The sequence below is a fragment of the Homo sapiens genome, chromosome 15 (genome assembly GCF_000001405.40).
Source record: "Homo sapiens chromosome 15, GRCh38.p14 Primary Assembly".
Classification (NCBI taxonomy): Eukaryota; Metazoa; Chordata; class Mammalia; order Primates; family Hominidae; genus Homo; species Homo sapiens.
In genome coordinates, this window is record NC_000015.10 from 94969587 (window position 1) to 95226739 (window position 257153).

Here is a 257153-nt window from a genome sequence, read left to right on the forward strand (position 1 = left end):
TGACGATTTGAGTTTTTAGATGATAGAAAGACTGCAGTCTTCCATGCTCAGGCCCAGCCTAGAAGTCAACAACATGGCAGAGAGTGGATACCATTTTGTTCCCAGAGGCAGCCCCTTTATAGGCATTAGTGGTGACATATCTGGCAGGGGGCTGGGTTGAGAGATTCTACATCATGTATGCATGGTGTGATTGGCAGGATGTCTGGAAGGATTATAGTGTCTCATTTTCTAGATCTGCCAATCTGACATCGGGCCAAAACATGGGAAAATAGAGGCAAGGATGTTTTCTACCTTGTTTTGATTTTCTTTAACATACACCAAATAATTTTATAGCAATCATTTTATTTTGTCCTCTGAATTGTGCTGTAATTATTTCTGAGCTGTTTATCAAGTTATGCAAACATGTGTGCATATAGATTTTTTATTTATGGCTACCTAAAATTTATGGATGTATATACATACCATATATAATCTTGGTATTACATATGTGTATGTGTATGTATGCATACACACATGCATACAAGCAATTCAATACCATGAAAGCAATAATCCCAAATAAAAACACATTCCCAAAGCATGACTTGTCATTCTTTATTCATTTGTCATTGTAACTCAAATATGAATTCAGGTTTCTAAAACCAAAAGACTCAGTACAGAAACCCAGGGTATCATGTGCAGGGGTGGGGGTGAAATGTTCTGTTCATTCTGACCTGAGGGCTGGTTGCACCTGTCAGAAGACCTCAATTTTAACAGAGCTAACATCCATAACTAGTATGTAGCTTTCAAATCCCAAAGCCTGCATGTTCCTGAATCACACCATTAAATTCCCCAGGAGAGATCCCCTTGAATGGTGTTCTGCTTTAATGGAGGAAATTTCTGCCGATCACAAGTTTAAGGAATAACCATTTTCTCTTGGTTCCACCTTCCCTACCTTCTTTTACCTATCTGTCATGCCTGGATAGGCCATTCTTCGTTTGAATGTCTAAACAAAGCATAGAGGAAAAACATTTAAAGAAATAAAAAGGAGGGTAACCATTCCAGCAATTTCTCATCGGAACTTTAATGGTATATCTGTGAAAAAGTAATAAATGGGCTATAGTTCATTAGGCAAGAATAAATTTCCCTCCATAATTTTATCTTTGTTTAATTGAATATTTAATTAGTATAAATATAAAACTAATTTTTGAATGTGTTCAGTACATTTAGCAAGAAGACTTGGTGCTGAGCTCTGTAGAGAAGCACTTCTGCAGATGCAGACAGCCACCGTGCCCTCCGTGTCCTCCTCGGTGTGCTGATAGAAGTGAGTGGGTCATTTGGCATTAGCAAAGGAGTAAGTTCGCATTTGCACTGAGCTGGATCTTGCCAGACTGTGCATATTGGAACCCGCAGACAGAGGCTGCTTTCACGTTGATGAATGGGTTTTTTCAAGCGTTCTGCTCCCTAGTTATGAGAAGGGTGACCCGGTCAGGAGACAACTTTATGAAGCTATAAAAAATGTATGTCACTTTGGACTCTCTAATGTCACAGGGAAGGGGAAAAGAAATCTGTGCAAAAATGGCAGGGTAATAAGGCTGTTTTCAATGCTCGAAATAGCTTTCTGTCTACAGTCACATGCAGCCCGAAACCCGGGCCATAGAGGGTGTCCTGGATGCATTGTTGTTGAATAGATTAGGAAAAAACAAAATACACATATATATATATATACACATATATATATATATAGCTTTGTTTGGCTTTTCTTGCCTTCACAAAAATGCTTATGGTGATGACAATAAGACATTTCAAAATGCAGGTCTGGTGGTTCTGTGTCAGCACTAGGAAAGGTGCAATGTCTTTTTAAAAGCAAGCAATCTACTCAAGGTGGTGATGACTTTTAAGTATGCAGAGAAGCCAGAAAGGGAGGCACTACAAAGCAAACACATTTTGAAAGGGGTCTTTTCATCTAATATTTTATAAAGTCTTTCCTCTGTATCACAAAGATGTTTCTTTTTTTTTTTTTAAAGGGAGGTTTTCCAGGTACACTTACCCCTTATGCTTTCCGTTGAATACTCTGGGGTTTACAGATAGGGACATGTCAATTTCAACAAAAGCAGCCCTCTGTAGACCCATAATTTAGCATTCATTGAACTATTTCATTACTCTCATCAATATGCATATTTCCCAGTATCAGGTGCTTTCCTTTTGGATATGTCACGCATTTCATAACTCATGTTCAGATGTTAATTTACACAAGATAGGGAACCACGGGAGCAAGGTCAGAGGTTTTGCCTTTATTAGGGCTTCAGTTAGTCACAGGTGAACTTTGGAAAGTCTCAACTGGATTCAAACAACTGGGTGAATCTTACAACAGTGGAGCATCCCCTTCCAAATCCAGATACACTTTGTCATTCCTTTTCTGGAACTTTAAACTTTCCCCATTAACATACCTGGAAAGAGGAAAAATATGTAAAAGGCTATGAGCTCAATATTCCAGTTATAGCAAATGTGAGGCTCATAGATAGTTCTGAAGAGAGAGGGAGAGAACTGAATTTTTCACCCGTGGACACTAATGTGATATTTCTTTATCTTTTCCTCATGAAGATGTATGACTATCAGGTAGCTTTCTAGCCCCGGCCATGGATGTTGATTTTGCTTGCACTGGTCACTATGCTTTGCAGTATGCAATCTCTCCATTCTGCCCAAACTGACCCAAAGCCCATGAAATACCATGCTCTAAGAATATTCCCCCAAATGGGAAACTACTTTGTGCAACAACAAAACCACTCAACGAAGTCCGCTTTCCTGAAGAAATAGGAGTATTAGACTCATACAAGGAGCTGGCAGTTAAGCAGGCAGAGAGAAAAGAGAGACAGGAAAATGCTGAATCATAGGGAGGCAGAGACTACTGAGATTGCTGCCTGCACCAAAACAAGTTATGGCATCAGAGCACATTCCAGGCCTCCCCAGGACCTCACTAATTAACAGCTCATTCTGACCTCCCTGGGAGTTATAAAACTCCATCACCTGGAAAGTCCTGAGCTGTTTTCTCTTTGCTGCCTGAGTGAGCTGACCTAATACAAGAGCATATGTTCATATTTTAAAAAGAGGCCTCATCCTACTAAACAGTATTTTTGAACTTTACATTAAAAGCAATCCAGAAATAAAAGGGGAACAGACCTATACTTGTCTTTAAAGTATTTTAAAGAAGAGAGTAAATATGTACTCAATGGAGGCTTAAGATGCAAGTTAAGATGGGAGACCCTGCCGGGCACAGTGGCTCATGCCTGTAATCCCAGCACTTTGGGAGGCTGAGGCTGGTGGATCACAAGGTCAGGAGATTGAGACCACCCTGCCTAACAAGTTGAAACCCAGTCTCTACTAAAAATACAAAAAATTAGCCTGGTGTAGTGGCACATGCCCGTAGTCCCAGCTACTCAGGAGGCTGAGGCAGAGAATCACTTGAACCCAGGAGGCAGAGCTTGCAGTGAGCTGAGATCGCACCACTGCACTCCAACCTGGGCGACAGAGTGAGACCCCATCTCAAAAAAAAAAAAAAAAAAAAAAGAAGACCCATGAGGTAAAAGAAAATAAAAGCAGATTCATTAAAATTGCAGTGGACGCTGATATAAGAGGGAGATCCCGTGGCATTTTCAGTCCCGGATCTCATCGGCCCAACGTATTATCATGGTTTAATATCATATGAAGGGTGGGTGAGCAAGGAGCACCCTCTGCCCAAGAAACAGGCAAAAAGGGGGTGCATTGTCTGTAAAGAATCTTAAAAGAATCATAAAACTGACTAAAGTAGATCTTTTTATTAACACAACCATTCCCTCCCTATCCTCAACCCTCAGAACTCTATTGCTATTTTGCACGGTGAAGAATGTGAGTCTTCACAGTATAAAATGGAGAAGTTCTTGAGTAGAAAATTTGTGACTTTTCAGCCTCAAGAAATCAGAAGGTCTAACTTTGTCACAACAAATGCTCCCAAGAGAACTCTGAAGACAGATATTTAGTGTGAGGTTTCATTTTTTCTAAGTACCCACGCTCTCCAAGTCTTTTAGTCGATAGCATAAAACAGATATTTTCTCAAGAAAAATTCCGCATCACTTAAGAATTTATTAACAATTTACATAATTGCTTAAGTAATCTGCATAATTGACAGAAAGTTTAATATGACCCTAGTTCAACTGTAACACTTACGGTTTTAAACTGAAATTGGTATAATTCATTTATGAGAGTAATTAAGCCATGGTGTCTAACAAATACATCGCATGCTGCCTGAGGCCCCCAAGACCAGAACATGCTATTAGAATGTTTTATTTAAATATGTCAAATCTGTTCATCTCCACAGTCACCCATGTTAAACTAGAGCAAATGGTTTATTTGACCTTGAGCTTCGTGCTTTTGAGAAAAGGGTATTTGAGGCACATAATTCAACTGTTTTTCTAGACAAATCCACAAGCCAAAGTATCTAAGAAAAGGCTAAGATTTACTTATATTTTACTTCTGGAAAGTGTTCACATTCTACGATAATCACAAAAGTTCTTAGACGTATATTTTTGTAGTAGCAAGACCAAGTAAAAAACCCCAAGATAATGAATTGCTGGGTTATAACAAGATGACTAATATTCACAAGTGTGAGAGAAGTGGCAGATCTATCTACCTTCCCTGAAATGCATACTTTTTATATTTAAATGCATAATTCATTCAACTAATTGAAGGGCACTCATCTCAAACAGAAAATAGTACTGCAAAGAGCCGCTGCATGTGCCTAGGGAAGGGCAAAGATTAATTTGACCAAGAGTTGGTGGCAGGTAACATCTCTTCACTTGGAAAACATCAGATCTCGACTTCACTTTGTTGCTGCCACCGGTGCAGCATTAGGGACCTAAAGAATACAGATGAGGGCCAGCCTTCAGTGGCATGGTTACATAGACAGAGTCGCTCTTGGGCACACTCAAGGTGTATCGTTTTGCAACATTCCCATGAATATTCCAAAGAAAATCCTATAATGCAGCCTCGTGCTTGAATGCTTGACACCAGACTCCAACACTGCAGGCATCTTCATTCCCTCCCCTGTTCTGTCCCTAGCACTTTTTTTTTTTTTTGAGACGGAGTCTCGCACTGTCGCCTCAGCTGGAGTGCAGTGGCGCGATCTCAGCTTACTGTAGCCTCCACTTCACAGATTCAAGCGATTCTCCTGCCTCAGCCTCCCGAGTAGCTGGGACTACAGGGGCCCGCCACCATGCCAGGCTAATTTTTTGTACTTTCAGTAGAGATGGGGTTTCACTGTGTTGGCCAGGCTGGTCTCAAACCCCTGATCTCGTGATCCACTGGCCTTGGCCTCCCAAAGTGCTGGAATTACAGGCATGAGCCACCGCGTCTGGCTAGGACCTTTTTTTTTTTTTTTTTTTTTTTTTTTGAGATGGAGTCTAGCTCTGTCCCCCAGGCTGGAGTGCAGTGGATCGATCTCGGCTCACTGCAAGCTCCACCTCCCGGGTTCACACCATTCTCCTGCCTCAGCCTCCCGAGTAGCTGGGATTACAGGTGCCCACCACCACATCTGGCTAATTTTTTGTATTTTTAGTAGAGACGGGGTTTCACCATGTTAGCCAGGATGGTCTCGATCTCCTGACCTTGTGATCCGCTCGTCTCGGCCTCCCAAAGTGCTGGGATTACAGGCGTGAGCCACCGCGCCTGGCCCGGGACCTTTGTATTAATGTTCCTTTTTTCTCAGTGATCCTTCACTTTCTTGCTCAATTTTTTGATTGCCCTCATTTCTCATATTCTCTCATATTATTCACTTCCTTCTGAATCTAGATTCTCTACCCAGCCCTTAAGTTCCACCATTTAGTTGACAATTATAGTTATCATTCAATAAGAATTTCTCCAATGCCAAACACCGTGTGAGGTATTTGGCATAATTTATCTTATTTAATCATCATTGCAGCCCTGCAAAGTATGTTTATTGTGAAGATGAGAAAATAGAGACTTTAGAGGAGTTAAATGACATGCCCAAAGTGTCAAAACAGCCTCAGTGGCTCCATGATCTTGTGACCATATACGCACTTGGAGAATTCTATTCTTTTACATAACATCTGTGATTATGACATCATTTCCATTTTATTGTAAAATAAAATAATAATAGTAATAATTGCCATTATAGTAATTTAAACAAATACAAATAGGGAAAACCACATAAAATAAACTTATAGCTTAATAAATTGTTGTAAGTTGAACAGCCTTCTATGTAACATCCTTGTTGACAAATAGAATATTGGTCAGCCACACAAGAAATCCCTTCTCTGTATCCGGTCCCAGTCACAGTCTCTCTCCCACACCACCACATCATTACACCACCTTCTGAATGATAAGGATTACTTCTTTGCATTTCTTTATAGTTTTATCATCCAAGTGGGCATCCTTACATACTATAGTTTAATTTCTTTTAAAATTCTATGTCTTTTAAACTTCTTTTAGCCTATTGGTTTTCTTTCTATCTCTTATTCTTATGGTAAGCTATTGAAGACTTACAGTTTCCCACAGTCTACATGTTGCGGATTGCATATTCACAGTATGGTATTTCAGGCTCCCATGTCTCTGAATTTTTTGAAAAGTGTCAATTGAAGCCACAGACTTGACGAGAGTCAGGATTGGTTCCCTTGGCAAGAGTGAAAGTGGTACTCTGCTCTTTTGACAAAAGGCTTCTAGTCTCTTCTTGTCTTTTTGTGATGTTACCAATCATTGATGCGCAATGTCTAGATCCATTCATTCACTGGAGATTTACAATTTGAGAGCTATCCTAATTTATTATTTATTTATTTATTTATTTATTTGAGACAGAGTTTCGCTCTTGTTGCCCAGGCTGGAGGGCAATGGCGCGATCTCAGCTCACCGCAACCTCCGCCTTCTGTTTAAAGTAATTCTCCTGCCTCAGCCTCCCGACTAGCTGGGATCACAAGCATGTGCCATCACTCCTGGCTGATTTTGTATTTTTAGTAGAGATGGGGTTTCTCCATGTTGTCAGGCTGGTCTCAAACTTCCGACCTCAGGTGAACTGCCCACCTCGGCCTCCCAAAGAGCTGGGATTATAGGCGTGAGCCACAGCACCCAGCTCTTTCATTTATTTTTTATGTGTTATCTAAAATATTCTTTATAAAGAGATATTTTTCCTTTGGTCATGTAATGGAATCATTCATGTAGTAAGGCAGGATGAATGCTTGAGTCTTTATCACTTTATATAAAATGAATATGTTCTTATCATTCTTTTGAAACAACGAATTAGTTTGTTTTTAATATCCCTATGAACTAAGGCATTTAAAACCATTTGATGGCTTTCAGTCCATTGTAATTATTATCTTTGCTGATGCTCACATTTTCACATCTTTTGCAGTGTGAGTTTTTAAAAATTGGCTCTTTAGTCCCTTTGACACAATGTTGGTAATATTTAGTGAACTTTGATAACTTTTATGCTATTTGGTAAGGCAAAATGTTTAAGGCTTATATTATATATTTCTTGCCCTAATCTGGAATCAGCCATTTCTCCTTTAGTGGGTGTTATGAATTTAATTGTTTCCACCCCAAATTCATGTGAAGTCCTAATCCCAATGTGGCTGTATTTAGTGATAGGGCCTACAGGGAGGTAATTCAGGTTAAATGAGGTCATAAAAGTGGGATCCTGATACAACAAGATTAGAGTCCTTGCAAGCAGAGGAACAGACACCAGAGATCTTTCCCTTTCTGTAAGGCCACCTAAGGATGCAGTGAAAAGGTGGCCATCCACAAGCCAGGAAGAGAGCCCTCACCAGAAACCAAGTCTGCTGAAACCTTGATCTGAGACTTCCAGACTCCAGAACCACGATAAAAATATATTTCTGTTGTTTAAGACCCTCAGTTTGTGGGACTTTATTATGGCAGCCCTCACAGACAACCACAGTGGGAAAAGGTATTTCAATACAGGATCTGTGTATTCAAGATAATTACTGCTCCTGGGATGGTCACTGTTTCAAACCCTATTCAGAGGACAGAGCTAGGCCAGCTGGATAGATATGTAGATAGCTAGCTAGCTAGCTAGATAGATAGATAGATAGATTGAAAATATATCAATTCATATTGATAATTCTAATTAAAATTCAGCACTACAAGATTTTACTTAACTGATCTTTGCTATTACATCATGCCACCTTTTTTACAGAACAAAAATTCTGGCTCCTAAGGGTATAAGAAATGATAGAAGTGGGCTGGGTGTGGTAGCTCATGCCTGTAATCCCAGCAATTTTGGAGGTCAGGTGGGTAGATTGCTTGAGCCCAGAAGTTCAAGACCAGCGTGGGCAACATGGCAAAACATCGTCTCTACCAAAAAAAAAAAAAAAAAAAAAAAAAAAGAGAAAGGTGAAATTCCCTAGATTTACTACAAATATTACCAACACTCATATGATTACTGAAAACAGTAAATATTTTTGCATATGTTCTCACTTTCCCCAGATTTTATTTTTATGGTGGTACTGCTTTTATAATATTTGAGCATATTTTCATGACATACTACACTTTCTGCTTTTTAACTCTCATGCAGTCATGGTTATCAAATAACTGCATATTTAATGCTCACAGCCAGTCTTACATCAGCACCTCTCTAGTCGTTTTAGATATTTCAAAACTAGTTGCTAGTATATTCATCAGGAAGATTTTATAAAAAATTTTCTGAGTTCTTGCATGTTGATAAAAGGTAATTTATCCCTCTTATTATATGTATTTAAAAGGTAATTTCTCTGGAAATTTTTCGACTTTTGAATATTTCACCCCATTTTCCTCCGAAATAAGCATTGATTTAAAAATCATAATCTTATTTTTTTCTTATGTGACTTTCAGTATTTTCGTTTTTAATTTGATTTCTCTATTTATTCTATATTTCATGTATTTTTAAAATATGTTAACCTTCTTTTGAAATAGTAGAATATAAATGGAATCTCTTTGGTGAGCAGATCTTTCTGATATACTTTGTCTATAGGAATGCTGTTATCTTTCTTGTTAACTTTTTTCCTCTCTGCATTGCATGATCTTTGAACTAGATAAATTTGTATTATTTACTTTTATGTGACAGTGATTTTATGAACATTCAGAAGGAGGTGCAGTATATATCTGCTAAGAGTCCAGTATCCAAAATATATAAAGAATACTTAAAACTCAATAACAAAAGAGACAAGCAACCTTATTTAAAAATGGGCAAATGGGCTGGGCCTGGTGGCTCACCCCTGTAATCCTGGCACTTTGGGAGGCCGAGGCGGGTGGATCACGAGGTCAGGAGATCGAGACCATCCTGGCTAACACGGTGAAACCCCGTCTTTACTAAAAATACAAAAAATTAGCTGGGCGTGGTGGCGGGCGACTATTGTCGCAGCTACTCGGGAAGCTGAGACAGGAGAATTACGTGAACCCGGGAGGTGGAGCTTGCAGTGAGCCGAGATCGATCCACTGCACTCCAGCTTGGGCGACAGAGCAAGACTCCATCTCAAAGAAAAAATGAAAAAATAAAAAAGAGCAAATGTGACTTCAAACTACACTACAATCCTAAAGTAATCAAAGCAGCATGACAGCATGATGCTGGCACAAAAACTGACACGGAGACCAATGGAACAGGTTAGAGAATCCAGAAATAAAGCTGCAAACTGACAACCATCTGATCTTTTACAAAGAAAACAAAAACAAACCACGGGGAAAAAACTCCTAGTCAGTAAATGTTACTGAGATAACTGGATAGCCCTATGCAGAAGATTCAAACTGGGCCCCTACCTTATACCATATAAAAAAATCAATCCAAGATGGATTAAAGATTTAAATATAAAACCTGAAACTACAAAAGGAAATAAAGAAACAGAAGAAAACCTAGGAAATACCATTTTGGATATCATCCCTGGCAAAGATTTCGTGACAAAGACTCCAAAACAATTGCAATGAAAACAAAAATTGACTAGTTGGGCCTAATTAAATGAAGAGCTACTGCACAGCAGAAGAAACTATCAACAGAGGAAACAGAAAACCTACACAATGGGAGAAAAAAATTCACAAAGTAGGCATCTAACACAGGTCCAATATCCAGAATTGATAAGAAAGTTAAACAAACAACAAGCAATAAACAAATAATCTCATTTAAAAAAACAGGCAGAAGATATGAACAGACACTTCTCAAAAGGTATACAAATGCCAACAAACGTATATGCTTATCATCACTAATCATCAGAGAAATGCAAATCAAAACCACAATGAGATACTATCTCACACCAGTCAGAATAGCTATTATTGAAAAGTCAAAAAATAACAGATGCTGGAAAGGCTTCAGAGAAAAGGGAACACTTATACACTGCTGGTGAGACTGTAAACTAATTCAGCCACTGTGTAGAGGGGCTTGGAGACTTTGCAGAGAACTTAAAACAGAATTACCATTTGACCCAGCAATCCCATTATTAGATATATACCCAAAGGAATATAAATCATTCTTCCATAAAGGCACATGCACACATATGTTCATTGCAGCCCTATTTATAATAGAAAAGACATGGCATCAACCTGAATGCCCATCAATGGTGAACTGGATAAAGAAAATGTGGTACATATGCCCCATGGAATCCCACACAGCCATAAAAAAGGAGATCATGTCCTTTGCAGGAGCATGGATGCAGCTGGAGGCCATTATCCTAAGTGAATTAAGACAGAAATAGAAAATCAAATACCACATGTTCTCACGTATAAGTGGGAACTAAATATTGAGTGCATCTGAACACAAACAAGGGAACAATAGGCACTGGGGCCTACTTGAGGACGGTGGCTTGGAGGAGAGTGAGGATCAAAAAACTATCTATTTGGCACTATGCTTACTACCTAGATGATGAAATAATCTGTACAACAAACCCCCATGACATGCAATTTACGTATATAACACACATGCACATGTACTCCTTGAATTTAAAAGTTGGAAATTTTTTTTAAAAAAACTAAAACTAAAATAAAAATGAGCAAATTAATTGGATAGACATTTTTCCAAAGAAGATACACAAATGGCCAATAAGCACATGAAAAAATGTTCAAGATCATTACTCATTAGGGAAATGCAAATCAAAACTGCAATGGGATACCTCTTTTAGACCCACTAGATTTGTTACAACAACAAAAAATAGAAAGTACCGCATATAGGCCAGAATATGAGAAACTGGAACCCTCTTACATTGCTGGTGAGAATGCAAAAGATGTCACCACTGTGGAATACAGTTTGGTGGTTTCTCAAAAGCTTTCTCATAAAGGTTCTTGTAAGTTTTTGCTTTTGCCCTCTAGTTGCTCTGTTTATAATGAAGGAATTTTGGGGGAGTTGAAGAACTATGCCTCCTCGAAAGAAGATAATCCCTCTTTGCTCTTAGAATTTAGTGGAATCGTTTCTTTCCAAGTTTTTTCTTGCCTCTGCCATTCCTTACACAATTCCTCTCAAGTGTTGATGCTCATCAAAGCACAGTAATCATTTATATATGTTTAATATATGCATTTTTTCTTTTTTTCTATACATTTTCACATCTACTTTCCACTTGTTTCCTCGCATACACATCCCATTTTTATCATACTTGCAGTTTTCTGACTATATCATGCTCTTTAATTATACGCGAATGTGTTTAGCTATGACCTTAAACTTAATACTTTATCCCTCAAAGCTTTTTAAAGGAGAAGGAAAATTTGACAGCTAAGAGGACAATTGAATTCCACCTCAAATCCCAGTTCCAACACTTTTTTCTGGTAACCAAGGTTGCCAGAATTAGTTACTTAAATTGTATTAGTCTCTATTTAATCTGTAAGATGAGAACAATCATTTTCTATTAACAAAATCTATATGAATATTTCCTGGGTAAAAAGGAATTTACTCTTATTTTCAACTAGCTGTTCATAAGCACATCACATTAACACCAGGTATGCCAGGCTATGTATTGCCAGTTTAGACTATTGTATACCTTCTCTCTTCTCTCCTGTATTTTGGGGCTGAAAACATGGGAATCACACTTCCCAGAATCATTGAAAGCAAATCGGGTTTTAGAGTCTGTCAGAAAAATTAATTAAAATGCCACATATAATATTTGAAAGGAGGAAGTAAAGCAGAAACAGAGCTCTTCAACAGCACCTGGAAGGTAAGGGGCTTTGTTAGAAACAATCAGGGGTTAGGAACTGCTGATGGCTTACAGGAATTCTGCTAATCAACCACTTTAGTGCAGAAGGGTGCTGAGATTATTGGTGACTGTCTCCTATAGTTCCCACTACCTCTCAAACCTAAAATCAAATGGTGCTTCCCCTGAGATTTGTTTCCTTAAATCTTCTAAAGGTTTTGTAAGTAACTACAGTCATGCATAGCATAACGATGTTTCGGTCAACAACAGTATAGATGACTCAGGTCCCATAAGATTTAACACCATATTTTTATTGTACCTTTTGTACATTTAGATATGTTTAGGTACACAAATATTTTCCACTGTGTTATAATTGCCTACAATATTCAGTGCAGTTACATGTTGTACAGGTTTGGAGCCGATGTGCAATAGTGTGTAGTAGACTAAACCATCTACATTTATATAAGTAAGCACACTCTATAATGTGTGCACAATAATGAAACTGCCTAATGATGCATTTCCAGAAACATATCCCCATCCTTAAGTGATGCACAACTGTGTTTTCATCTAATATCTTCCAGCCTGGACCATCTAGGGAACTTTCTGTTTCTGAAAGAACCTCAAGAGGTACACGGAGCATGCTTTTCTTCTGCTGCTGGTACATTTCCATCAGCCTACATTTTACCAAACAGACCAGTTTTATTAACACTGGAAATCAACTGAAGCATGCGTTCCTCTTCTTTTGTGAATTCCACAAACTTTCTCAGGAATGCCTTAACAGCTACAGCTTCCCAGTTGGTGCTTTCATCAAAGCAGTTTCACATTTAAAAGGGCTTTGAACCTGTAAAACTTTCACTGTTAGTCTTTAAGTTCTCCAATAAATTCCCAGATTTCTTCAGAATTATCGTCAGAAAACCAGACATCCAGTGTTGAAACTGACCTTCTAGTCACACCCTTGGAGAGTTTTCTTTTTCCTTTTTGACAATCCCTTGTTTATGTATTTTTAAAATTACCATCTGTTGCACAGATTAACACATTTTATATGTTTTATGATGTGTTTTGTGTCCTTCAAAATATTTCTCATCATTTTTCAGCTTCAAATTATGTCCTGGAGGATTTCCACTTAAGAAAATATAGAGTAGACTTTTTAAAAAAATTGTCTCACTAAATACAACTGAAAGCCCTGGACATTATGTAGAGAACAAATAAAAGAAGACCCTGAAATGTCAGAGTGGAAGGTAGACAGGCTAGGAACCTCAGGGGAGCTCCCTGAGTTTCCTTTTTGCTTCATTATCATAAACCAGGAGCTAAAAGAAATGAGCGACCCGGAAATTCCAGAGGTCCAGAAAGTAAATCCTCCAACGAAGGCCTTATCTCTGTAACTACAGGACCAAAAAACGGGCAGCTTAGCAAGACATAAAAATAGTAGACAATAACCACACTACTACAGCCCAACGCCACAGTAAAATTGTGGCTTCCTTTCCTCCTAAGCCAGCGAAGCCCAGCTGGGCACCCTACACTTCCTCCTTCATGAGGCTCTGATAAGTGTCCAACACTTGCTGAAGTGATGTCAGAGAAGTTGAGCAAAAATCTGGGACTTTCATCTCCATGAGGTAGTAATGATGCTTCCTCATATGGTGTCAGTGAGAACACATAGGACCTGAAATTCCTCCCCCACTTGGCAATAATGAGGCACTTGTTCCTCTCCTTTATCAAGTGATATCAGAGGAGGCCTACTGGAGAGTCAGGATTTTCAGAATCATCCACAATAATGAGGCCTCCATCACTCTGTGTCAGCGAAGATCATGTGGGGAAGCCAGGCCTCCTACTCCTACCAAAGAGTAAAAAGAACGACTCCTGTAGTACGACAATAGAAGTTGAGAGGTAAACCTGGACTTCAGTTTCCACCTGGCAGTAATAAGACCGTGCCTCCCAGGCAAAGGTTTTATGACAAAGATGCCAAAAGCAGTCGCAACAAAAGCAAAAATTGACAAATGGCGTCTGATTCAACTAAAGAGCCTCTGCACAGCAAAAGAAACTATCAACAGAGTAAATGACAACCTACAGAATGGGAGAAAATTTTTGCAATCGATCCATCTGACAAAGGTTTAATATCAAGCATCTACAAGAAACTTAAACAAATTTACACCAAAAAAAACTAAGAAGTGGGCAAAGGACATGAACAAACACTTTTCAAAAGAAGACATACATGCAGCCAAAGAACCTATGAAGAAAAGCTTAACATCACTCATCATGAAGGAAATGCAAATCAAAACCACAATGAGATACTGTCTCACATCAGTCAGAATGAGTATTATTAAAAAGTCAAAAAACATAGATGCTGGCAAGGTTGTGGAGTAAAAGAAAGACTTTGACATTGTTGGTAGGAGTGTAAATTAGTTCAACCATTGTGGAAGAGAGCGTACCTATTCCTTAAAGACTTAGAAATACCATTCGACCCAGCAACCCCATTTCTGATTATATACCCAAAGGAATATAAATCATTCTATTATGAAGACCCATGCATGAGTATGTTCACTGCAGCACTGCTCATAACAGCAAAGACTTGGAATCAACCTAAATGCCCATCAATGATAGACTAGATACAGAAAATGTGGTACATATACACCATGGAATAACATGCAGCCTTAAAAAGGAATGATATCATGTCGTTTGCAGGGACATGGATGGAGTTGAAGGCCGTTATCCTTAGCAAACTAATGTAGGAACAGAATACCAAATGCCACATATTCTCACTTATAAGTGGGAGCTAAATGACGCAGGAAGGGAAATAACACACACTGGGGCCTGTCAGAGGAGAGGGTGAAGAGAAGGAAGAAGATCAGGAAGAATAGCTAATGGAGGCTTGGCTTAATATCTGGGAAACGGGATGATCTGTGCAGCAAACCACCATGGCACACATTTCCCCTTGTAACAAACCTGCACATCCTGCCCATGCACCCCTGAACTTAAATAAAAATTGGAAATTAAAAATAGAAAACACAGTGTCTCTCTTTCTGTTGCTGGAGCAGTGGCAGAGAAAGCCACCTAAAGCAGAACTTTAAATAAGATCCAGACTCTCATAACATGATACCATATGTCCAGGTTTCATACTGTGAAGCAAAGGATTAACCTTGCCTGAAGAAAGGTTTGGCCTTTCCCCCTGGATCCTGGGTGCTAACCTATAAGTTCTCAGAATGTCCTGCTTGATAAGGGTATCTTCGATTACACTGGAGCCTTGTGCCATGCAGCATAGTCTGTGATAACAGTGTGATTTACAGTGGGCCTTTGGGCCGTGTGACTTCATCTCTAAAGGGGCTAAAAACTAAGGTCAACAACAAGAGCAGTCAACCACATCTATGTAACCAACACCCAAAGAAAACTATAGACACCAAGGCTTGGTGGAGTTTCCCTGATTGGTGAAACTGCATGTATTGTCACACACCACTGCTAAGACAAATAAGCACTGCCTTCCCACCTCCAGTGGGAGAAGACAATTGAAAACTCCAGCGTAATCCCATCACTTTGGGAGGCCAAGGTGGGCAGATCACCTGAGACAAGCAGTTCAAGGTCAGCCTGGTCAAATGGCGAAACCCCACCTCTACTAAAAATACAAAAATTAGCCAGGCATAGTGGTGGGCACCTGTAATCCCAGCTACTCGGGAGGCTGAGGCGGAGAATCTCGTGAACCTGGGAGGCGGAGGTTGCAGTGAGCCAAGATCATGCCACTACACTCAAAAAAAAAAAAAAAAAAAAAAAGGAAAAGAAAAAGAAAACTTCAGTTGAAAACTCCATCTCCAGTGAGAGAAGACATCAAAAACATATCCCTTGCACCCTGCTCTATACACCTTTTCCTGTTGCTGATTTTAATCTGTAACTTTTCTCTGCAATAAATAACAACTGTAAGTTGCTTGAAGACATAAAATGATCTTTTTTGAGTTCTAAATTCTGTGCATCCTTGTAGTGAGTTATTGACTTGAGGGTGATTTGGGAGACCTCCTAAACTTCTCATCCTGCTGAAAACCAAGATGTCTCAAACTGTATTAAAAAAGACAATAAATAGATGCCACCATTGAGATCACAGAAATATTAGAACTATCTAACAAAATTCCAAACCAGCTATAATTAAAATGCTTCAACAATCAGGTATACAAACATTGTTGAAACGAATGAAAAAGAAAATAGATGGCCTCAGCAGAGAAATAGGAAATCTCAACAAAGAAGTAGAAAATATAAAGAACACGTTTTATAAGTTTTAGACTTTTGAAATTTTAAAACCAAAAAATACAATGACCAAATTAAAACAAAACAAACAGAAAATCTGTGAATGAGCTAAACTGCAGAATGGAAAGGTCAGAGCAAGAAATTAGTGAATTGGAAAACAGAATAATAAAAGTTGCCACATTTGAACAAAAGTTAAAAAATAGACTGAAAAAAATGAACAAAGCCTCAGGGACCTGAGGGACCACAGCAAAAGATCTAGCATTTATGTCACTGGGATCTGAGAGAATGGAGGAGAGAGAGCAAAGATGAAAAAAATACTCAGAGAAATAATGACTAAAAATATAGTTTGTTTTTTGTGGATTAAAAAAATAAGAACAGCATTAAATGTTGAAAAAGAAGCCCAAATTTTTCAAATTTGGCATAAGATATAAATCTACCATTTCAAGAAATTGACAAAACCTCAAACAGAAGAAGCCCAAAGAAATACATGCCAAGACGGGTCATAATTACAATTCCAAAAGTACATAAAAACAAAAAAAAAATCAAAGTGGTGAGAAAGAAAAACAAAACCTTACCTATAGGAGAAAAAATTCAAATGATAGTGAATTTATCCTCAGAAACCATGGAAACCAGAAAAATGTAGCACCATATTTTTCAAGTGCTGAAAGCAAATAACAGCCATCCCATAATTATATATCCAACAAAATTTCCTTCAGTAGTGAAAAGAAAATCAAGATATTTTCAGATAAAGAGAAACTAAGAAAATTTGTTGCCAGTAGATCTATTCTAAAATAATAGCCAAAATAACTCATTTAAACAGAAAAAGCAATAAAGAAAGAACATTAAAATATAAGGAAAGAAGAAAGTATATGGTAACCCAAAATATGAGTGAGTTCTACAGAATGCCCTTTTTTCAGTTTCCTATATTATTTCCCCATCCTCCTTGTGTGATTCTAAATGTATGTAAAGAAAATATTTAGGATAATTATATTCTAATTAGGGGAAAGTAAAGAAATATAAAGGTAGGCAAGGTTTCTATAATCGAAGTTGTAAGATCACTACACTAGTAGACTATTAGTCATGTATATTTAATGTAATTAATGTATATTTAATGTAATACCTAGAGAGAACACTAAAATAGCTGTAAAGGAGACACATTCAAAACATTATATCAAAAGGGAATTCTAAAATGTGTTCAAGTAACCCATAGGAAGATAGGAAAGATACAACAGAAACAAAAAAACAGAATGAATAAAAAGAATGCAAAACAATAACACGTCAGACTTCATCCTAACATACAAATATTACATTAAATATAAATGGTCTAAATGCACCAGTTAAAGTACTGGTAGAGTGATAGTAAAAGGAAGAAAAAAGAGATCATGCAAACATAAAGTAAAGCAGTAGTGGTTATATTAATATCAGATAATGTCAATTTTAGAGCAAGGAAAATTACCAGATATAGAAAGGGACTTAATAAGAAAAGAGTCTATACAAGACTCTTTAAGAGTCAATACAAGACTCTTTAAGAGTCAATACAAGAAGATATAACAATACTAAATGTGTGTATAGCAAATAACAAAGCTGCAAGATATGTGAAGCAAAAACTGATAGAACTGAAAAGACAAAGACAAATTCACAATTGTAGTTAAAAAACTCAACTTTCCTCTTTCAGCAACTGATAGAATACCTCGACAGGAAATCAGCAATGATATAGAATAACTCAACACCATGAACGAACAGAATTCAGTTGACATTTATAGAACCCTTCATGAAACAGCATGATATACATTCTTTTCAAGTACTCACAGAACATATACCAAGATAAAGCATATCCTTAACCATAAAACAAACCTCAACAAATTAAAAAATAATAAAATCATACATAATGTGACATAAGATTACAATAAAACCTAAATAGAAATCAACATAAGAAAGATGGCAGTAAAATCTTCAAACACTCAAAAACTAATTAATGCATTTCTAGATAGAAGGTCAAAGAGAAAGTCTCAAAAGAAATTAAAAAAAAACTAAATTGAACCAAATTAAAATGAAAAACAAGAAATCAAACTAGTGGGATGCAGCTAAAGCAGTCTTGATAGGAAAATGTGTAAGTCTAGATGCATACATTAAGAAAGAAGAAAAGTCTCAAAATAATCTAATCTCTCACCTCAAGGACTTGAAAATAAAAACGGCAAAATAAACACAAAGAAAACAGAAGGAAGAAAGTAATAAACATGAAAACAGAAAATGAAACTGGAAAAAAGAAAGGCAATAGAGAAAATCAATGAAACATAGCTGGTTCTTCATAAAAAGTCAATACAATTGACCAAACTTTAGCATGATTGACAATGATAGAAGAGAGAAAACACAAATTACCAATATTAAGAGTGGAACAGGAAATATTATGGCAGATCCTGCAAATATTCAAAGGATAAGGAAATATTTTCCATAATTTTACACACATAACTTTGATAATTTAGTGAAATGGACCAGTTACTAGAAAAACACAAACTTCCAGAACGTACTCAATATATCATAGATAATTTGAATAGTTCTATAATTATTAAGAAAATTAACTGCATAATTAATTAACTCTCAGAAAAGAAATAGTTAGGCGTGGATCAATGACCAAGTGAGGTTTATTCTAAGGATGCAGAATGGTTCAATATTCTGACATCAATCCATGTAAGCCATCATATTAACAATCTAAAGAAAAACATATTGCACCACTATATCAGTCTGTGCAGGAAAAAGCATTTTATGAAATGCAACACCCTCTCATGATTAAAGGAAACAAATAGACAACTCTCAGATTAGTAGGAACAGAGGGAAAATTTCTCAATTTGAGCTATGAAGAAAAATCTACAGCTAACATTGTACTTGATGATCAATAGGACAGGGCAGAGAACTCATACCCACACAAATAAGCCAAATTAATTTTTGACAAAGGTGCAAAGGAAATTCAATGGAAGAAAGCCTTTTCAAGAAATGGTGCTAAGGAAATTAGCATACAGAGGCAAAACAGAGAAATGAACTTTTAAATAACCTACATCTTGTACAAAAATTAACTCAAATGACTCAAGGATTTAAATGTAAAATGTAAAACTATAAAACTTTTAGAAAAAAAAAACAGGCGACATTTGGAATCTAGGGCTAGGCAAAGAGTTCTTAAACTAGTCACTAAAAACAAGTTTTATAAAAGAAAAAATTGATAAATTGGACTTCCCCAAAATTAAAACCTTTTTTTTCTGTGGAACAGCTTGTTAAGAGGATGAAAAAACAAGCTTCCGACTGGGAGAAAATATTTGCAAACTGAAAAAAGACTGGTATCTAAAAATATATTAAGTACTCTCAAAACTCAACAGTAAATAATGATAATCCATTTACAAAATGTGGGGGAAAAAACATGAAGAGATATTTTACCCAAGGGAATATACAGATGGCACATATACATATGAAAAAATGTTCAATTTGATTAGTCTTTGGGGGAATATAAATTAAAATCACAAGATAGCCACTGCACACCTAACAGTATGGCTAAAATTTAAAAACTGTATACATATGTGTGTGTACATATATATGTAGAAACACACATAATATACATATGTACACACAATATATGTATATACACAATGAATTATGTATATGTATATATGCAAAACCAAAAAATAGTGAAAGGCAAATATATATATATAGTCAAAAGCAAATATATGTATATATTTTGACTATATAGATAGATAGAGAGTCAAAAGCAAATACTGGCAATGCTGCAGAGAATCTGGATCACTCATACATTGCCAATGAGAATGTTAGATGTTACAGCCATTCTGGAAAACAGTTTGGCAGTTTGTTAAAAAACTAAACATGCTATTAACATGTGGACATGTGCTATTAACAAGTGCTGGATTTATACCAGAGACAGGAAGGCTTATGTTCACACAAAAACCTATACATGAATGTTTGTGGCTATTTTATTTATAATAGACCAAAACTGAAAATAACCCAGAATGTTCTTCAATGAGTGAATGGTTAAGCTAACTGTGGTTCATCGATACAAAGAAGTATTCCTAAGCAATGAAAAGGAATGAATTATTGACACACTCAACCTGGATGAATCTCCAGAGAATTGTGTTGAGTAATTAAAAAAATCTTCAATCTCAAAAAGTTACATAGTTTATAATTTCCTTTACATAAGATCCTTGAAATGACAATATTATAGAAATGTAGAACAGATAAGGGGAATCAGGGGTTAAGGAAGGGGTTGAGAGAAGGTAGCTAAGTGTGACTATAAAAGGGTGCCATTATAAACCCTTGTGATGATGAAAATGTTCTCTATTTTGACTGTATCAATGCCATTATCCTGGTTATAATATTATATTATAGTTTCCAATATGTTACCATTGGGGGAAACTGGAATAAGGGTGCAAGAGAGCTCTTTGTATCTCAAAATTTTAAAAAGTTTGGTAAAAAAAATAAAATTGTTGATGTTTTCGTTATAAGAGTATGTATTTTTTTACCAGTAGTTCCATTACTTTCAGTGCTTTTACATGTCTCCCACATGATAGGCTTAATAATGCTGATAAAATGCTTCACATCTCAGCACAAGCACAATGCACATGCTGTAAACTAGAAAGCACAATGGATGCAAATGAAATTGCTCTTCTGCCAACCCTGCTTTAAGTGACTATCCTTTACTCATACCTCAGGGCTCGGGTTATATGACTTCACAAGATCCACCTCTTTATCAGGTCAAGTGTTCCTGATACTATTTTAATTATGGGTTTTTATTTTGTTTATATTTATTTATTTTTGATATGGAGTTTTGCTCCTGTTGCCCAGGCTGGAGTGCAATGGCACTACCTTGGCTCGCTGCAACCTCTGCCTCCCGGGTTCAAGTGATTCTCCTGCCTCAGCCTCCCAAGTAGCTGGGATTACAGGCATGCGTTAACATGCCCAGCTAATTTTTGTATTTTTAGTAGAGACAGGGTTTCATCATGTTGGTCAGGCTGGTCTCGAACTCCTGACCTCAGGTGATCCGCCCTCATTGCCTCCCAAAGTGCTGGGATTAAAGGAGTGAGCCACTGCGCCTGGCCTAATTATGGATTTTTATATGACTTCTTTGCTAGAGTGTAAGCTTTTGGAGGGTAGGTTCCATGATTGTGTTCTTCATCACTATGTTCCAAATGCCTAGGTCGATGTCTGCCTTAGAAAAGGCAATCAACAAGAAGACATCCAGTGATGTGCCATGCTATTCTGCAGAGCATGAGGATGACATGGTGCTGTGGTACCAGCACTTGGGAGTGATCTGTGACAAGTTTGAAAGTTTCAAAGGAAAAAAATTAAATAATGTAGTTCACATACGTTTTAAGTTTAAAATGTAAGCTTTATTGTTATTTTAATAGAAATTTTCTTGCCTCATTATTATCAGTTTCTTAAAGATAGTTCTTATCAAACAAAGAGTGAATTAGTCAGATAATGTTTATTTATATCAATTTACCAAGGTACAACTCATCCCTGCTAACATTTTACAAATCATTAGAAATTTTATTTTCTATGTTTCATTAACTACGTAGTTTTTAATTTTTGCTAGCATGACTATATTAGGTTGTTCTTGCATTGCTGTAAACACCCGGGGCCGTATAATTTATAAAGAAAAGAGGCTTAATTAGCTGATAGTTGTGCAGGCTGTACAAGCATGGCGTCAGCTTTGCTAAGCCTTTGGGGGCCTCAGGGAGCTTTTACTCATGGCAGAAGGCCAAGTAGGAGCAGGAATAGAGCAGGAATGTCACATGGCAAAAGCAGGAGCAAAGGGGCGCCATATACTTAAACAAACAAATCTTGCAAGAACTCACTATCGCGAGGACGGTATCAAGCCATGGGGAATCTGTCCCCATGATCCAATCACCTCTTACCAGGCCCCACGTTCAACACTGGGGATTACATTTCAACATGAGATTTGGACAAGGGCAAACATCCGAACTATGTCAATGACTATACTGCTTTGTATCTTCAACTGCCCAAAATAGATATTTGGCTAGTTCATTGAGCTGTCAAAAGTAGTGCACTATTACAACCTAGAATATTAGCATCAATAGAAACAATGCCGACGTCTCCAGTGTGAATACATATTGTGAACCTCCATGTACTGTTACAATTGAATTTGGCCTGGTGGCCAAAAAGAAGTGTAATTAGAAGCATGACAATGAATATCTGAGAATTGAATTTTACAGTACATATTAACCTTTCACTGGTCCCCAGACTGTTAACTAGTGTCAAGTTCAGTCAAAGACTAACAAGAAACAGGAGCTTTGTGTTCTTACAAAACATAATCTATCACCTTTATGATAAGCCAATTTAGTTCTGTTTTTTTTTTCTCCCTAAAATGAGCACAAAATACCTGTCATGCTTTTTAGTAAAAATAAAGAACAAACTGGAATTACAGAGGGGTCTTTCAAAGTTGCACAACTTTCACCTTGAATAGCCACAAGTTACACAGGAGACTTGTGAAATTAGTCACATGTAAAAAATATATATTATTTTTGGAAGAAAAACAAAACTATCAATTGATCATTAGTTTTTTTAATGGAGTTTCACTCTTGTTGCCCAGGCTGAAGTGCAATGGCACAATCTTGGCTCACTGCAACTTCTGCCTCCCGGGTGCAAGCAATTCTCCTGCCTCAGCCTCCTTAGTAGCTGGGACTACAGGCGTCCGCCACCATGCTTGGCTTTTTTTATTTTTAGTAGAGACGGGGTTTCATCTTGTTGGTCAGGCTGGTCTAGAACTCCTGACCTCAGGTGATCCACCTGCCTAGGCCTCCCAAAGTGCTGAAATTACAGGCATGAGCCACTGGGCCCAGCCAATAAAATTATTTTATCAAGTAATATTATCGTTGTGTAGGTAACACTGATCGTAAGGTGGGAGCTGCAGTTGTATGACGAGGGTGTTCTTGCAGCTCTGGCATGGGTATACATAACTTACCTGGAGCCAAAAGAAAAAACTTTATTCTCTCACACCTTCCCTCCATTATTCTTCACCCTTTCAAACTCACACAGTGGGGCTTGCCATTTCCTGGCCCCTGAATTGAAAGCTAATTTGAGTCCTATGATTTTCAGACTTGAAAAACATCCTTTAATCTTTAAGATTTAAATAATCTCTGTTCAGGAATTAAATGCCTAGTCAATAAGCAAAAACACATCTCAAGTAAGCTCCTTCTCTCCCCTTGGTTTGAGTCAGCTTTGATAGTTTCGCATAGAACCCATGAAAAGTGGCCACCACCTTCTTTATTCCCTTGATGAGTTTTTCTTCCCCTCCCTCATCATTGTGAGCCAAGGCTGTGTTTTCCTCTTGACTGGGGTCAGTATGATTTGCTTTCCTCTGGCCATGTTGGATTGGTTTCCTCTGGCCATGGTGGATATCTTGAGCTAACTTTGTTTGGTCTCTAATGGTAGATAAATTCTCCTTCTTTGGGGCCTAGTAAGGATTCTACCATTAGCCCCCACGAGACCTTAGAGTCTACTTCTCATGATGGGAACAATTTAGTTTCTTCCAAAAAGTCACTCACGTATCTATCAGCTATGCTGTGTTTCATCCTATGTTAGTTCAATATTTCCTCCAGGCAGTTCATCTGGGAAAAATTAATATGTCTCCAGGCTGCTCCCTCTCCCTGACCTTGTCCCTATCTAGACTGTAAGAAAACCCTCACTGATTCTGGTGGCTTCATGAGTGTAAGTGCAACAGGCTTCTAACATGGGCCATTTAGTTCCCCTTCTTTCTCCTTTGGCCAGTAATGACAGACTTTCCTACCTAGATTTTCCACTTGGTTAATATATACTTAGCCTCCTGTTTTTAAATGTTGTCCACTATGTGCCACCTTAGCCTTCCAAACTTTAAGAATTATATACTAGAATTCTCTAAGTAATCTCTATGAAGCCTACCTCAACGGATTTAAGATAAGGAGAAGTATTTCATTCTTCTGCCCTTTAGGAAAAGTAGTGAAAAAAACAGGCTGTAGCATTAAAAAAATTCTCAAAGAAATCCTCCAATTTCTATCTTAGATTTTATAGTCTGGAGGTAGGTGATAGGAGAAGGTTGCAAAACAAGTTTTTATATATACTCTTTGCAAAGATTGCCTAATTTTTTTTTAGGGAATATGGATTTGATGGATGCTATTTTTAGGGATGGGTAAGAGGGGACTCCGAGAAATTGAGACAAAAACCTCAATTTTAATACTCTGTTATATATAGTGCATATATGAAAGAAGAGTGCTTGATGAAGTTGTGTTTATTGTTGACAAGCTGTGCTCCAGAAGATGTGAGTATTTAATTAATTATTGATCATTGGGCATAAGGTGAAGTAAGATTAGAAAAGTCACATTGGAACCAGGGACAACAGACCACCCTCTAAGTGTGCAGCAATAAACACCATTGTTATAGGAATAAAGTAGGTTGTAGGAGGACAACAGAGAATAGTTGGCCAACAAGTTTACCCCAATGTGCATTCAGTATTAAGAAGTTCTATAGAAAGTTGTTACTATGATAATATTGAGGCCAGCCTCTTCAGTGTCCTGGAGGAAGAAATTATTAGTGAAGCCAAGAATCTCATTTTCCAAAGAAAACAATATTTCATCCATGCTAATGAAACTTTATCATTTGGGTTTATTAACTGTAAAATTATATACAAAAGCTTTTTTCATGAGATGGATAAAGCCAGAAGACTCTTTTTATGACTTCAAAAGATACATCTTAGTTACTCATTATTTTGAATTACCTGAACCTAATTATATGGTATTCATATAATGATTATTATTTTTGAAAAGAAAAAGCATTAACATTTTTAAGGGGGCTCAATATTTTTCATTTTAACAAAAATGAACTGATGATATATTATTGAGGCTATTAAAAGTACTTTAAATTCTGTACTACACATGAAGAAACATTTTTCAAGGCTGAGTACAACCAAGAGAGGATTAAGAATCCAATGCAGCCATCTCCCATTCCAGCTTTTGAATGTCAGGTGAGATTGAACATGGCATCTGATGTTGTGCTAAAAGGAGTCTTCTGGGAGAAACATCTTCATAATTCAGGGCACATATTAGATCCAAATATACGGAATTGTCTGACAGATGCCACCAAACAGTTGCTGCCATTACTGATAATCTGTAATTGTGACTTAAAATATTTTCCAGTTTAGTAAAAAGAAAAAGAAAATAAACTGATAAGCAAACATATGATAGTTGATCCAGCTGTAGTTTAGACAACAAAATAGTTTCCATAGCTTTGAGACTATTTATTTCGCTTTCTTTGTTCTACATAAGAAGATTTCAAATGTTTAACTATTGTTACTAAATGGGTTATCATGCCTTTTACTTTATATAATTTCCTAAGGTTTGTGATCATTGCTAAATACCCATTACATGACATGAGCACCAAGATCACCATTGGTGCCCTTCCCCATATTTGTACACCTATCTCCCAGCACTCTGTGCAATGTGTAATTGTGCAAAATCTGTGTCAGATCCAAAGAAGCAGAGACAGTGATTTACTCTTCAGCCCCTGACCATAATCATGCTTTCTGCAAAGATCTCCTCAATATATTTAAAGTTTCATCAGCATGGATGAAATATTGCCATCTTTGGCCTCAGTTAATCCTTTCACAAATCTTATGTCATAGATTGAGTAAGTATTCCTGTACTACAAATGGAGAAATTGGGGGTGGGAGAAACTGAATGACTTGCTGCTGTCTATACAGCAAATTATAACTGAAATTAGGCCTGACACCTATCGCTCCTGTGGCTTATACTTTATCACCAATACATTGAGAACCACAAAGATCCTTGGCTCTGAGAGTGAATGAGTCTTAGCATGGTAAGGAATGTGAAAAAGTGCAAAAGTATAACACATTTTAAAAAATCATCTTCATTCTTTAAGAATTTGAACTTATTGCCCATCATGTTCATAAGCCTCCCCTCCCCAGCTTTTTTTCAATAAACTACATAAAATTAATCTATAGTTTTAAAGTTAGGAGTTTCATCTGGGGCACCAAATATCAATTGTACATAATTCACAAAACAATTAGTGTCTATAAATGTATATATACGTATATATATTATTTTGAAATAAAACAATAGGAAATTATTGAGTTCATTTAAAAAAAAACTGGCCAGATTCCTCACATTCATCAGAATGGCCACTGCCAGAAAAAGCATAAAACAATTGTTGGTGTGGATGTGGAGAAATTGAAATGCTTCTGTACTGTTGGTGGGTGCCATGGACTGAATTATATTTCCCCAAATTTGCACATTTAATCTCTAACCCTCAATGTGGCTGCATTTGCAGATAGGGCTATCAGGAGATAGTAAATTTAAATGAGGTCTTAAGGATGGGCCCCTAATTCTATATAGAATTTGTGGCCATAGAAGAAGAAAACAAGAGTCTCTTTCTCTTTCTCTTTCTCTCTGCATCATGTAAAGACATAGTGAGAAGATGGCTGTCTGCAAGCCAGGAGGAGAGCCCTCACCATAAAAGGAACAGGTGAACACCTTAATCTTAGACTCTTCAGCCTCTAGAACAGTGAGAAGATAAATTTCTGTTGTTTAATCCACCCATTCTCTGGTATTTGTTATGGCAGCCTGATCTGGCTGATAGAGTAGGAATTTAAAATCTAACACATTTTAAAATATCTTCATTCTTTAAGAATTTGAACTTGTCCATCATGTTCGTAAGCCTCCCCTCTCCTCCTTTTTTTCAATAAACTACATAAAATTAATCTGTAGTTTTAAAGTTAGCGTTTCATCTGGGTCACCAAATGTCAGTTGTACATAATTCACAAAACAATTAGTCTCTATAAATGATACGTAAAAATATTATTTTAATAATGAAAGAATGGGAAATTATCATTTGAAAAACTAGCCAGATTCCTAGTGGTACAGTCACTATGGAAAGCAGTTCAACAGCTCCTCAAATAATTAAAAATAGAATTACCATATAATCCAGCAATTCTCCTTGTTGGTATATGCCCAAAAGAATTGAAAACAGGGTCCCAAAGCGATATTTGCACACCCATGTTCATAGAAGTAGTATTTATAATAGCCAAAAGGTGGGAATCACCCAAGTGTCCGTGGACAAATGAGTGGATAAACAAAAAGGTGGCACATACCTACAGCTGAATATTATTCAGCCTTAAAAATGAAGGAACTTTTGATGCGTGTTATCACATGGGTGAACCTGAAGGCATTATGCTAAGTGAAATATACCAGTCACAAAAAGACCAATATCATATGATTCCACTTATGTGAAGTATCTGGAGTAGTAAAATTTATAGAGACAGAAAAGAATGGGTGATCCCAGAGGCTGGAAGAAAATGGAAGTAGGAGGTTATTGTTTAACGAGTACAGAATTTCAATTTTCCAGGTGAAAATGTTCTGGAGATTGCACTACAATGTGAACATGTTTAATATGACTGAATTGTACACTTAAAATGTAAATGTTATGTTATATATATGTTACTTAAATTTAAAAAAAAGTTAATTGAGCAGATCTACAGTTGAGATCTGCCGTGAGCATGGCCCTTTGCAGTACTGAGCACTTTTCTAACATTCAGAACCACCAATTCTTAACCACAGTTGATCACGATTGCAAAGGTCCTGTAAGTTTATACGTTTATCTACATTTAGATTCCAAATGTTCTCAAATAATGGCTTTAGCTCCCTATATTTTGCTTGTGTAGGACAATTGTGTTTATTCTTCACTTTGATGGAAAGGGGAGTTAGAGGAAGAAAATAATGGGAAGCCTCTCCACCAGGAAATTAAATGCTGCCTTCTGCATTATTTGTGGATCTGAGATCCTTGGGCTTATATTATGGCATATGTTTTTAATATGTGTACATCAGCAGACACTTTATTCTTTGTATTTTTCGTGCTGGAGATTTCAAAGCACTTTGTGAATAACAATTTCCTGAGATGTAAGCTTCTGGAAGCTAATTTTTTTTTTGTCGTGTCTGAGAAGAGAACATGAGCTTTATCTTGAAAAGTGTAGGGGAATGTTGAAAAGAAAGTTTATCTGTGTGTCGGTGCAGGTTGTGGAGTGTGAGGTGTGAGGGAAAGACACAGGAAAGGAAGGTCCCCCTTCGGCCTCTTGAGGTGAAGTTTATGAAAACAATATAATAATAATTATGCTATTTATAATGGGATTTAATCATGATAACTCATTATTGCCTCCCTTGAATAAATTAAAGATCCAAAGAGCATACAACCATGGTAACATTGAACCCTTGTTAAGAATTGGGACTTGTGAATGTGGGTGAGGAACAAAAAGGAGAAAAATAGTTTCAGTTTCTGACACTGAACAACTTCCAATGTGTATTAATGTTCTGTTGCTGTGTAATAAATCACCAAGAATGTAGCAGTTTAAAACAACAAAAATTAGGTAGTGAGCCTGGCCTCTGCCTTCCAGCAGAAGACTAGTGTGGTTTAATGTCACAAACTCTGCATGGACTCTCCTCAGCTGCCAATGTCTGCAGCAAACACATCATACCTCATAGTCTCCAACTTCAGCTGAGCCTCAGTGTCACTTGCTAGTTCTTTTAAGACTCCAGTGGCCTCATATTGGCCAGGATTTCTTACATCATCGACTCTGGTCAAGAGCTCCTCCTCTGTGCCTCATGGCACCTGGAGCATACAGCTCCCATCGCTTACCATTTTGAAATGACACCTTATCTAGAGATGTCCCTCTCTCCTTGAATAGATAGTGTGGTAGGCAGTATTCTAAAACAGTCTCCAGGATCCCTATCCCCTCCTATGCATGCCTTGTCTTAGTTCCTCCTTGTAAGTGTGAGTGAAACCTTTAAATTAGATGGGACATCACTGTGATTATGTGACCTTACATGGCACATGGGGATATAGCAAATATAATTAAGGTCGCTAATCAGTTGGCTTTGAGTTAATCAGTAGAGAAATTATCTGCTGAGCCTGACCTCATCACCAAGCCCTTAAAAGAGGCAGGGCCTTTTTGAAGTGAGAGAAATTCCACAGGAGGGATGGAAGAGCTGGTTTTGAAAATGGAAGCATCTTTATCACCTGAACTTAAGAACTGCCTATAGGGGTTGAGAGAGTCCTTGGTCAAGAAACAGGACCTCAGGTCAACAGCCACAAGGAGATGAATTCTGCCAACAACCAACCAGTGAGCTTGGAAGGTGATGTCGAGATGGGATTAGAAGCACAGCCAGCCCACAACTTTGTCAGACCCTGCTGGAAGGCCAAGGTCAAGGATGACTTCCTCATTTGTGGCACCTAGTGCAAAATGAATATAGGGGCCCCTTGTTCAAAAAGCAGTGAAGGCTGAGTGCGGTGGCTCATGTCTATAATCCTGGCACTTTGGGAGGCTGAGGAGGACAGATCACCTGAGGTCAGGAGTTCAAGAACAGCCTGGCCAACGTGGCCAAACCCCATCTCTACAAAAATACAAAACTTAGCCAGTCATGATGGTGGGTGCTTGTAATCCCAGCTACATGGGAGGCTGAGGCTGGAGAGCCGCTTGAACCTGGGAGGCAGAGGTTGCAATGAGCCGATATTGTGTCATTGCACTTCAACCTGGGTGACAAAGCGAGACTCCCATCAAAAAAAAAAAAAAGGCAGAAGAAAGGTATTTTCCTTTCTTTCATGATCTCTCTCTTTACCTGTGAAGGTATTTTTTATTGGCCATTTATTGCTGAGATGCTCCCTGTGGCTCCAGGGTACTCTTGAGGTTGGTGTAGACACCCATAGCTCATGACTTGAAGTGCAGGTGCCCAACCTCGATCATCTTGTGTGTTTCTCCAGGATTCAGTGCAGGTGAAGGGCAGCAGTGATTTTTTTAGTAGAGGTGAGGGAGCAGACAGGTAAAAACTTATCCCAAGGTGGTGAACAGGTGGTGGCAGGTAGGTCCATGCATGAACAGAGGGTCCCAGCCCCTGACACATGTTCATTGACCCATTGGACTTCACCAGCAAAATACAAATGCAAAGACAGTTATACAAAATTTTAAGATTATGAGTAGAAAATCATAAGCCACTGATGAGGGCCACCTTCTGAGGATGTGGTGCTATGTGGGTGTATGGTCTCATGCCCTTGAGGCTGGCCCCAGCAGAAGTAGAAGGTAGAGAGCATGAGGCCATGGATAATGCCGGTTTGATGATATTTGGGATATTATCCATAGAGTTCTAGGTTAAGCACAGAAAGGAAAAGACGCCAGGAATGTCCTGAGAGTAGAAGTGCAGGGATCAGGCACTAGAAGTCTTGGTAAAGTTGAAAAGTAAGTGGAGTGTGGTGTATAGAGTGAGAAAGGGCCGAAAAGCCAGGAAGTAGTGATCTAAGATTGAAATGTGAGTCTGACATTTTTGTGGCTGTGGTAAAGGAGGCTGAGGTGTTATAAAAAGCAAATAATTCTGTATTGGGGGCAGTGAAGTTGCCATGAAGATGAGTATCCACAGAGGCTGGTCTTCACACCTTCTTCGTTCTCCTCCTGAACAACAAACCTCTCTCACCCAGATCACCGCAGAAAGTCACGGGAAAACAGAGTCACAGTGTTTTAATAACATTACTGTGGCCAGGCACGGTGGCTCATTCCTGTAATCACAGCACTTTGGGAGGCCGAGGCGGGTGGATCACGAGGTCAGGAGTTCAAGACCAGCCTGGCCAAGATGGTGAAACCCTGTCTCTACTAAAAACACAAAAATTAGCCGGGCGTGGTGGCAGGCACCTGTAATCCCAGCTACTCAGGAGGCTGAGGCAGAAAATTGCTTGAACCCAGGAGGCGGAGGTTGCAGTGAGCCAAGATTGTGCCACTGCACTGCAGCCTGGGCAATAGAGCGACACTCCATCTCTCAAAAAAAAAAAAAGAATGCAGCCATGTTGTTGAGAAAGTGTCACTGAGAATGTCCCTTTTTATTTCGTAAATGCATGAGTTGCTTGTTTCCCAGTAGCTTCCTATGAGACATAGAATTTTCAACTGGATATTTTTATGATAAGAAGAAGGTAGTGGAGGAAAGAAAATAGTGATAGGGGCCCTGGAGCATTTGAATGCCATCTGGATTCCTAAGTGTAACCTTGTGGTGAAACTTTTCTGATTAATGTAAGAAACCAGTAGGGACCCACTAGCAGTCTCTGGTCTTCCAGATGGTTAGTTTCACGGCCTCTCCTAATGCTGTGGCTGAATTCTTGGTAAATTCTAAGTATCAAATTGTTTTTGGAGTTTCAATATAGATGTAGTCATGCACAACTTGGATTTTTTTTAAAAATGACCTGTTTACCTGTTGCATGGAGATTCTCAGTGCTAAACTTTTCTGGGTCTCTGTTCTGCTAAATGATAGTGTTTCTGTAGAGGAAAACAAAATCCCATTCACGATTTTAATGAAAGTAAATTTCTGGTATTCAGGTGATGAAAAATTTCAATTCAGGAAAAATGTACATTTATGTATTTGTATTATCAAAACATCATTCAAAAACAGGTTTAAAAAGCATGTATTCTTGTAACCAGTGTAACGAACCTGCACGTTCTGCACATGTATCCCAGAACTTGAAGTAAAATAATAACAAGAAGTATGTGTTCTAAAGAGTTTGTATCTTCTTGAAAGAAGCACGAGGTTTTTTTCAAAGTGTACCATTTCAGCTTGAAGCAATATTCTTGCTGTTCACCTAAGAAAAGCAGGAAAAATCCATCAAATCATCTGACATTAGGGGTTTAAGTGCAAGTGAATCCTTTTCAGCCCATTCCAGTGGCTCCAACCAGGCAATGAATTTGCATCTCAGCACCATTAGATGGCCTGGAGTTCTTAATTACCAAACAAATGGAAAGTTGCTGCCTAGTGCTGACAGCTCCTTGTGTATCATTATTCGCAGAACATGAACGATTAATGGAATTTTCCCAACACAGTCAAAGTTGTTTACTGATGGAATTAAAGCTGAAATTGGCAAGGTCCTAGTGGGAAGACTTTTGCTATAATGTCATGGACCTGCCAAGCTCTTCAGATGAAAAATAGGAACAATTAGTGATGGCTCTGAGCAGTTCTGGATATTCTTAAGGCTTGGTCCCAAATGAAATCATCTTTATTTGGATGTTGTATTGGGGAAAGGTACTGACATTTAATCTCTCCATGTGGATTATAAACATCAGTGACAGGGTCTGTGTCCTGATCAAAGCAATGTGCCCAGGTGGGCAGTAAGTTGGCATCATTCCAAAGCCTGAGGCAGAGAGAATGATCGAGATCCAGATCATCCATTTCAACTCCACTACTCTGGAAGTCCCAACACCTTTCTACAGAGGCTCAAGGGTGGTGGCCAGGGTATCAGGGGAAGATGGGGACAATGGTTAATGCCTTGCTTTATGAAGAGTTGTGGCTCTGGAGACAGAATCTTCTTAGTGATTTAGTTAAGGAAAAAAATAGCAATAAAAAGCAAGGTACAGACTAAGAGCATAAATAGGCAGGCATAATAATAAGGAGAATCCTACATCTATTCTAAGGTTTTCTCTCAAACTCTGCCCGGAACACAGGGTTACATACTTGTAATTCTGTATCTAGTAACTCCATCCCAGAGTACTGCAAAACCAAAATCCACTCTGACCCAGCTTTGCACCCCACATCCATATTTCTGTCCCACCTTCTTAATGAAGATCATTGCAAGCTTTCTTTTTCTTTGCCAATAGTAGCGTGCAAATAATCCTGCCTCTTTAATTATTTCCAAAATTGACAGCAACTTCTGTGGCATGGTGGTGAATAAGGACTGATGAGTTCAGTGTTCCGGACACTTGGCTGTGACCGTGCAGATGGCACTGATCCTGGGCTCTAGGGCCAGAAATTTGCCTCATTATTAGGAAGTGGCTTGTGAATTTACGGCCATTGTTTCTGTGATGTAAAACCGATCACACCAAGTATACCTAGAACTGACAATTTCTCATTGTAATTAATCAATGCTGCCATTTTGCAATGAAGGAAGCTCTCTTTGGCAGAGCATCCAGCCTCTTAATCACCACGTAGGTGAAAGTTGCATATGCCTCTGTTACTGGTTTTGATTGGGCATTATTAGCCTCTGACTTGTAATTTTTGGATTTCCTTAGACATACGAGTGCATGGTGTTACACATGTAATTTATAGATTGGTATTGATTCTGTATATATTATACCTGATGATACGGAGTTTAAACTTCTTTGAAGGTGAGCTTTGTCACTATCTCCTGGAGGGAATAGTGGCTTCTGAATATTAAATATGCTACATCATGTAAAGTGCTGAATCAGTGTAGAGTCAAAGGCTCTGGATATAGTCAACCTGCTTAGTTTTCCCATATAGGAGTTTCTGAGAAAACAACTGTCACACATCAGTATCTTTGCAACACTTAAATTTGCAAGATAAAATGAGCTCACTTGTGAACATAAATAATACTTTGCATTCACAAATTAAACAGTCTGGCATTGTTAGGTTGAGCCTTAGACAAGAAAGCAAATACGCTCTTAGAAGATGATGATTAATTTGTATAACACCAACCAAGTCCCAGGTAGGATTCGTGTTTGGTAAATGTTACTGGTGGTGGTGGTGGTGACGTGAATAACAGGATAACAGATAGTGTTCTGTTAATTCCAATTGGCAATAAACTCTGCCAAGTATACTGGATACCGTTCTGTGTTGTTTTCCTGTTGCTTGTTCAAATCAGCTCCAAGTGGGTAAAGCAAAGGGCATGTTTTGATCTTCTAAGAGCTCTCTTTAGGAGATCTAAAGTCTGTGCTCTGCAGACCTTTCTATCTCTGAGTGGGTCAGTGAAGTTTCACAGCTTCAACTATTCCACCGAATGTTCTCTGTGCCATGCAGGCAGGCAGGTGATCAGCTAGAATACCATGCAGAATGACACCCTATCTCAGTGTATTTCCAACACCATCAGAGACATATACTCATCCCTTGGAGAGCAGAAGGAACAACAGACCCCTACGTGTCTCAAGTCACCAGGGAAATAGTTATTTTATAATAACCACATTCTCTTTTTCATCATTCTACTATTTGTCCATAACAGTGGATGACTTGGACAAACCAGGATGTAGAACACAAAATCTTTTCAAGAGAAAAGATTTTACTTTTTTTTTTCTAAATCAAAATTTAATTGTTTTTATCACTGGCTTTACTACATAGCTCCTGGTTAGAATGAGGTGAGTATACACAATAAATCAGTCATAAATTTGAGGATTTCCTTCCATCGGATGTGTAGATTCTGGTGAGTAGTAATTTGTTGAGATGATGTAAGAATCATAGAATATCCTACAGAGCATAAACAAATGATGGCCCACTGTTTGGTAAAGTGGGATCTGCAGATAATGTTGATACATTCCTTGAGGTACACATATCAAGCGAAACTAATATGTGAGAACCTTGATGTAGCTCTTAAGAGCTTGATGTCCAAGAAAAACTAAACGTAGTTCTACCACTTCATCGCTGCATGACTTGCAAAGTTCGTTTAACTCTTTGAGCTTTGATTTCCTCAAATCATAAATGCAGTTAAATGCAGTTGTAAAACTTGAGGTACAATTATGATAGGGATTAAACAAGGTAATCTATGTAACTGCAAAGCACAGTGCCTGGAACATGGTAAATACTCAATAAATTGGCCATATTATTGCTATTCTGATATCATTCTTATTATTATGGCATGAAACCTCTGATTCTTCAATAAATATTCCATATTGAATGATCGGGAGTTTTCTTGTGTAGAGGTGACCAAGTAGACTTAACGCTACATTTAAAAGTATGTGAGTGTGTAAGTGTGTGCATTTGCCAGGCCTGAGAGGAGTTCAGCACTCTTCATGGCTCAGTGACCCTTGTGATAGAAAGTTGAAGCCTCTAGAGTTAAAAGCCAATGCGTTATTGCACCCAGTGATTCCGTAAAACTTATGAGTCAGAAAAAGTGGAGAAGGAGTCATTCTCTGAACTTGTTACTCCCTAATTACTTACAGTTAGCTCCACTATTTTTCTCTTTCTGCCACAACCAAGTTTTCTCGAATGTCCTGTTACTGTGAGTCTCCTCTCTTATTTCTATGCTTGCTTGTTTATAGCAAACCTGAAAATCTCATGATAATACCTACAATGAGGGATTGGGGCTACGTGTTAGTATGTAGAAACTATCCGTCCACCAGAAAGAAGGCAGCCTGACAGGAAGTGCTGCCTTCTTACCCAGGCCTAAGCGGAAGAAACTCACTCAACAAATTTTGTAGGGAGACACAGTGAAGTAAAGAGAAAAAAACTAAGGAATGTTTCTTTTCTCTCTCTCTCTCTCTTTTTTTTTTTTTTTTTTTTTGAGACAAGGTTACACTGTGCCACCCAGGCTGGAGTGCAGTGGTGTGATCACACGTCACTGCAGCCTTGAGCTGCCCAGGCTCAAGTGATCCTCCCACCTCAGCCTTCCATTGGGACCACAGGCATGCGCCACCATGCCAGCTAACTTTTTTGTATTTTTTGTAGAGACCATGTTGCCCAGGTTGGTCCCAAACTTCTGGGTTCAGGCAATCCACCCACCTCAGCCTCCCAAAGTTCTGGGATTACAGGCATGAGCCATAGTACCTGGCGAGGAATTTTTCATTATGTCAAATTTTGACAAAACTTTCTTGAAATAAAACTATTACTAGCTCTGTTAACTTGGATATGCTATATAACTCCTTGTGATTCAGCTCTCTCATGTCTAAAATAAAGATAATACTACCTAACTTATTAAGTTGTTGTGAGGATTATATGAGTTCATTTCTGTAAAACACTTAGAACAGTGTCTGGCACAAGGTAAAAGCTATATAAGCATTATTAAACATGTGATAAATTAATGAATAAAATAGGAGAATAACATTTTTCTATATCATTGCTTTTCTTCTTGCAAAACTGTATGCATAATTTTTATATCCAGTTGGCCCTCTATATCCATGGGTTTTGCATCCATGGATTCAACCAAATACAGATTTAAAAATTCCAGAATAAAAACTACATCTGTAACAAACACGTGCAGCCTTTTTGTCTCATCATCATTCCCTAAACAATACAGTATAGGCAACTATTTATAAAACATTTACATTGTATTATGTATAGTTTTTAGCCTAAAGCTGCCTTCTTACATATTTGAAGTTTAGCCTAAAGTTTTTCCATACATAGGTGATCTCTAACCCAGCTGGATATGTAAGCTGACTATAACCTACCTTTTTTTTTTCTTTAAAAAGAGCTTAGTACATTGGAATTTTCCCTTCAGATTTCTTTTTTTTTTTTTTTTTATACTTTAAGTTCTAGGGTACATGTGCACAACGTGCAGGTTTGTTACATATGTATACATGCACCATGTTGGTGTGCTGCACCCATTAACTCGTCATTTTCATTAGGTATGTCTCCTAATGCTATCCCTGCCCACTCCTCCCACCCCATGACAGGCCCCGGTGTGTGATGTTCTCCTTCCAGTGTCCAAGTGTTCTCATTGTTCAGTTCCCACCTATAAGTGAGAACATACGGTATTTGGTTTTTTGTCCTCACGATAGTTTGCTGAGAATCATGGTTTCCAGCTTCATCCATGTCCCTACAAAGGACATGAACTCATCTTTTTTATGGCTGTGTAGTATTCCATGGTGTATATGTGCCACATTTTCTTAATCCAGTCTATCATTTTTGGACATTTGGGTTGGTTCCAGGTCTTTGCTATTGTGAATAGTGCTGCAATAAACATACATGTGCATGTGTCTTTACAGTAGCATGATTTATAATCCTTTGGGTATATACCCAGTAATGGGTTGGCTGGGTCAAATAGTATTTCTAATTCTAGATCCCTGAGGAATCGCCACACTGTCTTCCACAATGGTTGAACCAGTTTACAGTCCCACCAACAGTGTAAAAGTGTTCCTATTTCTCCACATCCTCTCCAGCACCTGTTGTTTCTTGACTTTTTAATGATCGCCTTTCTGACTGATGTGAGATGGTATCTCATTGTGGTTTTGATTTGCATTTCTCTTGTGCCAATTACCGAGATTTGGCCAATCACAGGTAGCTAATTGTTCAAATCAGTTAGCTATTTAAGTAAGGCAAATTCTGAGCTAGAACCAACCCAGCTGTTCCTGGACCTCACTTCCATTTTCTGTTTGCCACTTTCCTTTTTCTCTTCCTAAATCTTCTTCAACCACATGGCAGTGCTGGGTTCTCTCTGAACCTATTCTGGTTCAAGGGCAGCCTGATTGGAAAATCATTCTTTGCTCATTTCAAGTCTGTTAAATTTGATTTGTAAAGGTTTTTCCTCTAACAGTATTGTAGGTAATATAGAGATTATTTAAAGTATATGGGAGGATGTGCATAGGTTATATGCAAACGACATGCCATATTGAGCATCTGCAGAGTTTGGTATCTGAGAAATCTCCTGGGGCAAATCCCTAACAATGACTGAGGGATGGCTGTATATAAATGCACACACATACACACACGAACACACACACACACACACACACACACACGTGCATACCAAAGATATATGCATTTCAAAAAGAGTGAGTTAATATTTTAGTCGGAAATCTAAACCATAATTTGATTGATTCTGGTTTTTATTCATATGTAAATATTTCAATGCACTAAATTTAATAAGCATTTCCAAAATTCTCTTTAGAACTCTAAGAATGTGTGTCTTCTCTCTGGACTAAGTTTTTTTTTTTAATCTTTCAAACTCTCCAGGCCTTTTCAAGTCTAAATGTCTTTGATGGTTAACGACCTTTATTATTATATAGAAGGCCACTCTTGCTCTATTTCCTGGCATGAAGTGATCAGTTGACTCCTGTCCTTTAGTGTCTGTGGACTTACCATATAAAGCCAAGCATGCTATATTTGTTGGTATTATTATGTTCTGTGAGCTGATTGGTTATTGCTCCTGTCTAATTAGTGAAAGTGAGAAAGTGAGATTCATCTTTGTTTTTACTTTTTTACCTTCTTTAGAAGTTGGATTTGTGGAGTTTCTGAAGCCCAAAATGACGTGGGAATTTTAGTTTTATTTCTTATAAAGAAATTAATCAGAAAAAAAATCAGTCAATCCATTACCCAGCTATCAAGGCTAATCTCAACTCCTTTCCTTGGCTCCTCTTTCTTGGACACTTCTCCTGTGGGCCTAAACAGCTGCTTCTCAGTCTTGCTTATCATAATCATATTTTGATAACAGCACCAATGATTCCATCTGCATTAATATCAGAAATGGAGCTAAGGAGAATCTCAGAGGCTCCTGATTTGGTGCAGCAGCTACTAAGAGAATCTTTGTTGGTACAAGTTAGGGGAAAGGCCAGAAGTGAGGAACAAAAGGAAGAATGGCAGAGAAAACACACTCTATTACCATCCTTGAGATTGCTCTGTGGCCCATCAGAATATCTTCTGAATCTAGGACTTTTTAATAGCAGGCATGTGATCCCCCTCCCAGAACATTTGTCATGCTATTTTAAACATTTAGAAAAATGGATCAACAGACACTACTAAAAAAATAAGCCAACGGCACATTCAAACGTCAACCACTGTGAACCTGTCTACCCCATTGTTTTTTTGTTTTTGTATTTGTTTTAATGAAAAATTGAGGGAAAAGAGAGACAATTGGTTATAGGAAAAATGCAAACAAACAAAGCCCTATTAGAACTCAGACTTTCTACCCAAGCAGGAAAGACTCCCCAAAAAGAATTGCCTGCTGGGTTAATAATCAAGAACTGAGTTGACGGTTTCATCACACAATAATGTTTGACCTGATATTCATTTTTAACTCACAGTGGTAAGAGTAAAGTGAAATCTTACAACAGCTGTCAAATTCTCATTTTTAATCCCCCAGTAACTGCTTTGGTACCATTCTGGAGATGTAAGATACCATATCAGCTGTCCAGGATGTTGTTAGTGCACTATTAACACTCTGCTCTTAGGACATTGGTGAGTGAGGCTGATGTTTAGAAACTTCCCCTTAGGTACTTAAGAGAGAGACCTACTAATGTATCCACAGACGACACAATGTACACATTCCACAGTAGTGAAGAAATGTGTTTCCAAATCTTTGCAGGTTAGCACTTCAGAGGCAGGCTCTTGGGAGTGTATCTCTAGTTGGACTCGATTTTTGAAATGCAGCTGCTAAATTGCCATTCAGGTTCATGCTGTGCTCGTAGGTTGGTGCAAAAGTAATTGTGATTTTTGCCATTACTTTCAATATTATTAAGTTGGTGCAATGTTATTATAACAACTTAGTGTGCTTAAACTCTTCATATGTGATGAGTAGATACTACATGAGGAGGTTTCACTATACTCAGTGGAAGTCTGTCAGATGTTTACTGTTGGACTTAGAAAGAGAAAGGATTGAGCTAAGATTTTGTATTATTGGATTCATTAGTCAAAGGCTGTAGCACAAAGTGTGATAGTATCCATTTTTCTTGAGCTGTGTGTTATTGGAGACTTTAGATATCTGTCTCTTGATGTATTTCCCACTGAGTCTTGTATTACAGTGAAAAACAACTCTAGATTAGTACTTAGGAGACCAGATCTCCAGGTGTCACTCTGGCTCTACCTATTTGACCTTTGATCAGCCTTCTTACCTCTATACTCAGAACCCCGAACCTGTACAATGGAGATACTGGATTAGATCATTTCAAAGGCCTCTTCTAGCTCCAAAAATCAATGACTATCACTTTAATAAACGTGTTAATGAAGTAAAATAACTGAGCTACATTCATGAACTTCTAATTATGACTGGACAATATAGCCTCAATTTTTCTTAAAATTAAATGATGTTAGAACAACACCAAGGAAGGAAGGAAGGAAGGAAGGAAAAAAAAAAGAAGAAGAAACCTTGTCAGCACCACTAACACAGTAACATTGCCACAGGGCAAGATAAAAGGATGTGCATTTGTGCCTGGATGCTTGTAGGGTGTGGTTAAAAGAAAAGATTCAGAAAGCAGACTACTTAGGTCCTCACCCTTCCTACCTACAAACTGAATGACTTTCAGCGAGTTACTCATTTTCTATGCCTCAGTTTTTTCATCTGCAAAATGCTAATAGTAATAGTCTCTACCCCATACAAATTATGACATCTGTGTCAGAACAAGAACAAAGAAGCCACTCTATGATTTCTAGGATATATTTTTAGGTAAAACAATTAAAGTATATAACAGTAGTGAGCTACTTTAATGTAAGAAATAAAAGGTGATATAGGTGTACGTTATTTTTCCAAAGAGAAATGTTTGAAGGATTATCAGCAAATGCACAGGAAAATTCTCAATAGAAAGGGAAACAGCACATGCCTGTAATCCCAGCTACTCAGGAGGCTGAGGAATGAGAATCTCTTGAATCCAGGAGGCGGAGGTTGTAGTGAGCAGAGATTGCGCCACTGCACTCCAGCCTGGGTGACAGAGTGAGATCCTGTCTCAAAAAAAAAAGAAAGGGAAACAGGGTGGAGGTGGTAGTAATGAGGGAGCAACTTGACAGAGGACACCTTTCTTGTAGGTTTAACTTCTGAATGACAGAAACATTTTATATATTCACAGCATGACATTAAATCAAAAAGAAAAAAGTCACCATAAAATTAAATAAAACAAAAATAAACCTAACATTTTATAAAATTGATAACATAACAACACAGAAGAAATACTTCTTCCAAGTAATTTTTGAACACTACTCTGACTTTAGGTTTTTTAATGAGGTATATTCTGAGAACAGAGAGAATCAAAAGTCAATCTTAAATATACACAGAAAGATCATTGCTGATTGTAATTATGAATATATTTTTTCTGTATTGTAGGATTAGAAACCAAGAATTTCATTGTCACAAGAAAAGTACAAAATTTAGGAAAAATTAAGCAAAACCCTACAATATTAATATTAAATTTGAATTGGAAATATACGTATAAACTCATGATTTATACATGACTCTATCTATCTATCTATCTATCTATCTATCTATCTATCTATCTATCTATTCACTCCTTGCCTAAAAATCTTAATATCCCAGTAGCAGTGACGCACCTAACACTCAAATCTTGAGTTCTAAGTTCCACTGCTGTCTTTGAATAGAGGGGTGAGAGAACAGCTGATTTCAAGTCTCCTTCAGAGAAAAGTGCAAGGTGAGCAGTAGCATGTGCTTGTAGCAGAAAAGAAAATAAGGGCATATCTCAAAAGGACTTAGGATCTTGATTTAAGGGACTCCCACTGGCCCAATTTGGTAGATCAAAACCAAAGATGCTGATAATGTATTATAAAAAAAATCTTCTGTTGCAATGAACAAATCCAGCAGTTATAACATTAACAAAATTAATAAATCAATTTATTATAATAATTTAAAAACCCAAGAGCCCACAGTGAAAAAAGGAAGACAGATAGATGGAGGAGATAATGTAGAGCATTTCTTTAAAGAACAATACTAGCTCATAACTGTAGAAGGAATAATATAAGTAGATCACCAGTGCTTGCACCACCCAATTACTGACAAAACCAAGGATTATCAATGGAAGTTAAAACTATTAAGTGATATGTTGTTGGGAAACAGGTTATTTGCACAACGCCGAAATAGCATGTTGAAGGTAGAATAATGGCCTCCCCAAAAATGTTGGTGTCCTAATCCCTGGAACCAGTGAATATGTTAGATGACATGGCAGAAGGGGATTAATGTCATAGATGGAATTATGATAGCTTGTCATTTGATTTTAAAATAAAGAGATTACACTGGATTATTTAAATAGATCCAGTTGAACCACAAGGGTTCTTAGAATTGGAAGAAGGAGGCAGAGAGATGGTAAGACTGATGTGATTTGAAAAGGACTTGACCGCCACTGGCTGTGAAGACAGAGGAAAGAGCCAAGTAATGTGAGTGGCCTCTAGAGGCTGGAAAGTCCAAAGAAACTGATTCTCCCCTATAGCATTTAGAAGGGAATGCTGTCCTGCCAACACATTGACTTTAGCCTACCGAGATCTGTTTTGGACCTCTCATCTACGGAACTGCAAGATGATAATTTGTTTCGTTTTATGCTCCTATATTTGAAGTCATTTGTTACAGCAAGAATGGAAAAATGAATGCAATCACCCTACACAGTAATTATAAACTACAAAAGGAAAAAGCTACTGTTATAATGGATAGATCCAGCAGTTATCATATTAACAAAATAAACAAGTCAAACATCTTAATCAATAAAAAGAGTACTTGACATTATGTAGTTCCTCACGTGATGCAACGTGAAGTACACGTTATCAATGGATTAACCTCACCAAAACTATTGAGCACAAATCCAATCAATTCTATCTAATTTCTAGTTTATAGGAAATACCAGGGATAGGAGAGAAAAATGAACAACACTTTGAGAAAGTTAATTAGATAAATAAAAATGAAGCATATTCTACAATCAACTGGCCTGGAGTTTTCAAAATGTCCATGTCTTGAATAAAAAGGTGGGGTAGAATTCATCAAATGCAATTTGTCAACATTAATTGGACCTTAGCTGAAAAATTAATTTATGGAAGATATTTTTGGGTGATTTGATAATTTGAATATAGACTAGAAATTAGATATAGTACAATTTTGTATATTCTTAGATGTCATAAAAGCCTTGTGGTTTTTATAGGAGAATACCCTTATTTTTAGGAGATGTATATGAAATTATTCAATAGTGAAATGTGAATATCTTCTTTAAAATCTCTTGCTTTTAAATGATTCAGGAAAAAAAAAAGTGAAATGTGACAAGAGGTTCACAATTGCTAAATCCAAGTGAATAATATGTGTGTATTTATTTGGCTATTATGTTATTGTGATATATTTGCTATTCTTCAAAATAAGTGTTAAGACTGGGTGCTGTGGCTCATGCGTGTAATCCCAGCATTTGGGGAGACTGAGGTGGGTAAATCACCTGAGCCCAGGAGTTGGAGACCAGCCTAGACGACATGGTGAATCCCTGTCTCTAAAAAAAATATAAAAATTAGCCAGGCATGGTGGCACATGCCTGTAGTACTAGCTACTAGGGTGGCTGAGGTGGGAGGATCACCTGAGCCTGGGGAGGTTGAGGCTGCGGTGAGCAGTGATTATGCCAATGTGCACCATCCGGGGCAAGTTAGACCCTGCCTCAATCAAACAAACAAACAAAAACCACATATGCACACACGCACACACACAAATAAATATTGAGAGAAAAAAGTAAATTCTTTCAAACAGTGGGATGTTCTTAAACAGAGACTTGATCTAAAAGGTTAGAAGGGTTTGAGGAACCTGGAGTTTAGGTTGTATTGACAATTACGTTAATCATACAACTAAAGTGCTTAGAAAATGTTCAGGCACTAGTGAGCCTCGATAAATGTTACCTTGCACTTCCATACCTCGCCTGTGTGTCATGTGCTTTGTCAGGCCACTGAGGGGTTCCTGAGACATTTGGGCAAAGAGCACCCAACTAATAGCAACCCAAATGGTGAGGCAAAGCAAGTACAAAAGACCCTAACAACCAACAAAAGTAAAATGTTATTACAAACTTAGTAGCAATTAAAAAACAAGAACAACTCAATAAGGCATTAATGATGCTCTGATAACAAAGCTTATTTCCTGGAAACTATGGGAATTCCAACAATCAGCTTGCCTCCCTAAATGGTAGGAGCTTCACAGCAATGCTAAGCTTTTTGTAGCAGCCAGACTTCCTGGCACCATACTAGATTAAGGTCTAGAGTAAACTCCCTCAGCATGCTAATTTTAGTTTATCAATATCACATGTTAGTGACTCTTCATAACTCTTTTAATAGCTTCCAACTTCCAATGGAATTTCATGTCATTTGCACATAAACAGTGCAGGAGGAGATCAAACTTGGGGTAAGTTCTTGGCCCTTCTAGAAGACCTTTACAGCCCCACCAAAGGGCCGAAGACTTAACTTTGAGAAACACTTCTTTAGAGCCCAATCATTCCAACAAAATATGTTACTCTCTATTTCTATGTAACCCCCGTTTAAGATCAACATTGAAATATAGTTACAAGGATTCCAGTGATGCACAAATAATATTGGGTTCTTCTTACTCCTTTTTTCTGAAAGGTTCTTTCAGTAGGCCATTCTTTCTCATATTGGTTAATTTTCCCTTTAACCTTTCCCATGATTCCTAACTCTGAAAAGGCTGAATACTATCAAATCAGAGATACTATAGAAAGAATCAAAATGAGAGAATTCATTTGCTTAGAAACAGAAGCCCACTTATCCCAGACAGAAGACAACTGGATATAATTGGTATCAACTTCTTTGACCCATTTTAGCAAACACTTTCGGATTGTTGTAATGATCTTAGTGAACTCCTTAAAGACCCTGCCTGTAGTGATACACAACCCTTCCAAGATTGGGAATTCTATTTTGAAGAAAACAACCTCCGCAAGCGATTACCATAGCCTTTCCCTTTTAAACTACATCCCTGCAACACTTGAGTGATTGTAACAGACTCAAGGCCTCTGAAAGTAATGGGATTATTCTGGCACCACAGTTCACTGGCTAGCCTTATTTTGGAAAATTCATCTCTCTTAATGTTGTTAAAAGAAGGTGAGGCAGCCCTAACCTATGTCTGTTACTTTGTAAAGGAGGAGCTTAGAGTAAACCAGGAAAAAATGCATGAGCAGACTTGGGGAAGCAACTGAGTCAAACAGTGTAAGATCTCCACTAGGCTCAGAGGAGTCAACTTTTTCAGTTACTCGTCATATTCACTGAAGACAAGAAAGAAGCCGTGATAGTGAGAGATAGAGTTCACAGTGTGCACTGCCAGGGGTGCAGACATTCATACCTGCCCACTTCTGGTATGGTCAACCGGGAGCAGAGGACATTCTTTTATTTGATTTAGCAGCCATTCATGTCACATCTACCATGTAGCAACCACTGAATTAAGCCAAGAAATCCATTATAAACTCTACTCTTGGATTTATTAACCAGTAGGGAAGGAAATTCAAGCCAGTGTCCAAATATTGTAATTGAGTATAGTGTCAGATTTTGTGCAGAGTAGGGATTGGGAAGGAGAAAGTGGAAAGAGACATGTGATGATGCTTAGGTATGGGTTGAAGACGCAATGCTCCGAGCACTGCTTGCTCAGGCCGAGGGAACAGCCCGAGCAAGTGCTGCTGTCAGGCAGTCACAAGGGAATAGGCATAGCATGGGGAAGGAGGCCGTGCCAGTTGATGTTGAAGCTCCTGAACCTTTGTGTGCCAGGCTGAAGGAGTGGGTCCATACTTACATGGGCAGACTGGCATTTTAGGTACACCCTTGGGACATCAGTTTGCTAGCAATTTGCAAGGGGGAAGGTGTTGGAGGGAAGAATAAGAGTCTGTTGAATCCAAAGATCTGTTGAAAAGCGGCTAGTAAGACTGAGGAACTCAGTCTCCAACTTTATTTAATTTTAATTTCTTTAAAAACTAACATATATTTCTTTTGTACTTATAAACAAATAAACAATAATTTATTTACAACTTATAAAAATAAAAAGTAGCCTGTAATCCCAGCCCTTTGGGAGGCCAAGGCAGGCAGATCACAAGGTCAGGAGATTGAGACCATCCTGGCTAACACGGTGAAACCCCGTCTCTACTAAAAACACAAAAAATTAGCCAGGCATGGTGGCAGGCGCCTGTAGTCCCAGCTACTCGGGAGGCTGAGGCAGGAGAATGACGTGAACCCGGGAGGCGGCAGGGCTTGCAGTGAGCTGAGATCACATCACTGTACTCCAGCCTGGGCAACAGAGTGAGATTCCGTCTCAAAATAAATAAATAAATAAATAAATAAATAAATAAATAAATAAATAAAAATAAATATAAAAAGTAAAGGAGTGTGCACAAAGGCCCAGTGTGATTTTTAAATCTCTGAGTTTTAATTTCTTTCTTTTTTTCTTTTTCTTTTTCTTTTTTTTTTTGAGACAATGTCTCCCTCTGTCACGCAGGCTGAAGTGCAGTGGCCAATCTCGGCTCACTGCAACCTCCGCCTCCCAAGTTCAAGTAATACTCCTGCCTCAGCCTCTGGAGTAGCTGGGATTACAGGCGCTCACCAACATGCCCGACTATTTTTTGTGTTTTTAGTAGAGATGGGGTTTCGCCATGTTGGCCAGGCTGGTCTCGAACTCCTGACCTCAGGTGATCCACCTACCTCTGCCTCCCAGAGTGCTGCAATTACAGGCGTGAGCCACCGTGCCCAGCCTGAGTTTTCATTTCTACATTTTAATCATACAACACATAAGTTACATTGCTTGGAAAGTGTATAAATAAATAAAGATACTTCAAACATACATAAGTGAGTTAAAGGGACTCTCATAAATTCTCAGATGGAGAAAAAAGTGACTAAAGTCCTGAAGTATGATATTTTTCTAGCAACTACTACCAAAATACATTTTTTTTTATGTCACCGCATAAAGATGCCTTAGAATTTTGCCTAATTTTCTAACTAAGGCGACCGATGAATAGAACATGTATTGGAATAATCTGATGTTAGAATATGAGGATGGAATTTCTCTGATGACAGATAAGTCCACTTTGACACATAGATTCTAGAAAAGCTGAATCCCTCTGTTTTAAATCTGAGAAAAGTTGAATTTCAGAGAGTAGAGATACGGGGTCCTGAAGCTCCCTAATTTTTGTGAACATTACATTTGGCTCAGTAGCATAAACATCCATCTGAAGCTTTCAGTCTCTTTGATCATGGCAAGCTCTTTATTTATTCATATTCTAAAAGGTAAGCAGCTCACCACTGGTTTCTTAGTGATCAGTGGACTGATCAGAAAGAAGAGGAGGGGTGGCCAGGATCCCTTTGGCAGGCAGTTACTCTAGCCCTGGCACAACCCAGTCTGTGCTAAGTGGGTGTCTGTGAAGCTCTGATTCAGACAAGTGGAACTTGCAAAGTTCAAAGATGCTTCATAAAAGCTATCAGTTATTTTACTTCTTGCTAGAAATTGCAAACATGAATATACATTGCAGGTTATTACAGGAAGGAACCCCTGCATATTAAAATGTGACATGGTTTTAAAGTTTCATAACCTAAATCACGAAAGTAAGTTGCATTTTCATCTGGAAAAGACAGGAACATGTTAAGCCGGGTTCAGTGTTTATAGTAGCAGGCTGTGTCCATGTTACTTATAAACACAAAACAGACACAACCCTGACTTTAGAGCATAACAGCTGCATCCAAAAGCTTTATTTCTAAGTGAAATGATGCAACAGAAGCCTTTTAAAGAACTAGCTATCTTGTACATTTTAAGAAACAAATAATCTCACTTAAATAAGCTTACTTGTGATAATGAACTTTAGATTCAGCATATTTTCCTGTAACATTTGAAATTGCTAATAAGTCCCTAAAGCTGCTTTATACATGAAAACAAATTAAATCTGACTCTTGTAAATAAATTGCACCAATATATGAGATGTTCCAAGATACAATGTTTTTAAGTGCTTTTTTCAAGGGAGTCCTTTAGGAATGTATGATAAAGGATGTAAAGTTTGATGCTTTTTTTAGCCTTAGCAAAGCCATTTATATTTGGAAATGCCATTCTGAGTAGGCTTCTGGAGTAGATGTGGCATCTTCATAGTGTTTTTTTGTTTTGTTTTGTTTTTTAATAGCCTGCATCCATGGATAGGAAAGGGGCACAATGCTGAGAGCTTTTCATCTAACATAGTAGTTACTGGGGATAATAAACCTTTTTCCATATTAGGCCCTGGAGAACATGAACATGAAAAAGTATATTCAAGGGAATTTATCATTTGTATAATTGATCAATTTAGCACATTTGAAATGTTTGTCATATTAAAGAAGGAGAATCCTTATAAACCTGGAATTGTAAATGTTTTTCAGAAAATCCCATGTTTAATCAGTCATTGAAATGATGCATTAAATTTGAATCTCCTTTAACTTGCATGACATCATGGCCCATGCAAGAGAGCTGAAATTAATCAAGATAATTCTGTTGTATGACCTACTTTGGCATTTTCATCTGATGGAGCCAGGAAATGGGCTGGCTAATAGTCCATTCTGGAGTATTCTAAGATCTTAGCAATTCCATATTTAAGGAGGTTAATAGGATACTAATTGGGGCCTAGGTGAAAAGTTCACAAGAAAAATGAACTCACCTGGATATGAGGAGTATGCACAGCCCAAAGCCCTCCCCTTTACAATGGCTCTTCCAAATGGTTTCACCTCCTAATTCAGAGAGAAAGAAAGCTCGCACCTTGGGAGACTCGCACAGCCAGCATTCTGTCTCCTGGTCCCTGGGTAACAATGGCTGGCCACATGCCAAGGTTGCAGGCCATTAGCAAGATCAGCATTCTGCCTCTGATGAAACGAAAGTAAAGGAAAAAATTCCAAAGGGGGAAAATAAGTGTCAAAAATCAAACCTTTGTAAGAGTTGTTATGAACTTTTAAGAAAAGCGCATGTTGTTAAGACTTAAGAAGTTCCAATGTTTAAAAATCAACTTTTATTCATCACTTTTGCAGAAGTAAATTAAACCACGTTTTATTGTTTATTTTTTCAACAAACATATGACAATCTTGGGCTTGGGTCATTGTTATTGACTAGCTAGTGGCTCTATTCATCAAGACCAATAGGGAAGATAATATTCTTTCTCAATTTTCTCTCCTGTAAATATTTGCAATAACTCCTGGGTGACTTGGAAAATTTATCAACATAAAATGCAGTGCTCTGAAATATTGCAGACTCTCTCTGTTGCGTTATAGCCCCCCTGGCAATGTTAGACTGTCCTAACGATGTCTCAGCATTGTCATTCCTCACCTTGTTCTCATTATAGTGTACCCATAGATGGCACATTGTGCTTTTCTTAATATTTTCTTAGCCTTTTATGTACAGAAAGGGTTAAGGATTTTTCTACCATAACGGCTTATGGCATGTCTTTCCATCTCTCTCTCAGTGTGCAGTCCATCTTCCAAGTTTCCAGAAGCGGCTGAGATTTTTAAAAACAGCTGTAATCTGCGGTCATTGATGGTGGAGTAGATTGTTTGCCAAACTATTACCATAACTGTCAACCGAAATCAGAAAAATAATCTCATTGTGCTGGACAGATGCGTTTCCTGCATTATTGATATAGTCACTCTGGAGTAATAGAGAAATATAAAGCATTGTTCTATTTACAAAAGGAGATTGGCCAAGTCCTTGAAAGTGAGTATGAGGGACAGGCACTTACAGGAAGTGAGATATAGTCAACTCAGTAAAAGTTATGAGTCAGGGTCAGGTGACCTCTATAGTCAGCAGAAGAATCTCAGTGCTTTCCCTCCAGTCTCCCTCCTCACTTCCAGGCCGGTTTTGTGGTTTGCTCTCAGTCTGAAGGTGTTCTCAGAATTTCTAAATACAGCCCTGTGGAATTTGTGATGCATGCTTTATCCCACACCCCAACAGTTGCCCCGAATATGCAAAATGTTCTAATGGGTTCATTACACACCTCTGGGTAGCAAGTGAATTGCTCTAGACCACTACATTGCAGAATAATTGAATTTGTTTATTTCAAGCAGATGACCCTCAATATCCCTCTGATGCAATGAGTTAAATATACCTTATGCTGAGTGGCTTTGCAAGAACGGTCAGTAGTCTTGTACGCTCAGCAATTGCTCCACCATAATTTGAGCTGTGAGTAATGCTGTGTGATTCTATTTGTTGAGCATACATACCGTGAAATACTAAGCACACCACATTTATTATCTCTAATCCACAGAAAACAAACTCCAAGGCAGGGATACCTTTTTAAATTTCCATTTTGCTGCTGAAGAAATAGATGAAAAAGGCTCTATAGATTTCCCAAAGTGACAGAGCTCTTAAGTAGTTGATCCAGGATTCGAACCTAGGCCTGACTCTGGAGTCCATCCCTGCTGGATCATGCTCCCTTCCATTTTATTGAGATATAAGCAGAAGTATATTATGCATTGGAATATTTATATATATTTAATGCAGCTCCCCCAAATATTTATAATAGCTCTACACACACACACACACACACACACACACACACAGAGCCATTTTTCTTACGGACAGATAGCCATCTTTCTTATGGAAACAAAGGGCAAAATCATCTCTGTCCTGCACTAAAGGGCATTTAATGAGACTGGGGTGGGGGTGGATTGGCAAGCAACCTTCTTAGCTCCTAAATACGTGCATCACAAGCACCTAGACTTTAGCAAGATAGTGCCAGGTGTCTCTGAACAGTAGTTCATGAATTCTGGCAACTCCACTCTGAGTACAAGGCAGAGGGCCAGGAAATCTAAATTCTAACCTGGGCTAGTCAGAGCCTCTGTGGTTTAGTTTTCTATTTATGAAAATGCATAACCCTGGCATACTTCTTAGAAACAGCATGCCAGTTCATATATAAGCATCCCATCAATACATTGTAAGCAAAAATTCCTGTGAAATATTGTGTAGTGTCCATAGTGGAAACTTAAATTCATATTAAAATTAATGGCCATATGATAATTAATTCGTGTCCCAAAGATCTGCTATTGTTGCTGTTTTTTTCTTTTGTTAATTACGATGTCCACAGAAATGGTTCAGCATTTTGAGATTCTGAGAGAAAAGTGACAGGGAGTATTGATGCAGTTGTAGGGCCACGTAGCACTCTTGTTGGGAGAGTTGTTGTATTTATGCTGTCTTTCTGGTCTGGGGACTAGGAAACAGGCGCAAGATGTATGCTGAAACTGTGTCTGGGAAGGGTAGGCTGTGGCATAGGATGAAAATCTTGGGCAAGGAAAATCTAGTCCTTCAGGGCCTAGACTATCATCTACACTTTTGGTTCAGATGTTCTGCACCCCACCAACCTGCCACCCCCATCCTCATAGAGGAAGCACAGTTCACTGCTCCACCTGGGGAGGCCCAGTTGCGAGAACCCTGCCTTGGCATCAGCCCACCTGGGTTCTACACTGGGATCGTGTTGAAACCCACAGCAAGAATGTTAACACATCACTGCCCATCTTGAATTGTAGTTCCTCAGCTGTAAAATGAAGGAGCTGATTGAACTGAGCTTCAAGATCACTTGCAGATCTGAGATTCAATGATTCCCCAAAATAACATTATATGACTCTTCTCAAATTATTGATTTTAATTCCTCCCTGGGTGGTGATGGTTTTCATCCAGCTGACGGTCCTATTTGTCTTGTACTCTTGTTTTGCCATCAGGATCCCCTGAAATGCTGGGCACACTGACTAGCCTCTTGTATAGAGTCTCAAGCCTGTGGCCAGAAGCAGCTGTGTGAAGTAGCCGCTGTGATGGATTGGGACCACAGATACCACTTTGGAAGGAAAGGTTCCAGAAACCAAAGCTTGGGCCATGGGTCTCTGGGAAACTGCAGCAGGTATGTTCTGCCTATCTGGCTGCTTTCTTCTTGCTGATCTATTGTTTTTCAGATTGAGAATTGGTTTTCCTGAAGCAAGAAAATAAAATAAACCCCACAAGTCTGAAGAGCATAGAGAAGAGACAGAGGAGCCATAAGCAGGGAAGAGAAAAAACACAAACTGATGTTGTATAAAAATAAATGAATAAATAAATAAATAAATAAATAAATCTTCAAACAAGAACCTTCCCCCTCCCTCCTACACACATCCTTTTCTCAGTTGCACACTGAGGTATCTTTCCTCTCTTCTCAAAATATCTTCTTAAAACAACATAAAAAGAAGGAGCAATTATTTAATATAACTCATTTCTAAAAGTGAACTTTCTCCTGTAGACACAGAACTGATGGAAAATTATACAACCGCGAAATGAGATGATAGCATGTCTTTTTAAAAATTTGTTCTGCCAATTATGTAGCAAGGGTTTAATTTAATAATTATGTTAAAATCTCCAGGTATTTATCTATTTTTTTCTTTAAGATGTATTCATTTTTGTTTCACATATTTTGAAGCTGTTATTAGTTAGATATGCATTTAGGATTATTAAGTTTTCTTGATGAATTGATTCATTTACCACTATGAAATTTCTCTATCTCCAATAATACTCTTTGTCTTGAAGTCTTTTTTTTCTGCTATTGATATATTAATAGCTAAATTATGTTTCTTGAAACTATTGATGGAAGAGAGTATCTTTTATTTGCACTTTTAGTTCCCACCAGCCTGTATTTATATATTTCAAGTATGTTTCTTGTAAGCAGAAAGTAGGTGATCTTGCTTTAAAAAAATAAATTCAGTCTGACAATCTTTGCCCTTTAAGTGGAATAATTTGTCCATTTGCATTTAATATAGTAACTAATACAGTTTTTTATCTCACCCTTCTTTGTCTTCTTTCATTCCATTTGGTATTCGTTCTTCGGTTTGTCCCTTCCTGCCTTCTTTGTGTAGGTTCTATAATTTTTAATATTCTATTTTAGCTCCTATGTTTACTTTTTAGCTATTTTTCCCTTTTTAATATTTTTTCTAGCAATCATAATAATTAGCTGTAAGTTATGGTCTACATTTGAAGCACATTATGCTACTTCATATACAGTGTCAATATGTTACTACAGTACCATTTGGTCTGGCTTTAGTTTTAAACATATTTTTCTAGGATGTTATATACAAATTCAATAGCGCGGCAGAACATAACTTTTATTTTGGGTCGTGGAACTGTTGAGAAACAGAGGAAGGCTCTGGGTCTCCAGTTATACATATACACAGAAAGAACTTTGCATGTAACTTCAGGAGATTTATATCCACCTGGAGGCCAGTTTGTGGACTCTTTGTATAGGACAAAGTCTGTTTTTTTCAGCTAGCATTAGTATGGAATCTGAAGCAGAAACTTATTGATAGAACTTGAAAAATAAACCAAAATAATAGAAATGCCCGAGGATGAGGGCTAAAAAAGGTTTGGGGTCAGAGGAAAGAGAAAGAAAAATATAAATTAAGAATTACTCCAAAATTACTTTACTAAGGTATCTTTATAGCACCTAATTATCATCCTGTTACCATGGGCCATACATGATGCTAACATTTGACCAGGTACTTAAAAAAGTTATTGTAGGCCAGGGGCAGTGGCTCATGCCTGTAATCCCAGCATTTTGAGAGGCCTAGGCGGGCAGATCACCTGAGGTCAGGAGTTCGAGACCAGCCTGGCCAACATGATGAAATCCTGTCTCTACTGAAAATACAAAAATTAGCCAGGTGTGGTGGCACACACCTGTAATACCAGCTACTTGGGAGGCTGAGACAGGAGAATCGCTTGGACCCGGGAGGCGGAGGTTGCAGCGAGCTGAGATTGTACCACTGCACTCCAGCCTGGGCAACAAAGAGTGAAACTCTGTCTCAAATAAAAAAGTTATCATACAATCTCTTAACAACCATGAGTTTTTGAGCTTATATGCATTTATAACATACAAGATAGTTGTTTTTAGAATTTAAAAGTTGAACAAACTGTCTTCCAGATAGTTGATCTCACTTGTTCACAATTAAACAACACATACATAGATCAAGGATTCATATTGCCCTCTTCCTAATTCTGAGCTATCAGTCTTTCCAATTCTCCAGGTGGTCAGAAGAATTTTCTATCACCTTGTTGCCTAAAAATACATATTTTCATTCAGAGTAAATAGATTATAATGCTACAAGTATAATTCAGGGAACCTTTGGTGTCGTAAAATTGGTGGAATTATTCCTCTTAAAGCAGGACTGGAAATGTGTTTCAGCGTAAGCTGGTTTCCAGGACTTATTTCCTATCCTGAGCACTTGGTACCCTGAGAACACCCAAGTAGCGTAAGTAAAGCAGTTGTTGATTGGGATGAAGACAAATGAACTCATCCTCCAGGTGAGGAGAGAGTTAATTGCTCTGCTTATGGGCACCATAAATTATTACTCAGTACAATTTCTGAAAACCTGTGGCCAAGGAAAGGGTGTCCATCTCATTGATAAAATTTGGCTTGTTCACCCAGAGACATGACATCTTGTTTATATGTATATATAACTGGGCACTGGGGTTAGGGTGTTTTCTACTGACTTACTAGATGGCCTTGAGAGAATGCTATACACCTTAAATTGTCTTCTTTGTTTAAACTGAATATAATACCTTCTCAAAAGGTAGCTAACATTTACAAAACAGCTAAAAATACTTCCTTAAAGGAGTTGTGATAGGACAGCCCGATTTGTTCACATACCACTGTTTCCAAAACATGTGCAGAGACTCAAGGAAGTTACCAAAACAATTAAGAATTGATTTAATTAACCTTTGTATCTTAGTATTGACCCAGCCTTTATAACAGCCTCTTAAACTCTGGAATACCCCAAGTCCAGAGTGTAGGCGTGTTTGCACACGCACACACGCACTCACACACATTCACACACACACCCAAACACATATACTCTCGCGCAGATACACCAACTGCAACAGCATTTTTAATTGAAAAGCATAAATTTGGAATGCTAAAACTATTAACGATTTGTTTTAATTAGGAACCCAGCTGCTTCCTGAGATTTTGCAGTCTGGGTTTCAGAACTTTTGCCATACTGAGAACGAGTCTCAAGTGGGTTGCTTTGGTCTTCCAGATCAGCATTTTTAAAAGACTTGTTGGAAGGGGGAGCTGCAAATGCTTCTGAGCTGTAAAATTACAGCTGCGTTTGTCCTTGGATGAGGTTGGGGCTGCTTTGTTATTGTAGCCAGCACCCTGCCCTTGACCTCTCACTTGGGCATGTTAAGTCTAGCAGGCTACCTGATCTTTGGATCATCTTGCCAAGTTGGCTTACAGATATGCAGCATCATGGATTTTGAGGTCCCTACTTATTCCACCATCAGTAGGGGGAGCTGTTACTTAATTGAAGTCTAAAGCGCCTCTCTCTTTTTCTTTAAATATTTGACAAGCTGAGAAGATAGTTCTTGAAAGTCAGTTAAGGGAAGTAGAGTCTGAGGAGCAGTAACATTTTTATGTGCCTCTTTTCTGATGTTCAGCTAATGCCAGCCATAGAACTTGTTATTTGGATAACATTAAATGGAGTATAACACATTCTGTTCATCAGTGAGCGTGGAAGCCATTCATTAGTCTATTCACTCACTCACTAATTTGCTCATTTATTCATTCAATCTTTCTTGATTGCCTACTATGTAAAATGCATGGTGCTATGAATGTGAAGATTACTAAAACACTGCTTCTGCCTTTCAGGAGTTTAGAGTCTAATGGATGGAACACAGAAGCAGGAAAAAAATTGCTGTAGAATATGATAAAGATTAATAGAGGTATGTACAAAGCACATTGGGGATAGAGGGAAGGGAGTCGGGAGATACTTTCTGTGGTACTGGGAATGCGTTTACCAAATATTAATATTTGTTAAATGAATATTGGTAAATGGTCAATAGATGGGTGAATGAATGGATGAAGAGAAAAAGGAGCTGACAGGAAAGTGAGCACAGGCAGTCTAGGAAAACCAGTTTGAAGAAAAGCTTAATGAAAGGGTATGTTAAAGTTGCAAAGCGTGAGAAGAGCAAGGTGCCATGGAAAGAGACTTAACAGGGTGCTGAGAGGTGAAGCTTGTGAGAGAAGGCAGCTGTTCATGAAAGGCTTTTTGTGCCATGCTAAGGAGCTTGGACTTGATGATCAAGAAGCTGCTGGACCAGGGGAGAGATAAAGGGAGAGCTATAGTTTAGAAATGTCATTTGGGCAATGATGTGAATGATGGTGTAGAAATGTAAGACTAGAGGTGGAACAGAAAAATACACTTGAAGGTATTTTTAATACAATGAAACTTTTCTAGGAGTCTGCAATAAAGACTGACAGATTGGAAAGATACTTAAAAAACAAATCAGCAGGACTTAGCAGGTTATTGAATGTGGGATGCTGGCAATTTTAAGGAAAAAATAGTGTTCACGGTACTCCTTTGTAAGTATAGACATGCCTCTGCAGAGAACCATTTTTCTGAAATTGATATATACAGATAAATTGCAATGGATAGCTTGCTAGCTATTTGGAGAAGTCACCTGGAAAAGTCATATTGCAATTTAAATATCATAACGATGGAGTATAAAGTTTGGACTGGACAGTATCAATATTTATATAAATTCAATTATGAATGGAATATTTTGAAATATTTTGTGATTTAAAATAGACAATTCATTCAAATGTATTTATCACCGAATTTATCAAGAAAATTTGTTCAACATCGATACAATAGGAAATAACTATAGAATGGATGTTGACAAATGACAACTCATGGAGCAAACCCAGTGCCCACACTTCCCCACCTGTTTTTGTAAATAAAAGTTTATAAATAAAGTTTTATTGGAATACAGCTATGCTCATTCATTTATATATTGTCCATGGCTGCTGTCATGCTACGATGGCAGGGGTGAGTAGTCATGAGAGAGACTGCAAGCAGTTCATTGGTTTGTGTAAGATAAGAGGTAGATCATGCATGCGTGCCCAGGAGCACTCAGTATAGAGTGTGGGGTGACCTAGTTAAAGGGTCACTGGAACCCATAGACATAAACCAAGACCCAGGCACCCCAAGAAGCAGCCACAGGAGGGCAGCAAAGTCACATGACATTAAAAATATCTATTTGAGAGCAATGGTGGCCAGCAGTGTGTAGATTACAAACCATTTGGTATTTCATGTGACAGCACCAAAGTCCAATAGAAATTTCTTTAGCATGAATGTATATGCTCAGTAGTCTCTTTTGGATCCAAATTAAGAAGTATTCAGAAATAAAATCTGCTTTTGGGAGAAGCCAAATTTTTTAAAACAAAAGAGACTTTTGATTAGGATAAAATGTGTCAGTGCAGGATACTGACACTTTTTACTTCATAGAGAACATCGATACAAATCCATTTAAATAAGCATTCCCATTTTAATTGACTTTTTCACAAGAAGAGCAAGATGAACACATTGCAGCACATAGTTCTTCCATGGAAAAATACAGCATCATTTAAAAAAAATGAACACTGAGAAATAGCATTTATTTATTTTTTTTCTGCTTTTTTTTCCACATTGATTTATTTTGTAGCCTACTTGGGCCAAACATTGCACTGGAGAAGAGGGATACAGAGAACAATGAAAAGAGAGTGACGAAGTTATTTTATAATTTTAAAACCACACCCACATCAAAAATAATAAACATCTCTGGAAAAAAGCACGACTTAAAATGTTAGTCTTGGTTTATTTTCTGTTTTCTTGCCTTGATTTTGGCCCTATATCAAGCCACTTCTCAATTTCAACATGTAGATAGCTTAAAATCTTTGGCTTGGGCTGGGCACGGTGGCTCACACCTGTAATCCCAGCACTTTGGGAGGCCAAGGTGGGTGGATCACAAAGTCAAGAGATAGAGACCATCCTGGCCAACATGGTGAAACCCCGTCTCTACTAAAAATACAAAAATTGTATGGGCATGGTGGCATGTGCCTGTAGTCCCAGCTACTTGGGAGGCTGAGGCAGGAGAATCCCTTGAACCCGGGAGACAGAGGTTGCAGTGAGCCGAGATCGCGCCACTGCACTCCAGCCTGGCGACAGAGTCTCGCTCTGTCAAAAAAAAAAAAAAAAAAAAAAAAAATCTTTGGCTTGGTGAACGGAAGTTCTTAATTTGAATATTTGAATATAGATTAATTTACCTAATTCTTCTGTTATGGTTTGTAAGTTTTGACAAGAATTTTTTAAATTAAGTGGGTTTAAAATATTAACAGTAATAATTTTTGGAAGCTGTATTAAATGTTTCACTACACTTCTAAGTCATCAGAATACTGGTATCTATTCGATAGATGAGCTAACAAATCGTCTCTTGAAAGTGATCTGGTTATCAGTGATCCTTACCTCATTGACTTTTGTCAACAGTAGATATTCCTTGTTTGCACATACTGCATCTGCAATAAATGGTTGCTAAAAATTATTTTTAAATCTCTTATATTTGGAGGACAAGTTAATAATTTACAACTCCTTAATTAGGATCTATTTTGACCAGGTCTTTCCAACTGAGGAAAAATATCAATTGTAGCAATTAAAAATGTAAAATTCTTATTCTTTGATTGTTTCAATAGTTAAAGCCTTAGACTTTGGGAATTAGAAAAAGTCTTTGGTAAAAATATCTAACTTGGAAAAGCTGTGGGTGTGTTGTATATGCGTGTGTGAGGTGTGTGTATCTCAGGTTTGGTGTAGCCATAGAAAGATGTGTATATGTATTTATAGCTCTTGTTTTTTGGCCATAATACATATAGTGTCTACAGTTAAAAATGTTCTGAAGAAAATAGCACATTTGAATGTTAGATACAACCTCCTTTCGCTTTAAACAATTTCTCCAGTTGAGCATGACTTTTTCGTGTTGAATCCTCTGAGATTCACTTACAGCATGTTTTGTCAGCCTGTCAAGAGTGAAGAACTCTTAATTTAGGCATGATCTCCCACTACATATTTGGATTCCCCAAACCGAGTCACATTTAGTAAAAGGATCCTGAAGCCTATACAAGCAGACAGAAACTTCAGTAAACAAGTAGAAGATCTAGCATTTTAGCTAGGCAGTCCTACATTTCAAAGAAACATGTTCCCAGCAGAAAACACATTATTTATATGGTGGTCTTGACAAAAAGTCAGTTTATCAACACATGGCACAATATATAATTTTCCTGATTTTCTGAAATCTTGATGTTTTCCAAAATTCAGTCTTCTGTTAGAGACGCACATTGAATTACAGTCATAGTTTCTCTGATTAAGAACAAAAACAAAACAAAAATCAGATGAAGAAGTGAAAAAAGAGAATGGAAAAGAAATAGGAAGATTATTTCTTAGGAATGTGTGCAAGTGTGGCACCCCATTCACAATCTAAATGTTTCTTAAGCCCCTTCAAATTAGAACATGGGTTAGAATAAAAGTGAATACTCTTGCCTTTGAGAGGTTTACATTTTAAATAATGAAGAGAGAGTAACATTTCATTGCATAGTGGTATATGGCATTTGGATTTTTAAAAAATGTTCCAGGTCTCTAAATCAGGAAAATGATATAGCTATTAGGGAAAGGGAGAGGCTTCTTTCCCTAGCAGCTGGTCATTATATGATATATGTATTTGCTTATATTGAAGATAAAGATACAATGTCAGTGTTTCTATATAACTGGAAGAATAAAACCACATCCCCAAAGGCTGGAACACCAAAAGGACCTTATTTAACAAATAGGCCCTTAATTCAAAAGCTTTAGCTTTCTTGTTGTAGTGTTGTTCAGGGAATGACTAAGAAGAGTCACACAGATTTTAAAGATAAAGTTTAGTAACATTTAGTTAAACTGAAAAGAAAATTCCTTTTAGAATTTTGGTTGGAATTAGATTGCAGTTATTTAATAAATAGGAATACTGAAAAGTTTAAAATTTTTTCTTTTTAGACAAGGTCAAGCTATTTCTTCCCATTTATTCATGTTTTATTTTGTGCTCCTTAAAAGAGGCGTAAGGTTTTCTTAATTTTAGGTTTATTTCCAATTATTTATTTTTGTTGTTGCTATTATTGATTTCTGTCTTAAACTGTCTGCTTGTTTGCGTAAATTTCATTAAAAATACATTTAAGAATAAAGATATTTTTAAAAAGAAAATATAGTAAAGCTTGACTAACTTTAGCATATAGTAAAATATTTCATACAGGTACAATAATTAAACCAATTTGGTTGTGGGACTAAAGAATACACAGATCAAAAGAATAGAATAGAGAGTCCAGAAATGAATCTAACTGCATATGGGAATTTAGTAATTTATAAAACTAGCATTTCAAATTAGTGAAAGGAAATGTGTTTCCCCTTAAAATGCATTGGATCAACTCAATTGCCATTTGGGAAAAATAATAAAGGTAGATCTCCACCTTACCTCCTAAACCACACAACAAAGCTAAATAAATAAAAGATTCAAAAGTTGAAACCTTAAAATGAAGAAAATTTTATTAGATTTTATTATAAATTAAAAGATAATGCTTTCCTAAGCATGACACATGTGCATGAAAGGAAAATAAAAATCAAAGCACATAAAAGTTAAAATTTTTAGATGGCAAAATATCACAAAGTAGAACTACAAATAACAAACTGAAAAAAATTATGACAGATAAAGAATAATTTCATCAATGTACAATGAGTTTTTATACATCAGTGTAAAAGGCAATCAAATAAAAAAAAGGACAAAACATTCCAGAAGGTAATCCTCCAGAAAACAAAAACAAATGGCTAAACAAAGGAAAGGATGTTAACTTTGTTCATTCTGAATAAATGCAAAATTCAACAGAGTTTTATAACTTTTTTCTCTAAGATTGTCAATGTTTTAAAATTTTATTATAAACATCGTTAATGAGTACATGGAGAGAAAGGCATTTTACTCTTGTAGGAGTGAAAATTGGTGTAAAATTTGGACAGTATCTTAGCTATATGTATTAAAAGCATAAATTCATATAACTTTTGACATAGAAATTCAAATTATCCTACAGTTATATTAGCAGAAGTGTTGAATGACCAATTTCAATATATGTATTCAGTACAGCTTGAAAAGTCTAGTAAAGATCATGTTATACATGTATATAAGCCCAGATAAACCAATGATGGTGGAAAACTAAGCTTTCATTAAAATATTAAATGTGTACACATGCATTGATTTACAGTGGCGTCTAGGATACTGATAAGTACAACAAGCAAGTTGCAGAGTAGTGGGTATAGTAAGAATTTATTTTTGTATAATATATATCTGCATAGTTGCCAGGGTCTATGTGTGGGATGGACAGTGTGATTACAAGGAGATAATATGAGAGAGTTCTCAAAGAGGATGGGATTCTTCTGAATTCTAACTGTTTTGTGCCCTAAATGTGGTAGTGATTACACAAATATAGCTAAACACGCACACGTCTGTGTGTATATTATACGTATCTCCATATAACTGAGAGTAACATCAGCAAGATGGCAGACTTGGAGGCTCTAGGACCTTATTTCCTCATGGAAACACTAAATAAACAACTAGAAACTAACTAAAGTAATTTTACAGGTGTTCTGGAAATCAGCCAAAGATCTATAGCAACCAAATAGACCCTTAATGAAGGGGAAAAAAAGCCACACTTGAAATGGTAGGAAAATTTTATAGCATTTTTATTTACCATTGCCTGTCTCTTGTGTGGCATGTAACAGGAAAAAAAACAGACTTCATGTTAAAACTGTTACATGACACAAAGAAGGACATTATATAATGATAAAAGGATCAATTCATGAAGAAAATACAGCAATTGTAAACATATATGCACCAAACAGCAGAGCTCCTAAATATGTGAAGCAAACATTTATAGAACTGAATGGAGAAATATATGTATCTACAATAATAGTAAGAGACTTTAATACTCCATTTTCAATAATGAATACAAAAACCAGAGGGGAGATCAGTAAGGAAATAGAGAACTTGAACAGCACTGTAGACCAAATGGACATAACAAGCATTTAAAAAACACTCCAGGCAAAAATAGCAGAATACACATTCTTCTCAAGTGCACATGGCTAGGATGTGGAGAAACTGAAATTCTTTTGTGCTGTTGGTGGGAATGTAAAATGATATATCCACTATGAAGAACAGTATTGTGATTCCTCGAAAAATTAAAAATATAATTATCATACTATTCATTAATTCCACTTTTGGATATCTACCCAAAAGATTAAAAGCAAATACTTAAAGAGATATTTGTACACTCATATTCATAGCACCATTATTCACAATAGTCAAAAGGTGAAAGCAACCCAAGTGTCCACTGGCAAATGGATAAATTAACACAATAGAATATTATGCAGCTTTCAATATTAAGGAAGTTTGGACACATGCCACAACGTGGGTGAAACTTGAAATGAGCCAGTCACATAAAGAAAAATATTGTATGATTCCACTTATCTAAGATATGTAGAGAAGTCAAATTTATAGAGGCCAAAGTAGAATGGTTGTTTCCGGGACTGAGGCAAAGATGTGATGAAGAGTTGTCAATTAATAGATATAAAGTTTCAGGTTATCAAGATGAAAAAATTTTGGAAATGGATCATGATTATTGGCTGCACAACACTGTAAATGTGCTTTATTCCAGAACTGTACACTTAAAAATGGTTAAAATAGTAAGTTTTATATGTACATTTTACCACAATGAAAAAGCACAAAATCATTGATCTATAAAGACAAAAAGGAAATTCATTTTATTGCATAAAAATATAAAAGCATATTTATATGCATATTGCTAAAAATATAAAACTAAACTACCATTAATGTCTGTATCTCTGGAATAGGAAAATAGACCTGGGATGGGCTTGGATACTGTCACTGTTCATTATAAATCTTGTTTCTTGTTTTAATTATCATGAACATATTTTATTTAAGAATGAAACATAGTAATTTAAAATATCCCCCCCTCAGCCAGGAATGGTGGCTCATGCCTATAATTCCAGCACTTTGAGAGGCCAAGGCAGGAGGAAGCCAAGAGTTTGAGATCAACCTGAGCCACAGACCCCCATCTGTACAAAACAAACAAACAAAAGAAGCCAGGTGTGGTGACACATGCTTGTGGTCCCAGCTACTTAGGAGGCTGAGGTCAAAGAATGACTTGAGCTCAGGATTTTGAGGCTGCAATTAGCTGTGTTCATTCCACCGCACTCCAGCCTGGGTGACAGAGAGAGACCTCATCTCTACAAAAAAACAAAACAAAAAAAGTGATCTATGTCTCAGCAATGTGCATTATTCTTATTTGCATCGAACCAGACAGGGCTCAGTGTGAACTCCACTCTGAGAGGCTGCCTTTCAAATGATGGAGCACTTAGGAAAATATTGTTTTTCTTTCTTATAGATTTAGAATAGAAGTAATGCTTGCCTTGGGAGATATATGGAATTGTGCCTAGTGTGTGTATGTGTGTTTCTGTGTACCCATGCACACATACATGCTTATTCATGTGTGTATGTGGGCTTCCATGCATCTCTGGAAGCCAACAGTTATCAACCAGAAATTGGAAACTTAAAGACGTCTGTCTGCCTCTAAGCTGGGTAAGGACACTTGTGAAAGGACAGAACACAAATTGCCTACTCTGCATTCTTCTGCTGAACTTAAAATGGATTCTCCAGCACCTCAACTCTTCTTTATGGCATTGAGTTGCAACCACAAACTGTTCTGTTAGAGCCTCCCTAGGCAGCGTTCTAGACAAAAAATTCAGACTTGGGCAGACATAAAAGTGGCAAAAGGGTAATAAATTTCGAGATGAGGCCAGTTCCTGCTGAACGGAGCTTCTTGAAAGGCAAATGGAGATTTGCATTGCAGAGTATATAACAGTGGTTCCTAGGACAATCTTTTTGGGGACAAATTTGCAACAAAACCTGATAATAGTGTAGTAGTTGAATTCATGTGTACAGTCTAGATTGGAGCAATATCATTTGACAGTATTGGTGAGTTTCTTGCGCAGGCACAGACGAGCCATTGTCAGGCTGGTCAGATTCAATAAAATACATTCAGTTAAAAGAAGGGCCCAGGCCAGGCGTGGTGGCTCACGCCTGTAATCACAGCACTTTGGGAGGCTGAGGCGGGCGGATCACAAGGTCAGGAGTTCGAGACCAGCCTGGCCGATATGGTGAAACCCCCATCTCTACTAAAAATACAAAAATTAGCCAGGCATGGTGGCAGGTGCCTGTAGTCCCAGCTACTCAGGAGGCTGAGGCAGAATAGCTTGAACCCAGGAGGCAGAGGTTGCAGTGAGCCGAGATCGCTCCACTGCACTTCCAGCCTGGGTGACAGAGCAAGACTCCGTCTCAAAGAAAAAAAAAAAAAAAAAGGGCCCTAAGATGGTCTTGGATGACAGGACTCACATTCTTTGCTGGGCCTTTGCTGCTTGACCTGCCAGACTACTGAATTCCTGCTCTGCATTTCTCCCATAAGACAAGGCAGATCTAGTTCCTTGGGGACTACAGCCTTCCTTGACATAGCCTACTGCAGTGTCACACACCCAGGCTGCAGTGGCAAGGGCTGTGACTTCCTATTCTTTTCTAGGCATGTACATCCTCCTCCTCTTCCTCTCTACTGGCCTAAAGGTAGCCAGGATGTGTTAATAAAGTTTCCTTTTGTTTTACTCATACTTGCTTAGTCTTTGCTCTCTTTAGTTAGGAAGAGCAACTAAAGTTAGTAGAGTTAGTAGAGTTTCAAATTCTACTTTGGAAAAATGAAATGCATGTTTAACCAATATTAAAAAAAAAGAATCCTTGAGGCCAAAATAGCAACCTTAGGAACTAGGGTATGGCATACAACTCTGTTTTGTTGTTGCTGCTATTGTTTTGGTCACCTTGGGGGTTTTCTTTCTCCTGCGTATTAACCCCTTGACTCCACAAACTCTTACACCAGGGGTGAGCTCTTGATTCCGCCTGGACAAACATAGCACCCCTTTCCTCTGAACACATGACTCAGTGTTATATTATATGTGTTTATTTTTATTGATTTAACAAACATAAAGCATGCTTATTATGTGTCAGGCACTATTGTAAGCATTCTACAAATATTAACTAATTTAATACTGAAAATAGCAGAAAGTTGAATCCAGTCCATGTGGTACAGGGGACTCTAATGAAGAAATTACTTCCTGAGTTGTGGATAGAGCAAAAGGGAAAAATCAGGGATATGAGGCACTCAGAGACTAGCAAGAGTGGACAGGCTTTGCCACTTCCAAGCCTAAAGAGGCACGAATGGAAGTTGTGTTAGCAAAGAACAGTGAGAGCTGGGGCCATGCAGATGGGCCTCTCTTTGGGAGCTGTGTTCCTGGAAGGACACAGCCAGTGCCAGCAATCCGGCCCACAGTAGGAAGAAAGAAATACCACAGTCTCTGCCTCTTGTTGTCCTCCAGTCTTCTCTCAGGACCTCCCAGTGGTCAAGCCCAATTTGAAGCCAGTTGGCCAGGTAGCCAGGGTGATACAATACGCAGGAGTCAGCCTCTCTGGGAACAAAACAGAGTAAAGAATGGACCGCAGCAAATGAAAATAACCAGTGAACATTCAAACCATTTTAGTAATTAAGCAGAGACAAATAAAAATAATAAGTAAACATTAATTATTTTTATTCTACCTCTAACTTTATAAACCACCCACATTAACCCTTATAAAAAACTGAAGTCATAAACTAGACAAATGTCTAGATTCCAGCTGTTAGAATTCAGCAGAGCATTCAAACATCACAGAAAGAAACTCAGGAAGCCAGCTGGCTGGGCAAAGATTTTACATTTACTATTTCTTTTTGCCAGATAATTCTACGGTAGTCCACAGACTTCCCTCACACCAGCCCAGCCTATGATATTGATACTTAAGGAATAAAGAGCTGTTTATATTTTGGTGGGGAGCTCATACTATCAATTTGCACATTAGTGAGGCCAGCTATTGCTCTCTTCTTGGGATCTATTGAGTGGTGGCTGGAGAGATATCTGCTGAAAAAAAAAAGAAAAACCTTAGCTGTCTGATGAAATGTTTTAAATGCATAGGGTTCACCTTGGGGTTGGCTGCCGTTCAGATTTTATCCATTAATAACACACAGGGCTCCCTCTGTACTCTCCAGGGCTGATAGGAAAAATAGTACTACTTACAGGTCCTTGCTTTGCCTGAGGGAGGATATTCCAAATGCTGGTTGTGCTTCATGTACACACACGCATGTTTGTATGCACATCTGCTCGGCTCACATGCATGCAATGGTGCTTCCTGATTTTTTTTTTCAAATAAAATGACACAGAGGATTTTCCCATTTTGAAACATCTTAGAAAGGACAATATGTGGGTCAAAGTGAATGTGTAAGTTTATGTTTTATCGTGACACCCAGAGCTCTAAAGCATCTTCATTCATTTTAAGTCATTTGGTATTATGTTTGGAAATGGAAAGGGAAGCCTTCAAACTGTTGTCTTCTTTCAGTTTTTGCCCGATTCAACCTTCAGCTGACATTTAATCCTAAAGGGAGAAAATGAGAATTGCTACAAGAAACCAACATAAATGTATTACTTTTAAGTGTTGTCTATCATTTATTTTATTTTATTTTTTTAACAAACTGCCCTTTTTATTCCCTCTCACTCTTTCTTTGAAACATTTAGAGAAAAGGGTGTTTAAATCAAAGTCACTAATTTCTGCCACAAGTCAGTCTTCAGATGCAACCTGCTGTTAAGAATTTGGCATCATTTTGTTAAGAAAAGATTCCCAGCACAATTGTCTGAACATAGATGATGGAGATGTCTGAGCTTTGTGAATCAACGATTTGCTATGGAGAAGGGTCATTTTATTGTTAAGATTATGGGTCATTAGTGTATAAATGCATGTCAATGGAAAGAAATACATAAGTGAGGGGTTTGGAGGGTATAGAAGATCCCTGAATTGTTTCCTGAAGAGTTTTGCTACACAATTACATTTAAAATAAGAAGGGGAAAAATAAGAAGTGGAAAATTTTAGCATTTAGTAAGTGAGAAGTAATTTACTCATTTTTTTTTCTATCTCCAAAACCCAAGTGCTTCAAGTTGATTAAAAACTTTTCTATCAAGTCATTCTATACTGAATCTAAACTACTCCATTAGCTTTAAAGGAATGTGGAACTGAAGCAAAGAGGTGTCCCCACTTCCATTCTCCAAAATGAAATTGATCATCTTAGGAAACTGTATCAAACACTAAAGAAATTGTCAACCTTCAACAATCTGTGTTGGAGTAAGTATTTTAATTCATATTATTTACTCTAAAATATTAGTCTTGAAGTGAATTGCCACAATGTTACCAAGATAAGCCCCTGAATCCACAGGGGCTAGAAAGAATTGACTCCACAACCAAAATTGCTGTGGAGTCAAGGCTTAATAAATACATATTCCCTAATTAACTAAACTTTGTAAAGATGTTAAACAATGCTGATGCCTTAATAATTGTTTCTACACCTATAGCTCATTTATTTTTATATGTTATTTCTATTTTTTCCCATAACTTGAGTAAAAGGGACATTAGACTTTGACATTCTTGGCTTTCAGATTAACCATGTGACTTGGGCAAGACACTTAGCCTATTTAGGTATTGGGGGGCTTTGTTTGCTTTTTATTAGTACAATAAAGACAGTAAATACTTCATCATGGTTATGTGAGGATCAAGTGAACTGAAACATATTTGTGCTTTTTAAAAAGTTTTAGGTGTGAGAGATAATTACACTGATGACATAGCATGATGACAAAATTTTATTTCTAGATCCAGTCTTTCTACCATCTCAAAAGTCATAAAAGACACTAGAGCAATAACCATATCATTAGAACAATGGTAAAAGGACAGGCACCAAATGACAAAACAATGAGCATTCAATTTAAATCAAAGAAAATCTGACTTAAGGGTGGCTGAAGACAGTGGTGGCAGCCCACTGCATGCCTCCTTAATACAGTACAAAACAGACAAAATAATAAAGAAAAATAGACTGTACTTGAAAATCACATCCTCTGCATAACTTGAGGAAAGACGATGTACAATCTTTCAAATCACTCTAATTTAAAAAAAAAACAAAAGTCAATGATTTCCTGCCAGACCTCCACCCAAAGTAATGCCCCATTGTGGGGAAAGACAGAAGATGAAAGGCTGTGGAGGGGCCTAAACTTGAACTTAAACTGCTTCAGGAAAACAAGGTCTTCCCTAAGTCTGAAAAGTATCTGAGTGGATCCAGGTGATTTGGACAGGAGACAGGGAAATACTGGGTAGAAGAGGGTGGATCCCTGGCAAAGGCCCCACCTTCAAGCCTAGAAACCAGTGGCCCTAAATGGGAACAGGTATTCCTTTTTTCACACCCAGAAGTTGCCTTTTGGCCTGCCATGCCCCACTATCCTGACCAATATAAACCCCAAACCTCAGGCTCCAAGGGCAGATGAACAGAAGAGCAGAAGAATGGTAGAACAGTGTGGCAGAGAAGGAGAGAAAAGAAGGAGTATCTGAAAGTCAAGAGGAGGTCGTCTGGGGACAGTCAGAGAGGAGATCAGCCAATGGACAGCCAAATTCCAGGGGAAGATCATCTTCCCACTCCATCCCCTTTCCAGTTCCCCATCCATCCTACTGAGAGCCACCTCCACCACTCAATAAAAGCCCTGCATTCACCATCCTTCAAGTCTGTGTGTGACCTGATTCTGCCTGGATGCCAGACAAGAACCAGAATACCAAGAGGGCACTGAGCTGGTTAACACTTAAGCCGTCTGCAGACAGCAGAGCTAAAAGACAACTGTATCACACCCAATGTGGCTTTGGGAGTCACAGGCACCCACCCCTAGGTGCTACCATGGGGCCAGAGCCCAGAAGCGCTTGCCCCCACTCCTGCACCTGCCCATCTGTGTGATCCCTGTCCCTTAAGGTGTTCGAGCACCCATGGTAGCTGAACAGACAAGCCACATCCCCGTTGCACATCTTGCAATGGGAGTCAGGGAACTCTCCTATTTCACAGGCATGGGCTATAAGCAAAGGTTTCAAAATATGTGCAAATTAAAGTGGTAGGCTGAATTTAACAGAGCAAGCATAATTTAAAAGGATAGGTGTGATTTAAAGTGGCATAGATTTGAGGAGGGAAAAGAAGAAGAAAGAAGCACAATTTAGCAACAGTAATGAAGAATAAAAAGAGTAAGGCTGGACAGGTGCAATGATTCACGCCTGTAATCCCAGCACTATGGGAGGCCGAGGCGGGTGGATCACCTGAGGTCAGGAGTTCAAGACCAGCCTGGCCAGCATGGTAAAACCCTGTCTCTACTAAAAATACAAAAATTAGCTGGGTGTGGTGGCAGGCACCTGTAATCCCAGCTACTCAGGAGGCTGAAGCAAGAGAATTACTTGAACCCAGGAAGTGGAGGTTGCAGTGAGCCAAGATCGCACCATTACACTCCAGCCTGGGGGACAAGAGCGAGACTATGTCTCAAAAATAAATGAATAAATAAATAAATAAATAAATACATAAAAAGTAAGGTCTTACCAGACAAAAGAGAACCATAAAATTGAAATGCAGCCAGGTGCAGTGGCTCACGCCTGTAATCCCAGCATTTTCGGAGGCCGAGGTGGGCGGATCACCTGAGGTCAGGAGTTCAAGACCAGCCTAGCCAACATGGTGAAAGCCTGTCTCTACTAAAAATACAAAAATTAGCTGGGCATGGTGGCGTGTGCCTGTAATCCCAGCTAGTCTACTTGGGAAGCTGAGGCAGGATAATCGCTGGAACCCAGGATGCAGAGGCTGCAGTGAGCCAAGATCGTGCCACTGCACTCCAGCCTAGGCGAGAGGGCAAAACTCCGTCTCAAAAAATATATAAAAATAAAAATAAAAATTGAAATGTTTGCAATCTCCTCTCCAAACCACAGAAACAAACAGAAAAGACCAGCCAAAATATCTGGACTTTCCTTAAAAAGCTTTAGTTGTGAGAGATAATTACACTGATGACAACATAGCATGATGACAAAATTTTATTTCTAGTTCCAGTCTTTCTACCATCTGAAAAGTCGTAAAAGGCACTAGAGCAACAAGCGTATCATTAGAACAATGGTAAAGGGACAGTAGCCAAATGGCAAAACAATGAGCATTCAATTTAAATAAAAGACAATCTGACTTAGAGGTGTTAGATGAGGTTGCTACTAAACTAGGAATTATACAAAATGTCTATATACCATAAAAACAGACAGATGACTGAAATTCACATGGATCTATTGCAGAAAATCAGGAAACAAAATTTCACACATGATAACTGAGGAACATTCCTCTGAGAAGGTGTGGAGGAGGTTTGGAGGAAGAAACAGAACATAAATGTATGTTAGCACTTCAAACAAAAATAAATATACTCAAACAAGCCATAAGTACATGAAAACCCATCTTGAGTCAGAACTTTAAAAATAAAAACAAAAATGAACAACAACAAAAAAGAAATAAAAAGGGAATTGATTTAATTAGGGAAAGAAATGGAAGAAAAAGGCAAAACTGTCTCACAAATAAATAATACATTGCAAGGGGCCCAAGGAAGGAAAGACTCAAATAATAATTTTATAAGGCATGGAAGAAAGACAGGAAAATAACCAAAAAAGTGAAAATGAAAGGGTCAGTGAGAAAATAGTGAAAGTGGAAGAAAAACAAAGAATAAATAATGTTTCTTGTATTAGAGTCTCTGAAAACAAACAAATTTAACAATTGAACTCAGCTAATATTTCAAACTATAAACCCAAAAATGTTCCAGAAATAGAAAAAATTGAAAATTACTAAGATGGTTCACTGGGTATCTGGAAAAGTTAATCTGAAGCTCATTTTTATAGCCTTGATATCTGAAGGATCAATAGATGAGATATAGAAGCTCACTTTTTTAAATTGCATTTTTGTTTTTCTCATTTTAAATGTTGTTTCATTATTGCCTTACTTTGTATGTTGGTTTAGAAGAATCTGATGCTTGTCTATTTCTTTCACCTGTGTAAGTTATTAGATCTTTCTGTCTCGAGGCCTTGGAGACGTCATCTTTGACGTTTAATATTTTTACCATGAATATTAGTTTGGATTTGATTATTTCACTACTTTGAGTAGAAGGAGAAACACAAACAAATTGCACATAGGAAATAATTATACATGTTTAAAAATAACAAACACACTATATATCAGAATCTATGAAGTATATTTAATATAGTGATCAGAGAAAAATTCCTAATACTAAACACATACATTAGTAAAAATTAAAATAAATAAAATTAAATGCCCAGTTCAGAAACTAGAACAATAAGATAAAACTAAAAGGTACAGAAGAATGAAAGTATTAAAAATAAAGCAGGCCAGGCTTGGTGGCTTACGCCTGTAATCCCAGCACTTTGGGAGGCCGAGGCGGGCGGATCACGAGGTCAGAGGATCGAGACCATCCTGGCTAACATGGTGAAACCCTGTCTCTACTGAAAATACAAAAAGTTAGCCAGGCATGATGGCGGGTGCCTGTAGTCCCAGCTGCTGGGGAGGCTGAGGCAGGAGAATGGCATAAACCTGGGAGGCAGAGCTTGCAGTGAGCCGAGATCGTGCCACTGCACTCCAGCCTGGGAGACAGAGCAAGACTCCATCTCAAATAAATAAATAAATAATAAAGCAGAAACCGATAAGGTCAAGAATGGAAAAACAGTAACTACAATTTAAAAATTATAAGTTCTGGTTTCTAAGAAAATTAACAGAATAGAAGAACCACCAGCTAAATTTATCAAGAAAAATTGGATCATACAAAATAGGAAATAACAAGAGAAATAACACTGGGAAAGAAACGTTTTTAAAAATTGTTAAGAGACTATCCTGCAGATTTCTATGCAAACAAATTTTGAAACCTTCCTAAAGAAATGCAATCAACTGAAATTGGCCCCATTACAAATAGAATGCTTTTAGTTTCCACTGGAAATATTCCACAAAAAGTATCACGTCTAGAGGGTATCACAGGGAATTCTACTATATGTTCAAAGACCAGAAAATAGCTTTATAAATAACAAAAGAACATTTAAAAGGAAGGAAAACTTTATAATAATTTATTTTTTGAAGCAGTATAATACTGGTATCTAAATTCCTAAAGCCAATATAAAAAGAAAACCAAGTTCAATATTTTCCACGCATATTGAAGCAAAAACACTAAATAAGATATTAGCACACAGAATCCAATGAATTAGCACCAATAACAAGTGGGATTGATTCAAATTATCTGGTCATCTGCCTTAGCCTTTATGACTCATGATTTCCACTGGCTTATCATAGTTTTCATCATTCTGGTCATGAGTTCCTATTGAGGATCATATGAATTGGCCATCAAAGAGAAAAACTGGATGATCAGAGCATCTGGAAAGAGCAATGCTGAGATAGACACAACTTAATATTTCACCCTCAGAATGAAAACTGCAAAATCTTGAGTGTTCTAAAATGATTGGTTAATATGAAGATTTTGCATTATTTATGTAGATGTAAGAATTTAAGGTAGAGATTCAAAATGCTTCAGGCAATCTTATGGAAAAACGTCTACATAGTCATTTTTTCCCATGCTCTCCTGCAGAAACCTTCACCCTTCTGGCTGCTATTTCTCAAAAACTTTTCATAGCTGTTTAAGAAAGATTTATCCGGAGTCATTTAAATATAAAGTGACTCATGAATGGTTTTGAGTGAGCCCTTCCATTATGCCATTTTCCCTCTAAACTTGTTCAATTGGCTGGATTATTGAGCACTAATTTTGTGCAACCCATGAAACTAGACTCTGGGCCAGCTCCATTGTTTTCCCTTGAAAAAATTATTTCAAAAAGCTCTATTTTCGCTGGGCGCGGTGGTTCACGCCTGTAATCCCAGCATTTTGGGAGGCCAAGGCAGGCAGATCACGAGGTCAGGAGATCAAGACCATCCTGGCTAACACGGTGAAACCCAATCTCTACTAAAAATACAAAAAATTAGCCGGGCATGGTGGTGGGTACCTGTAGTCCCAGCTGCTGGGGAGGTTGAGGCAGGAGAATGGCGTGAACCCAGGAGGTGGAGCTTTCACTGAGCCGAGATTGTGCCACTGCACTCCAGCCTGGGCGATAGAGCAAGACTCCATCTCAAAAACAACAACAACAACAACAACAAACTCTATTTTCTTAGTCTTACCTTTTTGTCTAAATTTCAAACTGGTGTTAAACTTAGTAATAATAATAACTTATTATATAACAAAAAGATCTCTTTATTTAAGTGTGAAATTCTTATTCAGTATTTTTAAAATTTCTTCCACTGAGAGTATAACATTTAATTAAAAGGGTCAGATTGATGATGTGATTTCCAATTGAGGAGCAAAAATGGTCCTCTTTCTTTACAGCAGGTCTGAAGGGAGAAATTTCTGTAAGAATTTGTTGCCAAAAAAAGTAAAATCTTTGTTTCCCTAAGGATTCCACTGTGCTTTTTTTCATTCACGTGGTGAAAGCTATGTAAATTACTGTGTCATGCATTTTTTACCCTCGCTTCTGAGAAAAAAATTAGACGCTTATTTGATATTTATTTATGGCAAGAAAATTAATCTATAGGGTAGAAATATTTTTTTGCTCTCTATTTTTGTCTCTTTTTATTTATATTATTTTTAAACATATGTCTTCTAATATATACATGACCATTACTAAAATAGTAAGATTTTAATTGTTTTCACCATAAAGAAATAATAAGCATGTATGGTGATTCGCGTATACATGAATCAAAGCATCATACTGTACCCAATAAATACATACTACTATTTGTCAATTAAAATCAATAAATAGATAATGTTAAAGAGAAAAATATCAGGAATAAAATGTGAATGGTGTTTACTGTTATTAGTGGAGTTTTTTTCTCATCCTTTCCCTGTAGTCTGATGGGGCATTGGCAACACCTCATTCATTCATTCATTCATTCACCCATTCAAATATTTATCGAACACCAACTGGATGGGACTGGTTGTGTCAAGGATACAGATCCTCAGAAGTAATGACAAACAAGATCTGTGGCTGTAGACTGCGACTAAGTCAAAGACTCCAGAGAGGATACTGAGCAGGCAGTGTCAGGCCTCTGAGCCCAAGCTAAGCAATCGTATCCCCTGTGACCTGCACATATACACCTAGATGGCCCGCAGCAAGTGAAGAATCACAAAAGAAGTGAAAATGGCTGGTTCATGCCTTAGCTGATGACATTCCACCACAAAAGAAGTGAAAACGGCTGCTCCCTGCCTTAACTGATGACAATACTTTGTGAAATTCCTTCTCTTGGCTCATCCTGGCTCAAAAGCTCCCCAACTGAGCACCTTGTGACCCCTACCCCTGCCAGCCAGAGAACAACCCCCTTTGACTGTAGTTTTCCACTATCTACCCAAATCTTATAAGATGGCCCCACCCCTATCTCCCTTCACTGACTCTCTTTTCGGACTCAGCCTGCCTGCACCCAGGTGATTAAAAAGCTTTATTGCTCACACAAAGCCTGTTTGGTGGTCTTTTCACACGGATGCGCGTGAGAGGCAGACAGCACATGTCAAGTCACCCAGAACCATGCGGTTGAGCTAGCTGTGACTAGCATTTGGGAGCTTAGAGCCCAGTGCAGTCTTATCACTGTAATGCTTACACACTTTCATTGACTTCCAAGTTGGGAAGGCCTGTGCTATAGTCCTGGTTAATTAATAGAAATGATGGATGGTGGTGGTTTTAGAGCGATTTGGAGGAACTGAAACAGACTGGGAAGCAAGAATCTGAAAGGCATGGCATAGCATCTTACAGTGAAGAGGCCAGATAAAGAAAATAAAAACTGAACAGTGTAAGAAAAACTATGAGAAACACAGACTCTGTCTTTTCTAATCTTCACTCACATTTGATGACTCTGCATCTTCACTAAAAATGGTAGGTAATTTCATAACTGTTTTAGTTAGAAAAAAATTAACATTTTATGGGACAAGAGAATCTTGAATCACCCCTCAGCAATATCATGATAACTTGGGCAAAGCAAATACTGACAAATTCAGAATGGCTATAACCAAGTTGTCATTAGTTCTGCTCAGTGTTTAGAATGTTCACAGAGTGCTATTTCTTTAAAAAAATAAAATAAAAAGCTGATTTTTTTTGGCAAGAAAGTAATTGTGAAGTGTTTAAGTAAATGAAATGAGCTCTCTTTGCATTGAAATGTAAAGCTCCCATTTCCTCTCTTTAAATGTGTAAAGGATTTTTTTTTGTCAGTTTCAGCATGAAGAAGCATTAAAATTCATCTCATCCAAAACCTGTAGTGGATTTAAAAAAAAGATGTTAAATATCAGCAAATAGATCTGATAATCTGCAGAGTATTTCTGCTGTCAAGGAAGGACCATGGAATACAAAACACGTGTTCCTGACTTGACATCCCTTGGCATCTTGTAAATAGCCTCCACGAATCCATACCTTAAAAACTGCCAACAACAGCAAAATTGTGCACAAGTTTCTAGTAAGTTAAGCAAGCAAAGCAGAGAGAGGAAATGTGGCTAGATTGCATATAAAAACCGAGGGACTCCGAAAACTGACCTCGAAGTCATTTTACCAAAAGATACTCTCTGCATTTCTGCAGAATTGTCCTTTTATTTAAAATCAAACCGCATTTCGTGATATGTGTGCATGTCTGAGTAAATAAGAATATGGAGAATAAGCACGTTAGGTGGGGCAGGGGAAGATGATGAGGTAAGTGGGAAGAATTTTTCATGTGAAAAAATAAACTGCTGAGTAATACAAAATAGACTTTTCTTATGATTAAAGGTTTTTACCTCAAGAGGATATTGAAATAATCCTTTAGCCTGGATTTCTAACACTTCAATGCTACCTTCCTCAAAGGGGGAGGAAAATCACATTTATCAGTGTGTTTTCAGATTCAAAACTCAAAAGACGTGTTTGTCTCCTGGAGTTTGGAAGTGCCTTCTTTCTTCCTGTGCAAATTGCAAATGCAAAGGCTGCAGGAGACTAAGCAAAGGCCACATAGGGCGTCCTGTTGAGCAAAGCTTAGGCTGACTATCACCACAAACCTATTTCCTTGTTTCCCCTCAACATTTGAGAGATTTGTTCCACAAACTTGAGAGACTGGTTCCATTAAGAATTTCCATTAAGCAGTAGTTCACTCTTTTCCTTAAATTATTAATCAAGAAAATTGGCAATTAGAGCTTCTAATTAGCATAATGTATATTGACATTACCTACCACTAGTTATTATTCCAGCCCAAAGCCAAAAATATCATTTTTTTATGCTGCTTAAAATTGTACTGAGTACTGAGATAAATATGCATTTCCGTACATGGAAAATGATGATGGCATTTGTTGAGAATACATTGTATGATCTATGATTTATAAATATAATTTTATTTCATTCCTATGACAGGTCGGCAAGATCAGAATTAGACAACTTTGAGGTCTATAAAATAACATTGTTCAAATCTCATATTAGAGTGTGAAAGCTGAATTTTGAAATCCTATTTGCAGGATGCGGGTATCTATGGCTTTTTTCACCATTCCCTGAAGACTTTTTGACAAATAGCTCAGTCAGCTATAACTTATGGTCCACAAAGTTTCTGGACACACCAGTTTGGACATATATTGCTTCTCTAAACCTTCCTTAGAGCAAAGCACTTTGATAAAAATACACATAGACATATTCCACTACCACTTCCAGGAAACACAAATAAACATGCAATGTTTAAAAGTAAAACCATTCTGCAGCTTACATCTTCTATTAGTACGTATAGATCAACTTCATTTTTTTCAATGGTTATTATACTGTACCACAATTTATTAAATATTTCATTATTGATGAACATTTTGATAGCATTTTTTTGGTAGGCAACAATTCTGCAATATATGCATACATTTATATTTTGTGGATTTTCACTAATGTTTCTAATCCCTGCCATTCAAAATTATGGGCAAATGAATATGTACATGTTAACATTAGAAAGACACTGCTTAATAGCCCATCCAAAAGTCATGGTGATGGATTGCTGAGCCAGATGGCTGACTTTCTGGCACTCATCCTCCCCGACAAAAGAAAACCAAAACAACAAATAAACAATAGTATTTTGATTGGACTGAAGTTACTGAGGCAGTATGCTACAGAGCACAAGGAAAGCAGCAAAATCCCTGTGGAACCTAGACATCCATGATAGCACAAGGGAGAAGCAAGAAAGTCGTTTTGTCTCTGCTACACTATCTCCTCTGCTTGGATTGGCTCAAAATCAGGGTAAACTTTTTCCTATGGAGGAAAGTAAGCTAGAGATCTCCTGCAGTCCTCATTATTACCTCAAATGCCAGCAATCCTTGCTACAGGAGAGTCCTCTAATTCTGACAGGCCTGGAATCAAGTTTGGAGAGTAGCCTGAAGTTCCCACTACTGCATTACCTGAGTAGAAGCCTATGGTGGACATTCATCACTCCTGTGATCTAAGCTCTAATGGCATGATGCGTTCTTGAAACTGAACTTACTGTGTCCGGAATTTATTCCTTCCTGTAGGTTCTTGGTCTCGCTGACTTCAAGAATGAAAATAGCCACACGGTGAGTGTTACAGTTCTTAAAGATGGTGTGTCCGGAGTTTGTTCCTTCAGATGCTCAGATGTGTTCAGAGTTTCTTCCTTCTGGTGGGTTCGTGGTCTCACTGACTTCAGGAGTGAAGCAGCAGAACTTTGCAGTGAGTGTTACAGGTCATAGAGGTAGTGAGGACCCAAAGAGTGAGCAGCAGCAAGACTTACTGTGAAGAGCAAAAGAACAAAGCTTCCACACCATGGAAGGTTACCAGAGCATGTTGCTGCTGCTGGCTCAAGTGGCCAGCTTTTAATCCCTTATTGGGCCCCGCCCACATCCTGCTGATTGGTCCATTTTACAGAGCTCTGATTGGTCCGTTTTACAGAGTACTGATTGGTCCATGTTTACAGAGTGCTGATTGGTGTGTTTATAAACCTTTACCTAGCCACGGAGCACTGATTGGTGCGCTTTTTACAGAGTGCTGATTGGTGCATTTATAAAGCTTTAGCTAGACACAGAGTGCTGATTGGTGTGTTTACAATCCTTTAGCTAGACAGAAAAGTTCCCCAAGTCTCCACCCCACCCAGAAGCCCAGCCAGCTTCACCTCTCACTACGGCCAGAGTGTATCCTGCAGTGGGGGCCAGTAGCCACTGCCTCTCTTCATCCTTGAGTCTCTGCTATCATAACATAATATTAACGTGAGTACCTGCTACAATAAAACTCTTGCTGCTTGGAACCTATGGCAGAAGAAACAAACAAAACCACAATGTTCAAACCCACGTGGCACTCCACTTCCTCCAGGAAACAGCCAGACCTTCACAGCAGGGAAGTTGCTGAAAAGTTGGTTGGCCAACCTCACCTGTGCATACCCATGCAGCACAGCCAGCCTGATGATGAGCCTGCATGCACCCATGGCCAACCCAAGAGCTGGTCCTGTGGTGGCCTTCACCCTTTGATAGACTGTGGAAGAGTGGTCTGGCCCATCATGCTCAGTACAATAACCAGCCAAGTGCCCTATCCTACAACAAAACCATGCTATCATTATCACAAATTTCCGCAGCTTAGACTACTAGACAATCAGACACACTAGTGACAAAGACTATGGCAGAAGAGACTGCATGAAGTCCATGCAACTGAATCTACCCAGAATCAAAATTAATGTACTGCATCCTACTGATCCGCTAGGACCCAGCAACCCATAGGGAAAATGTTTCTTCCTATGAAAGCTATGCCTTAAAATTGGAAAATGCAACTATTCCACTAGATATACAGGTATCAAGAAAGGGACACAAGAAACATGAAAAACAAGGAACCATGACACTTCCAAAGGAACACAGTAAGTCTCCAGTAACAGACCCCAAAGAAAGGGACATTTACAAAATGCAGAAAAAGAAATGAAAAATAGTGATCTTGAAGCTCAGTAAAATATAAGATAAAGCAGACAAATAATTTCATAAAAATCAGAAAAACAATTCATCATCTGAATGAGAAATTCAACAGAGATAGATATTATATAACAAAGAACCCAATAGAAACCTTGGAACTAAAGAATTCAATGAATAAAATAAAAAATAAATTGAGAGTTTCAACCACAAATTAGTTCAAGCTGAAGAAATAATTTTTTTGAACTTGAAGATAGGGTTTTTGTTATAACTCAGTCAGAGGAGAAAAAAAGACCTTAAAGAAGAATAAAGAAAGTCTATGGAACCCAAGAGACACAGGCAAACAAATCTTTGCAACATAAGGTTGCAAGAGAGGGAAGAGATGAATAAAGACACTGAAAACTTATGTAACAAAGTATTAGCTAAAAACTTTCGAAGTATTGAGAGAGATATGGACATCCAGATCCAAGAAGCTCATAGGTTCCCAATCAGATTCAGTCCAAAAAGATTCTCTCCAAGGCACACTGTAATAAAAATGTCAAAAGCAAAAAGCAAAAAGAATTCTAGAAGCTGAAAGAGAAAAGCATTAAATTACATATAAGAGAATCTCCAATTTATCATCAGCAATTTTTTAGCAAAAATTATGCAAGCCAAGAAAGAATGGGTTGATATATTCAAAATGCTGAAAAGAAGAAAAAAAATTCTGCCAAGAATACTATATTCAGTAAATCTCTTCTTTAAAAATGGAGGATAAATAAACACCTTCGCAGTCAAGCAAACAATGATGGAATTTATCACCACTATGCTGGCTTTACAAGAAATGCTTAAAGGAGTAAGTACTACAACTCAAAATAAAAGGACAGTAATTTCTGTCATGAAAACACACAAAGTTTAAAACTCAGCAGCAGAGTTAAGTTCATTAATCAAACTCAGAATATTCCAGTGTTGTAAAGTATTATGTAAATCTTTCAATCCTATAGTATGGAGGCTTAAAGACAAAATAATCAAAACAACAATAGCTATAATTAGTAGCTAAGAAACATACAATACATAAAGAAGTAAATTGAGGCAATAAAATGTCAATTGTGTGTGTGGGGATAAAATCTAAAGTATTTTTATGCAAACAATGTTAAGTTGCTATTAGTTTAAATCAGTCAATTATAACTACAAGACTCTTCATGTTAGACCTATGCAAATCACAAATAAAGAAATTACAGCAGATACAGAAAATAAAAATGAAAAAGGAAATAAAGTTTTGAAGCACAGAAAACCACCAAACGAAAGAGGTAAACAACAAGAGAAAAAGACATAATCAAAAGATCTACAAAGCAATAGAAAAACAACTAACAAAATGGCAAGAGTAAGTCCTTGTATATCAATAATAATCGTCAATGTAATGATTTAAATTTTCCCATTAAAAGATACAGAGTGGCTGAGTGAATATAAAAGCAAAATCCAAATATGTACTGCCTAATAGAAACACATTTTACCATTAAAGACAAAGATCGAATGAGAGTAAAAGAGTAAAGAAAGATAATTCATGCAAGTGAAAATCAAAAGCAAGTAGGAGTAGCTATAATTTTATCAGATAAAGAAGACTTTAAGTCAGAAATTAAAAAAAAAAGACAGTAAGGTCAATACATAACAATAAAGGGATCAGTTTAGTGAGAGGACACAACAATTCTAAATATATATGTGCCCAACACTGGAGCACCCAAATAGATAAGGTAAATATTATTAGATCTAAAGGAAGATATAGACAGCAATACAATAATAGTAGGTGACTTCAACACCCCACTTTCAACAATGAATATATCATCCAGACAAAAAACAACAGAGAAACTGAACAACTTAACTGAAACTTCATAGACCAAATAGTCCTAACAGACATTTACAGAACGTTTTATGCAACAGCTAGGGAATACACATTCTTCTTAGCTACACATAAAAGATTCTCCAGGATAGATCATATGCTATGCCCCTAACAAGTCATACCAAATTTATTAAGGAGGAGATTATAACAAGTATATATTTTTCTTATACACAGTAGTATAAAATTAGAATTTAAGAAAAGCTTCAGAAGTTTTACAAATACATATAAATTAAACAACATGCTCCTCAACAACCAATAGGTCAATGAAGAAATTAAAAGGTAAATTAAAAAAATAAATTTGAGACAAAAATAAAAACACATTATACCAAAACACAGCAAAAGCAGTTCTAGGAGGGAATCTTACGGCAATGAACACCTACATTAAAGAAGAAGTAAAATTTTGAATAAAGAACCTATTAATACACCTCAAGTAACTACAAAAACAAGAACAAACCAAATCCAAAATTGATAGAAGGAAGGAAATAACAAAAGTCAGAGGAGAAATAAACAAAATAGAGACCCACCAAAAAAAATCAAAAAAATTAATGGAGCAAATAATTGATTTTTTTTCTTCCCAACTTTTATTTTAGGTTCGAGTATACATGTACAGGTTTGTTACATGGGTAAATTGTTCACCATGGGGGTTTGGTGTGCATATTATTTTATCATCTAGCTAATAAGCATAGTACCTGATAGGTAGTTTTTTTATCGTTACCCTACTCTCACTCCCCACCCTCTAGTAGGACACACTGTTTATTTTTCCCTTCTTTTGGCCATGTGTACTCAACGTTTAGCTTGCATTTATAAGTTAGAACATGCAGTATTTGTTTTTCTGTTCCTGTATTAATTCACTGAGGATAATGGCCTCCAGCTTCACCATGTTGCTGTAAAGGACATAATTTTATACTTTTTATGGCTGCATAGTATTCCATGGTGTATATGTACAACATTTTCTCTATCCAGTCCACCCTTAATGGGCATCTATGTGTTGATTCCATGTCTTTGCTATTGTGTATAATGCTACAATGGGCATATGTGTTCATGAGCCTGTATGGTATGACAATTTATATTCCTTTAGTGTATAATGGGATTACTGGGTTGAATGGTGTTTCTGTTTTTTTTTTTTTTTTTTGTCGTTTTGTTTTGTTTTTTTGTCTTTTGTAGAGATTGGCAGACTTTAATATTCAAGAAAAATTAATTTCATCATACACATTAAAAATATAGGAAATTTCATGCAGACATGAAGCTTCCAATTCAGCTTTTGTGGCAAATTTTAGAATGAGAGTTACATATAAATACAGTACATTTTACAGTTAAACTTTATAATTTTATACTATTTATACAGCTTCTCCTTATATTGTACATATTCCACCTTGCTCACTTGATTAATGTACCCTAATCAAGTGCAGTGTATCTGCACTGCTTCAGAATTGGAAATTAAAGAAGAAAAACCACAAGCACAATGGACTGTCTCCTCTCGTTTCACAAAGTATATGAAAAAGTTTGTGTATATAGCTAATTTAAGAAAAACATTTTAAACTTTAAAGCTTACATACTTTAGTAGCTAGGACTAAAATTAATACAAAATTAAATAAATCCTCCAGCGATACTTCTATTACCCATTGATACCACATTTTCAAATTTAGAATATATTAACTGCAAAAGCTATAAGAAAAAAAGTGATGCAAATTTGTATAGAACATTTAAAAAACAACATTCATGATATGAGGGATAAATTAACAAATGAAGTAACTGATTTCAGAATTAACTAAAACATATGCTATAATTTAGAAATGTAACATTATTAAAGAAAACCTAATAGAAAAAAAATAATTAATAAAGCCAACCCACCAGAGTCAACCTGTTTTTGCCTGTGAGAAAAACAAGTATTTCTGTTTTAAGTTCTTTGTGAAATCTCCAAACTGCTTTCCATAGTGCCTGAACTAATTTATATTCCTACCAGCAATGTATAGGCATTTCCTTTTCTCTGCAGCCTCCTGGGCATCTGTTTTTTATTTTTTAATGTCCATTCTGACTAATGTGAGGTGGTATTTCATTGCGGTTTTGATTTGTATTTCTCTGATGATTAGTGATGTTGATCATTTTTTCACATGCTTGTTGGCCACGTGTATGTCTTCTTTGAGAAGTGTCTGTTCATGTCTCTTCCCTATTATTAATAGTGTTGTTTGTTTTATGTGTGTTAATTTGTTTAAATTCCTTATAGATTCTGAATATTAGACCTTTGTCAGATGCATAGTTTGAAAATATTTTCCCCCATTCTGTAGGTTGGCTGTTTTCTCCATTGGTAGTTTCTTTTGCTGTGCAACAGCTCTTTATTTGAATTAGGTCCCACTTGTCATTTTTGTTGTTGTTGTTGCAATTGCTTTCGAAAACTTCTTCATGAAATCCTTGTCAGGGTCTATGTCCAGAATAGTATTACCAGGGTTTTCTCCTGGGGCTTTTACAGTTTTGGTTTTTACACTTAACATCTGTAGTCCATGTTGAGTTTATTTTTGCATATGGTGGGAAAAAGTTTCCAGTTTCAATCTGCATATAGCTAGCTAGCTATCCCAGTAACATTTATTCAATAGGGAGTTTTTCCCCATTGCTTGTTTTTGCCAACTTTGTCAAAGATAAGATGGTTGTAGATTGTATGGCTTTATTTCTATGTTTTCTAACCTATTCTATTGGTTTATGTGTCTGTTTTTGTACCATTATTGTGCTGGTTTTGGTTACTATAGCCTTATAGTGTAGTGTGAAGTCAAGTTTGATGGTTCCAGCTTTGTTCTTTTTGTTCAGGATTGTCTTGGCTACTCAGGCTTCTTTTTGGTTGCACAAGAATTTTAGAATAGTTTTTAAATAATTCGGTGAAAAATATCATTGGTAGTTTTATACGGATAGTATTGAATCCACAAGTTGCTTTGGACAGTATGGACATTTAAACAATAATAATTCTTCCTATCCATGAGCATAGAATGTTTTCCCATTTACTTGTGTCATCTCTGATTTCTTTCAGCAGTGTTTTGCAATTCTCATTGTAGAGATCATTCACTTCCTTGGTTAGCTGTATTTCTAGATATTTTATTCTTTTAGTGGCTATTGTGAATGTGATTGCAGTCTTGATTTTGCTGTCAGCTTGGATGCTATTGGTGTACAGAAATGCTGCTGTTTTTTGTACATTGATTTTGTAACCTGAAAATTTGTTGGTTGTTTATCAGATCTAGAAATCTTTGGGCAGAGATTATTGTTTTTTTAATTTATAAAATTATATCATCTGTGAGGAGAGATAATTTGACTTTCTCTCTTCCTATTTGAATGCCTTTTATTTCCTTCTCTTGCCTGATTGCTTTGGTTAGGACTTCCAATACTATGTTGAATAGGCATGGTAAGAGTGGGCATCCTTGTGTGGTCTGGTTTTTCAAGGGAAGTGCTTCCAGCTTTTGCACATTCAGTATGATATTGGTTGTGGTTTGGTCATAGATGGTTCTTATTATTCTGAAGTCTGCCCCTCTGATGCCTAGTTTACTGCAGGTTTTTAATATGAAATGATGTTGAATTTTATCAAGAGCCTTTTCTGCATCTATTGAAATAAGTATGATTTTTTTGTTTTTAGTTCATTTTATGTGATGAATCACATTTATTGATTTGTGTATTTTGAACCAACCTTGCATCCCATGAATAACACCTACTTGACTGTGTTGGGTTAGCGCTTCGATGGTCTCCTGGATTCAGTTGGCTAGTATTTGTTGAGAATTTTTGCATGTATGTTCATCGTGTATATTGTCCTGATATTTTCTTTTTGTTGTGTCTCTGCCAGGTTTTGGTATCAGAATTATAGTGGCCTCATAGAGTGACTTAGGGAGGAGTCCCTACTCCTCAATTTTTTGGAATAGTTTATGTAGAATTGGTACCAGCTCTTCTTTATATGTCTCGTAGAATTCAGCTGTGAATTCTTCTGGTCCAGAGCTTTTTCTAGTTGGTAGGGTTTGTTTGTTTGTTTGTTTGTTTGTTTGTTTGTTTGTGTTTTGAGACAGATTTTTACTCTTGTTGTCCAGGCTGGAGTGCAATGGCGCGATCTTGGCTCACTGCAATCTCTGCCTTCTGGGTTCAAGCAGTTCTCCTGCCTCAGCTTTCTGAGTAGCTGGGATTACAGGCACCTGCCACCACGTTAGCCCAGCTAATTTTTGTATTTTTAGCAAAGATGGGGTTTCACCCTGTTGGCCAGGCTGGTCTCAAACTCCTGACTTCAGGTGATCCACCTGCCTTGGCCTCCCAAAGTGCTGGGATTACAGACGTGAGCCACCGCACCCGGCCTCTAGTTGGTAGGGTTTTTTTTGTTTGTTTTTCTTTTTGTTTTCCACTGATTCAGTTTTGGAACTCACTATTCATCTTTTCAGGGTTTCAATTCCTTTTTGGTTTAATTTTGGGATGTTGTATATTTTCAGGAATGTATTCATTTCTTCTAGGTTTTCTAGTTCATATGCATAGAGGTGTTCATAATAGTCTCTGAAGATTTTTTTGTATTTCTGTGGGGTAGATGGTAATACATTCTTTGTCATTTCTAATTGTGTGTATTTTTATTTTCTCTCTGTTTATCTTTATTAGTCTACCTAGAGGTCTATTAATTTTATTTATTTTTTCAAAAAACCAACTTTTGGGTTCATTTATCTTTTTTTTTTTTTTTTTTTTTTGAGACTGAGTCTCGCTCTGTCACCCAGGCTGGAGTGCAGTGGTGCGATCTTGGCTCACTACAAGCTCCGCCTCCCGGGTTCACGCCATTCTCCTGCCTCAGCCTCCCGAGTAGCTGGGACTACAGGTGCCCGCTACCATGCCCGGCTAATTTTTTGTATTTTTAGTAGAGACGGGGTTGCACCAGGTTAGCCAGGATGGTCTCGATCTGCCCACCTCGGCCTCCCAAAGTGCTGGGATTACAGGTGTGAGCCATCGCACCTGGCCACTCCTGGCTACTTTTTTGTATGTTTAGTACAGACAGGTTTCACCGTGTTAGTCAGGATGTTCTCGCTCTCCTGACGTCATGATCTGCCCACCTCGGTCTCCCAAAGTGTTGGGATTACAGACGTGAGCCACTGCACCTGACCCATTTATCTTCTGAATGGTCTTGTGCATCTCAGTTTCATTCAGTTCAGCCTTGGGGCGATTTGGTTTGCTTTTGTTTTCCTAGCTCCTCTAGGTGTCATGCTGGGTTGTTAATTCGACACTTTTCCACTTTTTTTTATATGAGCATTTAGCTCTATAAATTTTCCTCTTAACACTGCTTTAGCTGTGTCCCAGAGATTCTGGTATGTTTTATCTTTGTTTTCTTTACTTTCTAAGAATTTTTTGATTTCTGTCTTAGTCTTACTGTTTACCCAAAAGTCATTCAGAAGCAGGTTGTTTAATTTTCATGTAATCATATGGCTTAGAGAGGTCTTCTTAGTATTGATTTCTATTTTTATCTTGCTGGGATCTGTGAGTGTAGTATATATATATATGTTTAGAATTGCTTTATGTTTGAGCATGTGGTGAATTTTAGATTATGTGTCATGTGCAGATGATAAGCATGTGTATTCTGTTTTGGTTGGGTGGAATGTTCTGTAGATATCTGTTAGGTCCATTTGGTCAAGTGTCGAGCTTAGGTCCCAAATATCTTTGATAGTTTCTGCCTTGATAATGTGTCTTATACTGTCAGTGGGATACTGACACCTTCCACTATTGTTATGTGGTTATCTAGCCTACCATGAAGATCTTTAAGAACTTGTTTTGTGAATCTGGGTGCTCCAGTGTTAGGTGTATATATATATTTAGGATAGTTAAGTTTTCTTGTTGAATTGAACCCTTTATCACTATGTTGTGCCCTTCTTATCCTTTTTTGATCATCATTAGTTTAAAGTATGTTTTGTTTGGAATTAGAATAGCAAACACTGCTCTATTTTGTTTTCCATTTGCTTGATAGATCTTTCTCCATACCTTTGCTTTGAGCCTATGGATATCATGGCATGTGAAATGGGTTTCTTTAAAAGAGCATATAGATGGGTCTGTCTTCTTTTTGTTTTTTTTTTTTGTAAATTTTCTGAATTTATTCTGATGCAATAATCAGTGCACAAAGATGGACGTACAAGAATGTTTGTTATAGCGGTATTTACAATTGGATACAAACTAAATGTTTAACATCTGTGACTATTTAAATTGTGGTAGAGTCATAAAATGGAATTTTTTTATAGCCATTAGGAACAATGATATACTTGTACATATCTTGACAAGGAAAGATGTTCATGCCATATTATAAAATTAGAAAATAGATTATAGAATATGTGTACTATTATTCCACTTTTGCCAGAATGTTTATTCACATGCATGCATTTGTACAGATAGAAAATGTCTGAAAGTACAAATATCAAAGTGCTGATGGTAGTATCTGCCGGGTTGTGGAATTATGGTAACTTTTTTCTTTTCTTGTTTTATTATTGTTATTTCAATAATTTCAGGGGAACACGTAGTGTTTGGTTACATGGATAAGTTCTGTAGTGGTGATTTCCGAGATTTTGGTGCTCCCATAACCCAAGCACTGTCCACTGTACCCAGTGTGTAGTCTTTTATCCCTCACCCCTCGTCTCAGCCTTCCCCCTAGTCCCCAGACACCATTATATCATTATTATGTTTTTGTGTCCTCATAGCTTATCTCCCAATTATAAGTGAGAACATACAATGCTTGCTTTTCCATTCCTGAGTTACTTCACTTAGAATAATGGTCACCAACTCCATCCAGGTTGCTGTGAATGACATTATTTTGTGGGCTTTTTTTGGTTCCATATGAATTTTAGGATTGTTTTTTCTAGTTCCATGAAGAATGATGATGGTATTTCGATGGGAATTGCATTGAATTTGTAGATTGCTTTTGGCAGTATGGTCATTGTCACAATATTGATTCTATCATCCATGAGCATGAGATATGTTTCCATTTGTTTGTGTCATCTATGACTTCTTTCAGCAGTGTTTTATAGTTTTACCTGTACAGATCTTTCGCCTCTTTGGTTAGGTGTATTCCTAAGTATTTTAAATTTTTTGCAGCTGTTGTAAGAGGAATTGAGTTCTTGATTTGATTTTCAGCTTGGTCGCTGTTGGTGTTTTACAGAGCTACTGATTTGTGTGGATTGATTTTATATTCTGAAACTTTACCGAATTCACTTTTCAGATCTAGGAGCTTTTTGGATGAGTCTTCAGGGTTTTCTAGGTATACGATCATATCATCACCAAACAGCAATAGTTTGACTCCTTACTATCAGTTTGGATGCCCTTTATTTCTTTCTATTGTCTAATTGCTCTGGCTAGGACTTCCAGTATTATGTTGAATAGAAGTGGTGAGAGTGGACATCCTTGTCTTATTCCTATTCTCAGGGGGAATGCTTTCAACTTTTCCCCATTCAGTATAATGTTGGCTGTGGGTTTGTCATAGATGGCTTTTATTACATTAAGGTATGTCCCTTCCATGCCAATTTTACTGAGGATTTTAATCATGAAGGGATGCTAGGTTATTTGTTTGTCTGAAAAAGTCTCTCTTTCCCTCATTTATGAAGCTTAGTTTCTCTTGAAACAAAAGTTGTGGCTAATAATTATTTTGTTTAAGGAGTCTAAATGTATTACCCCCCAATCCCTTCTGGCTTGCAGGGTTTCTGCTGAGAAATCTGCTATTAATCTGATAGATTTTCCTTAATAGGTTACCTGATACTTTTGCCTCACAGCTCTTAAGATTCTTTCATTCGCTGGGCGCGATGGCTCATGCCTGTAATCCTAGCACTTTGGGAGGCTGAGGTGGGCAGATTATGAGGTCAGGAGATCGAGACCATCCTGGCTAACATGGTGAAACCCCGTATCTACTAAAAATACAAAAAATTAACTGGACATGGTGGCGGAGGCCTGTAGTCCCAGCTACTCGGGAGGCTGAGGCAGGAGAATGGCCTGAACCCGGGAGGCAGAGCTTGAAGTGAGCTGAGATCGCACCACTGCACTCCAGCCTGGGTGACAGAGCGAGACTCTGTGTCAAAAAAAAAAGATTCTTTCATTCATCTTGACTTTAGATGACCTGATGACTATGAGCCTAGGAAATGATCTTTTTGCTATGAATTTCCTAGGTGTTCATTGAGCTTCTTGTATTTGTATGTCTCGATCTCTAGCAAGACCAGAGAGGTTTTTCTTGATTATTTCCTCAAATGAGTTTTCTCTTTTAGATTTCTCTTTTTCCTGAGGAACACCAATATTCTTATGCCTGGATGTTTAACATAATCCCAAATTTCTTGGAGGCTTTGTTCATTTTTTAGATCTCTTTTGTCTTTGTTTTTGTCAGATCGGCTTAATTCAAAAGCCTTGCCTTCGAGCTCTGAAGTTCCTTCTACTTATTTGATTCTGTTGTTGAAACTTTCCAGTGTGTTTTGCGTTTCTCTAAGTGTGTCTTTCAATTCCAGAAGTTGTGATTGTCTTTTCTTTATGATATCTATTTCTTTGGAGACTTTTTCACTTGTATCCTGTATTTTTTTTTAATTTCTTTAAACTGACTTTCACCTTTCTCTGGTGCCTTATTGAGTAGCTTAATAATCATCCTTCTCAATTCTTTTTCTGGTAATTCAGAGGTTTCTTCTTGGTTTAGATCCATTGTTGGAGATCGAGTGTGATCTTTTAGGGGTGTTATAAAACCTTACTTTGTCATATTACAAGAATTACTTTTCTTCTCCCTCATTTGGGAAGACTGTTTCAGTGGAATGATTTCAAACTCAAGGGCTGCTGTTCAGCTTCTTTTTTCCCACAGGATGATCCACTGATGTAGTGCTCTCCCCCTTCCTCTAGGATAGGGCTTCCTGAGAGCCAGACTGCAGTGATTGTTATTGCCCTTCTGGGTTTAGCCACCCAGCAGGGCTACCAAGCTCCAGGCTTGTGCTGGGGAATGTCTGCAAAGAGTCCTGTGATATGATCTGTCTTCAGGTCTTCCAGTCATGGATACCATCAGCTGCTCCACTGGAGGTGGCAGGGTAGTGAAGTGGACTCTGTGAGAGTCCTTGGTTATAGTTTTGTTTAGTGCACTGGTTTTCTCTAATGCTGGTTATGCCAGCAGTGAAGTTGTCACATGGACAGACTCAGGACCTCTGTTTAGCCAGGGTGTTGAAGGTGTTAGCCATTGTTTTCTCCTTCTTTGGAGCAAGGATGTTCTGTCCTGAGTTGCTGTAGAGGCTTGAGTTGGTTTTCCTCTAGCCAGGAGGTGGCACTTTCAAGAGAGTGCCAGGTGCAGTAGTAGAAGGGGGATATAATCTTGCCCTGTGTTGGCCAGGATGAGTACTCAGGTTCCTCAGGTGATGGTTGGCGGGGGGGGGGGGGGGGGGGTCATAGAACTCCCAAGAGATTACATCTTTTGTTTTCAGCTGCCAGGGTGAGTAGAGAAAAACCATCAGGTGGGGGCAGGATTAGACAGGTCTGAGCTCAGACTCTCTGGGTGGGGCTGCTACCACTGTGGGGGGTGGGGGTGGTTCTCAGGTCAGTGGAGTTATGTTCTCTGGGGGATTATGGCTGCCTTTGCTGCTTCATACAGGTTGCCAGGGAAATGGGAGAAAGCCAGAAGTGACAGGCCTCACCTGGCTCCTATGCAGCCAGCAAGACCAGTCTCTCTCGCACCATGAATCCCCAGCTGCACCGAGTTCATGTCCAGGTGATCAGAGCTGAGATCTTGCCCCAAGGCACAAGCCTCCCTGCTGAGAAAGTGGGCAGGGCTCTCAGGCCTTGCCTCCCCACCTGCCCTCACCATTGGATGTGGCTTCTGTGCTTGTATCTGCACTTCCCATTCGCCCCCCTCAGACTCTGCTCAGGAAAGTTTGTGCTCAGTCAAAATTACTACAAAGTTCAGCTAGGACCTATATTTGCCCTGTGGCCCCTCCCCAATTCTGCTGGCCACCTTCCCTTCCAGAAGGACCTCTGTGAGATAAGGCCAGAATGACTTTCCTGGGGCTCAAGCTGAGAACCGGGAGGGTCCTGATGCTTCTTCTACTTTTATATTTTGCTTGGCTGCCTAAATCCATTTCAGCTCTAGGTAAGGTTAATCCTTCTCCTGTGATCTGGATTTTCAGGTTCTTTAGTGGGGATGTGTGTTCAAAGGCTGAATTTTTTTCCCCCTCACATTTTGGGAACTCACAGTTTTTTGGCTGTCTCATGGGGTTTGCAGCGGCAAGCCTCTTCTTTCAAAGGGTTTGTGAATTCTTCCAGTTTTTCTGGTGTGTTCCTGCAGTGGTTCATGGAGCGAAAGTTCACATGTAAGTCTCCAGACACTGTCCTGTCATCTAAGCCGGAGCTGCACGTTAGTCCTATCTCCTGTCTGCCATTTTATGGGAGATCTTTTTTCTTTATCCAAATTGCCACTCTCTGCCTTTTAAGTAGGGGCACTTATCCTGTTTACATTTAAGGTTAATATTGATATGTGCTGATTTGATCCTGTCATTGTGTTGTTAGCTGGTTGTTATGCAGACTTGATTGTGTAGTTGCTTTATAGTGTCAATGGTCTATGTGTTTAAGTATGTTTTTGTTGTGGCTGCTAATAGTCTTTAGTTTCCATGTTTAGCCCTCCCTTAAAGATCTCTTGTGAGACAAGCCTAGTGGTAACAAATTCCCTTCATGTTTGATTGTCCGAAAAGGATTTTATTTCTCCTTCACTTATGACGTTTAGTTTGGCTAGATATGAAATTCTTCATTGGAATATTTTTTCTTTAAGAATGCTGAGGCTGGGCATGGTGGCTTACAACTGTAATCCCAGCACTTTGGGAGCCTGAGGCGGGCAGATCACCAGGTCAGGAGATCGAGACCATCCTGGCCAATGTGGTGAAACCCCATCTCTACAAAAAATACAAAAATTAGCTGGCCGTGGTGGAGGGCACCTGTAGTCCCAGCTACTGGGGAGGCTGAGGCAGGAGAATCATTTGAACTCAGGAGGTGGAGGTTGCCATAAGCCGAGATCGCACCATTGCACTCCAGCCTGGGTGACAGGGTGAGACTCTGTCAAAAAAAACAAAAAAAGAAAGAATGGTGAATATAGGCCCGCAATCTCTTCTGGCTTGTAGAGTTTTTGCTGAAAACTCTACTTTTAGCCTAATGGAGTTTCCTTTGTAGGTAACTTGCCCCTTCTCTCTAGCTCCCTTTAATATTTTTTCTTTTGCATTTACCTTGGATAATCTGACTGTGTGTCTTGGGGATGGTTATCCCATACAGTATCTCATTGGAGTTCTCTGAATTTTCTCAATTTGAATGTCAACCTCTCTAGTGAGATTGGGGGATTTTTCATGGACAATATTCTCAAATGTATTTTACAAGTTGTTTGCTCTCTCTACTTATCTTTCAGGGATGACAAAGAGTCATATGTTTGGTCTTTGTGTAATCCCATATTTCTTGGAGGTTTTGTTCATTGTTTCAAAATTCTTTTTATTTATTTTTATCTGACAAACTTACTCAAAAAAACAGTCTTTAAGCTCTTTTCTCAACTTGTTCTATTCTGCTGTTAATATTTCCAATTATATTATAATATTTTTGTAGTGAGTTTTTAGCTTTATCAGATCAGTTTTGTTCTTCCTTAAAATGCCTCCTTTGTCTTTTATGTCTTGTATTGTTTTACTAGATTCCTTCATGTTCATTGCCATCCAGATTCTAAATTCTATGTCTGACATTTCAGCCATTTCAATCTAATTAAGAACTATTGCTGGGGAGCTACTGTGATCATCTGGAGGCAAGAAAACACTCTGGTATTTGAGTCACCAGAGTTTTTGTGCTGGTTCTTTCTCATCAGTGTGGCCTGATGTTCTTTTCATCTTCGTCGTTTTTGTCTTTTAGATGGTGCTTTTTGCTTTTTTATTCTTTGATGCTCATGAGGTTTTGACTGTGGCATAAGTTGGGTTTAGTTGACTGGCTTCATTTCTGGATGATATCAGGGGGCCCAGGCTAAGCTCAGCACTTCTGGTCTGCGTGCCCTAACCCTGGGTGTTGGTAGGAGGCCCACAGCTGTGTTCTCTGTCCTTATCTCTGTGTTATCCCCTTGAGGATAAACACTTGCTTCACTAAAGGGGCCAAGTTTCTCAGTCTGCTGGCAACAACAATGGGAGATTCTTACAAAAGCACTTCACTGGGGGAGTGATAGTGGGGTTGCGCCCATGTGCACATGCTTGTGGCTGGGCAGCAGTGCATTGGAGTGCATGTTTGCATGTGTGCCAGCAGCAATAGGGCAGTGGTGTGGTGATATCTGCACATGTGCTTGCCAGCAACAGTGTAGTGGTAATGTGGAGGTGTCTGAGTGCATGCATGCTGTCGGGGTGGGGCTCTGGCATGGCGAGGCCCATGCACGCATGTGAACCAGTGGCACCAAAATGGTGAATTCCATGTGTGCACCTGTGTAGCAGTGGGGGAAAGCCACAGGCAAGTGCACACTGGCAAAGCAGTGGGAGGAGGTGTTTGGCACCTCTGTGTCTACCGAGGCCTGTCTGCTGAAGCTGTCCAGTGGTTAGATGGGATCTGCTATGATGTCTGCTGCAGGAGAAATCCTGGTTTTGGAATCCAAGCCTGCACTGCAAGTGGATGTGGTCAGGAGGGACCCAGCAAGAAGCCAGCAAATGAAGGGTGCTCAGATCAAACTGGCCTTGTCCCTGTGGGCAAGACAGCCCGTCTGTGTCCAGGTTAGAGAGCCAACAAAGCCCAAAGCCACTTAGAGGAGCATGGCATGCCTTGGAGGATGGGTGTCCCTGGTCATGCTCCATTGCAGCTGTTCTCACACCAAACTCTCTGGGCTCCACACAGGCTAGAGTACTGTCCCTGCCACTTCTTCAAGCATCTCTTCCTGCCAGCTCAGATGTCTGTGGGCATCATGAGGGTCTCCTGAAGTTAAGATTCTGGAGGTCCATGAAAAGCATGGACCAGTCTTCACCTATTTAAGTCTCTCCTTCTCCAGGAACCACTGGGGGCTGGAATGAGTCATGGTGCTTGGTGGCATTCTGCAGGGTTTTCACCTTCCTCAGCTCAGGGACTCTGTCCTCCCACCTTTCACCCTTAATGCCTTTCTTGCAAAGATCTACTTGGAGTGTGCCGGTATTCTTGATGGTCTGATGTCTCAGTGGGAGATGCTCTTCCTGGCTGAGTCTAGTCAGCAATCTTGGCTCCCCCCTATCAAGAATTAATTTTTTGAAAAGAAAAAAAAATACACAAAACTTTAGCTAGACTAATTGAGAAAATAATAAAACTCAAATAAATAAAATCAGAGATGAATAGAGAGTCATTACAACAGATATCACAAAAATACAAAAAATCATAGGAAATTATTGTGAACAATTACATGCCAATAAATTTTATATCAGAAGAAATGAATAAATCCACGTACATGTGCAATTTACCAATACTAAATGAAAATCTACAAATATGTTTGAAGAAATACAAAAACCTGAACAGAATAAAAAATGAATGAGAAGATTAAGTTAATAATAAAAAGCATTTCATCAAATGAAAATGCAGGATTTGATGGCTTCACTGTTGAACTCTACCAAAGATATAAAGAAGAAGGAATACTAACTCTCCTCTAAGTATTCCATAAAACTGGGGAGGAGAAAAAACTTCTAAATTTATCTTACGGGGTCAGCATTATCCTGACTTCAAAACTGGACAAAGACACACCAAAAAAATGACATACCAACATTGATGATAACCAATTCTCAACAAGATACTAACAAACTGAGTCTAAAACAATATGAGAAAGATGATTCACTATGATCAAGTGGAATTCCTCACAGGCATTCAAAGATTGCTTAATATACAAATGAATAAATGTGATTTACCACTTAAACAACAACAACAACAACAACAAAAGACCAAAACCATGTGATCTGCTTTTGGTTCGATGCAGAAAAAAAATTGAGAAAATTTAATATCCCTTCACGGTAAAAAGTCTCAACAAATTAGGTATAGAAGGCTTGTCCCTCAACACAATAAAGGCCATATATAATGTTCTCACAGCTAACATCATACTAAACAGGGAAAAGCTGAAGGATTTGTTTCTAAGATCAGAAACAAGACAAGGATGCCCACTATCGCCACTTCTATTCAACATAGAACTATAAGTTCAAGCCGGAGCAACTAGGCAGGACAAAAATAAAAAGGAACCAAATAATAGAAGAGGACGCCAAATTGTCCCTGTTTGCAGATGACATGATCTTATGTAGAGAAAACCCTAAACATGTCACCAAAAAACCGTTAGAACTAATAAATTCAGTGAAATTGGAGGATACAAAATCAATATACAAAAATCAGTGGTGTTTCTATGTACTAATAGCAAACTGTCTGTTTAAAAAAATCAAGAAAACAATTTCACTTTATATAGCTACAAAACAAAAATAACTAGGAATAAACTTAACCAATAAGGTGAAAAGGCTCTACACTGAAAACTATAAAACTATATAACAAAAAAATTGAAGAGGACTTACATAAACTGAAAGAATCCCATATTCATGGATTGGAAGAATTGATATTGTTAAAGTGGCCATACTCCCCAAAGCAATCTACAGATTTAATGCAATTCTTGTCAAAATACCAATGACTCACAGAAATAAAAAATCTTCACAGAAATAGAAAATCAATCCCAAAATTGGGAACCCCAAAATATCCTAAATATCCAAATCAATTTTGAGCAAAAAGAAGAAAGCTAGAGGTATTACACTACCTGGTTTTAAAATACATTATAGGAACAACATGGTACTGGCATTAAAAAACAATGGAATAGAATAGAGAATACAAAAATAAATTCACACGCCTACAGACAACTGATTTTCAACAAAGGTGCCAAGAACACACAATGCAGAAAAGAATCTCTTCAATAAATGATGCTGGAAAAATTGTATACACACACACCAAAGAATAAGACTAGTCCCCTACTTTTACCATATAGGAAAATAAACTCAAAATGGATTAAAGATTTAAATGTCATGCCCTAAACTATAAAACTATTAGAAGAAAATATAAAGAAAGCACTTCATGACATTAAACTGGGCAAGGACTTTTTAAATACGACCTTGAAAGCTTAGGCAGCAAAAACAAAAAAAGACAAATGGGATTACATCAAACTAAAAACCTTTTGCACAGCAAAAGAAACTGGTAACAGAATGAAAGACAATTGACAGAATGAGGGAAAATATTTGCAAACTATACATCTGACAAGGGGTTATATCCAGAACATAAAAACAGCAAACCCCACAAATAACCTGATTAAAAAAATGGGAAAAAGTGGCCAGGCATGGTGGCTCACGCCTGTAATCCCAGCACTTTGGGAGGCCGAGGCGGGTGGATCACAAGGTCAGGAGATTGAAACCATCCTGGGTAACACGGTGAAACCCCGTCTCTACTAAATATACAAAAAATTAGCCGGGCATGGTGGCGGGCGCCTGTAGTCCCAGCTACTCGGGAGGGTGAGGCAGGAGAATGGCGTGAACCCAGGAGGCAGAGCTTGCAGTGAGCAGAGATCATGCCACTGCACTCCAGCCTGGGTGACAGAGCAAGATTCTGTCTAAAAAAAAAAGAGAAAAAGTACTCAATAAACATATCTCAAAAGAATACACAGAAGGCCATCAGTTCAATGTCACAAATTATTTGGAAAATGCAAATGCAAATTAAAACCATAATAGAGATACCACCTCACTATATAATGGATGATGTGGAGGAAAGGAATCACTTACAGGCTCTTGGCAGGATTGTAAAGTAGTACATTCATTATGGAAAACAGTATCGGGGGTCCTCAAAAACTTAAAAATAGAACTATCGTATGATCTAGCAATCCCTCTACTAGGTATACATGCCAAAGGGAATCAAATCTGTATGTTAAAGAGACATCCACACATTCATGTTTATTGCAACACTATTTACAATAGCAAGGGTATGGAATCAACCTAAATGTCTAACAGTGAAGGAATGAATAAAGAGAATAATGTATAAATACACAATAGAATACTATTGAGCCATAAAAAGGAATGAAATCATGTTATTTGCAACACCATTGATGAACCCTGAGAATATCATGTTAAGTGAAATAAGCCAGACATATAAAAACAAATACCACATAATCTCACTCATATGGAGGAATCTAAGAAAAAAAAAGTAATCATAGAAGCAAAGAGTAGAACAGTAAGTACCAGAAACTGTGGAAGAGAGTGAGGAGGGGAGGATAGGGAGAGGTTCATCAATGGGTAGAAAGTTAGATAGGAGGAGTAAGTTCTGGTGTTCCGTTTCACAATAGGTTGATGACGGTTAATAGTAAAATATTGTGTGTTACCAAATAGCTAGAAGCTTTTGAATGTTCTCACCACAAAGAAATGATAAATGCTTGAGGTGATGGGATCCACTAACTAACCTGATTGAATCATTATATGACAAAAAGTATGTATGGAAACACCTTATTGTACTACACAAATATGTATAATGTGTCAATTTAAAAAATAACAATAACATTCTTTTTACAGTCACAATGACTTACATTTGCCCCAACACTGTTGGGGATAGCCTGTTGTCCCACTCAGCCGGCCAACTTGGATAATATCAAACTTTTAAAATTTTACCAATTTCTTAGGGAAAAAATGTGAATATGTTTTCATTGCATTTTTCTTATTTTTAAAAGAATGTTTAGAGTCATTTCATGGATTTGGGGTTTATTTATATATATTTTTTGAGAATTATGTGTTCATATTCTTTAATCTTTTTTTATTGATTTGTAGAAACCATGTATATGGTATGAATACCAATGCTTTGTTACTGTCTTTATTTGTCTTTAAATCCTATTTAACTGCCTCTTGCTACATTAGTAGACCAAAAAAAAAATGTGTAGTCAAATCTCTTTTAAGCAGTATTTCTATGAGTTGTGTTCTGTTATTTTCCCTGATGTATGGAGGAGAACCCTGAAACACGTAGAGACACACAGCTAGTAAACTGCTAACCAGGATTGGAACTTGGGTCTAACACCAGGGCTACTAGAACATAGGAATTTTTCTGTTGATTTTTCTCCCCTTAATGGCTTCTGAAATTCCAAAGATAGGTTAGCAGAATTACTAAGTTCTAAGCTTCCCAGAATAAGAAAGAAAGTTTTAGAATACTTCTCACTTCCCACAAAAGGTTAGGAAAAAGTGTTGAAGAGTGTGTTGCCTTTGACTATAGCTCCGTGTATTAGTCCATTTTCAGGCTGCTGATAAAGACACACCCAAGACTGGGTAATTTGTAAAGAAAAAGAGGTTTAATGGACTTACAGTTCCACTTGGCTGGGGAGGCCTCACAATCACGGCAGAAAGCAAAAGGCATGTCTTACATGGTGGCAGACAAGAGAGAGCTTGTGCAGGGAAACTCCGCCTTAAAAAACCATCAGATCTCATGAGACTCATTCACTATCATGAGAACAGTACAGGGAAGACCTACCCCCATGATTCAGTTACCTCTCACCAGGTCCCTCCCACCACATGTGGGAATTATGGGAGCTACAATTCAAGATGAGATTTGGGTGGGGACACAGCCAAACCATATCACTCTGTTTTGGACTTCCTATAACAGTGGCCAAATAACCAAGAAAGGCATAAAGAAAAACATCAAAGTATGTTTTGAGAGCAAAAACTTGTTAAGGGAACAATTAGCAATATATTTTACAAATACATATACACAAGTATGCCCTTCTACACACTTGCACACACATGCTTTTGTAAAAAGTTGGTGAGGATGGGCACAGCCATGTGGAAACACAAAGCAAACAGAAACCTCAGGAGCAGAAACCTCAGGCTACTGTAGAAGACCTGATGAGACTGCTCTAAGTTAAAATGAGGATTGGAGGTCCTGCAGCAGCCTGTGGAGTTGATAGGTGTGTGAAAGCAGCTTTGCCTGCCCTGGAGCACATCCTCAAGGGCAATGGAATAAACTCCTTGACTGAGTCTCTGGACTTGTGCCTGAACTGCCTGACCCTATCCACCCCTGTGCCTTCCCCATTCTGTGAGGGCCAATTATCTTCTGCCCATGCAGCAGCCTCTTGCATTCCCCATTCTTTTTCCTCGAATTTGAGGTTCATTCTGTCTCTGCCTTTCACTCTCCCAGCACCTCTCAGCTGGGTTCTTTCCCTCCATTCTGACAGTGTCCCAAGCTTAGCTGAGTTTGTCTTTCCAGCCTGAGTCCCCAAACTGTGCTTGGGCCGTTCTCGTATTTCATTTTTGACAGGACTGTGATTCCTTCCTCTCTTCTGAGTTTCTCTGTGGAGATGTTTCTCAGAATCGCAGGCCTGTGTCCTTGTCGTGTTCCCTGATAGCACAGAAGTCTTGATTCAACAACAAACAGTGGCACCTGGTGCCCCCAGCATTTCCTGATTTTGTATGATTTCATTAAAATATACCTACCTACTGTATCTAATCAGGTAATCTGCACAGATATGGTAATTGGAGACAGTGGGTTAATGTTGTTCCGTCCCCCCAAGGAACAGATAGGGACTCAACAGGACCCTTCACCAGAGGATGCTTTAACCCCAAAGAATGACTCATATGGTGAGAACTGCACCTTCCACCCCAGGTGGGCATTTCAGTGTTCATTAAGTTACACTGGATAGGTGAGCCACCCACTGTCTCTGCCTGAGGCTAGGTCTAAACCTAATATTTATGTAGGTCAGAAAATTTTTTTTGTTCTCTCTCTCATTTCACAGATGAGAACTGCTCTTCTCTTCTGTGTTGCATGTGTCGACGCCAGAAAAATGTCCATAATTCTCTGTTCTGCATCGCTTGTTACACAACTAGTCAACGCAAAATTTGATATGTGAAAATTGGTTTTTTAAATTTTTATTTGTATTTTTTTTGGCAGGCTTTGGGAAAGGCCTGTTTCCTGGCACTAAAAGTAGCCAGTCTTGGCGTGAACAGCCCTTGACAATTCCCAGCATATGGTAAGAGAAGACGCTTCTGCCCACCCATCAGGTAGGTGTCATCTTTCTGACTGGAGCAATGATAGATGTCGTGCTTGGAGAGCAATGACTGCCGGGAAAGGTGCCAAGCAGCCAACTGGCCAACACTAGTGAGCAGGTCAGAATATACCAGGCCTCTGGCCGAGGCAGGCCTGCTTGTACCCAGCCACACAGAGGCCGTACGCTAGAAAACTGAACACACAGACAGGTCTTGACTGTGGTTGCAGAGTTGAATATTATTATTTGTTTTTGCTAAATTAGCTGTAGAATTTTCAATAAGAATGATAGCTTCACCAACTAAAAATACATGCAAAGCACATCAGCTTCTGCTTTTAGGCCACAGCCTGTGAGTCAGCCTTATGTATAAAATGGACTCAGCCATCTCAAAGAGGAGGGATCTAACAATCAAAGTTTCTGCTATTCAGTTTATCAAAGCATTTTGTCTTCAGCACTGACTGTCAATGTCAGTCATTTGATCATTTTCATTCCTTTGGAAACCACTTTGCTGTTTTATAAAAAAAAAAAAAAGTATGCTCTATGTAGAAAAGTCTAATGATCCAAAAAGTACAAAAAATAACATGAAAATTATCCAAATACCGTTGCCTAGATATAGTCATTGGTAATACTTTTAAAAATAGTCTTAAATATGGCTGTTTACTGTGGCTCATGCCTGTAATCCAAGCATTTTGGGAGGCCAAGCCTGGAGAATCACTTGAGGCCAGGAGTTTAAGACCAGCCTGGGCAACAAAACGAGACCTCATCTCTACAAAAAAATGTAAAAAAGTAGCCATGCACTGTGGTGCATGCTTGTATCCCAGTTACTCTATCTAGGTGCTGAGGCAGGAGGATTGCTTGAGCCCAGGAGTTTGAAGTTTCAGTGAATTGTGATTAGGCCACTGCACTCCAGCCATGGTGACAGAGCAAGACCCTGTCTTTGAAACAAACAAACAAACAAACAAACAAACAGACATAGCCTTAAAGAAGTACCTATATTCCTAAATACAATATGTTACAAATGCAATTACACCATGAATGCCTGCCTATAACCTGCAATTTTTTATTCAATAATACATTATCAATATTATTTTTTAATGCAGTATCAGAGACCACTGCATGTGCACACTGATGTTTACTTAAGTGATCCTCTAGGGAGAATATTTAGATTGTTTCCAATTTTTAAATACTGTAGCAATGCTGCTGATTACATCTTTTTGTACTTGTGCAGTTATTACTTTAGGAAAATTTCCTAGAAAGTGACTGTTGAGACAATGGTAGGAACATTCTTCTCTTTGATATATACTGATAAACTTTCCGAAAAATACTTTATTGATTTACATATTCTTAACATTGCATTTTATAAAGCTTTATATATTTATGAATTAATTTTTATTTGCAGTCTAGGAAAAGATAGCAGCTGGTAGTTTTCACATAACTGGAAAAAAAGTGCTTGCTAAGGAGAGGGAGTAAGAGGCCACTTGGAAGATATTGGTGGGGCCATTGGCAAGAAGCTGACCAAAATCTCTGCTACAATTTTTTGGAAGTAAAAATAGGAAGACTTCATGATCAGCAACCTCAACCACAATGAATGCAACTCATAATCAAGCTATTTTGTCTCTCAGCATGCTCTCACTCTCCCTAAGACACAGCTCATATTTTTATCTCTTCTCAGAACTCCCATCCATGCTTCTTCCTCCTCCTTGACTTCAGTAAATGACTTCTCTTAAAACTCTCCCAAGATGAGATAGAAGCCATCAGAAAGGAATGTCTTCTTTGCAAATGAGTTCACAGCTACAAATAGTAGTATGTTTGATATACATTATATGTCTTGTTTTATTTTATTGCATTGATTAGGCCATCTAAAACAATGGTGAATTATAAAAGTCAGGTGCATAGATGTTAATGGGAATGGTTTAATAGTCAACCCAAGTATAATGCTTGCTCTAAGTTTCCGGTGGGTACCCTAGCTCAGTGGTTCTCACCAGAGGCACTGTGGTCACCCCCACCCTGGAGACATTTGGCAATGTCTGCAGAGGGTTGCTACTGGCATCTAGTGGGTAGAGGGCAGTGACACTGTTAAACATCCTATAATGCACAGGAAAGAACCCCACAATTATCTGGCCCATAACATCAATAGTGTCACTGTTGGGAAAGCCTGCCTTAGCTCAGGGTCCAGCCCAGTGTTTACAGAAGTGGCCTCTGGAGACAGACTGCCTGGATTGCAATCCTGACTCTACTACTTACAAACTGGAGTTCGACCAAATGAGGTTAAAATTTCAATAAAGCCTGAATTATGTACACATGGACCATCATTGCTTTGGGAAATCCTTCTGCATGCTGATGACATTATAATTAGAAAATAGCAGGTGTGAAACAAGTGAAAATTAAAAGTGAAGCTATTTGTTGTCTGTCTTGATACTTAATGGGAAATACTTTTGGAAAGAGTTTGGAATGGGTTTGTTTCTCTGACAAAAAAATCACAAGGAAACAAATTGGGTCGTGTATAAATTAGTTAAATTGAACTTGAGTGGAGACCTTCTAGAGCCATCCCTCCTGCACATTTTTCCTCCTCCTGACTTTATTGAAAGCCAGTGTAGATAATTAATTTTGTGGCTCTACATCCATGTTATGCTTCTGTCATCCATTGGCAGCACCCTGCCTGGATAGTGCCCTGAAATAACAGAAATAAGAAAGTTATTCTCTTGGTGACTAATGTGAGGTGGCTTGGGATAGGAGCATGCAACAGCTTGATGGCTATCTTTCTCCCCCTACACTTAACATAATCCAGGAGGGTTAGACTGACCCTTCCTAGAAAGGGAGGTAAGAAGAATGTCATCCACATCTTGCATGTTGCTTCATTTTCTCGATTTTTCTCACATTCTTTGATCTGTGTTCTGGAAGAGTTCTTTTGGTTTTCAGCACACTGACAATTGTTCTTCAGCTATGTCCAGACTGTCCATCCCATCCATTGAACTTCTCAATGATTAGGTTCTAGTGCTTTATTTTAATCATTGTATTTGTCTTTTTCAAGATCTTTAATTATATAAAGCTGTATACATCACCTATTCTTGTTTAAAGTATGTGATACAGTCTCTCATCTCTCTAAAGATATTAAATTCTCTTTTAACCTGTATCCACATAATAGGTGTGTGTGTGTGTGTGTGTGTGTGTGTGTGTGTGTACATCCTACACTCTTAGCTCTGATCATCTTCTTCATTGGTTATTTCAATACCCTCCTATTCTGAACCTCTACTTTCTTTCTTGCCAACCTCCAATTGTCAAAGAATGGCCCAAGATGGTTTCTTAAATGTTAACCAGATGATGTCATCAAACTAATTTAAATATTTCAGTGGGTTCTTGCTGAACATGGGACAAAACCCTTGCTCTTCACTTGATGATGGCCCCAACACAGCATTTGCCCCACATCAGAGAGTGAATTTTCCTCAGCTTTTCAGATGCAACAAGCTCTTTTGCCCCTCAAAGACTTGATTCTCTTTGCCTCCTCCTTCATTCTTGGCCCCACTACCTCCTATTTCCACTTCATGTCTAAGGCTTAAATGGTCCTTCTTCTGAGGAAACTTCCCTAAATCATTCCCTTATTATGATTTCAGTAGCACCTTCTGGTTTTCCTTCTTACAATTTATGAAACATGGAAAGAAAATTGACATGTATTTGACAACTATGTTTAATATCTATCTTGTTCTTGCAGGTAGCTCTATTAGGGAACGACCATGCCAGCCAGGTGCAGTACTTTATCTTGAGCGCATAGCTCAGGCTGGCCTCACCAATACCATGAGGAATTCTGTGATAAATGTATGAATAAAAAAATGGTCATATTGGCTGTTCCACTCCAAAGTCTAGTTGCAGGGTTCATTCAGTCTCCTGGAAACACATTCTTGACTCCTTTACCCTCCAGGTGTCCCAACATGGCATTATTATGTTGTGTGGAGTATGTTTGCTTGCATTTTGCTATCAAATCAGGCAAAATCAGGAAGAGTTCACTGTTGCTCTTTGTCATCTTTAGGTGAGGGATTGTTTCAGGAAACCCCATTGTGACCGCAGGAGACACTCCAGCTTTTGTGTGCAGGAGACAGGACATATGGGCAACTGGAAAACAACATGTCCTCAAGTCCAGCACTTACTGCTGCCTTGGGGGACTCTAGTTCACAAGAAAAAGAAGTCTGTTTTCTAAGGCCCCTTCCGAGCTCAGCCTTTCTGCAGATCTCATCAGCAGAGGCAGCAATTAGGGCTCATTAGAAAGGTGTTTTGGGTTTTTAATTTATTTTGTTTTCCTGATGTGGATACCAGGCCTGGAAAGAGTGAACTGAAAACTAATGTGTTTTAGGAAAAGGACACATTGTGGGGAGACAGCAGCTTTCCAGACACCGCAGAGAAAGGCTACCATGGGCCTTAATGAGGACTGTACCACACAGAACTTCTCCACAAGGGAAGGGGAGGAGAGTGGTGGGGTGCCTTTTTACCCGGGGGTCCTGGTGCACTCTGGCTATGTAGATCATCCTGCCACAGATCATTGACACTTCATAGGGATTCCAAGTTCCACCACAGCCCGCGGTAGGAAACAGTTGACGATGCATTATGAAGCTGGAATGGTTACAAGTTGCTAAACTACTTATCCTTTTTGGGCACTGGAGGATAAGGTGGTCTGAGTGGTTTTCTGAATGTGATCCCATCTGCCTTATGGATCAAGAGGGAAAGTAGGTGAGAAGCACTGTGCTGGAACAGTGTGGAATTGTACTTTCTGTAATGCATATCTGCTCCCTACTTCTTCCATCTACAATCTTTTACAGAATAAGTCCTACTTTTTCTTGTATCGTTTGTGTTTTGTATGAAATAGCACTATATGGATAAAGATTAAAAACCAGAGGCCTCCAAAGAGCAGGGGTGTTAAGTCAGAAGATGCTGGTTCCTGTCTAAGCTATCCAATTCCTAGCTGGGTGATATCGGGCTGATAATGAACCACCCTAAGCCTCAATTTCCTTAACAGTGGATGGAGCAGAGGTAGTAAGACCTGCCCTACTTATACCACATGTCTATTGTGCATACCAGCAGGGTACTTTATATGAAATACCTGGTACTGTAAATCTAAAGGATTCTATGGGCACAAAGATTTCTACAAGGGTTTTCAGTTACTCCACCACTGGCAACTTTCTTTACAAAAATAGCTGAATGAAGCCAGCATTACTCTGATACCAAAACAGTGTAAAAAAGAAAAATGAAGACTAATACCTATCATGAACTTAGATACAAAAATTCTTAACAAAATGTTAGCAAATATATATACCCCTACTACTGAGTTACACTGACCCGTTAATAACCAGTAACTCATTATGACTGCCAGTGGCAGATAAGGGAGCTCAATGTACACAGAAGAGAGGCCTGGAGGTGTAGCTGAGGTGGAGGTGGAGAAGAGAGAGCTAGATACTAGGCATGGGAAATTGCCCCAGAAAAGAGAATCTAGTTACGGAACATGAACCACCCATGTGCAATTTTGCCTCTGATTAGACCCTAATATTAATCATTTAATCACTCAATTTGGAATTATTATCTACATCTAAATTATGGTATTCCTCTATTCGTTTATACTCATGCACCAGCAAGTTTTATTTGTTTTTGAGATAGGGTCTCACTCTGTCACCCAGGCTGGAATGCAATGGTGTCATCTCAACTCACTGCAACCTCTGCCTCTCAGGCAGAAGCAATCCTCCCACCACAGACCCCATGAATAGGTGGGACTACAGGTGTGCACCACCACACCAGCTAATTTTTGTAATTTTTGTAGAGATGGAGTTTCCCCATGTTGCCCAGGCTGGTCTCCAATTCCTGGGCTCAAGCAATCTGCCCCTCTCAGCCTTCCAAAGTGCTAGAATTACAGGCATGAGCCATTGCACTCAGCCACCAGCAAGTTTTACTAAATATAGTTGATACTTGCAGTATTGGGACCTAGTAAATACTGTAGTATGTAAACCAACCTTCTGCTTTCAAGGAGTTTATCTACTAGGGAAGAAAGAGACATTAGAAAAGTATGTGTAATACAGAGTAGTGAGAGAGAGTGAGAGAAAACTACTTACATTGCAAATTTCAGAGAAAGAGCTTCCAAGCTCTGGCTTGGAGATTGGGTCTGATTTGGGTAAACGGAGATGGATGGGCAAGGATGCTCCAGGTGCAGAAAATAGCATGTCTTGAGTTTGATCTAGGCCAGGCATGGTGGCTCATGCCTGTAATCCTAGCACTTTGGGAGGCCGAGGCGGGCGGATCACAAGGTCAAGAGATCGAGAGCATCCTGGCCAACATGGTGAAAGCCTGTCTCTACTAAAAATACAAAAATTAGCTGGGCGTGGTGGCTCACACCTGTAGTCCCAGCTACTCGGGAGGCTGATGCAGGAGAATCCCTTGAACCTGGGAGGCAGAGGTTGCAGTGAGCCGAGATCACACCACTGTACTCCAGCCTGGCAAGAGAGCGAGACTCCATCTCAAAAAAAAAAAAAGAGGTTGATCTAGCTTACAGATGGGGCCTTCAATAGGGCACTTAACTTTCTGCTCAACAAATCTCAACTGATCTGAAAAATCCTTTCTTTCTGCTTCTTCCTCATCTTCTTCTCCGGGAGAAGCCCAGACTGAATCCAAAGTGCAGCTGGTTTGGCCTAGGCGCCAAAGAGCAAGATTGTCACCCGCTTCCCTCTTTTCACTAGTGAGGGGGAACTTAAGTCCAGGTGTTTTCACTTCAGAGACTCCAATGGCTACATTACACTCAGCACTTGGAAGGTAACAAATTTGCAATGTCACAATTGATAATCAACTCTAGTAAAAGAATGTCCAAATCAATTGAGCTTTAGCAAGGGCAAACCAGCTGGACGCAGGCAGGTTTCCAGCTAGAGCTGGCCAGGCTTGATACATTTGCCCTTATTATGGCTATTGATGTTTAAATTTCTTCAGGGATGTTGTTACATGGGTGCCTGGTGGTGACAGAGGTACGGTGACCTCCTTCGATCCTTAATCTACACCTGTTAGTTGGCTCCTTGGTTGCCTCTGAGTATACCCAGGCTTAAAGGTTAACAAAAGAAAAACAGGCCAAGTTTACGCGACGACAGCAGCGGATCAATGCAAGTAAATAACCTTCTCCGTCTTATTTCCCCAAGCATTATTGATCCAAGTTCTTTGTTCTTTGTCATGTTTCTGTCTTCTTTTCCCAGGGGACACTCAACAATCAGCTTCTATTGAACATGTTAACTGGCACATTATGACAGCTACCATTTTGTCACTCAGCGTGGTAATATACACACACACACACACACACACACACACACACGCACACACACAATTTTAGTAGGCTGTCTTCTAAGCTGTATACTAGGAAGTGAATCTCAGATATAAACTTGCTTTGCTCCGATTTATTTTTTTTCTTCTGTAGCAAGCAGGAGGATTCCATGACCTGTTATTCCATTAACAAGTTTATTTATTTGTTTTAAATATCTATCAAAAGGGACAGTGATCTCACGGTTTAAAGAAATCACTTAGCAGCTGCAGCTTGGGGCATATTTCTGGTGAGTTGTGCATGCTGATATCTGATCTGACCCCCGACTTATTTTTCTTTGGAAATTGGATCCTTTTCTTTCATTTCCCTGGAACTTTTAAAGGCTATTGTCATCTTCCCTTAGTTTTCTCTGTGAAACACTAAGGGATGTTACAGTGATTGCTCTAGCCATCTTGAACTCCATCTTTTTCCTAGACAGGTTCTGCTGGTGCCTTAGCAAGCTCCAAGTGAAGACTGCTAATTTGAACATGTCTAGCTATTGTACCAAATTCATTGGATTCCACCCATATGTATATGTTGTATGTATATCAATTGCAAAATAGAATTTTCTACATAAGTCTAAAATTTAAAAATGTTCTACAGGGGCAGGAAAGCTCTTTTTGCTGAAACTCATTATACTTTAAGGCACATATGTCTAGTTGAAAAGAAAAAAATAACTTCCTCTTTGAGTTACAAAATAAAGCTGAGTGAATGATAAAATTATGACAGTGAGTGTTGTACCCCTTTCTGTGGATCTCATCAATTGGGACAGATCGTTTATTTCTGAAAAAATACTTGAGAGAATTTAGGGATAATGTAAAATGTTTTCATGCTCATCATCCTGGGAGGCAAGACTGCTACTTTTAAACTAAAAACTAATTTGAATGAAAAAAAAAAAAAAAAAGAACCCAGAGTCTGCAATTGTTGTCCTTGAATTGAACATGTACTATGTCAAACAAAATAAAGCCAATACTAATTACTTTGCAAAAGAATAGTCTATTAACAACTAGACAGTGCCAGTATTTTCCTTGTAGACATTTGAAAAAGTTAAGCCAATATTGATGGTCTAATGTGAAACAGTGATTATCCATCGTCTTTGGGGTCAAATAGCAAAGAATCCTGTTCCTTAAATTATTCGACCAAACAAACTTCACTTGCTCAGAGATGTATGTAAATTGTGTGCTTCTCTCTTTCATTTGTCAATCATTAAAATGCCCATGTATATAATTAATACCGTTGCAAACTCCCTTGTCTCCCAGTTTTCAATTTTGTATTCTGTTTAATCCACTGAAGAGTCACCTTTTAAGTGATGTGTTGATGAAGTATGAAAGCTTATTTCTATCATTTCTCTACATGCAGAAATCACTGCAGGCATTGCTGAGGAATGTGAAATTGGTTATCATTAGTGTTTAGAGCTTTTCATCTTTGATGTGCTTTGCAAACACTAATTAATGAATCCTCATGTAACACCCACACCAAATGAAGTTGCTAACAGTTCTATTCAACAAATAATAACCCTAGGCCTTTGGCAACTTATTTGAGCTACCTAACTCTTTTTGTGAGTACACAGAGCAGGTAATAGCCCCAGGATTATATGCTTCTGGTTGTATGTGTGATATGCTAGGGTGTTCTCTGAAAAGGCAAATTTTTTCTCAGATACTTGTACCTTAGAGCACACCCTCTTGTCTTTCTTGTTTTTAAGTTATGTCATGTCTCTGTTTCATACAATCATGGCATTGAAATGCTGTTAGAAACATTTTATTTGCGTATGTTATTCAGGAGATTATACCATATGTTGTAAGCTTAATTTTGGAATTAGCCTTTATTTTTATTTTGAAATTTTTCCAGCCACTGGCTCTCTCATGAAGGTCAGTGCAGTTTTAAGCAAACATGGTCAAACTTTGGACAGAAATAAAAATGAAGTCAACTGAAAGCATTTCAACCTTTGGATTCCTGCCAAATAACCTCTTCTTTTCTATCCCCCAAGCTGTCGTTGGAAGTTAAAGAAGACTAAAAAACTATTTTCAAAGCTTTAAAAGTATTTGGTTTTATAGGAAGAGTCTGTTTGGGAATTGTTTATCCCCCAAATGAGAATTTTGTCAGTTTATACCATACTTTTAAAGAGCCAGGAATTTTCCAGAAATGGTATTCAAAGACACCTTTAGGGTAGAGAATGAAAATACAATCATGACCACTTTTACGATTGCTATAACTTTTCTATTTATTTGTTTTCTATCCTTTTCCAGATATACCTTTCTTATAGAAGTTTTCAATGTTAAAAATAAAGTCTGTAAAGTGTTTAGGTATTCCCTGAGCTTACCCCAGTCATGAAACAGACCCACAGTAGCTTTGCTTAGGGACCATGCCAATGTTAAAAATTAGGGAAACTGATTCAAGGCAGCCTCATGTATCCAGGGAAATTGGAATAATTTTAATACACAAAAATTAATTTCCCCAAGATATGTCAGTAGATTTTAATTGTATTTACATATACTGCCATAGAATATGCATGCTAAATACACCTTTCCAACATATCCATCACAGGTAGACGCCTCTGCTTTCTCTTGATCAGTTTTCCCATGGGAGGGCAGACTGAAGAATCCCACAGAAACAAGATGTTCTGCTGTAGGCAAGTAGAGCACGTACAACAGTTACAACTGTGCTCCCCTGGAAAGATAATCCACAAATACCGGACACTGTTTATTAGAGCCACATACGCTTGGAACCATAATGTATCTGCATATGATACATATTAGATGATCATTATCATGAACATTCTCACCGAGCATGACCTTATTATCAATGTATATCTTTTAGTGCCATTTTTTCTGTGTTAAAGCCCACTATGAGCCTGCTTATTTGTTAATGTCAAGCAATACGTCCAAAATGATTGTGAACTTCTTGAGAACGAGGCTGTGTCTTGATCAGTTTTGTATTTCCAGTACCTTGCCTCTTGTCTGCACAGGGATGGTATTTAGTAAAAGTGTGTTGAATGAAGACTAATACTCAAGCCACCAGTATTTAATTGTTATAATGCTTTAGCACTTGTTGACAGTTATTGCAAATGGTATCTGGAACATTAGAAACATGAGACCAGATTCGAAAGGATCTTGAATCACGTTCATGAGAGCTTGGGGTAGCTCCAAGCTCCAAGCATGGGCCATAATTTTCAAGGCCACATGAACCATAATTTTCAAGGCCACAGACAAAATTTGCCTTACTCCCTGGGAGAGATTTCATACTGGGCATGCCCAGGACAGAAACCTAAACTTTCATTTCCATTTCATGTTGAAGTAAACCTCCTAGACGGTTTGAGTGTGGACCCCACTTCTGAGGTCTGTGGCACACAAACACATTTCCCCTGATGTTTAAAGGAAACAGCCGAAGAAGAGGAAACAATTGTTCCTTCAGGTGTGCACCCAAGTTGGTTCTGAACCAATATCAAGGAATGATTGACCCACACGAGGTTGTGGAAAGGCCGTGTGGTATAGCGTAGCGGTTTTTAAACCTCACTGTATGCACAAATCACCCACTTGTTAAAATATAGATTCTAAGTCAGTAAATATAGGTCTGGGCTTGAGACGATGCCAGCCAAACAGCCACACACCTGGAGCCTTCTACCACATTAAGACTTCGATGAAAGGCAAGGTCAGGATTCTGGCATCCTTTAAGTCACAGAAGGGAAGAGATGATGCCAATCAGAAATGTGTTTGGGGGTTAAACCCCTCATGGGGTAAACTTTGACCCATGACAAAAATAAAATTTTCTTCTTTGCTATCTTCCAAAAAAGACTCTGAGGTTTTACTTTGCACAATTTCCAGGGGAGTCCCTGATGTTTTCGTAGACAAGCCTGCTGAGAAAGCTGCTGTATCTCACGGTGGTACTTCACACGGCAGCAGCTGGAGTCATATGCATCACTTTGAATTGTTTCACATCTTCCCTTGCCTCAAGTTTCCTTTTCTTCCTCTTGACTGACCTGAGCATGCATTGGGTCAACAAATCTGCGTTAGGTCCTACTTTTACATGGTATTATTATAGAAGTCTTGCCAACTTTAATATTTCTCATTCAACTTGGGGGCAAACTAGGTCATGTTTTTTTGGGAGGTGATTTGTAGTGGACCTCAGTATTGCCAAACTAATGTTTTTGGTCAATCTCTCTCTCTCTCTCTCTCTCCCTCTCTCCCTCTCTCCCTCTCTCCCTCTCTCCCTCTCTCCCTCTCTCCCTCCCTCCCTCCCTCTCTCCCTCTCTCCCTCTCTCCCTCCCTCCCTCTCTCCCTCCCTCTCTCCCTCCCTCTCTCCCTCCCTCCCTCTCTCTCTCTCTCTCTCTCTCTCTCTCCTTTCTTTCTTTCTTGACAGTCTCGCTCTCTTGCCAGGCTGAAGTGCAGTGGGGCCCTCTCAGCTCACTGCAACCTCCTGAGTAGCTGGGACTACAGGCGTGAGCCACCACACCCAGCTAAGTTTTGCATTTTTAGTAGAGACGGGGTTTTACCATGTTGGCCAGGATGGTCTCGATCTCCTGACCTCGTGATCTGCCCGCCTCAGCCTCCCAAAGTGCTGGGATTGCAGGCATGAGCCACCGCGCCCAGCCGGTCAATTTCATGTTTGTCCTCTTGGACAATAAATTTATTAAATTATGTCAGTAACCAATTTCATCATCATTAAAATCAAAATAGTATGTTGGCCCTATTGACTACCTTGTTGTGGGGGAATGCCACAGACATTGTAGGGTGTTTGACAGCATCCCTGTAATCTATTGACTAGATTCCAGTAGCACCCCCAGTTGTGACAAATAAAAATGCCTCTAGAGCTTGTCAAATATTCTCTGATGGGCAAAAACAAGTCCTGGTTGTGAACCACTGCCATTAACATTTCGGTAGCTTGAACTTTACAAGGTTAAGCCATGATTTCAAGATATTGAAATGATCGTCCATATTTACATTTCCCGTGAGATACTGTCTACATGAATGTGGGTGTTTCAACAAGTTTGATAACATACTTTTCCCCAATAAATTAAATGCAATTAATATGAAAAAGCATGGAAGGGTGCCATTATTAATTAGTGAAGATATGAACTTTAAGAGTTAGATAGATGAGGCAGAAAGGTGGATGGATGATCAGATAGACAGACAGACAAATAGAAAACACATTACATTAAGAGTATTTCCAAATATAAGTCATGCTAAATATACTTTCTCTTTAAGAGCAGGTTATATCTGTTCATTGCATAGTCACTACATTTGTGTACACACAAATAACACTAAATTTTTGAAAATTGTGTGTTCTATTCATTCTTTACATTGTACTCTGATATCGTGTTGGGCTTATTTATCTTTTTTTTTTTTTCCTATTGGGAACTTTTCTTTCAAGGTAATGAAGAACAGTGTACCTTGTTCAAATTGTCATGAAATTCAAATGAAGAAGTTTAAATTAATGAGGGTTTTACTATGCTTGAACATATGCTGAGGACTGATATCAGATAATCTCCAGATTCTGAACCAATAGCAATTATGCTTGTATCTTCAGTGGTGTCAACCTGAATTAAAAATTGGCCAGCTTTATTAAGAATACCTCTAACAGACTTCTTAATTAATTTAGAGATACTATCAAATAATGTAGTCGAGTGCAATTCCTAAAATGATAACATAAAAACACTTTGCCCTCTTCCTATTACTTTATTATAAATTCAAGGTTTCTTAAAGAACATTGTAATTGCTCAACATAAGCTAGATCCAGTGGGAAAAACTCATGTTACAGTTCCTTGGTTGAAATTATTGGTAATTCCTTTATCCCATAATAATTGTTTCTTTACTGTTACATTTAATTACACTAATCAATTGCATAATCTATGGGTTCTTCTACCTAGTTTTCTTCAATAGTGAGACTGATGTTAGTTGGCTTTATTAAATTGATTCACTTGCTTGAATCATTCTTTGCATGTACTTGGTACCTACTTAGAAACAGCTTCAAAATAAAACATACACATTATAATGTACGTAAGTGTAGAGTAGAATGTCTGAAAGAATGTACCCTAAAAGATTAACAGTGGCTCTCTCTGAATGGTGGGACTCAACAACGCTTTTTCTTTTTTTCTTTTATATTTTTCTGCTTGAATTATTTACAATAACTTGCTACCATTTTTTACCCCAAATTGTTAAATGTTTTCAAAACATGATTTATACTTATTGATACATTTTTAGTGTATAATGTTTTCAAAATTGCTATTACTTTCCAATATACACGTAATTTCTCAAAATATCCTTTCAGGAGTAAAATATGATACTGGATATTTGAAAATGCTATGTATAAGTATAATGATAAAACATTAAAGTAATTTTGTCTCATGCTTTTATTTAAATTTGAAATATGACTATTTACACAAAAAATGGGACTTAAAAGTAAAAAATAAAATGCTATTAATTTTCATCTTTTTTTGAAATTTGGCATTCTAGTTTTCACTTTTTAGTTCTTTTTGAAGTCTATCATTTCCCTCCATTGATATCAATTTATTATATACATACATACAAGCACACTTATACTTTGTAAACAACAGCAATGATATAATAAGTGATTTTGGGAAATTTACAATTATATAGGGATAATTTACTTAAGAAATGATCGTTACATATATGTTTATATTATATAACACACACTCATATATGAGAATTCAGTAAAGAAATTAATTCTTAGAAGACACAGCATTGGTTTAAGTCATCATTGTTATAATGATATTAAATATATGTAGATGTAACTAGATAGAAAATATTTATGCTTACAATTCCTTTACAACTAGAAGTTCTAAGCAAATTCATAAATTCAATGCATGCAAAACCATAAAGCCAATAAAATCCAATTAAAAACATTATTTTTAATATGGTGGATTATTTTATTTTACTAAAACTAAAAAGTTGAGGCTTCTAGTAGAAGCATGTAGCCTCATATATGGCTATCCAAAAAGTTTATGTGTGTATTTTGACTTCAGTTTTATTACAGAATTTGTATGTGGTGAAACTATATATATATATATAGTTATAGTTATATAATTACAATTGTATAGGGATAGTTCATTAAAGAAATGATTATTTATATATGTATATGATATAACACTCATATATGATAATTCAGTAAAGAAATGAATTCTTAGAAGACATAGCACTGATTATGTATACATATAACTTCTATATATAAAACAATTTCTATATATAAAACAATTGTTCCATAGATACATGATTTCTATATATATATAAAAACAATTATTCTATATATATATATATAACTTTTCTAAGACCCTGTTTGCTATTCTGAGATTACTGAGCCTCAAACTTTATCCAGACTGCATGTGACATACCTCCAAACACCATTTGGTTTGGTACACTGTTTTTCATTACCTTGAACGCCAAGAATTATTTGTTATATCTGTAAGACTTTCTTGTTCACTTGAATATAATGCTGGTGTTATTGCATTAGTGATAACTTCATTAAATGGGTATGTAATTCATTCAATTGTTGCTGAAACTGGAAATAGAAATAGAAAAAATTCTTCATTGTCTTTTTAGCATTACACCTACTGCTAAGGAAATGGCGCATGCTGTTATACATAAAAACATGATCCATGCAATATGTCTGTCGTGAAGGTGAATATGGTATTCATCTTAAACATAGTTTAAATAATGAACTCAGATGCAATTTGGCCTTCTTTTTGGCTTAATACATCAAAAACAAAAAAATGTAAATTACAGCACTGAAATTGAGTGGCAGAACCTAATTTCCAGACAGTCCAGAATATGCTCATGTTTTGTTTATGGGATCATTAAAAAATTGCAAAGTAATTGTAGAGGATCGCAATTTCCAGAAAATGGGTCTGTAGAATATGTCGCAGATTGAAAAATCCTAGTTTCGTCGGAGGCATGAGTTTAAAACTCACCTCCTTTTTGCTCATGAATTCAAAATTTTTCTTGAATTATTCTTATGTCTTAAGAGAATGTTGGTGCTGGGTAAATGCAACAGACTTGCTCCAAGCCCTCCTGGAACTCACAATTTAATAGGTGCAGACAACAGTGTAATAGGGGATAAATTAGACCCTGTTACTTACCAAGTGACCTTAAATGAGCTATGAATTAAACTCTCTGAGCCTCAACTTGCTCAGCTGTAAGAAGAGGACGGTACCTACTCTAACCATTAGATGATAGTAAGTGAAAGTGTTGAAGTACTACACAAAAGGAAAACATTAGTGACATTCACTTATGCCAAATTAAATCACATTCAAGATAACAACTAGTAAAACGATTTCTGACCGGGCACCATGGCTCACACCTGTAATCCCAGTAATTTGGGAGGCCAAGGTGGATGGATCACTTGAGCTCAGAAGTTTGAGACCAGCCTGACAACATGGTGAAACCCCGTTTCTACTAAAAATACAAAAACTAACCAGGCGTGGTGGCTGTAATTCTGGCTACTTGAGAGACTGAGGCAGGAGAATCACTTGAACCCGGGAGGCGAGGTTGCAGTGAGCCAAGACAGCGCCACTGCACTCCAGCATGGGCAACAGAGAGAGACTCTGTCTCAAAAAATGAAAAAAAAAAATTCTAAAATAGTGCAACTTCCATCCTAGTACAATCATTAAGGTCAGCAATATTAATACTTTTATACTTATAATTTCCATGGAAACTAGCATGTTTGGACCCTGATTCCAAAATAATGATTCCAATAACATTATTATGCCTATTATTGAAATCAGTCATGTCTGGAGTGTGAAAAGGCATCTGTCTAGCAGCTGTCTGAAGCACTAGAAATAGACGGTGATGGTAACTGAAAAGCAACTTCTTCAGCTGAAATTTCAGGGGAATGTTCAAGAGAGGTAGCACATGGCTTCCCAGCTTGGAATGCTGCCAGGATCATTAGAACTAACAACCATCCTGCACTGGTGGAACATACCATGGGTGTTTTAATGATCATCTTGACTTCCCATCTGAAAGATGTCATCTCTGACAACCAAGGGCCTGCTGCTTACAGCACAACACATGAGGAATTAGTGGGGTAGTAAATCATTGCTACTCCTTGTGCAAGAGAGGGCTTGCTGTAGTCCTTTTGGTGTGGAACTGAAAGAGCCTGAAGAGCTTGAACTGCTAATACCCTGAGATTACTTTTACTCCAGAGCCACTTCCTCTACCATTAGTGGATTTGTGTTTAGGGAGTGCTAGCTAATTTTAATATTGTCTTAAGAAAAGCATAATTAGAAAGGTAAATCTGCTGAGGGACAAATTATATCTTCTGTGTGTGTGTGTGTGTGTGTGTGCGCGTGCGCAGGTGCACTTTAACCAGATATTCCAAACGATGTCTATTCTCCCAGCACAGTGCTTAGCACGCAGTACGTTACAATGAATATGTGATGAATGTATCTATTCTTCAAGATAATCAAAAGATAAATTTTAAGGCTACACACATCTAAAATTTGCCTGAAATCATTTTTGGATCAAGGCAATATATACATAATTTCAAATTATATATATTTTACAATTTTAAATAAATTTGTATTATTTTTCTGACATCAAAAGTAAGATAAAATTTTAGTAGAAAAATTAAAAATATACAAAAAGTCTTAATCAGGTGGACTAATAGCTATCAGTTATCTGTTTATCTGTTGATAACACTAGAGAATTTCCCTATCTTCTATTCATATAGAGCTATAATCGAAATCACACGTGTTTGTAGTAGTATTCTATGTTGTCATTGATGGCACTAGTCTTTTCTGCTGTTGTTGCTTTCTGATGCTAGTAAAATTGGAGTCTATTCTTACCAAGAAATGAGGAATATATTTTCCAGAATAAGTCCAGAAAATATATTAAATTAAATTAAATGTTTAATATAAAAGCAAATTAGCATGTTGTATCTTTAAGAAAAGTCCACTAAGCCAATTTAGTCTTGGGTCAACACAATTCATCAAGAAAGGGCATACAGGACTAAAAATGCTGTAAAATGGTTTTGCCCCCTTAATGTAAAATATTGCTCATTTATGTTCCTTTTTTATTCAGTATCATTCTTCCGGTTTTGCAGTATAAAGCAGATATGCTTGGAAACCTTATTTAAAAATTTGGGAAAAGAAGTGGAGAAAAGTGTAATGATATTAATGTGTTTCATTAATTGTAGAGAATGTAACTTCATTTACTCAATTGCCCTGGGGATATTGTTGCTGCTTTAAATGGAGAGCAACTGGTAAATTGGGAACCAAGAGTCTTAATGCTTAAAACAGAGCTTCCAGTTCAGAGACAGAAAGTCATGTCCTAAAGAAAGCAGAGTCTCTGCTTTGCCCATTTAATACTGAACAAAATGTAGTGCAACTGAAGAATGCAAGGAAACATGAAACAGCTGTGAAATCCTGGGAAAAAGAGAGGCTGAGTGAAAGTGGAATTTTTGATAACCGCATCAGCATTATCTTTCCCAGTGGTGATTGCCAAAACTGTATTTGTTTATAGTTACTTGAAGATAAAGAACTAACTTTGGGCTGAGGGAGAAATACTGTATTTCCCTGAGAAATAAAAGCCTTTGAGATTTTCTTGCGAAGTCTGGAAAGCATGTCAGACGAGCCTGCCTGTGGGATATTTCCTGACTCATTTTGAAGTCCTGAGGGGTCATGATATGCTCCAGAAAAAACATCAATATTAAATTTTGCTATTAACTTGGGAAAAGTTTAGAGGTGGGAATAATACACTCAAATGCAGTTTGCCTAAGTAGAACTGAACCTGCAAACTGGGGCGGCTGAGGCTCTTCTTATCAGCTCTGTGGTTTGAGGGCAACATTGATGGCACCTGGTTTGTGAACCTGTAAATCTTTCCCCTGTGAGTCATGAGGATTCTATCACTTCCTGTTACATCATTTTATAGAGTTTTGCATAGAAAAGAAATGGAAACTCCGGGATATGGCATATGGGACCCTCCATAATCTGGCTTTTGCTACAACAACCTCTTTCCTTTCTCTTTACCAACATCTTCCTCCTGAACCAGTTATTCTCACTTAGTAATTTGCTTTTGTGCTTTAACAGGAATGTGCTCTCTGGGTGTGCAGATCAGGGCTAAAGTTTTGTAAGCACTGCACTGAGCACAGATCTTTGTACTCAGCAAGCATCCCATACATGTTTACATACCTCCTGAACTTCCATGCTACTGCAGGCAACAGTGAAATGCCCATTGTGAAACACTGATGAACAGCCCTTGTGGATAAAAATGGCTTCCTTTTCCTTTTGGATATATTTCATAGTACCTGATTTTCTTTCATAGAATATGAGTGAAAAGAAATTGTCTCTCCCTGTGATTTTCAAAGGGGATGATTTTAACAATATGGAAAGATACTTAGGGCGCGCAATCAAGGTTTGAATAAAAGAGATTTCAGATTTCATAGTGAACTTTGATGAAAAGTCATGTACAGTGTTCAATAACATTGAGCAAGAATTAGTTCTTTCCCATATGGAGCTCACAGGATACTGGAAAAATAGACATTCCAAGGACGATGGATTTCTATCAGATGGACGGTGATAAAGACTATGCAACCCTAAAGAAAGGTGCTGAATTCGTATAGGTTTCATGGACGTAGGGCAGTAAGTTTGGATCCTGACGAACAGATAGATTTTGATAGGTGGAGACAAAGGACAGAGAATATTAGGGGAAAGAGATAGGGTGGGACAAGATCCAGATATGTCAGAAGCTGTTCATAGCTAAGGGCACCAGGCATTAAGGATGGAGACTATCAGAAAAAATAATAAATAAATAAAATAAAATTTAAAAAGGCTGAAGAAGTAAGGAATCGGTGGGAAAAGTAGAAAATAATTGAACCCTAATTCTTCCACAAGCACTGTGGGAATACTGCAGTAATGAACACGAACCATCGATGAAACGGAGGAGACAGATTTGTGATTTTGGTGCCCGCAGAAGTAACTCAGCCACAACTCCAGTCTAGGAAGTGACCAGGACCTGAGGAGTCCAGGGGACTTTCTGGCAGTCAGGCTGCACCTGGAGACTCCACCTCACCACTAGAAAGCAGAACACATCTCCTATGATAACGTTCGGTTTACCCGATCCCAGGGACAGCTGATTCATATACAGCATGATTAGATGCTACAAGGAGAGGAAAACAACAGTATACAAGAAATGTACAAATTAACCGGATTACATTCTAGGTGGGGAGTTGTAACACGCAACATAAATTATAGGTCATTGGTTTTCTCAGCACACAGCTGGTGAACCTTTACTGGGTGCAGGTACTGAGCTAGGAACTATGAACAAAACATTAAATATAGCACTTGTCTCAAAGGCTGTTCTAGAGAGATGCATATACAAATATACGCAGAGGTGCATAGACAGATAAATTACAATATAATAGGATAGTGATTATCAAACTGGGTCACTGGACTCCCTTACACTCATAAAAAGTATTGAGGACCTTCAAAAAGATTTTGTTTATATGGATTATATCTGCCAGTATTTCCTGTATTAGGAATTACATTTTTAAAGGTTTAAAATATTTATTTACAACATTTATTTTTCATGGTTTTTCAATGTATTTATTTGGTTTAATTAGTAAATAAAAATTACATATGTTCATGGTGAATAACATAATGTTTGTATATATGTATGCATTGTGGAATGGCTAAATCAAGCTAATTAACATACGCATTACCTCACATGCTTACCAGTTTTTTTGTGTGTGGTGAGAACATTTACGATCCATTCTTCCAGCGATTTTAAAGTGTATGATATGTAGTTATTAACTATAGTCAGCATGTTTGACAACAGATCTCCTGAACTTATTCCTTCAGTCTGAGATTTTATTACCCTTTGACCATCATCTCCTTAATCTCACTCCTCCCTTCCCCAGCCCCTGGAAACCATCATTCTACTCTCTACTTTTAGAAGTTCAACTTTTTTAGATTCCACATATAAAGGAGACCATGGGGTATTTGTCTTCCTATGTCTGGCTTATTTCACTTAGCATAAAGTCCCCCAGGTTCATCTATGTTGATGCAAATGACAAGATTTCCTTCTTTGTAAGGCTAAATAGTATTCCATTGTGTATATATACCACATTATCTTTTATCTGTTCATCTGTTGATGGATGCTTAGGTTGATTCCATGTCTTGGCTATTGCAAATAATGCTTCAATGAGCATGAGAGTGCAGATATCTCTTCAGCATACTGATTTCATTTATAAACACTTATTTTAAAATGGACAATTGTAAACCCATCACATGTTAGCTTCAAGGTGATGACCATCCCATGCGTTCTCTGGAAAACTCCACTGTACAGTTGTGTGAAAATGATAGTAGGAAAGGTAAATAATATTTTGGTATTACTATGAAAATAGTATTGACCTCACAAAATCCTGAAAGAGTGTCAGGTTCCTAGGCCACGTTGAGAGTACCACTGTAATAAGATGGAGTTCTAATAGAAAAAGAAGGGGGAGGAGGGGAGTAGCTGCAGTTCGATCCCAAACTGTATACAATTTATACTGTTTGAATAACACAAAATTTAAAAACATGTTACCAGATGTTGGCCCCATATTATCTCATTTAATATTCAAAACAATTTGCTACGGTCTGGATGTTTGCGCCTTGCCTTCCCCCTCAAATTCCTGTGTTGAAACCTAACCCCCAATGTGATGGTATCAGGAGGTAGAGCTTTCGGGAAGTGATTAGGTCATGAGGGCAGAGCTTTTACGAATGGGGTTAGCACCCTTATGAACGAGATCCTAGACAATTAGCTAGCCCCTTCCACCACACAAACATACACTGAGCAGGCGCCATCTATCTATAAACCACAAAGTGGGCCCTCACCAGACACCTGATCCACAGGCTGCAGCCTTGGTCTTGGAATTCCCAGAACTGTGAGGAATAAACTTATGTTGCTTTTAAGCTCCCCAGTCTATGGCATTTTGTTATAGCAGCCTCAGTGTTCTAACACACAACCACATGAGATATGATTTAACATCTGTATTTTACAGTTGAGAAAAATTAGTCTCTGAAGGTTTCAATACGTTCTACAGCAACTGAGCAGCAGGTCTGGAATCCAAACCAGGTCTGTCTTACTACAAATCCACGAACATGAGGCTATTCAGCAGGACAGTATATAATTAAATAACAATATCCAGTTCTTCATCAGCCCTTAGTATTTGCAAGTCCTTGGGCTAAGCCCATTATGTCCAACATTAAATTCCTACAACAACATTAGAAAGTAAGTGCTATATTTATCCCCATTTTATATTTGCATACTCCAGTTGTAGATGTTAAGTAACTTGTCTGAAGTCAAGTCATAAACTTGGGAGAGTAGTAAAGATTCGTACCCAGATCTTCCTTTCCTCCTTTCTTCCTTTCTTCCTTTCTCCCTCCTTCCCTCCCTTCTTCCTTCCTTCCTTTCTTTCTCTTTTTATTTTTTTTTGACAGAGTCTCGCTCTGTCACCAGGCTGGAGTGCAGTGGCGCAGTCTCAGCTCACTGCAACCTCCACCTCCTGAGTTCAAACGATTCTCCTGCCTCAGCCTCCTGAGTAGCTGGGACTATAGGTATGCGCCACAATGCCCAGCTAATATTTGTATTTTTAGTAGAGACAGGGTTTCACCATGTTGGCCAGGATGGTGTCGATCTCTTGACCTCGTGATCTGCCCGCCTCAGCATCCCAAAGTGCTGGGATTACAGATGTGAGCCACCGCGCCCGGCCTGGTACCCGGATCTTTCTATGTCAAAACCAGGTTCTCCACCCCCAACACTGCCTCCTAGAAAAATAACTGCCCTAACAAAATAACAAGACAATAATAGCTAAGACGCATCAAGCACAAAACCCTTTCTATACAGTAACTTATTTAATGCTCAAATAAAAGTATTCTATGTTTATCACCATTTTGTATAAGAATCCTTGTTAAAGATTTTAAATGATAGAGAATTACAGAAGTGAGACATCTGAATGGGACATAAGAATTGAAAAAAATAATTAAGTAAACCCTTCCAGAAGACACGGGTCAGGAAAAGGCAGTCCATAGGATACATATACACAAGCTGGGCCTCAGCTATGGGTTTATGGGTTGGAAGCGGAAATGCAGAAAGCTGATCTCAGTACTGGAGGAAAAGCCCATGGTTTGGGAAAAAAAAAAAGTGACCACAATATTTCAAAAATCAATATTCTTTCTGTCGTTCAAAATTAGAGTGGTCCAATTTCTGCCCTCCCTCTTGCCTTCCTTCTGCACTCAATTTGACTACAAAGTGGATTCCCCCCCCATAGCTCTCACAGAGGAAGATGCCTCAGGTTCTGCTCCCAGTGGTGAAATGTCACCACGTTCGCCTATTTGCAATGCAAATCTCCAGGCTTTGGCATCTGAGATTGATGTCCCTAGTATGAATGTACTTAGTTGCTGGGCTGGAGCTGAGTGGAAACGACACAGGTCTCTTCCCAGCCTCGAGTGGTTGTCAGAGGTAACAAAGCGGCGCTGGCGGAGATAGAAGCCGCGCGCCCTTTTGGTACCATCCATTAACCGCACGTGGCATTACGCATCTAAATTTGGTTGAGGCCACCAAGGCTGGACTGAGGGCAGGTGGCATACCCGAGCTGGGGCAGAGGGCAAGGGGACTTTCCACAAACTATTCTGAAGACGAGTGAGAAGGCGCAGAGCCTCATGTTTAGTCGAACTCCCTTGTGCATTCCCAGTGTTTCTGGGCCTTCAGGATTGTAGTATTTGGCCAGGCTCTGTAGGTGCAAGAAACTCACAGGAAAACCTGGAAATGCCCTGGAAAAAATAATCCATTTGAAAGCCATCTTTTCCTCTATGTGGTATTTGTTGCAATGAAACGACATTATTTTATTAAATTTATTACCATCTGTGGAGAGTTTGATTTACCGACGATGAAGTGGGAGGAGACTGTCTTTACTCAGGGCCCTGGAGATCCCAATTATATGACTGTGTCTTGGCTGGTTTTTAAGTGAATCTTTCCTTAGATGTATGTTTCTGAGTGCCCTGGGAAAAGAAAACATACAAACAATGAGAAATAAAGCATAACCAGATATCTCACTTAGTAAATTATGAAATCAGTATAGAAAAGAGAAAATATTGACAGGAAAAAAATAACTTTTTGTAGAGTCACCAAATATCTAAATACCTAGACATTACAGCTGTGAGCATTTTGTACGTGGCTTTCCTAGGCATGCACATACACACACACACACACACACACACTCTCTCTCTCTCTCTCTCTCTCTCTCTCAGCTTACAATATAGCATGAATACACTGTAATTGCAAGAAGCAGGAAATAATAATTTTCTATCATCACTTTTATCAGCTGCTGAGTATTTCATTGTACACATGCACCATCATTAGACTTACTAATCCCCCGGAGTTATGCACTTATATTTGACTATTTTTAAAAATTACGATAAATATTGTGCTTTAGTCTTTAGGCATTTCTATGGTTAAACATTCCTATTTCTAAATATTAAAAAAAGTCTGGATCATTTTTTACTCTGTTATTTTTGATTGACCCCTCTCATCTGCCTTCATAATCTCCAGGTTGATTTGGAAGAACTTTTCTCCTAAACATGGCAACATTTCTGCCAACATTCAAATTTGGGCCACCTTGGGAACAGGCAGAAACAAAAGGATGATGGAAATGATAAGATCCTGGCATTGCTCTTTCTATGCTTTGCAGGTTAAGCATCTATATCCCTCTCTTAGTGTAGATAATGTACGATGCCTGAATGGGTTGTCCAGAAACTCATTTACAAATTGGACACTTGGCACTGGGAAAGTGTTTTCCTATATAAATAACATTAAAAATACACGTCTATCTCCCAGGAGAGTAGAACAAAGCTTACAGAACTCTTGTAATAATGATATTTAACATTATTGAGCAACTTCTATATGCCAGACAATTTATATACATCACCTTTAATCCATATGGACCCTGAATTATTTATATTTGTAATTTTTCACTGAAGGCAGAATGATGGAGTAATTTTTTTTCTTTTTAACATCATAAGTACATTTACTTTATCAACTTCATAATGTGTTAAGAATTTTGAAATTTGTTACATCATTATTTTCATTTTGTGATACACATAAAAAACTAAAAATAGAAGTCAATAAAATTACATGGGAAATAGTCTTTATTTACCTTAAGAGTTGGTGTTTGAGAGTAGAAGGTAGTCTTGAAGAGGCCCTGAAGAGGCCCTCGAAAATATTTTCAAAGACTTTACTGAGAGCCAGGACCATAGATGCCCTTCACTATGTTGAATGTTTTTCATAAAAAAGTTTATGAAACATTTTCCTTGATTAACATAATTAATAGAAGCCTACAAATTGTCCAGTGTGATGTGGGTTTTCTGAGATATGGATTGAAAGCTGATCCTCTTGGACTCAATACAAAAAAAAAAAAAAAAGCTTCCTATATAATGAGACTATACATGGGCACTTAACATATAGTAAATTCACATTAAATATTCACCTTTTAATTATTTCTGGATTTATAAATGCACATATATTTAATTACTAAGTATCCTTACCCCACAAAATTCTCTGCCTTTCCTCTCTTTAATTCTTTGGTTTCTCCTAGTCCCTCCCAGTGTGTCACTCCTAACTCTTCTTACCTCCTTTCTTTGGTTTAAGGTCTATTAGTGTCTGTACTGGGTAGTGTTTTCACAGCTTTCTCCTCTGACATGGCCGCCTGACTCAGCGGAGAAAGCCAAGGAGATAGGATAAAATGATCCATCTGACAGAAGCCTAAGTCCATATTCCAGAATGTATCCCAAACTTCTCATCTAAAGTAGAGTCTTCTTCTCTGACTCTGGAGTTAAGTTAGTATTTGGTCTTTCTTTTTCTTTGTTTAAACTCATTTAAAATAAGCCATTATTCACCTGAAGTCAGGAGTTCATGACCAGCCTGGCCAACATGGTGAAATCCCATCTCTACTGAAAATACAAAAATTAGCCAGGTGTGGTGGTGGGCACTTGTAATCCCAGTTACTCGAGAGGCTGAGGCAGGAGAGTCGCTTGAACTCGGGAGGCGGAGGTTGCAGTGAGCCGATATTGCGCCACTGCACTCCAGCCTGGGCAAAAGAGTGAGACTGTCTCAAAAACAAAGAAAAAAACATGCGTACTTCTTAAAACACCTCTCAAACCATGGAAATTATCCCATGAATGAAAAACATAAATTACGTCTACAATGTATCATCAATGATTTTTAAGTTCTTTAAAACAGGCAATAACATAAAGCAGCAGTCCCCAAACTTTTTGGCACCAGGGACTGGTTTCATGGAAGACAATTTTTCCACGGAACGGGGTTAGGAGGAAAATGGTTTTGGGATGAACCTGTTCTATCTCATATCATCAGGCATTAGTTAGATGCTCATAAGGAGTGTGCAGCCTAGATCCCTGGCATGCACAGTTCACAATAGGGTTAGCTCTCCTGTGAGAGTCTAATGCCACTGCTGATCTGACAGGAGGCAGAGCTCAGGCGGTCATACTCACTGCCTCCCAACCTCCCATTCCCCACCCCTCCACCCCTCCACCCCTCCACCCCTCCCCACCCCTGTGCTGCCTAGTTCCTAACAGGCCAGGGACTGGTACCGTTCAGCGGCCTGGGGATTGGGGACCCCTGACATGTATGTAGCACTTGCTACAGAGTCTTGATTTTTTACAATTATTTCCTATTTGTTTTACCATCCCTACTTAATTTCTAAAAAATATTTCGATGCTTGTTGAACTGCATGTTTGAAACCTTAACCCCCAATGGGATATTATTAGGATGTGGGCCCTTGGGTGATAATTAAGTTTAGATGAGATTATGAGAGTGACAACTCCATTATGGGACTAATGTCCTTACAGGAGGAGAAAAGAGACTAGAACTCTCTCCTCCATGTGAGGACACAGCAGGAAGGCATCTATCTGCAAACCAGAAAGAGGGCCTACACCAAGAATAAAACTGAACAGCCTCTTAACCTTGGACTTCCCAACCTCCAGAACTATGATAAATAAATGTGTGTTGTTTATGCCACCCAGGCTATGACATTTTTGTTACAGCAGCCCACACTGGCTAAGACAATGATTCTACTTTATCTTGTCTTTCTAAAGCTTGCAATTTAGTTTTAATAGTGGTAACAACTCACATTATATATTAATTAATTATATATTATTAATTTATATATATTTTAAATTATTTAAAATGGATATTAATTTAGTATCCATTTATATATTAATTAATTAAAGTATATAATTACAATAATGGTAAACATGGTATGAATATATTTTGAACAAACTTAACTGATTCTTGGTAAGCATCATATTCAGGAAACATCTTGTTGTAAATTTTGCTGTTAAGCAGAAGTGCACTGGCCCACTGAGTAGTCTCCCTTGCACAGAATTGTATGTACTTATGTTATAATGAGAGAATGGAGAGTGTTTGAGATCCTGTAATTCATTACATGCAGGCTGGTTCAAATCTTCTACTCTGCCTTTGTCCTTGGAGATATCAGAGAAGGGAAGACTCTTTTCTCAAAGAGGAAGAGAAGGAGCAAGGAAATTGACTAAGTCCATGGGTGTGAGGTGGCATAGATTTTCCCCCTGTTCTCAGTAGAGCCAAATGTTATCAAGTGAGAGATGAAACAAGCCTGGAGTGTATCCATGAGACAGGGGAGTGGTCAGACCAGAAATGAAAGTGCGGATTTCAACCTCAAACCTGTGGTCAGGTGGAAGGTAAGTCTTTAGGAAAACGGAGATAAAAGGAAGTACTGATAAGTAGTATTGATAAGTAGCACTCACAAGAAGTAGGTTGGATGGGGCCAGTCCTTCTATGATGGAGATCAGAGAATTCCTATAATAAAACCTTATCGCAAAGAGAGAGTTGAGCTTAAGTGGTTCTAGAAAATGTTCAATGACCAGAGAGAAATTAGGGCAATGGAGAAAATGACTGGAAGCTGACTTTATAAGACCTCATAATGAACAACTGTGATAAGTTAACATACAGGTCCTGACTTTGGAACCCCTTTAGAACTTTATTTTCCTTTAATATTCAATAATGGTATAGTAAAAGCAAACATGTATGAATTACTTACTGCATGCCAGATAGGCTTTTTAAAATTGAAATGCCATTTAATAATTCTGATAATTCCATAAAAATGGTTATAATTATCATTCATGTCATTAATTGATGAGTCTAAGCTTAGAGAGTTTTGAATAACTGAGGTCAAATAGCCTGAAATTCCAACCAAGGTCCCTGACTGCAGAGCCTTTACAATTGCTAGACTTTCTATTACCGATGCTTGCATGTACCTTCGATGCTCTGGCTTTGTTTCTAACTCTTTGGATGGTGGGAGGAATAGACGAGCGTGAGGAAAAGAAAACTTGAGAAAAGTAGACCTGGTGGTCATTTGGTACACAGCCAAAGCCATTCCCCTTCTGCCTGGCAGAGAAAGTGGGTTCTCAGTTCCTGTCCACTCTGTCTATGGTCTCCATTAGAGATTCCGACAGTTACTAAAGTTAAAGACTCGTGTAGTGATCTCCACACTAATTGGACTATAATGTATAGCCTCGGTCAAGCACATCTTTCCCAGCCCTCCTCTCCGCGGACGGCAATCAAGCCATTTACAGAAGATGCATTGGCTGCTGAGACCCTGGAGTAACCTTAAGCTGCACTGGCCTTTTAGTGGAAAACACAATTAATTCTGATACTGAAGGGCAATTAAGACTGGGGTTAAAATAAAAATCTTTTGGAACATAGAATGTCAAAGATTGGATAGGAAATGTTTTCCCCTCATGTATCTCAGAAGCCCATGAGCATACCAGCCTCTGGTTACTCTGAGTCAACTTACCTGACTCTCATTTTATGTCAGTAAACGCGAATTGAAATGAATAGCAGTGTTAGCTGTGTTGCCGTTCTGAAAGAAGATTACTTACATCGACTGTTTTACTAGCATTAGCTTTAAAAAAACATGTGTGCCTGGACACCTGTTACATTCATACACTTGTAGAAACACCTACACAGGCTTTTAAAAACACATGCTCACAACCATGGATAATATGCCATGCGTTACAAGTTGCTCTAGCTAATTTTAGCTCAGAGAAACTCTTCCTAGAAAAAAAGTGTTTTTGTTTAAATAAAAGAACATTCCAAAAGGAGGGAAAGGGTGATGCTGCTACGCATCACTTACAGAAGCAGACCCTTTACTATCATTTGGTAGTTGCTGATTATTTGGAAGAAAAAAAGTGGAGTAGTGGAAAAAGGCTGGACGTGCATCCAAGCTACAATGGGCCACTTATTAACAAGGTTTCTAACTACCTGTTAGTCAGTTAGTCTTGCTCAGTTTATTAGTCATATGGGTTTTAAGTGAATTCTCTTTTCTTTTTTTTTTTTCATTTTTCTAGTGGGAATTTTTTTTCAACTTGTAGGAAGTTTTATTAAATGTATATTTAAACAGTGATTTTTAAAATATATATATGCACAGAAATTACCTTTTCTTAGACTGTGGGTTGTCTAATTATGCCAATGTAATTAGAAAGCAAGAAATGTTGCTGGAAATGCACCTTGATATCATCAGTTTGAACTGGATATTGTAGGTGCTACAATCCAAAAATTTCATGAGATATGTATAAGGATGTTTTCTGCAGCATTGTTTATAGGAATAGTTAATTCATTCCAAACACTAGCTGATTCCTGATAACTAGTCTAAACTTTTTCTTAGTTAAAAACAGTACCATTCAGCCTGGGTGACAGAGCGAGACTCTGTCTCTAAAATAATAATAATAGGCCAGGCGCGGTGGCTCATGCCTGTAATCCCAGCACTTTGGGAGGCCGAGGTGGGCAGATCATGAGGTCAAGAGAGCGAAACCATCCTGGCCAACATGGTGAAACCCTGTCTCTACTGAAAATACAAAAATTAGCTGGGCCTGGTGGCACACTCCTGTAGTCCCAGCTCATTCAGAGACCGAGGCAGGAGAATTGCTTGAACCCGGGAAGCAGAGGTTGCAGTGAGCCAAGATCACACTACTGCACTCCAGCCTGGTGACACAGCGAGACTCCATCTCAAAATAATAATGATAATAATAATTTAATCTGCCAAATTACTATGTGGTCATACAGGGACATAGAGTTTGTTAATATTGGTATAGTATAAGTAAACGAAGGCATAGCGATCAAATAATTTTCCCGGGATCAAAAAAAACAAATATAAGTAACCATATGAGGATTAGACCTCAGGAAGTCTAGCTTCAGGGCTCACACTTCAGGGCTCAGAGTGAGACCCATGCTGAGTTCTCATTATCGTAAGATTGAATACATAGATTTCAGTTGATCATTCAATAGAATACCATTTTGTTAAACTGTAGATTTATATGCGTCACCATAGATTAATCTCAAAAAATTAATACCAAGTAAAGGTAATTTCAAAGAGCATATATTTATCATAAGGTATTCTTTAAAGAACATGCAAAACTGTACACACACACACACACACACACACACACACACACAATGCATTCATATGTAAATGAAATAAGTATTAGAATTAACACATATCAACTTCAAAAGAGGGTCAACCTCTTTAGAGGGAGAGAAGGAAGGACGATAAAAATTTTTTTCTTTATAAATAGAGGAATTTGAAGAAAATATAGAAAAATATGAACATCTTTGAAATCTGAGTATCTGATGTGTTGTTTTTTCTACATTTATTTTAAAAATATTCCATAGATCAAATTTAAAAAGAAGCAAAAAGATAATATGTGAGGTCTCTTTTAAAAGCTATTATGCTATTCAAATGGGGATCATTTATGTTATGATCATCAAAAGCAAAGCGGAGGAGCTTGATTTCCAAAATGGCTGATTAAGGACTTCTGAAGTCCACTCCTCTACAAAAGCATATGAAGTCTGGAAATTAATTAAGGCTTGCAACAATCTGAGAAGTGTTTACTGAAGAAGTTAACAGAGTGTTAATAAGAACAGTAAGCTTTCTAGTATTTTAACTTGCCCTAATTTCATCACGCTATTTCCAGACCATAATGGCCTGGAAAACCAACAGTATCGTAACTACAGTAGTGATGAAAGTAAGTAGGCTACTATCCACTTGAAGGCCCAGAACAGTTTGGAGCTCTCTAAAATCCTCAAGTAACTGTTCCTAGAGAGCAGCACTATTTGACCTGAACGCAGCTTGAGAAAAAGTCCACTTGCCGAGCTTGCTTTTACTTGACCTGATTTGAAACTCACTCTGTGTGAACAGTCCTACCCACTGGGTATTTGCTGAAAAGAATCAGCAGCAATTGTTTAGCATTACAATTGCCAGAACCATGATATGTGTTAATCTAACAATGCACCAACCAAAAAAACTGATAAGGAGAAATTAAGAAATAATATTGCAAAGAGGTCTTTAAAGAGCTATAACATATTCCTGGAAATCTCTAAAGCCATGCATACATGCAAGATAGTGGATATTACCTAGGTTGTGTGTATGCTCAGGAAAGACCTGAGAAGGCCTTAAGCTTGTGCCTCTAGCTGACTTTTAGGCTCCTTGCAAAGAAGAAGTGAAGGTTAAGACATAGTGGTAGACTGTCAGAACATTGAAGGCATGCTCAACAGGGCCTCTCTGAAAAGGTGGGGAGACTCATTGGTTCAAGTATTTAAGGTAATCTCTGTCTGCTTATTAGCTTATACTAAATAAACTGAGCAGACATCAGGGGCCACACGTGACAAAAAACAATACAAACTTTAAAGAAACAAGGAAAATTACTAAATAATAACTATAAAAAAGCAGCAACAACAAACCATGGTCAGAGATAGGATATGATTTCTAGAGGTAACACATTACATTATCTTAAATATCTAATTTTCAATAAAAATTATAAGACACACAAAAATCAGAAAACTACCATCCATGTGCAAGGGAAAAAACAGAGACTTACCCTAAGGAAATTCAGATGTTGAACCTACTAGACAAAGACTTTAAATCAGCTATCCTAAATATGTTCAAAGAACTAAAGAAAACATATACACAAAACTAAAGAAAATATTCAGAAGCATATGTTGTCACAAATAAAGATCAATAAAGAGACATAAGCTAAATAAAGAACCAAATAGAAATTCTACATTTGAAAAGTAAAATTAGTGCTATAAGACATTCACTAGAGGGACTCGACAGTGGATTACAACTGACAGAATGAAGAAACAACAAATACGTAGACAAGTAGGTTGAGATTATATAGTCTGAGAAAGAAAATTCAAGAAAAAAGAAAAAGAACTGGCCCTCAGAAACATAGGGACACCATGAAGCATACAAACACATGCATATTGGGGTCTCCAAAGGAGAGAAGAGAAAGAAAGGGGAAGAAGAATATTTGAAGATAGAATTGGGTGACTATGATATGTCAGTGCAGGTTCATTAATTTGAACAAGTGTACCACTCCAGTGGAGGATGTCAGCAATGGGAGAGGCTCTAAATGTGTGAGCACAGAGAGTACATATAAACTCTCTGTACGTTCCTCTCATTTTGCTGTGAACCTAAAACTTCACTCAAAAAATATTTAAAAAAGAATAGCCAAAACCTTCCAGATCTGACACAAAAATATTAATCTGCAATGCAAATAGTTCAATGAACTCTAAGTAAAATAAACACAAAGACCTATACCTAGAGATGCTTAATCCACTGAAAGCCAGAGACAAAGAGAGACTCTTGAAAGTAATCTGAGAAAAGCAACTTATTGCATACCAGTGATTGTCCATAAAATTAATATCTGACTTTTCATTAGAAACCATGAAGCCCAGAAGGCAGTGGGATAGCACACTAAAAATGCTGAAATAGAAGACTGTCAAGCAAAAAAAAAAAAAAAAAAAAAAAAAAAAATATATATATATATATATATATATATACATATGTCCAGCAAAACTACCCTTGAAAAATGAAGAATGAAGAGGAGATAAAGAGATTCCTAGAGAAACAAACCAGAATTCATGGCCAGCAGATCTGGTCCACAAGAAACACTAATGAGATGACTTCAGGTTAAAATGAAAGGACATTAGACAGTAACTTAAACTCACATGAAGAAATAAAATGCACTGGCAGTGGTAAATCCATACATAACTTTAAAAAACATTACAAATATATTTGAATTCATAATACTTTTCTTATTCTATTTCATTAGACAGTAACAACTCTGTAAACAATCATTATAATCTTGCATTGACAGGATTGTAATGAATAAAGATGTAATTTTTGGCCAGGCTTAATGGCTCATTCCTGTAATCGCAGCACTTTGGGAGGCCCAGGCAGGCGGATCACCTAAGGTCAGGAGTTCAAGACCAGCCTGACCAACATGGTGAAACCCTGTCTCTACTAAAAATACAAAAATTAGCTGAGTGTGGTGGAGTGCACCTGTAATCCAAGCTATTCGGGAGGCTGAGGCAGGAGAATTGCTTGAACCCGGAAGGCGGAGGTTGCAGTGAGCTGAGATCATGCCACTACACTCCAGCCTGGGCAACAGAGCGAGACTCCGTCTCAAAAAAAAAAAAAGATGGAATTTGTATGTCAATAAGAGTAGAGAAGAGAGGAAATGGAGCTGAAATGGAGCATTTATAAGTTGGTATTAATTTAAACTAGATTAAGTTAACATGTTAATTATGCCTCCCAGGGTACCTGTTAAAAAAAGACACAAAAACATATAGCAACATATAAACAAGAAAAAAACAAACAACCCCATCAAAAAGTGGGTGAAGGATATGAACAGACACTTCTCAAAAGAAGACATTTATGCAGCCAATAAACATGTGAAAAAAAGCTCATCATCACTGGTCATTAGAGAAATGAAAATCAAAACCACAATGAGATACCATCTCATGCCAGTTAGAATGGTGATCATTAAAAAGTCAGGAAACAACAGATGCTGGAGAGGATATAGAGAAATAGAGACACTTTTACACTCTTGGTGGCAGTGTAAATTAGTTCAACCATTGTGGAAGACAGTGTAGTGATTCCTCAAGGATCTAGAACCAGAAATATCATTTGACCTAGCAATCCCGTTACTGGGTATATACCCAAAGGATTATAAATCATTCTACTATAGAGACAGATGCACACATTCATTTATTGCAGCACTATTCACAATAGCAAAGACTTGGAACCAACACAAATGCCCATTGATGATAGACTGGATAAAGAAAATGTGGCACATACACACCATGGAATACGATGCAGCCATAGAAAGGATGAGTTCATGTCCTTTGCAGGGACATGGATGAAGCTGGAAACCATCATTCTCAGCAAACTAATACAGGAACAGAAAACCAAACACCGCATGTTCTCACTCATAAGTGGGAGTTGAACGATGAGAACACATGGACCTAGGGAGGGGAACATCACATACTGGGGCCTGTCGTGGGGTCGGGGGCTAGGGGAGGGATAGCATTAGGAGAAATACCTAATGCAGATGATGGGTTGATGGGTACAGCAAACCACCATGGCACATGTATACCTATGTAACAAACCTGCATGTTCTGCACATGTATCCCAGAACTTAAACTATAATAAAAAAAGAAATAGACCCATAACAAATGAAGATATTGAATTAGTGATAAAAAAATTCCACTATGAGAAACCCAGGCCTATATGGACTCTTGAGTGAATTCTATCAAACTTTTGAAGAAGAATTGATGCCAATCCTTCTCAAACTCTTCCAAAAAATTCCAGAGGAAAGAACAATTTCTAATTCATTCTATGAGGTCGCTATTGGCAGCATATATAAAGACTTAAACACTGTAACAAAGTGAAATATGTTCCAAGAATTCAAGATTACCTTAACGTACTAAAGTCAATCAATGTAATACACCCTGTTAATAGAGGAAAGGGCAAAATCTACATAATCAGCTGAATAGATGAAGAGAAAGCATTTGACAAAATTCAAACATTTTCACAATAAAAACAACTAACACAGTAGGAATAGAATGAAACTTCCTCAACCTGATAAAGAGCATCTACAGAAACCCCACAATTAATATTACATTTACTGGTAAAGACTGCATACTTTACCTGAAGATCAGGAATAAGACGTAGATGTCCACTCCCATCATTTCTATTCAACATTGTACTGGGGATTCTAGCCAGGGCAATTAGGCAAGGAAATAAATTAAAGACATCCAGATTGAAAAGAATGAAGTGAAACTATCCCTATTTGAAGATGACATTATTGTGTTTGTAGAAAATCCTATCAAATCTGCCAAAAAACTATTAGATCTAATAAATGAGTTCAACAAGATTGTAAGATACAAGCCAATGTAAAAAAAAATGAGTTCCAAAGATGAAACTTAAAAAACTCCATCTATAAGAGCATAAAATAATATGATATTTAAAAATAACTGTAGCAAAAGAAGTGAAACACTAACACATTGAAAACTGCAAAACATTATTGAAAGAAACTAAGGAAGAACCAAACAAATGAAAAAACACAATATTGAAAGACTCATACTTCCTGATTTTCAAAACTTGCTGCAAACTACAGTAATCAAGACAGCGTGGTGCTAGCATAGGATAGATGCATAGGTCAATGAAATGAAATGGAGTGTACAGAAATAAACCCTTACATTTATGGGAAACTGATTTTTTGATAAGTGTTGCAAGACAACTGAATAAGAGCAAGAAAATTCTTTCCAACAAATGGGACTAGGACTGCCAGATATCCACATGCAAAAAAGTAAAGTTGACCTCTTACCACATACCACATGCAAATGTTAACTCTTATTGGATCAGAAGCCAAATGTATATGTTAAAACTATAGAATTCTTAGAAGAAAGCAGTTACAGAGTTTCAAGACCTTGGATTAGGCAATGTTTCTTTGATATGACAATAAAAGCTCAAGCAACAAAAGAAAAATAGATAATTGAACATTCCAACAATTTAAAATGTTTGTGCTTCAAAGGGCACCATCAATAATGTGAAAAGACAATCCATTGAATGCAAGAATTGAATGCATATTTATAAGTCATATATCTGGCAAGAGACCAGTTTCCAAATATTTAATGAATTGATTAAACTCAACAATAGAAAGACAACTCAAATATAAAATAGACAAAGGATTTACATAGACATTTCTCCAAAGAACATATAGAAATGGTCAAAAAGTACATGAAACAATGCTTAACATCATTGTTGTTGAAGTAATAAAACCACAATGAGATACCACTTCATACCAGGTACTATGACCATAGTAAAAAATGGTGGGCACTAAGAAGTATTGAAGAGGATATGGAGAAACTGGAACATACATACATTGCTGGTGGCAAGGTAAAATAATGAAGCCACATTGAAAATCAGTTTGCCAGGTCTTCAAAATGTTATACATGGGAGTTACCATGTGGCTTCATAATTCTACTCTTAGGCATATACTCAAGAGATACGATAATGTGTCCGCACAACAAATTATGCACAAATTGTTATAGAGCATTATTCATAATAGCAAAAAAGTAGAAACAATCTGTGTCCATTCTATTGAACGTATACAACACATGTTTGTTTATCTGATGAAAAGATAAACATGTGATGTATACGTGCAACAGAATATTACTGAGACACAAAAAGAAATGAAGTTCTGATGCATGGTGTAAACGTGGGACAAACCTTAACAATGTTATGTTAAGTGAAAGAAATCAGGCACAAAAGGCTGTAGTGTTATGTGATTCCACGTATATGAAATGTTCAGAAGAGACAAATCCATAGAGACAGAAATTATATTAGTGGTTGCCATGGACTGGGGGAGGGGAATGAGAGGTGACTGCTAATATGTATGAGGTTTCTTTTGGGGGTGATGAAAATGTTCTGAAATTAGCCAGTGCTGATCTACACATCACTGAACTTTTATGAATATACTAAAAACCACTTACTAGTACACATTAAACGATTACACCCTATGACGTGGAATTAAATCTTAATAAACCTGTTTTTAAAAATGTAAAACAGACATGTCTCATATTGAGATGAGATGCCTGTTTATGTTGTCAATATTAATCAAATTAATTGGACAATCACCAAATCTGTCAGCAACCTGAGGCCATGAAGTCGCAGTACAGTCATACACCTCATGTTCAACCACAAACTCATGCTACTTTGCAGCGCTTTCAAATGCATACTTAGGACACAAATGACATGGAGAGCCATGGTGTTGTAATCTCCTTGGTATGTGAAATTTCCACAGCAGAGTTGAAGGTAAAGTCTCCAACACTCTGAGGAAATTCCATAATAATGATGAGCTCACATATAAGAAGCTATCATAATTGTTAAGAAGGGATGAAAGTGATAAATATCTGAAGCCCCAGGCCTGTGATAAAAACTCTGTCAGAGTAAGGAGACAGTCAGAGTTTCAAGGCCTCATCCCTCACACACCAGGCCTGAAACACAGGCTCTGCATCCTCACAAAGCCGCTGAGACTAAAAGTCTCTGCAAAACACGTTCTCATCAGTCTGAATACCATCTCACTCCATTGTTTTTGATCTTAGAATTGTGGTGACCATAGCCATGAGAACAGACAGATACATGGACACCTGTCTCCAAGTGTACATTTTCATGTTCAAACCAGATCCCCATATGAATTCTCTATACAGACCAACTCGCAAGTTTAAATGGAATATATTTGCATTAAGATAATTGGAAGTCAGGCAACTAAAAATGCCTTGTACTACAGGTCCTTAAATTTAGAGTATGTGTTATTCCTGCACTTTGGGAGGCCAAGGCAGGGAGATCACCTGAGGTCAGGAGTTCACAACCAGCCTGGCCAACATGGTGAAATCCCCTCTCTACTAAAAATACAAAAATTAGCTGGGCATGGTGGTGGGCGCCTGTAATCCCAGCTACTTGGGAGGCTGAGGCAGGAGAATTGCTTGAACCTGGGAGGCGGAGGTTGCAGTGAGCTGAGATTGCGCCATTGCACTCCAGCAATTAGAGTATGAAAAAGCTATTTCTTGGTATCTTAAATCATTGACATTACAAGGTACAGGTGGTGAGAGTATAAAACTAATTCAGGTGGATTATGAAAGGGTGCTATAATATGACACCCAAGGAAGAAATTTAAATTGTTATTATCAGACTACCTCTCTCTCTTCTTCCTCTCTCAGCAACATACCTGAAATTAAAAGAGGCATCAATAAAATTCCCCTAGAGGCTGTGGTGGGACTACGACCTTGCCAGCACCTTGATTTTTGACTTCTGGCTTCCAGAATTGTGAAGGAATAGATTTCTGTTGTTTTAAGCCACCATTCTTGTGCTAATTTGTTATGGCAGCCACAAGAAACTTACACACTTGATTCAACGCCACTGAATAGCTTTCTACACGTAGGTTCTTTCCAATTCTATGGTATTATCATTAGCACTGAGGTGAACATTGCACCATCTGGTGATCCAAGGTGGCATCTTTTCAAAATCTCCCTCTAAGTGGCTAGGGTATCAGGCATGCGTTCTGGTTCAGTCATATATATACATTTTTTTTTGCAAGTCTACATGGCTTCACTTACTCATTAATGGAAGTTTTAAAAACCAAAGTGATAACCTTAATCATTTCTCACTTAAACAAGAGAGTATGATTTTAACCAGAATGATACCTGTTACAGCAGCAATAGTACTGTGTGGTATTAAGGTTTGAATTCTGACTGTAAGGCTTTGGATCAGTAACTTAATCCCTCCATGCCTCTGTTTACTCATCTAGAAAATGAGGCTATTGGCAGAGACGTAGTTGGCATTCACTGTCTCAACTTCATGCTGAGGTCCTTAGTCTAGTTCTTGCAACTGCAAGCTTTGGCTCTCAACACCGTTACCATATCACTAATTTAAAAACAAAACAGAAGAAAAGGAAAAAAGAAACTATTTAGAACTAATTGATTTTGTTCTATGAGTTCATCTGCCTCCTTCTGCCAGTGTGAAAGGGCTGAGCCTAGAGGGTTCTTTAAATAGTAAAAAATAGATTAATGCTGCACTATTCTTGATGGGATGCAATGTGATATTATCCACTGTAAAACGCACGTAGGTGACTCCCACCACCAATGTCACTGTCCCACTCCTCAGATTTAAAACACAAATTTGGTCATGTGTCTTCACCCCACCTCCAAACCTTTCGTGTCTCATCCTGTCATTAGCAAGAAGTGTTTGCCACGGACTATGCCAAGGCTCCATGTCTTTGCTCATGCTGTTCATTCTGTCCGGATTTAGGTGCCCTTTTCTTCTTGCTAGAGAACCCTACTTTTAAATTTTTGGCCAGTTTTGCAATAAGCATTCCAGTCCTGCTGGCTGGTAGATTACATCTGCTCTTTATTTTTAAATAGACTTTATTTTAAAAAAAAACTTTTATATGTACAGAAAAAAATAAGCAGAGAGTACACAGTGTTTCCATATAGCCCATATTCAGTGTCCCCTATTGTTAATATCTTAGATTATTATGGGATATTTGTCACAATTAATGAATCAATACTGATACATTATCCTATACTAAAGCCCACACGTTATTCATATTTTCTTAGTCTTTACAGAATTCTCTTTTCTGTCTCAGGATACCACATGACATTCAGTCCTCATGTCTCCTTACGCTCCTCCTGGTCATGATAGTTTCTCTGACTCTGTTTGTTTTTGATGACCTTCTCAATTTGGGGCATACTGTTCAAATGTTCTGTAGGATGCCCCTCTATGGGAATTTATCTAATATTTTTCACATGATAAGACTGGTTTTATGAGTTATTGGGAAGAAAAATACAGAGGTAAAGGGCCATTTTTATTACACCACAACAAGAATACCTACTATCAGCTGGGCGCGGTAGCTCATGCCTGTAATCCCAGCACTTTGGGAGGCTGAGGTGGGCGGATCCCTTGAGGTCAGTTTGAGACCAGCCTGGCCAACATGGAGAAACCCCGTCTCTACAAAAAATACAGAAGTTAGCCAGGCGTGATGGCGTTCGCCTGTAATCCCAGTTACTCCGGAGGATGAGGCAGGAGAATTGCTTTAACCTGGGAGGCGGAGGTTGCAGAGAGGTGAGATGGCGCCATTGCATTCCAGCCTGGGTGACAGAGTGAAACTCTGCATGCCCCCAACCCCCCAAAGAAGAATACCTACTATCAACATAATTTATGACTACTGATACTGACCTTGACTTTTTTCACCTAGCTGAGGTAGTATTTGACAGGTTTCTCTGCTATCTCTTACTCACTTTTAATACTCAGTTCAAATGCTACCACCTTTTTGAAGTCCTCCTGGACTCCTTCAGCCCCTAGTAAGCTATTGAATCCATTTATCCATTTATTAGTCATTAATAAACATTTGTTAATCACTTACTATGTGTCTGGCATGGTGCAAAGTGTGAGGATGCAGCAATTTAAACATGCAATAATTGTTTCATAAAAGAGTAGCTACGTGAACTGATGGTGTTAAACAGAAGCAGAATACTTTTCTCATATTAGGTCAGCATTTATATATTGAGCACCTCTAGTTTATACAGTACCGTGTTAGAAGTGTTAAGGACAACATATATTTAAAATACAGACCTTGCTGTAAGGTATAGCAAGGGCTGGCAAAATCCAGCATTCAGGACCAAATCCTGCCTGATGCTTGTTTTTGTAAATAAAGTTTTATTGAAACACAGCCACACCCCTACGTTTACATATGGTTTATGATCACTTTGCCCTAGAGCAGCAGAGTTGAGTAGTTACAACAGAGCCTATATGACTTGCGAAGCTTAAAATATTTACTGTCTGCTCCTTTATAGAAAAGGTTTTCTTATTCCCTCTCTCAAGCATTAAAATTCACAATATACATGGAAACTCATAACACTTAGGTACTTGTAAAAATAAAATAGATTTAACTCTAAATGGAAGAGCTAATATAAGAGCTTAATATATTTTTGTAGGCATTATTTGGTTTAACTGTAAATCCAGTGTAAGAATTGATCATCCTGAATGGGAGTCAATGAACACATTTATTAAAGGCTTCTTATGGGCCAGGGTAGTGTTGAAAGCAAGGGATTTATTGACGAACAAGACAGGTCCCTTCCGCTAAGAAGCATACACTTTAATGCTATAGGGCTGCATTATCCAATACGGTAGCCATAGGCACCTGTGTCTGTTGAGCACTTGAAATCTGAGTGGTTTCGACTGAGATGTCTGAAAGCCTAAAATATAATGCAAAAGAGATTTCCAAAGAATTAGTGTAAAAAAAAGTCTGAAAAAATGTTAATATTAATTACATGTTTACTTTATTGTACATGAGGATTATATAATATGATGATAATAAAATATGTTGCTAAAATAACTTTTACCTGCATTCTTTTCTTTTCTTTTAACTTTTTAATGTGGCTACTAGAAAATTTTAAATCACATATGTGGCTGATATTATGCTTCCTATTGGACAGTGCTTGTCTAAACTTTAGAAATGTGCTGCCAATACAGTAGCCACTAGCTACCTATTGCAATATAAATTGAAGTTAATAAAAATTAAATATGCTGTAATTATAATTTTGGTTTCTTGAGTTAAACTAGCCGTATTTCAAGTGCTCAACAGCCACATGTGGCTAGAGGCTACCATACCGGCCAGTATAACACAGATATAAATTATTTCCATCATTGCAGAGAGTTCTTAATATGGTTTGGCTGTGTCCCCACCCAAATTTCATCTTGAGTTGTAGCTCCCATAATTCCCATGTATTGTGGGAGGGACCTGGCGGGAGATAATGGAATCATGGGGACTGTTTCCGTCATACCATCCTTGTGGTAGTGGATGAGTCTCAGGAGATCTGATGATTTTATAAGGGGAACCCCTTTTGCTTGGCTCTCATTTCTCTCTTGTCTTCCACCATGTAAGACATACCTTTCACCTTCTGCTATGATTGTGAGGCCTTCCCAGCCACTTGGAACTGTGAGTCCATTAAACCCCTTTTTCTTTTTTCTTTTTTTTTTTTTTTTTTTTGAGACGGAGTTTTGCTCTGTCGCCCAGGCTGGAGCGCAGTGGCTCTGTTGCCCAGGCTGGAGTACAGCAGCGCGATCTTGGCTCACTGCAAGCTCCGCCTCCCGGGTTCACGCCATTCTCTTGCCTCAGCCTCCAGAGTAGCTGGGACTACAGGCGCTCACCACCGCGCCTGGCTAATTTTTTGTATTTTTTAATAGAGACAGGGTTTCACTGTGTTAGCCAGGATGGTCTCGATCTCCTGACCTCGTGATCTGCTCACTTCAGCCTCCCAAAGTGCTGGGATTACAGGCGTGAGCCACCAAGCCCGGCTGCCTCTTTCTTTATAAATTACCCACTCTCGGGTTTGTCTTTATCAGCAGCTTGAAAACGGACTAATACAGTTCTAATGAGCAGGGATGCCCTAGAGGAATATGAAAAAGGCTTCCTATTTTTTTTTCATTGACAAATAAAAAGTGTATGCATTTATTGTGTACAATGTGATGTTTTGAAATACGTATACATTATGGAATGGTGGAATTGAGCTAATTAACATATGCATTACCTCACACACATACCATTTTTGTGTCTCTGTGGTAAAAACACTTAAAATCTACTCTCTTAGCAATTTTCAAGAATACAATTTGTTGTTATTAACTATTGTACAACATAATATCTCTTGAACTTATTTCTCATAACTTAAAGTTATGTCCCTTGACCCACCTCTCCCCAACCCCCAATTTTTTTTTTTTTTTCACTGATGGTGATAAGCATTCTATTAGGAAAGAAAAGGACTAAAAATGAAATGGGAGACTGATGTTGGGCAAATGCATTAACATTTCCTGGAAGTGAATTCCTTCAGGTGTGTGGATCTTTGAGTGGCCACACTGATGTGCTTGCATAACAAGGACCAGGAACAGTCAGCAGATGGATGACCTGGAAGAAAGGGGAGGAACCTCAGGACAAGGAAACAGAAACAAACGCTGCTACACATTTAGCTCTAAAGTACTGTAGGGAAAAGTATGACATCTTAACTATGTTTTTTAAAATGTATATTTCGGAGTGTTTTGACTGGAGGACCTATATAACTGTGTTGTGTATTAAATGGATGAAACATATTTCCCTAGATGCAGAGGAAAGTCTTTCTAATGGCAGGAAACTATATTTTCTTTATGACCACTTTTAGTTTCAGTAGCAGATATAATACCAGGCCCAAGCCTCACAAGCAATACACTAAAAAGGGAGTAGCTACGAGGGTGGGAAAGGAGGAAAAACGTGCTCTAAAAGCAGGAAATAGGCAGCACAAAGACAGATCAGATCTTGCTCCCTGGGTGACAAGATTATGGGTTTTGGAGCATCAGAGAATTTGGTTTGGATCTTATCTCAACCGTTTACTAGCTGTGGCATAAAGACATCAGCACTTACTGTGCTCTTACTATATATCAGGCACTTCAGATTGATTATCTCACTGAATTTCCCAAGAACCCTAAGAGAGAGGTTCTGTAATTATCCCTATTTTACAGAAGAAGAAAATGAGGCTTAGGGAGATTGAAAATTACATTCCAATGAAGAGCACAGGCAGGCTTTGCAACCAGCTAGTCAACACTCCACATCCCACCCTTACATTTCACTGTCTCCCATGGAGCCTGCATCGAGTCAGTTAACCTCTCCTTAGACCCAGTTTTCTCAACTACAAAATAAGAATAATTATATCCACCTTGCAGAGTTGTTACAACTATTTGATCAGACACTGGTAAACCATCTAATTGGGTGTGGGATGTAAATGTTAGTTTACTCCTGCATTCATGAGGTAAGACAAAATTGATACAATTTGGAAAAAATACATATCTTAGGACAGGGTCCCCAGGCCCAGGGTGATGAACTGGTACTGGTCTATAGCCTGTTAAGAAGTGGGCCACACAGCAGGAGGTGAGCAGCAAGCGAAACTTCATCGGTATTTATGGCCGCTCCCCATCGCTTGCATTACCACCAGAGCTCCACCTTCTGTCAGATTAGTGGCAGCATTAGATTCTCAGAGGAGCACAAACCCTATTGTGAACTGCACATGCGAGGGATCTAGGTTGCACACTCCTTATGAGACTCTAATGCCTGATGATCTGTCACTGTCTCTCTCATCTCCCCCAGATGGGACTGTCTAGTTGCAGGAAAACAAGTTGAGGACTCCCACTGATTCTATATTATGGTGAGTTGCATAATTATTTCATTATATAATACAATGTAATAATAATAGCAAGAAAGTGCACAATAAAGATAATGCACTTGAATCAACCCAAAACCATCTCCCTCCCTGGCTGTCGAAAAATTGCTTTCCATGAAACCAGTCCCTGGTGCCAAAAATCTGGGGACTGCTGTCTTAGGAAACAAAGATATTTTTCTCTTGCTCATAACAGACACAGGTGAGAGTTTTGGCTGGCAGTCAGCCTGCCCCACATAGACAATCAGGGACTGCATTCCTTAGTATTGCATGGTTCCACCATATCTGGGTTCTAGCAGGTGGGAAAGCAGAAGGAAATGGAGAGAAGCCACATGCTCTATCATAAGCTACACCTGAAGACACATATCCAGTGCTCATATCCACTGGGGACAGCTTAGATCCTTGCCAAACCTTACTGAAAGGGTGGCTGGAAAATGTTGTCTTGCCATGTGCCCACCTCCAACTCAATTACTGTAGAAGGAAAAATAGATTGTGGTGATTAAAAGGACCATGGTTTAAATTGTCAACAAGTCAGTTTCTCTTTAATGTCCCCTGATCCCTTCCTTTAGTATTTGACTTCCCTCTCATCTCAGTTCTCTCCTCTGCTGGATTCTGGGCCTGCTCATTTTGGGTAGGAGCCCACATGAGGTATCCTGGGGCCTGTTCTCTTTATTCCACTCCAGTGGATAACCCACTAGGTACCTGACACTTTTGAGATGCCCTGATCCACACTCTTGCAGCTCTCCTCAATTCTTTATTAATCAAGTTTTCTGGGTCTATAAGGGCTTTCCAGGCCTTCCAAGGCAGGTTAATATCATAGGAATGTCCCTGGGAATAATCATGTCTTGAATCTCTGCCAATTACACTTCCAACTTTTGATGACCTTGGCCAAATTACTTAATCTCTGAGCTGAATTGTTTATATTTGTAAAATTGGGATAATTCTTACTCTCCTTCCCTCATGAGACTCTTTTGTGAAAACAACTGAGATAAAAAATTAAAAAGCGTTTTTCAGCAGGTAACACACTGTTACAAAGTTTATTAAAATTTCCCTAATGTAACAGATAAAATAATTATTTGCTCTTTTTTGCTGAGTATTAAAGTTGACTCTACTTTTAGCAAAAATAAAATATTCTATATAAATAATAATAGTATATTATCAATAAATGAAATAAAGTATCTTTGTATGTTGCTTTTTTTTTTTTTTTTTTTGGCAGAGCAAGATAATGGAATAGAAACGTATACTATTCATCCCCACAGCTAGAACACCAAATTTTAACAACTATCTGCACACAGATAGACACTGTCACAGAAACTAAAAACCGGGTACCAACTCAGCCTCAGTGGAATAGAGCAACAAGCAGGCTCTTGGGGGCCCTGAGTCCAGGCCTAGGCTCTTGGACAGCATTTCTGGACCTACCATGAAGGGTGAATCCCTGGCCAGTCAGCATTCTCCACAAGCTGACTGAAGAGCCCTTGAGCTCTAAGTAAGCAATGGCGGTCACCTGGCAGAATCCCCTGTTGACCACTGTTGGCTGTGACCACAGAGAAAGGGACCGGCTCAGCCACAGTGGAAAGAGGAGGGAAGAGTGGGAAGGACTTTGTATTACAATTTGAGTGCCAGCTTAGCTGTAGTAGAGTAGAACATCATGTAAATGGCTAAGGTTTTTGACTCCCTCCCAGACAGCATCTCTGGACAAATCCAGGGTCTCGGGGAGCTTGCCTTCCTGAAGGGAAGGGCTTTGAACCAGACCCAATGCTGTGCTAGTTTCAGGTCTGACCCAGTGCAGTCTCAGTGGTGGTGGTGGCCATAGGGGTGTTTACATCAATACACCCCCAGTTCCAGGTGGCTCAGTACAGAGAGAGAGACTCCTTTTGTTTGGCAGAAAGTAAGGAAAAAGAATAAGAGCCTTTGCCTGTTAATCCAGAGAACTCTTCTGGATCTTATCCAAGACCACCAAGGTGGTACCTATACAAGTCTGCAAAAAACCACAGCATTATTGGACTCAGGGCCCAAGTCTCTTTGAATACCTAGAAATCTCTCTCAAAAAGGACAGGCTCAAACAAGCCCAGAATGTGAAAACTATAATAAATACCTAACTCTTCAATGCCCAGACACAGATGAACATCAAAAAGCATCAAGGCCATCTGGGAAAACATGACCTCACCAAATGAAATAAATAAGACCAATCCTAGAGAAGCAGAGCTATATAACCTATCAGTCAGAGGATTCAAATAGCTGCTTTGAGGAAATTCTAAGAAATTAAAGATAAAACAGAGAAGGAATTCAGAATTCTATCAGATAAATTTAACAAAGAAATTAAAAGAATTAAGCAGAAATTCTGCAGTTGAAAAATGCAATTGATATGTTGATGAATGCATCAGAGTCTCTTAATAGCAGAATTGATCAAGCAGAAGAAAGAATTAGTGAGCTTGAAGGCAGGCTATTTGAAAATACACAGTCAGGCCAGGCATGGTGGCTCACGCCTATAATCCTAGCACTTTGGAAGGCTGAAGTGGGTGGATGCCTTCAAGTTTCCCCAGGAGTTTGAGACCAGCCTGGGCAACCTAGTGAAACCCTGTGTCTACTAAAACTAAAAATTAAAGAAAAGTAGCCATACATGGTGGTGTGCACCTGTAGTCCCAGCTACTCAGGAGGCTGAGGCATGAGAATCATTTGAACCTAGGGGGCAGAGAACCTGGGAGTTGGAGGTTGCAGTGAGCCAAGATTGCGCCACTGCACTCTACCCTGGGTGACAGAGTGAGACTCTGTCTCAAAAAAAAAAAAAAAAAAAAGAAAAAGAAAAAGAAGAAAAGACACACTCAGAGGAGACAAAAGAAAAAGAATGAAAAACAATGAAGCATGCCTATAAGATCTAGAAAATGGCCTCTAAAGGGCAAATGTAAGAGTCAATAGCCTTAAAGAGGAGGTAGAAAAAGAGACAGAGATACAAAGTTTATTCACAGAGATAATATTAGAGAACTTCCCAAACCTAGAGAAAGATATCAACACTCAAATCCAAGAAGGTTATAGAACATCAAGCAGATATAACCCAAAGGTGACTACTTCAAGGCATTAATAATCAAAGTCCCCAAGTCAAGGATAAAGAAAGAATTCTAAAAGCAGCAAGAGAAAATAAATAAATAGCAAATGATGAAGTTCAAATACATTTGGTAGTGGACTTTTCAAGTAGAAATCTTACAGGATAAGAGAGAGTGGCATGACATACTTAAAGTGCTGAAGAAAAAATAAAACTTTTACCCTAGAATAATATATCTGGCAAAAATATCCTTCCAACTTTTGATGGAGATATAAAGACCTTTACAAACAAACAAAGACTGAGGGATTTCATCACCACCAGACCTGTCTTATAGGAAATGCTAAAGGGAGTTCTTCATTCTGAAAGAAAAAGGTGTTCACAAGCAAGAATAAATCATCTGAAGGTACAAAGCTCATTGGTAATAGTAAGCACACACACAGAAAGACACAGAATACTGTAATACTGTAATTGTGATGTGTAAACTACTATTATCTTATATTAAAAGGATTATTCACCATGACCAAGGGGATTTATCCCAGTGATGCCAGGATAGTTTGACATACACAAATCAACCAGTGTGATACATTATATCAATAGAATGAAGGACAAAAACCACATGATCCTTTAAATTAACGCTGAAAAAGCATTTGATAAAATTCAACACCATTTATGACAAAAACAAAAAAACTGGGAACAGAAGGAACATACCTCAACATAATAAATGTCATATATGAGAGACTCGTAGGTAGTTATCATACTGAATAGGGAAAAACTGAAAGCCTTTCCTCTAACATCTGGATGCTCACTGTCACCACTGTTATTTAACATAGGACTAGAAGTCCTAGCTAGAGCAACCAAACAAGAAAAAGAAATAAAGCGCATCCAAATTGAAAAGGAAGAAGTCAAATTATTTTTGTTTGAAGATGATAGGAAAAGCCTAAAGACACTACCAAAAAACTATTAGAACTCATAAACAAATTCAGTGAAGTTGCAGGATACAAAATCAACATACAAAAATCAGTAGCATACTTCTATGTCAGCAGAGAACAATCTGAAAAAAAATCAATAAAATAATCCCATTAACTATATATAAATTAAATAAAATATTTAGGAATTAATCAAAGAAGTGAAAGATCTCTACAAGGAAAACTATCAAACGTTGATGCAAGAAATTAAAGGGGACACCAAAAAATGGAAATATAGTCCATATATATGAATTGAAAAAAATCAATATTGTTAAAATGTCCATACTACCCAAAGCAATCTACTGATTCAATGCAATGCCTATCAAAATACCAACGATATTCTTCACAGAAATAGAAAAAAATCTTAAAATTTATATGGAACCACAAAAGATCCAGAATAGCCAACAATCTAAGTAAAAAGAAACCTGGAAGAATCACATTATCTGACTTCAAGTCATACTACAGAGATAGAGTAACCAAAACGGCATGGAAAGGGCATAAAAACAAACACATAGACCAATGGAACAGAATAGAGAACCCAGAAACAAATCCACACAACTACAGTGAACTCATTTTTGACAAAGTAACCGAGAACATACACTGGGAAAAAGGTAGTCTCCTCAATAAATGGTGCTGGGAAAACTGGACATCCACATGCAAAAGAACGAAACTAGTCCCCTGTCTCTCTCACCATATACACAAATCAAATCAAAATATATTCAAGACTTAAATCTAAGACCTCAGACTACTAAAAGAAAACTTTAGGGAAACTCTCCAAAACATTAGACTGGGCAAAGATTTCTTGAGTAATACCTCACAAGCAGAGGCATCCAAAGCAAAAAATGGATATATCGGGTTACATAAAGTTAAAAAGCTTCTCGACAGCAAAGGAAACAATCAACAAAGTGAAGATACAACCTATAGAATGAGAGAATGTATGTGCAAACTATCCATCTGACAAGGAATTAATAACCAGAATATATAAGAAGCTTAAGTCTACAGGAAAAATATCTAATAATCTGATTAAAAAATGGGCAAAAGATCTGAATAGATGTTTTTTTAAAAGAAGACATACAAATGGCAACAGGTATATGCAAATCAAAACTACATTGAGACATCATCTTACCCTGTTTAAATGCATTTCATTCAGAAGGCAGGCAGTAACAAATGTTGGCAAGGATGTGGAGAAAAGGGAATTCTTGTATACTGTTGGTGGGAATGTAAATTAGTACAATCACTATGAAAACAGTTTGGAGGTTCCTCGAAAAACTAAAAATAAAGCTATCACACTGATACAGTTTGGAGTATGTCGTTGCTCAAATCTCCTATTGAAATATAATCCCCAGTGTCAGAGTTGGGGCCTGGTAGGAACTGACTGGATCATAGGGGTGTATTTCTCATGAATGGTTTAGTGTCATCTCCTTGATACTGTTCTCACAATAGTGAGTGAGTTCTCATGCGATCTGGCCATTTAAAAATATGTGGCATCTCTCCTCTCCCTCTTTTGCTCCTGCTCTGGCCATGTGACATGGCTTTTTCCCCTTCGCCTTCTGCCATGATCATAAGTTTCCTGAGATCTCACCAGATCCTGAGCAGATGCCAGCATCATGCTGCCTGTACAGCCTGCAGAACCGTGAGCCAATTAAACCTCTTTTCTGTATAAATTATCCCATCTCAGGTATTTATTTATAGCAATGTGAGAATGACCTAACACATGTATGATCCAACAACCCCACTGCTAGGTAGAAACCCAAAGGAAAAAATCAGTATGTCAAAACGATGTCTGTACTCTCATGTTTATTGCAGTACTATTCACAATAACCAAGATTTGGAAACAAGCTAAGTGTCCATCGACACATGAATGGATACAGAAAATGTGGTACATATACACAATGGAGTACTGTTCAGCCATAAAAAATAATGAGATTCTGTCATTTGCAACAACATGGATGGAACTGGAGGTCATTATAAGTGAAATAAGACAGGCACAGAAACACAAACTTTGCATGTTCTCACTTATTTGTGGAAGCTAAAAATTAAAACAATTGAACTCATGGACATAGAGAGTAGAAGGGTGGTTACCAGAAGCTGGGGAGGTTAACTGATACGAAAATAGAGAGAATGAATGAGTTCTAGTATTTGATAAAGCAACAGGGAGACTATAGTCAAAAATAATTTAATTGTACATTTTAAAATAACAAAGAGTATAATTGGATTGTTTGCAACACAAAGGATAAATAGTAGAAGTGATGTATACCCCATTTACCCTGATGTGATTATGATATACTGCATACCTGTATCCAAATATTTCATGTACCTCATAAATCTATAAGCCTACTATGTACCCACAAAAATTAATTTAATAAAATGTAGTGCATTTAATTTAATTTGCAGAAAAGAATACAGCATTATTACTTTGCTTTACATCTATTTGAAGATATTTCAGTGCATTTCTTCATTATGTTATCCCTCTCTCCTTTGAAATGCTCACCCTTTCATACTTGCTTTTTATATACCTGCTGGTTTTTTTTTTGTTTCAGTTTGTTTTTTTCCTTGAACTCCTAAAAAGTAAGATTCCATAGATACTTCAAATCTTGTCATGTGGACTGATGTTTCTCTAGCACAGCAAGGAAAAGGCAAAGGAAGAATCAGAACCCCAGTAACCCTGTCTCCAACAGACTTGGGTTTTCTTCCTGGTTACTCAGGTCCTTATTTCTCTCAGCAGGTCTCTTTCTGGGTTAGTCACTGCTTTCTCTTCCGAGAATTGTGCAAAAGTTTCTACAAGTTGTATGAGAAACCACTAACTGATGTTAAGTTTGCACAATGGGTAGTTTATACAAATGTTTCTCTTAGAAAGCAACATGCCCAGGACATTTCTGGGAGGCATGTATAGTACAGCTTTCACTAGCAGCTGCCAGAACATGCTGGAGCTTCCCAAGGTTGAATCTATTGCTCCCCGGGATTGACTCAATGTCTGTTCTGTCAGCCAGTGTAACTGCAGACTGCAACGTGCTCCATGTTTTCATACACAAAAGGGATATGGAAAGAACAGAAGGCAGGATCCAAGAGAAAATGTGAGCCAGTACAACACCACGCAAATGCAACATGTTGATTGATCTAGTGTGAACTCTTTATATAGACCAAAGGAAGCAGAGCCCAAGGCTGATATCTGCATTGTTAAAGTGAATATATGATCTGTCCCAAGTATTCAGAGAGCTGAAGCAAAATTGAGGATATTTGCCTTTGCCTATAAAATAGTTTACTGTTGACTTGCCTTTGTTCCCGCATCCCTCCCAGCATGGCTACTAACCAGCTGTGTGACTGAGTCTGTTAGTTCACAGCTTTCAGCCACCTTTACCATTGGAAAAGTGAAGATGGTGCGCCAGTCGGTCTCTGACATCCTTTCCAGCCTTCAAACTATGTCACTCTTTTAGAGACATTTTGACCACTATCTCCTTTTTTTCTAATATTGTATGAGGTTTTTTACTGAACACGAGTTGAGATGAACCATGAGATGTCCCTGTTTAATCTTGCAGATGTGGCCAAGGGGTGCACGGACTATAGTAGTTGGCATTGTGTTTGACTGAAATTAACAACAACATTAAACCCTACCACAGAGGCTGCAACATGTTGAAAAACACTGCTCCAGCACTTCTGAGAACTTACACGAGATGCATATATAACACAAGCATACATATGGGTTTCCTTATTTTATTTTTGCTTTGTAGCTCACAAAAAGTCAACAGATTCTCCAGGAAAACAAGAAATCACAGGGCTTCACAAGGACCTCTACAGGTTTTAAGAACACCAGTGGTGGGGAGGGAGGTGTCTTTGAGCTACTAAAACATTTTAAAGAGACTAAGAGCAGCCAAGCAACCATATCATCATCTCTATAAAGTTACAAAAATGTTGAGATTATCTTCTTTTGACATGAGTGATATATATTATGTTTGAATTTATCCTGATCTTGTCTCATTCTGATCTTAAGCTCTAATGGGCAGCTATATATAAGCTTTTGAGGAAGTAAAACACAATTACAAAATTGGGTTTACACGCAAAATATTTCAAGTGATAGGGCAGTTCAGCTCAGTGCCTACCATGGGGAGGGATGGAAAGAAAGACCTAGGAAAAAATCATCTCAATACAACATGGGGTGTTCTACAGTTGCCTTTACAGCTGGTCCTCAAGGGACACACAGAAAGGAAACTCTGCCTTGGCAGTGGGACGGTTCCAGGGAATCTTAAAAACATCTGAGGAGTTAACCTTTGAAGAAGGTGATAAAGAACGCTCCAGGAAAATGAGATCATCGCTGTAAGATCAAGAAGTGTTAAAGTCTTTGATGCATTTAGAGAACTCCATGCATAAAGTTTGAGGAAGTGATGGGCAAGAGGTGAACCTGAAGGGGCAGGAAGAGGCCTGACAGAGGGAGGGCCTGCTGTGCCTCACTAGAAAGATCAGGCATGTGTGTGTAGATAGTGGGGAGCCATGGAAAGGTGCTGGATGAGAGTGTGACAGGGTTGGTTTTCTACACCCCCAGAGTAAAAAAGAATAAAGCATCCTTGTAATTGAAAAATTGAGGAGCAACTGCCCTACCTGTTCAGGCAGCTGTTTTAAGTTTCATTACTTCCTGGCACATCATCTGTCACTTAATATTAGTGGCTCTATAGTTCCTGCTCTGCTTAACTATATCAGGGGCAATCAGTCTCAGCATCTTTGTATATTCACAGTTTGTTTTCTGCACTGATTCAAGACTTTCTATTAGCCAAGACTTTCTAGTACAAACTTCCACTCCTCCTCCTAAAGTCTTCCTAAACTCTCCTAGATCCCAAAGATATCTCACTTTTAATAGGAGTTTATGAGTTATCATTTGTTGTGTAACAAGTCATAGCAAGGTTTATCAGCTTCAAACAGCAAACTTACTATCTCATAATTTATGTGGGTCGGGAATCCAGGTATGGCTTAGCTGAGTGCCTCTGACTCAGGGCTTCTCACAAGGTTGCAATCAAGGTGTCAGCCTGGGCAGCAGTCACCTCAAGGCTCCATGGGAAGAACCTGTTTCCATGCTCACTCACACTGCTATTGGGAGGCCTCAAGTCCTTACTCACTCTTGGAGATGGCAGTTTCTTGCTACCTGGGCCTTTCCAGAGTTCCACCACAATATGGCACTGGGGTTCTCCCAGAGAGCCAGAGAGGATAAGCAAGACGGAAGTCACAATGCTTTTGCAATCTAATCTCAGAAGTGATAACCTATCACTTTTTTTTTGTATTCTATTCTAGTCTATCTTTATTCTAGAAAATAAAGTAATTCAACCTATACTCCAGGGGAAGGGATTACACAGTGGGTGAATGTCAGGAGGCAGGGTCACTGGGAGCTATCCTAGGGGCTTTCAACCACAGGAGTTACTCAACTACCTCCGTTTCTCCAAACATGACTGAGAACAGACAGCTTGGAAGAGCCAAATATGTACTCCTCCATCTTTCCGTGTGGGTGTTATTCCCCAATCTCCTATTTCACTCCCAAAACCAGTTCATCATTCCAGCTATGTTAGTCCAGCTTTTGGGCTGTGTTAGGACTATATTCTGAGGATGTTGATGTTTTCTGCTTTTATCTGTAAAATGGGAATAAAGATACCTCTCTCACAGGGCAGGTGTGAGGAATGAATGGAACTATATATTAGATAAGAAACAGATCAATGAACTCAGAAGCAGATGCTTATGGATTTAAGCACTGATCACCTACCTCAGTGGCACCTGTTCCTCTACATTTAAGCTCATGAGTGAGCAAAGTTACAAAACTTTAGAAATGCTCCAAGTTGAGAATATTTAATCCAGTCCTCGAATATCCATTCACTTATTTCTGAGGATTAATATAACCCACTTTACTGGACCTTTTGCTACCAAGGTCTTTTATTGATCAGAGTATACCTTACTCTCCAAATGCAGCTTCTTGACTTTTTAAAGGCCATCCTACAACCCCTATATTAGAAAGACTTGTGCTCATATAGCAAAGGATATTTGATTGGGCTGGACACACCACTTATCTGCCTTAGATGTTGTAGCTATGGAAAATTACAGTACTAAGCATCAATCTATTCTGAAATTTCTTTATTGAACTCCTGCATTGCATTCTTTCATTTCTTTTTCTTAGAACTGACACTGGGCTCCTCAATAGATTGCAACCTTCTCAATTAATATTTGTGACCAGTTTTATACTTTTTAAGAGCTCCCTAAGAGGTTAGGGAATGCAAACCATATTACAGATACTCATTCAGTCATGTACACTAGAAATTTAGAGTTGCAAATTACGGGCCATCTAGTTGAGTCCCATTTTTCACATAGGCAAGAAGTCATTCTTACTATATTCATGAAAAGTCATATAGGAACTTAGCTTCTATTTGAATTGATACAATTTTGGAGAGCCTTATATTTCTAGAGAACTGTTGTTTCTGTGTTATACCTGAGTGTTGTTTACTGATTATATTGAACTAAAATCTGCTCTATTTTCTTTATTGAGATAGGCATGGAAAGGAGCAATAATACACGCAACACTGAACAGGACCATGCCCTCTTCTAAATGACATTATGGACTTCCCGACACTTGAAAATGGTATCTTTGCCTCCTCTGTCTCCTTCTCTTCTGATTAAATACCCTGAATTCCTTTTGTATGAATTTGTTTGATTGAAGATTTTTGTCCATGTTCAATGTAATTCCAGTAGAGTAATTTGGAATGGCTCCTTCATCATCAGCAGAAATAAACACTAAATTCACTCTACTCTATAGTGGGTGTACTATTTCAGCTGACAAAACCATGAGGCTCCTGGGGAAAGAGAATTAACAAAATAATTACAAAAACCACAAATCCTTGCCCTCACCGGGCTTATAAATGAAGATACAGGCTGTGTTAAACTGAACTGTAAATGCACTTAACAGTTAAAGGGCAGTTACAAGTTTGAAATGCTGTTTACAACCTTCTGAGTTTCATTTAACATGAATATACTTTGTCTTTGTGACAATCAACCAGCTTGTATGAAAATATTCCTCTGTAAGTGTTTATTATTTGTTCAACATGTATTTACTGATGGCCTACTATGGGTCAGATGCTGATTCAGGCATTGGGCATATGATAGGGAATAAGAAAACTAAATCACTGCTCTCATAAAAATTATTCTAGGGAGTGGATACAGCCAACAGAGAAATGAACAAGAAGACTTAATAAGATTGACATTGTTTTCCAATTATCTTCTCTCAGGCAATAGGTGATTTGTGATAAAGCATGGAGAGAACAGGGTAGGTTTTATGAGGGCCTTAGAAAATCTAATGGGTTTTAGGGGCTACAATTCTAGTTGAGCTAGAGATGAATCCTCCATCATGTTTGTAGTTGCATAAGGGCCTTGAGATCCATATCAGTAATCCTTACTTTTGGAAGACTAGGAAGCTCAGGCTCCCAAGGCCCTAAACTGAATAAGGATGTGGAAGTCACAGGAGAAGTTGATGTCTCTTATTAGTCATTAGGTGGGAAAGCCAAAAAAAAAAAAAAAAAAAAAGAATCCAGAGAATCCAGGAGAGCCTGACTTGTGATGCAGGTACCACACCTACTAAGATAGGGGTTCTTTGTGCCCCAAAAAAGGATTGCAAGCTACTTGGGTTTTGAAACAAGTCAGTAAAGTGCACCTTCTTCTCCTACTCTCTTTCCATACAAGCTGCACTAATTTTCCCAACTTTTATTTCTTCTTACTGCCCTTTCTATTTTCCCTGAGTACTTCCCTTTTTCTAAGTATCCTTTTGCTCTTCTCTTCTTTCTATAAAACCAATCCTTCAAATAATAAAACACAGGATAAGCCTTTTCCTCAACAGAAGATGAAAAAATAAATTTATAGTGAAATAAATTTTCCAACACAATAATTCTTTCATTAATATGCCTTCCTCATCTTGATTCACACACACACACACACACACACACACACACACATAAAATGCAACAATAGAAATAGTACATGGTGCAGCCAACCATGAATCTATATATAAAAATTTAATTTAAATATAAAATAAACTTAATGTAAAGATGGTTTGGAATGTTCTGCTTTATGGCTGTTGGAGCATGTTTTTTCCCCAATCATTCCTGCTATCTTTCCCATTCAGCAAATAATTTTTCTGGATTTGTATTTCTACTTTGACGCTCATCCTGTTTCTAACTTCTGAGCATAGGCTCCCTACCACATTTATTAGGCCAGACCTGATTAAAGTAGGTACAAGGGTAAGACTTTTTCTTAATATGTTAGGAGAGAGAAACAGAAGATTTGTCATTTGTGCATGGAATCTCTAGATGATTAAAAATATTTTAAGAAACTAGCAGCTTTAAGTTGTATTTATGGTTTAATTCTGAGAAGGACAACTGGAAGGATGTAATTGTAAATATAGACAGCCAGTCAAAGATGAAGAAGATAGCCAATAAAATAAAGAGAAATTAGTAAAATAAGCTCTACACTTCATAGTTTCAGGACCTCCATCCTTAATTTCTGGTATTTAACTACCTGTGCTTAAGAGCCAAAGACTGATAAGCGAATGACTCAGACCAACACTTTATATGCTTAAAGTTACCATTACAACCTTACAACCGTCTCCTTCAGACTTATCCTCTTCCCATGTTTAGTAAAGGAAATCAAACTATAGAGAAACTACAGTGCTTTACAGTCAGCTCACAGTACAAATCAAAAGTTGAGTGAGTAGGAATTTAAGTTTAAGTAGAATATTTACCACCAGACCTAGAAATTATGCTGTGGGTAGGGATGGCCATACTGTAGAGGTAAAGAAAAATCAAAGTGATTTGTATTAGTGTTTGTTAAGCACAAAAAATTTAAAAAGAAGGTAAATAAATCACATATTCAACTGAATCAAAAAAATACAATGAATGGAATGTAAGGAAAGTAGAAGAAAGAAGATAATACAGATAAAAGCAGAAATTAATGAATTAAAAGAGCAGTAAATATTGGTTAATCTGGAATGGACTTTGAAAAGCCCAATAAGGCTAGTTTCTTGAGGATAGTTTCTTGAAAAGATCTCTGTTACTGAGAAGAAAGGACAGAAAAACCTATATACAAATTTTTAAAAATTTCACATCTATAAAAAGAATCAGTAGACCATTTATAAGGAAATATCATTTCATTTCACTGGTAATAAAGTTGAACATTTTGTTAAAATAAGTGGTTTTCTACTAAGTACTATACATACAAACTTTTTGTCCAAAAACTCTGGCAGGAATTTGAAAATTTGTCAAAATACAGCTGCTTCTAATGTCCACCTTATGTCCAACCAAAGGCACATCACTTAATTGCATGTAAGAGTTTCACACATCAAGGAATAGTTACTTCTTATACTAATTTCAAGGTTGAAAAAAAATAGAAAATTACAATTATTATCATGAGGTGGCACACGCTAAAAACAAAGTAAATTTCTCTCGGACTTGAGTATAGATGGAAAATCAACTTTTCCATAACTACAGAATGCCAGGGCAGTATCATATCAAGTGACTAACATCCATGCTAAAATGGGGTTTATCCTATAAGTATGAGGATCATTCAATGTGAAGAAACCTACTAATATGCTACCTCATCAATATATCAAAGAAGAAACACCATATATTCATCTAAAAATCTGCCAAAAGGCATCTGGTAGAGTTCAACATAGATTTGGAATAAAATATATTTTATTCCAATAAAATATATGCAAATTGAATGACATTTCTTTAGCATGATAAATACTATATTCTGGTAAAATAAGCCACCAATATTATGCCTAACTGTAATTCACTAAAGATATTCTCATTAAAGCTAGGAAAGGGACAGAGCGAGACTCCGTCTAAAAAAAAAAAAAAAAAAAAAAGCTAGGGAAAGGAATTCCAACTATTCCCATCATTGTGTGTAATGTTGTTTTCAAATGCTAACAAATACAACACAATAAAAAATTATATCTGTAAACATATAATACAGATAATATATGTAATTAAATATATATAATGAAAAACATAATTATCATTTGCAGATAATATATCTGGCTGGAAAACTGAAAATAATTAACTAAAAAAAATGAATTACAGGAATTGATAAAAGAAGCTCTAAAATTACTAGTTACACAGTTAACATAATGAAATAAACACTTTTGCCTATAGATAACCACATCAGTTAGACTCTAACGTTAAAAAATATCCCATTTACTATAAGACTAATATTATAAAATGTCTAGAAATTCTTGTATCAATAAGCACTTACAAAATTACAAAGTATTTTTCTGACACTTAAAAGAACTTGAATAAATAGTGAAACATGGAATGCTTTAATCCAAAAATTAATTGTTAAATGTCAATTATTCACAAGTTAATACATAAAGACAATGCAATTCTAATTAAAACCCCAACATAAATTATCTGGAGATTGGCTATTTGACAAAATATTCTAAATTTCACCAAAGACACTTATTGTTAGAATAGATAGAATTTTTTTAAGTGAAAAATTTGAGGACTATAAAAGTTCAATTTCTTTAGTTCTAAAAACTGAAAATGACAATTATATAATATATATATGTATAAGCATGTGAGCATATATATGCTATTCATTGGCTTATACATTGGTGTGTTTATGTCTGTGTATGTATACATTTATTATATGTATTTATTGGTAGGCATAAACCTTGGTATGATTTTTATGGGAGGCATCTCGTGTACCCATTGGTGCAGCATTTCCTTCTCCAGGAATTTGTCCTAAGAAAATAATCATGAACATTTATAACGCAATAGCTAAAAATATATTCATCCTAGTGTAGTTTATAGCAAGTCAAAATTAGAAAGAAAAAATCTAAGTCTTCAAAGGTTGAGTATTTTACAAAATCCAGATACATTCATAAAGTAAATATTATGCAAACATTAAAACCAATATATAATAATATTTAATGAAAAGGATATTCTCATAAGGAGTACGAAAAGTAGCTTATGAGTGAAGAGGCTAAGGAAAGACTGATTTTTAGGAGTATGCATTTTCCAGATGACTTACAAGCGCCCTAATCCTATGCAAACCACATGATTTTAAGGAATGTTACTACATCTAACAAGGGCTTTAAATGACCTCCTTTACAGTCCATGGTAGCTTCCTCACAGGAAGTTCTGATCTTACTCTCAGCCAAGTCCTTGTAGCTCACTGTGCTGTGGCTGCATTTATTTGCCTTCTAAATGCATCAGGATAATGAGGATTTGAGCTGATAAGCAATAGCCAGGATGTGATGGGGATGAAGATTTGAGAAAGCTAGGAAAAGCAGAATCGAAACAAATTGACCAAATGTATAACACTGGGAAGGGAGAAAGGCTGAAGAGTTTCAAGTTTCTGACAAGCATTACACCACAGGGTCACAGTCCTGAGCTTTACCATCCCCTTCTCCAGCCTCCCTTACCAACTCAAAAGCAGCCCTCACCCTGCCTGCCTTAAACCCTGCACTAACTAAGCCACCAGATACATCCAGCAACTGAGGCAGGAGCTCCTATCTGGTGGGCAGGTGAGCTGAGATGAAGCAGGGATGTCATTACATAGTTGGGGTCCCAATTTGGGATTTTGAATCCATTTGTCCATAAATTTTTTTTTACCCCTATTTATTTTTTGAGAACAACTGGTAAATATTTCTGTCGTATGATGTTGTGTTCTAAGTGAGATTTTTGGCCGTCATTATCGTGCATATGCAAACCCCACAGCCTTGGGGAAAAATCCAGAATTCTACGTATTGACGGGCTTACCTGTGGTGAACTGGGGGTTATTTGATTTGTAGTATTTTTAAACATAAAAGCATAATATTTAAATCTTGGGGCACCATAGTAAGACCAAATTGCTGTTATATCCAGAGAGTAAAATTCACAGCCGATTATACATACATATATAATTTTCATTTTAATTTTTAGAACTAAGGAAATTGAACTTTTGTAGCTCTCAACTTTTCACTTGAGAAAAAGTTCTATCTATTCTAACAACTAGTGTTTTGGGTGAAATTTAGAATATTTTGTCAAAGAGCCTATCTTCAAATAAATCATTTTAGGGTTTTAATTGGAGTTGCATTGTCTTTATATATTAACTTGTGAATAATTGACGTAATAATGTAGAAAGTAATTCATCAAGATGAAATGAAACTTATACCTTTAAAATGTACCTTAATGTTGACCCAATCATATTATTCTAAGTAAAGGGAAATCTAACATTCCTTAAAAGGTTAATAAACAAAAGTGTTTTCTTCAAAAAATGAGCAAACAAACAAAAACTTAGAAGTCCAATAATTGAGGATTACTTAAGTAAACCATGTAGTAGTCTATATTGAAGTATTATGCAGCTGTCACAAATATTTGAGTGTCTATATTATCAGGGGATTTATGCTACAGCACTCCACATAACATGTAAAAGTATACATATTTTATAATATCAACTTTAGAAAAATATTTCTGGGAAACATAATCGCAAGAATTTTAACAAAATATTTTTATTTTGTGTGTGTGGGGGTGTCAAATCTCAACTCCCCCACTGATAACTTGATAATCTGTATATAAAGCTGAATTTACCATCTGGCAAAGAGTTAGTGCTCAATAAAACCTGCTGAGTGCTGTCATGCCAGGCACTGGACACACACCTTTTAGTCCTCTTTGGCATCCTACAATATAAGCACTCTTAGTACCTCCATTTTGCAAAGGACGTCGTGAGTTCTGAAAGGGCTAAGTAATTTTCCTGGAAACTCATCAATATTGAGGGACAGAGCTGAGGCTAAACCTGGGTCAGTTCATATCTAACTCCCGGTGCCTCTTACCCCATATGGTGCTCCAAAATAAGGGTACGTTTTCTTTTATAGGTGGCTTTTATTTTTATTGTTGAAAATTTTGTGTGCTTTCCAAATTTTCTAAAACAGGTACCTATTGCTCTATTGCTTCTAAAATCAGAAGAAAATCTTTGTTTTTGTGTTTGTTTAAGAAAGACCATTAAGGAAGTAACATAAAAGGCAGGTTGAGGGTGGAGAAGAAAAATTATGTTGTTAAGTGTAAGCTCTCAGCTTCCCTCACAATTTAGCTTTGGAGAGCAATGCATTTCTAAATGTTTCAGAGATGCATACAGATTTAAAATTTTCCTATCCAATTTCTGTAAGAGTGATAATTTAAATTAGTATGTGATTGTGATACATTTTGTCTTGAAAATATGGCCATTAGGCAATGGTCTGGTTAAAGTTATATCTTTAAAATGTCCCATCCATTTGCTTTCATTAAGGCTGCATAAAGGTTTGCATGTTCTGTTTTATTTGCTTTATTTGGATGCCTAGTGCGTCTTTTGTGGTCTTGGACTTGGCCCCAACTGAGGAGGAAGTGCAGCTGGATGGGGACGGAAAGTCAGAGCCCTGGATGCTCCTCCCAGCCGCCCACTTAACCTCTCGATGCCTCATTATTTCCCCCTAGAAAATACTTTCACTATTTGTCCTTGAATTAAGCAATGAAGAAGACAACTTTCTACACTTAGAGTAAATGCAAACAATTACTTTTCTGGGTCCTCACTGATTTTTCCATTTATCTGCTTCACCTCTCCTCTCTTTCCTTTCTGTTTTCTTCTCTCTCTTTCTCTCTTTCCTTTTCTTTCCCTTTAATTCTGGCCCCAAAGTATGGGCTTGGCCAGAGGAAATACTCAGAATGAAGGATTGCATCTTCCGACCAGAAGCAGGTGCTGAGGATGGATATGACATCAAAACAGAAGGTCTGTTTTCTTTCTTTCTTTCCACTGTTCATGTTTACAGAGCCCTCCCTTTACAAGGCAAATGTTACCTTTGATGTGTTACCCTATTAGTTCTCATGCTTAAGGGATGCTAATAAATCAAAGACATTTGCGTATTCATGAATGCACTCCTGCAATTTCCAAAGTACCCTCTCAATGGTCTTGAAAAGCTCAAGCTCACTGGTTAGGCTGTTGTAAACATGCCTTGTCCCAACCCCATGCCAGGCCTTGCCCTCCCAGATGCTGGACCCTGTTAAGAGCAGTGGTCCTGCCTATTACGTGACTCTGAGGCTCCTTTTGTAATCCCCATAAACTGGATGGAAGAGCCATAGGGCTACCATCAGCCCTGCAGAGACAGTGGAGCAGAGGAGTCTCATTACGGAAATTAAGGCCTGCAAGAGACCCAGGTTGCAAGTGAGGCACCTTGAGAGTCATCCAAGGATCTCTGGGCTGGAAAAATGGAAATACACTAACATTAATTAGCCTGCTGCACCAGAAGAGAATAATTTAAATGCAAAAGATAATCTCACTGCCCTTTTGATGTGAAAAAGTTGTCCTAGATTGTAACTTTGATTTCCACGTCAGCAGCCTGTGTGCTCATACATTAACAGCAGCCTGGAAGATTGAAAAAGCAGGGGTGGGTATCGATTCTGAACAGTGGACCTGCCGCTTGCTGTGTGATCTTAGGCAATGGACTGCTCCTCCCTAATTCTCTGTTTATAGTCTTATTCACTTTAGAGTGGTGAAAGAACACTTATTTTAATGAGATGCTGTGAGAATTAAGTACGTTGAAACTCTCTATGACGTGAGAAAAGCTGCAGGCGCAGAATATCCTGCAGAAATAAATAGCTGGTTATTTGCTGTGTATGTGCCAGGCAAATGTGCACACATAATTTTTTTTTTTTTTACCAAGTCTTTCTCATCTTGGTATTGCCATTGAGTCAACTCTGCTGGGTGTTATTAAAAGACTCCCCAACACAATAGCAAGGGATGGTCAACAAAGGAAAGCACACACTGCAGCGAAAGCTATTGAGAAATGTACATTCACCCTCCCACACCCTTGACCTCTAGAATCAGATCAGTAACTTCTCCCCTCTTCATTTCCCCTTCCTGTGTCCACAGTGAAGGGAAGTTGGTTGCGACCTTTTGCAGATAATGTGACACAGGGTACACAAGAGCGGAAGGGAGAAAAGCATTTCAACAAAAGCCTGGAACTTCAGTTTAGGTAAATTCAGGAAGGCGTGAGATAGGAAATGGCAGCAACCTTGCCAGGAACTAAAGGAAAAGGGTTCTGGCATCAGCCCCGGAGCAAAATGTTAGGTCATCTATAATAAGGGTTGGGTGAAAAACCTTCAACTCAAAATGAAAGATACAATGACACAAAGAAACTTATCAAGGCAACCTTTGAAAGCAGTTAAGAAACCAATTCTTCTTTTTTAAAGAAAGTCCGCAGACAAAAGAGATTCCCTGATCAGCGTGTGTCAAGTTCCATGTAGAATAAACTTTCTTCACAATCTCAAGAGCCAAGTTTCTGTGCCAATTTTTTTTCCTATTTATGAGGAAAAGGAGAGGAAACAGAAACTTAAAAATGAAACAGTAGATTAAACTCACCTTTCCCCAATTAGGTAGCTTTAATAAGTGGTTTCTATTTTTTATCAAATTTCATTCCATTTCACTCTTCATAATAACTATAAATGACACTGACGAGATACAGTTGGTATCGACAAAAGAATCGGTTCACGTATAAAATGAGAAAAGAAAAATGTCCCATTCCACTTTAAAATTACAAGATGAAAGAGCACATTCCAGGGAGAAGGAATGTATTTTTTCTCAAGAGTTAACATTTAGTTCTCCTGGCACTAGAAATGCTGAACTTCTGAGAAAGATGTTAACAATGAAATCAGAGCTGTATCATGGGGGAAAAGGATAGGCTAATTTCAGAGATTCTGCAATTGTAAAGATTGTTTCTTTGGGCTTCAATTAATTAAATATTTGTCCCCCTAAAATTAATATGTTGAAATCCCAACACCCTTCTACAAATGTGATGGTATTACGAGGTGGGCTCTGTCATGATGGCTCATGAGTGGGATTAGTGCTCTTATATAAGGGACCCCAGAGAGGGCTGTCTCTCTCCACCATGTGAAGATATAAGTCAGCAGTCGGTAACCTAGAAGAGGGCCCTCACCAGAACCTGATCATGCTGGCCCCCTGGTCTTGGACTTTTGGCCTGAGAATTGTGAGAAATAAATGTCTATTGTTTATAAGCCTCCAAGTCTAAGCTGGGAGCTAAAACAGCCTGAGCTAAGATACCTGCTTCTAAAGCCTGACTCACAATTCTGTATTAAGTTCCAGACTCTTTTCCAACCACTCATTTCCAAATGGACCAGTCATTTTTGCACAAATGTTATACAGACCTGAATGCCTTAGAAGAAACCCCTTCTTGATAATAGGTAATGTTCTGGTTTCCACTCCAACACCTTAAATGACAGCATTTTGGTAACTCCAGTTCTTCTTGTCAAGGGGTCAAAAAGTAAGATGCCAGTAGTTCACAGTGGGAAGGTTCTTAGTTTAACATGTTAGAAGAGAGAAGAAGAAAAAGTCCTTTTCCTTAATAATCTTCACAGTTAGATGGTAAAGTAAGTGGAAATGATCTGCACTTGGTTGCAGTGAATAACTAACTGTCTTCCACCAGGGTTGATAGGGAGGATCATTAACCATCAGAGAAATTGCTAACTGCCCTGGAACACAGCACATTCTTGGGTGAAAAGTCACTTGAATGCCTGTTGGAGCCATCACTATGGATTGCCGGCTATTCTGACTTGGAGTTTGAGGCTGACATCTGAAACCACAGGTTGTCTTATTCATTGTTTCTTCATGTTTTTCCAGGGGTTATTTAAGCCTCTCAAATGTGAATTTCACACATGTTGCTTGGGCTCCACCCAATCATCATCTCATGATTTGATACAAAACCCATTTTTTAAATGTTTCCTTTATATAGAACATAAGGTATCACCTACCCATATATCCAGTCATGACCTGCACTGTTTTTAATTTAGGCTTCATGTTAAAACTTCCAGCTAGATGCTGTTATCTTCAGTTTAAGGGTAATACTAATTTTGACCCAGGAGAATTTAAAAAACTTGTTCAACTTTATTTCACCAATAAGTGACATCTGAAATTTGAGCCTATGTGTTTCTGTTTCCCAAGCCTGTATTCTTCTGCCTTTCCACTATAGCCTTGTAACTTACAAACTTCCCTTCAATCATAAATGTCTATTCCCTTAAAGCAATGCCTTTTTATTATATAGAATAACAACGTCTCAATAGTCAAAGATGCCTTCTCATAATTTGGTTCCAAATTTGTTCCAAGAAGAATCCGCATGCCTCTTGTCTGTCCCTTCAGGTCCAGGGGAAGCAATGCATCCACTGTTCAGCACCACCCCTCACCCATCACCATCACTGCCAATACCTACCCTAAGGTTCTCTTTCCTATTGAGCCACTTGATTTATGCTTAACACTATACTAATTACTAAAGTAGTTGATGAGTCCCACCTTGTAAACTGTTAAAGTCTAAAGATTAAACAGAAAAGAGGGCCGGGCACGGTGGATCATTTGAGGTGAGGAGTTTGAGACCATCCTGGCCAACGTCGTGAAGCCCCGTCTCTACTAAAAACATAAAAATTAGCTGGGCATGGTGGTGCGCACCTGTAATCCCAGCGACTTTGGAGACTGAGGCAGGAGAATCGCTTGAACCCAGGAGGCAGAGTTTGCAGTCAGCTGAGATGGCACCACTGCACTCCAGCCTCTGTCTCAAAAAAAAAAAAAAAAAAAAAAGACTTCATATGTGAAGTTTGGTTTTTTTCTTTTTGTCACTGTAAACATCGTTAATAGAAAATTTTAAAAGAAAAACTAAGAGTTCCAAAAGGTTCAAGATATATGTGACTTGATTATTTAGTCATTCAATGAGAGCTTTAGTCTTAGTTGTTGAAAATCTATGTGGATTTCTCTCTATTTGTAGTCAAACCTGTCTATAGGTACATAGGATTTTTTGGGGGAAAGAAATCAAATAGTTATATATTTTAACTTCATTTAGGTGCCCCAATCTTAAGCAGATGAAATATAGAATTCCTGCTTTTCCCCAACCCCTGACTTCACATTAAATTCTTCTCAGCTGATGTGGTTTAAAGCTAAGTATGTTTTCTTTCTTTTATAGCTTAACATTACACAGGAATTTCTCTAGTTCTTCCAACTTCATGCCACACATGGCATTCTGTCCTTATCAAAAATCAGATCATTTCTCTCAAAGAGAAAAAAAACTGGCATCAAGGCAAACCCTGGAGATGAAAGCAAGGGTTAAGTTTACTTCCAATATTAGGGAATGATTCGGAAATAAATGTCGAGGTTAAAAAGTCCAGATGGCAATTCAACTGTATCCTCACTATAAACATGATTTGATTTATGGGAACTACTAATGGTATCTCCGTTTAGATCTGGACAGCTTTGCTTTCTCTCATCTGAGTTTTAATTTCATCAGATTCTTTTACTCCCACTATCAATCCTTCACTACAAAGAGACACTCCTCATCCAGAATTTGGGAGTATCTTAAAATGCAGAAATTGATAAATGTTAACAACCCTAATCCATGCAAATTACTGTCTGTTGTCATTATTTATAACCTGGCAGATGTGCTTATTCAAAAGATCCTCAAAAAGCTTTGACAATTCATGCTTCCAGTTGTGAAACATCTTTTGCTCTTCTTCCTTCTTTCATAAGGGATCCTACTGAATTAGTTTTCACTTTTTTTCTTTGCCTGACATTGCAATTATTAGCTTTCTTGGCTTTGTCAGAAAAATCCATCGGAAATGTTTATCTCCTGGGGCAAATCTCAGGGAAACAGCATGTTTATCACTTCAAGGGGCTGTAATCCAAAGGCAGCCCCAGGCCCACCCGTTTTATAACATAGGGACTGGAGGAGGAAGCAGCCATGTAATTGAACAGCAGTGATACAATAAACTCCCGCCATGAGCCTCACTGCCTCCCTGGCCTGTCTTTGTTCTCTAACCTACACTGATTAAATGTACAAGCTGAAATCATACTAATTTAATCTGTTATTTCCATTTAACTTTGTTCAGTTCACAAAAGTATTGGCCTGCAGAGTTGACACTATTCAGAATTAGGCCACTTTCTTCCATAGCTAGAATCAGTGAGTTTCATGTATTGGCCAACGTTGACTAACATCTAATTTAAATATCATACCAGGAAAGGGGATAGTTTGAATCAGAAGGATGGCTGGAATGACCAGATGCATTTTACTTTATGTTGCAAGGATAAACATAACCAAGGTATGTCTTCAATAACAGACACATAATTTTGTATCACTGTTCATATTCTTGTAAGACCTAGTCCTAATGTCATTTCCATTATGAAACAGTCATTCCAGAACCTGCATGTACTGCTCCCTCCTCTGTGCTCCCAGTGGGATTTTGGATACTCTTTGATTCACTCAATAGTCAACACAACTTATTACACTTTTAGAAACTGTATTACTTACAGCTTGAAATATAATCAGGACCAAGACACCCTCCATGAGCTCAAGGGAGAGAAGTAACAGCCAGTTGCAATAAATCATCCATAAGCTCAAGATATACGGCCATGCAAGAAGGGCATCTTCTTTGTTGGGTTAAGGTCATGACCCAAGCAGAAATAGGGAAAAGGCAAAATAAAAAGATTTTATATCATTAGGAAATCGATAATCAATGCTTTCTCTTGTCAGAAGAACATATTTTTGAGGAAAACTACAGGTAGAACAAATTGGTTTAAATATAGAATTCAATGGTAAGAATAGAATTAAAAAATAGACTGGATAATTAAGCATAGGTCAGTACGTAAAGGATTAAGAATTTGTATTTTCTTACCAGGCCAATGGAAGTTAAGACTTACAGGTGAGTCATTGTGGAGATCTGAATGCAGTGAAAGGTTAGGGGAATGGAGAAAAGTCTAGAGAGTCAGCAATTATCAGGAGACAGAAGAAACGGAGACTGTTGACTACTTGGGTATGGGAGCCAGATACAAAGAAACACAAAGAAGAATACACAATTTCTGTACTGAGAAACTTCAAGGCAATGGTATCTTTGGTTGATAGGGAACTCAGTATAAAGAACCTGTTCCGGGGAGAAAATATGGAGTCTGATTGTTTCAGTGTAGAGTTTAAGTTGCCTATGAAACATTCATTTGGAATGTCTAAGAAGGTGTATATTTCTATGGTGTGTTTACTTTCAGAATAGAAACAATTTTGTGCCAGTTGGAAAAAAAAACTATTATGATTTGATAGAGGACTAAGAAGAAATACCAGAGAAGTAGGAGGAAACCCAGAGGGAGAATTCATTCCCACAGAAACCAAGGAAAAAGAACATTTCAAGAAAGACGTAAAGGCAAGAGTTACATTTCAAGGAAGTAAAGTAAACCGTGAGAATTGATAAAGCATCTATATAATTTTAATGAGTGAATAAGTCATTGGTGGACTTAGTTGGAGCATTTTTAGGGGTGCTTAGGGGCCCAAGACAAATTACAAAGATGTGAAGAGTGAGAAAGGAGAAAAAAGGAAACATGCTAAGTAGTTTTCTCAAAAAAATTAGATAAGGGAGATAAGCATCTATATCATAGATCATGTTAGTTTCTTTGAATCTACAAGGTAGATTAGTCTTTTTTGCCTGCTTCCTCAAACCACAACGCTGGATTGAGCTTTTGTAGTCAGTTGAGTTTTTAATTTATTTGGAGAGTCTCAGTTTCTAACCTAGTGCCTGGAACTCTGTAATGGACTGTTAAGTCATTGAAAGATTGGGGAAGACATGATGAACACGTTTTCTGTTACTATTTTCCAGGGAAATACCAATTATTTTGATGGAAATTATTTGAAGGCATTGGAATACAAATCTGTGTGAAGTGAGTTAAATCTCCGCAAGGCCAAGATACACTGTGTTTAATTACACCTTCATGGAAACTCAATTATATCCTTCTTGCTGATAGAAAACTGAATTCCTTAAAAATTAAATGAATTAAAATTTGTGTATGACAGGACTATTATACCCATAACAGTTCCACTGCAAGTACATGAGACTGTCATGGCAATAACTGAAAAACTAAAGGAGATGTCTATGTAGACAGCTGCTCATTTACTGCCTGAGGCTCAGAATCAATCATAACTCCAGGTGAACTGAATCCCTCAGAGCACCAAGGGAAACCTGAGAAGCATTCCAGGAGACCTCCGTTTGACTGGCTTTTCGGATATATATAACACAGGCTGAAGTGTGCTGTCAAAACTCATCATTTAAGTATTGTAAACTCCATTAAAATATTCCTTTAAAAGAGAAAGAGCTGCAGACTTGATACAGGAAGGATCTCTTCCATGATTCTGGGATTTGGAGCTCAGGTGGTACAACGGTGATGAAGATGGAGATGTGGACGTGGCCAGTGTAAACATGGTGACTTAGCAGGGAGGACTGATGAGTGAGGAGAGAGCAGATGTAATTGAAAGAGGAGAGGACTAGCCTCAGTACCCTGTGAAACATTAGCATTGACTACTGGGCAGGGAAGGAAGAAGCCTCGAAGGGACCTCAGAGGAGTGGTCTCTATCCCACAGGAGTGTATACTTTCTTTCCAGTTCTCTTTGGATCTTTGACAAAGGAAAATAAAATCTATTGTTAAGCATTAACCATCTCTCAAGATATGTTTTCCAAAATTGTGTCTTTCCTTTAAAATATTCCCCAATGCCTTCTATTTATTTTTTTGGGAATTTTCTGTGAATACTTGACCAACATTTATTGAGCACCTACTGTATAGGCCCTATCACAAGTAACAGTCACTTACACTTGCATTATCTCATATAATGTTCACTGTCAATGTAGATGGGAAATTGATGCCCACACTGACAACGGTCCTGGATCACATAGCAGTAGGAAGACAGGGCCAGAATTTGAACCTGTATTTTCTGAATCCTGTGATCTTTCCACGATGGTTGGTTGGTATGGCTATTTGATACATATATTGGTCATAAAATATATGTTCTTATATCCTTCTCAAAAGTTTAAGATTGATGGCTTGTGCAACCAGTCATGTTACTACACAGTGATACTTGAGAGTATTGTAAAAGGCATCAAATATCTAACCCTCCCAACAGATGTCTCTCTGGCTTATGCAGAACCTGTATGACAAGGGACCAGAGATATGTGTTGGGTGATTATCCTCTGAACTCAGTCTCTACAAATTTCAGTGTTTAGAAATACATGAGAAATATATGTCTTAAGCTGGGCTAATGGCACATACATGAAGTCATAGTCTAAATGTGACACATAAAGTTTGCTGTGTTTTGAAAAGTATGTTGACCGTCTTTTTGCATACTCTCTGACACTTGGGAGTTCAACAGCACACCAACCCCTTATATTTTGAAGTCTCCTATCAGAAAAAAAAGAATTTTTAATTGGCATCCCATGTTCATAGAACATGAGTTAACAAAGTAAGATTTCAGAAAGAAAAGAATAGGAGAGACTAAATGTTATCATTTAGAGCAAAGAGAAAAGCTCTTTTTCTTTAGGAATGTGTGGGTGGAGGAGAGGATTGTTAGCTATCTGCTCTGTGATCCTGTGGCAATCTGATGAGTAATTTAGAAGCTTCAAGTGATTGACAAACCTTGTTGTATTCTTATTTTATATATTTATATGAATAATGGCATACATGAAGATATTATATATTAACCTTATCTTAAAGCTTTAATTATTGTAAATACAAAACACATACAAAAAAGTATCAATGACACACACAAAGTTCAATGAGTTATTATCAACACATGCATGTGTAATCCGCACTGTGTCAAAAGTTAGAATGCTCCCAGAAACCCTGTCTCCAGCAAATCTGTTCCCAATCACAGCACCATTCCTTCTTCCAAAGATCACTACGCTTCTGACTTTTGAGAAAATTATTTATTTGCTCTCTTAATACATTGACCACCTACATACGCATCCTTAAACATGGCAGTTGAGTCTTGCCTTCTTTTGAACTTTATGTAAACTTTATATTTTATTGTGTCTGGCTTCATTTATCTCCATTGTGCTTGAGAGATTCATTAAGTTACTGTGGTTAACTGTAGTTCATTAATCTTTTTGTATATTCCATTATTATAGGGTTGTAATTATTTACCCATCCTGTTATTTTTAAACTTTTGGGTTGCTTTTAGTTTAAGTTTATTAAAAATGATGCCTCTATGAACTTTCTTGTATCTGTATCCTGTTCTCACACTGCTGCTACCCAAGATACTGCCCAAGACTGGGAATTTATAAACAAAGGAGGTTTAATTGACTCCCAGTTCTACATTGCTGGGGAGGCCTCAGGAAACTTAACAATCATGATGGGAGGGGAAGCAGGCATGTCTTACATGTGTGAGAAAGAGCAGTAAAAACTGCCTTATAGAAGCATTAGATGTCATGACAACTCACTCACTATCACAAGAACAGCATGAGAAAAACTGCCCCCATGATCCAATCACCTCTCTCGGTCCCTTCCTCAACCCATGGGGATTATGGGGATTATAATTCAAGATGAGATTTGGGTGGGGACACAGCTAAACCATATCACTGTCTCATGGTGGATATTTGAACACATTTTTCTGGGTATATACCTAGGAATCAAATTGAGAAATCATACAAGATGCGTATCCTCAATGTTAGAAAAAACTGTTAAACAGTTTCCCAAAGTGGATGTAACCAATTTACATACCTGGATGTGTTTGCATTGCTTCACACAGCCAGTGTTTCTGTTTTTTGTACTTCTTTTAATTTAGATATTCTGGTAGATATTCAGTAGTATCACTTCGTTTCTATTATACGTGATTCTAATTTTGTTTCTATTACACATGATAATATCGAGTGCTCTTTTGTATGTTTTTGATCATATGGACATAGTCTTTTATGAAATCCCATTAAAAGGCTGGTGTCGATTTTTCTAATTGGTTGCCTTTTCCTTATTATTAATTTATAGAAGAGTTTTCCTTGAGGCAAGAATTTTACGTTATTGATTCAATTTTTTTCTAAAAGTAGTGGTATTAGTCAATGTTCCCATTCATTTTTGTATTTATTTTGCTAAATAAATTTTTTAGAAATTTGCCTTTTTATCTAAATTTTGAAATTAACACAAATTTTGTCAAAAATATCTTCCTTTATCCTCTTTTATCCTTGAATCGTTTTATCATAGGATTAGTAGTCATGGCTCTGATATAAGTTACTTGCTCCTTCTCAGATATTTCTTGAGCAAGTTCATTACAATACAGCAATTTTGTTATTTTTTTTCCCAGTGAACAACTTTTGGCTATGTTGATTCTTTCTGTGATGTATTTATTTTTAATTAATTTTTGCTCTTATATTCATTATTTCATTTTTTCTACTTCTTTTGGGGTTGGTTTGTTCTCTTTCTAACCTGAGATGAATTTTTAGTTTATTACTTTTCAGCCTTTCTTATTTACCAAGCTGTGCATTTAAGGCTATAAATGTTCCTTTAAGCATGGCTTTAGATGTCTTTCATTGTTTTTAGATATCATACTTTTTTATTATCACCCAGCTTCAGATATCTTTTTAGTTCTCATTTTGACTTTTTCTTTGACCTGTGGGTTATGTTCCATGTCCTGGTATATATAGTAGGCATGCATATTTTAAATTCTGTGTTCGATAGTTCCAATCCCTCAAGCTCTTGAAAGCTTTGTGTAATGCTTTAGGTTTTTGCTGGCTTTTCTTCATGTTACTTTATTTTTTTATAAGCTGGTGAAATTTTGTTGTGTGCTTTAAGCTATGTTTTTAAAATTATTTGTAGAAACAGTGTAAGGGCTAGGATAATGTCCCCTCCTTTAGAGATGATTAACAGTTGTTTCTACCAGGTACTGGAGGCAATATCAAAACACAATTTTCTTCATCCAATTTGTTGGATGGGAAGATTCAAAGCTGAGCTGCAATTTCTATGAGGGCCTGTCAACATCCACTTTACTCTTCCTCCTAAGCTGTGAATTCTTCTGTGGACCAGCTTAGACAAGAATGTTCATCTGGGCCCCCTTCACCAAGTTCCAGACTCTGTTTTCTGATTCTCTCATCTCCTTGGATGGTCATAATCATTGATGATCTCTCCTCCTCTCAGCCACCCCATTCTGAATGGCAACTTCCCCCAGGAGAAAAGTGATTCCAAATCTCAGGCTCCTCTTCATTGGATCTCTTTCCTCTCCCTTATCCTGGCCTAGCCACTTTTCAGTGTCCTGATAGCAATTTTGCATCTTCAAAGAGAAGATATAACTGACTTTTCTGGTTATCCTCACCAGTCGAAATTGCCTAGTACATTATTACTAAAAGCAGAAGTCCAACCAGGGATATTTTTGTTCTATAATATAAATAAAAGGCAGTAAGAGTCTCCTTGTTTTTGATATATAAATTTAAGTAGGCATCATGAGTCATCAGGCCTAACTTACTCACTGCTTCTTAGCTTTTGTCCTGATGCAACTGGGTCCTTACTCAATTATATCATTATAGCATATTGCTCTGAGCGACTTTTCCTGTTATAAGCATATGGTGTTTTTAGTTCTACTGTTAATTCTTTTCCACTGGACTTGTTTAAAACATGCTCATTTTCAATTTAGAGTCTGGGCAATTCATGTATTACATTCTAAAATGCCTGGCCAGCTTCCTCAGGAGATAAAATTATGAACTGGTCACTTAGACTTGCATATATTTTCTAGAATTTATTTGCAGAGTTATCAAGTACCAGTTACAAAGATTTGAGAAAGGATCTGCAACCTGTCTTACTAAATTAGGAATCATGGGCCTCTTATTTCATGTGGAATGCTCTTTATCAAGGCAAAAGAATAAAAGCTTGGGACAGTTTGACTGAGAGATTTGAATCTAAAGTTGTATAAAACTATCCAAAAATTAATTCAAGGTTTTCAGTGAGGACTCACAAGAATATAGAGCCATGTACCTACATACATATCACAGTGGGAGAGATTACCCAGACTTCCATGAAGCTGTCAGTCAAAATGAGGGAAAGAAGTCAGTTTAAGAATGTTAAAAGAAAATCCATTTGTTCACATTTCAAGTAATAGTGAATGTATTACTTTCTGTGTTCTGAATCTCTTCTCTTTTTGTTGGGGGGAAATCTCTTTCTCCCTGCTTTGGAGAAATAGTTTCTCCTTCCTTATACAGATACGTGAACTGAAATGATGCCTCCATCTACCTCCATGATCAGAGGATATGGTCTAGTTGTGGAAACATTTTCCAATCTGAAGATCACATTTCCTTCTCTACAGTCATTGCTGTGGGGGATGGACAGGTGACCTGGTCCTGGTCAATCAACCTAGACATTGCCTGGGATTATGTGATTTAAACTTATTTCAAAAGTCTTTGTTTTGTGTGATGACAGCTCTAGAAAAATGTGAGCCCAAAGTGTCTGGCAGAATAAGACTATCAGAGGTAATGAAGCTCATACAGAGAAAAGCAAAGGTTAATAATAGCCAAACTTCTGATGATATTTGCGCATTCTGCCCCACTGACCAAGAGGCTGCTTTACTCCCTGCCCTGCCAACAGTTGGGACAAATGGTCCATTAAATTACTCTTTTTTTTGATCTAAGCTACTTTGAGTTGGATTCCTTTAATTTGTAACTAAATTTATAGGGTTGCCAAATAAAATAGAGTATGTCCAATGTCTTAGTCTGTTCTGTCCTGCTGAAACAAAATACCAGAGCCTGGGCAATTATAACAAATAGAAATGTACTGGCTCATGGTTCCGGACACTGGAAAGTCAAATATCAAGGTGCCAACATCTAACCGGGCATTATTGCTATGTCTTATTTGGGGGAAGGCAGAAGGGCAAGAGACCAGGAGAGAGAGAAAGCAAGAGAGGGGATGATCACACTCTCATGATAACAAACCCACTCTCCTCATAATCACGGCACTAGTCTACTCACCAGAGAAGGACGCTTGTGACCTAAACACCTCTCAAAAGTCCCACTTCTCAATATCATCACAATGGCTATTAAATTTCAACATAAGTTTCAGAGAAGACAAATATTCAAACCCTAGTACCCAGATAAATTCAAAACCAGATAAACAGAAGGAAAAATGTCTTAGTATAGGTATGTCCCTAATATTGCATGAAACATTATATGTACTGAAAATTAGTTTTTGTTTACCTGAAATTTAAATTTAACTGGTCATCCTGTTTGTTTATTTGCTAAATCTGGCCACCTCAAATTAAAAGAATCTTAACCTATATGTGGGTTATATTCTGTTTGTATTGTAAATTCTGGAATTTCCTGGGTAAAAATCCTTCATTAAAAGTATGTTCATTTTTACTAATTTATTCTTAAAATGACTGAATTATTTTTACTAAGGTTTTATTTAATAACTTAATTTTATTAAATTTCTGCTTTGTGCAAGACAAGTTACTAGGCTGGTTGTAGTAGGAGATAAAATAGATCTGAAATCCTTATAGCTAAAGACCTTAAAATCTACTTTGGGAAATAAAACTAAATTTATTAATATAATTTATGGAAAATATAAAATTGAATAATGCAATATTCAATTTATTTAACCTTGTATAATTTACAAACTATTTTGAGATCACTTCTCATTAAATTCTTAGGACTTTGTGAAATAGGATTCTTGTATTTGTTCTCATTCTTTAAAAGAATAAATTGGAGTTTAAAGACATTAAGTGACTTTCCTAGATCTCTCAGATAACATGTAACATAGCCAAAATTTAATTCCAATTATTTTACTCCAAAGTTTTTCACTCTATTACTCTACTATTAATTATTAAATAAAATTCTGGGATATATGATAGGTGGTATAAATAAATACTAGGTGAAGTCAGAAAGAAAATTGATAAAAGAGGAATAACATGAGAATGGCTTTAAAAGTTGGTTATGATTTAAATAGCAGAACACAAGAAATGAAAGGTATGTAGGAAAGAGAAACACAAAGGGTTTGAGACGTGCGAGAGTGTGCATTCTCAAGAAATCTTTGGAGCTTTCTGGGACAGAAGTCAGGGAAGTTGTTAAATTGTACGCTCAGTCAGCTCTGCCTGCACTCACATGCAGAAGAGACAAACATCATCATCAGCTCAAGTCAGCCACAGGAAATCATATCACAGCCCTAATCTATTGACTCCACTGCTCTCCTAGACCACTATTTCTTTTTTTTTTTTATTTCTGCAACTTGCTTTTATTATTATTTTTTTCTTTTTTTTTAATTATTATTATACTTTAAGTTTTAGGGTACACGTGCACAATGTGCAGGTTAGTTACGTATGTATACATGTGCCATGCTGGTGTGCTGCACCCATTCTAGACCACTATTTCATGATTCTTTCTAACTCTTCAAACTTCCAATCCACTGTTCCCCATTCTCACTCTCAGCTGATGACCTTTATTTCCAGCTCATTCACAAATTAGAAATCATTATAAAGCAATTTGCTAATGACTTCAAAATACAAATCTTTAGCCTACTGTCTGGACTCTGTATTTGTACCTCCAGCTGCCTACTCATCATGTTTATTGGGATATCCAGTGAGTTTACCAAACTTTGCACACACAAAGCCAAATTGCTGATAATTTTCTGCCCCATACCTGCTCTTACCTCTTCTCCCATCTCAGCAAGCTGTAATGCCACCATTCTACATGTTTTTGCCACTATTCTGAACTCTTCTCTCACACTTCACATATAGTTCAGTGTCAATTCCTTTATGTTCAATATTTAAAACATACCTAGAATGTAATTGCTTGCTACCCCCTTGGGACAAGTTATCATTATCATTACCTGGACTTTCCCCATTGTATTCTAACTAAACTGTCTTCTTTGAGCCTTGCTCCCATTCAGTCTAGGAATAACAGCATCTGAATGACCCATGCTGCATATTTGCTTATAACCTGGTAATGGTGGGTTTCCGCCCGCTCCAGGAAAGCCTAAGTCCTTGAAATGGCCTAAAGGCTCTACAAGATGTGGCCTTCTGTCATTTCTCCAACAATATCCTCTACTATTGTCATCCTTTTCTTTCCCTGCACTCCAGCTTCCCAGGTATTCTTGCTATAATAATAATATACTTTTTAAAAGATGTGACGTGCTTTGACCTCAAGGCTGTGCAATGGATATTCTCTCTGCGTAAACTTTTCTTTACCCAAATGCCAGCCATGGCTTACTCTCTCATCTCTTTCTCATCTTTTACTTCCCCTTTTACAAATTGCAACACCACACTGATCACTGGCGTTCTCGATCTGCTTTCCCTGCCCTATTTTCCTCTCCAACATTTATCATAATATCATACAGTATATGTATTTTACTTATCCATTTATGGGCTGTCTCCTCCCACTAGGACATAGCTCCATGGGGAAAGGGACAATGTCGTGTACGTTGCTACATTCCTTGCACTGAACACAGTGCCTTTTACAGAGCAGACTCAATAAATATTTGTTGAGTGAATAAATAACTGTGCCTATACAAGTCTGATCTATGGTAGGCTTTGAATTTAGGCACTGAAGTAGAGGGATACTGAGCCACAAGATTTTTGGCTATGTGAAAATACGTGGAAATTAATACGACAGACATAGCTAGGTTATATCATATATTGGCTAAAGTAAGGTAACAACTCATTATCTGAGAGGGTTTGTGGTGTCGGCAGAGGCCCTGAGGACCTACACGGAGTCCGAGAAGACAAGTTTCTCAAAGTGTTCTCACAGCTACAGGATATGATCACTACATGGAGGACAAAGAGACCAGATGGGAGGCTGTCACAGTATTCCAGGTTTGAAATGATGTGGGTATGAATTAAAAGTGTGATTGACAATGAGGAAGACAGAAAGGCACAGATTTGAGAGACAGTTAAAGAAATAATCCCTAGGATTAAAGGACAAAAATGGATATGGAACATACATTGGAAATTCTGGCTAACAAATGACCTTAAGGTTTCCAGATTAGAATACTGGAAAAAATAATTGCATCCCTGATTTAAAAGAGCTATTTGGCCAAGTTAAATGGTTTCTTTTTGCTACTTTTGGCTTATTTTGTACTTTTTCAGGGAAGAGAGCAATGGTGGGTAAAAGATGGAGGCTGAATACACAGTCACTAAGGACTTGTGATTTTCCCAAACTTGTGAAAATCCTTTTGGGATCAGACTAATGCCCGAATACCCCAGGTCACTGCAGATCTGTATTGATTGTATCAATGTCTATATCTTCTCTATAGCATGATAGGGCCACATATTTCCTATAGTATTTACACTAAAAAGGGCTTTTACATTGCTGTTATCCCATAATGCCACCAGTAAAGATGTGTCTAAGTGGTGTTATGACAAAATGAAGTCAAGGTCACTCGGGAAGATTTTGGCTTTGCTGGGAATTCTCACTCACGAAACTCCCAGTAGTTGTGTGTCGGAACAGGTCACTGTTACGGTTTGTCAGCTATGCTCAGCGGTAGAAGCTTGCACACCATCTGTTCTCAGATGCCTGGTTTTGCCCAGAGCTATTTGTTCTTCCTTTTTTTTCCCCCTCACCAATTTCCACAAATACCAAGCAAGAAAATCTTAACAAATTTTGCTAGTATTGGAGTGTTAAATGAATTAAACTTGGTGAGCCTAGCTCATTGAGGGATTGTGCTAAAATTCATGCACACAGAGGAATAGCAATTCTCCTGCAAGCATATGATCCCTAGGCCGACTTGCTTAAAAGGTTGAATAAGGAGGTGAAAAACCGTTCTCTCTTTCCCTTGTAGCTCCTTTTGCCCACCACTAAAGATGAGGAAATGAAGGGAATAGGCACTTACATATCATTTTAGTTGCCTGCCATTTGTGAGAATGACAATGTGCTGAGCTCTATACCAGGAACTTTACATGTAAGATGATGGTTGAGAAGGTATCCGGGTGCTTCAATCTAATTATTATTTTTAAGATAGAAATCACCTTTAGAAATTAGAGAACATAGATGCCTCTCATTCTTATACTAGTGAATCCACTTTACTGGAGAAGCCCAAAGAGTAGGGATTCCTAAAGAGGGAAGAGTACAAATTAAAATGTCAGAGATGCTGGTATGAGATCCAGCTCAACACACTCAGCTGAGGCCACTTTGATCCAATCAATCTTTACACATCTCGGTGTCCTTAGTTTTGAAATAAAACAGTATAAACCCCTTTTAATGAATAGGGAAATCACAACTGCACAAGTATCTGGCACCCCATAAATATGAAAGACATTAAATCTAATATAAATGTAAAAACTAGAGAACATGAATACTTCTTTGATACACTTGAATTAAAATACTGTTCAATGATACATAAAGTTGTGGGTTAATCATTTTCTGCTGCTTAAAATTTACTAATCAATGGAGAAATGAAAGCCTCCAGACACATAAAACCACTCAGATCTTCCTGTTGAAGCAGCCATGGGAAACCACATAGTTAGCTAAAGCAGATTGAGATGCTCTGTGCTAAGGTCAGAGTACAGACATGCAGAAAATCCAAAATTCAAGCTGGGCGCAGTGGCTCATGCCTGTAATCCCAGCATGGTGGGAGGCCAAGAGTGGGCAGATCATGAGGTCAGGAGATCGAGACCATCCTGGCTAACACGGTGAAATCCCGTCTCTACTAAAAATTCAAAAACTTAGCCAAGCATGGTGGCGTGCACCTGTAGTCCCAGCTACTCTGGAGGCTGAAGCAAGAGAATTGCTCGAACCTCTACCTGGGAGGCAGAGGTTGCAGTGAGCCAAGATCCCGCCACTGCACTCCAGCCTGGGTGACAGAGAGAGACTCCGTCTCAAAAAAAAAAAAAAAAAAAAAAAAAAATCACTTACTTGTTCAGATATGCCATCCTTCATTGGACTGTGACTTGGAATATGGTATTAAATATTCTACATTTTTACTGTCTTGTTCAGTTTAGCTTGGGGAGCTATTACACATATTACATAATCTACTATAGGCTGTTTGGAATGAAATTTAGATACATGTTACCTAAAATGGTTAATGGTAAGTTTACAATACTTACAAGTGGCCTTGTTCATATTCCTTCATTCAGCCAGTATTATCTAGTCCCTCTGTGTCCGGAGTTGGTTCCTTCTGGTGGGTTTGCGGTCTCACTGACTTCAAGAATGAAGCAGCTGACCAGACCCTCACAGTGTTACAGCTCCTAAAGGTGGCACAGAGCCAGAGTGAGCAGCAGCAAGATTTACAGTGAAGAGTGAAAGAACAAAGCTTCCACAGCATGGAAGGGACCCAAGTGGGTTGCTGCTGCTGGCTGGGGTGGCCAGCTTTTATTTCCTTATTTGTCCCCACCCAGGTCCTCATGATTGGTCCATTTTACAGAGTGCTGATTGGTCCATTTTACAAACCTCTACCTGGCCACAAAGCGCTGATTGGTGTGTTTCTACAGAGCACTGATTGGTGCATTTTACAAACCTCTAGCTAGCTACAGAGTGCTGATTGGTGGATTTTACAATCCTCTTGCAAGACAGAAAAGTTCTCCAAGTCCCCACTCCACCCAGGAAGTCCAGCAGGCTTCACCTCTCACTTCTACATATAACATATCGTGCTGGCCAATGGGGAGAAGTACGCTAACATTTAAAATATATTTCTGCCTTGAAAGATTTGTAATTTAGTGGCAAAAATAAGAGGAAAAGAGAGTGGACTTGAGAATAAGCCAGAGAAGGCTACAGTCACTGAAGAAGGACTGCAAAACCTCATTGTCTACTGTGGCAAGGTTAAACTTCAACCACATACACCACGCATATAAATGCATCATGTGTATTCAGTGCATATTCACAGCCCTCCTGAGGGTCCAGTTCTACAGACATAGAGCCAGCCAAATGTTGTTGGAACTTCTGTGTTTGCACGGGACTCTCCACAATGGCCCTCCCTCTCTAAGGCTAAGGCTATACCCAGAGAGCTCCCGGCAAAGCAGTTTAATGCAACAGACTTGAGGGGCAGAGATTTGAGGTTGAGCTGCACTCTGTTCCTTGTTTACCTTGCAAGTCGGGGCAATGTATTTACATTTTCAGAGCCTCAGTCCCTTATCTGTAGAAATGGATAATCATAGTTGTCTCTAGTGAGTCATCTAGAGAGGCCTTAGATGACAAGAAAACAGCTTATTTAATAGGCAAATATAAAGTCCTCATTACTCTGTAAATTGACTGGATATTTAGTGATGATAAAGCATTACTGATATAAAATTTTAGAAGCAATGATATTAAATTTATTTTTCAACAGTGGTCTTTTGAAGATATATATGGACATATACAAAGGTTCAATAATAGTATTAGCTCTACTTTTATATAGTGAAATATATAAATTGAAATACATATAAATATTACAAGTTGAAACATACAAATTGAAAAAAATAGTATATACGTATGCATTTATAAATTCAAATATTTCATAATAAAAGTTTATAGAAATGCAAGATGCTTGAAGAATAGAATGAACGAAATGCCTTTTCCCAAAACCAAAATATTTTTCCCTATCTTTCTCATGGGCTCTCGTCATTTACTCAGGGACACACTGGATATACATAGGCAGCAAAAGGAAAAACTATGGAAATAATTCCCCAGCATCCTTAAACTAAAAAGGGAAACTATTGCATGTTGCCAAAATCTGGGAAGGCCCTCCAGCTTCCCCACCCTGGGTCTCCCTTTATGATGCCTACTACAATGTGGATTTATGTTCACCAGAATATCACCTACTGTATAACAAGTAGAGTATAAAGTACCATATTGGACTACCATATGGCTACCAACCTCAGAGGTTGGTAGCAACTATCAATGTAGAAATTTGAGAGCAGAATGAGCCTCAGGATAGAACCAGTTCTCACTCAAGCATGCTATATAATTGGCTGTAGTGAGAAACTAAAAAATGTCTCAGAAACCAGATGGATTTGAAATGTTCCATTATTCATAAACAGTTTTTCTTTTTTTTTCTTTTTTTGCTACTGTACTTGTTCCCATTCCCAAATATTCTGCTACAGAAGATTGTTGAAGAAGGTGTGAAAAGGAACACAAATCTCTGCTTGCTTTTCTGAAAGGTGTACTTGCAGCCACAGCACCTGAGGAGCCAGAGGCAATGGCTGGGACAATTTGTTTAGGGTCCCCTCTCTGCCTGGGCTTGTTATCAGTGGATATGTGTGTGAAGGGGCTTCTGGAGGGAGGGTGCGAAGAGGGTCGTATGTCAATCTGGCCACAGGTAATCACAGCCTTCCAAGTTTTGCAACTAAGAAAATTCATCCTCTCCAAAACTCAAAGCGATATTTCCTACCTTTTGTTGATTCAAATGGCGGTCATTGATGTTCTGACCGGAAGTGGCTCTCGCCGGATGAAGAATTGCTCAGTCTACTTCCTCCCTTCCATTGTCACACCCCACTCCACTTGGAGAAAGGAGAAGCGAGGGCACTTCAGTTGGAGAGCAACACTTTTTTCGAATAAGTAACATTCCAAGCCACAAAAGAGAAACTCATCAGTGACATGTATAAACAACGGTGGTTTATAAAACACTCTCAGACAAGCAGACTTGCAGTTTGGCAATTTACATAGCGGATGAAATGCGATAAGGAGAGCACTTTTCAAAGAGTATTCATGTATCATAAAAGAATGTGAAAAAAGAAAATCCAGGTCCTCTTCTCTGTAACATGGTGTTGGGGAATGCAAAGTCATGCAGCAATCCTGGTAGCCTTCCATCAGACATTTTACTATCCTTAGAAATAATGCATTTATTCTAGAGATGTTGAGAAAATGTCTATTTAAGGCGTTAGTGTAATTATTGCTTAGGGAGAAGTTTGTTTTGTGTGATTTATATACAGAATGAAATAACTGATAGATTTGAGGTTGGTAATATATAGTTAGTATGAAAGAGGAATCCTTCCATGCTTCCACACCTAAATCTTACTCATCCCAACTTTGGTTCATTAAATCCAAACTGCCAGAGGATAAAACCGGACAAAATTCACAATTGAGAACTTCATTTCATATGTGGTGAAATTTAACTGTCATTATGATTAAATATAATGTGTTTTCTATTGGGGTGCTAATGATTTTATTATAGACACCATATTTTTATATGGTTGGGTCTCACTTATGGAGAAGAATGTGCCCTTAGATAACTTGGATAGAAGATAATCTGTGAGTGACTTAGCTATAACTTAAGAATATACTTTTTTTTTTACAGAAAATATAATCTCTCATATTAGTTCAATATTAAAAATATTTTTAGGTTCTCTGCACATACATGTAGCATGGAGGCTAAAGACGACCTCCTCCACCCTTTCAACTACCCTCTAAAGTTTTTGCCAGGGACTATTGCCACTCATGTATTTTCCAGAAATTTGTTCCTCATAACGTATATTATCTCTGCCATACAGTGTCACCTTTAAAATCTCCCAATCCTTTTTAACCCAGTAGTAATCCTAGAGATTGTCACATTCAGCCTTTTCTTTCTGTTAACTAAGAGACACCAAGTGACTGGCCCAGGTTCAAAAGCTACCTGGAAAACCCGGGGAGGAATTAAGGTAAGCAAACCCATCTCAGATGCTAATGGTACTATCTTTTTACAGTCTGTTTTGTATCATTATCCAATTGCTTTGATTAGGACTTATTTCCCAAATGGTTTCAAAAACCTTTGATGGCAGGGAAAGTGTTTTATTTATTTACTGTTTTTCTTTACAGTGTAATGCTGGAAACACACTAAGAAAGCAATGAGTATAATGAATATGTTGCATAGTAATAAGGAGCACCATGTTTCTAATTGAGGCAAAATTCACATAACATAAAATTAACCATTTTAAAGTTAACAATTCGGTGTCATTTAGTACACTTACAATTATATGTGAACACCCCTTTAATCTAGTCCCAAAATATCTTTAATCAACCCAAAAAAGACACCTTGTACCTACTAAATAATTATTCCCCATCCTCCCCCTCCTTATCCCCTGCAAAACACCAATTTGCTTACTGTCTCTATGGATTTGCCTATTTTGAGTATTTCATATAAATAGAACCATACAATATGTGAACTTCTGGGTCTGGCTTCTTCCACTTAGCATATTGTTTCAAAGTTTAATCCATATCATAGCATGTATCAGTACTTCATTTATTTTTATGGCTAAAAATATCTTATTATATGTATATGTCACAATTAGTTTATTTATTCATTGATAGACACTATGTTGTTTGCATCTTTTAGTTCTTGTAAATTGTGCTGCCAGGAACACGTGTATATGTGTATTTGAGTATCTGTTTTCAGTTCTTTTGGATATATACCTACAAGCAGAATTGCTAGGTCATATGGTAATTCTATGTTTAGCTTCTTGAAAAACTGCCAGACTCGTTCCCATAGTGGCTGAACCATTTTCCATGAAAAATACAATTTTGAGGATAGAAAATTATATAGTGTGATGTTTGTGCACACAAAAAAATGCCCCTTGACAGTTTGGTAACAACTGTTGTGCAACAGTTGTCATTTATGTGCATTCTTCACTTACAGGTGAGGACTCTGACACATCCAGATTTTGTAAGTTGCATAGAATGAATTTCACAGGACGCATCCAATTCATGGACTCTTACAAGTTTGTATCAACACCTACAGCTCTGACCTCTGGGGTAAGTAGTTGTGCTGCTATGCACAGTTGTTGAAGTTGTGCACAACCTATCCTGTCATATGCAACAACCCTGATTAAGTGGTAGATGACTCTTCACATTCCAAACTTGGCTCTTTCTGATGTGAGTAATTATCCATCTACTCTAATGCTTTCAGTCATCTTTTGGAATGCAAGCACCTACTCTACTGCTATCAATCAACAATATCTTTAATGTTGTGCACAAGTCCTTATGCCAGACCATTGGAGGGACTGCAAAAGGTATAAAATGTAGGCCTTATCATCAAGGAAGTTAAAGATTCTATGGAGAAAAGAAACTGACATGCTTGAAAAATGTATTAATAGTATAGAAAGTGATATGGTTTGGCTGTGTCCCCACCCAAATCTCATCTTGAATTCCCACGTTGTGGGAGGGACCCAGTGGGAGGTAATTGAATCATGGGGGCTAGTCTTTCCCATGCTGTTCTCAAGATAGTGAATAAGTCCCACAAGATCTGATGGTTTTTTATAGAGGAATTCTCATGCACAAGCTCTCTCTTTGCCTGCTGCCATCCATGTAAGATGTGACTTGCTCCTCTTTGCCTTCCACCATGATTGTGAGGCCTCCCCCAGCCATGTGGAACTGTAAGTTCATTAAACCTCTTTCTTTTGCAAATTGCTAAGTCTCAGCAGTGTGAGAACAGACTATTACAGAAAGTATTAAAAAATTGTAGGAAAAACATCTGGCTGAACGATTAGGGCAGTCACACAGAAAAGATGAAATTTGAATTAGGCTCTGGAGAAGGGGCAATAGTTCAAAGGCAGAGACAAGAAGAGCTGTTTTTCTTAGTGTATTGTATAGAGTCTACAAAGCAGGTTTTGGTAAAAGTTTGAATAGAAAACAGAATTTATGCACCAGAGTTGTGAGAGGTGTGAGTTTGCAATGATAGTCTGAACCAGCTGGTGGAAGACTCTAGTGTCAGTCTGGTATTCACTCTAAAAATATAGGGTCTTTGAAAGGTCAAAGATGATGAAAAGCAATCTCTTAGCACAATTATTCCTGCAAGATGGATTGGCGAGGTAAGAGAGTTATGAGGCTTTCATTGTTCTCCAGACATACAGTGACACAAAAGGATCTGAATTAAGTTAAAGACAGAAGAAACCGAAGATAAATAACAGGATCTCAATGATAATGTCAAGAGGATTTGGGGACTGATACAGTTTGGGCTTTAGAGGAAAGAAAACAAGGAGTTAATGGTGACTGTGAGGTTTCAGAGCTGGAGGACTGAACAAATGGGGGCATTCTTTATGAAGCTGGTTCATCTGCAACAAGGGAAGAGGGCAAGAGTGTTGAGTTCATATAGACAGTGAAACACGTGTGACATCATCACTGTAGCAAACTGTGTCTAGATAAACCTCCAACCTTTCTAGAGAAAAAGTTTCAGAAGATGTCTAAATAAGGCAATATTTGAAGATAGTTGGAAACAAATGAGGTCTTTGAGGATTTGTGCTTGAGTCTACCTCTTTAGGGACATCTCCCTTATAAAGCCCAGGCAACTTTTGTATTTTATTTTATTTTATTTATTTTATTTTTTATTATTATACTTTAAGTTCTAGGGTACATGTGCACAATGTGCAGGTTTGTTACATATGTATACATGTGCCATGTTGGTGTGCCACACCCATTAACTCATCATTTACATTAGGTATATCTCCTAGTGTTATCCCTCCCCCCTCCCCCCGCCCCACAACAGGCCCCAGTGTGTGATGTCCCCCTTCCTGTGTCCAAGTGTTCTCATTGATCAATTCCCACCTATAAGTGAGAACATGCAATGTTTGGTTTTTTGTCCTCGTGATAGTTTGCTGAGAATGATGGTTTCCAGCTTCATCCATGTCCCTACAAAGGACATGAACTCATCCTTTTTTATGGCTGCATAGTATTCCATGGTGTATATGTGCCACATTTTCTTAATCCAGTCTATCATTGTTGGACATTTGGGTTGGTTCCAGGTCTTTGCTATTGTGAATAGTGCTGCAATAAACATACATGTGCATGTGTCTTTATAGCAGCATGATTTATAATCCTTTGGGTATATACCCAGTAATGGGATGGCTGGGTCAAATGGTATTTCTAGTTCTAGATCCTTGAGGAATTGCCACACTGTCTTCCACAATGGTTGAACCAGTTTACAGTCCCTCCAACAGTGTAAAAGTGTTCCTGTTTCTCCACATCATCTCCCGCACCTGTTGTTTCTTGAGTTTTTAATGATCGCCATTCTAACTGGTGTGAGATGGTATCTCACTGTGGTTTTGATTTGCATTTCTCTGATGGCCAGTGATGATCAGCATTTTTTCATGTGTCTTTTGGCTGCATGAGAAGTGTCTGTTCTTTTGAGAAGTGTCTGTCTTCTTTTGAGAAGTGTCTGTTCATATCCTTCGCCCACTTTTTGTGGGGTTGTTTGTTTTTTTCTTGTAAATTTGTCTGAGTTCTTTGTAGATTCTGGATATTAGCCCTTTGTCAGATGAGTAGATTGCAAAAATTTTCTCCCTTTCTATAGGTTGCCTGTTCACTCTGATGGTAGTTTCTTTTGCTGTGCAGAAGCTCTTTAGTTTAATTAGATCCCATTTGTCAATTTTGGCTTTTGTTGCCATTGCTTTTGGTGTTTTAGACATGAAGTCCTTGCCCATGCCTATGTCCTGAATGGTATTGCCTAGGTTTTCTTCTAGGGTTTTTATAGTTTTAGGTCTAAAATTTAAGTTTTTAACCCATCTTGAGTTAATTTTTGTATAAGGTGTAAGGAGGGGATCCAGTTTCAGCTTTCTACATATGGCTAGCCAGCTTTCCCAGCACCATTTGTTAAATAGGGAATCCTTTCCCCATTTCTTGTTTTTGTCAGGTTTGTCAAAGATCAGATGATTGTAGATGTGTGTTATTATTTCTGAGGGCTCTGTTCTGTTCCATTGGTCTATATCTCTGTTTTGGTACCAGTACCATGCTGTTTTGGTTACTGTAGCCTTGTAGTATAGTCTGAAGTAAGGATTTTTATTTCAATGAGCTATATACCTCAAAGACACAAAACTCATAATGGGTTTCACAGTCTTTCTCCCAACCCACACCTCAACAGAAACATTCTGACCAAAATCCAGATATTTTCCCTAATGCCTCCAGTATACTCAATCTGAACCTCTGAATCTTCCACCTTTTGATTAATCCCAAAAGCCAGTGCTGATGTTGCTCATTTCATGGTTGAGAGCACCGGAAAGAGATTTCTTGACTATGGCTGAGAGTCAAGTTTAGAGTTTGGAACAAACAAGGTATCAATTCTAACCTAAAGAGGGCTTATCTAAATTTTAATTATGTTTGCCAGGTTGCTATTTGTGGTTTTGTAGGGAAAAAATCAATAGCATATCACTACCTTATTTGGCATAAGGAGAGATAAGCTTCTTTCTCATCTGTCCAAGGAGATGGGTGACATAAAGAGCAAGTGACCATGACCCCTAAGCAAAGGAAATTTAATTATAAATGTTTAGATATTATTCATTCAACTGTAGTATCTTTCAGGAAATATTGTAAATATTGCCTAAAAGAAATTATCATAATTGGCTAATTAGTCTCACTGTTCCCAAGAACGGGTAAAATTGTTTCATGAGAGTGCCAAGTGTTTCCAATCCCAAGCAAGGAAATTCCAAGCCCAAGCACTCTTTTATAATCTAATTTTTTAAAAAGAGAACAACTGGCCGGGCACAGTGGCTCATGCCTGTAACCCAGCAGTTTGGGAGGCCTAGGCAGGCAGATCACCTGAGATCAGGAGTTTAAGACCAGCCTGGCCAATGTGTGAAATCCCATCTCTACTAAAAATGCAAAAATTAGCTGAGTGTAGTGGTGTGCCCCTCTAATCCCAGCTACTCGGGAGGCTGAGGCAGGAGAATTGCTTGAACCCAGGAGGTGGATGTTGCAGTGAGCCAAGATCGCGCCACTGCACTCCAGCCTGGGCAATAGAGCAAGATTCTGTCCCACCCGCCAAAAAAAAGAAAGAAAAAAAGAGAATAACAGCAAGACAAATAGCATTGTTCAATGGCTTCTGTGTATAAAGCCCTGTGCTGACGATTACCTTGTTTAAACCTCACAACAGTTGTATGATTATTAACCCCATTTTATAGATGGGAAAATTAAAGCTTAGAGAAGCTCAGGTTGCAAGGTCAAAGAAAATACAAATAGAATGTTCTTGGCTACAACACATTTTCTTAAACTACGTAGCTATTGGAGAGTGTTTAACTGAAGGAAAGAGAACAGAGGGGAAAATGCCGACGAATATAGACGTGACTATGAGGAGAAACATTTAGGAAGATGGCAGTATCAAAACATGTCCTACATCAAGGATGTACACCAAGGAAAATATAGATTAAGATGTGAATCCAAAGAAAAGAAAGTCACGGATGGAACTTTGAGAAAATACAATTTTAGATTAGTCATGGTAGTAGACATCAGATGCAGGGAGTTAAGTTGCGAGAGGATAACGGAGATGTGGCAGAGTTTAGAAAAACAAGTCATGCTAGAAGCCTTAGAGTGAAAAGGAAAACATGGTAGCTAGCATTGAAGAGCCACATGAGCTGTCCTCAGTACAGGGAATGTGTACATGAAAGAGGCAGGCATAGGGCTTGTCAGCTGATAGGGAGGACCAGAGGTCATGGAAACAAGGGAGAGTTGAAGGAGGAAGTGAGAGCAGGAGCTTCGATCACGAAGAAAGGACTTCAAGGAAGCTAGACACCTTTTCTTCTAGGAGAGAAGGAGAGTAAAAATGGAATGGGTCACTAAGAAAATAAAAACCTACTACCAGCTCTTCCAAAATTACAACTTTGTGTTCATGTATTTGTTTGTCTTAGTGGCAAGAACAGCCCTCTCCAACCACTCATGCCTGAAAAGTTTGGATTGCCTTACACTCCTTTCAAGCTTCCTCCCATCCATTCAACTTCTGGCTGTGAATGCTTTCCTATCCAACACCCACTCCTGGATGGCAGTGTTTTAATAATAATAATACCATTTACTAAACCCCTTTCATGTGCCAGGCACTGTAGTTAAGTCTCAGAGCAGCACTGTTGGAGAGGAGCATTGTCGTACCTTTTTGTGGGAGGACACTGAGGCTTTCACAGGGTAAGTACCTTGTTGGAGTTCACATGATAATAAATGGAGAACCAGAAACTGACCTCAGGTCTGTCCGACTGCAAAACCATCCTCCTACCACCGTACCACACTCTCAAAGGCATGTATGTCTCTTATTTTACAGAATGAAGAAGATACTTAACAATAGTTTTGATGGACTAGAAAATCAACAGAGATAATATCCATATTCGTATTGGTAGCCCCATTGTATTTAGATAGTGTGAGCCAGCAGTGTTCACTTCCACCCAATTCAGGGACTTCCTCTAGCAAGGTATTGCAGTTTGGAAGTGGGAACAGAAGAGACTGTGCAATCTTCACAGGAGAACATTGTCATGACAAAGAGGACAAACAAGTTCAAGGCAAAAAACTAAACCATAACCTTGGGATTCAAGGAAAAAGTCATCAAGCACAGAGGTAAGCGAAGGACTCTCACCCAAAGGCTCTCTCTGCCCAGTCCAGTTGGGATGGAAGATTTCATTCTTCACATTAATCATTGACTGTGTACAGTCATCATGTGGGTCTCAGGTGTTGGCCTCCTATAACTCCTGATATCTGTCAATTTATTTCTTGTTATCTTAGGCTTTCTAACAAATTTTAAGTTTACACTTTCTTTAGTTCAACTAGTACACTAGGATATAACAAGAGTGCCAAATTAAATATATATATATTTTTATATTCGATTTACATATGTTATTTATATATTTATATATATGTTGTTATATATATATAAACCTCCACTACTATAACAAATTTACTCTTTTCAAGTTTTTCACTTTCTCTCCAGGCCTTGTACAAAATCATATGTGAATTTTAAATAGTTCCAGTGAGGAAAGAGATGCCATATTTTAGTGTGGCTGTTTCACTGCTCCTTTTTTATAATTTTCAATTTTAATGGTTGCTAAGATTCTGTCAGGTTGCCCCCATTTTCCCCTAATCAATCTCCTCTGTTGAACATTTAGGTTGTTCTCAAACTTTTATTATTGAAAGTAATACTGCAAGAGAATATTTATAAAGAAACTTCTTTTAATTGTTTCCTTAGTTGAAAATTTTGAAGAAGCAGAGTTACTGGGTCCAGAGATTCTCTTGTAACTCAGTATTATATCCCCATTAGTTAATCTCCCATTGTTCTTTTTCATCCCTCCCATGTGCAAGCTAATTATTTTCCCAAATGTGGATTTTTGAGGACAAAGCAATAGCTTTGACATTTGTATCATGCTTATTTTTGTTAAATAGTGATTTATGTAAAATGTACATGTAACTGTAGAACTGACTAATGGGTGTAGAGTATAGCACTTGTAACACAAAATATTATATATATTTCTCAATAATTGATGCATTAGACACCTTTACTTCCCTGGAAAATCATTTATGCATGTTTGTTTTCTGGCCACTACAACTTGGAATTAGCTTTTTGTTAATCTCTGGGAGAGCAATCAGCAACTACAGTGATGATAAAGGTAAACCCAGTTGACAATGGGAGCACCAAGAAGAGTCACCCTACTCAAGAGATCATAGAGAAAATGATTATTTTTCTTTATGGACAAAATTGCTTCACGAAAGGTCTGTAGATGGGCTATCCATTTAAAGGGCCTAATTTGGGGTTTTAGGATATATTCTATAGGCTTTTCTATGGAAGAGTATTTTGGGTTGTATTTCATCCCAGGTAGTACATTATGAAACATTCTTACACTGATGTTATTTTATAACTTTTTAAAAAAGGGGGAATAAATGAAAGAATATATCTCAGAGTTTTGGGAAGCCATAAGGATACTTAACATGCCCTTTCATCTGGCTTCTGGCTGGTGAGAAATGTTCTTCCTGGATGCCTTTAGACATGGAAGAATAGAAATAACCACTTAAAGGTTGGTGCTTTAGTGACTTCTTTCACTCTAACCTCAATTCTTACAGACTTGGTTGTATTTTTGGAATTATTTTAAGAGAATTACAATGAAATCTAAGATGACTTTCCTTGTGGAAAATATAACATATGAATTTATTGTATCTGTTTTGCTCATGAATTGCCCCTGTAGCCTTACAAATATGATAAAGAAATCTATTCACATTCATGTTTTGGGTATTTAGGATAGTTTTCAACATGTAAACGGAAGTATAAGACTAACAAAATACTAATATCACATTGCAACTGAAATACAAATTTGTGGTTTATTTCCCTCCAAATCTTTGCATATAGATGAAGACTTAACTAAGTCTACTTCTCTCTTGAAAAGTTTGCTCTTGCTTGCTAATAATTCTGTAATTGATTTGTGTGAGGTCTTTTGTTGGTTGACTGGTTGTGTTTTTTCTATTATGTGAAATAGCTCCCGCCATTTCTGTTCTTTGGCAACCCTGAAAAAGCTGAAAGAGGCTGATCATCGCTAATGTATTGAACATCTTTTGAAGCCCCAATGACTGCCACCAACAAAGAACAGACACATGTGCTATCTGGGTGAGCACTTCCTCCTGACTCCTTAACAAAACCCTCCCTGAAAGGTTGATAAGCAAACAGGCTTCACAACAGAAGGGCAGCTCATTCCCCAGAGGGACTGACGGAAGCCATATTCCCAACACAGGAAAAGAAAGCAGGACATGGGTGATTCTGAGAAAGGTGCAGCCTTCCAGGGCAGACAGGAAGCACTGACATATGGCAACTGAATCAAAGGGGATCATGAAGTCTCTGTTCAATCGTTTGAGTCACGAAGTCTCCAATCCTTCAGCAACATGGTACTTTGAGCATGACTTCAGCAAAACCAAGGTTATAGGTGATGGTTATGATGATGAATAAAAGAGCAGTGCAGAGTGAAAATGAAGAATAAATTTGACTTTGATTTTAGTTCAGGGGTGTAGATGGATATTTTGCCCAGGATTTGCAACTTGGATTTTGGGAGATTGCTTTCCATGAGGATTTTGAATCCTTATAGATAATATATTAATTTAGAGTAGAATAGAGATGAATTCAAATGAAGAGTGAGAGAAGTTGTATTTCGAGGAATAAGAAAGCAGGTATAAAAACATTCAGTGAACTTTTAAATCATGCTATAGACAATCATCATAATGATGCTACTTAGGAAAGTCAGAGTCACGAAGCTCTGGATATAGTTTTTCTGTACTCTGTTGCAAAGGGAATTCTTTGGTAGAGAAAATAGATGGAAGCCTGTCAGTCGCAGAGAAGAAAGTGGAATGCAGGAGAGTGGGTTCCTAGAGGGATGTTGCTTTCAATCTACTTCCCTGCTGCAGTTTCTAGCCAGCACATGGTAACCACCTCTCTCTTCTGCCACCTTCTGAAGTTACTCAGATAAATCTCTGTTCCTTTGACCCAAAAGAAGTGCCCCCCACCAGCCACCTCTGTCCCATTACATGGCCCATTATGCTTACCTTATCTCAAAGATACACTCGAGTTATTGGAAATTTCCCATAAAGATTCCCACACTCCTGAAAGCGGAAAGAACACAGCAGGAAAAGACGAACTAGGATGTGTGTTAGTGTATGTAATTATATTGAGGTTAGAAATGGAAAACACACCTGATGCTCTGCGTTATTATTTTAAAAACAGCAATAAGAACAAACTGGAAGCTCAGAATGATGCCCTGGAGAGAATTATTCTTTTTCTGACATTTATTTAGATTCCCCTTTGAGAAATAGCTTTATTTTCAGTGATTTCTTGGGTGAGTAAAATAACATTTCACTCAAGAGTTAAAAGGGGTCAGTTTGGGTCTTGTCAGGGGTGCTTTGGAACTTTCTTGCTGACCTGGAATTAGTGCACGTGCATCTGAGTGCTACTCCAGCCACCCAGCACACCATAAAATATGTTTTCCGCTACAGTGATATTGCTGGCAGTGCATAAAACAAATGGACTGGGTCAGAAATAGTCAGACTCCACCTTTAAATGGATTCTTCTGGATGTATGTTACTTTGGAGAGCACTTTTGAAACATTCTTCTATTAAGGTTTTCATTATGATTTTAACTCCTGTCTACAGAAGCTATTCATTAATTCAATTAGTCCTTATTGCCAACGTAGAGGGTGAGTTCTATATTGTAAGCCCCAATGCACAGATGCAGAAACCGAGGTTCAGAAGCTTTGACATCTTGCCCCAGGTCTCTTAGATGTTAGTAGCTAATCTGGGATGCAAACCAGATGCCTGAATCAAGTCTTTGTTCTCTTCATTCTGCTGCACTGGTTCGTCTGACTTGAAATTGCATCAGTTAGGGTTTGGGTTCAGCTGCATACAAAAAAATCCGAGTGGCTGCCAGTTAGACTAAACAGAGATTTATTTTTCTTCCATATAACAATAAATTCAGACATAAACAGTCTGAAGCTGGTGGAAAGAAAATGCTTTCTGGTTTCCCAGTGTGATTAGGCACATGAAGGCAGTTGCAATTCCAGCCCTCATGACTGTAATCCAGACTGCAGAAAGGAGTTAGAAACAAGAAAATCACGTGGCACTTACATCAGGAAAGCACAGTATTTTTCAGAAATACACAGAAATAACCAGAAATGTGTCTCACATGATCATTGCTGGTCATCTAATCTCCCTAGAAAAGTAATTTTTATCTTATAACATTGCTGCCCCAACAAAATAGAGATTCCCTCAGTAAAAAGGAATGAAGGAATGGATTTTCTGTTAGTACCCAGAGAAGTATCTGTCTCCAAAAATATCTATCTTTCCACTTCAAAAATAATCAAATGTTTTCTTAGGGCATTTTTGTCCCAAAGCCTATTCCCACCCCTTGTTTTATGTTCCTCAATTTAGAGCATGAACACTTGCTGGCTGACCCATGGTCCCTTTGGCTGAATGTCAGCCAGCTGTAAAAGGACTATGTATATGAAGACCACACCAGCTAGAAGCTTAACTCAAGGTTTCATTGTTTTAAAGGACTTAATATTCTTCTAGTTTATGCAGAATCTCACTGGGTAAAGTTGCAGAAAAAAATTCTAGAATAGAAGAGAACAGTTTGGAATATGTAATTCAACTATTTCTAAGTAATAGAGAAAGGCAACAAAAATGTCAATATTACAGGCATCAAATACTTTAGCTAATCAGGTAATGTTATTGAGTTGGAAGCTGACCCTATCACCATAGGTATCTGTTTTCCTAAGTTACTCATCTTAACCGCTGATTCACACTGTTCACCCTCCCACTCGGCAGTGGAAGTTAAATGGCTTGTGATTCACAATCTCAGCCTTAGAGAAGAGATTTGTAATAACAGATGTTTATAATGTGCCTCTAGTTTCCCTTGGCCTTCTCTTCCTCCTCACTAAATCCCTCATTCTAGACCATGGAATTTTACAAGGGACTTGATGTCCTTGGGTCTTGCTGAGACAGAAGATATTCACAAAGGCTTGGACGAAAAGCTCCTCAGCCATCAAATTGGCTAATTCATTCCAGATTATGCTGAATGTAAGCTCTCCAGACGAAGAAACCATCATCTAACACAGGGGTGAGGTGGGGCACGGTGACGGGAGGATCAGATGAAGAGGAGTCAGCAGTAATAACGGAAAAGGAAGGCCCAGGGTGATTGGAGAAAAGCCAGGACAGTGTGAGGACTCTAAGCCCAGCATTAGAACTTCAAGAAGAATGGAGAGGTCAACAATGTCAAATTCTCCAACATCTGAGGAAGAGAGCAAGATGAAAGCATTGGGTTTAGAAATGTGAATGTAATTGATGAGCTTGCTAAGGTAGTTTCAGAGGGACGATAGTGAAAAAACAAAAAGATAAAGCCTGTGCTCGGTAAAAATTTAGAGAAAAGGAAAATTTAAAGTAGGGACTTCGGTGGCTGACTGGTCATTTTTTGAAAGGCCTCTCGGTGAGGGGAAGGAGAAAGAGATAATTGGAGCCAGAGGGACGTGCAAGGTTGGTGGCATTTGTTATTAAGACCACATCAGCTAGAGGCTTAAACCCAAGGTTTCATTGTTGGGTTTCATAGTATGGTAAAATCTTGGGTGTGGTTTTAGTCTATGGGAAAGTAGTCAATTAAGACTAGGAATAGAAATGTGTTTACAAGCAAATGGAACAGGAGCTGAAGGAGATGACACCCTGAATTAAAATTTAATTAATATCACAGAGAATGCTTTTCTATCATGGTTTCATTAAACACAGAGCCTTCACTTCTAAATATTCAAATACACATATATACATACACATACACACACACCTTTATACAAACTTTAAGTGTGTGGAGTGTTAGAAACCTCACTGTGTAAAAACTGAAACTATAACATGGGAAATGAAGAAAGGTGATTATTTAGATGAGAACACATATAATAATAAAAGTAACACATTTTACGGTTTCTTTAAATGTTTATTCATCCCTCTACACAATTAAATAGCATGTGTTTTAGACATTTTTATTATTTTCCATTTTCCAGCTGTACATACCATGAGAGATATAGGTTCTATAACTATTTGGAGCTATACAAATAGAAAGAGGAATAAGAAAATGTTATGTCCTCTCTCCTCTTTAAAAAAAAAATTCTGTTTTGAAAATTTTTCTTTTTTTGAAAAAAATTTTTTGAAAAATGTAAGGTTGATTTAATGAGTACATATGCATTTGGAAGTGATATGTCTATTCTCAATGGTCGTTTTTAAAATTTTCCTTTTCTTCAATGTCCTGATGTTTTACTCCATGTCCAGTCCGGCACTGTTTCTAATTGTTGTATGTTTCAGTCGCATGCCTGTCACATATGAGGAGCAACTCCTTTGTAAAACGGCAAGACATTACCTTTTTTTTTTTTTTTTTTTTTTTGTCTTTGAGACAGAGTCTCACTCTGTTGTCCAAGCTGGAGTATAGTGGCGTGATCTAGGCTCACTGCTACGTCCACCTCCCAGGTTCAAGCAACTCTCCTGCCTCAGCCTCCCGAGTAGCTGGGATTACAGGCGCCTGCCACCACCCCCGGTTAATTTTTATTTATTTATTATTTTTATTTTTATTTTTTTAGTAGATACAGGTCGTGTTGGCCAGGCTGGTCTTGAACTCCTGACCTCAGGTGATCCACCCTCCTTGGCCTCCCAAAGGGCTGCATCGCCTTTTCAAAATACCCTTTCCCCATTCCCTCTTTCAGCCCTCCCATTCTCTTCCCCATATTACTTGATTTCACACTTACATTCTCCATCTCGGCATTTACACTGGATCCTTGATATATGGATCTTTCAGTCAAGTCACTAATGCATTTATTACATATGTCTAATTTGCCATTTCATCTATTAACTCTATTAACTACTTTCATTTTATTTTAAGAACTATATGCTACAATTATAATTCTACTTCATTCCTTTTCCCACGTTTTATCACTTAGTGTTGCTATTTTTAGTGTGGTGATTTATCCTTCATTTATTGTTTTAAACCTTTTTAAGGCTCTTTTATAACTTTAAGTATTCTAATTTTACTTCTTGGAGCTCTAAAGGTTGTTTGTTGTATTTTTTGGTTCTTTACCTTGGAAGAGTTTTTATTTATTCTGTTAGTTTGTTTATTTATTTATTTATTGAGATGGAATCTCGCTCTGTCACCCAGGTTGGAGTGTAGTGGTGCCATCTTGGCTCAGTGTAACCTCCGCCTCCCAGGTTCAAGCAATTCTTCTGCCTCAGCCTCCAGAGTAGCTGGGACTACAGGTGTGTGCCACCACATCTGGCTAACTTTTTGTATTTGTAGTAGAGATGGGGTTTCACCGTGTTGGCCAGGATGGTCTCACTCTCCTGACCTCGTGATCCACCTGCCTCAGCCTCCCAAAGTGCTGGTGTTACAGGTGTGAGCCACTGTGCCCAGCCCTCTGTTAGTTTTTTTTAATTGTGGACTCAACTTCAACCATAATTTGTTTTTCCTCTGTGTGATTCTCAAGAAAAGTTAGCTATAAGTTTTAGTTTTTCAGAAAATGAGGATGGAAACATAAGGATCAGTCATTTGCCTAACAGAAGAGAAAAATATATCTATCTCATAGGTTTTACTCAGAGGCCGGAGGGAGCCTGTCTACTCTGTTCTTCACACTGATAGTAGAGTGATCACGCAAAAATTGATTTTGTTTGTCTAAGTCCATTCAGGCTACCATAACAAAATACATCAGACTGGGTAGCTTACAAACAACAGAAATTTATTTCTCACAGTTCTGACTGATGGGAAGTCCAAAATCAAGGTACCAGCAGATTTGGTGTCCAGTAAGATCCTGCTTCCCGGCTCAGAAAGGATGCACTCTCCCTGTGTCTTCCTCTCTGTGGGCCAACTGAGCTCCCTCAGGCCTCTTTTGCTTGTTTTGTCTGGTTTTGTTTGTTTGTTTGGGGTTTTTTGAGACAGGTTCTCACTGCTATTGTCACCCAGGCTGGAGTACGGTGGCATAATCACATTTCAGGCTTCTTTTATGAAGGCTCTAATTTCATTCATAAGGGCCCCACCCTCATGACCTAATAACCTCCCAAATTTTGGTGGGACACAAACATTCAGACCATAGCAATGTTACAACCCTGTAGTAACCTTTAGGATAAAGTACAAAGTTTCTTCCCCTGTGATCCAAATAGACACTGGATAGCACCTTGCCAAATCATTTGTTTGTACTGGGCATGCAACTAAACCACAATTCCAAGCCCATTTGCATCCTGGTGGGCCCTTGTGAACTAGTTCCCATCAATTGAATTGTGTTTAAGTGATAAGTGCCTCTTGTAAATCAAGGCAATTAAAGCATGCATACCTTCTCTGTGTAGCTCTCCCCACCCCAGCCCCTGTGACTATATGGCTTGGGGTGAAGTTTTCTTTTTTTTTTTGCCCCTAGACAGGGTCTCGCTCTGTTGCCCAGGCTGGAGCGCAGTGGCACTATCTCAGCTTACTGCAGCCTCCGTTTCCAGGATATAAGCAATTCTCGTGCCTCAGCCTCCCGAGTAACTGGGATTACAAGCGTGTGGCACCACACCTGGCTAATTTTTTGTATTTTTAATAGAGAGGGGGTTTTGCCATGTTGGCCAGTGTGGTCTCCAATACCTAGCCTCAAGAGATCACCTGCCTCAGCCTCCCAAAGTGCTGGGATTACAGGCATGAGCCACCATGTCCGGCAGAGCTGAAGTTTTCTATCTACTATCACCACTGCTATATCAGACTATGATATGTGTAAGCTAGTATAAACTTTTTTTTTTTTTTTTTGCTATGCCGCTGATATTTGAGGACTTATTTGTTACTGCAGCATAGTCTAGCCTATTGGCCCTCTCTGATACGCTTCCTGCCTAGTTCCCCAGTCTCATTGTTATCTATTTTCCTCTTGTATATTACATCCTCAGCACTTTCGCATTCTTCAGTTTCTCAAATACATTTGTCATTTTATACTTTGGCACTTTCGCATATATTTTTCCTGCATTGGGGATACTCTTTCTAATACTCTTTGGCTAATTTGATCTTCAATTCTCAGATCATGTACCAATTCCTCAGGCAGGTGTTCTTTGTTCTTGATTCTAAATCGTGTGCTTTCATTGATCTTCTCTTCCACAGAACACTATTCTGTTTCCTAATAACAATTTGTCCAATTGTTAATTATGTGTTTCGTTGTACAATGTCTCTCTTCTCTCATTAGTCTGCATACACCATATAAGGTAAGGAAAAGAACTATTTTGTTCATTACTACTTACATGACCCAAGATAGAGACTTAATGTATGTATTTATTAATATTTGTTAACAACAAAATGCATTTGTTGTTGAATGAATGAACTGCTCACGTCAACCTCTTGCATTTGCTAAGCCCCTAGATAAAGAATGTCTGCTATGCATTATTATGTGAAATGTGAGGTGAAAAGTATTTTGAGCACAGATAAATTAGTTAATGTATGTAAATGTCGTTTGAAAGCTCTCCTGTATAAAGCAAATTATCTTCACCAATTATATAAAAACTAAACTGTACAATCTTGAAGACATGCATAGTAATGTCCTTTCAATAGATGATGAATAATGATAATAGCTTCATGCCATAGAGCCTTCCCTGAACAGAGAAAAACAAATATATATGTATCTAATACATAGTATTACATACATAAAATATATTTCATCACTGATTACATGTTCATCATTTTATCTGTCGTATCAAGAGCAATTCGAAAACACACTTTTTTATCTTCTTTATATCTCCGGAAATTGTCATCACAGTGTTTATCACATAGTAGATGCTCAATAGGTTTTATGAAAAATAAATGAATGGTTAAATGCATTCATTTTCATCTGATTAATGAGTGTCTTTATGGCTATGAGGTGTGGTGACCTCTACACAAATCAAAGATAAACAATAACACAAATTTAATTTTAGAACTTCATTTTCTTTAAGTAATGGCTCATCTACAGGCTTCTGGTAGGATATGATGATTTAATAGGTAAAAATGTCATGAGACTAAGAGGTTTCTGAGACTCTGAATCAAGTCCAGGCAAACATAAATAACAATGAAATGATAATACAGTGCATGACCTGTTTGATATTCTTATTACTGCTCTGTAAAATTCCATGAGTAGATTTATACTGCAGTCATCCCAAGCCAACATTGACATCTTGACAATTGGTTTCAGTCTTTACTGTAATTGTGTCACTCATTAAAACATGCAAGATAATGCTGCTTAATCAGAAAACCGTTGCTTCTTTGAAATACACGCGAGAGCTACTTTTTCCACTGCCAGATCAGTTGCTTCTGCTAATACAGAAAAACAGATATACAATGAGACCATTTTGATATAAACCTGAAGGATTGATTAAAAAAGGTATTCAATGTAGGGCCACTCTGGCTTTTGTTCCCTTGAAAATAGAGGGAAAGTGACATATGTTGAACAAAACAAAAAGAAAAATAAGAAAGTTGTCCTTAGAGTCAAATCCAGCTTTTGAAATAAAAGTTTAATTAGCAAGTGTAGGACTCAAGGTGAAAATCTAAAGCCCCAGATTCTCAGGAGTTTCAAAGAGGGCTTTCTGTGTGTGTGTGTGTGTGTGTGTGTGTGTGTGTGTGTGTGTGTGTGTGTGTTTGTGTTTAATAATGGCTTACAAGTCAAACACAGCAAACGGAAACTTGAAACCTCACACCCAGGTTTACCCACTGTGCCTGAAACTGATGGATGTGTGTCACCGTGAGGAGATAAACTTATTTCTCATTGTCGACCTCATTCCTGTCTACGTTGTGGATGTAAGAAAGGTCCAGAGTTGAGAGAATAGGAAAACAAAGGCCCAAACAGCAATCAAATATTAATATATTGACCAGAGGGAGGGGCTGGGGTACTTGGCTGTCAGGCTGATTAGCTCTTTGTAAACAAAACAGCTTTAAACTCCTGCTTCACATTGTTAACTAATGTGGTGGCTGACCTTGTTCCCATTTCTGGGGCTGGGGGAGGCCCTCGCTGTCTGGAGACAATCTGACCAACAGTCATAACAGGGACCTGGGCTCCCCTTAGGGGGCCCCACTCTCTTCAGGGTGATTGTTTCCTTGTGCCTTAAACTCCTGACCCAGTCCAGCTTTTAATTCATTATTCATCAATTTTCTTAGTCCACTTAAAAAAAAAAAAAGTGGTAGAGTTGCTGCTCAAATAAGAGGGAGTGGAGGGTGGGGAGTAGGGAGAGTGGCATTCTGGAAAAAAGGACAACCCTGTCAAAACATGACAGCCGATCCAATGCCTGCTTTATACTATTCACAGAAAATGCCAAATTCTGCAAATAGTAACCACATGTACATTGGCTTCACAGACTCAATGTTCTGCGGCGAAATGCGACGTTCTTTATTTTAGTGTGTCATCAAAGGCGATGAAAATATCATTCTAGCCTTCTAGGCTTAACCCTGTGGACTCTCGATGACTAGAAGTTTCATGTGAGCAGCGCACACACCCAGTCAGCGTGAGCAGCAGCACTGGCCCACGCAGGTCCACGGCACGGAAAGGAGATTCGATTCACAAATCTGTTACCCGGACATTTTTATTCATCGCCACGAGATCATTACAGCGACAAGCCCACATCTGACGTTTATGATCTTGTTCGCTTTGCCAAAGTGGAGGAGGGGGGCAGACAGCTTGGGGGATCTACAGCAGGAGGGAAATGGCACCACTCAGACTCCTGCAAGCTCGTCAGCCACTGCAGGGATTCTGAAGACCTTTTTTCTCGTCCAGGCTCCGCTGGCTGGTGCCTTCCAGGTTTTCTTTGGATGCATGAGTACGAGCTTGTTAGCTCAAATCTGTTGTGCAATTGTCCTTTTTGTGTGCCTGGCTGGATTCCCTCGCACTAACATTTAAAAAGAGCCCATGCACAGAACTGAACAGGGGATAAAGATTTTGTGCACGACAGACCTGACTCAACCGCAACCAGCTGGCGCTTCTGCTGGGCTCTACTCTTGCCTAGGAATGCTTCTAGCACCTTCCGCATGACCATTGGCTCTAAAGATGCCTCCTGTTTATCTTCTCCTCCTTAACAAATAGTCTCTGTAGCGGCTGCAGTAAATCTCTTTCAGTCTGGAGGCAACAGCCCTTGGGTGTTTGTCCTTTTTCCTCCCTCCGCTTCTCCCCCCTCAGCCTGCGTGTGTCTTTGACAATAATTGTCTTTGACAATTATTTCAAAATGTCCGTACTTTTGGCCTCTTGATGACAAAGAAAAGAGCCCGTAAAGTGCAAGGAAACTTCTCTCTATTTCCATTCAGACCGCAGTACACAGGCAGGGCAGCAGGTCCCGGGGAAAGGGGCATTTGCCTGCTCTGTTTCCCAGTTGAGGGGCAGATAATAAGCGGCAGGGGCTTCTGCCTACAGCCATCATGACACAGGACCCAACTCATCCTTTTTTAATGGCAATAAATAAATGACGGAAGTTTTAGCCACTAGACTAGTGAATTGGTGGTTAAGCCTCAGGCTTTTATCTCCCTGACCCCTGTTTGAACTCAACCTTGGTTCCTAAGTGCAGGGCAGACAAAGTGGGGTGGGAGGAGGGTTTCTTATCGACATGAACACCCCTTCCAGCTCAACATAAAGAAATATGATGCCATGTGTGTGCCTGTGGCTCAGAGCAAAAGAGGGTAGGGAAGGATTTGTTGGGACAAAGTGAGAAGAGACTTAAATACCAGCTACTATTTCTGGATGTCTATCCCATAGCTTAAGAGTTTAATAGAGAACATATTAATGAATTCCACTAGCATTTATAGAGGGAGGGGATTATCAGTTGTGTGCGAGGCCCTGTGCACACTGCTGGAGGTAGAAGTTTAAAAAGACAAACTGAGGAAGTTGGAAATGGGGAAGCCCAAAGCTGACACCAGCCCAGGTGAATATGTATTGAACCATGAATATGTCAATCACTGTGTTAAAACACTTTATGTGCATTATTTCACTTTCTTCTGTTTATCTTCTCCTCCTTAACAAGTTGTTGGAATCCTCACAACAACTTTATGAATCAGGTACTCTTGTTTTCTAATTTTACAGATGAGGCAGTTGTGATTTAGAGAAGTTATGTAATTTATCCAAGGTTACATGCGTGGGAAATGAAGCCAGGATAAAAATCCTCATCTAACTCTGTATTATATCACTTTCATGAAAAAAAAAGTGCTTACTGCATGAGGTTCTCTAGTTTGATAGATGATGACTCCATTTTCCAGTCAAGATTCCATATGCATATTCTGGCAATTCCGAATGTATTCATGAAAACTGTGGGTCTGACTGTTTGAGATTAAGATACTATCTTTATGCAGTCCATTTTCTTATCTGAAAAATGAGCATGATGATAATGATCTTCAGTGTCTCTTGGTCTGATAGTTTTCAAAATGGTTTAGAGAATAAATGCCTGTATGGAAACTAGGTTTGGATGCCTTCTTGGCGATAACTGTTCACCGTGCCTTCCAGCAAGATTCCCAAGTACTTTGCCTAAGCCAGGCTTCCAACATTGTGAGTAACATGTTGAGTTCTAGAATAGTTCTATCCTAATTAGGTACACAGTACTACTCTAAATAGGAATAAGGCAAAGGGTGAATGTTGTTTCATAGTGGTTGCTAAGGTGGATGATCAAGAAACATTCATCATGTGGGATAGTGTACGTATTTGATGCCACAGATATGCTTTCTGGTTTAATAGTTAAGAGCAAGTAGGCATCTTAGGCATTTATATGTTTGTTTTGTTTTATGCCAAGGGAAGGCTTGGATAACTTGGATGTCAGAAGATCTCCTCTCATGTTCCCAGCTACTGTCCTAGAAACCAATCTACCCGTTCCATTAAGACAGACCTCTGGGCCGGCTGCGGTGGCTCACACCTGTAATCCCAGCACTTCGGGAGGCCAAGGCGGGCAGATCACCTGAGGTCGGGAGTTTGAGACCAGCCTGACCAACATGGAGAAACCCCATGTCTACTAAAAATACAAAAATTAGCCGGGCATGGTGGCAGATGCCTGTAATCCCAGCTACTCGGGAGACTGGGGCAAGAGAATCTCTTGAACCCGGGAGGCAGAGGTTGCAGTGAGCTGAGATCACACCACTGCACTCCAGCCTGGGCAACAAGAGTGAAACTCCATCTCAAAAATAAAATAAAATGAAAAAAAAAAACCCTCTGGTTCTTCTGGATCTAGACTGTGGTTGTATGGTTGTCTGAGTAAGACCAATGTAGGTATGATTCGCCTAAACAACCTACCACAAGTTAAAAAAGAGCAGCCTTTAGGCACAAAGACCCAAGTCTTAGGGAGTCTTTGAAAGGAGAAACCAAAAAATACCTGGGTATGTTACTTAGGAATTATAACATGCCCAGGTATTTCATTGCCCAGTGGAAAAGCCTAGCCATCTTGTGTCCCAGCTTCAGTTTACTCCCATTCCCTTTATCCCAACAAGATTACCCCTAACCATGCCTCCCATTTTAGCTTCCCAGGTTGCTGCTTTCTCTCTCTCTTTCCTTAAGGTTCACATCTGACTCTCCTCTAAAGTATGGATTAAGACCCACATTATCCCTTTGCCTGACTGATTCTGTCGACTATGAGACACGATGCTATGACAGGAAGTACTCCGGCTTGAAGTTAACTGCACTACGGGTTGAATCCTGAAATCCTGACTCAGTAGCATTTTGTCTTTGCCTCCTTTGCCGAGTTTTCTAGCTTCATAAAAATGTCAATTCCCCCATCTCCCAAAGGCAGGGAAAAACTGAAATTACATAGATAATATCAGATGACATATCTAGATGGACTTGTAGTTGGTGCTCATTAAATGTGAATTCCTCACTGTTTATAGGCACAACTTGTTTTATTGCACCTCACCTTATTGCGTTTTGCAGATATAGCATGTTTTTTACAAACTGAAGGTTTGTGGCAGCCTTGCATTGAGCAAGTCCATTAGTGCCATTTTTCCAAAACCATGTGCTCATTCTGTGCCTCAGTGTCAGCGTTTTTAACAATAAATTATTTTTTAATCAAGGTGTGTACTTTTCTAGATATAATGCTGTTGCACACTTGATCGACTACAGTATAAAATAAACATAGTTTTCATATGTACTGGGAAACCAAAAAATTGTGTGACTCTTTATTGCAATATTTGCTTTATTGCAATATTTGCTTTGTTGCAGTGATCTGAAAGCAAACCTGCAGTACCCTGAGGTCTGCCTGTCAATGCAGAGCTTACAGATGCACCTTCTTTTGCTCTCCACTTCCTCTATGAAAGAAATGCAGAATGTTTTTCTTCTATGCCACTTACTATGGGAATCAGGCACTTAATAAACACTGCTAATCAACAGGATGGAAGAATTAACTAATAAATCCCTTCACAGAAGCATGCCAAGTTTTACATGATGGCCAATACGTGACCTCCTTGGGAGACAGGGCAAAAAACTGAAGTTTCTCTTATTGGGGAAAGTTTCTTCACTCTTCTTCTTCTTCCTCTAGTAATAATAATATAATTAATTAGCATGGAAACTTCTTTTAAAAAGCTTCCATACACACTGATGAGAAAAATAAGTTTACTAGGAATAAAGCAGGGTCCAGAAGTATGAAAGTATTTATTTGAATGGTATCATTCCCCACCTCAGGGAGGGTATCTGTCATGCAGGATTGGTCTGGATAAGTAAGCTAAGGGTTGAAGTGAGTTCAAAAGAGCTGAACCAGGCTGGAAACACAAACGCAAGCTGTGAACATCACCTGGAGGAGCTCAAAGCACTTCAGTTCTGGTTCTTTCTCTAGACTTTAGAAGAACAAAGGTCACGAAATTTATTATTGGCAAGACTATAAATGTCTAATAAAAATTACTTGATTATGAGCTTTTTTTTTAAATTTCAGGTTTTACACAAATACCTAAGCAGAGAGTCTTAGATTTTTTCTTACTTTGAACATACTCCCCCATTTTCCTGGCAATATATTTCCATGTTTCTTCAAAAAGCCATTCAAGAGTACTTTAAGTAACAGTTTTAAACCTCCCCCTGTTAAGAAAATATATAAAATTGCTTAAGAGAAATGAGATCGCTTTCTGGCTCCTGTAACAATTGGGGATGATGTTTAACAGCAGAAACCCAGTGGGAGTGCTCAGTCTAAATTCTGCACAGCCATGTCAACAACCAAATTCCTAAGAATTTCTTCCTCATTGTCCCAGTGAGGCCGCAGCAGGATCAGCTACTGGCTGGGCTTTTTGGACACCACCCACCCCCGGCAATTTACAGCTAGCAAAGAGCTGTAGATGGAGTGACAGCTGCCCATGCCAACACAGTCACACAGGACAGGGCAGCTTTCCTACACCTGACTGGGCCTCAGCCTCATGGACAGGAGTGACATTACAGAACGTGCAAGGTCTCCAAACAGCCCTTCTCCTCCAGGTCACATTGTCACCTTTTTTGCTTGTGCCAAAGTCCTTCCCAGATGTCTATGCAACGGAAGTAAAATTTATACTCGTGGAGCCTTAAAATGCTGACATTCCATGTTTACAGGGATTGTTTACTCAGAAAATTAATCAGTTACGGTTTTAAATTTTAATTAAATAATGTTTTCCGGTGTTATTGCAAAACAGGCAAAAGCCCATAAAATGTATGTTTGACTGCTGTTGTGTGTTGTCTTTGGATCAAGGCACAGTCTTGAGATCAATCATGCATGATATTTTTGTGAACTTTTAACAGGACAAACTTTCACATAAATTTGGTTCATTAAAATATGTCCATCAAAATAAAAGTCATTCTGAGAAACTCTCTGGAATTTCCTTTTTCTTTCTAATCGGCAACAAATGATTTTGTACTTGTCCTGTAAATAAAAATATGGGAGGGAGGTAAGCAGACACTCAGTTGTGCAATAGACTGCTCTTTGCCAATGAACCAGAAGTAACTTCATAGGAAGTTATCCATTCCACTCACATATTGGTCAAGAGAGAATTATTGGTTCAGTGAACATTGGCATGGTGAAAATATTTTGGTTCCAGATGGTGATGTGTGCGAGGCATATTCTTAAGCTTTCTCGCATATTTTTCCATTTTATTTCTTCTTTACCTTGTTTTATTTATCTGATTATAAAACAAATATGTGATTCTGATACAAACAAGGAGAAAACTACATGAATTAAGAGATTTAATAACCTCCCTCTTAATAAATATGATTAACACATCTCTATTTTTGTCAGTGCATCTACTAACATCATTTATGTATTTATTTGCATAAAACTGTTACAAATGCCAAATAGCTCACCAAATGTGCATAATCTTTGTCCACGGAGGCTCAAAATCTAGTCCTAAAACTACTGATAATAGTTACTATAATATCTCAAGTTAAAAGAATATATACTAGCCAGGAAAATTTGCAAAATCTTAAAACCAAATTGATTTATCACAGAATATTTACCAGTATAAAAAGTATAATATTACATCTGTTTTATGTTATATATTGCTTAATGACTCTATTTTTAATTTAGTTTTCTTATGTTTTCTTTTTTGTTTTCGTTTTGTTGTTGTTGTTTGAGATGGGGGTCTTACTTTGTTGCCTAGACTGTAGTACAGAGGCATGATTATAGCTCACTGCAGCATCAAACTGCTGGGCTCAAGGAATCCTCCTGCCTCAGCCTCTCAAGTAGTTAGAGCTATAGGTGTTTGTCACCATACTTGGCTAATTTTTTTAACTTTTTTTTTTTTTTTTTGTAGAGATAAGGTCTCACTATGTTGCCCAGGCTGGTCTTGACCTACTGGCCTCAAGGAATCTTCCTTCCTCAGACTCCCAAAGCACTGGGATTATAGGCATGAACCACCATGCCTAGCCCTTTTTAAGGATTTCGCAGTGTATCCTAGAGCTCTTCTAAGGGCAGTACACATAGCACAACGTCATTCCTTTTCAATATAACCTATAATACCATTGGATGAGTCCTCTAGTCATGTCTCTACCTTTTGAAAAACAAATCTTTTCACATTGGCTACTGAGTCATTTGGACATGACCCTGGCAGTCTTTTATAATCTCCTTGATATCTGGTATAACAATATGTTCTAACACCATTTTGTATATTTCCTATGCCAGTCATGTAATCAGCCATTTCTCACATTGAAAAATAAATCTTTTCACATTGGCTGCTGAGTCATTTGAACATAACCTTGGCAGTCTTTCATAGTCTCTTTGATATCTGGTATAACCATATGTTCTAACATCATCTTGTATATTTCCTACTCCAGTTGTGTAATCAGCCGTTTCTCCAAGATGAGCTGGTTCCTTCTAGTAGGGAATTGTACTAAGAGACTGCAATCTGGGAGCTAGGAGTGCTCATTGTTACTGGGTTGATCATTGTGTCTGTTTAGTGGAAAAATTAATAAAATGTTTTGTTTATAGGATAAAATACATTAGGAGTTCTTATTAATACTTCCTATTCAAATTCAGGACTATGAGATTATTAGTGAACCTCGTGTACTCTGTTTCACACCAAGACTTGTGATTTTTAAGATCAGTAAGGATGACAGGATTAGAATATCACTTACTTGTTCTCTTTATTCCACATTACCCCCTAGATCTGTCTCAAAACAGTAATATTAACATGACCACCAAAAATATGATTAGTACTAACAGTTAACATCTTTTTGTAATGCGGTCCTTTTTGTCCTTAAGTTGTTCTCTAGAGGTGTGTGCAAATTTTGTATTTTAACAAAAATATATTCTTACTGGATTATTACGTAATCTGGCAATATGTATTAAGCTTCTTCTAAAAAGACCTCCATATCCATTAATCCAGGAATTATACTTCTAAAACTTTAAAGCAACAATAAAAAAATCTGGACAAAACTTTATTTTCAACAAAAATTTCCTATTTATTAGAGGGAAAAAATAGATGTAGCCTTCTGTCCAAAAATACAAAAGTACTTAATTAAATTGTAATGATTCATCCCTTAGAATATTATGCATGTGTTACAAATAAGTGAGAATAAATAACCAATAGAACAAAATGATGTAAGCATTTTTGTAGAAGAGGAAGAAAAGCAGCAGAAGAATGACAAATGTAAAGATATGAAAATCCCCAAATTACCACTGGAGAGCACTAAAGAACAATCTGAGAATGTTAGACGAAGCCAGGGAGGGGCAGGGATAGGGGTGGGGAGGATCAGGGGAGCTGCGGCTACCCATTCAAACATAATGGGCTAAGGTCTGAGCTAGTTGAAGATGTCTAAGCGATAAAATATTTTTCTTTTTAAATTTTAAACTTTTTATTGAGAAGTAATTTCGAATGCACAGAAAAGTTAGAAGAATTAATACAAAGAACACCCATATACCCTTTAGCCACACTGCCCATTCTTTACATTGTATATTATGTTTATCCCATTTGCTCTTTTTCTTTGTCCATGTTTGTGTATGTAGGTATATCTCTATATGTACCCATTCACAAAATATATATTTTATTTTTTTTCTGAACCATTTGAAGGTAAGTTACATACTTTATGGTGAATAACCTCTAAGTTGCTTGGTGTGTTTTTCTTAAGAATGGAGATATTATATCTAACTATAGTATAGTTATCAAATTCAGTAAATTTTACACTGTTTATTTTATTTAATCAATTATCCATATTCAAATTTTTTCAATTGACCTTATTAATATTACTTATAACATGTTTTCCCTTCAGTGCAGGATCCAGATAAAGGTCAGGTATTGCATCGATCTGCCGGAGCTCTTCATATTCCTTTAATCTGTAAATTCCGTTATCTTGTGTATTGTATGCCATTAACATTTTGAAAAATACAGTCTTTGCCCTTTTTGATAGAAAGGGCCTCATTTTGGATTTTTCTGATGTTCCGTTATGATTATATTCAGGTTAGATATTTTAGGACAGCAGTATGTAAGAGATGTGCTTTCTCATGGTATCACATCTGAGGAAACCAATATCCATTTGTTCCCCATTGGTAATATTAGTTTACATTATCTGTTCAACCAGCTATTTGATTTCTCCACTTTAAAATTATTCTATATATAGTCAACTTAAAGTAGTCTGTGGGGAGCCATTTTAAAAATCAGGTAAATATTCTGATCCTTAACAAAATGTTACCTCTGATTTAGCAACAATTGATTGTCCTTGACTGATTTACTTTTTACTATAAGAATTGCTAAATACTGATGTGCCAACCCCAGCTCTCTCTCTCTCTCTATATATATTTTTTAATATATATATATTTTATATATATATTATATATATATATTATATATATATAATATATATATAATATATATATAATGTATATATAAAATATATATATAATATATATATATTATATATATATATATTCTTTTTTTTTGAGATGGGATCTTGATCTGTCACCCAGGATGGAGTGCTATGGCACAATCTTGGCTCACCGTAGCCTCCACCTCCCGGGCTCAAGCCATCCTCCCACCTCAGCCTCCCGAGTAGTTGAGAGCACAGGCACACGCCACCATGCCCAGCTAGGTTTTTTTTTTTTTTTTTTTTTTTTTTTTTTTTTTTTTTTGTATTTTTGGTAGAGAAGGGATTTCACCATGTTGCTGAGACTGGTCTCAAACTCCTGAGCTCAAGCGATCCACCTGCCTTGGCCTCCCAAAGTGCTGGGATTACAGCATGTGAGCCACCATGCCCAGCCTCTTTCTATATATTTACCAATTAACAATTACTATTCTGCTGAACACATATCCCTCTCATCTGTGCTGTTTATTTGACAATTTATTATATGTATGAACTCATAAATCCTGATTTTTCAATGGCACATCATTTGTTCCTATACTTTATTATTTTAGATGCTGCAAGTGTTTTATATTTTACTAGGGGGAAACCACATCAAGTTGGCTTCAGTGTCCTTGTGATGTATCTGCAGTTGTTCTTTCCTTAAATACTTTTATTTACTTTTAAACATAAAAAAAAGTTCTAGGCTCAGCTGGGTGCTGTGGCTCACGCCTGTAATCCTAGCACTCTAGGAGGCCAAGGCGGGTGGATCAAGAGGTCAGGAGTTCAAGACCAGCCTGGCCAAGATGGTGAAACCCCATCTCTACTAAAAAAAAAAAAAAAAAAATCCAAAAATTAGCTGGGCGTGGTGGAAGTCTCCTGTAATACCAGCTACTCAGGAGGCTGAGGCAGGAGAATCACTTGAACCCGGGTGGCAGAGGTTGCAGTGAGCAGAGATCACACCACTGCACTCCAGCCTGGGCAACAGAGTGATACTCCATCTCAATTTAAAAAAAAACAAAGTTCTGGCTGGGCGCGGTGGCTCACGCCTGTAATCCCAGCACTTTGGGAGGCCGAGGCAGGTGGATCACGAGGTCAGGAGATTGAGACCATCCTGGCTAACATGGTGAAACCGCATCTCTACTAAAAAATACAAAAAATTAGCCAGGCGAGGTGGTGGGCCCCTGTAGTCCCAGCTGTGTGGGAGGCTGAGGCAGGAGAATGGCGTGAACCCGGGAGGCGGAGCCTGCAGTGAGCCGAGATCGCGCCACTGCACTCCAGCCCGGGCGACAGAGCGAGACTCCGTCTCAAAAAAGCAAACAAACAAACAAAAAAACAAAGTTCTAGGCTTTTTTTGTACTTACCTTGTGAAGCTTCAGAACCATCCATTCTCCAAGGATCCCTGGGTTTTTTTTAAGTGAGGCATTGGAGGCCAAGGTATCAGAGGTAGGTATGCTAGTTGTTACTGAAATGTCTTTGTTGCGTGTGAGCTATGAACTCTTGGTACTAACAACCTGACACTCCCTACCAAAACAAAGATCCACATTGAGAAGAAACTGTCAGAAATATCTCCCTAATTGGACAAGGATGGTAGATATAAACCATCAAATAAATTGTCAGATTAAAACTGTGGAAAAGAACAGGGGAGGCAAACTTTTCAGAAGAGGCACATAATCTTATTACTTTATAGAAACAATAAAAGTGGTCTTTCTAGAACTATGAAGCTGAGTAAATTATGCATATGCAGACCTAGTATCCAAAAATTAAAGATAAACTAGGTGTCTAAAACTTGAGCAATAGAAAATGGTGGCTTTCACATTCATAGATGTTGCTTATAAATTAAAGAAAATAAAGAAAAGATTGTCCCTAGAGACCACAAAAAAATTCTAGAAAGATATATTCACAAAGCAGATAAACGCTGATGTTTTAAAATGAGCTAAAAGGAGTAAACAAATTAGGAAAATCGTAGATGCTATGATACAACAATAAAAATTAAAATTAGATAAATTCAGAGATGAGGTGATCTGAGAAAAAGATTTAAAAAGAGGTGACAGAAAAAAAAAATTGAAAAGGAAAAACAAATGTCAAAGAATTAGTAATTTTGAAAACACAAGAACAATTAAACATAACAAATAAGAACTTAAAAGAAGTATAAGATGAAGAAGGATGAAAAAGAAAAAAATTAAGTTCAAAAAGATGTAAAGAGAGAAATACAAAGGATTTGAAACAAAAAGAAAGTAGGCTAAGAAAATCTAACATACATATAATAGGAGTCTTGAAATAAAAAAACCCAAAAATGCAAAAAAATTCAAAAAACTGGAATTCAAGAAAATGACCTAAATAAAAGATTGCATATTAATATTTATATACATGTAATATAAATGATATATATCAATATCAATATTTATTTATAAAATATTTTTATATATTACATATGAATATTTATTTATAAAAGGAATTAACAGCTATGACTATTGATGGTATCTTGTATGGGTACACAGTTCCCAGATTCTTTTTACCATAAAGTACCTACTTTTTCATTACTTCAAATCATAAGGTCCCAACATCAGGTAGGAAAAATAAATCATGCACAATTTGAGGTCATAGGGAGGATGCCAGGAATTTAGTGAAAAATTGGGAGGGTGATTAAGAGCTGAGGTTCAGTAGCTGAGAAAAAATTTTCTGAGGAAGGAGTAAAGAGTCATTAGACATGAATAACTAAATATGGGATCTTGGCAAATATCTAGCTTCTTTGAATCTAAAAAAGCATAGTTTTCTTATGAAACTGAGATTCAAATGTTAACACATTTTGTCTATTTAATAGGATTGTTATGATGACCAAACTAGTTAATAAGTGTGAAGGTGTTTTTTTTTTTAATCATTTGTTTGGTTTATTATTTTCCAGCTTTATTAAGATAGTATTGAAAAATTAAAATTGTAAATATTTATGCTGTACAATGTGATGTTTTGTTACATGTGTACAGCATGAAATGATCACCACAATCAAGCTAATTAACATATCCATCACCTCACATAGTTTCCTTTTTTTTTTTTTTTAAGATGGAGTCTTGCTCTGTCACCCAAGGTGGAGTGCAGTGGCGTGATCTCAGCTAACGGCAACCTCCGCCTCCCAGGTTCAAGCGATTCTCCTGCCTCAGCCTCCCAAGTAACTGGGACTACAGGCGACCACCCCCACACCGGCTAATTTTTGTGTTTTAAGTAGAGATGGAGTTTCACCATATTGACGAGGCTGGTCTTGAACTCCTGACCTTGTGATCCGCCCTCCTCGGCCTCCCAAAGTGCTGAGATTACAGGCGTGAGCCACAGCGCCAGGCCAGTTTCCATTTTTGTGTGTGTGGTAATAATGTTTAAGATCTACTCTCTTAGCAAATTTTGTGCATACAAACAATGTGAAGGTGTTTTCACAAATATAAAAAAGCAAAAATTGCATTTTTGTTCTAATTGCTAATTGTTATTCTTTTCATAACTCAAACAAAGATGTCTTTAAAAAGATATATGAAAATTCTACTTCTAAATAAAAAATAGATATGATATCTGGCTCCCTCTTCCAAGACCAATCCAATAAAAATTTTTAGAGGAAGAATAACTAGAGAGAAATAGTGAAATTATATTCTCAGATAGCAGAGTACTGTTTTGAAATGGTGTGTATGAGGAATCTGATTGCTTTTCCATCCCCAGGTAGGAAGCATCCTGGCATAGCTATGACATATTGAAATAGGAATGGTAGTTCTGGAATTCTGATATCGTTCTTCTGTCATTGCCTTGGAACAAAATATGTCTACTGCCACATTTGTGGTAGCTCTGGGGGATGTCCTCAAGAGTTATATATTAGCTCAGCCTTGAACATAGCTGGGAAAAATGAGACAGAGGGAGTAACTAACTCCAAGTAGTAGGTTGTTTATACCATCCATCAAATACCCCTGGGCTAAAGAAACAATTTGAGATTATAATCTACAATTTCATTTACCTTTCCCAAAAAAGGATAAAGTCTTGCCTAAGCAGTTGGTTGTGGGAAGTGATATGATTGAGTGGTTCCTGGAGCCAGTCTTTATTCCATCACTTTTTGCTACTTTTCTTCTCCCCATTCTTCCAGTGACTTTATTGGGGCTGACTCACAATTGGGCCTGACTTTACACATTATGTATTACCTGACAGAGTATTTGATATTTCTAGGGGAAAATAGGCTCAAATGTTAAAATAACAAGACATTTGAGGACCCAGTCTTTTTCAAATGAATATCAACTGAATGATGTATTTCATTAGAGGTAGATAAATAGGGAAAAAATTTAAAAGCAGATTAACACAATAAATGTACAAGAAAATATTAGCAATATGGGGCTAAAATATTCAAATAAGCAGAAACATTAAAAATGAAAAAATAATAGTTTTGATAAATAATTCAATAGACAGAATAAATGAGAAGAATGATATATGAAGTAAAAATGATAAAATATCTAGAAAGAAATTTGTTGATAATAAAACAAAATAAAGCTAGAGAAAAAACAAAACAAAAACTAAGATGTGTTTACCACAAACCAGAATTAAAAAGACTTTATCATATTGCATTAGTCTGTTTTACACTGCCATAAAGACATACCCAAGACTTGGTAATTTATAAAGAAAATAGGTTTAATCGACTTACAGTTCCACATGGCTCCCCAGCCATGTGGAACTGTGAGTCCAATAAACGTCATTCTTTTGTAAATTGCCCAGTCTCCGGTATGTCTTTAATCAGCAGCATGAAAACAAACTAATACAGATTATTAATCTATTTTCAGATGAATAGTTTGCAAATATCTTTTTTCCATTCTGTGAGTTTTCTCAATTTGTTTTCTTTGCTGTGCAGAAGATTTTTAGTTTGATGTAATCCCAATTGTCTATTTTTGCTTTGATTGCCTGTGCTTTTGAAGTCTTACACAAAATATCTCTACCCAGACCAATGTCCTGGAACATTTCTCCAATGTTTTCTTTGAGTAGTTTCAAAATTTCAGGTCTTAGATTTAAGTCTTTAATCTATTTAAATTTTTTTTTGTGTATGGTGAGATACAGGGGTCTAGTTTCATTCCTCTACATATAATTACCCAGTTTTCTCAGCACTATTTATTGAAAAGACTGTTCTTTTCTCATTGTATGCTCTTGGCACCTTTGTTGAAAATGAGTTGGTTGTAAATGTGTGCATTTATATCAGGCTTCTCTATTTTATTCCATTGCTCTATGTGTCCATTGTTATGATAGTACCATGCTGTTTTGGTTGCCAGCACTTTGTAGTAAGTTTTTTTCGCTTGTTTTTTTTTTGTTTGTTTGTTTGTTTTGTTTTTTTTTTTTTTGAGATGGAGTTTCGCTCTGTCACCCAGGCTGGAGTGCAGTGGCACGATCTCGGCTCACTGCCTGGGTTCACGCCATCTCCTGCCTCAGCCTCCCGAGTAGGTGGGATTACAGGCACCCGCCGCCACACCCGGCTAATTCTTTTGTATTTTTTAGTAGAGACGGGGTTTCACCATGTTAGCCAGGATGGTCTCGATCTCCTGACCTCGTGATCCGCCCACCTCGGCCTCCCAAAGTGCTGGGATTACAGGTGCCAGCCACCGCTCCCAGCCTGCAGTAAGTTTTGAATTCAGGTAATGTGATGCCTCCAGTTTTGTTCTTTTTGCTCAGGATTGCTTTGACCCTTTGTGGTCTTTTGTGGTTCCATATAAATATTAGATTCTTTTTTTTCCATTTCTGTGAAGAATGCCATTGGCATTTTGAGAGTGATTGCATTGAATTTGTCAATTGCTCTGAGTAGTATCATCATTTTAACAATAGTAAGTGTTCCAATCCATAATCATGGAATATCTTTCAATTTTTTGTGTGTATACACTTCCATTTCTTTCACCAGAGTTTCATATTTTTTTAATGTAGATCTTTCACTTTCATTGAATTTACTTCTAGGTATTTTGTATTTTCATAGCTATTGTAAATGAAATAGCTTTCTTGATTTCTTTTTCAGATTGTTCACTGTTGGCATATATAAATGCTACTGATTTTTGTATGTTGATTTTGCATTCTTTACTTTAGGAATTCACATCAGTTTTAACAGCTTTTTGGTGAAGTCTTTAGGATTTTCTAAGTATAAGATCACATTGCCTACCAATAAGGCTAATTTGATCTATTCCTTTCCAATTTGGATACCCTTTCATTCTATTGCTTAATCGTTCTGGCCAGGACTTCCAGTATTATGTTGAAAAATAGTGGTGAAAGTAGGCATCCTTGTTGGAAAAATGGGATGGAAATTATGTTTAATTGAATTTAAAGCTCATGCTTCAAAGTACACCATCAGGAAAGTAAAAATATAATCCAGTAAATGTGAGAAAATATTGGTAAGTTATATATCTAATAAGGACTTGTAGCTAGAATATAATAGAACTCCTACAACTCAATTAAAAAAAAAACTCCAAAGACCCCAAAATGGGCAAAGGATCTACATTGACATTTCTCTTTAAAAAGTTACATAAGAATCAGTCGGGCGTGGTGGCTCACGCCTGTAATCCCAGCACTTTGGGAGGCCGAGGCGGGCGGATCACCTGAGGTTGGGAGTTCGAGACCAGACTGACCAACATGGAGAAACCCTGTCTCTACTAAAAACTACAAAATTAGCCGGGCATGGTGGCACATGCCTGTAATACCAGCTATTCAGGAGGCTGAGGCAGGAGAATCGCTTGAACCCGGGAGGAGAGGCTGCAGTGAGCCGAGATGGCACCATTGCACTCCAGCCTGGGCAACAAGAGTGAAACTCCCTCTCAAAAAAAAAAAAATAGTTACACAAGAGTCAATTAGGATATAAACAATGATTAATATCATTAGGGAACAGCAAATCAAAACTACAGTGAAACATCATTTACAAACACAGAATGGATATAATTATAAAAGCAGAAAACAGCAAGTGTTGGTGAGGATGTGGAGAAATCAAAACCTGCACACATAGCTGGTGGGAATATAAAATGGCACAGCCATTTTGGAAAACAGTCTGGGGGTTTCTTACAAAATTGAACTTAGAATTAACACATGTCCCAGCAATTCTAATCTTAGATACATATCCAAGAAAAATTAAAATATATGTGTACACAAAATATTATACAGAAATATAAATAGCATTACTCATAATAGCCAATAATAGCCAATAATATTTGTGTAAACAACCCAAATATTAATCAATGAATGATTGGATTAACAAAGTATCGTATATCTAAACAATAGAATATCATTCAACTATTAAAAGAAATGAAGTATTGACACACAGTGTGATATAAATGAATCTGAAAAAAATGAAGTATGTTAGGTAAAAAAAAGCCAAAAATGAAATACTACAAATGGTATAATTCCATGTGTATAAAATGTCGCCAAATGACAAATCTGTCAAAATAAGTAGTATACAAGTGGTTGTCTAGTGCTTGGGGGTGACAGAGAATAGGCATTGACAGCTATTGAGAATAGGGTTTTGGGGGCTATGAAAATATTCTAAAATTACATTATGATGATAGTTGTACAACTCTGTGAATGTACTAAAAACTATTGAATTATGAGCTTTAAGTGGGTAAGTTGTATGGTTTATGAACTATATCTCAATAAACCTGTTATAAAACAGGTGTACAAATATTACCAACTATCTGCTAGCAACTTAGAAAACTGAGATAAATGGACATATCTCTAGTAAAATGTGACTTATAGTTAATTCATGAAGTAATAATAAAGCTTAATTAGTCCCATGGTTTTTAAAGAAACTAAATAGTGATTTAAAATTTTCTCACAAGAAAACTCCAGACCTTGTCTACTTCAAAGTTGAGATCTACAAAAGCTTTAAAAATAAAAGGATTGTGGTCCAATTTATTCTGAGTTCAGCATATGCTTGTTACCAAACCCAAAAATGTTATAGAAAGACAAAAAAACTGTAGAACCACACTTGTTAATAAATATAGATATGAAAATTCTAAATATAAAAATTTTAAATTAAGTCCAACTCTGGAGAAAAGATAATACAGCAAAACCAAATTGGATGTATCCTATATATTAAGAATTACTCAACATTAGAAAATTCACTAATGTGATTCTTTTAATATGTTACCGTTACTGTAATGTATTTTTTAATATGTTACCATGTTACCACACATTAACACTTAATATATTACCACAGTAAGATATTAAAAGAAAAAATCTGTAAACAAATAAAGCATTTGATAACATTTAACATAATTTCTTTTTTAAAATAATTTCAATGTTTATTTTAGATATGAGGGTACGTGTAAGTTTTGTTACATGGGCATATTGGGTTTGGAGTACAGATCCCATCACCCAGGTAATGAGCGTATTACCCACAGGTAGTTTATCAACCCTTACCCAACTCCTTCCCTCCTTGATATGGTTTGGGTCTGTGTCCCCATCAAATTTCATGTCAAATTGTGGTCCCCAATGTTGGAGGTGGGGCCTGGTGGCAGGTGGTTCTATCCTATGAGTGGATTTCTTGTGAATGGTTTGGCACCATGGTCCTGGAGCTGTTCTCATGATAGTGAGTGAGTTCTCATGAGACTTGGTTGTTTAAAAGTGTGCAGCACCTACCCCTTAGTCTCTCTTGCTCCTGCTCCCATCATGTGAGGCACTTCACTCCCCTTTCAACTTTCACCAAGATTGGATGCTTCCTGAAGCCTCTCCCAAAGCAGAAGATGCTATGCTTCCTGTACAGCCTGTGGAAACATGAGTCAATTAAGCCTCTTTTGTTTATAAATTACTCAGTCTCAGGTATTCCTTGGCAGCAGTGTGAGAACAAACTGATACCAAAAAATAGTACTAGGAGTAGGATATTGATATAAAGATACCTAAAAATGTGGAAGCGGTTTTGGAATTGGGTAACAGGCACAGGCTGAAAGAATATGAAGGTCTCAGAAGAAGGCAGGAAGATGAAGGAAAGTTTGGAACATCTTAGAGACTGGCTAAATGGTTCTGATCAAAATGCTGATAGAAATGTGCACAGTGAAATCCAGGCTGAGAAGGTCTCATATGGAAATGAGGAACTTATTTGGAACTAGAAAAAGAGTCACTTTTGTTATGCCTTAGCAAAGAACTAGGCTGTATTGTGTTCCTGCCCTAGGGATAAGTAGAACTTTAAAATTGAGAATGATGATTTAGGGTATCTGGCAGAATAAATTTATAAGCAGCAACATGTTCAAGACGTGGACTGGCTGCTTCTAATAACCTATGTTCATATGCATGAGCAAATGGCATAAACTTGGAACTTATATTTAAAGGGAAAGCAGAATATAAAAGTTTGTAAAATTTGAAGAGTGGCCATGTGGTGAAAAAGAAAAGTCCATTTTCAGGGTAGGAATTCAAGCAGGCTGCAGAAATTTGCAAAAGTAAAAAGGAACCAATTGCTAATAGCCAAGACAATAGGGAAAAGACCTCCAAGGCATTTCAGAGATTTTCAAGGCAGCCCCTTCCATCACAGGCTTGGAAGCCTAGGAGGACTGAATAGTTTCATGGGCCAGGCCCTTTGTCCCACTGCCCTTCACAGCCTTTGGACACTGGTCCCTGCATCCCAGCCATTCCAGTTTTAGCCATGGCCCAAAGGAGCCCAAGTACAGTTCGGGTCACTGCTTCAAAGGGTGCAAGCCATAAGCCTTGGTGGCTTCCATGTGGTGTTAGGGCTGCAGGTACACAAAGTGCAAAAGTTGAGGCTTGGGAGCCTCTGACTAGATTTCAGAGGAGGTATGAAAAAGCCTAGAATCCCAGGCAGAAGTCTGCTGCAGGGGTGGAGCCCTCATGAAGAACCTCTACTAGGGCAATGTGGAGGGGAAATGTGGGGTTGGAGCCCCGACAGAGTCCCCACTGGGGTACTGCCTAGTGGAGCTGTGAGAAGAGGGTCACTGTCCTCAAGCCCCGAGAATGGTAGATCCACAAACAGCTTGCACCTTATGCCTGGAAAAGCTGCAGGCACTCAATGCCAGCACTTGAAAGCAGCCATGGGGTCTGAAACCTGCAAAGCCACAGGAGCAGAGCTGTCCGAGGCCTAAGAAGCCCACCTCTTGCATCAGTGTGCCCTAGATGTGTGACATGGAGTCAAAAGAGTTTATTTTGAAGTTTAAGATTTAATTACTGCTCTGCTGAATTTCTGACTTGCACAGGGCCTCTAGCCCCTTTCTTTTGGCCAATTTCTCCCTTTTGGAATGAAATTATTTACTCAATGCCTATACCCACATTCTTGAAAGTAACTAACTTGTTTATGATTTTCCAGGCTCATAGGGAGAAGGCACTACCCTTATCTCAGATGAGACTTTGAACTTTGTAATTTTAAGTTAATGCTGAAAATAGTTATGACCTTTTTAACAATAGTGATTCTTCCTATCCATGAGCATAGAATATTTTTCTATTTATTTGTGTTGTCTCTGATTTGTTTTTGCAGTATTTTATGTTTCTCCTTGTAGAGCTCTTTTACCTCCTTTGTTAGCTGTATTCCTATTTCCATTTTTTTGTGGCTATTGTAAATGAGATTAGGTTTTTGATTTGACTCTCAGCTTGAATATTGCTGAGGTATAGAAATACTGATTTTGGAACATTGATTTTGTATCTTAAAACTTTACTGAAGTTGTTTATCAGTCCTAGGAGCCTTTTGGCAGAGTATTCAGGGTTTTCTAGGTATAGAATTGTATCACCATCAAAGAGAGATAATTTTATTTCTTCTTTTCTATTTGGATGTCTTTTGTTTCTTTCTCTTGGCTGATTGCTGTGGCTAGGACTTCAAGTACTACACTGAATAGGGGTGATGAGAGTGGGCATTCTTATCTTATTTAAGTTCTCAACAGGAATGGCTCCAGCTTTTGACCATTCCATAAGATGATGGGTTTGGGTTTGTCATAGATGGCTCTTACCATTTTGAGGTATGTTCCTTCACTGCCTAGTCTGTTGAGAATTTTTCATCATAAAGGGATATTGGATTGTACCAAAAGCTTTTTTCCATGTTCATTGGGATGATCATATGGTTTTTGCTTTTAATTCTGTTTATATGGAAAATCACATTTACTGGTTGCATATGTTGAAACAGCCTTGCAGCCCAGGAATAATACTTGATCATGGTGTATGAACTTTTTGATGCGCTGCTGGATTCAGTTTGCTAGAATTTTGTTAAGAATTGTTCATCAGGGCTGTTTGCCTGAAGTGTGTGTCTGTGTGTGTGTGTGTGTCTATTCCTGATTTTGGTGTCAGGCTGATGCTAGCTTCACAGAATGAGTTAGGAAGGAGTCCCTCCACTTCAATTTTTTGGAATAGTTCCAGTAGGATTGGTACCAGTTCTTTGTATATTTGATGGAATTCAGCTGTGAACCATCTAGTCCAGGGCTTTTTTTGGTTGGCAGGTTTTTTATTACCAAGTAAATTTTTTATGACTTCTTATTGGTATGGTTAGGATGGCTATTATTAAAAAGTCAAATAATAACAAATGTTGGCAAAGGCTACAGAGAAAAGTGAATGCTTATACACTGTTGGTGGGAATGTAAATTAGTTCAGCCATGGTGGAGAGTAGTTTGGAGATTTCTCAAAAAACTAAAAACAGCAAGTATTTAACCCAGCAATCCCAATACTGGGTAATATACAAAAGAAAACATTGTTCTACCAAAAAGACACATATACTCCTACATTAATTGTGATGCTATTCATAATGGCTAAGACATGGAGTCAACCTAGGAGCCCCAAAATGGTGAACTGGATAAAGAACACATGGTGCATATACACCATGGAGCACTATGCAGCCACAAAAAAAGAACAAAATATGTCTTTTGCAGCAACATGGATGCAGTTGGAGGCCATAATCCTAAGAGAATTAATATAGAAACAGAAAACCAAATACTGCATGTTCTCACTTATAAGGTTGCAGTGAGCTGAGATCATGCCATTGCATTCCAGCCTGGGTGACAAGACTGAAAAAAATTTAAAAAAAACAAACATATAACTAAACCACTTTGTCAAGTATTGAGCCTATTTGTAAAACTAAATGTTTTCTTATTGTTTTATAAACTTGATAAATTATTGAACCTGAAAAAGAAATGACAGGACCAAGCATTAAAAGTCCCACATCTTAAAACTATAACATGTTTTTCCTATTAAATAAACTGACAAAGGTACTGAGTTGGTCTTATGAAAGCCAGTCTTCCTTGTGTTTTCTGTATATATTTCCTTATTTATTGCTCCCTGTATTTAAAGCATTTAAACCCTGCTTTTCCTTGCTTCTTCTCTCTTATTAATTCCTCTCCATTGCATTCTTCCTCTAAGCTGTTTGTGCTTCTGCCGATAGACCAACTTTGAAGAGTTAGTTTTCCCATTATGATTATGACTTGCAAGATTATTATTTTCTTGTTTCTTTGCCTTATTTTATTGGTCGTTGGACAATTAGGTAATGTGCAAAAGAAACAGTAATGATATCACTGGGTATACTGGACCATATATTTCCTTTGTCTAACCCAGAGGTTTTCCTAGTTTTTCAGTTACTTTCATTGATGGTAGCCTTAAGGATAGAAATGTCACCTTTAAAAATATCTCAAGGATCTAAACTGAATTCACTTTGAAACTTTATTACTGGACACGCACAAGCATGTCAAGTCCTCAATTAATAGATGAAATATTATCCCCTTTTGCAGCCTTAAATGTCTTCCAAAGCATTTCATGGACATGCAAAATAGTTGGTTGATATTTTGGGGACTATACCTGGAAGTAATTGAGTGCACTGGCTAAGAGTATTTTTTGTGCTAATTAAATATTCCAAATTTCTATGAAGATTATTGTCACCTATTTAATGGCTCATTGAGTTTACAGTCTATGCAAGTTCTCTTTCATCAGTAGTGTTAGGACATCCATTCTGGAAACGACAAATTAGAGAGCAAGCTAAAAAGATAAAAGACCTTCTGAAGATTATTTACATTTCAAATTTTTGACATGGACCATTCTGTTCATTGATGAGATAAAGAATCTGGCCAGCTTGGAAGATTAATTTCCTTCAAAGAGTTCACTTACACTTATTTTACAAAAGTAAGGCATTGAAACTTGTGCTAAAGAATGATTTTGTCCATTTAAATGGATCTGTGCAGAAAATTTAATACCTTTCATACACTTGGTAAATCTTATCTTTAATAGAAATTTTTATTGCATATACTAAAAATAGTTGAAACATGGACTCATAAATAAAGTTTAACATTTCTGGTATGAAAGAGAATGAGAAAGTTCACATTAGAAGTTGAGCATGCAAATAATTCATGAGTTCATTCAACAAATTATGATTAAGCAATGGCTATATGCTAGGGATTATATTGCACCATAAGTATACATTGGAGAATAAAATGGGGATTAAAAAAACTTATTTTTGCTTGAGTACAGTTGGAAATATAAATAATAAATAAACATGTATATAATAATGACTCTTGAAAAGTGTATGAAAAACTACTGACACAATACCATAAAGGAAGAGCAGAGGTAGATGAATGGTAAAGACATTTAAGCTGAGATACAATGGAAATAAAGACTGAGCCAGGCAAAAATTGAAGGAAAGTTCAGTGGAAATGGCTGTCCTCCCACATGACAGAATAAAGATTCCAATCCAGATTTTCAGACCCCAAATTCAATGCCTTATTTCCCCCATTTACCCATATTACTTGGACTGTATTTTTTGCCTTAAATAATAAAGACATAGTAATCTAGATACCTTAGCCTCTAAAGTTTATGGTTAATGTTTATGGTTAAACATAAAAATACAAAGAAGTCATTTTTAAATACCAGCTCTATCTTTTTTTTCTTTTAGTAATCCATCCAGATTCAGTGCTAGGACATGGCTCTATGCAGCCAAGACTGCAGAATTGCATGGGGTCATACTTTTAGACTGACATGAGTGGTCAAGGCAGCTGAACAACCAATTTAGTTGATTTTGGTTTAATAACTTGACCGGTCACTGGACTGAATTGACCAGAAGGCAATGGCAAACAGAGTGAGTTATCTTTTTCTAGAAGATGCAAGCTATGCGTTGGAAGCTGATATTAACTATTTCAGATTGCATGGGTAGCTTCTGCTACTGAAGTGACAATACATTTTGAATCAACTTTATATGAAGAATATGATAATTTCAGAGAGAGAAAGGCAATATCTGTGTTTTTACACCTGCACCCCTTGGACCTCTTTGGTTGTAAATGGTAAAAATTAACCCTGATTAAATGAAGCAAAACAGAAATTCATAAAAGGATATTAAATCGTTCATATTAGGGATGATATGAGAATTGGGCAAGAGACAAAAACATAGGATACCTAGTAACTAATCAGTGCTGTATTCAGATTGTGGGGACCTGATTGGATCAGGCTAGATTCTGAGTAGTTTGGTTACAGTGTTTCAGGGGCAGAGAGAGAGAGAGAAACTGTATGTTTCTGTTACTACTATTACTACTGCTACTACTACTACCCACTATATTAGTAAATGACATTTAGTGAGATCTTACTCTCTAGTGGTAAGCATGTTATGTGCCCACACAACCTGGCAATTAGTAACATGAGTATCTCCATTTAACATAAGAGGAAACCACAGCTTGAAGAGATTAACCTTTCACAAGGCCACATGGTTAGCAGGTGGCAGAATCAGAAATGTGGTCTATACAGAGTCAAAGCTGTGTTCTTAATGTCTATTCTAAATAGTTCATCCAGTCAACTTAAAATAAGAAGATGGCTGGTTAGTTAATGGCATTGAAGGAAAAGTAGCCAGTAGGAGAGTTAGTTGGGCTTTTTTGTTTGTTTGTTTTCATTTTTCTCCAGGTCATTTCACTTTTTTTAGGCCTCCTACGGCCTGTGTCAATCTATGCCTATGATTCAAAATCCAATGCATGTGGTTTTCAATTTTCAATGAAATCATACCATGTACGACTAAATACAGTAAGTAACTGACCATAGGAAAAGGAGCAAAAGTTTTCCAAGAGTTGTTTTTAAAGTATCAGTGAAACTCAGTTAAGACTATGCCGCATACTGGTTATGTGTTGAAAGAAGCAGAATACTTTTCTTGCTGTGTAAAAATTATAAACACAATTTTAGAAGTAAAAGCCCTCTAAAAGACATTTTTCTTTCCATAATGTTGCCAACTCCAACATCTAGCCCTTGAAATGAGAAACACAAGTTTACTGATGACTGAATTCTGGAAAGAAAAACAGTGAAGAGGGAAATTAAAAATGGTAAATTTAATATTAGATTCTTCTCACTGTAGTAATTATAAATCAATCTTCTACTACTTATATTTAGCTTCTGGTGCAGACAGAAAGTGAAAAAGCAAAATGTTTCTCACTATAAATTAATTATCTAGCAAAAATCCAAAAGGTTCAGTGTAATGGATAGGCAGAACACGAATACATTGACTTCCTCGAAGGTAAAATACATAGACAGTCCCTCTTGTTTTTGTTTTTGTTTTTTCCAAAATAGACCATTCAGTAAGTAGGACATGACTGATATAAAGGATATATGCAGTTACTCGTTACATTTGTTTAAAAATGTTGCTTCCATTTACCACCAATTGACGGCCCAAATTAAGATGGAAGAAGCTTACCTCTAAAATGAAAGTTATTTACATTTGTTATGTCTCACTCAAAATAAATACATACCTTCTGTCTGTGTAAAATGCAAACTAAAATCATTTAAATGAGGAAAGAAGTAGAAGTGCTGCAAATAATGTTTTGAAAAGTTCTCTGGGAAGTGGTCACAGCCTCTTGAGAACACTTTGAACCAGAGTTAAAATAAATGAGTGTGCTGTAACCTCACACAGACTCCTAATCAGATGGTCTTTGTTCTGCAGCTCATATTTTAACTAGAAGTTCGTTTCCAATACCTGTGCATATTTTTCTATTCATATGTAAATTGCGTTAAAGTTGTTATTCTTTCTTCCCCAAATTCTGCTTTTAAAGTAATAATAAAATTTATGAAACAGTAATGTGAGAGGTGGGTGCTTGTGGACACTTGAGTATTCTGGCATTTGTACCAAGCCCACAGGGGCCATCTTGAAGGAGAAGCTTGTGTCTCTCCTTCCCTTAGGGATCTATCTGAACATTAAGAGGTTATCACTAGTGCCGTTATGGGCTTTAGATGTTTCCACTGATATGACATTTGGATTTCAATGGCAGTTTTATGGCTCTCTTTATAGCTGTGATCAGAGCGGAGGTGGTGTGTCCATGGTTGCACTGCCTATCAGGCTAGGGACAGTTGTCTGTTGGTCCGAATGGGCTGGGAACCACACACCCTGGTTCTGCTCCTGGCTTTGCCAGTCACCTGCTGGATGCCACTGAGTAAGTCACATAAGATTACAGGGACCTCCCTTTCTTCTGTGCGCAGACTAATTGCCTGTGGCAAATGTTGCCTGCAAATTTCAAGGGCAATTGAGTCCTGTGTGCTTCCCCACTTGGCTTCTCTTTTTTCTTCTCCTTCTTTTTTTCCTCTCTCTTTTTTTAAGGCCATGAGTTGCCAATTTTATGTGCAATTGAGTTGTGCATACCCCAAGCTAAGTAGGGCACCTCAATTGCACTTTAAAACCATCAATTATAAACATATCTACGATATCTGTTATCTGATGTCTTCAGGGAGTAACGCAATTCTGCTTTGATGGAGTCATTTTACACAGCTGCTTCTTCCTATTTTTACAAGAGGGCTGCAGTTATTAGTTTAACCAAAACAGGACATTTCATTCTTGTGTGCCTTGATTTTTCAATCTGTCAAAGGATAAAGAAATAAGCCACATTTATGAGTGTCTCCAGTTGTTAAAGAAGGAGAAGGGTTAAGATGCAATTTCAAATGTATAAATATAGGATATTTGCAGCTCTTGCTTAGAATGTGCCCCGAGTTGCATTTGCTATTTAAAATGATATCTTATAAATATATTTATTAGAGAACTAAATCAACTGCTTTCTTTCAGGGAGGGAGTTTTGTGTTAAGAGGGTCACCTGGGTTCAGACAATTATACATTTGAATATCAGCTTTGTTAACTAACAACTGCGATTTTGAGAAAGTCACTTTTCCCTCTGCCTCAGTTTCCTTTCATGGAGGAAAGTTACTTTGCCCTACACCTTAGTCTCTCAAATGGGGGAAAAAAATACTTACCTTGTAGAATTGTTATGTAGATGAAATTGGATACATGAAAAACCCAGCCTCTCTCAGGAGTTCAGAAAACAGTGACAGTCAATGTCCACGATTGCTCAGAAGTTCTCATTTGGGGAAGATCATGTACTTAGAACCATTGAATAAATACTAGAAGTACTCAAGGAAATTAACTAGGTTATCTAACACTAGGTTGATCAATAAAACAAATGTACATTTCAACTTTTCAACCATATATTGGGCTCACGTAGGCAGAGTTGGTGGTTTTCATGCCGTGTTGCAAGAAGTCAAGGACCTCAAACAGAGGGACCGGCTGAAGAACCTACCGACATGTGATGTCTCCTCCGGACGCCCAGCTTTAAAATTTCTCTCTTTTGTACTCTGTCCCTTTATTTCTCAAGCTGGCCGACTCTTAAGGAAAATAGAAAAGAACCTGCGTGAATATCGGGGCAAGTTCCCCAATAACGCCGGTTGCTTTTCCTTTCCTTAACAGCACTCTTGCCCTGTTAGAAATCCACAGGGGTGGATGATAATCCTTCCACTGACCGTGGCAAAGATTCCTCCATTAGCGCTCTGTGGAGTCCATCTGTCTATTTCCTTTCCGGCATTGCCTCATTCCTTCTTCAGTAGCTTCCTTACTCGTATACTTTATATCATTTGCGTAGTGTGAAATTTAACAAGTGATGTTAGAGATAATAAATCCCACAACTGCTATTTCTGTTTGAAAACCATGACACAGTGTGGTGAAAGCGCCAAATAGTCTGGGGTTTGTTCTTGTTTGCAGGGCTTTTTCTTCGCATATTTTACTGTCAGTTTCTTGACATTTTTGTCAGCTCAGGACTGGAGGGCATAGGTGCTGGCGGCAGGTCTGACCACATTTTTATTCTCCGTTGCATTTTCAGAGACTACGAAAAAATAAAATAAAAACTGGGGGTGGGAAGGGGGAGTGAGGAAGAATGAGGAAGAGAGGTGACCGAGTCAAAGGCAGAGCAGGACAGGGGTGAGGCTGTGAAAGTCAGAATGTGTAGCTTTTCACTCCGCAGGCGCTCACCAGGGAAGGTGCTCCAGGCACCCCTACCCCCACCCCACCTCCAAACCCTGAGACACAAACGCGAAGAGATTTGCTATGAAAGACATGCCATTTTCTCATTTCCTCATTATGAAAGGCAGGTAGAAGGCAAATATTTGAATCTGTTTGCAGGCTAATTTTTTTTTCTGACTAACTGCGTTTCCGAGCTATGGAGAAAGTGCACAAAACAGCTATTGTTTTTCCTGGAACATCACCTTTGGCTCTCATCAACTCTTATGGTTTTCTGCACTTTACAAGTGGGAGCTTTTTCTCTCTCTTTTTTTTTTAATATTTTATTGGTAGAAAAAATGTACGAGACCCCCAATGCCACGACCTTCAGGAAGTGTTCATGTAGGTGGCGTCTTTTGTCATCTCCTCCCAGCATTTGCAAACAAAGAGAAAAAAGTGAACACATTGTCATGAGCATGTATTCAGCTTAACTAGCATAATAACAACTTAAATAGCATAACAGCGACAATAACAACTGTATTACAGTACAGAAAACCATCCTCCTAAGGAAGACTTGTGATAATTTATTTTAATTTCCCTAAGAATGTATTACCCAAACTGTCCATGAAGGAATAAAAAAAGTTTTCTTATTAAATAAGTTATGATAACACACATTCCCAAATTTAATCTAAAACTGAGTCCTTTTTTTCCATCAGAATATTTATTAATATGAAAAGGGGCTACAGTTTCAATACCAATAGTACACAGTTTAAGAAGCAGAGTTCTAATAGTTTAAATTTTTACCTTTCTGAGCACATTGTTTTACTAAACAATTGTTTATTATTAAAGCTTTTACTTAGTGAATTTGGCTACTTACTTTCATTGCAAAGGAAGTTCAAGTGTTTGACACTTCAGGGAAGGTCAAAAATTAATTTTTAAACCATTCCTAAAATATGCTGATGTTCGCTTCGATGTTAGAACAAAACAAAATATTTATTAGGGCTTAAAAAATAGCTTAAAAATAGAGCTTAAAAAAAGAGAGATAATATAGAGATATAAAAATATAAATACATATAAAATATATGATAAAGAATGTAAATACAAAAGTACATAAAATAAATTTAATAACCTATGTACATAACCCAATGATATTAAAATATAAACAAATTAAGATATGAACATAGAAGAGCCAAACAGAAAAAATATCTTGGTGAACATCTGCAGATACATCAGTAATGTAAACTGCTATCAGGAGAATTATTAGGTCAATAATTTCCTACTTTAACACATTCGATAGAGGTCACCAACTGCCTTCCAAGCAGGACACATTGATTTATACTTGCACAAAAGTATTTTTAGATATATATGATTCTTTTTTGTTAATTTGCCCTTTCATGTTTTTTCTTCATTTCTTTATTGGGCTCTAGATGAATTTAGTTGGTCTTTTAAAATGATTGTATCAAGTTTATAAATTAATTTGAGAAAATTGACATCATTATTGTATGGCTGCGTAGAGTTAAGTAGTTGGAACAGAGACCATATGATCTGCAAAGGCTAAAATATTTCCCACCTGGCCCTTTACTGAAATGCTGACTCCTGCTTTAGATCATTTGTTTTTCTTCATTGTCTTTTCAAAATTTATTTTCATAAGGAAAAATTATCATTAATTTTATAAATTATCTTGTTTTAATAATTTCTGATGACTCCCCTGAGATTTCTAGGTATATAAGATATTACATGAAAATAATTATAATTTAACTTTTATATTCTCATTATTTGTATGTTTACTTCTTTCATTGTCTAGGTCTATTGATATTTACATCCTTTACATATATATCTCTTTATATATATTATACCTATTTAATTTATTCCTATTTTATTAAAATACATTTTAATCAAAATGGATGTTGAATGTAGTCAAATGTTTTCCCCCATCCATTGAGCTAGTCATATATGATGTTCTGTTTTGACCTTTAGACTGTAGTGCATTTTATGAATAGATATCCAAATAGATATTTGGATCCCTGGGGGTGAACTCTACTTGGTTAGAATATTTTATTCTTTCAATACGCAGCTGAATTTTTGGGGTAGTATTTTGTTAACATCTCACATCCATAGTCAAAAGCAAAATGTGTCTATATTTTTCTAGTTTTGTTGTTTGTAAATTTAGGATGTTAATGTTATGTGAGGCTGAGAAAAAGAATTTGTCTGTTTCCTTTTTTTACCATGCTCTGGATTAATTAAGAGTATTACAATTGTTTTTTCTTGAATGATTAAAAGTATGTACCTGTGAATACATTTGAACATTTTCGTTTACTGGCTATTATTATTTTAATACATCTGTCAATTTAATTCATTGCTAATGGGCAAAATGTTTCTGTATTTGTAGAAAAAATACAGTGTCTCAAATTTATATTAAAACTCATCTAGTTTATTCAGAGTGACAAATTTATTTTCATGGAATAAAATATTTAGAAAATACTTTTTTCTCAGATTGTTAAGGATTAAAAAAATAGCTTTCATGCATCCTGGATGATACTATTTGTTATACTTCAAGAAAATGAGGATGGCTACCAAAAAGGAAGGGATACAATCAAAAAAAACGGTGGAAACATCCCTAGAAGTTTTACTGTAAATAATGTGCAGAATCATAGCTGCCTGAAAACAGCAACTGGAAGCCAGACATGGTAACGCACCACTGTAGTCCTGCTACTCTGAAAGATGAAGTGGGAAGATCACTTGAGCCCAGGAGTTCTAGTCCAGCCTGGGCAACGTAGAGAGACCCCCATCTCAAATAAAAGAGAAAGCATCTGGCCAAAAATAAAAAAGGAAGTCCGTGGATTTCTGGGGAAAAAAAACCACACAGAATTAAGAAATACAAACAGTACCAAAATAGAAGTTATAAAGGAGAAGGTGAAGAAGAGGTAAAAAGATATCATGAAAGAAGGCATCTTTCAAAAAAAAATTAAAAGGCAATTACTTAAAAATAATGAACTAGACTATGGGATAGTTATGAAGCACACCTTAAAATATCATAATTGTGATCATGTTATTCAAAAGGAGTTTAAGCAAAGAGAATAAGTTCAACCTAGAAATTAGGGGCATTTGTCTTTGGAAGGGCATCATTATACTGAGTCAGTGGAAAAAAATGTGACTCTAGCACCTTTTGGTTCTGAAATGGACAGTATTTATATACTCATAATGTGTACTAAGTTTTCAAATTTTTCAATCAGCCTACAGACAAACAAGAATGATTTAGATGTAGTCTGAAAGTGATTTATCTGTGTTTACTTGTGAAAGGAGACAGGAGTGAGGTTGTTGGAGAGGAACATAGAAAGGAAAGTCAGCAGCTTCCATATCCCATCTTATACAGAAGGGAACAAAAAGATGCCTTAGGAAATAATGAAACATGAAGTAGACTTTTAAGGATGTCATTTAAAATTACAAAACAACAATGAAAGATCTAAAAATAGTGATTCAATGTATCTGTCGAAAGTTGTTGGGGTGGGGAAATGGGATATTTTACATAGGTTATATCTTCTTTTCTAGTACGAGTAAATTATTAATGTTGGATATGGTTTGGCTGGGTCTCCACCCAAATTTCCTCTTGAATTGTGGTTCCCATAATCCCCACGTGTTGTAGAAGGAGCCTGGTGGGAGGTAACTGAATCACAGTGGCAATTTCCCTCATGCTGTTCTCATAATAGCAAGTTCTCACGAGTTTTCATGATTTTATAAGGGACTTCCCCCTTTGCTCAGTTCTCATTCTTCTCTATTCTGCCACCATGTGAAAAAGGACATGTTTGCTCCCACTACGATTGTAGGTTTCCCAAGGCCATATTAAACTGTGAGTCAGTTAAACCTCTTTCCTTTATAAATTACCCAGTTTTTATGGGTAATTTAATGGACAGTTCATTATAGCAGCATGAGAATGGACAAATATAGTAAACTGGTGCTGGTAGAGAGAGGTGTTGCTATAAAGATATCCAAAAATGTGGAAGCAACTTTGGAACTGGGTAGCAGGCAGAGGTTGCAAGAGTTTGGAGGGCTCAGAAGAATGTAGGAAGATGTGGGAAAGTTTGTAACTTCTTAGAGACTTGTTGAATGATGGCCTTGATCAAAAACAATGAAGTCTAGGCTGAGGTGGTCTCAGATGAAGATGAGGAATTTGCTGGGAACTGGAATAAAGGTGACTCTTGCTATATTTTAGCTAAGAGACTGGTGGCATGTTGCCCCTGCTCTAGAGATCTGTAGAACTTTGAATTTGAGAGAGATTATTTAGGCTATAAGGTGGAAGAAATTTCTAAGTGGCAAAGTGTTCAAGAGGTGGCACGGGTGCTCTTGAAAGCATTCAGTTTTATGCATTCATCACAAACATAGGTTTGAAATTGGAACTTATGTTTAAAAGGGAAGTGGAGCATGAAAGCTTAGAAATTTTGCAGCCTGACAATGTGATAGAAAAGAAAAACCCATTTTCTGGAAAGAAAGTCAAGCTGGCTTTAGAAATTTGCTTAAGTAACAGGGAGCCAAATGTCAGTCACCAAGAAAATGGGGAACGTCTCCAGGGCATGCCAGAGACCTTCAGAGTAGCTCTTCCCATCACAAGCCCCGCAGCCTAGGAGAGAAAAATGGTTTCCTGGGCAGGGCCCAGGGCACACCTGCTCTATGCAGACTCAGGACATGGTGCCCTGCACCCCAGCTGCTTTAGCTCCAGCAGTCACTGAAAGGGGGCAAGGTACAGCTCGGGCCATTGATTTAGAAGGTGCGAGCCCCAAGACTTGGTGGCTAACACCTGGGGCCGGGCTTGCAGGTACACAGAAGTCAAGAACTGAGGCAGGGGAACCTCCGCCTAGATTTTAGAGGATGTATGGAAACGCCTGCCAGGAAGAAGTTTGCTGCAGGGACAAAGCCCTCATGGAGAACCTCTGGTAAGACAATGCGGAAGGGAAATGTGGGGCTGGAGCCCCCAGGCAGAGTCCACACTGCGGCACCACCTAGAGGAGCTGTGAGAAGAGGGCTACTATCCTCCAGACACAAGAATGGTAGATTCACTGACAGCCTGCACCTTGCACCTGCAAAAGCCACAGACAATCAATGTCAGCCCATTCAAGCAGCTAGGAGAGGGGCTGAACCCTGTAAAGCCAAAGCAGCAGAGTTGCCCAAGGCCATAGGAGCCCAACTCTTGCATCAGCATGACTTGGCTGTCAGACATGGAGTCAAAGGAGATTATTTTCGAGCTTTAAGATTTGACTACCTACTGGATTTCAGACCTGCATGGGGCCTGTAACCCCTTCGTTTTAACCAATTTCTCCCATTTGAAGTGGGTGTATTAGCCCAATGCCTGTACCCCCATTGTATGTAGGAAGTAACTAACTTGCTTTTGATTTTTCAGGCTCATAGGTGAAAAAAACTTGCCTTGTCTGAGATGAGACCTTTACTTGGACTTTTGCGTTAATGCTGGAATGAGTTGAGACTTTGTGGGACTGTTGGAAAGGCATGATTGTTTTTTGAAATGTGAGGACATGAAATATGGGAGGAGCCAGCGGTGGAATTATATAATTTGGCTATATCCCCACTCAAATATCATCTTGAATTGTAGTTCCCATAATCCCTGTGTGTCATGGGAGGAACCTGGTGGGAGGTAATAGAATGATGGGGGAAGTTTCCCCCATGCTATTCTCATGATAGAAAGTTCTCGTGAGATCTGATGGTTTTAAAAAGGGCTTCTCCCTTTGCTTGATTCTCATTCTTCTCTCTCTTGCAGCCATGTGAAGAGGGACATGTTTCCTTCCCCTATGATTGCAAGTCTTTGGATTTTGGAGGCAACACATTCTTCATTTGGGCGAGTTACTCCAGGCAATTTATCAAGTGACTCAAAGGGCTGCCAGTTTTGAGTGGGGCCCAGAATAGGAGAAGGCTCTGCAACAGGTCCAGGCTGCTACACAAGCTGCTCTGCCACTTGGGCCATATGACCCAGCAGATCCAATGGTGCTCGAGGTGTCAGTGGCAGATAGAAATGCCGTTTGGAGCATTTGGCAGCCTCCCATAGATGAATCATGATGAAGGCCTCTAGGATTTTGGAGCAGGCCCTGCCATCTTCTGCAGATAACTACTCTCCTTTTGAGAGACAGCTCTTGGCCTGTTACCGGGCTTTGGTAGAAACTGAATGTTTGACTATGAGTCATCAAGTCACCATATGACCTGAACAGTCTATCATCAACTGGGTGCTTTCTGACCCATCTAGCCATAAAGTTGGGAGTGCACAGCAGAATTCCACCACCGAATGGAAGTGGTATATACATGATCAGGCTTGAGCAGGTCCTGAAGGCACAAGTAAGTTACATGAGGAAGTGGCTCAAATCCCCATGGTCCCCACTCCTGTCAGCCTGCCTTTTCTCCCCCAGGCTGCACCCATGGCCTCATGGGGAGTTCCCTATGATCTGTTGACAGAGAAGGAGAAAACTAGGGCTCGGTTTAGAGATGGCTTTGCACGATATTCAGGCACCACCCTGAAGTGGACAGCTGCAGCACTACAGCCCCTTTCTAGGACATCCCTGAAGTGCTGAAGTGGCAGAGGGAAATCTTCCCAGTAGGCAGAACTTCAAGCAGTGCACCTAGTTGTGCATTTTGCTTGGAAGAAGAAATGACCAGATGTGTGATTATATACTGATTCATGGGCTGTAGCCAACGGTTTGGCTGGATGGTCAGGGACTTGGAAGAAGTATGATGGGAAAATTGATGACAAAGAAATTTAGGGAACAGGTATGTGGACGGACCTCTCTGAGTGGTCAAAAACTGTGTAGATATTTGTGTCCTATGTGAGTGCTCACCAATGGGTGACCTCAGAAAAGGAAGATTTTAATACTCAAGTGGACAGGATGATTCATTTTGTGGACACCACTCAGCCCCTTTCCCCAGCCACCCTTGCCATCACCCAATGGGCCCATGAGCAAAGTGGCCATGGTGGCAGGAATGGAGGTTATGCATGGGCTAAGCAACATGGACTTCCACTCAGCAAGGCCGACTTGACTACAGGCACCACTGAGTGTCCAATTTGCCAGCAGCAGAGACCAACACTGATCCCTCCATATGGCACCATCCTCAGGGTTGATCAGCAAGTTACTTGGTGGCAGGTTGAATATATTGGACCTTTTCCATCATCGAAAGGGCAATGGTGTGTCCTTATCAAATAGACACTTAGTCTGGATATGGGTTTGCCCATCCTGCATGCAATGCTTCTGCCAAGACTACTATCCATGAACTCACAGAATGCCTTATCCACCATCATGGTATTCCGCACAGCATTGACTCTGCCAAAGGCACTCACTTTACAGCTAAAGAAGTATGGCAGTAGGCTCATACTCATGGAATTCACTGGTCTTACTATGGTCCCTATCATCCTGAAGCAGCTGGATTGATAGAATGGTGGAATGGCCTTTTGAAGTCACAATTACAACGCCAACTAGGTGACAATACTTTGCAGGGCTGGGGCAAAGTTCTCCAGAAGGCTGTGTATGCTCTGAATCTGCGTCCAATATATGGTACTGTTTCTCCCATAGCTAGGATTCACAGGTCCAGGAACAAAGGGGTTGAAGAGAAAGTGGCACCACTCACCATCACCCCTAGTGACCCACTAGCAAAATTCTTGCTTCTTGTTCCCATGACATTATGTTCTGCTGGCCTAGAGGTCTTAGTTCCAGAGGAAGGAGTGCTGTCACCAGGAGACACAACAATGATCCATCAAACTGGAAGTTAAGATTGCCACCTGGCCACTTTGGGCTTCTCTTACTTCTAAATCAACAGGCTAAGAAGGAAGTTACAGTGTTGTCTGGGGTGATTGACCCAGACCATCAAGATGAACTCAGTCTACCACTCCACAATTGAGGTAAGGAAGGGTATGTGTGGAATACGGGAGATCCCTTAGGGCATCTCTTAGTATTACCATACCCTGTGATTAAGGTATACAGGAAACTACAACAACCCAATTCAAGCAGGACTACAAATTGCCCAGACCTGCAGGCATGAAGATTTGCATCACTCCACCAGGTAAAAATCAAGATTTGCTGAGGTGCTTGCTGAAGGCAAAGGGAATACAGAATGAGTAGCAGAAGAAGGTAGTCATCAATACTAGCTACCACCATGTGATCAGTTGCAGAAACAGGGACTGTAATTGTTGTATTTGGATTTCCTCCTTATTTTCTTAATATGTTTGTGCAGGTATACACTTGTATTAAGAAATGATTTCCATTTTATTTATTTTCTTTTTCCTTTATCATGTGACATAAGATTTGTTGACTTCACAACAGCATTTAAGTGTTGTTAACTTCATGTATTAGCATTTATGTTAAGAAATAGTACAGCTGTACAAAGGATAGCTGTATTATGTTAGGCATAATTATGATGTTATTATTCTTTATTTGAAGATTATGTATGATTTCAGGAGATATGTATGGGCTCAAGTTGACAAGGGTGGATTTGTGATGGTTAATATTGAGTGTCAAGCTGATTGGATTGAAGGATGCAAAGTATTGTTACTGGGTGTGTCTGTGAGGGTTTTGCCAAAGGAGATTAACATATGAGTCAGTTGACTGAGAGAGGTAGACTCACCCTCAATCTGGGTGGGCACCATCTAATCAGCTGTCAGTATGGCCAGAATAAAGCAGGTAGAAGAATGTGGAAGGACTTGACTTGCTGAGTCTTCTGGTCTTTGTCTTTCTCCTGTGATAGATGCTTCCTGTTTTTGAATATTGGACTCCAAGTTCTTCAGCTTTTGGACTCATAGACTTACAGCAGTGGTTTTCCAGAGACTCTCAGGCCTTTGGCCATAGATTGAGGGCTGTGCTTTCAGTTTCCCTACTTTTGAGGTTTTGGGACTTGGACTGGCTTCTTTGCTCCTCAGCTTGTAGATGGTCTATTGCAGAACTTCACCTTGTGATCATTTGAGTAAACACTCCTTAATAAATTCCTCTTTATATATATATCTATCCTATTAATTCTGTCTTACTAGAGAACCCTGACTAATACAATGTTAAAAACTGGCAAGCCAAATATTTCTGTGACTACCCATTGGAGTTATGAAGTGTAGCAAATGAAGAATTAAGAACAGGAAATAATAAAAATGGCTGCTGATACGGTTTGACTGTGTCCCCAGCCAAATCTCATCTTGAATTGTAACTCCCACAATTCCCATGTGTCATGGGAGGAACCCAGTGGGAGGTCATTAAATTATGGGGGCAGGTCTTTGCTGCATTGTTCTTGTGATAGGGAATTAGTCTCATAAGATGTGATGGTTTTAAAAATGGGAGTTTCCCTGCACAAGCTCTCTCTTTGCCTGCTGCCATCCATGTAAGATGTGACTTGCTTCTTCATGCGTTCCACCATGATTGTGAGGCCTCCCCAGCCATGTGAAACTGTAAGTCCATTAAACCTCTTTGTTTTATAAATTGCCCAGTCTCGGATATGCCTTTATCAACAGTATGAAAATGAACCAATACAGTAAATTGGTACCGGGGTGGGGCACTGCTGAAAAGATACAAAAAATATGGAAATGACTTTGGAACTGGGTAACAGGCAGAGGTTGGAACGGTTTGGAGAGCTCAGAAGAAGACAGGAAAATGTGGGAAAGTTTGGAACTCCCTAGAGACTTGTTGAATTGTTTAGACCAAAATGCTGATAATTATATGGACAATGAAATCCAGGCTGAGGTGGTCTCAGCTGGAGATGAGGAACTTGTTGGGAACTGGAGTAAAGGTGACATTTGTTATGTTTTAGCAGAGACTGGTGGCATTTTGCCCCTGCCCTAGAGATCTGTAAAACTTTGAACTTGAAAGAAATGATTTAGGGTATCTGATGGAAGAAATTTCTAAGCAGTTAAGCATTCACGATATGACTTAGGTGCTCTTAAAGGCATTCAGTTTTTTTCTTTTTGTTTTGTTTTGTTTGTTTGCTTTTTGAGACAGAGTTTTGCTCTGTTGCCCAGGCTGGAGTGCAGTGGTGTAATCTTGGCTCACTGCAGCCTCTGCCTCCTGGGTTCCAGTGATTCTCCTCCCTCAGCCTCCTGAGTAGCTGGGACTACAGGCACACACCACCACACCCGGCTAGTTTTTGTATTTTTAGTAGAGACAGGGTTTCACCACGTTGGCAGGGATAGTCTCGATTTTCCGACTTTGTGATCTGCCTGCCTCAGCCTCCCAAAGTGCTGGGATTACAGGCGTGAGCCACTGTGCCCAGACAAAGGCATTCAGTTTTAAAAGGGAAACAGAGCATAAAAGTTTGGGAAACTTGCATCCTGACAATATGATAGGAAAAAAAATCCCATTTTCCGAGGAGAAATTCAAGCCAGCTGCAGAAATTTGCATAAGTAATGAGGAACCTAATATTAATCACCAAGACAATGGGGAAAATGTTTCCAGGGCATGTCAGAGACCCTTGTAGCAGTCCCTTCCACAGAGGGCCAGAGGTTTAGAAGGAAAAATTGGTTTTGTGGGCCAGGCCCAGGGTCCCTCTGTTTTGTGCCGTCTAAGGACTTGGTGCCCTGCATCCCAGTCGCTCCAGCTGTGACTAAAAGGGACCAAGTCAGAGGCTCAAGCTGTTGTTTCAAAGGGTGGAAGCCCCAAGCCTTAGCAGCTTCCATTTAGTGTTGAACTTGCAGGTGCACAGAAGTCAAGAATTGAGGTCTGGGAATCTCTGCTTCGATTTCAGAAGGTTTATGAAAATGTCTGGATGCCCAGGCAGAAGTGTGCTGCAGGGACAGAGCCCTCATGGAGAACCTTTCCTAGGGCAGTGCAAAAGGGAAATGTGGGGTTGGAGCCCCCATACAGAGTCCCTAATGAGGTACCACCTAGTGGAGCTGTGAAAAGAGGGCCACCATCCTCCAGACCCCAGAATGGTAGATCCACTGACAGCTTGCACCATGTGTTTCACTCAACACCAGCCCATGAAAGCAGCCAGGAGGGAGGCTGTACCCTGCAGTGCCACAGGGGCAGAGCTGCCCATGACCATGGGATCCCACCTCTTGCATCAGCATGACATGGATGTGAGGCATAGAGTCAGAGACGATCATTTTGGAGCTTTAAGACTTGGCTGCCCTTCTGGATTTCAGACTTTCATAGGGCCTGTAGCCCCTTTGTTTTGGCCCATTTCTCCCACTGGGAACGGCTGTATTTACCCAATGCCTGTACTCCCATTGTATCTATGAAGTAACTAGCTTCCTTTTGATTTTACAGGCTCATAGGTGGAAGGGACTTGCCTTGTCTCAGATGAGACATTGGACTGTAGACTTTTGAATTAATGCTGAAATGAGTTAAGACTTTGGGGGACTTTTGGGAAGACATGATTGGTTTTGAAATATGAGGACATAAGATTTGGGCAGGGCCAGGGGTGGAATGATATGGTTTGGCTGTGTTCCCCACCCCCGAAATCTCATCTTGAATTCACATGTGTTGTGGGAGGGACCTGGTGGGAGGTGATTGAATCATGGGGCCTAGTCTTTCCCATGCTGTTTATGTGATAGTGAATAGGTCTCATGTGATCTGATGATTTTATAAAGAGGAGTTCCCCTGTACAAGCTCTCTCTCTTTGCCTGTTGACATCCATGTAAGACGTGACTTGCTCTTCCTTGCCTTCTGCCATGATTGTGAGGTCTCTCCAGCCATGTGGAACTGTAAGTCCATTAAACTTCTGTCTTTTATAAACTGTCCAGTCTCGTGTATGTCTTTATCAGAAGCACGAAAATGGACTAGTACAGCTGCCTTAGGAAAGGAGGACTCTGGGTAGGATAAATTACTTTTGAAGAGTATAATTCCTTCCATTTTAGTTGGTATTTTTTTCTACCAGGTTTATATTTTATAGCTGTAGTAGTGTGTATATGTATGATAATTATGAAATTTGTATCCAGATAATGATCTTTTAAGACTTTTTTTCCAAGAACAACAAATCTACAGATAGGGACAATTCTTTGAAATCTAAAAAATATCTAGATTATCTTGAAGACAATCTTCAGGCAAAAAATCTACACTGTCATGCAGCTTTCTAAAACTTATGCAGTTATCCTTATAAAATTGATTTTCTCATTGATATTTTGGTTTCATTTACGCAACTTCATTCAAAGCATCTGAAAATTTATTCAATGAAGCTTACCATACTGAATACAGTGTTGAATATATCTTGCCCCATAACACTTTGAGATATATGACCTAAATTAGGTGAGTCTTCTTAAAGGAAATATAAGGGCTGGTATATTTTGCTTCTCTTGAGGAACTGACAGCATATTTCTTAGGAAAAACCAAACGCAACTCATTTAGACAAGTGATTTCCAGACTTAACTGACCATGAGATTCATCTGATGTAAAAAGCACACACATATTGTGTACTAGTCTGTTTTGTGCCCTTATAACAGAATAATCCAGACTAAGTAATGTATAATGAACAGAAATTTATTTGGCTCACTTCTGGAGGCTGAGAAGTCTAAGATTGAGGTTCCACATCTTGTGAGGGCCTTCCTGTTGAGTCATAACCTGGTGGAAGTCATCATGTGGCAAGAGAGAGGGCTACAGAGAGCAAGAGGAAACTCACTCCTGAGATATCAACATTAATCCATTCATGAGGCTGAAGCCCTCATGATCTAAACACCCCCCACTAGGCCACACCTGCCAGTATCATTACATTGGGAACTAAGTTTCCAACACAAGAATTTTGGGAGACACAGTCTAACAACAGCAGCTGTCTCCTGAAGAGTTTGATTGAGTTGGTCCATGTAGAAACCCAGGAATCTCATTACTTAAGTCCTCCTAGAAATTCTGAGGCATATTCAGGTTGAGAGCTGTTAACTCTGCTGATCTTGTTTCTTTTTTCCTGGCCAATATGGAACTTGGGACAAAATTAACTCTGCTGCTTTAATACATATTTATGACTCCACAAGCCCTGTGTTGTTTCCCCTTGACCTCGCTCTTTTAGTTTCACTTGGATACATTCTGCTCTTGATTTCAGAAAAAATAAAGAGATAAATAATTGCATAAAATTTATGAACTTTCTAAACAGGTGGCTTGTATGCAATTTGTTTTAATTACTTCTGAATTTTTTTTTTAAATGTACTCTATTAAGTTCCTGTCTGAGATGCAGGGACTTAGTAGCTGATCTTACATGTTTCAACAGGACTGTAAAGAAGACCTATGTTGTGGATATGGCATGTTGGCTATATCCCCAAGGACAGCAGTCTTTGAGAGTGAGTTCATTCACCAAGAAATATATTTGTGTTGTGTACACCTTGCAAAGAACAATAACCTTAATAACATGGAAGAGAGGTAGAGTTCTCCTGACAGGATATTCAGTGAGAATTGCATTGAGGGTAAGAGCGCTTAGAGTCTTATGGTTAGTATGTTGCTAAGATGCTCTGAGTGGAGGGAAAAACTTAAGTTTTGGACTTTTCTGTGGTATCTGCGGTATTTTGGACAATTTTTTAAAATGCAGGTGTTGAGAGGTTACATGTCATGAAATTCTCACTTTGGAGGACTCTCAAAAGCCAGGTACCAAAAAATTCAGGAAGTGACTGGAAGGAGTTATGTCCCCTAAGGCTAGCCCTGGCTTCAGAATTCTTCCTCCCTTGATCTTCAAACACAAGCTCCTTCTAATTAGCATGTTTACAAGACATAAGGAAGAACAGAACTGGTTATCAAGAATTCACCTTGATGTAGGATTATCTAACCCACAAGGGTGGCTGGTGTTTTTTTGTTGTTTTGTTTTTTGTTTTCTATCTTAAAAGGCATTGGAAGTAGGAGGTAAGATGGGGGTGGCTAGGACATTTTCAAGTCCTGAAAGAAGCTGTGTGGCAAGTCAACTGGGGCAATGCGAGCTATTCTGGAATCACCAATCTTCAACTGGACATCAGAGGATGGCTACTGAATTTGAATGATGACTCAAGTCTTCTGCAGTCCATTAGCTATAAGACCCTCAGGCAGGTGTCTTCTGAAATATGAAGAGAAAATTAAGCATGAAAAGTTTGTTGCATGTCTTGTTTGTGTTATAACTCAGCTTGAGACAAAGTGAGCTTTGTGGAGTCTTACCCTCTCTTCCCTAGTGAGCTTGGAATTGGATATTAAAGGAAAAAACAAAGAGATATTTGTCTTAGAGCTTAGAGCACTGAACAAAACAGAGTGTGTGTGGGGGGGCAGTTAACTCTTTTGTGCTTCAAGGTAGCTGTTGCTATGCATTTTATATACACATACATGCTCATAGAAAGCAGCAAAAACATAATATTCATAATAAAGTGTATGGGGAAATTGACTTTATGTATATATTGTACCCAGTAGTATAGTTAGAAAAAAAAAAAAGAATAACGAGTTCATGTTTTGGCCACTTCAATAAGAAATGCTTTCTTTCTATGTAGCTCAAGGTAACAAGATCCAGATGAAAAGAAATGACACCACTCAGAGCAAAATAGCATTTATTTCTCACTGTCTCTAGTAATGTGTGAGGGAGGAAGCAGGGGGCCTCTTTCTGACCAAATTATATAATTACTGAAAGTGTCAATGGTAGAGGAATTCTGGAGAGCCTTATGCATTTAGGAATATTTCTAAAAATTCTAATTTAAAAAAATAGGAAGAAGAAGAAGAAGAAGAAGAAGAAGAAGAAGAAGAAGAAGAAGAAGAAGAAGAAGAAGAAGAAGAAGAAGAAGAAGAAGAAAAAGAAGAAGCAGCAGAAATTGTGAAACAAATAAGCTGTTATATCACCAAAATCCCTCCCCTCACCTCCACTTTTTTCATACACACCCAAATGAGAAAAAAGTAATTTAAAGTATCCTCTAATGTTTGACATACTAAAAGCTAAGAAACTCCAAGATAATTTAGATAAATCAAATATTTTCTTCCTTTCATTTCCCAGATCTGTGATTTATAAGCAAGACCTATGTGCTTTATCCATTGTGAACCCTCCTCATCCTCATTCAATCTTGGAGACCAGCATTTTCAGAAACAAATAATCCTTAAAAAAATAAGAAGCCAGAGAGGGATGAGTAAGGGGTGTGTGTGTGTGTGTGTGTGTGTGTGTGTGTGTCTTTCACATCTATGAGCAAAAGCAGCTTTCTACAACAAAAAGCAATGCAATCTTGTTGCCTTGAATTGCCATAGGGGGAAATCATCTTTTTCCCCCAAGGAGAAATTTTTAGTCACTCATCCAGTGCAATAAATGACAGTTTTTCTGTCAATGTAGGGTTTTTTTTTAACTTCTCACACAAAAAGCCTAAAGCTTGGATATTTGTAGGAATGGCCTTCTCTTCCCTTCCCCTGCAAAATTGCCCTGCTCCTCACCCCATTTAACTATGAGAATGTTAAAGACAATTACATGAACTTTATATCTGATGGCAAGATATCATATTTATTTTTTATTGTCAAGAAGAGTCTTTTGGTACTTTTTTCTTTTGCACCCTTAGGCCCTGTGAGAATATCCAGGTATGGGCATTCTGAGGAACCATAACTGACATCCTCCTTTTTTGTTTTTGTTTTTGTTTTGTTTTCTACCACTTTCTCAATGAGGACAAGTCCAGGGTTATGATATACATATGTCATCACACATGTATATTACATATACATATGATATACATATGTCCCCACATGTCACCTTTAGACTTTAGCAGTTATTGCCAAAGCAGGTTGATTGTTCTTCATCAGATCAGTAACACTGAATATTAATTGACATTCATGGTATATAAAAGTTCTGATTTGTTTTGTCTATGTCCATTAACAAGGTCTTGTTCAATAATGAGAGCTTCCATTTATTGGCAACTTGCCCTGTGCCTGGCATTGTACTCATATCCTTCATACATTTCCCATGTAATATTTTCAACAATGTGCAAAGAATGGTGGTTGTCCATATTTTGTAGAGTAATTGCCATTAAATTTTGAATAGCAGTTTCAGCCATAATATGCATAAGAAGAGTATTCAGTTTCCACTGCTGCTGTAACAAATAACCATAACTGTAGTAACTTAAACCAACCCCCAGTTGTTACCTCAATCCTGTAGACCAAAAATCTGGCCAGGGCTCCTCTGGGTTCTCTGCTCAGGTTGAAATAAGATGAAAATCTTGTTTCTGGGTTCTCATCTTGTTTCTGGCTGGGTTCTCATCAGGAGCTGAAGGTCTTCTTCCAAGCTTATTAAGATTTTTGGCAGAATTCAATTTATTGTGGCTGTAGGGACTCATGGGGACTTCTTTAAAGAGAGCAGGAGAGTATCTGCTGTCACTCAACTCAGTCAACTGATTAGGGACCTTAATTACATTTGGAAAAATCTCTTTTGCTTTATAAGGAAACATAATCACTGAAATTATATTCTATCATATTCACTGTTTCTACTCCCAATCAATTGGGAGAAGATTATAATGAGCACATACACCAGAAAATGAGGATTTGGGGGTTCATCATAGAATTCTACCTACACAAAGGGGGTTGCCATTTTTCCCCATTGGCAACCATATGGACATTTCCTAGAAACACTGCAAATAGTTTTATTTTTAAAAAAATATTTAATAGTGTGAAATTAAATTTTGAAAAAAATTAAAATGTTTAGCTTTATTAAGAACATTTTATTTATTTTTATCTTGATATTCATTCATGCTCATTTGGATCTTATTTTTTAGATACTTTAAAAATTAGCTATGGAGTATCTAAAAAATAATTTTAGTGGTTTGATGTTTTTTACATTTCCTGATTGACATTTACTCATGGGAGAGGCTGTGCACATGGATCTCAAGTGTCCCTACACATAACTTCTGAGTGTGTCAAACCATAAGGCCTAACTGCCCTCCCTCTGAGTGATCCTATAGCTAGAAACATAACCAATTCAGTTGATTAAGGTCTCCACAACATGAGTATCCTGCAACTGCTTACTTCTTAAGACTGAGGCTATTTTGGATCTTTTCATATAGTCTGCCATTTGAATATCTCTCAAATAAATTAGAAAGTAACAGACTCATCTAATTTAATAAATGGGAAAAGACTTGAACAGTCACTTCACAAGTGAGCCATGATGCCGTTTATGCATCTTAAACTGGGGATATGCTATGGTTAACTAAGAAAACTAACTTCACAGCAACAAACTCCGCTAATTTGGGACTCATCAAAATGTAGATCAGGAATGCTAACATGTGACAGTGCCAACACCTGCTGAGGCTTCAGTCTTCTGAGGAGTTGGTGAGTTATCTAATGTACAATGTAGAAGAACAGACAGGTACTAGTTAACTTGAAGATGCATCACTTCATCTCATCAATAGTTCTCTAGCCGTGCGTGGTGGCACATGCATGTAATCCCAGCTACTTGGGAGGCTGAGGCAGGAGATTCTATTGAACCTGGGAGGCAGAAGTTGCAGTGAGCTGAGATTGCGCGGCTGTACTCCAGCCTGGGCAACAGGAGAGACTCTGTCTCAAAATAAATAAACAAACAAACAAATAAATAAATATAAACATTGTAACATTAGTGATATAGTTTGGGTAGTTGTCACTTCCAGAACTCATGTTCACATCTGCTCTCCAGTGTTAGTGGTGGAGCCTAGTGGAAAGTGTTCTGGCTTTAAGACAGAGCACTCATGAATGGCTTGGTGCCATTATGGCAGTAGAGTGAGTTCTTGCTCTGTTAGTCCCCAGGAGAAATGACAGTTAAAAAGAATGTGGAACCTCCCTCCCCTCTCTCTTTCTTCCTCTCTTGCCATGTAATCTCTGCACATGCTGGCTCCCTTTTCCCTTTCACTATGAGTGGAAGTAACCCATGGCCCTCACCAGAAGTAGATGCTGGTGCCATGCTTCTTGCATAGCTTGCAAGAACAGTGAGCCAAATTAACCTCTTTTCGTTAGTTTCTCTAACACCAGTGTCAGATGTTCCCTTATAGCAATACAAATGGCTATCAAAATTTACAGATGAATCCAGAGAAACATATGACTATTTTATTTGTTTATGTATGTCATATTCCACAAACTTGATAAAATAACTTGGTCCTCTATGAACTAGTTATACCTGTGAAATTATACCATAAAGCAAAGAAGCAAAATAACATGACAAAATGAGCTAACTAGTAGAGTTCTAAAGAGCTAAATTAAGCAGTAATAAACAAAAAATTAAATAAAATTAGTTTCAAAAATTAGTTTTTCCTGTCTTCCATTGGAATTTCAGTTGCTTTTCTCTATGCCACTTAAATATTTTTGCTTTTATGATAATACTTTTCCCTGAGTAATAAAATGCTGGTAAGTTTGAGTCTTACTGGCAAATATGTTTGCAGCAATTCACACAGATCATAGTTTGAGGAACATAAAGCAAAGTCAACTGCAAATGAAAATTTCACGTCTCAAACTTCTTGCACAAACATACACAATCACCATGGGGTTAAAAATATATTTCTTTTCTCACAAAGACAGCCACCCTCTTAATGTCCCATGCCCAATCAAGTTAAGAAATAAAGCCCTCTTGGGTAAATCATTGCTATGCTAATGAAATCCAGACAGGCAACTTGAAACTTGAAACAGAAAAAACAAAATTATCCAATGGAAATCATTCATTAGCAGTCCCTGGTTCATTGAAACTAACAAAATGTGGAAGAGACATGACCTGAATGTGTCACAGATGATAATGATCTTATGCCTATGCTGTACTTTCTATGCAGATGGATCCAAAACACTTTTCTGAGTTTCCTAAGGGGTGGGAAATAGACAGTTGACCATTGCCACAAATTAGTAACTTCTGGAATAACTAACAGTATAGGCTGACAACTAGATTCCATTATTACCCAAGAGTTTTAAGAAACTTAACAGGACTGTCTCACTGCAACCTAACCAAACCACTAGAGGAATTGAATAAAGAAAATACCCTAATACCAATTCATGTTCACACCAGACCTAATGTTTGCCTTTAGAACCAATTATGGAAATAACTAACAATTCCTATTATCTCTAGTATGAACAATGTCTACTTGTTGCTGTTATTGTTGTTTTTATCTTTTAATCTCTTTCTAGAATTCTACTTAAAATAGTTAAATAACCTACCTCAGGGTGAATCAAGTAAGCAGTATCAATTGCATGCATTTTTCCATCTTGTATAAATGCTGACCTGTAGCTGCTCCTATGCTGGCAGTACACACACACTTTATCACAGAATTGAGCTCAGTCAAGGGAGTACGTTTAGACAAGTTACTGAGGCAATCTCACTCTCACCTCCGAAGAGAGAGAGGAGATATAAGAACTGGTTGCAGAGTTCAAAGGCAGTCTCGGTCAATTTTTCTTTTAATTGACTCCTGCATACTACTGTCTTTGCCAGCTAGCATCAATCCAACCATCTTTTGAAAACATACACCAATTGCCCTCTGTAAATTAGTGCACACACTTTAGGTGGTGTCTGATGAGACTGTGTTAATTAGGTGCCCTGACCTTCCTTAGGGACAGGCAGGTGCCCTTTCTAAGTTAGGCCAATTGAGCAGTCTTTCCTTAAAAACTGTAAACAGGGAAACAAGACTGAGAATATTTGAGGTCATTTATTGCAGCACGGTTGCAAATCTGTTGAGTTTCTGGTACCAAAATCCTCTGGTGCTGCTCCAGTCTGCTACTTTGCAAGTGTGATCCTTAGGTTTTTCTTTCTGTTCTGTAAGACTCTCCATACATTTCCAGTAAAAATCCTACTGACTTAAGTTTTTCAAAGTTAATGTTGCTTTCAATCAAAAACAAATCCAGTGTTCAAGTTCTATTTCTGCTACTCACAAAAATATAGCTAAAAATTTCATTTCAAACTTTCAATCCAAAGGCATTGGTTTTAAATAGATCTTTTATTGAAGTAAAACATATACAAAGAAAGTGCATAAATATAAACATATAGTTTGATGATATTTTACAAATAAACTTGCATATACACCATTCAGAAGGTATCAAACTTCGTTTCTCAGAGTGTGATTCATTTACCAGTAGCCTTGGCATTGCCTAGGAGCTTGTTAAAAATGCAGAATCTTAGCTCCCACCCAGACCTATTGAATCAGAATCTGCATTTCAAAAAGATCTCGAAGGAGATCTATATGTAGACTGAATTTTGAGAAGTACAGATATAGAACATGACCAACTCTCTAGAAATCTCCTTTATTAATCTACTCTGGTCATTACCTCTTCAAAAGTAGCCACTTTTTGATTAACCATGCCTTAGTTTTGCTATGTTATTGAACTTTCTATAAAAGGATTCATGTTATCTACTTTCTGCAGGTCTGGCTTCTTGTACTCAGTATTATGTTTAGAGATTCTTCCATGCTATTGCATGCAGAAGTTTGTTCTTCTTTTATTATTTTTAATTGCTGCATGAACATACCATGTTTCATCTATTTCACTGTTGGTAGATACTGGGATTCGTTCATTCAGGGACTGCTATGAATAATGCCGGTAGCATCATGGCCCTTAGAAGACATACTGATGTATTTCTATTGAGTAAACTTTTAAGATTAGAATTGTAAGGTCACAGATATGCATGCATGTGTTCAGTCACAGTAGATAATGACAAAGAGTCTCCAAAGTAGTTGTACACATTTACAGTCCCACCATTGGAGTATGAAAATTATAGTTGTCCTAAACCATAACTAATAACTGACATTGTCAGACGTTGTTTGGCCAGCTAGATGTGTAGTTGACTAAGCCATTCTGGTGGTCGTATAGTGATATCACACAGTGATTTTATTTATTCCTTTATATATGGATAGAAATCATTGTGTGTACTTAGCATGTCCATGATGTTTTGAAGTACATATACATTATGGAATGGTTAAATGTAGTTAATTAACAAATGCCGTATCTCCTATAGTTATCAGTTTTATGGTGAGAGCACTTATCCACTCTTTGCATTTTTTATGAATACAACATATCACAATTAACTATAGTCACCTTGCTATACAATAGATCCCTTAAATTTATTTTTATCTATCTCACTGAAATTACACATCTTTTAACCAATATCTACCCATAACCTTTCTCCTAACCACCCCAGGCTCTGGTAACCAGCATTCTACTTCTCTCTACTTCTATTACATTAAGTTTTTTTAGATTCCACAGATGAATGAGATTACATGTTATTGATCTTTCTGTGCCTTACTAATTTTAAGTAACATAATGCCCTATAGGTTCATCCATGTTGTTAATAGAAAATGACAGAATTTCCTTTTTTTGTGTGGCTGAATAGTATTGCATTGTGTATATATGCCATATTTCATTATTCATTTATCCATTGATTCCATTTCTTGGCAATTGTTAATACTCCTGCAATAAACATTAGAGTGAAGACATCTTTTTATAGATAATTTTTAAAATAAGTCCTCAAAAGCATAGCCAAGAAAAGCAAAAATAGACAAATGAAATTGCATCAAACAAAAAAGACTCTGCACAGCAAAAGAAAGTCAACAGAGAAAATAGACAATCTACATAATGATATGAAATATCTGCATATTTCTTATACATTGTATATATGTGATAAAGAGTTAATATCCAAATTATATTTAAAAACTCAATAGCAAGAAAAGCCTGGGATTAAAAATGGGGACAAGACCTGAACAGAATGGGAGAAAATTTTTGCAATCTATCCATCTGACAAAGGGCTAATATCCAGAATCTACGAAGAACTTAAACAAATTTACAAGAAAAAAACAAACAACCCTATCAGAAAGTGGGCGAAGGATATGAAGAGACAGTTCTCAAAAGAAGACATTATGCAGCCCACAAACATATGGGAAAAAGCTCATCATCACTGGTCATTATAGAAATGAAAATCAAAACCACAACAAGTTACCATCTCAGGCCAGTTAGAATGGTGATCATTAAAAAGTCAGGAAACAACAGATGGTGGAGAGGATGTGTAGAAATAGGAACGCTTTTACCCTGTTGGTTGGAGTGTAAATTAGTTCAACCATTGTGGAAGACAGTGTGGTGATTCCTCAAGGATCTAGAACCAGAAATACCATTTGACCCAGCAATCCCATTACTGGGTATATACCCAAAGGATTATAAATCATTCTACTATAAAGTCACATGTACACTTATGTTTATTGTGGCACTGTTCACAATAGCAAAGACTTGGAACCAACCCAAATGTCCATAAATGATAGACTGGATAAAGAAAATGTGGCACATACACACCATGGAATACTATGCAGCCAAAAAATCATGAATTTCTGTCCTTTGTAGGGACATGGATGAAGCTGGAAACCATCATTCTTAGCAAACTAACACAGGAACAGAAAACCAAACACCACATGTTCTCACTCATAAGTGGGAGTTGAGCAATGAGAACACATGGACACAGGGAGGGGAACATTACACACCCGGGCCTGTTGAGGGGTGGGGGCTAGGGGAGGGATAGCATTAGGAGAAATACATAATGTAAATGATGGGTTGATGGGTGCAGCAAACCACCATGGCACATGTATACCTATGTAACAAACCTGCCTGTTCTGCACATGTATCCCAGAACGTAATGTATAATAATAAAAAAAATTATCGCCCAGATCAAAGTCATAAACCTTTCCCACTAAGTTTTCTTCTACTTCTATTAGATCAAGTTTTTTAGATTCCACAGATGAATGAGATTGCATTTTTTTCTAGTAGTTTCATAGTTTCAGGTCTTAGATTTATTCCTTTAATATGTTTTGAGTTGATTTTTGTATATGCTGACAGATAACAGTCTACTTTCATTATTTTGCATGTGAATATCCATTTATCAACACTATTTATAGAATAGTCTGCCCTTTCCCCATTTTGTGTTCTTGGTGCCTGCATCAAAAATCAGTTAGCTGTAAATTTGTGGATTTATTTCTTAGCTCTCTATTTTGTTTCATTGGTGTATGTCTTTGTTTTTATGCCAGTACCATATTGTTTTGGTTACTATAATTTTGTAGTGTATTTTAAAGTCAAATCATGTAATGCCTCCAGCTTTGTTCTTTTGGTTCAGGATTGCTTTGACTGCTTGGGGTCTTTTGTGGTTCCATACAAATTTTATGATTTTTTTTTCTATTTCCGAGAAGAATGTCATTGGTATTTTGATAATGATTGCATTGAATCTGTAGATTGCTTTAGGTATTATATACATTTTAACAATAGTAATTATTCCAATCAATGAACATAGGATATTGTTCTATTTATTTGTGTCTTTTTACATTTATTTTATAAGTGTTGTATAGCTTTCAGTGTAGATTTCTCTCACACCTTTGGTTAACTGCATTCCTACGTATTTTATTTTTACAGCTATTGTAAATGGAATTGTTTCATTGATTTCTTTTACAGATAGTTTGCTATTAGTGTATAGAAACACGAGTGATTTTTTATGTTGATTTTGTGTCCTGCACTTGTACTGGATTTGTGTATTAGTTTTAATAGTTTTTTGATGTAGTCTTTTGAGTTTTCTGTATAAAAGATCTTGTCATCTGCAACCAGGGACAATTTAACTTCTTGTTTTTCAATATGGATGTCTTTAACTTTTTTTTTTGCTTGATTACTGTTGCCAGGGCTTCTAGTAGTATGTTAAATGGAAGTTGTGAAAGTGAATTTGTTTGCCTTGTTCTAAATCTTAGAGGAAAAGTGTTCAGCTTTTCCCTGTTCAAGATAATGTTAGCTGTGAGTTTGTCATATATGGCCTTTATTATACTGAGATACATCTCTTTTATACTTAACGTGTTTCAAGTTTTTAACCATAAAATGATGTGGAATTTTGTTAAATGTTTTTTCTGCATCTATTGAAATGATTATGTGGCTTTTGTCCTTGTTTTTGTTAATGTGATGTATCCTGTTTATTCAATTGCCTATGTTATACCATCTTTGCATCCTAGAGATGAATCCCAGTTTATGATGGGGAAGGATTTCCTTTTTTTTTTTTTTGGCGGGCGGGGGGGACGGAGTCTTGCTCTGTCACTAGGTTGGAGTGCAGTGGCATGCTTACTGCAAACTTCACCTCCCGGTTTCAAGTGATTCTCCTGCCTCAGCCTCCCGAGCAGCTTCGACTACAGGTGCTCCATTACACCGAGCTAATTTTTGTATTTTTAGTAGAGATAGGGCTTCACCATGTTGGCCAGGATGGTCTTGATCTCTTGATCTCGTGATCCACCTGCCTTGGCCTCCCAAAGTGCTGGGATTACAGGTGTGAGCCACCGTGCCCGACCTGGATCTTCTTAATGTGATTTATTTTGGTAATATTTTGTTGAGGATTTTTTTAATCTATATTCAAAAAGGGTATTGGCATGTGTTTTCTTTCATGGTTGCATCCTTCTCTGGTTTTATTATCAGGGTAATATTGGCCTTGTAGAATGAATTTGGAAGTGTTCCCTCCTCCTTAATTTGTTGTAAGTGTTTGAGAAGAATTGGTATTTGTTCTTCTATAAATGTTTGTAGAATTCAGAAATGAAGCCATGAGGTCCTAGGATTTTCTTTAATGGGAAATATTCTATTACTGATTCAATCTCCTTACTCGTTATTAATTTGTTCACATTTTCTATTTCCTTATAATTCAAAATTGATAGATTATGTGTGCCCAAGAATCTATCCATTTATTTGAGGTTATTCAATTTATTGGTGTATAATTGTTGATAATAGTCTCATAATTCTTTTTATTTCTACAGTTTCAGTTGTGATGTCTCCTTTTTGATCTCTGATTTTATTTGAATCTTCTCTCTTTTCCTTAGTATAGATAAAGATTTGTCAATTTTGTTTATCTTTTCAAATAACCAACTTTTTTCTCAATCTTTCGTATTGTTTTGTTCACCTTTATTTACTTTATTTCCAGTCTGGTCTTAATTATATCTTTTCTTCTTCTAATTTTTGGTTTAGTTTGCTCTTGTTTTTCTAGTTCTTTGAGGTGAAATGTTCAATTGTTTATTTGACATTTTTCTCCTTTTTGATAGGCATTTATTGCTATATAAATGTGTAGTTGAAAAGAATGTGTATTCTGGGGCTGTTGAATGAAACGTTCCTTTTTTTTTGGCGGGGGGGTGGACGGAGTCTTGCCCTGTCACTAGGTTGGAGTGCAGTGGCATGCTTACTGCAAACTTATGCAAACTTACTGCAAACAGACCTAAATGTCTGTTAGGTCTGTCTGGTCTTGAGTACAGTTTAAATCGGATGTTTCTTTATTGATTTTCTGTCTGGGTGATCTGTTTATTGCTGAAAGGTGGGTGTTGAAATCCCCTACTATTATTGTATTCTAGTCAGTTTTTCCACTTAGACCCATTAATATTTGGTTTGTATATGTACTTGTTTCAATGCTGGGTGCATATAAAATTCTTATGCCCTCTTGTTAAATTGACCCCTTTATTGTTAGATAATGATCTCCTTTGTCTTTTTTTACAGTTTTTGACTTGATGTCTATTTTATCTAATATAAGTAGAACTATTCCTGCTCTCTTTTGTTTTTCCTTTGCATGGAGTATGTCTTTCTATCCCTTCACTTTCAGTCTATGTGTTTTCTTAGCAATAAAGTGAGTCTCTTTTAGGCAGCCTATAGTTGGGTCTTTTATTGTTGACCATTCAGCCACTTCATATTTTTTAATTGGATAATTTAGTACATTTACATTCCAGGTAGTTATTGATAGGTAAGGACTTAACTGCTGCCTTTTTGTTAATTGTTTTCTAGTTATATCTTAGATTCTATCTTTCTTTCCTATTGTCTTCCTTTATTTTCTTTAGCAATAAGTTTTGATTCCTTGCTTTTTATTTTTAGTGTATCTATTATAGGTCTTTGCTCTGTTGTCAATCTTAGGTTATAAGAAACATCTCATAGTTTTAACAGGTTATAAGCTGATAACACTTAGCTTTGATCACAAAAAAACAAAACATTGTACTTTAGCTTCACTCCTCTCCCCTACATTTTGACATTTTGATGTCATAATTTACATCTTTTTATATTGCATGTACTTTCACAAATTATTGTAGTCATTATTTCAATAGTTTTAGCTTTTAACCTTCATACTAAAGCTATCATTACATACCACAATTAGACTATTATATAATAGTATTTGGAATTTGACTATGTACTTACTTTTATCAGTGAGATTCATATATCCAGATGTTTTTGTTTTACTTATTAGCATTTTTTTTCTTTCAAATTGAAGAACTCCCTTTAGCACTTCTTGTTAGAAAGGTCTAAAGGTGACAAACTCCCTCAGCATTTGTCTAGAAAAGTCTTTATTCTCATTCATTTATAAAGAATAGATTTGCTGGGTACAATATTATTAGTTGGTACTTTTTTCCCTTTAGCATTTAAAATATATTATTCTCTTTATTTCCTGATTTGTAAGGTTTCTGCTGAGATGTCTGCTGCTAGGCATGTTGGAGTTCCATTATATGTTATTTGCTTCTTTCCTCTTGCTACTTTTAGAATCCTCTCCTTAACTTTGATCTTTGAAAATTTGGTTATAATATATATGGAGGTAGTCTTATTTGAATTGAATCTGATTGGTGACTTTTGATCTTCTTGTAGCTGGATGTTTACCTTTCTCCATGTTTGAAAAGTTTTTTGTTATTATTTCTTTAAATAACTTTTCTACCTCTTTCTCTCTCTTTAATCCTTCTTGAACACCAGTAACTCATATATTTCCTTTTTTAATGCTATCCCATCAATCCTGTCAAAGTTCTTTATTCCTTTTCATTATTTTTTCTTTATTCTTCCTTGTATGTGTATTTTCAAATAACCTAACCTGTCTTTGCATTCAGGTTCTTTATTTTGATAGATCAATTCTGCTGTTAATGCTTTCTATTGTATTTATTTATTATATTTTTCAGCTCTATAATATGTTTTAATTTTTTTATTATTTTAATTTTTCTGTTAAATTAATTTTTCTGTTAAATATCTCTAATAAATTTCTAGGTTGTTCCTCTGTTTCTTCTTGAAGTTTACTGACCTTCTTTAAAATAGAAATGTTGAATTCTTTGTCAGGCAGTACATTCTTCTCTGTCCCTTCAGGGTTAGTCACTGGCTTCATATTTTTTTCTTGTGATATCATGTTTCCCTGTTTGTTCTTAATTCTTGTGGTCATATGTCACCTTCTTTAAGTGTCTTCACCTTAAAGAAATAGGTATTTATTATAGTCTTTTCAGTATGGTTTTGTCTGAGAATGTTCTTCAACAGTAAGGTTATCAGAAATTCTAAGCAGACCGTTATAATTTCTAAGCCCAAGATTGCTGCAGTGTTAGTGGGTGCCCTAAGACCAGGACTACCACAGTCAATGTAGCCAGGATTGGAGTACCCTGAACTCCAGGACTGCTGCAGCACCTTGTAGGAATTCCATAGCCATCAAGGGACACCCAAAGCCCATGGTCAATGAGGCCTGCCTGTCTCTGAGGTTTATCCAGAACCTAAGACCACAGCAGTTGGCCATTGGTGATATAGTTCAAAACTTGAATGCATTTTGCTGGGGCTCACCTAGTACCAGGGCAGGTCTAGAGGCTCAGTCCATGAATACTGGTCTGGAGTCTGAGGCCATGGTTGGGTTTTTTGTGTTTTTGTTTTGTTTTGTTTTTTGTTTTTTTGCTGAGTTTTACTGTGGTGGGACTGGTATTGGGATCCAAGGCAATGTCCTATGCTTACTTTCCTTCCCAAGTTGAAAGCATCTCTCTCCATCCTCTGCCACCTAAGGTTAAAGGAAGGGTAAGTTGGGTAATGTAAAACTGTCCTTTTCACACTCTTCAGTGCATCTTTTCTCATTACTGTGCTATAACCAGGTACAGTGATCTCTCACATGGTTTCCTTCGCTCCTGGAAGGTATTTATGTGCATAGATAGTTGACCAAATCGATTTTTCTGCTTGGGTACAATCACCAGAGAACCTTATTCTGCCATCTTGCTCTACCCTCTGTCCCACCATTGTGTATTTTTTGTTTGTTTGTTTGCTTGTTTTTGAGATGGACCCTCACTCTGTTACCCAGGCTTGAGTGACATGGCTGTGGTTTTAATTTGTATCTCCCAATTGACTGAAGCTATTGATAACTTTCCATATGAATTTGTCATTTGAATATCCTCTTCTGTGAAATGACTGTTTAAGTCTCTTGCCCAATTATTAAATTAGGTTAGTCTATCTTTTTCTTTTCAATTTTTAGAAAATTTTTCTAAAGTGTAATTTAGACAATTTATCATGACAAAGACTCTCTCTTTTGACCAAACTTACGTCAGCCTCCTTTGAGTCCTCTTTCTGTCTAGGCTCTGTCTTGAGGATCTGTCCTAAGACCTCTTAGTCCAGTTTTAGCAAAAATTCTCCTAAGTCAAGTATATAAATCCTCCACTTATTATATCTAATCAAATTCCTTATCTCCCACTCTCAATATCTTATCACCTGGCCTCCCTTCTGCAAAAATTCTGTCAACCCAGTTTAGTCAGAATTCCCTATCAGCTTTTATGTTTACTCCTAGAGTTTGTACATCTAGTGACACCCACCTTGGTCCTTAGCTATGAATTTTCTTTTTTCCTTGTATTAGAGTAAGCCCAATCTCTCACTCCTACTGCAAAACCTCATTGTGATAGTCCCTCTAGATAAAGTCTGCCTTACCATCTTTAACAAATGCTATAAATATCTTTTTCTTTAACAGTCGAATATATGTTTTCCTAGATCTTCGCCCACTCTGTGGCTTGGCCTAAACAAAATTTTTTAAATTCGATAAAATTCACGTGTCAGTCATTTTCTTTATGTTTTATTGCTATTTATATTCTCTTTACAAAGCAATGGCCAGTACAATTCCAATCTATTTTCCCTTTGTATAGTGGAAGATAGAGAAAATATGGAAGATAATAACTCCTCCAGTCTGGGAAGATAACATGCTTAGCTAAAAAGTATAATTTTTGCTTACATTGATATTACCGGTAAAAAGAATAAACTACATTTGTTGTAATCTCTAATGACAAAATGGTGATTCTTCATCCAGATACCTGTGATTCTAGAAATAATACAGAGCCAACCTGCCTAAATTATGAAACTACAAGTAAAATCTGCTATGTTTACATTGCAAATGGTTTACCAAACCACGTGTTATGAGTTGAGAACAACTCTGGTTAGTGAAGACAAGAAGTTAATATTCATAGATTTCTAACTAGGAAGTTTCCTTCACTCACATTATACTTAAACAATAAAATTAGGCAACTGCTGAAACAAAAGAATGAATGGCTAGTTTTACCTTTAAAATGTAGATTGGTACAATTACTAATCCAAGTAAACACATGGCACTGCTTGGATTAAAAAAAACTCATATTTTCAAATCTTTATTATGTACCTACAGTGTGTCAGACACACACACACACATACACACACTAAGCTACTGAGGTGATTATTCTTTCCTACAGACCTACAGACATGCCATCAGGAGTGTCTTCCATGACATGGGAGAGAAGAAGAAACACCATTCCTCCCATGAAGTCAGCAGAGGCAATGCTGAAAAATAATAATGCAGCGAAGACATTCTCACATCCTACAAGGAAAAACAAATTAAAGTGGAATGTTTTCTTTGCTCTAGTGTATATTGATTTTGAAAAGACATATTTTATTCGGAACAGCAGTATAGAAAATAGACACTCTCCATTAAACATCTTTTCATGGAAGACATTTTATATCATGTTATTGAACTTAATTTGATGTCAAATAATTGAGATGGGTGGCGTTATTCCTATTTCACAGATGAGACAACTAGAGAGCAGAAAAAACTGAACAAACAATATGGCCTAAATCACACAGCTAGGAAGAGACCCCAGCCCCTGACTTGGAGAGTGTGACCTTCCCATTTCTCCACAATTTCTCTTCTAGTTGGGCTATTTTCTTCACTGGATTTAGATCTTTGCCTAAGAAGCTGAACACTCCACACCCACCATTGTCCACTCTTCCAGTAGAGCATTCCCATCAGCTTGTCCACCACAGCCACTCAAGAACACTGAGAAGGACACAGATTCAGCAGAATTCAGAGCAGGGGCTGGTGTGACTAGGGAGCTGCAGAGAAAATCTTTCTGCAATTCCCTACGCAGTTGGTGGTGTGCCTGAGCATATTTCTTAGTTTTGCCCACTCTACCTTTAAGGTCTTAGCCTTGCTTTTAGGTTTCATCATTTG

General features: G+C 37.9%; 4 long non-coding RNA genes across 4 annotated transcripts, besides 1 other annotated feature; 1 reads left to right on the forward strand and 3 right to left on the reverse strand.

Annotated features, from left to right (window-relative positions):
• Window positions 1-31782: 31782 nt before the first annotated feature.
• Window positions 31783-48540, reverse strand: LOC105370989 (uncharacterized). The gene is made up of 2 exons (XR_932645.2): window positions 48415-48540; window positions 31783-32012 (listed from the first exon to the last, which is right to left on the reverse strand). It is a non-coding gene; the product is annotated as an uncharacterized LOC105370989 (long non-coding RNA).
• A 790-nt stretch (window positions 48541-49330) lies between these two features.
• On the forward strand, window positions 49331-202201 carry LOC105370991 (uncharacterized). Its single transcript, XR_002957693.2, has 12 exons — window positions 49331-49457; window positions 51458-51633; window positions 55399-55472; window positions 99294-99403; window positions 153339-153427; window positions 160483-160575; window positions 163286-163444; window positions 183124-183239; window positions 188500-188789; window positions 190095-190237; window positions 190694-190821; window positions 200052-202201. It is a non-coding gene; the product is annotated as an uncharacterized LOC105370991 (long non-coding RNA).
• Window positions 61292-66152, reverse strand: LOC124903581 (uncharacterized). Its single transcript, XR_007064798.1, has 2 exons — window positions 65798-66152; window positions 61292-65158 (listed from the first exon to the last, which is right to left on the reverse strand). It is a non-coding gene; the product is annotated as an uncharacterized LOC124903581 (long non-coding RNA).
• Window positions 76964-78163: an enhancer, noted in NCBI's record as "BRD4-independent group 4 enhancer chr15:95589779-95590978 (GRCh37/hg19 assembly coordinates)". NCBI's record gives its function as "activates an origin of replication core promoter dependent on BRD2, P300/CBP, MED14 and CDK7 cofactors, and independent of BRD4, by STARR-seq in HCT116 cells {active_cell/tissue: HCT116}" and the evidence as "EXISTENCE:reporter gene assay evidence [ECO:0000049][PMID:35650434]".
• On the reverse strand, window positions 163013-180997 carry LOC105370990 (uncharacterized). The gene is made up of 5 exons (XR_932646.3): window positions 180904-180997; window positions 178646-178786; window positions 177433-177652; window positions 166145-166263; window positions 163013-163155 (listed from the first exon to the last, which is right to left on the reverse strand). It is a non-coding gene; the product is annotated as an uncharacterized LOC105370990 (long non-coding RNA).
• Window positions 202202-257153: the final 54952 nt, after the last annotated feature.